At 44.4% G+C, this 249,466-nt stretch overlaps 1 protein-coding gene and 2 long non-coding RNA genes across 14 annotated transcripts; 2 read left to right on the forward strand and 1 right to left on the reverse strand.

Moving 5' to 3' along the window:
• Window positions 1–62,284: 62,284 nt before the first annotated feature.
• Window positions 62,285–63,364, reverse strand: LOC121825143 (uncharacterized). The gene is made up of 2 exons (XR_013047230.1): window positions 63,135–63,364; window positions 62,285–63,031 (listed from the first exon to the last, which is right to left on the reverse strand). It is a non-coding gene; the product is annotated as an uncharacterized LOC121825143 (long non-coding RNA).
• Window positions 62,456–63,633, forward strand: LOC121825142 (uncharacterized). Its single transcript, XR_006067267.2, has 2 exons — window positions 62,456–62,780; window positions 63,360–63,633. It is a non-coding gene; the product is annotated as an uncharacterized LOC121825142 (long non-coding RNA).
• A 45,929-nt stretch (window positions 63,634–109,562) lies between these two features.
• Window positions 109,563–241,771, forward strand: Eml4 (EMAP like 4). 12 transcript variants are annotated; one of them, XR_013046958.1, is made up of 25 exons: window positions 109,563–109,962; window positions 177,059–177,241; window positions 184,591–184,720; window positions 188,433–188,606; window positions 190,557–190,685; window positions 191,132–191,157; window positions 191,349–191,381; window positions 203,207–203,330; window positions 204,648–204,797; window positions 208,270–208,339; window positions 209,609–209,719; window positions 212,076–212,171; window positions 214,079–214,213; window positions 214,413–214,548; window positions 217,663–217,814; window positions 219,016–219,141; window positions 219,224–219,355; window positions 220,217–220,284; window positions 225,747–225,835; window positions 227,869–227,966; window positions 235,598–235,685; window positions 236,180–236,278; window positions 238,722–238,852; window positions 239,262–239,895; window positions 241,658–241,771. XR_013046958.1 is itself a non-coding variant. In XM_006990509.4 (24 exons), the coding sequence occupies exons 1-24, from the start codon at window positions 109,938–109,940 to the stop codon at window positions 239,715–239,717; spliced, it is 2,961 nt and encodes a 986-aa protein (XP_006990571.1). In that variant the 5' UTR covers window positions 109,603–109,937; the 3' UTR covers window positions 239,718–241,771. The 12 variants fall into 12 exon arrangements, 8 of the variants coding, with proteins under 8 accessions (XP_015864305.1, XP_006990571.1, XP_015864302.1 ...); XM_006990509.4 differs by having other exon boundaries at window positions 109,603–109,962; window positions 239,262–241,771; XR_013046960.1 differs by lacking the exon at window positions 188,433–188,606 and having other exon boundaries at window positions 109,619–109,962.
• Window positions 241,772–249,466: the final 7,695 nt, after the last annotated feature.

The raw sequence follows: 249,466 nt of genomic DNA on the forward strand, positions 1-249,466 counted from the left end.
AGGAAGGAAGGAAGGAGGGAGGGAGGGAGGGAGGGAGGGAGGAAGGAAGGAAGGAAGGAACTAGTGAGATGGCTCAATGGTTAAGAGTCCTTTTTGAACAACCATGAGGACTAGAATTTGGATCTAAGCACCTATACAACAAGCTGAGCAGGCCTCACATGGCTGAAACTCCAGGTCCAAGAGGGCCAGAGAGTAAGGATCACTGGGGCTTGTTAGCTTTCAGCTTAGACGAGAAAACATGAGTCTTCAGTCTTAGGGAGAGACCTTGCCTCAAAGGAATAAACAGAGGAGACAGAGGAAGATACCCAACAGCCTCTGAAAGCATGCTCAGGCACATGGGCATTTACATACACAACACATTCACATGCTAGATAATAAATAATTAGATAGATAGATAATAAATAATTAGATAGATAGATAGATAGATAGATAGATAGATAGATAGATAGATAGATAGATAGATAGATAGCTGAAGGATAGATCCTTCCCAAGATGCTACTGACTTGGTCCCATCCAGAAAATGCACCCCCCCACACACACAAACCCCAATTTACGTCTCACTGGCCAAACAGTGGCCAGAGACAGAGTCCACTAGGCAGTTCCTAAGCTGCATGTCCCACCAACTGTGTGCTGTATTCCTTGAGAAAGCAAGGGGATCCAAGGGACCTGTGCCATGATTAGTCTGCACAGGCTGGCTCTTACGTTCATCTCTTTGAACACGCATGCTGTTTCCAAGATCCTGGTTGTTAGAAAGATCCCCAAGCCGTTCTCATTTGGCACGTTATTTGTAAGTTGCATGCCTAGCTACCGGCGGACAGTGGTCTCATGGCCCACAATAGAAAGGGGGGTGTTTGTTTGTTTGTTTGTTGTTTGTTTTGTTTTGTTTTTGATATCCGGACTGAACTTTTTCCTCCCAGGGGTTCCCATCTGCCTTCCCAGTCCCCACCCCTCCCCCAATTCCTATTCAGGCAGCCAGAATCTTTTGGATGCTCTCTGCCTCAAGGGAGAGATGTGATGGGAAGAAAGAGAAGACAGACTTTGATGTCTGGACAGGATGAAACTATTTCCGAAAAACGTTTTGAGGAGGAGTAGGGCTTCTCTCCACTCATCCTCTCTACCCCTAAAAATAAACAATGAAGAATCCCCAGAGATGGCACTGGGAAGAAAGAGAAGAGAACATGGGAACAGAGAGGCGGGTGGGTCCAGGCACAGTCCTGGATGTGAGGGGCTCACACAGAGGGTGTGGAGAGCATGCTGACCAGGGGCCTCTGTGAAGGCCATACCTGGCACCTAGAACCCTGGGCTCCATTTGTCCACCCCACCCCCACACCCCACCCACTGTCTTCCTTGTTGTTCATCAGAACCTCCTTCTTTCACAAAAGCATCTTGAGCCAAATTGTCCTCTCCTCATCCACGTTAACCCCACCCCACCCCATAGTGCCTCAAGATACCTAAGACCTCATTAAAAGGAAGTTAGACTCTCAACCCCACAGCACCATCACCAACTCCCATGCACCCCCTGAGAAAGTAGATCCAAGCCCCACAAAGACCACCAGCTGAGCAAGGGGTGGGCTTCTCTCAGTTACAACACAGACCTAGCTCTAGTTGGAAGGCAAGCATCTACTTAGGGTTTCCCTGTTCTGTTAGCTTACTGTTCACATTCCTCCTGATCACCCTTAAAACCTAGCCTTGGAGCCGGGCGGTGGTGGCACACACCTTTAATCCCAGCACTCAGGAGGCAGAGGCAGGCGGATCTCTGTGAGTTCGAGGCCAGCCTGGTCTACAGAGCAAGATCCAGGACAGCCAGGGCTGTTACACAGAGAAACCCTGTTAAAAAAAAAAAAAAAAAAAAAAAAACTAGCCTTGGACTTGGCCTCTTTACCAATCTTCTCCTTGGTTAGAGTGGCAGGTCCATCCTCTCTCCTTGGTGCACATCTGAAGCCTTTTCTTCTACTGGTCCGCATCATTGTACTGATGAGTCTGTATCTGTGACTGGACTGGAGCACCTTGGGAGCACCCATCCCATTTTCACGTGCCTCACCACAAGCGTAACAAGCCCTAAACTAGAGCTGGTGTTGCTAAATTCAGTGGTGCATCCTCTTTCTCAACTAAAACTAGAATTCCTCACCTAACCCTGTTGCAGGGCCAGGGGCACGGCCATAAAGAGTGAAGTGCCAGAGGGGGCCGGTTTGGTAAATCACCGTCAGTTCCCACCTGCTCCTGACCTTGACTTCATTTCCCCTGAGCCATGACTCTGACCCCTGTCACCTCGGCCTTCTCATTCCCACCACCCCCTCCCCCTCCCCCTCCCCCACCCCCAGCCCTGCTCAGCTGGAGTTCCCCCACCAGGAGCCCCTCTTTGTCATTTTTAAGAAGACTTTAAGAGATCTCATCCAAACTCCCTCAAATTCCCATTGTTCTGCCTTAAAATCTTTCTGAAATGGCTGGGTGAAGGTGGAAACGGGGAACTTTTCACACTTCCTGTGTCGGGTCAATAAAATCTTAATAGTCAGGCTGGTGACAAGGTCCGGCAGTTAAAAAGCACTTGCCCCCCAGCCTGATGACCTGAGTTCAGTTCCTGGAATTCGAATGGTAGAGGGAGAGAACAGACTCCCATGAGTTGTATGTAGTCTGACCTCCATATGTGCACTGTGACAGGCACACACACACACACACACACACACACGCACGCACGCACGCACGCACGCACGCGCACTCACACAAATGCAAAAGATAAAATTTTAATAAAGTACAATCTGGAAATGGCACCAAATTTTTAAGTATGTCTAACTTCTGACCTGGTCACTCGACTTCTAAAGGTCCATTCTGAACAAAAAGGTAAGTGTACCAAGAGGTGTGTACACTACAAAGATGTCCTCTGTAGTGTTTATGAGCTACAGCCTTCCAGTCTGGACTTTGGACCATTTTTGCTTTCTGGACATCAGCCATCTTTCAGTTTCTCTCTCTTCTCTTTGATGTTCTGAAAGTCCCCAAATCCTCATCCTGAAGTCCCCTTCCCAGGGTCTCATGCCCCTTCTCATTTTCCCACCTCATTTAGACCTTCCACAAGTCACCTGGAGACTCTCGGGAGACGCTTGCCGAGAGAACACGCTTTGAAGAGCGTAGGAAGCAGGACTTGAGGAGGAAGGAGCAGCGCCCCGAGATGGCTTCCCGCCCTCCAGCTCAGCTCAGCTGCAGGGAACTATAGATTGATCTCTCTCTCTCTCTCTCTCTCTCTCTCTCTCTCTCTCTCTCTCTCTCTCTCTGTGTGTGTGTGTGTGTGTGTGTGTGTGTGTGTGAGAGAGAGAGAGAGAGAGAGAGAGAGAGAGAGAGAGAGAGAGAGAGAGAATGGGAAGATAATTTTAAATGCATAAAAAAAAAAAAAAACAGAAACAGAGCTAGGGAGATAAAATGTTTGTTGGACAAATTCAAGGGCCAGAGTTTGGATTCCCAAAACCCACGTCAAATACCGGGTGCGCATGATGGTCTGCCAGGAATTCTAGCACTCAGAAGGCGGAGACATGGGATTCCCTGAACACCCCGGCTAACCTGACTAGTCCTTATGGATACACTCTGGAGTTGGCTGCAACTCTGACGCGAGGAACCCGGTGGAGAGTGACTGAGGAAGTCTCTCAGGGTTAGCCTCGGGCCTCCATAGGTGCATGCACACATATGACCTGCACATACATGTGTGCCTGCATATGTGCAAACATGCATGTACACATCACACGTGAAAGAAAGGAAGGTAATCAATTGAGGAAGACATCTAATACCAACCTCTGGATTCCAAGCCCATGTGCATACCCATGTGAACTATTAACTACTAATGTGCAGTATGTGTTTGGTATGAACTATTAACATATGAACTATTAACTACTACTATGCAGTATGTGTGCAGTATGAACTATTAACCATATGAACTATTAACATATTAACATATTAACTACTAGTATGTGTGTGGTCTGAAATATTAACCATATGATCTATTCACTATACCATGTATGTTCAGGTACACAAGTACACATAGACATGCTTATCAAATAAAAATCTATTTTAAAGTGTAAAATAGAAACAAATAAGATTGTGTGTTACTGGAGGGCTTCTCTCAAGGTTCCACCAAGCCCCGCAGTCCCACAATCCACGTATAAAATAATCACTCAGACGCTTATATTACTTATAAACTGTATGGCCATGGCAGGCTTCTTGCTAACTGTTCTTATATCTTAAATTAACTCATTTCTATAAATCTATACCTTGCCACGTGGCTGGTGGCTTACCGGCGTCTTTACATGCTGCTTATCCTGGCGGTGGCTGGCAGTGTCTCTGCCTCAGTCTTCCACTTCCCAGAATTCTCCTCTCTCCTTGTCCCACCTTCTTCCTGCCTGGCCACTGGCCAATCAGTGTTTTATTTATTGACCAATCAGAGCAATTTGTCATACAGATCATCCCACAGCATTGTGTGTTTCTACCTGAAAGTAACAATCATGTGGTAAGATACCCCTTCCCTTATAACACCTGTGGAACCCCCAGGCTTTAATTTCCTACCCTTCAGTTTCAGTTCCATCAGCAACCCCACCAGAGAGCTTTCTCTCTCTGCACATTTTTATTTTTTACAAGTTGCTCTTTACACATGTTTAAATGTGTTTTTCTACAATACCAAACCATAGAAATTTTTTTAAAAAGCTACTCTCTCTCTCTCTCTCTCTCTCTCTCTCTCTCTCTCTCTCTCTCTCTCTCTCTCTCTCTCTCTCTCCTTCACCCAAGCATCAATCCTTCTTCCTAGAGTTGGAGACTGTCTGTGTGCCAGCGTGTAGGACTGAGCATGTGTGAGTCATCCTCTGCCCTGGCCATCTTCCTGGCCACTTTACCAGAGCATCTTAGAGAGTGTTCCATACACTCATCTCGGCCTTGATGCTCCATATCTGTACACAAGGCCCTGTTGGGAGATGCGTAGCTTCTTCCTAGACATTTGTCATCCAAACATACTATAATAAATGTCCACATTTTCCATCACCTGAGTGTTAGAAAAATGCCCGAAATGGAGTTTCTATGTCAAAGCAAACGTGTGTTTAAAATGTTGGTAGGTACTGACAGATTGCCCTCCAAAATAGTCTAATTAACGTTTCCACCAATGAAATGTGAGTGTGGTTTTACCTGAGCAAAAACATCATCCGCCAAGTGTTATATAAAGTATGATGTTTTACTACAATTTTAATTTGGATTTCTTTTAGAATACGTGAAGCTGAGCAAGCTGTGCTTGAAAGGACAAATTGGTCCCCAAATGCCTGACTCCAAATCCCAGCCCAGCTGCTCGTTAGCTGTGCTGACTAGTCTCACGTCAACTGTACACAAGCTTGAGTCACTGGGGAGAGGAAACCTCAACTGAGAAAACGTCTCCATTCCATTTGCCTGTGAGCATGCCTGTGGTGCATTTTCTTGGTTGATGAGCGATGTGGGGTGATGCCACCCCTGGGCTGGTGGTCCTGGGTTATATAAGAAACCAGGCTGAGCCAGCCACAAGGGGAAAGACAGAAAGTAGTGTTCCTCTGTGGCCTCTTCTTCAGCAACTGCCTCCAGGTTCCTGTCCTGCTGGAGTTCCTGCCCTACCTTCTCTCAGTGATGGACTGTGGTGTGGAACTGTAAACTAAAATAAACCCTTTACCTGTAGACCAGGCTGGCCTCAAACTCACAGAGATCCGCCTGGCTCTGCCTCCTGAGTGCTGGGATTAAACGCGTGCTCCACTACTCCCAGCCCTAGCCAGCTTTTCTAACTTAAACTAGCCCATCTATCTTTTGCCTCTGGGCTTTTACCTTTCTCTGTTCTCTATACCTTTCTTTCCTTCTTACTCCGTGGCTGGCTGGCTGGCTGGCTGGGTGACTGGGTGGCTGGCTGGCTGGCTGGGTGGCTGGGTGGCTGGGTGGCTGGGTGGCTGGGTGGCTGGGTGGCTGGGTGGCTGGGTGGCTGGGTGGCTGACCCCTGCCGTCCTCCTCTCCTTTTCCTCTTCTCCCTCCTCTCCCTCTTCTCTCTTCTATATATTCTCTCTGCCTGCCAGCCCTGCCTGTCCTTTTTCCCCCTGCTTCACCATTGACCGTTCAGCTCTTTATTAGACCGTCAGGTGTTTTAGGCAGGCACAGTAACACAGCTTCACAGAGTTAAACAAATGCAACATAAAAAAAACGCAACACATCTTTGCATCATTAAACAAATATTCCACAGTATAAATGAATGTAACACATCTTCAACTAATATTCCATAGCAAGCAGCTCCTATAAAGATCCTTCCCTGCTCAAGAGGGCTCAATAGCTCCCCATTGCCCACCGAACTAAGTGCACGTTTTACAATACAGGCATCTGACGATGACACCACCTTACCTTGTCAGCGGCTGGATCTCTTCACATCCTCTAACCTCTAGTCTGATTCAGCTCCTCAACATTCCCTGAATAGCCCCTTCTCCCTCCCCATTTCATCCTCTGGTCAAACCTTCTGCCCATCTCTACCTATCAGAACCTCCTCACTTTTCAAGATTCACCCCCAGACTCCCTTTCCTGTGATGTCTCCACCCAATCATGGCGATCTCCAAAGCATTTTGATTTTTCTTCTCTTGGGACGTACGTCTGAATCTCCTGAAATAACTGTCCCCTGGTGTGTGGCCCTCAGCTTCACCAAGAACTCATTGGGGACGTGACTGTGAGGTGCGTTCTCTCTGCTTTGCATCTGCCTCAACTCCACACCCTTCCGCTGAGGTAAACCCCACACGCAAGTAGTCAGACCAGGGAGCCGCTGTCCATTTGGTGAACCATACAAGCCAGACCCTGGGCTGGGACTATCTATCCTAGCTGGTCTCATGCTGTGCCTAATGGTAAATATGGGTTCCTGTTGTATAGATACCAGTCAAAGCCTACCTCACTCAAAAGAGGACTTGGGTAAATGCTCTCCGGCCCTCAGCTCCCACATCCTCAGTATTCGATCTGTTGTCATACCATCTAACTCCCTTGGATATTAAAAGTCAGCAGCAGCTCTTGTGGTCAGTCACAATCCCATATCATCCCACTTCAAGTCTAGGAGGGGGAAAAAAACACCCGTTTTGGCCTGGCGGTGGTGGCACACGCCTTTAATCCCAGCACTCAGGAGGCAGAGGCAGGCGGATCTCTGTGAGTTCGAGGCCAGCCTGGGCTACAGAATGAGTTCCAGGAAAGTTGCCAAAGCTACACTGAGAAACCTTGTCTCAAAAAATCCAAAAAAAAAAAAAACTGAAACCATTTCTTGACCAGCAACCCCATCTACCTCTTTCTGTTCTTCATAAGATGAGATGTCCCTCTACTCCCTTGGTCAACAACTATGACCACAAGAATGTATTACTCTGATTGGTCAGGACCAAGCTCAGAGGCCAGAGCTGAAGATTAGACAAACACACAGTGTACAGCCTGGCATAATTCCACAGGAGGAGACCCACGTGCCATTACCAATATAAGCCAGACCAGAAACTCGGGGTCAGCGAGATGGCTCGGCAGGGAAGGCATTGGCTGCCAAGACTAATGGTTCTAGGTTTGATCCCCAGGACCCACGTGGTGGAAGCAAAGAGCCAACTCCCACAAGTTATCCTCTGGCTTACACACCTACACACACACAACATAAATAAATAATAACACCAACAATAATAACAGAAGCCGTTGTACTGGAATACCACGTATCTACTTCGCAGGACACACAGAACATTACTGCTCGCGCCTGGAAGAGAGGGGTGGGTCGGAAGCCCCCACCCCTGAACTGTCTCTCTCCTTTCTGCCATTCTTCCCTGCCCTAGAGGTAGTTCCAGCTTCCAAGCACAACATGGTCCCCCAAGGTTTGTGGCTCAGCCGCAGGACCAGTGTGAACAGATCTTAACCAAACCCCAGACCAGGCAATGGCTGGCGTGGTCCAGCCAGCTCCAAGTTATTAGAACCAGGAGTCCTGGTCCCAAGAGTTGCAGGATTGTTTATCTTTGTTGGGGAAAAACTGTAGCCAGAGCCATAAATCACTGCCCAGCTGGATGGCTTCATTGAAATGTTTGTTTAAACAATGAAATCTCCTGACAGACTGAAAATATAGAATGGATCACCCTGTCCCTTTTAGGCCCAGTCTTACAGGCTAGAGCTAAGGACTTCGGAGAGGGACTCAAAATTGGTTCCCACCCCCAATATCAACCCCAAAGAATGAAGCCACAGCAGAGCTAATCTGAAACAGCAGATAAAATGCAAAAGCCATGTCTATCAATCTTTGAAATACAATCTCCGGAGTGGTTCGCATTGGACGTGCCTTCTGAACGCAAGTAGCGTTTCTTGAACAAGGAGGCACACCCGAGGGGCAGCTGCCGGAGGAACCCTCCGCGAGGCCCGTCAGGAAGGCCGGCTCTGCCCTGACCAACGACAGAGTGCGGGCAGAGAGTTCTCGGTCTCTGAGCCTCAGTCTCCTCTCGCGTGTGGTGTGTGAGGGAGTTAGACCGGGTTGCCCTGTTTCTTCCCAGCGCCTGCCTGCTGTGGAAGCTCGCTGCGCGGCTGCACTCACAGAAGAAAAGCTAGATCGACGGGAGGGGCTGGGGGAAGGAGCGGGAGGGAGGGAATCGCGGGATGTGGAACTAGACGGTTCCTTCGGGTCTGTTTCTTCCAGCCTTAGACGTTCTCCCCCAAGAACCTTGCCCCTGCAGAGAGTAAGGGGGGCGGGGAGCAAGGAAGCCGGCTAAATGATCAGTTGGCAAAACTGTAACGCGGACCTGGTGCCTCCTCCTCCTCTGGGGGGGAGGGGGAGGAGGAGACAATGAGTGGGCACCCAGAGCCCAAGTCAGACTTCAGACCTGGAGCCTGTGCTTATAAGTGTTACCTACTGTCCTGGGAGCTGTTAGGACTGGTGAGGCTGGAGGCAGGCGGATCTCTGTGAGTTCAGGGCCAGCCTGGGCTACCAAGTGAGTTCCAGGAAAGGCGCAAAGCTACACAAGAGAAACCCTGTCTCGAAAAACCAGAAAAAAAAAAAAACTGGTGAGGCTGGATGCAAGCAGAAGAGCACCTAGAGGCAAGCTTCCTCCCCCTCCTCCCCCTCCTCCTCCCCCTCATCCCTTCTCCTCCCCTCCTCCCCTTCTCCTCCCCCTCCTCCTTCCCCTCCTCTCCCTCCTCCTCCCCTTCCTCTCCCTCCTCCTCCTCTTCCTCTTCCTCCTCCCCCTCCTCCTCCTCTTCCTCCCCCTCCCCTTCCTCCTCTCCCTCCTCTTCCTCCTCACCTCCTTCCTAAAGCAAAGAAGACAACAGAGGTCTGTGCATTTCTAGACGGAAGCTGTGACCCTCGCCCTGCGAGAGCAACCATGGCATGCCTGTGATAGGACGTGTGGTGTGGGACATTGGGTTTGCCACAGATGTGATACCTGTCAGGTCCAGCGGAGTGGCGTTAGGAAGACAGCTGGGTGAGATCAGGACTCGCGGTTTGATGAGATTTCTCCTAATAGATGTGGCAGTAGATTCACGGGACTGTGGAGAACGTGGGACAGGGAGCAAAGTCTCTAAGAAAGATTTGCTCGTGGTTACAGAAGGAAGGGACACTTAGTGGAATAGCATCCGTAATTAAGGTCTACAGGGGAAGTCTAGGATGGGAATTTATGTGGGGGTAAAGTGGAATGTTGGGGGGCTCACTGGATATAAGGTGGGATTATAATTAGGCGTGGTTTGGGTAGGTGTAACGGTGTATATGAAGCAGAGGAGTTGTCAGGATATGTATGGTTTGGTATGAAAGAGCAGTCTTCCCCGAAAGCTCAGGCAAGCCATGTTCTTCCAGTGAATATGGTCTCACAGCACCCAGTCATCTGGAACACCTCGGATGATAGGAGTCCGTTGTTTCGTGGCCATTTACACTGTATCTGGCTCCCTTTCGAGGCTGCAGGAGCTGTGGAGACCCTGGATGCTTTCTGGCGGCTGCCTCCGTCCCTCCCAGCTCCCTGCCCCAGCTCACAGCCCAGGGCTGGCACACAGTAAGCTCTCCCTAACTGCTCATTGAACCCACTGGGCTCAGTCTGGTAAAACGTAAAAATGCCCCACTCCAAATCCCCAAATGAGGACCCAGAAACTTCAGGGATCCATCTCTGTGACCTCAAGGGTGCTTTGGTAGCCTAGCTGGCAACTTTGTCTGAAGGGAGGTGTCGCCATCTAGTGCCCAAAATGAAAAAATAACCTCTCCATTGTCGCCTTAACTGCCTAAGGGGCCGGCAATGGACAGCCATCCTTAGCACACAACCCAAATCTCGGGCATGAAGGGATGGACCCCAGCTTTCTGCACTGCCTCTGGAATGAAGCAAATAGGAGCTGGAAGACAGAGATCGCAAAGCCCGGTGCTGGGCCGCCCCGCCCCTTTGCCCCTGCATGGCTCTCTCCATCCAATCCTCAGGTCCCCGGAAATCATGACCACACTCCAGGACAGACTTGGTTTCAACTCCTCTTGAACTCAACCCTTCCTGCTTAGCAGCCTCCACTCAGGTAAAGCTGGATCCTTGGCTGTACCTCAGTAAAGAGTATTAAAGCCAGCCAGCGTGAAGCAGGGTTCATGAGTTTATTACAGGAAGGAATTGTGCACATTTTCGGTTGGTTTTAGAGAGGAGGGCCCTAAGGGGAAGGAAATCACACAGCCCAGGACACAGGTGAGGGCCTTGCAAGAGGGAGGTGACAGTTAGGTGTCTTTGCAGTGGATACATGCCATGCTGTGGCCTGCTAAGTGCCCCTAATCAGAAGATGTAATTTACAATGAAGTTCAAAAATTAAGCAAGGTTTAAAATGTAAGTAATGTAGTAAAAGGAAGTAAAAATATGTGACCGTCTTTACTTCTTTCTCTTAAAGAATTTTCTTTTGTAAATCAAACGGCAGAGTGGCTTTCTGAGGTGAACTGTTTGGGTTTAAAGATCAGAAATGAGTGTCAGTACAATAAAACTCAAAGCTGCAGACACTCCAGCCCTAAGTGAGCACAAGTAGTTATTTGAAACATCCTTGCTTGAGATGTCTTTAGGGAAACGCACGTGTTATCTCTGTAGGCAATTTTAGCGTTGTCAGTTGTATTGAGGTTTCTTGATCCATCATCAAAAAAGGCAAAGTACATCCTAGGGTAAGGGGACCTCTTTCCCTTCTCATGTCCCCTTAATTTCCCCTGTCCTTCTTGCCTCCTGCCCAGGAGGGAGTCTGGATCCTACATCATGAGAAGTGAGGGGCTGACAGCCTCCGCTGACGTGTGAACAGGAAGGTTATCTGCAGAACCTGGCTTGATGGAAAGAGGTTATTGAAACATTGTTCCGGCCGCAGCTAGCTGGAGTTCCAGAGCAAGGGTCACCTCCTGTGTCCTCCCAGCCACGGCACAGCAGACCCTGAAGTTGGGTCTTCCTTCTTCCGCCATTCCTGAGCCCCAGGAGAGACTGGAGGAGAGGCAGGAGGTGGCAGGGCTGTGAAGGAAAGGTGTGCATCCTGAGAGCAAGGAGAAAGTTAAAAGAGGTTTATTTCAGGGTAACTTACAACCAATAAAGGGGTCAGTTACTGCATCCGGGAGAGCTGGGGTGCAGTCTGGCGTGATTCTCTGGAGAACTCTGATTTGGCCTGCAGTCCAGGATCCAGGATCACAAGGAGCCAAGAGAGCCGGCACGTAGGTCTCTCGGGTCTTAAGGGGTCCCTTCTCGGCCACACCCCGGGGGCAGGTCATAGACAGGTGTGACAGTTACCTGCTGCCTCACTAGGGGCAGTGCTTCAAGGTCAAAGCTGGAGCAGCTACCCACTACAGATCTGTTGCTGTATATCCCAGTGCCTGCTGTTTGGAGAATGTGCTAGACCAGGCATAAGAGATGGATAGAGATGGTAAATGAAGGATGAGAAATCAAGGCGGTTGAATCATATTTAAAAGAGTATGTTGAGGCATACCCAATGGTGAGTGGAGGAAGGAATGGGGTTGAGGAAACAGCAAGGTGGACTGACCTGTGTAACTGGATAGATGTTGGCGGCTTCTCCTGTGTGTGCAGCCCTGCCCCTGGTGCAGATTTAGGGAAGTGATTTGGGTCTCACTATAGGCTATGCTGAGCTGAGACACCTTGAGGGACTCAGGGAGAGGTGTCAGGGCCACAGAGACAGACCTGCAGTCACAGGAGACCTTGGGTGAGGGCATACCTTCAGGAGTCATCCTGGGTGACAAGGCATATGGGCGATGAGCATGGATGGGCAGTGAGCATGGATGGGCAGTGAGCATGGATGGGCAGTGAGCATGGATGGGCAATGAGCACGGTCACCAAGGAAGAATGGCAAGAGGAGGGTTGAGGTAGACCTGTGAGAAAGTACATCTAGTCATCAGATGAAGCTATTCTGGATCCTTCCCTCTTTGTTGGGAAGGCTGAAGTCAATAGTCAACAATCAGTTGTGTAGCTTGATCTGCTTAAGGGGCCTCCAGGCAGTAGGATCAGGATCCATCCCTGGTGCATGAGCTGTCTGTTTGGAGCCCACTACCTATGGGCTCCACCTCACACAGCCTTGAGGCAAGGGGAGGGGCTTGGACCTGCCGCTACTGAATGTACCAGGCTCTGCTGACTCCCCATGGGAGGCCTTACCTTCTTGTAGGAGGGAATGAGGGGTGGGTTGGGGAAGGGGGTGCAGAAGGCTGGAGGGGTGTGAGGAGGGAAGAGGGGGATCTGTGATTGGTACGTAAAATGAATTTTAAAAAAGTCTTAATTAAAAAAAAACAAGCCTGTGTGTCACAGCCACCGTGGGGGGGGGCGCGGGGGGGGGGGGGGGGTTACCTGAAGGATACAGGACTCTATAAGATACAATAAGAAAGATGGACATTTGGAAAGGTTACATCTTAGGTCAGACCTGAAGGAGGAAAATGAAGGAGAGTGAGACCCAGACAAAGGTCCCACCATTATGACTGGGTCAGGAGTGGGACATATAAATAATATAAACAAACGAATGAATGAATGAATAATAAATGAATGAATGAATGAATGAATGAGGGAAGGAGGGAGGGAGGGAGGGAAGGAGGGAGGGAGGGAGGGAGAGAGGAAGGAGGGAAGGGAGGAAGGAAGGAAGGTTGGTTTGGCAGATTTCATCAAAGAAGACCTGGATTTTCTTTGTGGGGAAGTTTTAAATTATAAGTACAGTTTCTTTTTTTTTATTGGCATATATTTCTTACACTCAGTAATGGGTCTTATTAAAACATTTTCAGAGGGTATGGCTAAGTGGTAGGGCATGTGTGTGGTAGCATGCACAAGGTACTGGGTTCAATCCCCTGAGCCAAGAAAAGAAAGACATTGTCTTACACTGTGACCATTGACCCTGGTCCCCCCACAACCCTCCCCTTTCTCACTGTCCCTCCCATTACCCCCTTCTTCCTCAGACATTTTCACTTCTATTTTCATGACGTGATACAAAAATTATAAAATGATTTTTAGCCGGGCAGTGGTGGCATGCGCTTGTAATCCCAGCTCTCAGGAGACAGAGGCAGGCGGGTCTCCATGAGTTCAAGGACGGCTTGGTCTACAGAGCGAGTTCCAGGATGGCCACGGCAGGTACATAGAGAAACCCTGTCTCGAGAAACTAAAAAAAAAAAAAAAAAAAAAAAAAAAAAAAAAAGATTTTTATATATTTATATAAAATCTAGGATCTACAAGTGAAAGAAAATGTATTTGCCTTTGTGAGTTTTTCTGATTTCGCTTCACACAGCGATCTCCTACTGCATCCGTCTTCCTGCAAATGGCATAGTTTCACTCTTGTTCATGGCAATGAAACTCTGCTGTGGAAAACTAGAAACTCCACGGTGTGTGTGCATTCTGCACGTCCTTTGTCCGTTCATCTGTTGACAGGCACCTTTGCTGGTTCTGCGTTTGGCTATTGTGATGAGCGCTGTAAGAAACAGTGGGTGTGGTGGTTTGGATGAGAACGGCCCCCTGAAGCTCATATATCTGCATGCTCAATCCCCAGTTAGTGAACTGTTTGAGAAGGATTAGGAGGATTGGGGGGTGTGGCCTTGTGGAGGAAGTGTGTAACTGGGGATGGGCCATGCCAGGCCCAGTGTCTCTCTCTCCCCTCCTCTCTCTGCCTGTGGATCAGGATGTAAACTCTCACCTCCATGCCTGCCTGCCACCATGCTTTCTGCCATGATGGCAATGAACTAACCCTCTGACGCTGTAAGTGAGTCCCCAGTTACATGCTTTCTGTTATAAGTTGCCTGGGCCATGGTGTTTCTTCATGGCAACAGAACAGTAACTAAATAAGACACACTGTGATGCTTTTACTTGGAGTCCTTTGGGTGAGTATCTAGGAGCAGTAGAGCTGGGCTATGTGATAAATCTACTTTTAGTGTCCTGAGAGACCTCTAAAGATGATCTCCATGGTGACTGGACTAATTCACATTCTCACCAGCCATATAAGTACCGTCCCCCATCACACTCCACCACTGCATCCTCATTATTGCACCCTCACCCCCGCATCATCACCACTGCACCATCACCACTGCATCCTCATCACTGCATCCCCACCACTGCATCCTCACCGCTGCATCCTCACCACTGCATCCTCACCACTTCATCCTCACCACTGCATCCTCACCATTGCATCCTCACACTGCATCCCCACCACTGCATCCTCACCACTGCATCCTCACCATTGCATCCTCACACTGCATCCCCACCACTGCATCCTCACCACTGTATCATTACTACATCCTCATCACCACTGCATCCTTACCACTGCATACTATCACAGCATCCTCACCACTGCATTCTATCACTGCATCCTCACCACCACTGCATCCTCATCACTGCATCCTCACCACTGCATCCTCACCAACATTTGTTGTTTGTTCTCTTAGTGACAGCCATCCTGACTGGGGTAAGGTGCAACCTCAGCATAATTTTAACTTGCTTTTTTCTGATGGCTAAGGATGCCAAACATTTTCCATATATCTATTAGTTAGTTGTGCCTCACCTTGTAAGATTTATTAGCCCACTTATTGATCGGGTTGCTTAGGGGTGTTGTATTTACTGCACTGAGTTCTTTATATATTCTAGTTATTCTGTCTGATGTGCAGCTAGCAAAGATTCTCTCCCACTCTGGGGGCTCTCCCTTGACTCTTACTATAGCCCTTGCTGTGAGGAAGCTTTTAGCTTCAGACTATTCAATTTGTCTGCCTGGGTTTTCTCTTCTTGGGTCCCTGGAGTTTTTTCAGGAAGTCCTTGCCAATATCCGTTTTCCTCTACCCATTTAGAGTTTCCAGCCTAACATGAATTAGCCTTTGATCTATGTGTAATTAATTTCTATAAAGGATGAGAGGGGGAGATGGAGCTTCATTCTTCATGTGAATGTCCAGGCTATCTTTTTGCTAATGGATGCTTTGGCAACTTTGTCAAAAAGCAAGGCAGAAAGATAAATCAGATCATCAAGCTCCATAGTCAAACCAACAAAAAGAAAAGAAAGAACTCAAGTTGATAAAACTAGAGACAGGGCTGAAGAGATGGCTCTTACCTTGGGTAAGAGCACTTGTTCTTGCAGAGGACCCAGGTTCAATTCCCAACATGCATAAGATGGCTCACTCAAGTCCCAGGGATAAGATGCCTGACCTCCTTGGGCACCAGGCAGGCATGTGGTGCACACACAGATGATACACGTGAGAAAAAAAAAATCATAACACAAAATAAGCAAATCTAACAAGATTTTAGCACATAAACAAAATTAGAGATAGAAAGGAAGACATTGCAACAGATACCAGTAAAATTCAGAGGATTGTCAGCAAACACTTTGAAAACCCATATTCCAATAAATCGGAAACATTTAAAAGAAATGGGTGGCCAGGCAGGGTGATGCACGCTTTTAATCTCAAAACCTGGGAGGTGGAGGCAGGTGGATTTCTGTGGGTTTAAAGCCGCAGCTGGGTTACATTGAGAGACCCTGTTTCAAAAAAACTAATAATAATAATAATAATAATAATAATAATAATAATAATAATAATAAATTTAGAATAATAATAGAAATAGATATATTTCTAGACACATATGTCCAACTGGCAAATTAAACCTAAAGGATATAAACAACCTAAGGTGGTTTGACTGTGTGGCTTTGCTTCTGGGCCTTCTAGTCTCTTCCACTGGGCTACGTTCTGTGCTCATGACAGTACTGTGCTTGCTTTGTTACTATGACTCTGTAGTGTCCCTTGATGTTGGGTATGGCGACACCTCCAGCATTGGTCTCTCTGCTCAGGATTGCTCTGACTGTTCTGCGTCTGTTATTCTAATGGGTTTGCTTCATTTTATTTTACATGGATGTACATGTACATGTACATGTACATATTTATATGCAGGCAGGTACATGTTTATGTGCCCCCACCCTTTTCTGTGTGTGTGTGTCTGTATCTGTGTCTGTGTCTGTCTGTCTGTCTGTCTTGTGTTCTGCATTTGGACTTGAGCAGTTGTGATTAAGGTATTGGTGAGATCTTTTTTTAAGCACCCATATTCTTTCTGTTAAAGCGTTTGCAATGTTTGGGTAGGACTATGTCATAGTAGGGTTGAGGCGTCATTCCCTTCTCCGAGACTGAAGTATGGCTTCGTAGCTAAACTCACAGCCCACAAGCTCAGGGCACCAGACAGAAAGAATGCTTGAGCCCACCACAAGCTCAAGGCCAGCGTGGGCAACACAGTGAAATTCCTGCATCCGGAAGAGCAGTTCTTGGGTGAGTGGGATGGGTCAGTAGGTAAAGGTGCTTGCCACTAAATCTCACAACCTGAGTTCAATCCCTCGGACCCACATAGTAAAAGGAAAGAACCGGCTCCGGTAAATTGTCATCACACACACACACACACACACACACACACACACACACACACACACATACATATACACACACACACATACACACACAAACACATATACTCACACATACATACACACACATACACACACATACACACACATACATACATACACTGCACACATGCACATGAATACACACACATACATACACATGCATGCACACAAATACACACAAATACAAACAAACAAATAAGTAGACCTTTGAACCCTGGGTGATACCTGTTTATGTTTTACTTAGTAATTGTAAGAATAATATTTAATGAATACAATACAATATAGAAAGAGGATTTTTTTTTTTTAAGACAGGGTTTCTCTGTGAAACAGTCCTGGAACTCATTCTGTAAACCAGGCTTGTAGTGGGTAGCCATTCCAGCTTGGATCTGGAAGTTCCAACCCCCATTGAGACTCTGGCAACTGTCACGCCTACGAGGCGGGGCGAGGGGAGGTGCTGGAAACCCAAGAGCTGGATGGGCGAGCGCTCGCTCTGGGCGCGCTCTCTGTGCCTGGACCCTGGACAGTGGAGATTGACTGTGCAGAGCTCCAGAGAACACCGCTGGATTGCTAAACGCCTTCCCCAGACCCCCGCGACCTATCCATTCCTTCATTTGTAAGTCATCCACTAAATAAATCTTCCTTTTAACTACGTGGAGTGGCCTTTATAATTTTCCCCAATACAGGCTGGCCTCGAAATCACAGAGATCCACCTGTCTCTGCCTCCAAGTGCTGGGATTAAAGGTGTGAAACACCACCAACCGCCCAACTAGGAACCAGCTTTTAGAAATCACAACAGTCACACTTCACTGACTGGTCCTCCTCTTCCTCCTGCTACACTTCACTCGTCACAAATACCCAGGGGAAACTGTTGCTGCCATGTCTGGTTCCTCCACATCTTCCTCACCCCGTTGGAGGTTCATTTCCCCCAGACCCACAAACACAAACAGCGCATATCTTTCCCATCCACCAACTCCTTCTCTCTCAAGTCCAGGCTCCTCCTGGGATGAAATGAATGAAGAACTGTGACTGTCACGTCACCTTGTCTCTGATGTTGACCTTCTTGTTTCTCAGGCATCTGTACCTGAAAGTGCATGTACTCTGTCACAGCATTGTTCTTTTTTCTTAAGCCAGGCTTCTGTGGGCCTGTATAGAAGGCCGGCTTTTTTCCTCCCAGGACATCAAAATAGACTGCCTCTACAAACGTTACTGAAAACATACACACTGGACTCAGCGGTGGACTCCCTGGTGGGAGTGGGGGCTGTCATGCTGTTGTTTGTTCACTTTTGGTAGTTTTTGGTTTTTGTTTTCATGGCTGCTGCTGTTGTTGTTATTACTGTCATTTGAGACAAGGTTCCAAGTAGCCCAGGCTAGCCTAGAACACACACATCTGTAGCCCAAGATGTCTCTGAGGGCCTTTTCTTCCATTTCCCAAGTGCTGGGATTGCAGGCATGCATTACCCAATTCCACTCTCACTTTCTACCGGGCCCTTCTAAGCATTTGTGCGTGCGTGCGTGAGTGCGTGCGTGCGTGCGTGCGTGCGTGCGTGCGTGCGTGCGTGCGTACATCTTAGTCTATGAGGGCCTCACTCAGGGTGCCAACGGTGGTGTTACACATCTAATAACTGAAACAATGGAAATGCATTCCTGTTATACGACGACAGTTGCATGACGACATGGGTTAACCGCATCTCATTTCACGAGGTGCAACTGTTTTGAGATTTAAGCTAGCCTGAACTCGTTAGGAACCGTAGTTCTGCCTTGACTTTCTCCCACATCTGTCTATGTAGAGAGGAACAAGGCTGCTGTGAAAACACTTCTAGACACTTTTCACCGAGATGAGGTAGAAAGTCACATGGACGTGCAATGAAATTTCCACCATGAAGCATTAACAAAAACTTAACGGATATGATAGTCTTTCCTTATTAAGAAACAGACCAGAGAGGTTTGCCTACCCAAGCGTTCCTGGCAGGAAAACAAACCACCATCAGATAATATTCTTATGTGAAAGATAGTTTTTCCAGGCCCTTCCCAACTCAATAATTCACCTTTTACAGCAAATGTCTCAAGCATTGTCAGGTAAGTTTGGGACATTCAGCTTTGGACAACGTCCTGCTCAGTGTTTTCTTTGGGGAGACCCACCTCTGCTGACATCTACATTTCCCCGCTCTTCCACGGCCTTGCAGTGACCCTCCCCATGGCCTCTGTGCACTTGCAGACAATTGCTTCTGTAGATGGGGGGAGAGCAGTCAATCCCGTAACCTTCCGGGTTTTTGTGTGAAGGCTTCCTGCCCCGGTCCTTGGCTCCTGTAGCTTGACATTCCGAAGAGTTAGCATCATTTCTTGCTTGGTCTGTAATGTCAGGGGATGCACACAGGTCAATACTGAAGTGATGTATCTCCAGGGTAGCAGACCATGTGTGAGTTATATGTGTGAATAAAAGGTGGGTGGTGACGGCATTTGTGACAGCATACTCAAGACCCGCCCACGTTCAAGCCATACTTGATCCCAGCATGGAGAGGGAAAGTTGACACAAAATCACATCCCTAGCTGAGGAGCTGTAGGAGGCTGGCTCCCCCTTTTTCCCAGGATATTCTTGAGGAGAGGGGGATAAGAAATATTTAGATAGAAAGACAGTGTGCAGAAGACAGAGAGAAACACAGGACAGTTTCAGGAGGACCTGGATCATATCCACTGGCCCCTTCTGTCTCTTCAAAGGGGCTTTTTATAATGCCAAGGGGCGGGGTAAAAGACCTCCCCCAGCACAGCCAAGTGCAGACCCTTCCAAACACCTGGTAACCACGCACATGGTCAATCCATCCCCTAATGCAGCCCTGCAAGGTAAAGCAAGCTCAGATCTCCATTAGGAAATCTCTGTGGGCCCCCACAAGGAGCTATTGGCAACTGATAGCTTCTGGAAGGGGGAGAGTCAGTTTTCTTTAAGGGTATGATCCATGGGAGGTTGATCCCCCATCCAGTGGATGGCCACACATCCAGAGTATGGGAAGCACACACTGGGCTTGATGGGTTTTTTAAAAAGATGATACAAAGTTGGGTGGGTTGGAAAGAGGAATTTGGTGAAGGAATGAATATGATCAAAAAACACGGTACAAAATCGTCAACTAATAGAACTGTTTTTATTGGTGTCGTGAGTCCAGTAGGGGAGTAAGTGTTGGGGTAGAAATGTGGCTGAGGGGTAGCTTGAGGGACGACACGTGGGAGACCGGAGTGTGCCCACTGCCCAGTGGATGCTACCATTTTCACTCCCTGTAAGCGATAACAAGGAGGCACAGGCGTGGGAGGAATGGATCCATGGTGTGACATCATGGGACCTCCTCCGTGTCTTTCAACACACTCAAGCGTTCCATCCCTGCTATAAAACTGTAAAAGCCTTACCTGGATTAATTCAAACAGGAATAACCTGTTGGGTTGCTTCCCCCCACCCCACCCCACCCTGTTCACCAAGGGAGGCATCTTGGCTACTCCATTAGGTACTGCATCAGGTAGGAGGATCTGGTCGGTCATCTTCACTGAGACATGTGCATGCGTCGAGGCTCGCCCACAGCTGGGCTTCCCAAGGTTTGATTTCTTCCTCTGCATTTGGACATAGAAAGAAAGACAGCCTGATTTTTGTTTTGTTTTGTTTTGTTGTTTGTTTTGGTTTTGGTTTTTCGAGACAGGGTTTCTCTGGAATTTGCCCTAAAGACCAGGCTGGCCTCGAATTCACAGAGATAGGCCTGCCTCTGCCTCCCAAGTGCCGGGATTAAAGGCATGAGCCACTGCCTGGCTCACAACCGGATTCTTTGGGAAATCTGTTGGTTCATTTCCTGATAACGCATTTTCTCCGTGGTTTCAGAGGTTTTAGGCCGTGGCTGGCTGGCTGCATTGCTGTGTGCCTGAGGTAAGACTGAGCGTCATGGAGGGGACCCTGGCGTAACAAAGCTGCTCACCTCTCAGGGGCAGTGAGTAGAAAGGGCCTCCTGCATTCCTAATGGGGAGGTAAGTATTCATTCCTTCATTCCTTCTTCATTTTCTGTAAGCAATGTGGGTTTTCCCTCCAGTCTGCCCGATTCTACTGTTTTTCCTTCCATCGTTAGGTTGCAGGAACATTATATAATGTGTGGTTTTCTTTGTGTTTATACAACTTCAATTTTTTTTATAATTGAGTTTATGACTTCCATAATATTTGAATAGTTTTCAGACGTTATTTTTTTTTCCAATGCAGTTTCCCCCCCCACCCCCCACCCTCACTCTTGGTTTTCCATCTGGAACTCTTAACTACATATTCATTAAATTGCTGAAATTACCCAATAGGTCACTGTGTCGGGGGCTTTGGTCTGAATAGATTTAGGGGAGTTTGGGGGGTTGGGGGGTTGGGGGTTTGGGATGTTGTTGTGTGCACATGTTCACAGACATTTTCTTCTGCAATATCTAGTCGATGTGCTGGAAGCTCATTCGGCAACTATTTTACTTTACATGGTATATTCCTGAGTTAGTCCTAGAAAAAAAAATGTTGTACCTTGAGCCAGTAATAAGAGACTATCTCAGGGAGAGAGAGAGAGAGAGAGAGAGAGAGAGAGAGAGAGAGAGAGAAAGAGAGAGACAACAGAGAGATTTTAATAATATTTCTTATCTCATTGTGTACCTGTTTTTCCTGAAATCTTTCAACACCACTGTAATAGACCCTTTCGGATGCTTTCATGGGACTGGAGAGACGGCCCAGTGGTTAGAGCACCTGCTTCTCTTCCAAGAGGGTCAGAAGTCTGTCCCCAGCGAAGTCCGTCCCCAGCACTCACATCAGACAGCTCACAATCACTGGTAACTCCAGCTCCAAGGAATCTGACGCCATTTTCTGGCCTCTGCAGAATCTAACACTCATGCACGTGTGTACACGTGCACACACACATGTAAAGCAAAATACTTATTTTAATTTTTATGTGTATGAGTGTTTTGCCTGCACGTATGTGAGTGCGCCACATGCATGCACTTCTGGTGGACAGACGAGGGCGTCTAGAGTCCTATGCCGTCGTCAGCCACCATATAGGTGCTGGGGACCAAACCCAGGTCTTCTACAGGAGTGGCAAGTGTTTCTAACCACTGAGCCATCTCTCCAGCCATGAAGTAAGAGCTTCATTTTTAAAGAGTCTTGCATGCCTGTTCTGGATCTACGTAAGTCTGTCTCTCGTCGCTGACAGCCGCCTGGTGCGGGTTTTCATCTAATACTTCATAGCACGCTTAGCAGTTTTTGATTGGACACAGCTGGGCATTGTGAATGTCGTTGGCACTGTCGAGTATCCGAATCACATTGTCCTTTTGTTGTTGTGGCTGTTGTTTGAAGAGAGGAGTCAGATGATTGAGTTCTTTATAGAGAAGTTAAACGCCTCCAAGCCTTGTTTTCCGGCATTATTAAGACAGGTCCAGAACGCGGGTTCTGAATCAGGGGCAATAACGCGTCCACCTCCACGGTAGGAATACCGGCAATGTCTGCAGATATTTTGGGTTGTCACAACTAGGAGTTTAGATTATGTGTGCAAAAAAAAAAGAAAGAAGAGCAACACAGAGACCTATGGGCTGGCTCACAGCCTGTCTTACACAAGACCCCGCGTTAATCCCCGGCACTGAAAAAACATCACACGTGGGAATTCTAACCCCAGATATGTAGTGCTGTCAGGGAACAGGGCGTTTAAAAGGTTAGTAGGTCATGAGGCTAGAGCCCTCATGAATGACGTTCATGTTGTCTAGGGAGCTCCTCGATCTCTTCTATCAGGTGGAAATACAAGAAGGCAGCATGCAACCTAGGAGAGGGCTCTCACCAGGACCCACTCATGCTGGTACCTGGCTTATATGTGCAGCCTCTACAATGCATTGCCATCGCTCATAAGCCACCAGGCCTGTGATACTTGAGGCTAGCATCCCAGACCAAGACATCTTAGGACAAAGACTCACTGAACCACAGAGCCCATGTGCCTCTCCCTGGCCACTCCTGCCAGTCAGAACTGGGACATCTCCCACATCCCTGTGAGCTCGGGAAATTTCTTGGCCTCCAGCCTCCCGGATGCTGTTTTCCAATAGTCAGCCTTTGCCTGTGTGCATAAGTATCAAGGAAACCCGGTGTACACTGCAGTTGGGCCCACACAGCCCCCTCCCCTCCAGCACTGTGTCCACAAATTCCAGCTGCCCCCCAGCTCTCAATGAGGACCCAGGTCTCTCAGGGTCCTGTGTCTGTTCTGCAGATCAACACATGTAAACAAGGAGTTCCTGAAGTCTTGTCCCATTTCTACAAGTCCTGTGAGCAAATGTACTGCCTGCCTTGGTTCTTGACTTTCAAAAGATGCTTTCGTAGTACAAAGCCTTGAAAGGCCAAGATTGCATCTCCCTGTGGAGCAAAAGGGAAGCTTTGCCTCTTGCCCAGCATTATAAAGAATTATAAATTAGCCTTCCAGAATAAAGGCCACATGAATGAACCTTCACATGCACACTGGCACGCACTAAAAATTGAGAAGGAATGATAAAGTACAGCATGGGATTACCAGGACAAATAAAAAGGGAAAAATTAGACAAAAGGGTTGGTTTAGGACAGCATTCTCAACCTGTGGGTTGTGACCCCTTTGGGGGTTGAGTGACGCTTTCACAGGGGTCACCTAAGACCATCAGAAAACACAGGTGTTTACATTAAGATTCATAACAGTAGCAAAATCAGTTATGAGGTAGCAACAAAATGATTTTATGGTTGGTGGGGGGGTCACCACAACCTGAGGAACTGTATTAAGGGTGGCAGCGTTAGAAAGGCTGAGAACCATTGGTTTAGGAGGAATATCTACACAGAGCTGTGGGGCAGAGATGTGTCCCAGTGTTTTTATATAAACCGTGTGTCCGTTTGCCAGGCGAGAGGTGTCGTGTGAGGAGATGTGGGCTCCCGTGTGCTGTCTTCACGCTCTGCCGTGCCCACGACCGTCCTGAATCAGCCAGCACGGGCTGAGCCCCTGCTTCTCGTACACGATGGAGTGACGGCACTACCAGACTGCACAAGCAGGAATCGAGCACAAGGCCAACCCTCGGGAAACTTCTGGACTGGAAAAGAAGACAACATGTGTTCTCAAACAGCGGAGATCCAAGTCAATAAAATGCCATAAAGGGATCAAGTTCAGAAGTAGAAGAGACGCAGAATGGCTCCCCCAAGATGGTGGTACTGCACTTGAGGTTATTTTTAATTTTGGTTGTGTGTGTGTGTGTGTGTGTGTGTGTGAAAGAGAGAGAGAGAGAGAGTTGCACATGTATGTATAGGTGGAGGGGGCGTGTCACATTTTACATGTAGAGGTCAGAGACAGTTAAGTCTCTCCCTCCACCGTCTGGGTTCAGGTTGTCAGGTACCTTCATCCACTGAGTCATCTCACTGGTCCAGTTTTGAACTTGGGATCCTTCTCTACTTTTTGAATACTGGGATTACAGGCGCATGCCACTACCCCTCCCCTTTTGTGTGATTCCAGGATCAAACTCAGGAGTTTGTGCACACTCTCCCAACTGAGCTACAACCCCAGCCTGCTGTGAATGTAGTCTTAAAGAATCAACAGGTGTGCCTGGCAGTGGTGGCATAGGCCTTTAATCCCAGCACTCGAGAGGCGGAGGCAGGTGGATCTCTGTGAGTTCGAGGCCAGCCTGAGCTACAGAGTGAGTTCTAGGATGGCCAGCACTACACAGAGAAATCCTGGAGAGAGAGAGAGAGAGAGAGAGAGAGAGAGAGAGAGAGAGAGAGAGAGAGAGAGAGAGAGAGAGAGAGAGAGAGAGAGAGAACCAACTGGTGTGTCCTTAGGCTAGAAAGAAGGTGCAAAATAATCCTGGGACAGAAAGAAGTTGTTATAAAGAAGTGGGTTTTATTGTGTTAGACTACAGGAATTTATTTAGATGTTAAATTTCTACATGGAATTGTGCGTCTGTTGATGAGCACATATGTGTTTCATTCTGTCACAGTCTTTGCTTTATTATTTGCTTGCTTCTTTGGTGGCGTTGACGGTTGAACTCAAGGCCTCAGGCATGCCAGGCAAGCACTCTGTCACGGTGGCACTTCCAAGCCCTTTATGCTTTAGTAATTGGTTTCTTTTCTAAGATTCATTTGTTGTGGCCAGGTAGTGGTGGTGCACACCTTTAATCCCAGCACTCAGGGATTGACTGAGTTTGAGGCCAGCCTGGTCTACAGAGTGAGTTTTAGGGCAGCCAGAGTTAGACAGAGAAATTCTGTCTCAAAAGAACCAAAGAAAAAATGTATTTGTTTTTATGTTATGTGTATGTATGTTGTACATATGCTCAAATGCGGTTCTGGTGCCCATGGAGTTAAAGAGAGTCTTGGATCCCTCCTGGAACTGAAATTACAGGCATCTATGAGCTACCACGTGGGTGCTGGGAACCAAACCCAGGTCCTTTACAAGAGTAGCCTGTGGTCTTAACCACCGAAACATCATTCCATCCCCAATACTTGGTTTCTTTCTTTCTTTCTTTCTTTCTTTCTTTCTTTCTTTCTTTCTTTCTTTCTTTCTTTCTTTCCTTCCTTCCTTCCTTCCTTCTTTCTTTCTTTCTTTCTTTCTTTCTTTTTTTTTTTGTTTTTTGAGACAAGGTTTCTCTGTGTAGCTTTGTATCGTTCCTGGAACTCACTATGTAGTCCAGGCTGGCCTTGAACTTTATAGGTACAGTCATGCAAAACTCGGGATGACTATATCTGTCTATTGCCAGCAGGTGGCGCCACAAAATCACACCTAGCGAGGAAAATGCTACTCTCTTCCTACAAAGCTGCGCCTCTGACCCTACTAGGCTTTAGAAAGATCTCCAGACTTAACAGGGAGAAGGGTGTTCATCTAGCTCAGGCAGAAGCATTACTTACCACTGAATCATCCTGCCCAGCATAATCTCTAACAAATTAAAGACAGAAGATACGTAGTGACTGGGGTGATGTCTTAAATCAGGGAAGTGTCTGCCCTGTAAGCACAAGAGCCCGTTTGGATACCGAGCACCCATGTAAAAGACTAGGAACAGAGCACACTGGTAATTCAGTGCTGAGATGAGCAGATCCCCCAGGTGCTCTCTAGGTAGCCAGTGTAGCCAAACTGGTGAGCTCTGGCTTCAGTGAGACCCTGACTCGGAAACTAAGGTGGAGGGGCTGAATCCATGGCTCAGTGGTTAAAAGCAATTGCTGCTCCTTATTTATTTGTTTGTTTATTTTCCTATTTATTTATTTTCCGAGGTAGGGTTTCTCTGTGTAGTCCTGGCTGTCCTGGAACTCACTCGGTAGACCAGGCTGAACTCCAACTCACAGATCCGACTGCCTCTGCCTCCCCAGTGCTGGGATTAAAAGTGTGCACCACCACCGCCCAGCTGCAATTACTGCTCTTAGAGAGAACCCAAATTTGATTTTTTGGCTCACAATAGTTTATAACCCCAGTTTCAAGGGTTCCAGTGCTCTTCGGAGACCTCTGAGGACACCAGGCATGCCCATCATGCACATACGCAGGCAAAACAATCATACACATAAACTAAAAATAACTAAATTTAAAAAAAAATAATAAAGTGGGAAGTGATAGATGATGTCAGCCTCTGGCCTCCACATACAAACACATCCATGTACAGCGCACACACTCGTACAGCGCACACACTCGTACAGTGCACGCACACACAGAGAGATACACAAACAGGTACAGCACAGCAACCACACACGTATTCACATACACCATATAGCAAATTGTTGAAGTGTTTACTCTATGGGAGACACAGGGAGCCAGAAAAAAAATGAGAAGTAGAGAGGCTGGCAGACCAGCAAAGACCTCCCAGGAAGTGGATTTCACAGTCACACCGAGAGAAGTCTTGAAGTCACCGAGCGGTCAACAAGGCGAGATGATAAAACAATAGACTCTGTCCCTGTTCCTTCCTCATGGGAGACCTTAATTTGGGGGAATGTAGGGATGCGGGGTGGCTTGGGAAAGAGGGCTGGGGGAGGGGAGGAGGGGGGATCTGTGAATGGTATATGGAGTGAGTAGAAAATTTCTTAATAAAGAAAAATGAAAATAAATAAATAAATGAACGTGGCCTTTGCTGGCACCCAGAAGGCCCTGCCTGCTCACAATGGGCCGCTGACACTGACCTTCTGAATGACTTTGATACCTGTGTATGTGGGACCTGGGGGAAATGCCATCTCTGGATTCTTAGAGCCTGGGAAGAGAAATAAAGCTCACTGAACATTGACGGCCAGCACAACCTCCTCTGTCCTTTGCTGAGAGACAAAAGTCTTCTGTGGCATCTCAGACTCCGCCAGGCTAAAGAGCTCCCCAGATCTTTCCTTTTCCTGCTACCCCCTTCTCCCCACCAGTGTGAGGGGTGTGAGCTTACGCAAGGTACCCCAGAACGGGAGTTGCTGAGGAACACCCTACTGACCCACAGAATCTCAGACTCCTGGTGTCTCCCCAACCCATCATGCACATACGCAGGCAAAAACGATCATACACATAAAATAAAAAATAACTAAATTTAAAAAAATAATAATGATGATGATGATAATAATAATAATAATAAAGTGGAAAGTGGAAAGTGATAGATGATGTCAGCCTCTGGCCTCCACATACAAACACACGTCTGCCTCCATCTATAGCCCACCTCCTCTCACCTGTCTCAGAGGTGACCTGCGACCTCCGCTCACCCTGTCCACCACCACAGGCGCCCTTCACTAGCCAGTCCAGAACGGAGGAAGCCTCTCCTTGCCCACGGACAATCATTCACTCCATCTGGTAACATGGATGTCCTCACTTGACTGTAAACCCGTGGTACTTTTAGCTCCCATGGGTGCACAAAAACTCAGCCTCACAGCAAGAACTTGGGCCAACAGAGACCTGCTCACAGTGACCAGTCCCTCCAGCTGCCCACCCTGAGGAGCCAGGAATGTGAAACACGTTCATGGTCTGGGTGAGTCGCCATCACATGGCTGCAGACTGCATGCCCCCCCTCCCCCCCCCCTCCCCCACCAGGTCCCCCCAGCCTTCCCCATGGCCTCATGCCTTCCTCTGAACTGGTTTTGTCATAGGAGCCCTGGTCAAGAGTCAAGGCCTCCTAGGACCCTCTGGGGAATTCCTCGCAGCTCAGAGGCCCCCCTCTGATGTTGCCTGCTCCTCCTCTCAGGCCTTGGTCCCCACTGCCACCCACCCTCTCAGCACCCTAAGTGGGCTCGCTTTGCTCTCCTGCTCTAGCCCAAAGGCCGCTCCTTTCCTCTCTCCTACCCCAGAATCCACACCCGGCCCAGGTCCAAGAAACCGTGACCCCCGTAAGAGGTCACAGTGGTTATGCTCTTTCCATGACAAGATAAAAATAACAACTCCATGCCCGGTACCCCCTAGCCCTAACTCTGCCCCATCAGGCTTCTGGAGTCCTCAGTCCTCAGAAACCTCTCTCCTCCCACCCCCCACCACCACCCCTACATTCTTTCGGCATCCATTCCCTGCTCTCCCCTGTTGGGGCTCCTATGCCCACCGATCCCTGGAGGAAAACAGAGGGCTGAGGAAGCCTACCTCCCTGGTGAACCCTGGATGAGGAAGTGACTACCAGAGGTCACTGTCTTGGTCAGTTCCTGTTTGGAGAGTAAAGATGCCAAAATCTGTTCCTCTTTCTTATGAAAAATGTAGGGGTTTTGAGAGCCCAAATTCCCAGAACCATTGTTGATGCTGTGAGCTGGCCACGTCTGAAGGATCGATCTGCCAAGGCTGCCTGGGCCTGCTCCTCACCGCTGAGTGTCTGGGGCAGTTCTGGAAATGATGTCTTGTACCCAGGACAGGGGCAGATGCGTTAGGATGGGGCCTGGCTTCAGCCTCCTGTTTTCTCCCAGGGCCCCAGTGGGGGAACTTACTCAGAGGAGAGTCCCTCTCCTGCCCTTTGTCTGGCTTCTTGGAAGGCTTGGGGGGTGGGGTGGGGTGGAGTTGCTCACTGGGACTCAGGCAATGTGGGTCAGTCTGGGGAAACTCCAGGTCCACCCTGCTTTGAAGTTGAAGCCACCCTGCCCTACGTACGGGTAGACAGTTCGGCAAAAAGCCATCTGTGTCCCTAGTCTTGGACTAGATCACTTTTATAAAACCCAGCAGCACCAATTTGTGTGAAATCAGAACCTTCGAGGCAGTCCAGGAGTATTGAGAATGTGGAGGTGAAGGGGATGAGAAAATCAGGTTATTGTCCATAAGCTGAAATCAGAACCAAGAGCTAGGGCGGGAATGTATGTAAATCAGGGTGACATTGAGGTTAGAATCCTGGCCTTCTTGGGAGTGACAGTGACTAGCACTCAGGACCCCACCTTCCTGTCCTGGATCTGGGTAGCAGGTACCCTGTGTATGCTGGCTCAGTGTTGGCCAGACTTGCCTCTGGCCTATGTTGTTGTTTGTATTGGGCCAGCCCAATTTCCTCCTGGTCCTTCTCAATCGCTCAACAAGCATTTAAGCGGTCTTTGCCGTAAGGTTAACGCTCTACAGGATGGTAGGTCCCCGAAGGCATATGAGATTCAGAGGGTCCCTGCCTTTGTAAAGCTATTATCTAATCAGGAAGATAAACTTCAAAGCACCTGTTCACAATCCAGCGTGGAAGGAACGATCATATAAGCCATGGAAACTGACAGAGTAAAAGATGAATTCTGGTGGTCGGGGAAGAATTCATAGACCATAGAAGACGTGAGCGCTCCATGAGCATTTTGTGTGTATGAGTGGTCTCTGCTTCCACAACGTGGGGTCCTGAGATTTGAACTCAGATCATCAGGCCTGGTTTCAAGCACCTGTACCTGCTGAACCATCTCACCAGCTCAGATGCTATTATCAGTTGAACCAATCATCCCAAGGGAAAGTAGAGAGGGCCCAGATCAGTCGGCCCCTGTTCCAAGCAACCCGGGCCCAGCTCCTAGGAAAAGTTAGGTGGGCCCCATAGGGTCCTCCATCCACCATCCCACCTCTTAATCCCCAACCTGGTCAACTTTGGTTCAGTTCAGAAGAGGGGAGCTTTCTCAGCTGCCTCTTCAAAAAGTTTCCATCCCCTTCTCTACAGCGCTGTGCAGAGAGGGTTCCAGGTTCGGTACTCACTTCAATCCCTCATTGCCCTCCCTTTGTCTCCACCTGAGGGTCTAGCCTCATCCCTTCCACCCCAAAGCAGGAACTCCCTACCTCAAGGACTTCGAAGCCCAGAGGGAAAGGACCTACAACATTTGGTGACATCACTGGCCACAGCTTTCCAAAGGCCTAGGCTGGCACCTGTGGGAGCCCACACCCTGGTGCTGGTCCAGACCTTCAAGCCATCTCCTTTGCTGGAGGGCAGAGGGCAGCATCTGGAGGGGCCGTAGGGGATGCGGGGGAAGATGGACCACTGCGCAACGGGCCTTCGTGGACACCCTGTCACCTCACAGGCCTGAGCCAGAGACCAACAGGCAGGAGGCCTGGCTGGCCCCAGGGAGTCTGCCCCTTCGTGCGCGGTGCCTCTCTCCAATTGTCGTCCCCTCCACCCATCCCCATCCATCCCCATCCCATTCCCTTCCCTCCTCTCCCTCTCCCCGTCCCGGCACAGAGGACCAAGATGCTGGCAGGGAGTGTGGCTGGAGCGCTCGCTGGGGATGGGATGGGAAAGCAGTTCCCGAGCCAGGGCCGGGGACGAGCACGCGGACCTCGGGCGCGCGCCCCGGGGCCCTCCCCGCAGGCTGCGCGTGCCCGGGCTGCCCGAGCGAGCGCGGCGCCGCGGCGGGAGGAATTCCAGCTATTTCCTCTGCGCCGCGCGGTATGTGGCCTGCTCGCCTTCCCGCCGCTTCCCGCGAGGGGCCCCCCGGTCACCAGCTGACTGCCAGCTGCCCCCCAGCCTCGCCGTGCTGCCCCCCGATCCCGGCCAAGCCGCCCCCACGTCCCGGGGCCACTAAAGTGGCTGGAATTCCAGCCGCAGCCTTGAGACCTGTGCCACTGCGGTGCCAGAACCTGTCCCCAGCCCTCCTGGAAAAGCCGGGGTGGCCACAGCGCCCACGCGAGGGCCGTGCCTCTGGGTCTGGAGCTCCGAGCTCCTTAACCTAGTTCCCAAACCTCAGTTTCCCCGCCGCGTTGTGCAGTGGTGACCCTGACCCTGGCCTATGTCATCTGGGTTGGGACAAGGTTAAGTGGGAAAAAGAAAGGCGGGGACAAGTGTCAGCTGTATTTTCGTCCTCTAGGTCATCGCTACTGTTCTTTATGTTACTTCCCTCACACGAGCTTGTGCTGGCTTCTTTCCAGCCTGGCTTGTCCGTGGGACAGTCGAGGCAGGCTTTACACTCACAGACCTGTGTAGGTGGCTGACTCCTGCTGGGCCTGCTCTCTCGACTGGGTTCTCACTTTTGCGCCCTTTTCTCTCTCTGTCTCTCTTTCTCTCTGTCTCCCCCCCCCCTTTCCTTCCTTCCTCATTTATTTATTTGCATTTGTCAAAGTTTCCCAGGCTGGCCTCGAACACGTGAGCAGTCCTGCCTCAGTTCCCCTAGTACTGGAATGACACACGGTGAGCTACAATGCCCAGCCTGTGCCCTCGGTTTTTGGTTACTTGGTTTTGTTTTGCTTTGTGTGTTTGTTTGTGTAGCTTTAAAGTTCCCGAAAGTCGAGTCCCCATTGCTTTTAAGCATTACCCTCTGAGCTGCAATCACTGTCTGGAAGGCAGAGAGGTCAGTTACTTCTATATTTTTAAATGATGTCATTGCCGTCTGCCAGCAGCCAGACAGGTGGTGACGGTTAGGGAAAATTGAAGGTGCCGATGGCGATAACCGGTCTGCAAACGTGGAGTCGGTAGTTTTGTGTCTGAAAAGATGATTGCCGCACGACCTTCCTGGGACCCTCTCTTCCTGCTACAAAGAAAAGTCCTTGTGGTCTGTTTGGTCTTTAACCCTTCCGAATTGCTGCAGAGACGACCGACCGTGACTGCCAGGGCGGGGAGGAAACCGAGACAGGTCCCTGGCCACCCACACCTACCTCACCCCGCCCACAGCCGCTGCAGCTTGGGACACCAGGAGTTCGTTGGAAAGCCCCGGGTTTCACCAGGCCTAACCACTGAGCTCAAGGCCAAGCAGCAGCCCCTTACATCGATGTGTGCCCTCCACAGTCCCCACACACGCGGCAGCCTCAGGCCGCCTATATCCAGGTGGAAACAGAATCAGAGAGGCAAATGCTATAAATATCCGCGCCCAGCAGCATGCGGCCTGAGCTCCGGGGCAGCAGCTCCCCACCCGTGGGCTACTGGGCCAGGCACTTCCGGCCATCGGAGTGCGGCAAACCAGTCTCTCTGCAGTGAGGGGCTGAGAACTTCATCCGTATCAGAGGCCTGGGTTTCCTCTCTTTCCCCAAGAGAGGTTTTCCTCTCAGGGGCCCACCTGAGCCTTTGTCCTCTGCCCTGGGCCTGCCTCCCTAACTCACAAGTGCCTTTCCTTCCTCTCTCAATCTGTTCAGACCTCCAGGGTGTGCTGGAGGTGGCAGGGTCTCTAAGAAATGGAGGGTGCTCTTTGAATGGGTGAGAAGGGCGGCGGTGGCGCACGCCTTTAATCCCAGCACTCGGGAAACAGAGGCAGGCAGATCTCCGTGAGTTCGAGGCCAGCCTGGGCTACAGAGCGAGATCCAGGATAGGCACCGAAACTACACAGAGAAACCCTGTCTCGAAAACAAAACAAAACAAAACAGCATGAATGGGTGAGAAATGCCTTTAGTTTAAAAGGGGAGAGGAGGACAGGGATGTAACTCAATTGGTAGAGTGCTTTCCTAGCCAGCCTAAGCCCTAGCTAGGTTCAAGCTCCAGTGCCCCATAAACCAGATGTGGGGGTCTTCATCTATAATCAGAAGGTAGGAGCAGGAGGGTTCAGATGTTCAAGACCATCCTCTGCTACACAGCCAGGTCAAGGCCAGCCCGGGGTACATGAGCCTCTATGTCGAAAAGATAAAATACGACACTAAATTTCTGATCGGAGGTAGCAGACCTACTAGGGCCAAAGCTTTGCAAAGTATATTTAAAGGAGGGAGGTAACTCCACCAGATAATGAGGGCTGCTTGCCCCAGCAAGCTGGTGGCAGTGTAGTGGGACTTTCTGAACTGGCTCTGCTAGGTCTGGAGTTGGGTGAGATACAGTCCATGCCATTCAAGAGGGTCCCGTTTCCTCTCAGCTCCGGCAGAGGGGAAACGGGAGTTAGGAAGGGCCCACCACGGAGGCTGGGGGACCCAGACACCGGTTTCCCGTAGGGTGCTCAGCAGCCTGCCGGCTTGGAGGAAGGCCCGAGGGAGCTGGGCAGCTCGGAGATAAATAGAATGGCTCCACAGCACCGGTCTTCAAATGGGGCTGCAAAAATAAACTTTAACTAGATAAGTAAATCCCTATTTAAAGGAGAGTGGGTAAGTCTTCTAAAAATACAGTCCCATCTCTCCTCCGCTGTGAGAGCTGGCTCTAGACACGGCTGGGGGGGGGGGGACCACTGCGAGCATTGAATCCTCCCTAGAAGGTACTGTTAACTCCCCATGTTACGGAGGTAAAAATGGAAGATGAGATTCTAGCCCTTGGGAGGCTGAGAGAAGAGAGTGGTGATGAGTTCAAGGCCACCCTAGGAAACAGACTTTGAATTAGGGAAATGAGAGAGAGACAGACAGACAGAGACAGAGACAGAGACAGAGAAACTTGAGGGGATTGCTACTGGGGGACATACAGGCTAAGTAACTTCTGATGGACACTCAGCTAGCAAGGAGACCTGAACCCCAGCATCTTGTTCCAGGGCCATGTGCTGAGGGATAGTAGCCCCGACCGTTTCTCTAAACTGGAAATGACTCCCTGAAGTCTTGGGCTGTCTTTCACGAGGATGACCTTCCTATGGCAAGCAGCTGCCTCTAGCGGACCCAACTGTAAGGGGATCCCTCCCTGCAGGTATCATACAAGGAAGTGAACCAGAGATAAGAATGAAAACCCAGTACAGACTGACTTCACCTGGATTAGACTTCGGGGCGTCTAATAACAGGTGGTTTATTCCCAGGGTATTTAAGCCCAGCACAATTTGAAAAGAAGTTTCCTGGTGTGATACAATGCCCGGTTCACAAGGAAATGTGTAATTACATTGAAACTCAGCTCAGGGTACATGCCATTTCCTCCAAAAAGATGGGTTCTAGAGATACACTGCATGTGCTAGCTAAAGGGCCTAAGGGTCTGGCCTGGTCTCAGCTATACAGATAATGTAGAACTCATTTGGACCGTTAGCCACCTCTGGTCCTGGATGCCGGGAGCTCGGGGGAGCCTCTGGCTATAAGGGTCATTTATATTACTAGCCACCACCTCCCGTCTTGGTTGTAAGAGCTTGATATGGCCTGGCCCAACAACAGATAACACAGATCACCAGACTGTTAATCACTTCCAATTCTCGGCTTTCTGGATGGAAGAACCGCTTTTTCATCTTTCCCGCTGGAAAGACAGTCCTATGTGCTGAACATTCCTGGTTTCTCTGGAGTTCTGTGGGTTCAAAGACCTTCACACTATGCTCCCAGTCTACCTGGACCATAGTCACTGAACCTGATGGCTTTCCGGGAGAACCCAGAAAACCTGCTCTGTAGCCACAGCATGTGAAATGAAGTGTCTCTAGTAGCAGAATTCCACATGGACTCAGACCTTGGTGAATATCGAGGTCAGAATCAGAAGCAGGACAGCCCTTCCTGTGAGCACAGGGCAGACCAAGGGTATTTTTGCTAAGATGGACAATAGTAAGGCCAGGAAACTAAGAAAGGACCAGTGAAACTGGTGGGGGGGGGAAGGTCCTCAGACGAGGGGGAGGGAGAAGACAAGAGAGGAAAGTGGAAGGGGATCCTGGCAGTGGGTGAAGTGGGAACAGGGAGACCGAGAAGGAGAAAGCATTAGGGATAGAGCAACAAAAAAATAAATATGCACGAAACCCCCACATGGAAACCCATTATTTTCTAAGGCAATTTTAAAATTGTTTTTAAATGCTGGGTATGGAGGCACATATCTCTAATCCCAGCACTCAAGAGGCCGAGGCAGGTGGATCTCTGTAATCTTGAGGCCAGCCTGGTCTACCTAACAAGTTCTAGAGCACCAGGGCAAGACAGTGATCCTCTCTGCCTCCAAGAAAAACAAACAACAACAGCAACAAAATACCCTTTTCTGGTTGGTGAGTCCCGATTGCTGAAGACACCATATACTTCAGAAAGAGGGCCCAGGACCCCTGAGCTGGAACTGAACTGAATACCCCCTCCCTGATTCTAGCTTCCATGGTACCAGAAGGTGCTGGCAAGCTTCCAGAGGAGGGAGACGGTACCCCCCAGCTACGATGCCTACGAATCACATCTGCAAACCATCATGGCACAATGATACCCACAGATGCAGTAGTGGTACATACCTTGGTGGTAACCAACGGCTCTCTAGTTGGACTTAAGACCTGATCAAGAAGAGAGATACTATGCCTGGTACTGGAAACCCAGCTAGCCTAATGAGTGCTGGGGAAGTCATGGTTATTGGAGGGGAATCTACGACCACTAACTTACTAAACCAGCAGAATCCCTAACAATAACCTGTAAACGTTGGTTCTTATATCTATAGATAAGTGTAGTCTTCACCCTCATCAAGGAAACTTCTCTCTCTCTCTCTCTCTCTCTCTCTCTCTCTCTCTCTCTCTCTTTTGAGCTGAGGATCGAACCCAGGGCCTTGCACTTGCTAGGCAAGCGCTCTACCACTGAGCTAAATCCCCAATCTGGGAAACTTCTCTTTACAACAGACAGAGCCCACGGTAGAAAAACTACAACCCATCAACACGCAGACTTATGGAGGAGCCCAGTCCCAGTGGATACATCTACAAAGGCTCAGGAAACCAGAAGAGGGGATGGAAAGATGGGTAAGAGCCAGAGGATCAAGGAGTTTGTGTTGGTTTTAAAAATAATAAGAGGTGCTGGTTTCCGTGTGAGAGAGGGCACGAGGCACGAGACACAACAAAACCCAGTGTCAGAGCTTTATTAGGAGGAAGAGGGGACACAGAAGAGAGCAGGGCCAGGCCTGGGGCAGAGCCGTGTGTGGATTAAGTGTGGAGTCTGTGACCGGCTTTTTAAGGATTTCCCTGCACACACCCAGGTGGGCTCATGGAGCTATGCCACGCATGCGCTGGTTGCGTGACCACACCACACGCATTACGTAATCACTCAGTGCACAGATGACGTAAGACCCCTGGCTTAGCTACTGAACTGCGCATGTGCGGTCATACGGCTGACGTGGCAGAATCCTAACAGCTCGTTCTGAGATTGTGCCTCCTAGGAACATCAGCAGCTACGCCCTATCACGTCTCACCAACATGACTGCCCCACGGTGAGCTGACCAGGGAGGACACCAAGAAGATGCCAACCTGTACATACAGGAAAAGGCCCATGCAAGAGGGCCTTAACCCCACACAAAGAGCTACAGGCAACTGGGTAAAGCTGGGTTTGGGAGAGGTGGCCCAGGTGTGCTGACTAGTTGGTGCCAGGATAGTGGGGTATTGATGTGATAGACGTGACCATGTTGTTTTGGGGAGGACTGTGGAAGACCGTTGGACTAGAAAAGCCATTGAGGGTTGAAATCTCTGTGAACTATATTCCACAGGAGCTTGGAAAATGCTGAGAGCAGTGCAGAGCATGGAGCCCTGGCCTGTGAAGTTTCAGAGGGAAGCAGAGACCCTACCGGGCCTTATATGTGAAGAATCCGTGGTGTCTGGTCAGCTGGGCCTGAAGAATCGGCTGTGATTAACAAGAGACCAGAACCAATAAAGAAAAACCTTGCTTTGCTGGGGTAATGCATGCTGGTCAGCTGGAGCTGAAGAATCAGCTACGATTAAGAAGAGACCAGCATCACTGAGGTGAAGTCTTCTGGCGAGTGTTTCCTCCCCAGATGCTATGGTCCTGCTGGCAGCTGAACTTGGTTGGTAGTATAAGAGTCACCCAAGTGCTGGGCGGTGGTGGCGCACGCCTTTAATCCCAGCTCTTAAGAGGCAGAGGCAGGCAGATCTCTGTGAGTTCGAGGCCAGCCTGGTCTGTAGATCGAGTTCCAGGACAGCCAAAGCTACACAGAGAAACTCTGTTGGGAGCTGGGGGAGCCACCCAGTGGTACTGGTTTTGAAGGCATGAAAAGGGTCATGAAGAGCAGCTAAGTCTTGACACTGTGTGGCTGGGCCTGAGTCCCTGAAGAGAGCCCAGGAGAGGCTATTGGTGAAGCTGCATCCCAGTTGCAGCAAGATACTCCAGCATTTTTGGAGATGCCAGTACCGTGGATGACCACCAAGAACAGCAGCAGCCGTGGAGTGGAGCCAGCTGGAGCCTAGAAGACAAGCTGTGTGTGCTGCAGAGGGCAGAGCCGGAGAAGTGACCTAAGTCCCTTGGAGGAGCCCAGAAGATGGTGAGTGAATCCCAGACATTGAACACTGAGCTATTTATACTGTTGGGGTTTGGTTTCCGCTTTGTTCAGATTGTGACTGTGCCCTGGTTCTTCCCTTCTTGGAGTAAGAAAATACTTTATTTTTTATTTTACAGGATCCCACAGTTGAAAGGACTTTGAATTTTAAAATACTTTGGATTTTTAAGAAAGACTGGTTATTTTAAAAAGGCTGAATTTTTAAAGACTATGAAATTTTTAAAATTTGGAATATTTAGGCCAGGCAGTGGTGGCGAACACTTTTTTTTTTTTTTGGTTTTTCGAGACAGCGTTTCTCCGTGTAGCTTTGCGCCTTTCCTGGATCTCACTCTGTAGACCAGGCTGGCCTCAAACTCACAAAGATCCACCTGCCTCTGCCTCCTGAGTGCTGGGATTAAAGGCATGCGCCACCACCGCCCGGCCAGTGGCGCACACCTTTAATCCAGAAGAGGGATTAAATCCCAGAGAAACTTTGTCTCAACAATCCACCCCCTTGAAAAGTAGAATGTTTATATTGTAATGTTGATAATAATGTGTGACCTTGGGGGAAGAACAGGAAAGGAAGGGCTATGGCTTCACAGTGATGTGTTTGTGTATCAAGTTTACAAGGGGTTAATTGTGCTGACTGGTTTTATGTCAACTTGACACAAGCTAGAGTGTTCTGAAAGGAGGGAACCTCAGTTGAGAAAAAAAACATCTCCATAAGACCCAGCTGTAGGATATTTCTTAAAATTAGTGACTGACGGGAAAGGGCCCTGCCCATTGTGGGTGGGGACATCCCTGGGCTGGTGGTCCTGGGTTCTATAAGAACACAAGCTGAGAGCCTGGCGGTGGTGGCACATACCTTTAATCCCAGCACTCAGGAGGCAGAGACAGGCGGATCTCTGTGAGTTCGAGGCTAGCCTGGGCTGCAGAATGAGTGCCAGGAAAGGTGCAAAGCGGCACAGAGAAACCCTGTCTCAAAAAACAAAAACAAAAACAAAAAAAAACCCAAGCCAGTAAGCAGCACCCCTCCATGGCCTCTACATCAGCTCCTGCCTGCAGGTTCCTGCCCCGTTTGAGTTCCTGCCCTGACTGCTTTTGATGATGAACTGGTCTATGGAACTGGGGGGGAAATAAACCCTTGCCTCCCTAAGTTGTTTAGCTGCTTCCCCCAAATCTGTAGATCTGGCCACAGTGCCGTGCCCTCTACACGTTACTTAGATTTGCTCTCCCATCCTGTCTCTTTCGGCCGCTCTGCTGAAACGTCACACAGAAATGGAAAGATCACTCACAAGTCCCCCTCTGTCTACGCGCTTCATCCTGGTGTGAAGGGCTTTTCCTGAGGGCCGATTAAAGACAACGAGATGTGTTAAGGAGAGAAAACATGACTCTTGAAAACAAGGTGTCGGGTGATGCCAGAGCACAGCGGAAGGTTCTGGGCTTCTAGAAAACCACCAGATGAGAAATCATTGCTCAGGGGGCTGCCCTGACGCTGGAGCCAGCACCAGAAACATCCCCTCCCTCCTAAGACCTTGTGTTCTCCCTCATGCAAGTCAGTGCAAGCAGAAAGCTCTGCTTACTTACTTACTGACCCCAGGTCCTTCCCCTGTCCCGGAAGTGCCCCGGGTAATGGACGAGGGAATGCCTGGAGGTGAAGCACACACTCTCATTTACCAAGATGGTGAGTAGCTGAGCTCTCTGAAACATCGATCAAAAAAAAAAAAAAAAAAAAACACCTCTTCCCTTAAGTCAAAGGTTTTTCCTGCCAAAGCAGTTTATTGTGCATGCAGAAAGGAGCAGAGTGAGGAAAGATCTTTGCTTTTAAGAATTCACTAAGCCCCAATTTGAGCTGCCCATGAGGGTGGGGCCATCCACTAGAGCGTGGTTGACCTACAAGGGGTCATTTCCGTAAAGAAAACTGACTCTCCAGTCCCAGGAGCCGTCAGCTGTCCATAACTCCTCAGGATGGGGGCTGGTGAGTCCCCTGTGAGTCAAGGTTTTGCATGGAGGTGTGGGAGGTAAGCTCTCAGCCAGACTGGGGCTTCCGGCGGCCTTGGTCTGCCCTAATATCGGGGAGGATTTCAGCTCTGGTTATTTGAATGCAATAGACCGTTTTTTTAGCAACGGCCCATGTGTGTCCACAGAGCCCCGGATGTGCACAGTGAAGTGGGGGGAGGGGCAGATGTGGTGATTCTAGAACAGGAAACTCATTAGTCAGGAAGAAAAACATACCTGTCCGACCTTCTTTAAAGCCAGTGGTTAATGTGTCAGAGTCAGAAGCGTCCCAACTGTTGAGACCATGAAAAGGAGAGTAGACAGACAAGAAGCTTCGAGACCCCTGCGGAGAGTTTCCATGGTGGGCTTTTCCTCACATTCCCCCAATTAACAAATGGAGAAGAGCTCCTGAACCCCAACGCTCAGACTCACCACCACCATCTGCCTTGTCCAGCTCGTGGGTCCTAAGATCACCCTGGCTCCCAGCTTGCTAACATCCCACTCTTGAGTAGCTCTCCCCCACCCTGTCCCACTCCATGCCCAATCCTGAACCCCTTCCTCTTTGCCCTTTTGGAGTTCCTAATCCAAGGTGGGCTGATGTGAGAAGTCGGCGGAGTCCCCTTAAAGGCAAAGGAATTTATTAGCGGAGACAATAGGAGACAATCTCACTGTACAGAACACAATTGTTGAAGGTTCTGGAACGCTGGAGTACAGTCTCTCCGGCCGTCTCAGTCAGTCCCGCATCCAAACCCACTAGGGAGAAAAGAGAACTGTGCATCTCAGGTCTTAAGGGTAGCCAAGAGGCCACACGCCAGGGGCAGGTACTTCAAGGCCATAGGCAGGTAGAGCAGTTACCTGCTGGCCTCTAGGGCTGCGCTTCAGGGTCATAGAACAGATATCCACTACAGTGGGCTAATGTCCTTGACCCTCAGTCTAGTCTCTAAGCCTACCACCTATTTCTCACAATACCCCTCCTGGCCTCTCTCACCCTCTTCTCAGACAGGAAGAGGGTGTTTTTCTCTCATAACCCACCGCTGGACCTGGACATGGATGAGTCAGGTGACCTTACTCCTCATTGTCGCCTGCTACGTTTCTCTTTACTCCTCCGTCACCCTTACACGCTACGTTGAATTTATGTCGTCGGGTTATATAAACCACTACTGCCTTCTCCTGGTCCCCCAGAGATCATTTTTCTAGTCTATTAGATCCTAGTTTTCCTCTACTCTTGGCCTTTTCACACCATTTTACTTTAGTGGTGACTTCAATACATACATATAAATGACCCTGCCCGCGTCCAACCTCCAAGTCCATTGAACTCCTCTCCGCCTGTCCATTGAACTCAACCCATGCCTGTGACTGCCGACAATGGCACCTCGTTCATGATCCCAATTCTCTGTACCCATTCTTACAGCAGCCTATCTTTCATCTCCTCACTGCACCCCTCCTCTGACCCCCTCAGCCCGCCTCACCTCCTAGTCCCTCCACCCTTAACTGTGCCCTCCCCTTCTGTTGTTTCCGCTCCCTTCCCGACCCGGAATCAGTTCCATGGTCGGCCATGACACCCGCGTGGCCCCACGGCATGCCCTCAACCGTTTGCGCTTCCCTTTGTCATATCCAGCTGTCGTGAAAGCAGACTTGGTCGTTGTCTGTCTCTGCCTGTGACGGTTGAATACAGCTAGAGGAACACACAGGCCTACTTCAGGAGCTATGAGGGATGATGAGCTGGGTGGCCTGGTTGGTTTTATGTCAATGTGACGCAAGCTAAAGTCATCCGAGAGGAGAGGAAACTCAATTAAGAAAATGCCTCCATCAGATCTGGCCGTACACAAGCCTGCAGGGCATTTTCTTAATTAGTGATTGATGGGGGAGGTCCCAGCACATTGTGAGTAGGGCTACCCCCTGGGCTCTATAAGGAAACAGGGTCCTGGGTTCTATAAGGAAACAGGCTGAGCAAGCCATAGTGAGCAAGTCAGTAAGCAGCACTCCTCCGTGGCCTCTGCATCCGCTCCTGCCTCCAGGTTCCTGCCCTGTTTGAGTTCCTGCCCCGACTGCTTTTAATGGTGAACTGTGATATGAAACCGAGGGAAGGCAACCCTTTGCTCCCCAAGTTGCTTTTGGTTACGGTGTTCTATCACAGCAACAGTGACCCTAACTAAGACACTGGGGGTGCAGTTCAGTTAACAGAGCGTGTGCACAAAGCTCTGGCCTCAATCCTCCGAACTGCCAAAACCTAGCATGGTAGAGCATGTCTATAATCTCAGGACTCTGGAGGTGGAGGCAGGAGGATCAAAAAATCAGTTTGGCTACACCGGAAGTTTAAAGTCACCCTGGGATACAGGAGACCCTGTCTGAAAAATAAATGAGTCAATAAATTTTTGAGGATGAAACCCAAGCAACCCCCTCAACATTATTCAATAGTCCTTTGGAAAAAACCTTTTATTATTTTATGGGTATGAATAATTGCCTGCATTTATATCTGTACCACGTACATGCCTGTTGCCCAGAAAGGCCAGAAGCCCATCAGAAACTAGAGTTACAGGTGGTTATGGGCCATCATATAGGTGCTGGGAAATGAATGTGGGACCTCTGGAAGAGCAGCCAGTGCTCTTAACCACTGAGCAATCTTTCCCATGCCGTGAGTTAGATCTTTGAAAAAGAAACCCTTCTGCCATTTCCCTCTGTGACTACTCTGAGCACATCTGGGCAGACCCGGGTCATCAGAGTCCCAGGACCATTCGGGTGAAGACAAGTTAACGGTTCTGCTTGCCTGGCCCCACCACTGACACTCTAACAGAGGTCTTCTGGAGGCCATGTCTCCCTTTTCCCACAAGAATTCCAGCCTCAAGGCTGGCTGCCAACATAGACTTTCTCTAAGACGCCACTGTTACGTAAGCAGCCTCTCTGCAGTCAGCATAAATCAAGTTAAACCATGAATGGGGAGGGCAGTCCTGTGCTACAGAGCTATGTCGGACCCTGGGCCCACAGCACAGGGGGAAGCTAAGGACCATATTGTTAGGGACTCCTACAGAAGAGGTGGGTTCATCACCTGGGACTGTGGCAACCAGCCAAAGCTAGTCTGGTTTTGTTTTTTTGTTTTTCGAGACAGGGTTTCTCTGTGTAGCTTTACGCCTTTCCTGGAACTCACTCTGTAGCCCAGGCTGGCCTCGAACTCACAGAGATCCACCTGTCTCTGCCTCCCGAGTGCTGGGATTAAAAGCGTGCGCCACCACCGCCCGGCTGCTAGTCTGACTACAATCTAAGTCCCATAGACCAGGAAGCGCCCATGTCTCCACTGGGCACCAAGGGTGTTCCAGAAGTTCCACTTGTGGATTCTAGCTACAAACCTGGATTGATGCCCCACACTTCCCCTCCAAACACAACACACAAACACAATATATATTTTTTTAAGGGTCTTGTTACTTTGTCCTGGAACTCGTTATATATACATCAGATTAGCTTCAGACTTGTGACAATCCTCTCGCCTCTGGTTCTGGAATGCTGAGGTTATAAGCATGCACCACCTTGCCTCCTATAATGTTTTGTTTTTTTTTTAAGCCCTTTCTGTGGTGGTATTGTGTTCCCCAAAATATTGTGTACCTTAATAAATTTATCTGGGGTCAGAGAACAGACAGCCACTAGATACAAAGGCTAGAAAATGGTGGCACTCACACCTTTAATCCTAGCATTCCAGAGATAGAAATCCCTCTGGATCTCTGTGAGTTCAAGGCCACATTGGAAATAGCCAAGCATGGTGACACGCCTTCAATCCCAGAAAGCCAGCCTTTAATCCCAGGGAGTGGTGGTAGAAAGCAGAAAGATATATAAGGCGTGAGGACCAGAAACTAGAGGCTTTTGGCTGGTTAGGCATTTGGCTGGTTAAGCTTTCAGGCTATGGAGCAACACAGTTCAGCTGAGATACATTCTGGATGAGGACTCAGAGGCTTCCAGTCTGGGGAAACAGGACCAGCTGAGGAAATGGCAAGGTGAGATAGCTGTGGCTCATTCTGTCTCTCTGATCTACCAGCATGGACCCCAATAACTTGCCTCGGGTTTGATTTTATTAATAAGAACTTTTAAGATTCCTGCTACACCTTTCCCTCTATTTATGCTCCCAACATGAGGATTCCTGCTATGTTTCTGGCTGCTTTCAAGTCTCCTTTCTTCCTCTTTGCTGGTCGGTAGCAGGGCAGCTGGCCTGGACCGCTTCTTCTGCAGCCGGGAAAGCTGTACGTAACCCCTGCGCAGCTGCTTTTTGATCCTCTGCCTTCTCCTCCTGCTCCATTTGAGCCTCCTGAAGGAGGTTCTGATATCAAAGTCCATCAGCACTTTCTCCCTGAGGGAGAAGAAGGGAGTGATGTGGAGCCCAGGGCGGGAGAGGAAATCAGAGAGTCTGGGAAGAGGAGGAGGCAGAGGCTATTTTGATCCCATCACAGATGTCTGCACAGGACAGTGCCTCCATTATCAGTGAATTCCGAGGACATTCTCAGGTCAGGGCAACGCCTGGTCAAAAAAGAAAGCTGAGCACAGCCCACAAGAAGGTCATGCACAAAGTCAGAAGGCAAGGGAATTCTCCGGGCCTCTGCCTCGGAATTGAAACATTTTAGTGTGAAGGCAGGAGCTAGGTAAAGACAGAAACACGGGATGATATTTGGGAGGTAATAAGGACAAAGGGGGAAATCAAATCAGCTAACCCACACACCATGCATGTTGAGTAAAGCCCCCCCCCCCAAGACATTTTTCCCTGTGCTGTAGGTGTTACACCAGGAAAGAAAACAAATTCAAGCTGGGTTTGGCTTTTGGGGACAGGGAGTAAGATTTGTAACTTCAGCCTTCAATATATTTGTAAACACAGCAATGTTGAAAGGGAAAATTGGCCAAGTGGTGGCGCATGCTTTTAATCCCAGCACTCAGGAGACAGAGGCAGGTGGATCTCAGTTGGAGGCCAGCCTGGGCTACAGAGTGAGTTCCAGGATGGCAGGCCAGGGCTCTTACACAGAGAAAAAAAGAAAGGAGAAAATTGGATTTCCCTAGCATCTTTGACCACAGCAATTTTTTTTTTTTTTTTTAAATCATGAAACGTTTCCTCTAGTGATCCATGAAACACAAGCGCTAGTGAGCCGTGAATGTTTTTTGAGTTGAAAAGACTGGCCTCATGGTAGAATGCAAAGTGAAGAGCAGAGAAAATGGCCTGGCTTTAGAAAATGCAGTTAGAAGTTCAAACAGGGCTTGGGGTGTGGACTGTACCCGTAGAGCGGAGGTTGTCAGTACGGGCTGAATGTAGGGTCTTAGGTTCCTTTTGTTTTGTCTTGGAGGCAGGGTCTCCTGCAGTCCAGGCTAGCCTCTAAGCCTATGTAATTGATGACTTTGAACTCCAGGTCCTCCTGCTCCCTCTTCTCAGGTGCTGGGACTACAGGTACAGAACCCTGTGCCTGGCTTAGGAGAAGGCATTTAAGGAAACAAAGTTGCTTCACCAAGGCCCGAGTGATGGGGAAACCTGACTATCTCGGCATCTACTTCACGTTCATCTTTCTCCTTCCCATCCCCCACTCTCCCCCTTTGCCCGTCTGCCTCCCTCTCTCCAGCCCCCACCCTCGGCTTCCACATCACACAGAATGTACACGCTACGGGTCTAGCCCCATCAGAAACTCTGCCGCTCCTTCAAGTCAGATTTCAGAATCTTGCTGAGGAGCATGGGACCCACCTAGTAACAACCAGGAAGATAGTTTTAAAATACAAACATGACTACAGGAGACTTGGGCCCCAGGAACTTTGGGGTCGGGGGAGGTGGGAGTAGATCACCAGGAAATGCTATCTGCTTTGAAGTTTGATACTTTGACTTTATTTTTTTAACTTTTTAATTGAGAGAAATCATATATTTTGGTAATATTTTTTCCTCTGTCCCACTCCTCCCAATCTTCCCCCACTCACTTCATGTTCTATGTCTCAGGAAAAAAAGGTCAGTGATGGTGCACGCCTTTAATTCCAGCACTCGGGAGGCAGAGGCAGGTGGATCTCTGTGAGTTGGAGGCCAGTCTGGGCTACAGAGTGAGCTCCAGGACAGCCAAAACCTACACAGAGAAACCCTGTCTTTAAAATAACAACAACAACAACTATTATTATTATTATTCAAAAAAAAAGCACACCAGAAAACATGAGTCTGTTTTGTGTTGGCCAACTGCTCCCTAAACACAAGGCCGGCCCCAGAGCAAGTGCCTGCTATACCCAATGTCACCCCATTGAAGAAAACTGACTTTTCCCCTCTCCCTACAGTTATTCTTGCGAACAGCTTCTTGGTTAGGGATGGGACTTTGTGGTACTTTGATTAAATTGAAATTATACTCCGGAAGAATTGAGTGGGAGCAGATAACTGGCAAATAAATGGGTATCTGGGAAGATTCGAAACAGCTTTACTAGTTGTGTGTATCTTTATCCCTTTCCCAAACACTGGTAGTTCCCAAATCCTGAAAGAATCCATGGCAAAGGGAAGCAGAATCCCAGAGTGGTTGGGAGCCGAGCCCTGGGATTCAGATGCCTGGACAGTATACTCATGTGTCCCGTAATGACGGAAAGCTTTCTGAGGAGTGCATGGTTAGTCAGTCTCACCACCGCGTGAGACTCATAAGTTGGACTAGATGGCCAGTCACCACATCTGGTCTCATAATTGAACAACAGACACAGAAAACATCACATGGATGAGCCTGCTGTGAAAAAGACCCGTCCATCATGCATTCTTGGAAGTCAGAGCACTCTCTCGAGTTATTACAACACCAGGAATATAGTTGTGTCTCCTTATAAACTTTATGTAGAGCACACAATGACATGTGGTGTGCTAACACACACCTGGCAAGGTCTGCCTACACCAGCATGACCAAGACTAGGACATCAGGAAGTGATGGAAATTCCTCAGCTCCTGAGTACGGCCTGTGTAGTGTAGCTCAGTGGTAGAGTCCTTGACTAGTCTATGCAAGGCTGCGTTCATTTCCTATTCCTAAGGGAGAAGAGGAAGGACTAATGGGGGATGAGAGAAGGAGAGATGTTTCAGCTTCGTTGTACTCTTTTGTTTTGTTTTGTTTTGTTTTTCGAGACAGGGTTTCTCTGTGTAGCTTTGGAGCCTGTCCTGGAACTCATTCTGTAGCCCAGGCTGTCCTCTGGAACTCACAGAGATCTGCCTACCTCTGCCTCCAGAGTGCTGGAATTAAAGGCGTGTGCCACCACCTCCCGGCTTCATTGTACTCTTATGAGACCGCCGTTATATTTGCCCAAAATGTGTTATACATGAATGTATTTAGGATCTTAACCTTGAGAATCTGGATATATTGTATAACCTTCCTGTCCCTCTGTTTCCCATCTGTATTATGTGTATCACAAAGATTGAATAAGAGAACATATGTAAAATGCTTATATAATGCAACATACTTTTGTTATTTTGTTTTGTGGTTGTTTTGTTTGTTTTTGTTTTTTCAAGACAAGAATTTCTTTGTGTATCCTTGCCTGTCCTGGAACTAGCTTTGTAAACCAGCCTGGCCCTGAGCTCATAGAAATCTGCCTGCCTTTACCACCTAAGTGCTGGGATTAAAGGTGTCTACCACCACTGCCGGACCTGTTTTGTTTGTTTGTTTGTTTGTTTGTTTCTTAAATTTATTTATTTTTTATTTCATGTGCATTGGTGTTCTGCCTGCATGTATGTCTGTGTGAGGGTGTCAGATCTTGTAGTTACAAACGGTTGTTAGTTGCCATGTGGGTGCTGGGAATTGAACTCAGGACCTCTGGAAGAGCAGTCAGTGCTCTTAACCACTGAGCTATCTCTCCAGTCCCTGTTTGTTTGTTTGTTTGTTTGTTTGTTTTTTAAGGTGAGATCTCACTATGCAGCACTGGCTGGCCTGAAACTTGCTATATAGACCAGGCTGGCTTGGAACATACAAAAATCTGCATCCTGGGTGCTGGAATTAAAGGCATATGCCACCACACCCTACATATCAGCATAATTCTTAATGACAATTAAATAATGGGGAGAAATTTCTATCAGCAGAGCTGAATGTACTTGATAAACTTACCAGAAGATAGATAGGCCCAAGGGCCAGTGGTCAGCTTAGCTCACCAGCTCTCCCTTGCGAATGCGTCAATTGGAGCAGGGGGCTTGGGGAGAAACAAAACCCAGAAAGGTCCACAGGTGCCAATGGGACTTTAGAGATCAGGGGTCACATGGGCCCTAACTAGTAAATGGCTATGATTTGAAAACAAGACAAGAAAAAGAAGGGCTTGCAGCTGGCCCTCGGCCTTAGATAACCAGGGCTACAATGCTTTTTCGGCCCAAAGAGACCATGTGTAAAACATTAGCTAAACGCAGATATAAGTCTAGCATTTGACCAGTCCAGACCTAATCGATATGCTTTTCCACACCTTTTGAACTTTAAATTTTCTGGCAAGAAACAACAACAACAAATCCCAAACCCCATCCAAAGCCATCGTCCAGACATCCCAGCTTCAGCTCTCCTTCCTGTCCCACACTGTTGACAGAACCGCTCTTATTACTGTATTCATTCCAGCGATGATTCACATTCTTCTGGAAGGAAAAAAAAATAGATGCTTGAAAGACAGAAAATTGCTCTTGTAGTCGCTTAATAAGGATTCTTGGACCGGAATACAGAGCTACGAACATGGATTTATGCTTAACCATCACGAGTTCCTTCTCCTCTGTTATTTTCATTGAAAACTGTGGTATGCTCATTTAATTAGCAAGGCAACAGGAGACGAGAAATCACTCACAGTAAGATTTTTTCTTTTTTTTTTTTTTTTTACAAAAACAGAGGGAGCTCTTTTTATTTTATGTATGTGGATATTTTTGCCTGCATGTATGTCTGTGCACCACACACAAATTTGTATGTACATCCTAATAAAAATTGTGTGTGTGTGTGTGTGTGTGTGTGTGTGTGTGTGTGTGTTTGCTTAGTTTCATCAGTTTTAGGTTGAACTAAGTTACTTTATTTCCTTCCCCAAAATCAAGTGTTTGATTTGGAAAAAAAAAAAAAATCCATGCAATTTGACTCACGAAATAGAAGGGGAAGTAAGTAGTGAGTGAGAAAAACCTACAGCCAGCTTCCTGGGAAGATTCATGACCACGTCTCGATACCGTCCTGCAACTCATTCCAACAGATTTCACTGCGACTCTAAATCATCGCAAGCAAGTGCCGCTGTTTCCAGGCCTATCTTTGCCTCAAAAAGAAGAAGATTCAAGACATGCAACCTCATCCTCCCACTATCTGGGAAAGAGATCAACCCCTTTGTCACCGGAACTGAAAACAACAGCTAGGTGATATGCTTAGCATAAGCGTCTCCACCCTCAATAACACATACCTTTTGAAACCCACACGAGAAGTGGTTGAATGTGACAATCATAAGGTGGCTTGGGTTGGGCTAACTAAATATAACCCAAAAAAAAAAAAAAAAAAAAAAAAAAAGGCTGTTATGAACTCTTTCCAGAAAAGGGTAAGACGAATCTAGCCACCAATATTTCTCCATAGCCAGGCGTTGGTGGCGGCGGCGATTGCCTTTAATCCCAGCACTCAGGAGGCAGAGGGAGGTGGATCTCTGTGAGTTCCAGGCCAGCCTGGGCTACAGAGCGAGATCCAGGATAGCTAGGACAGTTTCACAGAGAAATCCTGTCTCGACAAACCAATATTTCTCTCTCTTCTCTCTCTCTCTCTCTCTCTCTCTCTCTCTCTCTCTCTCTCTCTCTCTCTCTCTCTGTGTGTGTGTGTGTGTGTGTGTGTGTGTGTGTGTGTGTGTGTGTACTTGCCTGTGCATGTGAAAAACAGAGGTCAACGTTAGGTGTCTTTTCTATCACTTAGCACCTAAGTTTGAGACAGGTTCTGGAGCTGGGGCCGTCTCAGTCAGACTGCACGGTCAGTGAGCTCCCGGGATCCACCTGTCTCCATCCCCACCAGCTGCAGATGTCCATGTCCTTCCTGGGCTCTTATGTGGGTCCTGGGGATCTGAACTCGGGTCCCCATGCTTGTGTGGCATGCCTTTTACCCGCTGAGCTATGTACTTTGTAATGCCAGGCAGTGCCCAGCAAGTGGGTTCTTCTCCTTCCCAGATGCAGAAGCATTTACATGAGGAAGAGTATTCATGACTGTGGGATGGACAGTGCTGAGGAGTTTCCCCATTTTGATTTGAGTGACCGCCATTATGAAAATGGGGGTCATAATGTTGCTTCACAGTGTCCCAAGACTCAGCTGGCAGCATCAGTCCCTGGGAGAAAGCCGCTCAGATGGAAGTCTTGGGTCCACCTCCCTCCTTGCCTCCCAGTCACATCCTAACAGGATCCCCACATGATTCATACGCACTAACAGAGGAGGGTTAAAGTAAGCCACTCTAAGTCATTCCCCTGCCTCTGAGCAAAACTGGACACCCAGATAGACCAGCCTCCGTCATCCAATGTCAAGCCTTCTGTGGAGTGTCCCGTTTGAGTCCTTGAGAAGAAAGAGGAGATGCGCTTATTTAAGGAAGTCTCTCTTAGCTCACAGAGTCAACAGCCTCATCAAGACAGTCAAGTATCTATTCTGGGAGCCGCTGAAGACGGGGTCAGGGAAAGGAAGCGGACAGTGGGCCCCAGTGACAGCCTCACACAAAGAAAGAGCAGTTCAGAAGCTCACTCAGCCCGTGAAAAAAAGGGAGGAGGAGTTTCACCCAATTATCAGATCCAAAATTGTCTCCGCACCGTGGATGATTTATTACTCTAGAAGCTTAAAGGCTTGGAGCGCCGGCTATATTTCATGTCAGAGCAGTAGCTTTTATCTGGTGCTTCCCCGTGGCCTAAAGCGAATGCCTTGGAATTACCACAGTGAAACGGGCAGGCGATTTGTACACTGGTTCTGCAGCCATCCTGTGCGTTTCCTGTTCGCAGCAGGACTAGACTCTGGGGCTTAATGGCAGCTCAGTTTGCCAGCCGAAGCTGAAGGACTTTGGAGAGTGATGTGTGCCTGTTTCAGTGGGGAGGGAGTCCTCCAGTTTGGCTGCACCATGGAATCACCTAGATCGTGTGTGTGTGTGTGTGTGTGTGTGTGTGTGTGTGTGTGTGTGTGTGGTTAGGCTGCTGACTGGCCGCCAAGCCTCAGAGATGCGCCCATTCCTACATCCGCAGGATCAGGATTGTGAGCGCCTGCTCCCACACGTAGCTTTTTAAAAATGGATTCTGTGGGCACGGCAGTCCATGCCTTTAATCTCAGCAGTTAAAAAGCAGTCCTCTGTGAGTTCAAGGCTAGCCTAGTTTATGTAAAAATGGGTTCTGAGTTTTGCACTCAGGACCTGAGTATTGAGCTCATTAGACAAGCACTTTATTCACTGAGCTCTAGGCTCAGATGAGATGTTTTTTCAAAATGGCTTTCATGTGCTGCAGTTGACTTACAATAAGCCACAGATATTTAAGCAGACAATTGACTGAGTTTTGACATATACTTAAGAAATTACCACAATCAAGCAAACCACACTCCAGATATTCTCATACTTCTTTGGAATTCCTCCCCACCCCATCCACAACCACTGATCGGTTTCACTTCCCTATAGATTCATTTCATTTTCTAGGATTCTATATAAATGGAACCATGTGCTATGTACATTTGGGGGAGGTAAGGGGTACCTTACTAACTTCTTTTAATCTATATAATTTTTCTGAGCTTCACCCATGTTGCAGGTATTAACTGTATGTCTTTTTTGTTGCTAAGTAATATTCCATTGTACAAATGAACTACAGTTAGTGTGAACATTCGCTGTTGATAGACATTTAGAATGTTTCTTATTTGGGTCAGTAATGAATGATGCATTAGAAACCTTCATGTATAGATAAAGATGTGAAAATATTTTCAAATGTTTGTTTATTTATTTATTTATTTATTTATTTATTTATTTATTTATTTATTTATTTATTTATTTTTCCAGAGCTGAAGACCGAACCCAGGGCCTTGCGCTTGCTAGGCAAGCGCTCTACCACTGAGCTAAATCCCCAACCCCAAATGTTTATTTTTATAAATATGTAGATGTGGGGAATAAGGTTTTTGGTTTTTTTTTGGTTTTTTTTTTTTTTTTTTTTTTTTTTTTTAGGAAACTGCCAAACTGTTTCTCAAAGTGGTTGTACCATTTCACTTGCCCACCAAATGTGTATGAGTTCCAGTCCCTCTACGCACCCTCTGGAAGCTGGGTATTTCCGTATTTCTATTAGCCATTGTCTTAGAGCTTCTATTGCTGCGATGAAACACCAGGACCAAAAAAACAAGCTGGGTAGGAAAGGGTTTATTTGGCTTACATTTCCACCTCACTGTTTATCATCAAAGGAAGTCAGGACAGGAACGCAAACAGGACAGGAACCTGGAGGCAGGTGCTGATGCAGAGACCATGGAGGGGGGCTGCTGACTGGCTTGCTCCACATGGCTTGCTCAGCCTGCTTTCTTATAGAACCCAGGACCAGGGATGATACCACCAATAGCCTGGGTCCTCCCCCACCAATCACTAATTAAGAAAATGCCATACAGCTGGATTTTCTGGAGGCCTTGTCTCAACTAATGTTCTCTCCTTTCAGGTGACGTAAGTCTAATGATATGTAATAGTACCCCCTTGGTGGTCATGATTTAAATTTCCCTAGTGGCCACTATCTTCTAGGGTTCCATTGGATCTATACATATAGTAGAGTGAACGGATAACAATACTGAGTCATTCAATCCATGATGCCCAGCTGCATCTACAAGGTTCAGGTTCAGTGAGAGAGCTTGTCTTAAAAAAAAAAAAAAAATAGCCAGGTGGCGGTGGCATATGCCTTTAATCCCAGGACTCGGGAGGCAGAGCCAGGTGGGTCTACAGAGCAAGATCCAGGACAGGCACCAAAACTACACAGAGAAACTCTGACTTGAAAAGAACAATAAATAAATAGATAAATAAATAATAAATAAATAAATAAATAAATAAATAAATAAATAAATAAATAAATAAATAAATACAATTTTTATTTTTAAATAAAGGAAAGACACCCGGTGTCAACCTCTGTCCCCTCTGCATGTGTGCACAGGTGCACATGTTCACACTAACAAGTACTTACACCAAACACACACACACACACAACAGTGAGAGCGGTCCGCCTAGCTTTGTGACGACAGAAGGAAAGCATACTGCCTCTTCCACTGAGTATGGTGATCATGTTAGCCTTGTCATAGATATCCCCAAACTGAAGACGTGCCCCATTTTGCCGACAGTCATTTTATTTAAAAATAAATTAATTAATTAACTAAAGTGAGAAATGGAAATGGGAGGGAGGGGATAGAGAGATGGTTTGATTCCCAACTCACATGGTGGTTCACAATCCAAGCCCAGGAGATCCAGCACCCTCTTTTGGCTTCCACAGGCACCAGGTGCACAGAGGGTGAACAGACATACATATAAGCAAAATATCCAATATACATAAAATAAAAAATGGCAAATAAATAATTTTTTTATTTGTTTTTCAAGACAGGAGTTCTCTGTGTAGTCCTGGCTGTCCTGTAACTTGCTCTGTAGACCAGGCTAGCCTCAAACTCAGAGATATGCCTGCCTCTGCCTCCTGAGTGCTAGGATTAAATATGCATATCACCACTGCCTGGCTTACAAATAAATAAATTTTAAAAAAGAAGTGGATCTAGGTTTTTGTCATCATAGGGAATTTCTTTTTATTCTTTTTTTTTTTTTTTTTTTCCGAGACAGGGTTTCTTTGTGTAGCTTTGCGCCTTTCCTGGAACTCACTTGGTAGCCCAGGCTGGCCTCGAACTCACTTTTTATTCTTTTAATGTAGTGAATTATGGTGATTGATTTCAAGTATCACGCTAACTTGCATCCCTGGTTTAAGGCTATGATGTATTATCCTTCTTACATATTACTGGGTTCTGTTTACCGAGCTGGGGGTGTAGCTCAGTTGACAGAGTGCTTGTCTTGCATTCACGAAGCCCTGCATTCTATCCCTAGCATCGCATAAACTATGTATGGTGCCACATGCCGGCCACCTCAGCACTCTGGAGGTGGAGGCCAGAGGAGCAGAGATTCCAGGTGAGCTGGAGGGTAGTCTGGAATACATGATACCCTGCCTCACAAAGGGAGGTGGGGTTCAGCGATCTAGAGGACTGGTGGCTCCTACAGAGGACACAGGTTCAGTTCCCAGAACCCAGGTGGCAGTTTACAACTATTTATCACTCCAGAGTCCAGGAAATTCAGCCCCCTTTCCTACCTCTGAGGACACCAGCCTCATACGTGGTACATAGACATGCATGCAAGTAAACATGCAGACACATGAAATAAAAAGAATAAAGAGATATTTTAAGCAAGTGCTCTATTTACTAAACTTTACTAGCCTTTGCATTTATACTTATGAGAGAGATTGACCTGTGGTCTTCTTATTAATATTTTAGCTGCGTTTGGAATCAGACTAATGCTGATCTCCTAGAATGAGGTAGGACATAGTTCCTCTTCACTTCAATTTACTTGAGACTCTTATGTGCAGAGACAGTATTGCTCATTCTTTCAATATTTTATAGAGCTCATACACAGGATTGAAAGGTTTTTTTTTTTTAATGCCAAATACCTTTTATTAAAGGAGGGAGGAGGTCTTAAATACAGGCTTACAGCACAATGGGAGAACCCTGGAGGGCAGAAGTTCACCACTGATGTTTTGCAATCTTGCATCTAAGCTGTTAACGCCCAATATGCAGGATACACAGACAAGGAACTTCCTTTAAGCATTCAGGAGGGTGGAACCCGGCAGGGAATTAGCATAGGGAGGATATCAAGGTCAAGGTCAGCAAGCAAGGCAACAGTTACCCAAAATGGGATCCAGGGCCCTACAGGTCCCCCCTTTTACTAAAAAATGAGCTTCTGACTTAGGTTGCTTGGGACGTCAGCAGTTCACTTTACCCGTCATGGAGACACCTGCCCAGGCGCTTTGTTTTAGGTTAGTGAGCGCCCCCCAGATATTACCTGTCTCTGAATAGGAGTGACATTTTTATGCAGGTTTTAACCATTAACTTATTTAATCAATACAGTAATATTAAGTTTATCCAGTTCAAGGTGGGAGGGTTCAAGGAAGACATCTACCCTCAACCTATAGCCTCTCCATACACAAGCACACACACATGCACACATAAGAAAAGTTTGTCTATATCTTATTTAATAAGCTTTGATAATTCAAATATGTGAAGGAATTTTGTCTAGATTACTAAAAAATATTGGCATATAGTTAGCTGTTCATAATATGCCATGATACTTTTTTTTTTTGAGACAGGGTTTCTCTGTCTAGCCCTGGCTGTCCTGGAACTCTCTTTGTAGACCAGGCTGGTCTCGAGCTCACAAAAATCTGCCTGTCTCTGCCTCCAGAGTGCTAGGATAAAAGGCATGTATGCCACCACCGCCCAGTGATATGTTATGATACTTTTGATATCCATAGAACTCATAATGTTCCTCTCACCCCGCTGAGAACTGGGATTGCAGATGTCAGCTACCATACTTAAACTGGCTGCTTTTGTGTGTCAACTTGACATAAGCTAGAGTCATCAAAGGAAGGAGCCTCAGCTGAGGAAATGCCTCCTTGAGATCCACCTGTAAGGCATTTTCTCAATTAGTAATCAATGGGGGAGGGCCAAACCCATGATGAGTGCTGCCATCCCTGGGCTGGTGGTCCTGGGTTCTATTAGAAGGTGGTCGCCAGGCAGTGGTGGCACATGCCTTTAATCCCAGCACTCGGGAGGCAGAGCCAGGTGAATCTCTGTGAGTTCGAGGCCAGCCTGGGCTACCAAGTGAGTTCCAGGAAAGGTGCAAAGCTACACAGAGAAACCCTGTCTTAAAAAAACAAAAAAAGAAAAAAAAAAAAAAAAAAAAAAGAAGAAGGTGGTCTGAGCAAGCCATGGGAAGCAAGTCAGTAAGCAGCATCCCTCCATGGCCTCTGCATCAGCTCCTGCCTCCAGGATCCTGCCCCGTGTGAGTTCCTGTCCTGACTTCCTTCAGTGATGAACAGCAATGCAGAAGTGTAAGCCGAACAAACCCTTTCCTCCCCAACTTGCTTTTTGGCCATGGTATTTCATCACAGCAATAGAAACCCAAACTGAGATAATACTCATCTGTCGTTCATTTCGTTTGTTTTGTTTTATTAACAAATGGTTTCATGTAGTCCAGACTGGTGTCAAACTCTCTATGGAGCTGAAGTTGGCCTTAAACTTCTGACCCTCCTGTACTTACCTCCCAAATGCTGTGTGATTACAGGTATGAGCTACCAAGCCTGGTTCTTAACTTTTTAATTATTTCTATTATTATATTTTTTGTCCTAACTGGAGTTCCCCACCTCCTTCCAGTGCCCCCACCCGTACCTTCCCTCTGCCCCCCAACCCTTTATCCAATCCTTCTATGCTTTGTTTTATTAGTATGAGTACTCTGGCTGCATGTATCCCTGCAGGCCAGAAGAGGGCACCAGATCTCATTGTAGATGGTTGTGAACCACCATGTGGTTGCTGGGAATTGAACTCAGGACCTCTGGAAGAACAGCCAGTGCTCTTAACCTCTGAGCCATCTCTCCAGCCTCCCCTCCTCTGTTTCTATTCAGATAAGGGCAGACCTCCCATGGATGTCAACCAAATACAGCATATCAAGTTGCAGTAAGACTACACTCCTTCCCTCTTATTAAGGCTGGACAAGGCAACCCAGTATGAGGAATGGGGTCCTAAAAGTCAGCAAGAGTCCATGGGGATTTCTTATTATTAACTCACCTAACTCACCTAACTCACAGCCAGGCTTGTGAACCATGTTCTTACATAGGCCCTATTGTAGGTTTAAGAGATTGGGGAAGTGAATAGTGAAATCTACTAGAAGCTGGGAACTAAGCTGGACTGTTCTAACACACAGTCTTATCTAATCTGTGTGTCTGCCTTTGGGGTAGGCACTATTGACTCTCACTTTACAGAAAATGAATGAGAGCTGTCCAAGACACAAGTGAATGGAATCTAGCTGGGCTGGAAGTCTGTTTCCTAACTCAGAGCCTATCTACCACATTTGTTCCCCCCCCCCCCCATGGGGTGTGTTGATTGATTCAAAAGTCTATTTACATTTTCTTGGTGGGAGTGGTCCCCTCCCCCCTCCCCCCCTGCCCCCAAGAGACAGGGTTTCTCTGTGTAACAGTTCTGGCTATCCTGGCATTCAATTTGTAGCCCAGGCTGGCCACAAACTCACAGAGATCCAACTGCCTCTGTCTCCCAAGCGCTGGGATTAAAGGCATGTGCCAGCAGTGCCCCCACCCCCTTTACGTTTCTATCCTGATCTGCTAATACATAATTTGGGGTTGTGGGCAAGAGCCATGTCTAACCCAAACACTATAATTTTCACTGGACCTACCACAGATTCTGCACCCTGGAGAGGAATCCAGTTTTTCATTTTTCTCTTCAAAGATCTAAGTGTCTTGGTTCAGCTGACCACACGGTAATCATTGATCTGCTCTTTTCATGTTCCATCTATAATCTAAGGTTTAAGTCAGATTGTGATTAACCCTGGCACATGGGCTCTTCTCCAGAAAACCCTTCCAGGCTATAGACTACAAGGCTGTCTCACTCGATTAAAGACTGACTGGCTACCAGGATCTGGATTTGGTCCTGAGCTACCCTACAAGACAAGATGATGAGAGAGAATTACCTTAGGGGAAGGTAAATGTACCTCCTGTATGTAAAAGCTGTTTTGTGTTACATTGTTTTCCGTTTTGTTTTGTTTTGTTTTGTTTGAAGACAGGGTTTCTCTGTGTAGCTCTGGCTGTCCTGGAATTCACTCCGGCTTCGAACTCACAGAGATCTGCCTGCCTCTGCTTTCCCAGTGCTGGGATTAAAGGTGTGCACCACCACTACAACCACCACCACCACCACCACCACCACCACCACCACCACCACCACCACCACCACTGCCTGGTGTTATATTGTTTTCCTGTGCCTGTATTATATATGTATGTGTACATGTTTGTAGATGTGTGTGCGTTAGGGAATGTATATGTGTGTGCACGCATGCAGAGGACAGAAGCTGATATTGGGTGTCTTCCCCTATAACTCTCCACTTTATCTTCTGAGGCAAGGTCTCTCACTGAACCTGGTACTCATCGGTTTGGCTAGGCTAGCTGACCAGCAAGCCCTGGGGATCCTCCTGCGTCTGCCTCCCAAGATCTAGGATTGCAGATGCTCTGGCTGTTTACGTGGTTGCTAGGGGTCTGAGATCAGGTCCTCATCGTGGATGCTGGGGGTCTGAGATCAGGTCCTCCTGCTTGTGCTTTCTCCCTGAACCTTCTCTCCAGCCTGCTTTGTTTCTTGGTTTTCTTTTCTTTCTTCCTTCTTTTTTAGGTGTGTGTGTGTGTCTGTGTGTGTGTGTGTGTGTGTTTCCAAGCGCTAGCATACAGTGATCAATTATTGTCACCAAGGATTAATTTTTAAAAATCAGGAATGCCCATGCCTGAGAGGAGAAGGAAGAAGGATTACGAGTTTGCGTCCAATTTGAACTATAGCCAGACCCTGTCTCAATCAATCAATTCATCACTAAATATGTAATAATTTGAATCATTCCACTAGATAAATTTGTTCAGCTACCTCCAGGGAGAGGGTAGGCTATAAATAAAGAGTAACTTTAAAGACTGTGTTCATGTGACGAAGTACAGGAAATGTAGTCAGAGTTTTCTGTCCCACTGGCCACTTCCCAAATAACCACACAGAGACTTATTAATCATAAATGCTTGGCTGATAGCTTAGACTTGTTTTTAGCCAGCTCTTACAACTTAAATTAACCCATTTCTATTCATCAATGTGCTGCCCCCAAGGTTCCTTTACCTCATTATGGACTTCCCATGTTGCTTCTTCCGCATCTGGCTCCCAACTCTCCTGACTCCCCGACTCCGCCCTTTCTTCTTCCCAGCATCCGCTCTGTCCCAAAAATCCTGCCTAGCTGTCAGCCAACCATCTTTTTATTCACAATGAGAGCAACTCATCTTCACAGTGTGCACAAGGATTATTCCACAGCGAGGGAAAGATGTTTGAGGATTTTCTGTTCTTTCTCTCTCGCTCTCCCCTGCCCTTTCCATCCACCTCTCCCCTGTAGTGGGTAGCTGTTCCATTTTAACTACGTGGAGTTGCCTTAATACTACAACCAATACTCCCCTGCCCCCTCCATCCACCTGAACTAGACTAATGGACCTATGGGTTTTTGCTCCTCTTCTGTCACCTGAGCCCCTCCCCCCCAACACATACAACACTGGGTTTGTAGGCACATGTATGACCACATTCAGATTTTTAAAGGGGTGCTGGGGTCTTCAGACTCAGGTCCTCAGACGTGCTCAGCAAGCACTCTTACACACTGAACAATCTCTCCAGTCCCCTATGCCATATCTTGATTGACAAAATTAATTATGATGCAAAACATGTTTCAGCCGACCATGGAAGTACACACCTATAATCCCAGTATTCAGAAGGCAGAGGCGAGAATACAGGGAGTTTGAGGCCAGCCTAGGCTACAGGACCCTGTCTCAAAAACACAGGGCCCAGGGAAAGATAGTTCCTGAACCATCACTCACTCTCTGTTCTCATAACCTGGAATGGTCCAAACTGTGTAAGATCATCCTATTCTTCATTCCACTGAAACCCACCAAAAATTTAAAAAAAAAAATCCTCCCTCATCTTATATAAGGAGGCTGTGAAGAAGTCTTCAGAAACTCTCGGTCCCACCTAGTCCCAGAGTCCAAACAAATCTCTCCCACCCAAGCTCTCGAAGCCCTCAGCCGCTTATAAAATAATCACTCAGAGGCTTAATATTAATTACAAACTGTGTGGCCTATGGCTCAGGTTTCTTGCTAGCTAGCTTGTATAACTTAATTCAGCTCATTACTGTTAATCTATGTATCGCCACGTGTTCCATGGATTTAGCTGTGTCCCGTTACAGGTTGCTCCTTAGAGGATGGGTTGGCGTCTCCCCTGACTCTCCTTTCTTCTCTCACTAGCTCTCTTGGATTTTCCTGCCTGGCTCCATCCTGCCCTGCCCTAGGCCAAGGCAGTTGTATTTATCAGCCAATGGGAGCAACACATATTCACAGCATGCAGAAAGACATCCCACAGCACTTGTGGGAACTAAAAACCTACCTCCTGAGCCTAAGATGTCTTAGAAGCCGACAGAAAGATACAGCTGTTGGGAATCTCTGCTCTGATCTCATGCCTCCCATTCCAGACTCCACCTCTCAGAAAGCCCACCAAGGGTCAGCTCCTCCCCAGGGCCTGCCCAAGACCACTCCTACAGTGTATTTAAGACCTGGTCACCAGACCTGCCATGTGTTTTTCTCTCCCTCCTTTCCCAGAGTCACCTGGGAATTGCTTTGCTCTGTTTATTAACTCTGGTCATTTTAAATTCGGTTTCATTTGGCTTATTGTGTCTGTGGAGGATACCCAGTAACCAGGATCCAATACTTATCAATAATGTATGCAGCAGCAGGGATGTGGGGAGGGGGTCCAAGCAAGATAAGATAGAAACATCACTGTCACAGTTGTCCTCTGTAAATGGTTTCTGCAAGCCAGGTTATGCGAGCCAAGTGGAAAGCCAAACACAGGCAACAGCTGTGAGGATGTCTCTGTAGACAGGGAGCTGGGTGTGGTCACCCCCGAAGCCGACTTCCACCCCACCCTATGAGCCAGTGACCGGGCTGAGAAGAAAACTTCCCATATTGCATTCCAACCCTCCCTCCTGGGCTTTGTGACCCTGTTAGAGACTGGTTGTAAGCTACACGATAGTACTGCACAGTCCTCTTTCAACAGTGTTTCCCTGGAGACGCTAAGCTTCTGAGAATGCCACGTCCAGACAGCCAAGATGCAGGAAAGACTTTCAATGGCCACTCAGTCCTGACCATAGCCAAAGATTATGAGGCATGAGTCAATGTTACTATCAGCACTGAAGGGCTGAATGGAAGCAAATGGCTTATATGGGTCTTTCCTACATTGCATAAGTCTGGAGCCATCCCTTTTCCCCTCCACAACTTCCTAGGAGCCCCGAGGACTGCACCATGGAGCAGAGGACCTCTGTCACTCAGTTCCCCATCCTTTTCTTGGAAACTCTGGTGGCTCCGTCCTCCAGAAAGAATCCATCAAGTTCTTCTTTGTTGAAATCATCCTGCAAAAGCTCCCATTCTCAAATTCCCCACGTTAGGACCTCTGCTTCTCCACGTAACTGATTCAAGAACGGATCAGATACCGACTTTTGTTTTCCTTTCTCTCTTAGCTTTTTAAATCATGAAAAAATTTCAGACCCACCCAATGAGAGAGAAATATACACACATGAGTCAGTTCTCTTCTTCGACTCTGTGGGTACCAGGGATCAAACTCAGGTCATCAAGGATGTTGGCAATTACCTTGACCCACTGAACCATCTCTCCATCGCTTAACTGAACTTTCTTTCTTTCTTTTTCTTTTTTTTTTTTTTTTTTTTTTTTTTGGTTTCTCAAGAGAGGGTTTTGTGTGTGTGTGTGTGTGTGTGTGTGTGTGTGTGTGTGTGTGTGTGTGTGTGTGTTTAGCCCTGGCTGTCCTGGAACTCACTTGGTAGATCAGACTGTCCTTGAACTCATAGAGATCCACCTGCCTCTGCCTCTCAAGTGCTGGAATTAAAGGCGTGTGCCGCCACTGCCCAGTCCTTAACTGAACTTTTAAGAAGCATACCACGCAGGGCGGTGGTGGCGCACGCCTTTAATCCCAGCACTCGGGAGGCAGAGGCAGGCGGATCTCTGTGAGTTCGAGGCCAGCCTGGGCTACCAAGTGAGTCCCAGGAAAGGCGCAAAGCTGCACAGAGAAATCCTGTCTCAAAAAACCAAAAAAAAAAAAAAAAGCATACCACAAATACAGCATCATTTCATTCACAAGCACTTCACATCTCCAATTAATAAGGACTTTTTTTTTTTTTTTTGGCTCTAACAATCTCAGCAGGAACTATTTACTTAGTAGCAACTGGTTATCTATATATTAATTCAATGAACCATGGAAACGCTTTATACTTTTTATTTCATGAAATTTCAGTCAACAGAGCAACACTTGGGCTCATAAACTCCCCTAGGAAAAAGTCAGAAATGTCCTGGCCTTAAGAATATTTCCATTTGCATTTTCCTAATGAAGAGGAGCTTGGGCAACCCAGAGTAAGCGGTGGATGGGAAGGAAGCTGGCAGAGCTTGGAGGGAGAGGTGAAGGACAGGCATGGGAGAGGCTGGTTTTGCTTCACTCTCCTTGGGATCCTCAGGATACTTAAAAAGGGGATTGCCTGCCAGGCGGTGGTGGCACACGCCTTTGATCCCAGCACTCGGGAGGCAGAGGCAAGCAGATCTCCGTGAGTTCGAGGCCAGCCTGGGCTACAAAGCAAGTTCCAAGACAGGCTCCAAAGCTACACAGAGAAACCCTGTCTCGAAAAACAAACAAAAAAGGGCATTGCCATCACTTGCCCATCTACTTTTCTTAACTACTTTATCAGTTAAAGGACTATTGTCAAGCTCCAGGTAAAGGTTGTGCCTTAAAGATAGAACCTGTTCTTCAGAGCATTTTGGAAAATCCAGTGTCTGTGTCCATGCATTGAACCGACAGGAACTGACCTTCACACACAGTAATCACGGTGAAGGGCTTTTATTTTTTATTTTATTTTTTTCTGGATACTCTTCTTTTGCAGTTTCACACTTAATCTGCACACCCAGGCTCAGGGGAACTCAGAGCAGGGCAGATTTACCTCAGTAAAAGTGGGGCTTCAAGGGCTGAAGAGATGACTTAGGGGGTAAAGGTGCCTGGCCACACAAGCCTTGGGACCTGAGTTCAAACCCTGGAACCTGGCACTGTAGGAGGTGATGGCTGACTCCACGTGGCTCCACAGAGTGGTCCTCTGATCTCCACCACACTTGCACAGTGGCACTCACACACACACATGCGCACTCACACACGCTCAAAAATGATAATACAGTTGTTGGTTTTTTTTGTTTTTTTTTTTTTTTTGTGTGTGTGTGTGTGTGTGTGTGTGTGTGTGTGTGTGTGTGTGTGTGTGTTTTAAGTGAGAGGTTATGCGCACAGCCTGCAGAAGGCCTTTCCCTCAAGGACCCGGCTAATAACCCAACCCGAGTCACCAAAATCTTACATAGACTTCAGGCCACCACCTGTGGCCAGGTCTGCTGACCCAGATCCTCCACCACTTGACGGCCACAAGGTAGGGTGGACTTGCCCTTCGCTGACTCCTGTTCTTTCTTGCTATCGCCTTCTTCTTCCGGGTTCTCTTCCCTTTATGCAAAAGTGTGCCCGGGGTTAGGCCACTCATACAAAGGAGCCGCCAGGAGCTGTAGTTGTGGGGGAGGGCTATGCATAACAAGATCGACACAGGCTGATAAGCCGGCCAGCACGACACCGACACCCAGCCCTTGCTAAGACAAGCTCAGGTCCTTCTGCTTTGCCTCCTCCACTGGAAACATGCTTGGGGTGTCTTCATGGTTTATTCCTCTGCCCACTCGGCTCTTCTCGGGGCTCTTCAAGGCACTCGGTTACGAGGTAGGGCTTCCCTGACTATCTGGCATCAGCCAACAGTCCATTGCCCCTGCCCAGCCCCTTATTCTGCCCGGTCTGTCTCTATACCTCTTATCACACATTTGTTATCGGTCGCCACGCCGTACCCCACCCACCCAACACACACCCAGAGTGGGATGTACACACCAAGCATTCTTGGGCAACGTGGAAGGTCTCCTGCAGAATGAAGCCTTCCTTTTCTTCTGCCAGACAAGGTCACCAATCACAGAACACTCCTTTGAGGGAGAAGGGGGCACGTTAGTGAATTCACGGGGAGAAGCAGATCAACCTTCCAGAGCCAGTGTTTGCCTCCCAGCCCAGCTGTTCTAATAGCAATACCTCTTTTTCGAAACCTCTGTCCCCTAAGAAGGCAGCGGAACGTGTGTCATTTGTCTCTGAACTTTGTCCCAACCCTGCAGGGATCTATGTGACTCTTTCCAACCCCTTTGGCGTTGACGGACGTTCAGGCACGTAGGCTTTCAGAGGAACCCATCCCTCTGGAGCCGCACCACAGAAAGGTGTTCCTTCAACAACACAAAGATTTATTACTTTCTTCCCCCACAGAAAAACCACAGGAATATTTCCTTCTTGACTGCAGCAGCGAGGTCCAAGTTTCATTAAAGAACCGGCCAGATACTTCCTCCTCAGTGCCGTGGGAAGACTTCACAACAGAGAGTGTTTGAAACTTTACCTCTGCACACCTGCCTCATAACCTTACTCTCTTCCAGCGGGTCTTCTTCTGTTTCCCCAGGGTCAGGGCTTTGTGGCTGCCGACCCAGGCAGCTGGGGCTCTGGGTCCCCCTCTCCATTAATAAATGATGATTTTAATTCAATTGCACACCTGCCAGAAAGCAGGCCTGGCGATTCACAAATTGGCTGGAGTTTTTTGTGGTTGTGGTGGTGGTGTTTTGGGTTTTTTTTGTTTTTAATTTTTACGTGTTGTGGCAGGCGGTGGCTAACGCCTTTAATCTCAGCACCCGGAAGGCAGAGACAGGCAGATCTCTATGAGTTCCAGGACAGCTGGGGGCTGCTACGTAAAGAAACCCTGTCTCGAAAAACCAACCAACCAACCGACAAAACAAAACAAAAAACATATTGCATGCATACGGAAGTCAGAGGACAACTTTGTGGAATTGGTTCTCTCCTACTCCCCTCCCCCCCCAACCCCCCCCCCCCCCCCCGGCCCCTGGGCATTGTACTCAGGTCATCCGGTGTGTGTGGCAAGCCACAGAACCAAATGGCTGGCGCTTAGCTCAAGTATTACACCAATGTGTCTGCTGCCTGGACGGACAGCGGGGTCTGCCTTTCCGCGTCTGCAGCCTCACGTCTCCTTCTTCCAGTGTATTTGCAGAAGGGGAGTTGGTTTTCCATTTGCCGAGCCAGTCCCCACTAGCCTGTTTCTCTGCTTCTTCCACCTGCTCCTAATCGGCACAGCTAGGTACTGTGGACTCTGGCCTATGACTCAGTCCTGCCACCCTCCCTAGAGGTGACACTGATGGTGGCCTCAGGGCTGTAGTAGACAGAATAATGATCCCCAAGAAAGCCTACATCCTGGAACCTGTGAGTCTGTTTCCTTAAATGGACAGATACAATTGAGTTAAGGTCCTGGAGATGGAGAGATTACCCTGGATTAGCCCAGGATGGAATGGAAGGTCCTCATATGGGAAGGAGAGCAGGAAAGTCAGAATGGGAGGAAGGATGGCAGTGAAATTGGAGGGGCCGAGGAATGCAGACAGTCTTTGCAGTCTGAAAAAGATCAAGAGACTATTTGCCCCTGGGTTGGAACCTCCCAAAGAATTCTGCCCCTACTGGTGCCTCCATTTCAGGTTTTAAGACTCCTAGATAAGGAAACTATTTACAAATGTGGTGTTTTCGGTCACCAACAAGAGTGTGTTAGGTCCCCTGGCACTGGTGTTACAGGTAGTTGTGAGCCTCCATGTGAGTGCTGGGAACCAAACTCTGGTCCTCTGTAAGAGCAGCAAGTGCTCGTAACCACTTAAGCCAGCCCTGTTTGTTTGTTTGTTTGTTTGTTTGAGACAAGGTTTTCCGCAGGCCAGATTAACTTTGAACTCAGATATGTACCTGAGGATGACCTTGAACTATTGATCCTCCTACCTCTGAATGCTAGTATTACAGACATGCCCTAGCCTGCCTGGCTTTATTAGGTGCTGGGAATTGACCTCCAGAGAGTTGTGCAAGGGAGAGAAGCACTCTTCCAACTGAACTGCATCCTTAGTCCCTTGTTAATTCTGTTTGTTTGTGGGGGTTTGCTTTGCTTTGTTTTTTGTTTTGTTTTGCGTTTGTTTTTGTTTGTTTTGTTTTCAGACTGGCTATGTGGATCTTCCTGGCCTAGAATTCACTACGTAGAGAGGCTGTCCTTGAACTTAAGTCTCCTGAGTTCCGGGATCATAGGCATATACTATCCAAGTCAGGTAGTACCTTTTTAAAACAAAACAAACAACACCACTATTTATTTACTTGCCAGGAAGTAGCACACTCTGGCCACGGCAAGAATGTGGAGGTCATAGGTCAAGGAGTCAGGTCTCTCCTCCCAGGTGGGTCCCAGGGATAGAACTCAGACAAGTCAAGCTTGGAGGCAAACACCTTTATCCGATGGGCCAACGAGATGGCCTAAGAACCTCTTCGTTATCGCTTACAAATGATCCTTTCCTCCTCATCATGGTTTTTTCCCTAACCACGAGCAAGGGTAATCCTGGTCCAGCACAGGCACCTGGAGCTAATTACTTCAACTAAAACAACCTCCTCCAACTCTGGGCATTGAGGAATTTCACAAGGAAGAATTGTTGGCTGCAGAGTCCAATTAAGCTCACCGCCATTCACTACACAATGCTGGCTGCAGAGTAATTATTGTAATATAAATAATGATACTTTTTGTATGTGTTTGCTGGGTGCCAGGAACTTCACTAAATGTGTTACCTTAGTTCATTGAAGCTTTACCCATGAGGTTGGGACTGTTATTATCCACATTTTACAGATGAAGAGATTGAGGTAATGGGGGATTAAGGAAACTATTTGAAGATCATACTGTTCATAAGTGGTGAAGTCAGGGCTGTCAAGGGTTGTCTGACAGACAGCCACGCCCTCGCCTCCACTGCTGGCCTGCTCCCAGTGTTTGAATGATAAAAGGCTTTCAAGTGTAATATGTTGGGTTTCCGTTCCCATTTTAAAGGCTCATGACCAATTTGACAACTGTGGGAATTACAGATACCTCCCACACCCCCCACTCCCTCCTGAGACAGAGTTGCCCTATGTAGCCCTGGTTGTCCTGAAACTCACTCTGTAGACCAGGATGGCCTCGATCTCACAGAGATCTGCCTGCCTCTGCTCCCGAGTGCTAGGATCAAAAGTGTGTGCCACCACCACCCAGCTAACAGATTGATTAAAAAAAAAAAAAAAAAGCTAAAAAGCTGGGAAGCAGTGTGTGTGTGTGTGTGTGTGTGTGTGTGTGTGTGTGTGTGTGTGTGTTACTTGCATCTAATTGATTGAGATGATAAATTTGGAGATTTGTGGTTTGTAGAGACCAGTGGCAACATTTATTCTGAAAGTGTCAAGGACTGCCACCTCCATTTATAAGTCTTTAATAAATGAGAGTCTAAAATACTCTAACTAGAATCCCAGGAGAGACTACAAGCCAAGAATTCCTGGCTTACAAAATAATGGGGGCCGATTCTTCCCAAGTTACCACGCACAGAAGCAACACTTGGCAGAATCTGAAACAAAGGATTTTGATCCTGTTCCTACCAGTGCTTCCAGAGAAGGAAGCAAAACAAAAACTAAACAAAACTGGTAGCTGTATCTATACCGAGCACCTGGGCCCCAGTGGGAGAGAATCCCACCCAGCTCTCTGCCCAGGAAACTCAGCCCCAAATACCCACGTGCAGGGTAGGATATTTCTACCCTTACTTATTTTCTTTTCTGCAGTTCTATTTCTGGGGGGGAGAATTTCCACATATAACTCAGCTGCTGCCCTGACACCATCTTCATTGAGTAATTCATGGTGATGTCAGACCAGCCAGGCGCTAAGGGAAGCCCTGCTTTTATGGGTTGGCTCTTAATTTAGGAATTTTTATTTTTTGACTCTTCCCTCCTCCCTTTTTTTTTTTCCCTGCTGGACGGCACTGCTTTTGAGGCAAGATGCCTGAGTGGTGAAGTGTTGCTTGCTTTTGAGAAAAGGAATTCCTGCTGGTTGAGAGGCAAATGGTTGAGTGAAGGCAAAATGTGGGCCTTTAATAGAACATCTTAATTGGAGAGCTGGCTCAGGAGGAAGGATGTGTGGGCCCGCTGTGGGCTCAGTGGCTCCTGGTACAGGCCGGGGCTGTGATGACAAGATGGGCTGGGGACACTGGGTGTCACAGCCACTCCCCGGAGCCTGCAGAGCCACCCGCCTCCTCCCTGGCACCTGAGGAGCTGCATCTAACCCACGCGGCCACCTTTCTCCCTTACTCCTCAGCTGCGAGAGACAGCGAAGGCGAGTTTGGCAAAATTCCCCCGTAAAAGTCTAATCCAAACATCATGTCCGCTGAGCTCAGCGGGGTGACTCATGCGCAGTGATGTGTGAGGCCAGCAAGCAGAGATTAGGATCTGGCCCGGCCCGCCAGCCTGCCCTGCACTTCCTTTGATCAGCTCTGATGGGTTTTAATTCTGCAGAAGTAACTTCCTGCCAGAGGCAAACAGCTTTCGGTGGAGGCCGGAGCCGCGTCTACACTGACCTACTTGTCAGAGGCCAAGCAGGCGTGTGCTGATGGCAGAGGGATGACATCCTGGCTCCCATCCCGCCCAGAGCTGAGAGGAGAGCCTCTCTCTCGCTGAGGTGCCCATGGTGACATCAGAAGCTTGTCCCTTGGCCAACACTAGCAAAGCCTTGGGTTTCGGCAGCCTGGGCTTGGAACCTGCTGCTGGCATTGGTTAAAATCACTAGGTAATAAAGAAAACGCCACTCTCTAGGAGGTTTTTAGTTTTTTTTTTTTTAAGCTGGGACATCTCCAGTGTCTGGCACAAAATGAAGCTCTCTCTGGGTTCTTCAGAAATACCATTTCACATCTGTTTTGCTCAACACATTCGGAGTATATTACTTTCTGGAATCATGCTCTCTCCCTGCTTGGTCGGAATGTGCTTGCCTCTCCATTCTTCCAAATCCCCTCAATCAACGCTGCCAAGCAGAGCACCTGACATCGGGGCGTGGGCTCCCCCCCCCAATCCCTTCCCTCCCAACTCCTCCCACCCCCCAAACTCTGCCTTCACTGGCTCATTCTCTCCTGCCTCTCTCCTCTCAGCCAGCACAGCAGTGAATCTCTAACTCAGGCGGGCGGTGTGCGCGAGAACCTCCCTGGGAAGGGGCGTGGCTTAAAAAAATCCCCATGCTCACACTCCACCCCAGAAGAATCTGGCGTCCATATTGTCTCAAGCTCGCATTGTGCAGTCAGAGAGGTAGGAATCGTGGCGATCTAAGGGCACGTGGTATCAGCCATCTGCCTGAAGAATGGTCCTTTCATATCTCCTGCCCAACCTCTCAGCTCCATTCTGTGTTTGGGGCTTCGGGGTAAATACTTTAGCTAAGTTAAGGTAAAATAGTGTCTGGATAGAATAGCTTATATATTGGAAATTCGTTCATCTAAAGGTAAAATAGTGTCTGGATAGAATAGCTTATATATTGGAAATTCGTTCATCTAGAGTTTGAATATGAAATGCGCCCCACCCGCTGGTCTCTATGTTTGAACATTTGGTCCCCCGCTGATGGCACTGTTCTGGGAATTTGTAGAACCTTTGTGATATAGGGCTTTCCTGGTGGATTTAGGCGACCAGGGACAGGGCTTGAAGGCTGTACTCCAGTCCTGCTTGTGGCCCTCCTCCCTACTTCCCGATCAGCCACAGTGTGAACAAGAGCCTGCTGCAAGCTCTCATCAACCTGGATTGGCTATACCTTCCACACTGGGAAAGACTGATATCCCCGAAAGCCTGAGCTCAGGTCAGTCCCTTCCGTCCGTGTTTCTGTCAAGTATTGTCACCACAATGAGGATACCTGGAATGCACAAGGCTCTGGGTTTGATTGTCTATTAACCTCCACCACCACCACCACCCCAGAAAAAGAATACTCAGAGAATGAAGAAGATAGCATGCATCAGCCCGGCATGGTGGTGCATGCTGGCAATCCAAGCACTTGGAAGGGATAGGCGGGGGATCAAGAGTCCAATGTCATCCTCGGCTACATTGAATTTTAGACCAGCCTACGCTATCCGAAGCCCTGTCTCCAAATAAAAGTTCATTTGTTTCAGGGTTATGGATGCTGGGTAGTCCCAGATGAAGGATCTGCATCTGATCAGGCTTCCCTACCCTGTAATGGCAGGGCAGAAGGTACCACATAGAGGAAGGGAGGGAGACTGAGAACTCTTTTGGCTTTCTGAGACAGGGTTTCTCTGTGTCGCCCTGGCTGCTGTCCCGGAACTCTCTGTAGCCCAGGCTGACCTCGAATTCAGAGATCCTCCTGCCTCTGTCTCCCAAGTCATGGAATTAAAGGCATGCACCACCACTGCCCGGGAACTCATTCCTTTTTCAGTAAAATACTCTCAAGAAATGAAGCCATGACCATGCTGACATCATTCACATAAACTCACATTTCTTAAAGGTCCACTTCTCAACATTGCCGCAACAGGGATTAAACTTTCCACACATTAACTCTGAGAGGACACATTAAAACCAGAGTAATCTGAAAGTTCCAGTTGTAGACAGATGGGGGGGGGGGAAGCTAGAGAGGAGACTCTCTGATAGCTCATGGAATGGCAAGTGTTGTGTGATATTTTATTTGTGTTCTGACATATAAAGCTTGCCTAGAGATCAGAGGGTGGAGCTAGTCACTAGTTAACCATAGAGGCCAAGTGGTGGTGGTGGTGGTGGTGGTGGTGGTGGTGGCGGCGGCGGCGGCGGCGGCACACACCTTTAATCCCAGCACTCGGGAGGTGGAGAAATGAAGTGATAAGGCACGACAGAGACAGGATCTCAGCCTTTTGGTTGGAGGATCCGGAGAGGTAAGAAGTCACTGGTGGCTGCTCCTCTGATTCTCTGGTCTTTCAGGTTATTACCCTGATATTTGACTCCTGGTTTTTATTGATAAGACTAATTAGGATCACACTTCAACAGAGGTCACCTCTGTGGACATGCAGCCACCCACACTCCTTAGGGCCATAGGAGAAAAACATGTAGTCATTTGAGATTGTCCAGTTTCAATGAAGAACTGTCCCATCTGAAATGCCTGCATCAGTCCTACCCATGAGTCACCACCTGATGATGAAGGAGCATCCTCACACAGGCAATAGCTACACAAAGGAGCCCAGAAATTGCCCCCAGTAATAGATCCAACCAGATAAAGTTTTTGTCTTTCTATGGTCCAAATCAAACTGCATAGCAAGTCCATCGAAATTAACCCCTGAAGTTAAGCAAGGCTTCAAGTCTTCTCTAAGCACCACCATCTCCTTCTAGAAGCCTTCTTTGACTGTCCACTCTTCATGGACCTATCATCCCAATCCTTAAAATCCCATTGCTTCTCTTTTAATACTTGCATACAGTCTGCTAATAATTCTGTGTATGCTGGTCTGTGAGTTCAGCTCTCCAACTAGTCTGGGTACGTAAGTAGAGTGCATTCAAGTTCCAGGTGATCTTGGTCAAGTTCCAGATTTGTTGGTTATTTTGGTGACTATCATACTGCTTGTTTCCTTGCTTTTTTTTTTTTTTGTTTTTATTATTATTATTAGCTTATGTGTGCATGTGTGTCTTTGTGGCACATGCCACAGGCTATGTGTGGTCAGAGAACAACTTCATACAGTCAATTTTTCCCTTCCACCTTTGAGCATGTTCTGGGGACAGAACTCGGGTCCTCAGGCTTTCAAAGCAAGCCCTCTCTCCCATCATCTCCATCATGGCCCACTGCTTGTTTCTTTTAAAAAAAAAAATATATATATATATATATATATATATATATATATATATGGTGTGGATCAAATGAAATATGCAACTGGTTAAGACAGTTAAAGATAAAAACTAAGGGAGGTAGTGGCAGGCAGATCTCTGTGAGTTCGAGGCCAGCCTGGTCTACAGAGTGAGTTCCAGGAAAGGCGCAAAGCTACACAGAGAAACCCTGTCTCGAAAAACCAAAAAAAAAAAAAAAAGATAAAAGGCAAGATGAGGAACCATATAAAGGAAGGCAAAGAGACTGAGAGTCCAGATAAATTTATGAATGGATTCTAACTTGAAGTCTGGGCAACTTGACAGTTAAATAAAAACCGGAAACACCCGTGGTTATGTCATTCTTGCTGTCTGAAGAGAGGAAGCAAGATCAGCTCCTGAGGAAATGTAATCTTTTCCCTCCTGTTAAAACTCTGAATGAAATGTATCAAACCCTAAAAGTCAAGACTGAGCAAAAGCAGACCATGTCTTCAGGTGAGTTTTCAGAAACACTGAAAAGTGGATCTGGGGCCGGCAAGATGGACTGGCAGGTTTGGTCCTTTGCCATCAAGCCTGGCTATTTTGAGTTCAATTCCTCAGCACCCACATGGTGGAAAAACCAATACAGGCTGTGGTACTTGTGTGCATACACACACTATAATAAATAAAAATGCAAAAAAAAAAAAAAAAGTGGGATTTGTTTTTCTCTTGATTTTTTTGGGGTCGGGGGTCGGGTGGGGCAACCTGGTTTCTCTGTGCAACTGTCCTAACTGTCCTAGAAATTGCTCTGTAGACCAGGCTGGCCTTGAATCCACAGAGATCCACCTGCCTCTGAGTGCTGGGATCAAAGGCGTGCACCACCACCACAACTAGCTCCTGATTCTTTCTTTCTTTCTTTCTTTCTTTCTTTCTTTCTTTCTTTCTTTCTTTCTTTCTTTCTTTCTTTCTTTCTTTCTTTCTTTCTTTCTTTCTTTCTCTCTCTCTCTCTCTCTCTCTCTTTCTTTCTTTCTTTCTTTCTTTCTTTTTAAATACTTATTTATTCTTATTTTATGTATATTGATATTTTGCCTGTGTGAGGGTGTCAGGTCTTGGAGTTACAGACAGATGTGAGCTGCCATGTGGGTGCTGGGGATTGAACCTGGGTCCTCTGGAAGAGCAGTCAGTGCTCTTAACCACTGAGTCATCTCTCCAGCCCCCTTCTGATTATTTCTTATGTCTACCTTCTAAGAGATTCAGACCGACAACCTTGAACTTTGGCTCACTGAAGGCATTTTTATTTGTTGTAACTTATATCTAAAGGTGACCTCCAACTTACCGTGTAGCCAAGGCAGACCTTGAACTCCAGATCTTCCCACCTCTACTTAATTACATGCCTATTTTTTATTTATTTATTTATTTATTTATTTATTTTAAATTCGGAGCTGAGAACTGAACCCAGGGCCTTGTGCTTGCACTCTACTACTGAGCTAAATCCCCAACACCCCCCCACCCCACCCCCACCCCCCGATTACAGGCCTATTGAACTAGGCTAAAATATTATGAACGTATCAACTTCTTTTCTTTTTTTCTGGTTTTTCAAAACAAGTTTCTCTGTGTAGCCCTGCCTGTCCTGGAACTCACTCTGTAGACCAGGTTGGCCTCGACCTCAGAGATCCACCTGCCTCTGCTTCCGGTTTGCTAGAATTAAAGGCACGAGCCACCACAGCCCCACTGCCCAGCTAATTGTATCAGTTTCTAAGGACATTGTTTTTAAAAGGTTTGCTCAAATTTTAATCATCCAGAGCTTTTTTTTTTAAATTGCATTTTTTCTTTATTGACTTTCTATCCCTGTGTGCACGTGTATGCCGCAGCACTTGGGTGGAGGTCAGAGGACAAGCTGTGGGAGTCTGTTCTCTCCTACAGTGAGGGTTGCTGAGATGGGTCTCAGCTTAGGTGACTTTCCCTGAGCCATCACGCCAGCCTGTCAACTGCCCAGAGTGTAAGGAAAGCTTGGGTATGTGCCTCTTGGGATGAGGAAAAGGTGGGCTATGGGGGGGGGGGTCTGTTTACGCTGAAGGGAAAGGGGAAAAATGGGAATGGGCCATCCCACTTGCCATCCTGTTCTTCTTCCTAAGAACCAGACAGAATTATCCACTCACCTCAGAGGCCGCTTCCCCAGGAAAGACATAAAGGGAAACAGTGTGTCACCAAGGACCCACCCCAGGGTAGCATCCTGAGAATGACTGGAGGCTGACTGCCTGTGGATCATCCTTTAATGAGTACTACACTTCTGCTTAGTTGGTCTCGCTCCCAAAAGCCAAGTAACAAATAATTAGATGACTCAAAAAAAGACTTTCCATTTTTGGTTTTATTTGGGGCCTTTAAAACAAAAGAATGAAAAGAAAATCGCATGGATAGGAGATTGGGGAAAAAAAGTTACAGATTATTGTTTTTTAATCCCTTCTAGACAATATCATTGAGGAAATTGGCTCAGCCAGGGGCTCTGAGGCCCAGGAGCAATGAATGACTTAAGTCCATCCATCCCCATCTCAGTCACCAGTGTGGAGTGGCCAAGAGCGGTAAGCTCCACTAACCACCAAAGATCCCGGTCCGTAGATTATCAACGGTCTAAGCTGCGGGCCTGAGATGAGAGGTCAAGGCCAAAGGAACAAGGCCAGACACAGGCTTTGGCTTTTTTGGTATTTGGATGGCAGCAGTTTCCATGTGCTTCCTGCTGGGGTGGGAAGGATAGAGCAAGCAGGGCCGGTTCCTGTTCGGGTCAGGAGCATCTGAGCCTCCCTGTCCTTGCTTCTCTGGGGCTGGGAGAGGGTTCTTGCAGGAGAAAGGAGCAAAGCGGGGTTTCATCTCCCCTCTTCTAGGAAGACAGCCTTCCCTTGATGCCTAGTGAGGTTACACCTGGGTCAACAGGAACTTGGTTTAGTGCTAGAATATGTGCACTGGACTCATTTCCAGTTCTCTAGCAAGCCAGCACCAGGGACCCAGGCCCCCTGCATTCCTGGAATTAGGGGAAGGGGATTTAACAGGCCTGTGCTGGCTTCTCTGCTCTGAACTCCCTCCAAGCCCTGATTAGAACATTTGCCAGTTTATGACTCTTAATAATCTAAGAAAGAATCCCAGCCAAGATACAGAATTGGACTAGATGTCTGCCAACAGAATAGATGAAGAAAATGTGGACAGGGCAGGTGAGATAGCTCAGCACTCCTGCCAAGCCTGATGACCTGTGTTCTGGCTCCAGGATCCACACAGTGAGAGGAGAGAACTGGCTCCCACAAATTGTCCTCTGGCTCCCACACAGGTACCATAGGGCATGTGGTACCCCATTGCTGTGCGATATTCTGTATGCTGTGAATGTGTGTTGCTCTGATTGGTTGATAAATAAAATGCTGATTGACCAGTAGCCAGGCAGGAAGTATAGGCGGGCAAGCAGATGAGAAGAATTGTGGGAAGAGGAAGGCTGAGTCAGGAGACACCAGCCTGCTGTCCAGGGAGCAGCATGCAATGGCACACAGGTAAAGCCACAGAACATGTGCCAACATATAGATTAACAGAAATGGGCTGAGTTTAAGTGTAAGAGCTAGTCAGTAGTTAGCCTGAGCTAATGGCTGAGCAGTTTTAATTAATATAAACCTCTGTGTGTTTACTTGGGTCTGAACAGCTTTGGACCAGGCAGGACACAGGAAAACTTCAGCTACACTCCACCCCCACACCTCTCCTCTTGTAGAGGACGTCAGTTTGGTGATTAGCACCCACACTGGGCAGTTTACAACCACCTGTGAGTCCAGCTCCAGGGCCTCCAACATCCTCTTCTGGTCTCAGGCACACACACACACACACACACACACACACACACACACACACACACGCCCATGCACACACAAGGATGAGCACACCAAATATAAACAATAAAAATATACCTTTTTAAACCCCCCAATAAATAAATTAATCAATGTAGAGGGGGACAACTATTTGAGGGAAGGATGTGATGTGGGGGGAAAGATAAGACAATGGAAGGGTGATCATGTGCAATGGAAAAGTACAACAAAAAGTCGCAATGAAACCCATATTATACCTGCAAATAATAAAATAATAAATGCAAAGAGCCTCAAGGCCGGGAGTGTCCTTCAGTAGGAATGCTTCGTCATAGTGTGCACAAAGCACTGGATTCTATCCTCAGCATCAGGATGAAGCCCCCACATGTTGGATGTGCTTTCTCTGGTTTCCTTTACCAAAAGGATCCGGGTGGATAGGCAAGACTTGGTCAAACTGGTATACCTGCTGCCGGTACAGTTGGAGATGATCAGCACCATCAAATAGAAAACATGGAGACTCTTTAAGGGCAGCGGTGTTCGTGGTGACATCCACCGAATCTGGGAGCAGAGCACCGTACCAGCCAACACCAGTCACTGTGGAATGTGATGTCTCTTGTCCTCTCTCTTCTGTAACCATATCTAGTGGCCTTGGCTGTGATCCAGGACAGCTAAAGCTACACAGAGAAACTCTGTCTCAAAAAAAAGAAAGAAAAAACAAACCCAAACACACACACACACACACACACACACACACACACACACACACACACACACACACATAACATTGAGGCAGATGGATCTCTGAGTTTGAGGCTATCCTGGGCTACAAAGTGAGTTCCAGGACAGCCAAGCTACACAGAGAAACCCTGTCTGAAAAATAACAACAACAACAATAATAATAATGGTAATACTATCTCTAACATGGTTATAACATGATCATGATTGTTCATGGTGTTTAAAGATCATGAAAGCCTGGAGCAAGTTTCCCTTGTCTTCCTGAGCGCCTAGGTCATTTGAGAGATGTAGTAAAGAAGGCAGAAGGGCGGTGATTCAGGGAGGAGAAACTTAATATAGCCTCAACGTCTCTTTATAAAAAGAATTGTCTCGGCTACGTGAGAGCTAAAGCTTAAGGCCTGTGCACAGAGCCAGCGCCTCAGATTTGCAGGTGCTGATTGAGGAGCCGGAGCCTGAAGCTTTAGCCATCAGACAGTCAACAGGAGAGAGGCTGCACTCCCAAGTCGGCAGGGCTGACTTGGGTCCAGCCCAGACAGCTTGCCAGTCCATTTCTTCTTGGAAGGGGGACCCAAGAATGCCTGCAAGCTGAATCGAGATGCTCTCCAAAAAGCATTTGAATCCGTTTCAAAGGTGTTGGCAGACTGCGAAGAGGCCGTCTGCGTCTAGAAAGCCAAGCACACAGTTCCAGCTACCTTGACCATCGGAGTATCAGCGCACCACTGTAGTAAGCCTGCTTTAAAGGAACACCCTTGGGGGTTGGGGATTTAGCTCAGTGGTAGAGCCCTTGCCTAGCAAGGGCAAGGCCCTGGGTTCGGTCCTCAGCTCTAGGAGAAAAAAAGAAAAAAAAGGAACACCCTTGGAATTTGCTTTATTTTTCAGGGGGAGGACAGTATCTTGCTCTATCTATAGCTCCAAATGGACCAAACTCCTGATCCTGCCTCCACCTCCTGGATGCTAGGATAACAGTGGTGTGCTTATTAGGATCTGGGTTCTCAAGCATGCCTTTGTTATAAACTGAGACAGATGTTAATCTCTCTCTCTCTCTCTCTCTCTCTCTCTCTCTCTCTCTCTCTCTCTTTCAAAACGGGATTTCTCTGTGTAGCCCTGGCTGTCCTGAAACTCGGTTTATAGACCAGGCTGGCTTTGAATTCAGAGATCTATCTGCCTCTGTCTCCTGAGTATTAAAGAAGTTTACACCATCACACCTGGTTTGGGCACTAATTCTTGTTTAAAAGATTAGGTCGTGAAAATCTAAATTTTTTATTTGTATGTGTGCATATGTGAAAGTCTACTGTGTGGGCTCTGGGAGTTGAACTCAGGTCCCCAGTCTTGGTTGCAAAGGCCTCTTTTATCCATCCAGCCACCTCACCAGCCTGCAACTAGCTTTTGTAAGTTCTTCTTTTCTGGTTTTAACACCCCTGCTGTTGCAGATAGAGTTTACAGCACCCCCTGCACCGATTTCTTGTCTGCATGTGACCTTTCTAGTATCATGCTGTCCTTCAGTTTGTATTTGCCACAGGAGATACAAACAGCCCTCAGTGTGGCCATGTTCTAGAAGAGCCCAGCCTCTATTCTCCTGGGAACTCCCTCAAGGTCAGCTGGAGAGCTCACAGTGATCAAGCCAGAAGGCAGAAAACATTAGCATCCTTTAAGTGGTAACCCGATAGCCCATTATAGAACTTTTTCCCCCCTGTGTCCTTTTCAATCGGTGGCAGAGCTCTGGTGAACTAAGCAAACCATCTTTCTCCCTCTGAGCTACACCCCCAGCTCAAGTTAGAGACACTTCCAACTGCTTTCCAAGGAAACAACACCCATCCTGGGTTTATTTTCAGATTCACACTGACCAGCAGGAGATGGTTAATGTGATCTTTCCCACACTGCCTGAGGAAGTATCTCACACCTTTCAAACCGGTCATAGTTGGTTTTAACATGTGGACCCAGTGACAACCGGGATGCTGTGACTCCTTTTGTCCCGGGTTTCCAGCTGCAAACAGATGTGTGTGTGTGGGGGGGGGGCAAAGGAAGAGTAGGCAAGGATGGTCCACTTATTTCCTCTGCTTCTTCCCTGGGGAGAGGCCAGCCATTTCCAGAGTGGAGGCAAAATAGAGAAGGGAATGAAAACATGTCGATCCCAGCAGGGGGAGCAGAGAGAGGAGACGGAATGGCAGCGGGGCTCAGCTGCCAGCAACAATCCGATGCCCTGCATCGCTGTGGGGAGAGGAGCCAAGATTTCCCGAATCCAGGCGCCCCAACAGGATTGCAAAAGACACACCCATCGGCCCACAGACAGACAGCGCTGCCCAGAACCCGTGAGACACCTTGGGAAGCTGCCCACGTTCCTGGAGACCTCCCTGTAAAAGCTGTCTTTGTCCAAGGCGGACGGTTGTACCCCCCCCCCCACACCCCACACCCCCCCGGCCTGGGGGATGCAGAGCTGGAAGGGGGCGGGTGTTTTTTGATGAAAGATTCCTTGCAGGAATTTTGTCCTCCGCTTTGGTGCAGGGCTAGCCGCCAGTTCTTGCCCGGGTGGCAGCAGGCAGGGCCGACCGAGCAGGCACGCAAAGGCGCTGGGAGAGCTTTGATGTCAACAGAGGTAGGCAGGGCAGGCCCCGGTGGAAAACTGTGAAGTCAGCAGAGTTATCTCTGGTACTCCTCCCTTCCCTAACTTCCCATTTCTCCACCCATTTCCCCCGTCTCTGCTTCCAGCTTCTCATTTCCCAGGGGGACCCTGGAATATATGAAAACCCGCTGTCACCAGATAGGAGCGTCCCCCTCCTACCCCCCCCCTCCCCACTCTTCCAGGCTCCAACTCTCGCAGTCGGCTCCCTCCCCAAGTCTAAAACAAACAAAGGCGCGCGCTCCAGGTTCCATACATTTCCTAAGAAAGCCAGTGCAGAAAAGAAACCCTGCCCTTTGTGCGCCCACAGTTAAACCCAGAGAGGAGTTGGGGGCCTCAAGTTTGAAGTGGTCTTTCTGTCTCCTGGGGCTGGAGAAGGACTCCAAAGTGCCTCAGACCCATACAGCTGCTTTGGCGGATGGCTCAGATTTAAACCACAAATTATAAAATGATAAATTCGCTGCTCAAGTCTCTTCCAGGAAAGACCATGTTGTCAAGATAAAGTTACAACCTCATGGACGTCGGAGCGTCTAGCTGCTGACTAATTCTCACACCCAGTCAACTGCCTGAGAGGGTTGTTTTTTTTCCCCTCTGCCGACTTTCTCTGTTTTGCCCGAGTAACCTCGGGCAGGGAGATCTTGGGGTCTGCTCAGCCCTGGAGGTCCGAGCTTTATTATATAATGGCTGCTTTCGTTTCCGTGAGTAGGGACGTTTAAGAAACATCTTTGTTCTTGGGCACTTAACCGCGGGGAAACAGTGAGAAAGGGCCTCACGTGGGCAGCTGCGAGCACTTCAAACACGGGCTGGAATGTTTGTAGTAAAACAGAGCTGCTTAAGGAATTTGGGCCCTAAAGTATCTGTCCTGTGATCTGTGCAAGATTGCAACATGAGTTCACTGTACTTTGGAATTCTCTTCACAGGGTCTGTTCTGGCGACAGAGCGGGACAAGCAATTAGGCCACATGCATGCCTTGTAATGAGTTCCCGGCCAGAGTTTTGGCAAAGACAAGGTCAGACAAGATGGAATGGTTGTCCAAGGCAGCGACCTGACCTCCTTGGCAGGCTCAGTCACACTGACCTCCTTTGGATCACCTGGGGCTACGGGAAGCTGCTCCATCACGCTTCCGGCTTCTGCGAACACCATGCCTCAGTTACACAACCGTAACCGTGTTCCTCCAAGGCCACTCCAGCGGAGAGGACCGGCGGGTCATGAGTCATAATCACTTCAGCATTTTTCTCCTCGATTCGCGTCCTGTTGGTTTTATACTTTAGGTCTCCCAGCCTCCTCGCCCTGGCGTCCTTGGGTCCTGGGTGGCAGTTAGTGCTCTCCAGTGTCACTTCGCGTTATCGTCCACCCCACCCACGCCAGGCGCCACCACAGCACCACAGCGCTGCTCCTGTTTCTGCTTTTCCTGAAGTCAGCCCGGCTGTCATTACTGCTGCTTTTTCTGGGATCCTTCAAGTTGTGGAGAGAGTTCTTTTCCTGTGATTATAGCTTTTTCTTCCAATTTTGACTAGTCTGGCGTCTCTGTGATTATAGTTCATTAGGACTCCCCAGGCTAGAGAAAGAACGTTTTTTAACGCTATCTTGTTTGTCTTTTTAAAGTAACATTTATTATACCTTATTATTATTTTTTTTGCAGTAAGCTATTAAAAAAAAACTCTCAGCAGTGGTTCTCAAGTCTCTCAGTCTCAATAACCCTTAGCAGTATTTTTAGAAATAAAAGTAATACATTGACCAAAGACTAAAGCAGTAAAGAAAATGGGGGTAGGTAAAGGAAAAATAAAAGCTCCCTTACCTGTCGATGGTGGCTCATGCTTTAATCCCAGCACTCAGGAAGCAGAAGCAGGCTGATCTCTGTGAGTTCGAGGCCAGCCTGATCTACAGACCAAGTTCTTTTTTTTTTTTTTTTTTTTTGGTTTTTCAAGACAGGGTTTCTCCGTGTAGCTTTGCGCCTTTCCTGGAGCTCACTTGTTAGCCCAGGCTGGCCTCGAACTCACAGAGATCCGCCTGGCTCTGCCTCCCGAGTGCTGGGATTAAAGGCGTGAGCCACCACCGCCCCGGCCAGACCAAGTTTTAGGACAGCCAAGGCTACACCAAGAAAACCTGTCTCAACAAACCAAAAAATAAATAGATAATAAAGTTCCCTCTTCTTCGATCTCTTCCAAAAGCATAGCCACAGTGCTATTATTTTATATTATTAATAAAGATATATTAATAATATATCTTTATAAATATAGTTTAGGTATGTCCTCTCAAAACTTTACATGAGATCCTGCTATGTTCATTATTCTGCATCTCACTTTTCCACCCAAAATGCCACCTCACAGGCATCCAAGATCTACTCCCTACTCCTGTCTTTCTTAGAAGAGAATGTACCTTCCAGGTGAAAGGCAATCAATGTCACTCCTGGGCCCTGTCTGCCCCCTTGCTTCCCTGCTTTCAGCATCATCTCTCTGATTATCAAGTTTCATAGGACAGACTATGTGCTTAGGACCAACTCTGCTCTTAAGACTGAGTCACCTATGGGGGGGGGGGGGCTGGCCAAACCCACGCACCTCTGGGTTTCAGCAAGAGGAAGCCTATTTCTCCCCTGCTTACTATGAAATAGCACACAGTGCATCATCTAGCCTAAGCCGTTGTTGGGGACACGGGGCCTCATCGGCTTTTGTTTTACTCTGTTCAGAATCCCAGCAGGGCAGAAGGCTGCTGTTGGGCACCTCAGGGTCCCCGCCAACGTTATCACATGGATGTATCAAACTTCAGTTTGCTAATATGATGGATATTCATTGTTCAGTCAACAACATTCCAGTAATCATTTTAGGCAACTATCTTGGTACATTTAAAAAAAAAAAAAAAAAAAGACAGACAAATTATTTACAGTAGAATTACTCAACCAAAGACATTTGCTTTTATGTCTAAATCGAGATGAGAGGAAAAAAAAAGAAATCAAGCCCCAACATTGATAGAAATTGGGAAGGGACCTGGGGAGATGGCTCAGTCAGCACAAAGTGCTTGCCTTGCTCGGCAAGCATGAGAGCCCGGGTTTAATCCCCCAGAACTCAAAACAGCTGTAACCACAGCTCTGGGGAGGAAGAGGGCAGGAGAATCCTCCGGGCTTGCAAGTCGAGCCAAATTCAGGTTTAGCAAGAGGCATGTCTCAAAAACTAAGGTTGGGGACCGAACTGTTGCTCAGTAGCAGAGCGCTTGCCCAGCATGTGTGAGGCCCTCCGTTCGATCCCCAGTACTGGTAGAAAAAAACAATTAAGAATAAGGTATACGGCAAATGAGGAAGACACCTGATTGTAGCGGGTAGCCATTCCAGCTTTGACCTGGAAGTTCTAACCCCCATTGAGTCTTCCGTAATGGTCACGCCTATAAGGCGGGGCTGAGAGAGGACCCTGAAGACCCGAGATCCGGATGCGCCTGCTCTCTTGGTTCCTGGACCCTGGACGCTGGAGGTAGACCAGAGATCACCGCCGGACTGCGCTACACCTTTCCCAGACCTTGTTACCTATCCCTTCACTTGTAAGTTACCCCACAACATAAACCTCCCTTTTAACTACGTGGAGTGGCCTTAATAATTTCACCAATACCTGACAACTGCTTCCAGCCTATGAACACACACACACACACACACACACACACACACACACACGTTGGGAAGGGGGCACCTCTATAATAAAGGGATCTACTTTTCCTTTCAGCACTAGTATCAAGTCCAGGGCCTTGCATATACCGAGCAAGTGCTCTACCACTGAGGTACAACCACAGCCCACACAAAACTCAAAAATTGATTTACTTCTCTCTGTAAAATGGGTTCTGGCCAGGTGTAGTGGCACACACCTTTAATCCCAGCACTCGGGATTAAAGATCTCTGTTTGAGTTTGAGGCCAGCCTGGTCTACATAGCAAGTTCCAGGATAGCTAGAGCTACATAATATAGAGATGCTGTCTCAAAATACAAAGATGGATTCTGTGTTAAGCATGTTATTCGTACTGATGTTTTTCATCTTCATTACACTCTTGTGAGATGGAGATCAGTATTACCTCCAATTTTTACATTGAGGGTTCTCAAATGAAAAGTGTTTATGAATTAACCCCAGACCACTAGTAACTAGTAGAGACTGAAGACATGTGTATGTCTGTGTGATTCCAAAGGTTGTTTTAACCACAGACTACAGGGTTAAAATATTATGGCCTTTGAAAATGTGTGGAAGCCGGGCGGTGGTGGCGCACGCCTTTAATCCCAGCACTCGGGAGGCAGAGCCAGGCAGATCTCTGTGAGTTCGAGGCCAGCCTGGGGCTACCAAGTGAGTTCCAGGAAAGGCGCAAAGCTACACAGAGAAACCTTGTCTCGAAAAACCAAAAAAAAAAAAAGGAAATGTGTGGCAACTTTTGGGGGCTGAACACAAACACGTGTACATGTATAATACATGCTACATGCATAGCACATACAGAGTATCTGCAACCACACTCAGCCCAAAACTTAGCTATGCGTCTTACCAACCAGGCGATGAGTAACTCAGTCTTCTCATCAGCAAAACAGAGATGTTCATGGTCCGATTAATTTTGTAAAGCATTAAATGATACTACCTGGCATCAAGTAAGCCCGCACTGAGTCAAATGAGTTTATTTACTTTACAATTACTTTTCGTCCCAAAAGCAGTTGTGTGAATTCCTGATAGTGTTGTCATAAAACAGCGGCACACAAGCATATGTCACAAAAAGTGAAAGGTGTAGGCTGGAGAGATGGTTCAGCAGTTTAAGGCCGAGGCTCAATACCAAAAGGACAAAAAAATGAAAGTCTCCCTTTCATTTCCAGATGTTTTCAGGCCCTTTTTTTGGTGGTGGGGGGGCATTGTTTTTCTGTATACATATACCATTGGGTTGTTTGGTGTTTTTTTTTTTTTTTTTTTTTTTTTTTGATTGGGCGGCAGGGCTTCTGAGATGGGTGTCTCATGTATCCCAGACTAATCTTGAACTTGATACATAGCAACAGTACTTCTGAGCCTCCTGCTTCCAGTTCCCAGTGCTGGGATTCCAGATGTGCGCCATGATTCTTGATTTACAAAATGCTGAGGTTTGAACTCAGGGCTTGGTGCACAGGAGGGTGAGTTCTCTGCTAACTGAACTACAATGCCAGTCCATGTACACAGCTTTATTTGTACATGACTTAAGTACCCCACTAGGAGACTAGCTTAACTTAGTGATTAATAAATGGACCCTGGAACAAGACTGATCCAGTACAGGTTCCAGCTCATCTGTCCACTGGTTGTGTGACTTCAGACAAGTGAACTAAGTTCCCTGAGACTCAGTTTTCTCAGTATCTATAATGAGAAACAAAGACCTCACTCTATAGACCAGGCTGGCCTGGAACTCACAGAGATCCGCTTTCCTCTGCCTCCCGGGGGAGTGCTGGGGTTAAAGGCGTGCGCCACCACCCGGCTGAAGTCTTTCCTAACAGTAGGTGTTATGCATGTAAAGCTCTTAAAATGTTGCCTGACGCACAGAAAACGGTGAGTAGATTTTAGTTCTCACAACAGTCCACACACACACACACACACACACACACACACACACACACACACACACACATGCTGTAGTGGTTTGCATGAGAATGGCCCCTGTGGGCTCGTGTATTCGCATTTAGTCCCCAGTGGGTGAACTGTTTGAAAGCATTGGAAGGATTAGGGTTGTGGTCTTGTTGGAGGAAGTGTGTCACTCAGGGTGGGGTTCGGGGTTTCAAAAGCCCATGCTAGGTCCAGTGGCTCTCTGCCTGCTGCCTGTGGATCCGGATGTAAAGCTCTCAGCTACTGCCCAGCGCCATGTCTGCCTGCACGCTGCCATATTCCCCACCATGACTGATGATCGACTAAGCCTCCAAAACTGTAAGAAAGCTCCCAGTTAAATTCTGTCCTTTATAAGAGTTGCCTTGGTCATGGTGTCTCTTCATAGCAATAGAAACTCTAAGACATGTGCTATATTGGGATTTACTTTCACTTAATATATTATAGGGATATATAATTTTGTTTTATTTCTTAAAGCCTTTAAATATTTTCTTATTTAATTGTGTGTATGTGGGCTTGCTTGCACATATGTATGTATTTGCCCTGCATACACACCTGGTGATGTCGCCGGAATAGAGCATCAGATGCCTCAGTACTGAAGTTACAGATGTTTGTGAACTTCAATGTGGGTGCCGGGAATTGAACCTGGGTCCTCTAGAAGAGCAGTCAGTGCTCTTATTAACCACTAAGTCATCTCTCCAGCCCAGGTGTCTCATTTTAAAAGTGGTGATAGCATTTCATACCACAACCACTCTGCTTTGTTTAAAATATGTCCCAATTTGGGGCTGTTTCTAGCATTCAGAACCTTTCTTATCTGAGGATGATATAGAATCCTAGGACTGATCACCAGCGATAGCAATTTTCTACTTTACTTATTTAACAAATACATACATCATTACCTACATATCTAATCCTTTACCATGGCTGCAACATAGGCACATGACCAGCAGGGTAAAACAAGCCTGTTTCATGGAAGTCGAATCCCAGCTCATAGTCCCCATGACTAGGTGAGCGAATGTAACTCATATAATAACACTATTAAAATAAAGATTATTTAATCATTGTCATTACAGAAAGGGAAACTGAGGCATACAACAGTTGACTGACTTGTCAAAACTGCATGGTTAGAAGGAGGAGGGCTGAGACTCCAACCCCAGCAGTCTGCTCCCTGAGTCCACACACTTCTTGTTCTTGGTTTGGTTTGGTTGGTTTGTTTGTTTGGGGGTTGTTTGTTTGTTTATTTTGAGACAGGGTTTCTCTGGGTAGCTTTGCACCTTTCCTGGAACTCTCTCTGTAGACCAGGCTGGCCTCGGATTCACGGAGATCCACCTGCCTCTGCCTCCCGAGCACTGGGATTAAAGGCATGCGCCAATGCTGCCGGGCTTGTTCGTTGTTTTTTGAGAATGGGTCTCACGATGTAGCCCCAGATGATCTTGGATGTACCAACCTTCAGTTTCCCAACTGTCAACGACCACACTCAGCTGAGTCCATACCGCACCCCACCCTCCTTTTTCTAGACAGGGTCTCACTATGTAGTTCTGACTTGTCTAGAACTTGCAATGAAGACCAGGCTCGCCTAAAATTCACAGAGGCCTGCCTGCCCCCGTTTCTAGTGCTGATATTGAAGGTGTGTGGCACCAACTCAGCACTCTGTACTTCTCCAAAATCTGTGGCTTTTCACTTCACTGAAACCCCAAAACTTCACCTGTCGCATCTTATATCCATCTTATGGATAAGAACTCAGCTTCTTTGAAATAGATTTACGAATCTAAGTAGTAAGGAATCCCAAAGGCACCATGACTGCTAAATCAACAGGACCTCAAATGACCAAGATCCAGCCTGACTAAGGACTGTCACTAAGGATAGCCAGCCACATTGAGAAAACCCCTCCTGTGGTCCTTCCAGGAGCTTGCCTTTAGAACGCTCGATGAGTCTAGACTCTCGGTTCTCTGTCTTTGTGCTACGCTGGGCTGCTGCTGAGCAAATTCACAGTACAGGGCAGCAGGCAGCCATAAAGTCAGCAAATGGTGGTGTTGCAGCTGGTTTGGGAACGATGCATTTCTAATTAGGTAGTTCAAAACTCACAAAAATAACCTGACTTCTGACTATCCTGAGTCTTTCACAACTAACTGACTTGTCCGACTCATAGTCCTAGAATGCTAAGGCTCAGGAGTCTGCTCAAGAATTTGCTAGTCAAATATGAAACTTGTCTCTGTTCTCTATCAGGGTTCCCATCCCCACCCTCTAGCTACGTTAGCTTTTAGACATATGCGCTAAACGCCTTCTTCTTTAAAGATATGACTGAGATATTTCTTTTGGAGTGTGTCCCAACAATCTGGGAAATGCACACTTGACACTAGTCACAGGGAAGCATTTAAAAAAAAAAAAAACTCAAAGGAACAAAAGAAAGAAAAAAGTAAGGAAAACTATGAACTTATGATCTTTAGAAATCAGGACAGCTCTCTACATGGAAGACTTTCACAAAGCTCAATGGGTTAATTTTTTATAATGGAAAAATATAAACATATATTCATAATATGGTGTTCTGGAAGAAATGATAAGAGTGTGTACTTTTATTTCAAAAGCCACTCCTCATCCTAACATCCTAAAGCCTGCAATTCCCCCCTAAAAATAGCTATCTCTGGATTATGTTCTTAGAGAACGACAGCGCGGCAGGCCAGTCTTCCACCCATCCTGAAGCTTGACTTTTGGCTCGTGGAACTTCCTGTCCTATTCCAGCTGTGACCTGTTGAAAGGGGACTTGAAAATTGTCTACTTCACTGTACTCTGTGAGTCTTTGCCATGACTCTGGCCCTTTGGCTTTTAGAGAATAGGGTGGGAGTGGAGAGGGAACGGGAGAGCCTCGATTTCACAGAGAAGGGGCTTCTAAGGGACGAAGGGGCCAGTTTCTATCTCTAGCCTTTGCTGTTGACAATTGTCAAATGGGCAGCTTGCCTTCACTCTGGGTGTTTAATCCAACCTTGATCACAGGGAGGTAGTTGAGCAACGGGTGGACGGGGCCGGGACAAAGGGCTTGACTTACCCTTGATCACAGTGCATCAAGCTGAAGACTGAGTACAAGGAGCTCTGTCCTAACAGAATGGCTAGGCCCAAAGTCAGAAGTTGCAAAAGCAGTGATTCATTGTCACTTAAATATCAATTAAACCCAGCAGAGCGATACATGCCTGTAATCCCAGCACTTGGAAAGCAGAAGTGAGAGAGAAAATAAAAAGAGTTCAGTGTCATCTCCAGCTACACAGTGAGTTTGAGGCCAGCCTGGGCTACATGAGTCTATCAAAGCAACAAAATCAATCAGCCACCATAGCCTCCTGTCCCAATCTCTTCCGGGAATGTCATCTCGTGGACACTGCGATAACCTCTGTCTCCTGCTGAAGGAGTAGAGCCAGCAGCCATGTTTTATATCATGTGGTCCCAGTCTGAGTTCATGGCTAACTGGACCTGACTCTAGGGCAGCCGGTCCATAGACCGCATGAGTTTTTATGGTCCGTGGCTGGGTCTAAAAGCACACTGGGCCTGGTGGTCGTTCTGTTATTATCATGCCTGCTGGGCTCTTTACACACCTACTTAGTACACATGGCACAAAGTGAACTTGTTTTTACTTTTATTGTGTATTGTGTGTAGGAGGGTGGGTGTGTATGGGTGGGTGTGCATGGGTGCTGAACCATAGCATGCATGGTGGTCTCAGGAGTCTGTTCTCTTCTTCCATGTTATTTCCACAGATCAAACTCAGGTTGGCAAGCCTGGCAGCAAGAACCATTAATGGCTGAACCAACCATCTTGTTGGCTCATAAACTTGTTTTTTGTGCCCCCCCCCATTTTTGATGTTTTATTAAGATAGTTAAAAACGTGTAACATATCCAAAGGCAGAAGCCCTTCCATGATATGCAAAGAAGAATAGGGCATATAGGTAAGGCATCTGTCCCCAAAGGGCCACCCGATGGAGCACCTAGGTTGAAGAGATCTGGATGCTGGTCACCAAAGGATGTGGAGGAGGAAGCTGGAGATCCCTGCTGCTAGGAATGGGGTTGGCCATCAGCAAGACTCGCTGTGCCAGGCGCTGGCTGACCTGGAGCAGGCAAAGGGCATCGCTCTCAATCACCAGCCTCGGGGGTTCTCAGGCTCCAGCGATCTTTATCTAGAGCATGGAGATCCGAGAGAGCAAAGCTTCGAGGATTGCCTCTGGGTAGGCTCTCTGGAGGGGTTCAGCTTTCCTGGAGATTCCTGTGGCTCCTTCGGTGTCCCGGGTGTGGAAGCCGGGTCAGTGTGTTCTCCCTCCCACTTCAGTGTGCTCTGCTCTCTGGGTTTGTGTCTCGGACGGGACCAACTTAGGAGACCACAGGGCTCAGCAGGCAGCTCGGTGAAGTTCCCATGATTCTTGAAGGGGTGTCCCAGCTTTGGATACAAAGGGAGCAGCCAGGCACCGGTACGCCCCAGATGCAGATCTCTCAGGATTCTGGGCTCTGGTGTCTGGTCTGCAGAATCCCAGGCCTCCTTTACAGAGTTGGCCATGCTGCTCCATGTTGTCCCTCTCACCACAGGCAACAGTGGGAATGTGATGTTTCATAAACTCGTTTTTAAGGTTTGTTGTAGATGTAACCAACCGTCTTATTAAATAAGAAACACAGAACCAATGCAAAGAAGAAAGCCAAGAGGTCAGAGCTAAGAGCTAAAACCTTACCCTTCCTCCTGCAGTGGTCCTGCCTCTCCGAAAGAGAGCTACTTCCTGTGTTAAAGTCTTTATATAGACTTTCTGTTCTGCCTTCTCATTGATTGTAAACCCAACCACATGACCGCCTCGTTCACTGCCTGTCTGTATAGACCTCTAGGTCTTCTATGGTTGGTATTGAGATTAAAGGCGTGTGTATCCAATGCTCGCTGTATCCCTGAACACACAGAGACTTACCTAGCTCTGCCTACCAAGTGCTGGGATTACCAACGTATGCCACTACCGCCTGGCTTTCCTATGGCTTGCTAATAGCTCTGACCCCTGGGCAACTTTATTTATTAACATACAAATAACATTTTAATACAAATAAAATATCACCATAGTTTGTTTTGTTTTGTATTTTAGCATCCCCCTCCCCTTTTTTTTTTTCCTAAAAAGAGGAAGAAGGACCCGGAAGATGCGGTAAGGATGAAGGGGCGACTGCACTGGAACCATCAGTCATTCTCTAGGTTGCAGAGGCCCCAGAAAAACAAAGAGGAATGTCACCAGCTGGTAGCAAAGCAGGAAGGGGTGTGGCCTACTTTGTTTTCATGTTGAAATGGGGGGGGGGAGCTCCATGCATCTGAATCGTTACGTTCTGTAGAACCACCTCCCAGTGGCCCTCGCCTAACTGAGAATTAGCTTTCGATACCAAGTCTTCCGCAGCTGCTAGCCCTTTGTGGTTTCTGTTGATGGATTTCTGAAAGATGCTGGCAGAAATCGCCTTCTCTGTTTGCAGCGCTGGGGACTAGATCCGGAACGTTCTAGACAAGCCTTTTTGCCGTTGAGCTATGACCTGTGCTCTCTAAAAGCTCCCATTATCTTATCGTGTATTTTTCTTAATATTCTTATGCTTGAGGTAACTGGAATGAGCAATGGATACTCGCAGCCAAAATGAAGTCAAGCTAAGCACTGTCTCAGAGGCTAGAAAATGGAGTCAAAAGAAAGGGGACCAGGGGTTGGGGACTTAGCTCAGTGGTAGAGTGCTTGCCTAGCAAGCACAAGGCCCTGGGTTCCATCCTCAGCTCTGGAAAAAAAAAAAAAGAAAAAGAAAGGGGACCAGGGTTTGAGGAGCCAGAGACACCTGAAGTGGAAGTAACAAAGCAGGTGAAGAGTCAAACGCTGGGGTGCACACCTGTGCTGCAGGACTCAGGAGGTGGACGAGGGAGATAAGGGATTCAAAGTCATCTTCTCTGCGTGACAAGTTCAAGGTCAGCCTGGGTTCTGAAGGAAATGACGACAACCACAAAAAGGAGTTGATTTTTTGTCAAGGCTCATGAAGTTACAAATAATGTTACTGAACCCAGCTTAGGTTGTTTAAGAAAGAAAAAGGCAGACGTCCAGGCATGGGTGGTTCACACCTTTAATCCTAGCACTGGGAAGGCAGAGGCCGGAGCATTTCTATGAGTTCAGGGCCTGATCTACATAGCAAGTTCCAGGATAGCCAAGGGCTGCATAGAGAGATCTTGTATCAAAAAAAGAAAAAGGAAGAAAGAAAGAAAGAAAGAAAGAAAGAAAGAAAGAAAGAAAGAAAGAAAGAAAGAAAGAAAGAAAGAAAGAAAAATGGATGAAGGAAGAAAAGAAAGGAGGGAGGGGGAGGGAGGGAGGAAGGAAGAAAGAAAGGGGGTTGGGGACTTAGCTCAGTGGTAGAGCATTTGCCTAGGAAGCACAAGACCCTGGGTTTGATCCTCAGCTCCGGTGGGGGGAGGGGAGAGAGGCAGAGAAGGGGAGAAAGAAAGGAGAAATTTGTGTGTTCATATAAAAGATACGGGACGAGCGGTGGTGGCGCCCTCCTTTAATCCCAGCACTCAAGAGGCAGAGGCAGGTGGATCTCTGTGAGTTTGAGGCCAGCCTGGGCTACAGAATGAGACGCAAAGCTACACAGAGAAACCCTGTCTTGGAAAAAAAAAAAAAAAAGAATGGAGCAATGATGATTAAGGATATTATTATAAAAGATACGGAGCCGGGCGTTGGTGGCGCACGCCTTTAATCCCAGCACTCGGGAGGCAGAGCCAGGCGGATCTCTGTGAGTTCGAGGCCAGCCTGGGCTACCAAGTGAGCTCCAGGAAAGGCGCAAAGCTACACGGAGAAACCCTGTCTCGAAAAACAAAAAAAAAAAAAAATAAAAGATACGGAATTAACAACCGGGACCCTTAAAAGCTAATGCCAGAGCGTTCCTCAAACTGTTAATCATAGGATTGTTACCAGATGACCCAGCAGCTCCACCACTAGAGAGACATGTACGTGCAAGAACCAGGTTTCACTGCAGCATTATTCATGATGGGCAGAAACTGGAAATAACTCAAACGCACTGCTGCGGCCGCTGTTGAGTGAGCATCTGTGCAGTGGTGTGTAGCATTGACTCCATTTGTATGACATGTCCAGAGAAAGCAATACACAGACAGGGAGGTAGTAGTGGCTGCCTCTGGGCAGACGAGGTAAGGAGGAGGGACTGCCCACAGGCCCCTAGTTTCTTTGGGAGGTGAGTGGTGAGATGAAAACATTTTGGCAGTTAGTGGTGATGTACGATTCTGAATGTATCTAAAAGCCATTAGGTTGTATACTTTCCAAGGCTCCACCTGGAATTATACTGGACACATGTTCCCATCTCCTCCTGGGGTTTCCTGTTCATTTGGGGGGTGAGCTGTGCTCCTTTTCAGAGGTGGAACATGATAGACACAGGAAGGCATTGCTCAGTAACGGAGACATGTCACCCAAAAACGTCTCAATTTCTTTGTGAAAAAGAACTGCTTTTACTTATTTGCCCGGCAGCCTCTATGCATGCAGAATGATACAATATTGTCTTCAGGGGGAGTTTGTGCATGTGTGATCCTTATTCTTAACTTTCCCCTTTCTACTTAGTGAGGAGAGGAAAGAACCCGTCCTTTGGAAGCACAGAAATCTATCCAATTCTTTCTGCCCTAGGGGCTGGGGATTTAGCTCAGTTGGTAGAATGCCCTTGACACCAACCAGCACCCCAGATCAAAACTACACAGAGGAACCCTGTCTCAAAAGACAAAAAACAAACAAAAAAAACCCCCAAAATTGTATTGCTACTTCATAATTGTAATTTTGTTACTCTTATGAACCATAATGCATATATCTGATATTTCAGATATGTCATACGGAACCCCTGCAAAAGGGTCGTTAACTTGGTTCCCAGCACCCACATCAGATGGCTCACAATCACCTATAACTATATCCAAGAGAGCTAACCCTTGCCTCTGGACTCGACAGGCAACTACATTCATATGCACATACTGAACACACACATGTAATTTTAAAATGATATGAAGACAAAGCTTTTAAAGAACATAGTTTCAAGAAAGAATAAATAAATAAATGAGTGAATGCATGAATAGATAGATAGATAGATAGATAGATAGATAGATAGATAGATAGATAGATAGATAGATAGACAGATAGACAGACAGATAGATAAATGGGGAAAATGTGACAGGAAAGGCAGACAGTGTCTAGGATCAGTCTTGTGGAACTGTGTCCACACTCATTCCTGCCGTCCTCACTCTCCCTCAAGTGTGTCCTTTAATGCAAAGACAACAGTAAGTAGCTCAGGTCCCAAAAGCCCCAGGTAAACAGAACTGTATCCTTAACACATAACAATTACCCTGTTGCCAGCCCTGACCCCAAATGGGGGACGGGTTCATCAAAGGTCCATGCAATCTGTTTAATTACGGTATTTGAGAGAAAGCAACTTTTTTCTGATTGCATTGATTCAGCAGAAATAGCCCCCGAGAAGTACATCAGAGCTGTGTTTGGCAATGCAGGCCCTCTGTATCAATCCCCCCAACCCCACCCTCCCACCCCCCCACCCACGCACCAACAAGAAATCTGGACCAAGACTTACTTCTGTTAACATATTCTGGGTCATAATTTTTGTTGTTGTTTTGAGATGGGGTCTTAACTACGACCAGGCTAAACTTAAACCCACTACATAGCAGAGGATGACCTTGAATTCCTGATCCTCCTGTCTCTACTTCCCAAAGCTGGGATGGCAGGCATGTGCTATCATGCCTTGATGCCTGGTTCATAATTAAGACAGAACACAAACTAGCACTGGGTACTTCCTTTGCTTGTTTTGTTTTGTTTAAACACAGATCCAAAGTCAAGCATATACCTTATCAAAATAAGAAACAGTGTAAGAATAAAATGCCATCTATAACCCCAGAACCCAGAAACAACCATTATAAACACATTGGCAGATTATATGCACAAATTACCATTTCTGTGAAATCTCAAGATTATGCAACAATACTTTTGTTTTTGTTTTTGTTTTTGTTTTTTTGAGATAGGGTTTCTCTGTGTAGCTTTGTGCCTTTCCTGGAACTCACTCTGTAGACCAGGCTGGCCTCGAACTCACAGAGATCCATCCGCCTGGCTCTGCCTCCCAAGTGCTGGGATTAAAGGCATGCACCCCCCACCACCACCACCCCAGCCTTTTTTTTTTTTTCTGGTTATTTCCACTAATCATATTGTTGTTGTTTTGAGACAGGGTATCTATACATACTTCAGACTGGCCTCGGTCATATTCTCATGCCTCAGCCTCCTGAGTAATTGAATTATTAAGCATTATCTCATTTAAAAATTTGTATCTGTTTGGGTGCTTTGCTGACACTCATGCAGTACCCACAGAGACCAGGAGAGGGCGTTAGAGCCCCTGGAGCTGGAGTTAGAGACAGTTGTGAGCCACCATGCGGGTGCTTGGTCCTCTGGAAGAGCAGCCAATGCTCTTAACCACTGAGCTCCCTCTCCAGCTCACTAGCTCCTTGTTTTAATTTTTCCCCTTTATCTTCTCTTCGTTTTTTTGTTTGTTTTGTTTTGTTGTTTTTCGAGACAGGGTTTCTTTGTGTAGCTTTGGTGCCTGTCCTGGAACTCACTCCGTAGACCAGGCTGGACTCGAACTCACAGAGATCCACCTGCCTCTGCCTCCTGAGTGCTGGGATTAAAGGTGAGCGCCACCACTGCCCGGCTTTATCTTCTCTTTAGTAATTTTTGCCAGTTGATGTTTTGATATTTCCTTTGGCCTCGGCTGTCTGGTGCATACCTTGCCCTGTTACCAGCTTTCCTCCCTAGAGTGGTACACTCATTACAGTTCACTTGTTAACATCACCCACAAAATCCAGAGTGACTTAGGGTTCATTCTTGCTGTTTACATTCTGTATATGAGTTTGAGCAATGCATGATGACATGTCCCCACCTTCATATTGTGACCTAGAGGATTTGTCACTCTACATACATACATACATACATAAATAAATAAATAAATAAATAAATAAATAAATAAAGCTTCCATGTCCTGCGCCTTCATCTTTCACCCCCAGGAACTTCTGGCATGGTCTTTTTACTGTCTTGGTAGCTCTGCCTTTCACCAGATACAGTGTTATATAATTAGAATTATATGATATATAATACAGTAGCATTTTTCAGTATTAATACGCATTTAAGTTTCCTCCATATATTTTCACTTACTTACATAATATATATACACACACACACACACACACACACACACACACACACACACACACATACATACACACATATATATTTTCCCTCCTTCACGAAACAAAGCTTTATTCATACCCAGCGACTAGAGAGGGGCAAGCTCACTGGCACCTCACTTGAATACACAGAGCGCGTCGGTCAGTTCTCTCCCAATCCACTTCAGCCCATCCAGTCTCTTCTTTCCCTCCGCTGCTACCCTCATCTCCTGCTCTGTCCTGGGTTTCAGGCAGCTGTAGGGTTTGGCACTGTAGGCCAGTCGTACTGAGGACCAGGGCAGACATCTGCCGAGCTTGATGAGTGGAGACACCAGAGCTGGGGCACCATCTCGTCTGTGCCCTTCTCATCCTTGATGTTTTTAGCAAAAGTCCCAAGTAGCCCAGGCTGGCCTCCACTTTACCGTGTAGCCGAGGTTGACCCTGAACTTCTGCTCCTTCTGCCTCTCTAATGTTGGGATTACAGGTGTACAGTACCACACCCAGTTTTGTAGTGCTCGGGATTGAGCCTAGGACTCTAGACAGGCTGGGCAAACTCCTAAATGGGTCACACCCTCCGTCCCCCATGCCTGCCAGCGCCATGTCTTCTCGTGGTGGACAGCTCACTTCTTGGTTAGCAATGAATATTCCATTTGTCCATTCATCAAAGAAGGAAACCTACGATGTTGCTAAGATCGGGGCAATTAGAAACAAAGCTGCAGAAACCTTCTGTGCAGAGATTTTTGTGGTCTTATATACAGTTATTTGTATATGATTTGTATTTCTGCCTTTATCTTTTGAGACGGGGTCTCTCTGTGTAATCCTAGTTGCCCTGGAACTCACCCTGTAGACCAGGCTGGCCTCAAACTCAAGAGATCCACCTTCCCCTGCCTCCTGAATGTTGGGATTGAAGGCGTATGCCGCCGCCACCACCACCAGGCTTTGCCATGTCTTTTTTATGCCAACATTTCTTAGCCTGTAGTGTGGCCACTACCAAGGCCCTGGTTTTGTACAGCAGTCTGGGTAGATGAGATCAGCAACCCCTTTGTACTGACAGGAAGGTGTGATCTCTACAACTTTGACCCTGAGGGACCTTGGCAAGGCTCTTCTGTAGGAATGGCTTCTCACGCTTGATTGGGGAAAGCTCCTCTTCCCTATGAACTGTGTGTATATGGGTCGTACCATACACTTCATAGGCTGGTTCAAAAATGCTGCCACTGTGGAATGAAGCTTTGAGTCCTAAAATAATCTATATACCCTGTGTATAGAATAACACTCAATTCACGGATCCTTCAACACCTCAAGTACTGCAGTTGAGATTATAAAAACGCCTCATTTGAAATGATCCTTTGCTTAGATGCAAGCAAGTATTCTGGGGACTTAGGAATGGATTTGTTGGCACTGAAGAGATGACTCAGCTGATAAAGAGTTCTTCCAAAGGACCCGAGCCTGATTCCTAGCATCCACATTGGGAGCTTACAACCACCTGTAACTCCAGCTCCAGGGAGATCTGTGGGCATGTGTGGGGGATTTAAAATAATAAAAACAAAATTTTTTTTTTTTGATTTTCGAGACAGGGTTTCTCTGCGTAGCTTTGCGCCTTTCCTGGAGCTCACTTGGTAGCCCAGGCTGGCCTCGAACTCACAGAGATCCGCCTGGCTCTGCCTCCCGAGTGCTGGGATTAAAGGCGTGCGCCACCAACGCCCGGCAATAAAAACAAAATTTAAAAAAAAAATGGAGCTAAAAAGTCTCCTTCTAACTGAGAGGACTTCAGTAGTGCTCATCATCGGCTGTTACAGACTATTCATAGCTTCATCAATACACTAAATGGGGCCAGCCAAGCTCTGGGGAGAGAGAGGGAAGTATGAAAAGCTTTGGGACTGTGCACCTAGTGACATGATACATGTGCATTATGTTTGCATGCTCACACAACATAATATCCTTAAAGGGGATGATCTGCTCCAGATCAAATTATTAAGCTTTCTTTATTATTAAGATCTGTTTGTTGTTGTTGGTTGTTTGTTTTTTTCAAGACAGGGTTTCTCTGTGTAGTTTTGGTGTCTGTCCTGGATCTCACTCTATAGACCAGGCTGGCCTCGAACTCACAGAGATCCTCCTGGCTCTGCCTCCCAAGTGCTGGGATAAAAGGCATGTGCCACTGCCGCCCTACAAGAAATTTTTTTATTCATTTTACATATCAATCACAGATCCTCCCCCCCCCCCCCCCGCAACACACCCCTCCATTCCCTCCCTACAAGAAGGTAAGCAAATTATTAATTTTATAACTTGGTTTTTCAAAATAAAATTAATTCCAGGCTGCTTAGTGGCAAAACGTATTGCTCGATTATACCCGTACAAATCCTGAAGTTACAGCTGACCCCTCTAATGAAACTATGGTGGGCGCTAGGAGATCGCCTCTCCAGTCTACAAGCAAAGGGAAAGGCATCTGAGACCCAGTAAGAAAGCTTTAGGAGCTTGAATTACATCCGAAAGAGACCATAAGTGAGGCTGGGAACCCCTTTAATCTTATTAGCTCAGGCCAAGTATTTTATGCTGGGGAAACCGGTCACTCCTTCTTGCATTTCAATGGCAAGTTGTTTTATATCATCCTGAGTGAGGTAACCCAAACCCAGAAAGACAGTTATGGTATGTACTCACTCATTGGTGGATTCTAGATATAAAATGAACAATCAGACCACAACCCATAGAACCATAGAGGCTATATATATATAGCATGGAGGTCCGTAGGACGACTGTGGCATATAATAAATTTCAGTTTTACTCAATTATTGAAAAAAAAATAGCCAAATGAATGGAAACACATGAACTATGAACCAAAGACTGAGGGGCTCCCAGCTGGATCAGGCCCTCTGAATAGGTGAGACAGTTGATTGGCTTGATCAGTTTGGGAGGCATCTAGGCAGTGGGACCAAGTCCTGTGCTCATTCCATGAGTTGGCTGTTTGAAACCAGGAACTTATGCAGGGACACTTGGCTCAGTCTGGGAGGAAGGGACTGGACCTCCCTGGACTGAGTCTACCAAGTCGATCACAGTCCTCGGGGGAGGACTTGTCCTGGAGGAGATGGGAATGGAGGGTGGGCTGGGGGTAAGGGGAGGGCGTGGGAGGGGGGAGAATAGGGGAACCCATGGCTGATATGTAGAACTGAATGGTATTGTAAAATAAAAAATATATATCACAAAAAAAAAAAAAAAAGAGACCATAAGTGAGGCTGGGAACCCCTTTAATCTTATTAGCTCAGGCCAAGTATTTTATGCTGGGGAAACCGGTCACTCCTTCTTGCATTTCAATGGCAAGTTGTTTTCAAAGGCAAGAGCTTTATGCACAGGATTCTGATACTTGCAGAAAGACGTAAAGGAATATAAAACAAGTTACGGTTGTTATTATTTATGACATAGGCAATTTCTAACTTTTTTTTAAAGTAAGAATTCACTATAGTAGTTTGATACTATATTTGATTGTCTGGTTCTCAAATTTAAAATTTGGTGTTGCGGGCTGAGGAGATACCTCAGAGAGGAAAGTGCTTACTCCACATGCAGGAGGACCCCAGAGTCCCAGGGGGAAAAGCCAGGCACCCCAGTTTGACCTCTGACCTCTACACCCATGTGTAGGTTTAACCCATGAACATGCAGATACATATACACACACATACATATACATAAGAAAGAGAGAGAGAGAGAGAAGAAAAGAGGAAGGGAGGGAGAGAGGGAGGGAGGGAGAGAGAGAGGGAGGGAGGGAGGGAGGGAGGGAGGAAGGAAGGAAGGAAGGAAGGAAGGAAGGAAGGAAGGAAGGAAGGAAGGAAGGGAAAAACAATTTGGTGTTATGAAAACCATAGACTAGAGGATATTCCAAAGATTCTCAATTGAGATGCCTAACAAGGGGCTGGAGAGATGGCTCATCAGTTAAAAGCACTAGCTGCTCTTCCAGAGGTCCTGAGTTCAATTCCCAGCCCCCACACGGCAGCCCACACCTAACTCCAGTTCCACGGGACTTGACACCCTCATATAGACACACATGCAGGCAAAACACCACCAATGTACATGAAAACAAGTCATTTTAAAGAATATAAGAGATGCCTAACAGTAAACCTGAAGCGGGGGTGGCAGGCTCCCACCACACCCGCTTGCCTCTGTCCCTGCGCTTGCCTCCTCTTCCTGCGTCTTTCCTCACGCCTGCTCTTGCATGCCTCATGTTGGCGGTCCTCCAGCTTCTGCGTGCAGCCTGTTTCCAGGTTCTCATGAAGTTTTTCTCATAATGATTTCTTATGACTTGGACCCAACCCCCAGCCTGAATTTGAATCCCACATTTCAAGCCGGGCACTTGGGGAGACTTCCATTTGGGTATCTGGTGACGAACCGAACGCAGCCTGTTTAAAACCAAAGACGGGCGTTTGTACCTCCCAGGGTTCTCCATGAGGAACAGCAGAAACCCACTCCGGCTAACCCAAGCAGAGAATACGTTCACTGAGAGGGTATCAAGTAGCCTGCTCGCTGGCAGGAAAGTAAGAAGAACAGCCACAGGGAACTGGCCAAAAAAACAAAACCAACCCAACAGGAAGTCAGAGAGAGCACAGAGAGCAAGGTCAACTTTACATACAGACAGAAATGGGGGAGGACACTGTCCTGGTATTGACTGTCGTCCCCGCCCAACATTATCACTGAGACTCCTCAGTTTCTCAGCCCCCCCCCCCCCACCACCACCTTTTTGGGCTTCTCTGTGTAGTTTTGGAGCTGTCCTGCATCTGGCTGGCCTCGAACTCACAGAGATCCTCCTGGCTCTGCCTCCCTAGTGCTGGGTAAAGGCGTGGGCTTCTCAGTCCCTTTTAAGCATGGTGTCTGATGATCGTTTTTGTATCATTCTCTCCAGGTTAAAAGACCTAGCTCACACTATCCAAATGGCTTAGGTCATGTGCCTGCGCCCCAGCTGCCAAAGATAACTTCTGACTCCCTTCGGCTTCACACAAAAGGAAATTAATCACTCTATATTTTTGTCTTCGTTTATCTCCTGTCTCTAACTTCCCATTTGCACTCAATGCTGCCGACCTTCTCTCTGTGACCAGGAACCTGGGGACCCCATTTGACTCTTTCTTCTTCCTCCGTTTCAGAGGCAATCAGTCACTCGGGTCAGCAAGGGTTTCGTGTATCCTCTTCCTTCACACCATCTTCTTCTGGATATTCCTGCAATTGCTGTCCCACTATGACCTCTCTTCTCTGCCATCCCTACTGCAATCCTAATTGGATTCCACACTTCCACTCCCTCCTCCCGTTTATCCACCCACAGGTTAATTGCCACAAAGTTGCTGATGGGTGCCTCACCCGGGGCCTTCTCACAGATTCCCACAAGACCCCAGAGAGACTAAAAGGCAAACTGGTGCCTTGAAAAGAACTTGGCCTTAGGATTCAAACCCATGTGTGTGTGTGTGGGGGGTGTCAAACCTTGATTCCCCCCCCCCCCCCTTTCTTGTTCATATTCTTTAGCTTTCTTTTCTGGATCTGAAGAGCCAGGATAATAAGATCCATCTCACAGGGCATCTGTAAGTCATCACTTTGAAAGTTTAAGTGGCATTACATGTTGTATTTAGGTTGCAACATCATCCCACAGATGCTTACAATGGGCAATATTCAACTTCAGACCTGTCTGGTCCAAGACGTTAAGTAAGGCTGTCATCACTGTGGTTTTAGCACAGGCAGGTTAGGATCGGCATGCTACATGTTTTGGGGGGCAGAGGAGCAATCTCACCATCATTTACAGCATTGTTCCTAATTTCAAACAACTGACTTACAAATGACCTTTCTGAAGAGTATTTTATTTGCAAGTAGAGCACTTCCTGTGTTATTAACTTCGAGAATTAAATCCCCCTTCTTGGCTGCTTTCCATTCTAACGTCGCCATTTGAAAGTATTTCCCTGTAGAATTTTAACTTTGTAAAAAGCTGCTGTGAATTCCCCAGGGGCAGGGGGGAGTCGCCGTGTACGATGGACACCTGAAAATTATTAGCTATTATCTCTCAGGCTTGCCCAACATCTATTACAGGCAGAGAAGCTCAAGAACATGAAAAGAAACTTTAAAGTTGGTTCTCTAACCGGCAGGTTTGGTTATTGGCTCTACAAGTTTAGACCCCACTCTATGGCATCACTTGTAAGTCGGAGAAGGTTCCATAGCCTCAGGTGGCTTGCGTCTCTGAGCTAGTCAGAGATCGGAACTGCCAAAATGAGGCTCAGTTGGTGTCCATTCATTCACTCATGGATCCCCGAAACAAATCCCCATGCGTTACGCAGGGCTGGTGAGCCACAGGATTGATCTCAGCTCTAGACAAGACCTTACAACACTGCTGATCTCTTCACTTGGATGGCCAGTTAGACTGTGAAGTCCTACATGAAAGACAACCCTCAGGTCAACACTGGTACACTAGTCATTGAGTAAATCATTGAGTACACTAATCATCGGTTCAAACCAATCTCTATTGAGAGTTTGTATGCAGTCGAGTGTATGAATTCTTAGGCTGACGTGAGAATCTAATTAATCTTACCAGTAAAAACCAGGAGTCAGATATGGGGTAAAAATCTGAAAGATCAAACAAGGAGCATCTGCCAGTAGCTTCCTACCTCTTCCGTTCCTCTGACCAAAAGGGCCAAGATTCTGTTTCAGCCCTACCTTACCACTTCCTGTCTCCTCTCTCTACAGTCCTCCAAACCTCTATGGTTAACTAGCAGCTAGCCTCGTCCTCTATCTCCAAGCAAGCTTTATTTGTAAGAACACGAACAAAATATCACACGACATTGGGCATTGTTGCTTACTTTCTGTTCTTGCAGTTTTAGTGGGTTATAGGGTAACACACATTTATTTCATTATATGATTAAAACAATACAAAAGTGACCATCTACTGCCTTCCCCAGCTTGATATCATTTCCAAGAGTCAGCTGCCTTGTAACCCTGTAGAATAAATCTACGTCTACCCTTTTGTCCCCCCTTTCTTCTGACAGCTTTGAGTTATGCCTATGGCTTGCTTGCTTGCCAGTGTCTCCTGTAGTCAGGTGTAATTCAGGTTGGCCTTGAACTCCTGATTCTTCTGCCTCCATCTTCCAAGTGTACACATGGCTTACAGTCATGCACCACCAAGCCCAGCAATCCCTGGGCATTCTTGAGGGTTAGAACCTAAATATATATATATATATAGCCATTTAGTCTCTTCTAGACCATATCCTGCTTTTGTTAAGTATATTATTTATGCGTGTCGGATCCCCTGAAACTGGAGTCTCCGACGGTTGTGAGCTGCCATGTGGGTGCTGGGACTTGAACCCTGGTCCTCTGGAAGAGCAGTCAATGCTCTTAACCCCCGCCCCAAGCCATCTCTCTAGTCCCTTGTTAAATATATCATAAAAACAGAAAATAAGGGTTGGAGAAATGGTTCAGCAGTTAAGAACAGGTACTGTTCTTCTAGAGGACCCATGTTCAGTTCCCAGCACCCATACCAGGCAAACTCATAATCACCTGTAATTCCAGTTCTAGGGGATCTGACACCCTCTTCTGGCCTTCACATGTGCACAGACCTACACATAGACACACATATAACTAAAAAAAAAAAATTCAAAAATCTTTCTTCCATACTCTAGATATTATTAATTCTGATTTTGATGGACAAAAGAAGTTACAGTTTTTCTCTATCATTTTTATGCTCATGTGTGTGCACTATAGGCTTATGAGATCTACATAATTATGTGGCTATAGAGTTTCATTTTCTTTTCTTTTATATTTTCAGGTTTTTGAAATAGGGTTTCTCTGTGTAGCCCTGGCTGTCCTGAAACTAACTGTGTAAACCAGGCTGGCCTCGAACTCACAGAGTTCTGCCTGTCTCTGCCTCCCAAGTGCTGGGATTAAAGGTGTGAGCCGCCGCCGCCGCCGCCGCCGCCGCCGCCGCCGCCGCCGCCGCCGGGCTAGGGTTTCATTTTAAAACAACATTCAAACAATAAAATTCAAGGGGCTGAAAACACAACACAACCTTCTTTTACAAAACTTAATTTCTCTTGACACTTCAAAGGATATTTGCAAGAAAAGGCAAGCAGACGAAATTTTTGGAGTTCCTTCTGAAGATTGTCTAACCAGAGGGAGTGAATGGAGATCAGTAAAGGAGACTTTGGTTTTATTTCCAACTGCCGGGTCAAGGCTTTGACAATAGGTCTCATGTGTCTCCCCAAGTATTCGGAAGCCCTTCCCACAGTGTTCTCTCACTTTGAAGGTAACCAGGCATAGAGACAAGCTTCTGAATTTCAGCAAGGCATGCTTGTTTGTGATCCCCATATTTGGGAGGTGTAAGCAAAGGGATGAGAAGTTCAGTGCCATCGTCAGCTACACAGAGGGTTTGAGGCCAGCCTGTATTACCCCTGACCCTGTCTAAAAAAAGAAAAGGAACAAATGATACATTTTTGTATTTGTTATAGCTACACATAAAATGTGTGTGTGTGTTAGTCAGAGCTTCTATTGCTATGAAAAGACACCATGATCGTGGCAACTCTTATAAAGGAAAACATTTAATTGGGGCCGCCCCACAGTTTCGGAGGTTCAGTCCATGATCATCATGACCGGGAGCATGATGGCGTGCAGGCAGATGTGGTGCTGGTGACGTAGCTGAGAGCTCTACATTTTGCAGGCAACAGGAAGTCGACTGTAACACTGAGAGTAGCTTAAAGCAAAAGACCTCAAGCCCGCCCCGCCCCCCATCCGCAGTGACACACTTCCTCCAACAAAGCCACACCCACTTCAATGAAGCCGCACCTCCCAATAGTGCCACTCCCTTTGGGGGCCATTTTCTCTCAAACTGCCACAATATGTAATACTTGAGCTCATGAAAAAAAAAAGGTACATATTAGATTTGGCTGAATTAAATTGTATGGGGTTTAGCAAGATACTTCAGCTGGTAAAGGCACTTGCTGCCAAACCCAGTGACCTGAGAAAATCCCCAGGACCCACCCGGTGGAAGGGAAGAACCAACCCTTGCAACTTGTCCTGTGACCTCCAAACGCATATCCAAGCATGCATGCAAGCACATACACACAGACACAGACACAGACACACACAGACACACACAGACACACACACACACACACCTGCACTCTAAATACAGTGTGATAAATTTTTGAATTATACTTAAGGGTCTCTAAGTGAAAATAATCTAACCATAAGTTCCCTTTCAAGGTGAATAACCTAGGTGGTTTTCTCTAGAAGTATGTCCTGACCTTTTCCTCAGCTTCTCATTTGCTCTTGGTGTGGGTGCTTAAAGTTGTATTAAAACTCTTCTTGATAAACTCACTTTGTTTAAAAAAAAAAAAAAAAAGGAGGGGGTGGTTGGAGAGATGGCTCAGTAGTTAAAGAATGCTGACTGCTCTTCCAGAGGACCTGGGTTCAAATCCCAGCACCCACATGGCTGCTCACAACTGTCTGTAACTCTAAGATCTGACATCCTCACACAGACATACATGCAGGCAAACCACAAATGCACATAAAATAATAAAAAAATAAATTAAAAAAAAGAAAGAAACTTCATTTAAAAAAAAAAAAGATGAAGTATCCAAATAAGCATTCAGTAATCAGTAACGGTCGCATGCGTTTGGTGTTCTATGTGTGTTCCATGTTTAATGGTAATACCTTGCTGCATGCTCATTTTGAAAGACTCCTATTCAATGTTTTTACTTCGTTGTCGTAATTAGTTTGCAACATCTTGTTGGAGAAATGGAAAACAGACAGATTGATACCGGTTGCCTTAAAGTAGCTGGGCATTAGGTGTTAAAATAATGAGCTCAGATTGATTAGTTCCACATTTATTCATTACTTAGTAAATATTTGCTGCCCAGCTACTGAATCGACTGGAGCATGGACTGGTGGGCAAAACAGAAGAGTGACCGCTTATGTAATTACAGCAGCCAATGGTGTTTCCAGCACTCTGCACCCTGTTCTGGGAGATATTCTATCTTCTCTGCAGCTCTAGGCCACAGAAATGTGGCTATCACAGGCTACATGGGAAATCCTGAGGTACAGGGATTAATTAGATAATTTGTCTAATGTTACTTAGCTTGGAAGTGATGGAGCTGGGATTAGAATCTGGACAGTATAATACTGTGATTCTGGAGTTTATACACATTTGTTGCTGTTGTTTGTTTGGTTTTTAAGACAGTAGATCACATAGCTCAGTATGGCCTCAGTTTACTATAGAGCCATTGGTGACATTGAATGCTTGATATTTCTGCCTCTACCTACCAATTATAGTCCTGTATCCCCACGCTTTGTTTATGTGGTTCTGGGGATGGACTCCAGGGCTTTGTGCATGCACTGTAACTGAGCAACATTCCCAGCCCAAATCTGCTTGTTTACCTGTCTATCTTTTGTTGTTGTTGTTTTGTTTTTCAAGACAGGGTTTTGTAGCTAGAGTTTTCCTGCCTTGCCCACAGTCAGGACAAATCTTTGTCACCCGCCAGTCCCACAGCCACTCAGACCCAACCAAGTAAACACAGAGACTTATATTGCTTACAAACTGTATGGCCGTGGCAGGCTTCTTGCTAACTGTTCTTATAGCTTAAATTAATCCATTTCCATACATCTATACCTTGCCACGTGGCTCATGGCTTACCGGCATCTTCACATTCTGCTTGTCATGGCGGTGGCTGGCAGTGACTCCTTCTGCCTTCCTGTTCTTTCTTTTCTCCTCTTTGTTAGTCCCGCCTATACTTCCTGCCTAGCCACTGGCCAATCAGTGTTTTATTTATTGACCAATCAGAGTAATTTGACATACAGACCATCCCACAGCAGGGTTTCTCTGTGTAGCCCTGGCCTTGAACTCACAGAGATCCACCTGCCTCTGCCTCTGGAGTGCTGTGCTGGGATTAAAGGTGCACATCACCACCACCCATCTCTTTCTTTCTAGAGCTTTGTCTGCCTCTGCCTCCCAGGTGCTGGGTCAAAGGTATGCTTCACCGGGCCTGGCACAGTCTGCTTTCTCAAGCACTTCTTACGTGTTCTTACGTGTCTTTGCAGTATCTAGCCCAGTGACTGAAACACGGGCTAAGTAATCATTCAAGTAAAACGAACTAAATGAAGAATTGGAGAAAAACTTAACTCTACTGAATGTCATGAATGAGAAGTCTGGCTGTAATTCCTTCTGAATACATAGTAAGGTGTTTCCCACTGTATGGCCATAGGACTAAGTCCTAGAGACTGGACTAGGGACAAAAATGTGGTAAAAGATAAGAAAGAACCTTGTGGGACAATGAGGGACCATGGAGTTCACTGGACAAAGGGATTTCTTGAAAAAAAAAAAAAGAGTAATATTCAAAGAAAAGACTCTTCCTCCTCTTCACGTCACTGTTGAGAATTCTGGTAAATTCAATTTTACATGATTCTTATTAAGTAGGAAATAAAACATATCCATCCCAGAAAGATTCCAGAATGACTGTGGCAAGGTGATTGTACCTAAGTTATTGTCTATCTGTAGTGTGTGTGTGTGTGTGTGTGTGTGTGTGTGTGTGTGTCTACTCACATATCTATGGTGTATGCACATAGCTAAGCCTACATGTAGTGGGTAGCTGTTCCAGCTTTGACCTTGAAATACTGCCCCTAGAGTGACAGCAGGTAACTGCCACACCTGCCTATGACCTGCCCTTGGGGCGTGGCTGAGAGGGAGCCCCTTAAGACTCAGGTGCGTACATATTTGGCCCTTCTGGATACCTCATGGTCTTGGAAACTGGGTGGGACACCAAGCCAGAATTCTCTGCTGGATGGAACCCCATCTGTCTCAGATCCTGTAACCACCCCCTGCTGGCTGTAAGTTATCCCAGAAATAAACCTCTCTTGATTACCAGATAAATTACGTGGAATTGCCTTGTTAATTACAGTAATTCCTATGTAGTCCTGAGATCCATACTGAATGTCTTCTATCTCTTTGCATCTTGAGACAGGGTCCGCCCGCCCCCCTCCCTGCCCGAAAGGATTTCTCTGTGTTGTTTTGGTGCCTGTCCTGGAACTCGCTCTATAGACCAGGCTGGCCTTAAACTCACAGAGATCCGCCTGGTTCTGCCTCCCGAGTGCTGGGATTAAAGGGGTGTGCCACCACCATCTGGCAAGACAGTCTCTTACTGAACCTAGAAAGTTTACTAGTTTGGCTACCCTGACTAACTGGCCCAGTGAAACACCTGGGGTTTGCCTGTCCCTGCCACCCTCCTGGCTATAGACTCATATTGAAGTGCTAGGTGTTTTTCTTTTTTCCAGACAGGGTCTCTCTGTGTTGCCCCAGCTGCTCTGGAATTCACTCCGTAGACCAGGCTGGCCTCGAACTCAGAGATCTGCCTGTCTCTGTCTCCTAAGAGCTGGGACTAGAGATGAGTGACACTACCACCTGGCTGAAGTGCTAGTTTTTTATTTGGGTTCTGGGGACTTGAACTCAAGTCTTCAGGCTGACACATCGAACATTTTACCCTACCCAACTGAGCCATCATTATTGTCCTCATTCTGAATTTTTATTTCATTTTTCCTGTCTCAGTCTTAAAACAACAACAACAACAACAACAACAACAACAGCAGCAAAACAAAACAAAACAAAACAAAACCACCTTTCATTGGTCTCACTAGTTAGAATAAATCTGGATTGCTTTGGTAAGAAAAACCAACACAGGGAGATTTATCATGAAATTAACAATGCTTGCGCTTCAGATTTCTTTACCGCCTGTCCCCAGCTTTCCTGTTTGTTTGCTTTGTCTTTGGAGACAAAGTTACAGGGTGTATTTAGCTCAGGTTGGCTTCAAACTTGCTAGGTATCTGAAGATGACCTTGAACTTGCGATTTTCCTGGACTCAGCCTCCCAGTGGAGGTGGCAGAGGATGCACCATGCCCTGCAGCGTGAGTGTGTTCTAAGTCTGTCAGAAGGTGTACTTTTCCATTAAAGTCTTCCCTCTGTTTCGTGTTCCACTCCAGCAAGCTGTATCGGAATAAGCGGATATTTGGGGCATCTGGCTTTGGAAAGTTGAGTCGGGGATACATTTCATGTTAAGCTTAGTGATATATTCCACACAGACCCTAGTCATTTGCACTGAATCATTGCTGGCGACTTCTGTTTAGCAACAGATTCTGGGAGTGCTCCCGTGGCCCACTGCCCTGACTCACCTGGCTGGCATCCTGTCATGGCGTTTCAGGGCTAGAGGTTATAACATGATATGGACATATGGCTGGCACTGGCAGGATGTGAGGAGTGTGGGAGAAGCACGAGTTGCGACACACAGAACCAGAAGCTGATTGAGGGGGAAGATCCTTGCAGTCATTAGCCAAGTACATTGTCAGTGGAGAATTTGGTTTTCATTGATGTCAAGCCAAGACAGACATTGTCTCCTGTGAGGAACATACTCAGTTTTGCAGCACTGTAGACTATTTTTTAGGGTTTTTTTTTTTTTTTTTTTTTTTTTTTGAGACAGTGTTCTCTGTGTAGCTTTGGAGCCTGTCCTGGAACTTGCTCTATAGACCAGGCTGGACTCAAACTTACAGAGATCTGCTTGCTTCTGCCTCCCGAGTGCTGGGATCAAAGGCCAGCACCACCCGGCAGAAACTGTAGACTTTTAAATGCACGGTACTTTGCACATTTTCCTTTTTAAAATCAACTTAATCAGAATACCTGTAGCAACGCTATATATAGCCTTACTCTAAGTGTGAAATCATGTTTTACTTCAACTATCAAAAACTAAAAATTTGGTCTACCATGCAAGAAGAAACCTGAATTACCTTCCTCCTTTTAAATTAAGATTTGCTTTTAGCCAAGTGGTGGCTGCGCACGCCTTTAATCCCAGCACTCGGGAGGCAGAGGCAGGTGGATCTCTGAATCTGAGGCCAGCCTGTTTTGTGAAGTGAGTTCCAGGACAGCCAAGGCTATTGCACAAAGAAACCCTGTCTTGAAAAATAAAAATCAATAAAAAAATATTTTTAAGGCCAAGGTCACATTTCCTTTTATTTGTGTGTGCTTGTGCATGTGTGTGCGCCAGAGGTCAACCTCAGGTGTAACTCCTCACCTGCTTTGTGTTGTCGGCCTGGCTGGAGCTCTCTTTGTAGGCTGGCTGGCCAGCAAGCCCCAGGGCTCCGGGCGTCTCTGGATTCCCTGCACTGGGATTGCAAGTGTATGTACTCCATCACAGCTTTTTGAAAAGCGTAGGTGCTGGTGTGAACCCAGGTTCTCATCCACACACAGAAAGCACTCTACAGACGGTGCCAGCTCTCAGCCTTGCGGGGTCCCAATTACAATACCGACCTCCTAGTTTTGCTGTGACGTTTGCTTAGATTTTTTAATGGAAGGTTTTTCTTTTTTTTCTTTTTTTCTTTTTTTTTTTTTTCCAGAGCTGGGAGCAAACCCTGTGCCTCAGATACTGCAATCTGTCTGTGGGTTCCGCCTGCAGGCCCTTAGGGATAAAGAGGCTTCAAAGGGGAGAAGTAGACTTCAAGGATGTTTAACAGTCTTTTCAACCATTTCATTTTCTCTCTTTCTCTTTTTTTTCCCCCAGAGCTGAGGACCGAACCCAGGGCCTTGCGCTTGCTAGGCAAGTGCTCTACCACTGAGCTAAATCCCCAACCCCAACCATTTCATCATGACATCATGACAGTTGCTGCCTCCAGTTTCTTCCATTCTTCCTCCGTTTGTCCTTTGTAACCTACAATTCTTACGTTTTCCTAAACCGGCTATTTCAAAAGGCACATCCAACTTAGTCTCCAACACCTTCCAGTTCTTTGTTACTCTAATCTGCACATCCTTCAACCTAGAGGGGACCTAAACTATTCCGATGTCTTTGTAAGGAGGAAGGGATAGACCCGGAGGACTGAAGAGGACAGAACATGCGTTGGCTACAAGTCTAGCCCTTGAATTTGCGAGTGATAAAGCGAGGCCTATATAAGTTAGGTGACTTCATCGATGTGGGCCTAGAGCTCAGGCTTACTTTAAAAAAAAAATCTGTGCTATAGTTTCCTGACAGGCTATCCTGTGGCTTTGCTATACAACGGTGGCCTTGCATCCTGATGGAAAAAACAAAAGGAGAGGAAGGAAGCCGGCCTTTAGGTGCACTTCCACCAGGCTCCATGACCTCGGGCAGGCTATGTCCTCATCCTCAAGATCCAGTCTCCTTCCTCATTAGAGTGGCCCTCAACCTGTGGTTGGTGACCCTTTTGTGTGGGACAGCCTGCATATCAGATATTCACACGACGATTCGTAACAGTAGCAAAATGACAGTTATGAAGTAGCAATGGAAATAATGTTATGGTTGGGGGTAGGGGGGTCACTACAACATTAAAGGGTCGCCGCGGTAGGAAGGTTGAGAACCACTGGGTGAAGATGAGCGCTTCCTCCAGCACTAACATCGCTTGCTTGTGCTCTGTTCTGGAAACCTGAGGTTGTGGTAGTGTTGGCCCCAAGCTGGTCAAGAAGTCTGGCCCCTATTTATTATTCCTCACCTGGTTAGAGGAGAGGGGAACCTCCGGAAGGGGGAATCCCTTCTCTTGACTTGTTTGCCTCTATTAGCGTCCATGTGGGGTTATCGCCCTTCAAGAGAACTCCAGACCTGGACTAGACGGGAGAGAGTCCCACCATGGACTTGAGTTTCCCAAGCCGCAGAATGCCCATGACTCCCACCCACTCAGACCCAGCTTCCCGTTGGGGGGTGGGGGGGACACTGGCCGCGAACCCGGGCCAGGACGCGAGCACAGCCACCAACCAGCCTCTCGGCTCCGGGAACCTCGGCGGCGGCAGCAGAGGCCCCGGCACAGGGAGGGGCGTGTCGCGAGAAGCCCCGCCCCGCCCCGTCACGTGGGAGGGTGGGGGCGGGGTCGGAAGCGTGACGGCGTGCGCGGAGGCGGGGCCGTGGCTGCGCGCGGGCGCGGGGGCGGGGCGCGGCGCGGCGCTCACTGCTGCGGCTTGGGAGAGAGAGAGGAGAGAGGAGAGAGAGAGAGGCCGGGCAGGCGGCTCTCAACCTGGTTGACTGACCGACCGACCGGCCGACCGACCCACCCACCTACCCACCCCGGGGCTGACGGGCGGACGACGGACGGGCGGACGGCGGCGTCGGGAGTCGGCGGCGTCGGGAGCCGCGTCGGGCGACGCCGAGAACGAGCGCGTCAAGGCTCCGCGGCCGCCACTCGGTCGGTGCGCTGAATGAAGCGCCCGCCCCGCTGAGCCCCGAGCCCGGCGCGTTCCCCCCCGCAAGATGGACGGTTTCGCCGGCAGCCTCGGTGAGTCCGGCAGCGGGCTCGCACTTCCCCTCCCCCCCGGGTCCCCCCCACTCCCCGTGCGCAACCCGGGACCCCCCGGCTTCCCGCGCGCGCGTGCGCGCGTCCCGCGGGGCCCTGCTCCCCGGCTGCCCCTCGGGGTGGCCGCCGATTCCCGCACATGGTTCCCCCCCCCCCCCTCCCCAGCGAGGCTGTGCAGCCCCGCCGCCGCCGCCTCCCGGACGGGCGGCCCCTCCCCCATGCAGCCCTCGCCTCCAGACCCTCCTTTCTTCCCAGAGCCCCCCTTCAGTGCGGGGGCTCCTCCTTCCCCTCGGCGACCCCCCCCCCCTCCACCCCGCCCGCCAGCAACTGCTGCGTCCCTCCCGGTCTTCTTAACACCGTCCTCCGACCCCCGATTAAAGTCGGAGCACCCCTTCAATCAAATACAGACTCCCCTTCAGGGCACATCTTTGCACTTAAGGGAGTTCCAGGCGGGACTGTGCGGGGTGGGGGTGGGGGTGCAGCCTTTCCGCAGAGAGTAGGAACCCCCCCCCCCCAGTCCCACTTCTGAATTGGAGGCACCCCTCGTCAGCCTTTATATTTGGAGGTTTATTTAGGAGCCCTCACTCAGTAACTGACAACTTCCCTCCACTTCTCTGAACATTTTGCAGTGGTGGAGAGCATTTACTCAATACAGGAAAGGAAGAGGTGCATCTGTGTTGGGGTACCCTCTTTTAAGAGTGAAAGCAGAAGCGTGTGCTCTCTCTCCATGCATGCTGGAGAGAAGTAATCCTGCCCAGTGAATCCATAAGAAAGGGGGCCTCGATCGGGAAAGAAAGGATTCTCCATTTTTGGAATATGCTGTCTTTGTGGAATGGAGAGAAAGAGAATAGATTGTTCGGTAGGCTGAAGTGCCTTGTTACGGTTCCCTTCGACCAGAATACAGGTGGTAAATTTTCTGACTGGTCTGAGGAACAGACGATCTCCAGGGTAGCCAGTACCTGTGTCTGGAATTACGATTCTTTGAGGCCCCTGGAATCTAGTTACTATAAAGACTGAGCTTTAAGTGTTACGGTGAGAGAAACGATTCTGCTTTGGCTGATTCTGCAGTTACGTGATACCCGCTGCTGGATTTGATTTGTACTTTGAATATTTTGCGTGGTGGTAGCCTGTATTCAGATGCTTTTCTTTTCCACTTCTTGATAATAAATCTCCAGTTAGTTAGTGTTCATGGATCAGTAAACCATCTGGCCCCAAGCCATATTTTAATCTGCCCACACAAGGTTGGGATTAGTGGATTAAAAAAAGTAAAATAAAAAGCAAAGTACAAGAGCATCAGGTTCTCGCAGTTGTTAAATAGTAGATCCACAGTTTTCGTCTTGACTTTCTTGAGAAGGAAAAAAATCATTGTTATTATACAGCTTTGAGACTGGAAATCCCAAAATAGGAGTAACTCATTGTGACTCGTTTCTCTCCAAAGACACCTGTTGTCCATTATCTAACCTTTGATGTCTTATAATTCCTTACATAGTGAAGTTATTTCATTCTTGGGCTCCTTTTAGAGAGGCATTAGCTTTTCATTGGTTCTTTTTTAGCTTGATGCCTGGGTTCATTCCCCAGTCCATATTGGCTGGAAGACTGGCTGGCCTTGGTGTCCACTAACGTGCAGATTGTACACTTGGCAAAAACTAATTGAGTTTTTGAGTACCTTGGGGTGGGGGGAGCTGTGATAATCTCTGTGTAATGGAATCTTCTCTCATTTGTGCTCTTCTTGTTGGTTCTGAGGAACCCTGGGTGGCTTGCAGAAGCCTCTGTGGTTTTTGAAAGTGTCTTTTCACCAATTGGAGCACTTGAGTTAGTTTTGAAAGGGTGTATGCCTTGTTAAACTTAACCTCATCCCTTAACTAATCCAGGAGAGAGAGCGGGAAGGAGAGTCGCAGTTGGGAAAACAAATCTTGTTTTTATGGCATATTAAAGATGCGCAGTGTTGGACTTTAGAAAAGATTTATTTCACGCCATCTTTTGTGATCCCATCGTTGGATTTTAAAAAAAATAATACTCTGATTGATTTGATGCCAACTTTTGCATGGTATGTGATGAGACTTTCCTTATCTTTAGATTTGGTGTTGACCAGGCCAGGGGAGACATACCTCTGTCAGCTGAAGGAAGGAAATAGTTCTTGTCTGTATTCTAGAGTTGCCCCCGCTGAAGAGACTTGCTAGCAAGAGCCCAGCTTTCTCTTTCTGTCCCCTTTGAAGAGTAAAACTAGGCCCCATCTTAATTAAAACCTTAAAGGGTTGGGCGTGGGGGAGGGGAGCTGGTCTATTTTACTAGTAGCCTTGAAGCAGAGCTCTGCTCAGCTCTTGCCAGATTTCTTGTTTCTGTTCCCTGCAGTTCATTAGCCTGGAGCTTAGAGTTACATTGATCTTTATTTTATCATCAAGAGAGCCATTAATATAAAAGAAAGCACTTATGTTTAAAAACTTCTCTTTCAACTGAAGAATTCAAAACATGTGAAATTCTTCTGGGGGTAACAGATATTGAAAGCAGTCCCGTCCCCCCCAACCCCCCCAAGGAAGTGAATGCCTGGATCTGCTTTCACATACTAGATGGGTTCTTGGAAAATTGTGAGAAGACTATATTTTTATAAGCAAAAAAAAAATTCAGTGTTTTATCAGCAGAATGATTCTTTAAAAGCTGATTATTGAAGGGAATCTGGCAGTGAGTCATCTTGTAAATCGGAAAGACTCCAGACCCAAGCTATGCAGTCCGTGCATTTTGTAAGACATCTGTGTGGTAGCTTTGGGAACCGGAGGATGGAATGGTAGATGATTGGCCATTTCGATGTCACGTCAAAGTTAGTAGTTTTCTTGTATTACCCTCGTTTTAGGTAAAAGCAGCTGAGGACCCATTTACTCTGCAGCTGATGAATTTCAGGTAGTTTGGTTGGCAGGTGCTTGGAATTTCTCCTGGGTACAGTAACTTTCAGTACATACATTAGGGTCATTTGAAAAGGTAGCACTTGGGAAACCGTGTTTTTAATGTTACCCCACATTATTTTGGTGTGTTGCCTCCACATCTTAATGTGGGTATGCACACAACATCTCATAGTATGTATCTTAAACTTCAGGTGTGTTTGCAAAAGTAGGAAACCGCCAATAAATACTACTTTTCTTTCTGATCTTAGTGACTTTCATAAGGTTGGGGTTGGATACATTTTATGCTTAGCCTTCTTTTAGCATGTTTTTCTTTCTTTTTCTTATTTTTTAGATTTATTTATTTATTATGTATACAGTGTTCTGTTTGCATGTATCCCTGCAGGTCAGAAGAGGGCGCCAGATCTCACTACAGATGGTTGTGAGCCAACATATGAGTGCTGGGAATTGAACTCAGGACCTCTGGAAGAGCAGCCAGTGTTCTTAACCTCTGAGCCATCTCTCCAGCCTCATGTTTTTCTTATTTAAGTTTTTAAGTCAGTTTTGTTTTGTTCTTTCAGTGGTGGTGGAGGAGGTTGGGTTTTAACCCCATGCTTGAGGCAAGGTCTTAACTACATAGCCCAGGCTGGCTTGAACTGATGGCTGTTCTGCTGTCAGCCTCCCAAGTGCAAGATTACGCACGCTGGGATATTATTTTTTCATAATAAAAGCTTTAATTTAATTTTAATACATTTATCTTGGGATTAGCCTAAGGGTGAATGTTTGCATTTTAAAGAAAGTATAAACTTAGCCATGCCAGTTTACAATATACAATTCAAATTGTAATACAAGAAGGTTATCATGTGTGAGAAATAACATTTTCTCATGTGTCCCAGGCTGGCGGCAAAGTCGCTGTGGCCTTGATCCTTCTGTGTCTGCCTACTGAGCGTGTGTCGCTGCATTCAGTTCAGGTGGTTCATGGAGTAATGAGGGTGCCATGGCTTTATAAACGGTAGGCGAGCACTCTACCAACTGAACGACATCCTCAGCTCAGATCTTGGTTTCTTAACGGAACAATGTAGGAGTTCTTTTTTTTTTTTTTTCTTTTTAATTTCTGAGCAGGTTCTTACATGGCCCTGAGTGGGCTTGAACTCGATTCATAGCTGAGGCTGGCCTTGAACGGTTGATCTCCTGTCTTTACCTTCAGAGTTTAGGGATTCTGAGAGTGCCCCAACACACCAAACCCTTTGTTAATTTTTTAATTTATTTGTAAGACAAAGGCATGCTATGTTATCTTGGCTAGCCTTGAACTCTTGGCCTCACGCCACTCTTCTGCCCAAATTTCTCCAGTAGCTGGGATTACTGGCACATGCCACAATGCCTGGCTGATTTTCAAATATTAATCTAGCTTTAAACATCCTTTTAATATTCAGAAAGCCATTTTTTTCATGTAATCATTTGAAATTTTTTTCCCTTGAGTAACTTTTAATTTCTTATTGGTTGTCTTGAAGAGCAAAGATAGCCCTAAGTGGTGACTGGGGAGACGGTTCAGTAGATAAAGTGTTTGCTGAACAGGAGTTCCAGATCCCCAGTACCCATCTAAATGCTGGGTAGGCATGGCAGTGAACTTGTAGTTCCACCATCCATGTCATTGAGTTCTGGTTTTGGTGGAGAGACCCATGAGTAAGGTGGCAAGTGACTGAGGAAGATACTCGATGCCACTGGGCTCTGTGGCGCACACCTTTAATCTCAGCACCCAGAAGCAGAGGCAGGTGGATCTCGGTGAGTTCGAAGCCAGCCTGGTCTACAGAGTGAGTTCCAGGACAGCCAGAGCTACACAGAGAAACCCTGTCTTAGAAAAACAAAAACAAAAACAAAACAAACAAACAACAACAACAAAAAGATTCCTGATGCCAGACAGCATCAGGCCTCCATATGCATGCACACACACGTGTACCTATGTGTACTTGAACATGCATACACCACACACACTAACACACAAAAAGATGATTATGTGTAACATGATGTGAGTAATAGCTCTTAAATGTAGGTACAACATCTACAGCATGAGTTAGCTAGAATATTGCTAAATATGTGTGGATTAATGCCATAGCTGAAACAGCTCTATACTTGTTATCCTTAAAGAAAGGACACAAAAAGACATGCTTTTGTCCTTGAGGAGCTTACTGCCGGTTTAAAATAGGCATCTAGAGATGTTCATTACTTAGCAAAAGTAAAATACCAGAAATGGAGGAGGGAAGCACCATTTAAAATGCTGTGCTGTATATCAAAGCAAGTGATTTCTGAGAGCGAACATATGGAGATTGCTAGATATCTATAAAGCCTTTAAAAAAATTTATAATGTTAAAATTATCAAAGAATGCATTTGGCAGTCCAAATTCCAGGGATTGTATGACTAGGTCTATCTGTCTTATGTTTAAGTCTGAAGTAGCTATAGAAAAACTGTTTTGTATATGAGAACTCATTTCTATATTATGTAAAACTTCACTATTTGTTCATAGGAATTTGAAAACATTTTGATATTTAAATAGATGGATCAAACCTTTTAAAAGTTCAAGGAAATAGCCCAGCAGCAATTGTCTCAGTGTGGGAGATTGCATGTCTGTTGTGGATTTCTGTGTCTGTATGTTACCTCTCAAAAGTTCTGTACTTCTGGGTGCCTTAGAGTAGCATTAACACCTTAAATTTGCATAGTGCTTTGTAGTTTACAAAGAACCTTTATCTCTTAAATCTATATGTGATCTTAAGAATAAATTGTTACCCTTTTAAAGATGAAACTGAGGTTCAGAGAGTATGAAGTGTCTTTTCTAAAACTATGAATGCAGGCTCTTTTTTCCTTTCTTTTGAGAAAGGATTAACTTGAAGAATTTATGTCCATGTTAAACAGTTAAACAGTGACAGAAATAGAAAGATAGATTGTATTTCATATATTCTATCTGTGTGTGTGTGTGCAACTGATGTTAACAGGCTGATGTATGCATAAGTCTTCTCCTATGCCCAGAATTTTAATACTGAAAATCAGACAGTGTTTCATTCTCAGTTTATCATGTTGGCACATTTCTTTTTAAAAAACAAAAACAAAACAACAACACCAACAAACCAACCCAGCCAGCCAACCAACCCACCAACCAACCAAATGAAAAACCCCTGAACTCACTGTATGTGACAGAGTCCAGCGTTCTTTCCCTGTTCTGGTGGTGACTGCTTTCTGAGACAGGGTCTTGCTGCATAGCTTAAAACTGGAGGTCCCTGAATTGGAGGTTCTTGCCTCAGCCTTCCTGGTGCGGGCATTTTGGGCATGTGTTGCTATTCCTGCCCTGTTAGTGGCTCCTCAAATCTCACAGATATATCAAATCTGGAATCTTTCTTTTGTAAATCAGCTTTTCCTTTCAAAATGATTGACTGTTGAAAACTTAATTGGTTTTTGTAGAATCATTCTGTTAAATCACTCTAATTTACTTCTTATAAAATGGCAGTGCCACACACCTTTAATCCCAGCACTTGGGAGACAGAGGCAAGTGAAGTAGATCTCTGAGTTCGAGGCCAGCCTGGTTTGTAGAGTGAGTTCCAGGACAGCCAGGGCTATACAGAAACCCTGTCTTGAAAAACCAAATGAAATAAAATGGCAGTTTTATTGACTTAAACACTTGAAATTCAAACTTTACCTTTGGTTGGTGAGTGTTCAGATAAGGAAAACACTGTATTTGCATTTTACATAGAATAGCAATTAAGGCTCTATAGTGGTTTTTGAAATCATAGACAAGGATGCTAAGTCATGGCCATTTTATAAATGCTACATTGAGTTATATAAATGTGTGTGTATTTTTACATGAAATACTTTATCACCCAGTCTTGAAATCACAGGATAATGTTTGATTCCTTGTCATTTTTCCCCCTGCCATATTAAAAATGTCTTCTTTTGAACCTTCTTATCTCTTGTTATCTTTTTCCTTTCCCTTTCTTTCTCTCTCTCTCTCCTTTGAGACAGGGTCTCATGTAGCCCAGGCTAGCCTCAACTCAAACTTCTTGTTAACCAACCTCCCTCCCTCCCTCCCTCTCTCCCTCTCTCTCCTCTCTCTCTCCTCTTCCTCTTTTTTTTTTCTTTTAAGACAGAATTTCCCTGTGCATCCCTGGCTGTTCACGCAGCTCACTTTGTAGACCAGGCTGGTCTTGAACTCAGATTGGCCTGCCTCTGCCTCCTGGGTGCTCGGATGAAAGGCGTGTGCTCAGTGCCTGGTACTTGTTACCTTTTCTTATTTTTAGTTTCCTTTTTCTTTTTCTTTTCTTTTTTTTTTTTTTTTTTTGGTTTTGTGAGACAAGGTTTCTCTGTAGTTTTGGTGCCTGTCCTGGAACTCACTCTGTAGACCAGGCTGGCCTTGAACTCACAGAGATCCGCCTGGCTCTGCCTCCCGAGTGCTGGGACAAAAGGTGTGTGCCACCACAGCCTGGCTAGTTTCCTTTTCTACCACCATAATTCATACACTTCTTGGATTCATGCCATACTTGGATTATATTAAATTTGATTAAGTCTGATAAAGAATTATGGTCCAGGTTCTGGGGTAATGCTTTGAATTGCAAGTCATGTGTATGACCTATTAATTGATTCTGAAGTCAGCTTATTAATGGTCAAGACCAACATTTAAAAAGACTAAGTAAGGCAGGAGGAACGATTATAAAATGCCAGTGCTCCACATGATAATGGCTAGTTCAGTGGTGTGTGTTTGGTTTAGACTGCAGTGTAAACTTCCTGTGGGCCATGCTTTGAAGAGGTAGACATTTTTGTGGCTAAGCTCTATCTGAGAGAGGAGCTAGGAATGCTGATGTGTGAAAGTGGGGGAGCAATTAAAAGTTACAGGGAATAGTGTGCTATCTCTTGGAAAACTTAAGGACCTGAATGTAGAGAAGGAAGACAAACTTTGACCTTACAATATAGCTTTATAAAATTTTAATAGATAGGTTATTTACTTTGTCAAGTGATTCTTTGACTTATAAGAAGATTTAGATTTACCATCTATTATTCTAGCTTTTTAAAAATGTATTTTAATTTTTCAGTTCTGTTGTATGTGTATGTGAGTTCAGGGGCTCCGAGAGGCCAGACGACACCGTCAGATCTCCTGGAGCTGGAGATACAGGCACTGGTGAGCCTCCTTATGTGGATGCTGAGAACAAACTAGGGTCTTCTGCAAGAGTAGCAACGTTCTCAACCTTTGAGCCTTTTTTTCAGCTCCTAGTTTAGCTTTTCAAATGGAGTTGTCTGTCTTGACTCACTAACTAAATGATTCTGAATAGACTCTCTCCACTCTTCGATGTCCATCTCAGGTTGATTGTCTTTATCCTGGAGTCTGTTCCTGGTTGCTCCAGTCTTGCTTGTTCAAACCATTGCAGTGCAGTAGTCCTAAAGTGGTGAGTTTGCACTCAGCACTCCAAGCGTATGGGGCTATACTCGAAGGTTGAAGCCTGTTCAGTTTAAAAATTTATGTTTATTCCTATGAATAATTCATATTGAGACTATAACAAGAATTGGTTCAGACAAGAATTAATAACTGACAAACCTAGAAGGGGATTTGATGAAAAGCAGGATGTCTGCATGGCTCTAAATTTCTCCCTATTGTGTGCTTATTAGTTGCAGGGGGAAAATAGTAACTGTACACTAACAAAGCCAGACTCACCGTGAATGCAGAATCAGAACAAATACTGCTGGTGGACATTGTGTGCCGTATTTTTTTTTTTTTACCTCCACTATGAATAGTCTGAATCTAATCAGAAGAAACTTAAAGTACACACACACATACACACACACACACACACACACACACACATACACACACACTTTATAGAGTCTTTTGAAGTGGTCCAGATTAAAGGAGACCAAAGAAACATTGGACTATGTTTTAGAGAGAAAAATACAACAAAGGATATTATTGATTGACTTGACAAACATTAGAGTTTATGTGGTAGAAGAGATAAAGTATTATATCAGTATTTAACTTACTAACATTGATAAATATACTAAAATTATGCATGGAGATGTTTTTATTTTTAGGAAATATGAACTGTAGTTGATAGGGAGAAAGGACCATGGTGTCTGTTAACTTACTATTGCTTGTGGCAGGGTCTCACTCTGTATCTCAGGCTGAACTGGAACTCACTGTACCACCCGCATGCCACAGTCCTGTTTCAGCCTCCAAGTGCTGGGAACAGGTATGCACTACCACACTTACTGTGTATATCTTTTAAATGGTTCATTAAAAATGGGTATGTTTTATAGGTAAATATGTACACATAGGTAATCGACAAATGTATTCAGATAAACAGACAATGTTAGCAGCAAGTGAATTTGGTAATAGCCGTATGGGTGTGTGTTTGTTTTTCATTACTTCTATTCTGGTAGCTTTTCTGTAACCTTGGCATTTTTTAATTCAGAATTTTTAAAAACTGAACTTTGCACTATATTCTACAACATATAGCATTTAAAAAATACGGAACTAGCTGTCTCTCAGAAAATTCCAGGGCAGACTCTTGAGAAAAAACTGTGGCAGTGAGAATGCTGCATGTGTTGTATCATGTGGCTTCTCTGTATCCCGAGGCCTTACTCTGAGAAATGTGCCTTCGGGCCAGAGGCTGCTGTGGTTCAGACTTAGCAGACAAACGGTTTATGTTTTGTTCAGCCCTTTAGGTATTTCAGAAATTGAGAAATTGGGACTGGAGAGACTGCTCAGCCGTTAAGAGCACCCACAGTAGTCGATAACTCCAGTTCCAGGGGCCCTGACCACTGTAGGCACCAGGCATGCATGTGATATACAGACATACATGCAGACAAAATACCCATAAACATAAAATAAAAATATACAATTTAAAAAAAAAACAGGACATTTCATGTAACAGTCTTGGTCTTTTTTGCTTGTTTTAGCTGAAAAATGGATTGTTTGACCACTTTGAGTATGTATTTCAGATAGTGTACATGTTCAATAAGTGATCTATCAGGCTAAGTGCTCTTGGTACTCCCTTCCTCCCAGCTTATTTTGTCTTTTTTCTTGCCTGTCCTGGGCTCTGTAGACAGTTGTGTGGCAGCAGATGGTGAGGGGCATGCCATCTTCTTTGCACTTTGGGCAGTTTGAGAGCCAAGTTTCTGAGCTGATGCCCGCTGCCCTCCTAGCATGTTGTGTTTTTTTTCCTATAAGCAAGGCATTAACTAGTTGGTTTAGCCATAGTACAACCATCAGTATTGGAGCATCAGTCTTAGTGCGTCATAGCTGTCCAGTTCTCTAGTTCACATTGTCTAATGTAACCTCTTTTTTAGCAAAATGATCCAGGTTGGAACTGTAGCTGCAGCAGCTCTTTAGGCTTTTCATGGTGTTTCATAAGCTTCAGACCTCAGAGTGTTGTAGAGTAACCTTGATACCCCTCTCCCCTTAGATTCAAGTTACATACTTTGGGAAGAAATGCCACTAAATGAAACTGTGTTTATGTCCTTGCTTCTTAACAGGTGGCACCTCCTATTATTGGTTATTTAAGGTCTTTCACTATAACATTAATTTTCTCTTTGGTTTGTAGGAAGTAAATATTTTGAAGGTATAAAAGTTCTGCTTCTCAGCCCTTCACCGTAATCGTTTGTTTCTATTTGTATGGCCTAGAATGTCCTATTTTTTTATTCAGTGGGTAATAACCCATTGCTATTCATTTTGAGGTTCACACTGGCCACAGTTTAGCCAGTGGGTATTCATGCAAGCTGGATTCTGTTTTCTCTGAGGTTTTCTTGCTTTCTTACAACAAGATGATCCAGGCTCACCTTGTGTTCTTCCTCCTTCAGCCCTAGAATTGGCCATCTTTTCAAGGAGACTTCGTTCTGTTTGGTGGAGGATGGTATTTAGAAGCCAGCTCTATATAGCTGTACACATGGCTATCATTCTCAAAGAGCAGTCAAAGCTGGAGTGTGTATGTGGAGCTACAGATGAATTTATATCTGTGTTTGGTTTTTATAACTGCATAGGGCTCATTTTAGTTTTCTCTACATATTTGTAGCTAATTTTCCAAATTGTGAGGAGTCTGGTCTTCAGTTTGCTTAAGCCATCTCCTGTCTGTCTTCACCAGTGCATGGTTGAACTCCTTTGTATAGACCGACATCTTCATCTCCTTTGGGTTCTAGCATGAGAGGGCAGGCGCCTCTTTAAAAGTCACCTGGATGTTGACACATGCACAGGGCTTTGATAATACCCTCTGCTGGGTTGCTCTTTCGCTTGTCTCTCTTCTTTCCTCCTCCCTCCTTTACTCTTCCTCAGGGCTTTAGGACTGACAGTTTGTTTTGAGACAGGGACTCAGACTCAGGCTGGTCTTGAATTCATATTCCTCCTAAGTACGAGGGTTACAGGCATGCATCACCACTCCTGGGGGGTTTTAATTTTTTTTTTTACAGCCTATGTTGATGACACATAAAAATGGGTTTCATTATGACATTTACACATATGTACTTAATATATTTTGATTACATTCATGGACCTCCTCTACTCATTCTACTTCCTCTTTCTGAGTAGTAGTCTCCTTTCTGTTTTCCTGTCTTTTTTATTCCCCCTGTGGGAGAGGAATACCTAGTGAATCTCATTAGCATTTACAGGAGCATGGATGTCTTACCAGTGGCTACCCCACTGGAGAAAGTGTCTCTTCCCCATCAACCGTGAACTGCATATGAGTCCTCAGGGAAGGATGGAGCCTCCTGTGCTTCCTCTGGGAGGGTGCCGCTGCTCTGAGTTCAAGAGCGAAACAGCCACGGCGGGCGTGCGGAGGAGTCCGCACCCCTCCCTCCTCCCTTTTCCTTGTTCTGCGGTGTTCCTCATGCCGTGGAGAGAGGTGGTCATATAATGTCTCAGTCATGGCTGGGTATCCAGCAGTCGTCGTCGTTCGCAGTGTGCTGACCACTACAGTAGGAGTTCTGACCAGAGGGGACTGGCCAGAGGGAACAGCGGCACTGATCTGTGGGCATACTAGTTACTCTGATGGGCACGTCATGGTGCTTTGGGGAAACAGTAACAGTAGCTTCTCCTAGGGCCTGTGACCTTCCCAGCCCTGAGACCAAATATACATAAATTCCCTTCTGTGGGGCAGTGTCAAATCCAGTAAAATAGCAGCTAGTTACCCCCATAAGAGACTTGACACGTGTACCAGTGGGCTCACCTTGCCTGGCCAGGGGTACTAAGGCACACAAGGTCCACAGATAAGTGACGATTTTCCTCCAGTAGCTTTCATCACACTTTTAGCACTGTGAAGCTAGCCAGTGTCGAGGGAGCTTCCAGCCCAGTCCACTTATTCTCTTTATATCCTGCAGCTAACGTGTGTGGTGTCATCAGGCATAGGGCTTTGCCATCTAGTTCTAGGGAGAAACCAGCAGAAGTTACAGAATATTATTTTGGGGGACCTCCCTGATCAACAACGTATGTACATACGTACGTGTGTGTGTGTGTGTGTGTGTGTGTGTGTGTGTGTGTGTGTGTGTGTGTTTGTATTTGTGTTAGTCACTTACATGCACATGGCAGCTAGACGCCAACATTAGATGTCTTCCTCTGTTGTTCTTCACCTTACTTTGATCTTTTCACATTTGTCATGCCATGTGGAGGTCAGAGGACTTAGAGCTGTTATTCTCTCCTTTCACTGTGTGGGTTTCAAGAATCGAACTCAGGTTTTCAGGCTTGGTGGCAAGCATCTTTATTCATCTAGCCATCTCCGTTGCCTTATTCTTGGTCTCTCACTGAACCTGGGGCTCTTTGATTTGTAGCTCATTGATTCAGCTAGGCTGGCCAGCGAGCCCCAGGGATCTTTCTGTAGTATTTTCCCCAGCTGTGACCAGCGTTGGTTTTGCAGGTGTGTGCCATCATGTCTAACTCTTACACAAGTACTGGGGATCTGAACCCAGACCCTCATATGTGTGTGGCAGGCACTTTACTGACTAGACCATCTCCCCTAGCTGGTGACTATATTTTCTTTTTAAATTAAATTAAGTCAATTAAAAAAATTGATAAACCAACTTTACTGAACACTATCCTTCTTACCAAAAACCACCACTTCATTTTCTGTTATTCCAGTTCTGCTTGCATGCACTTTACTCTGCTAGAGCTGCCATAATGAGCTTTGCACATGGGGTGGCTTAACAGAAACTGATTTTCAGTATTCTGGAAGTTAGATGTTCACACAAGATCAAGGCATTGGTAGGTTTGCTTCTGTTTGCAGCCCCTCTCTGATGTCAGCCAGCTAGTGCATTTGGTCTTTTCACGTGCACGCTTATCCCTGGTAGCTCTACATGTGCCTATAAATTAATTACTGTTTCTTGTAAGGACACTCAGTGTGTTGGATAAGGACCCATCTTTATAGACTTAACAAGTTATAGCTCTAAGGATCTTCGCTCCAGATACAGTCACACGTTGAGGTTCTGTGGAGTAGGTAGGACTTCAGCGTAGCATTTGGGAGGACGACATTCAGTCCACAACAGCATGCCTATGTGTGTATATAATGTAAATAAGATTTAGATGGAAGTTTGAATCCATACCATTTTGAGTAGTCAGTTTTGATGCGTATTTTAATAACTGCACGATACTTTAGATCATGAATATAAATTAGTTTGAAAGTATTTACTGTCAGTGGGAAGGCATTCCGGATGTCTAGTTCTTACTATCTCATTTCTATATTTAAACAGTGAACACTTACTATTGAGCTAGCTGTGGTTAGCTAGTATGTGAGAGAGATTGGGTAAAGAAAATACATGTAAGCAGAAGAATCAGCCTTTTCCCCCCATTAAAATATTGTGACCATCTTCCCTTAGCAGGTATAACTAGAAAGTTCAGTATACTGTATTCCATTGTTTGGACATTTTGTCACCTTAAGTTGTATATATCAAACGTGATTCAACTTACTCTTGATGACCAAGGTGGCTGTTATGAGTGTCATGTATGATTGTTGTGGTAGGTAATACAATGGTTCCTTCAGGAGCTGTTGGTGGGGTCTGTGTGTGCTGTACAATAAATGTACTAAGATGATTAAATTATTACTCAGGTCTTGCTGCTTGTCACTTAATGCCAGTGTTTTGCTCTGCTCTTTTTATTTGAGTGTATGTGTCTTAAAAAAATACCGTTGTCAGACCTAACATTGAATGGAACTTCTCGATAGTAGATCTATAAGGAAGATCTCTGTGATTGCCTGTCAGTTTGTATTTTAGGTTTGTTTTGTACAAGTTTTTGAGACAGGTTCCTTTTCTGGCTGGTCTGGTACAAGCTATGTAGTCCAGGCTAGACTCAAATTCAAGGACCTCCTTTTCAGCATGCCAGATGCTTAGATTACAGGCCTGCACGACCACTTCTGGCTGTGATTCTCGAATACCATTTTACAGTGGTTTATATTTAAGATCCATACATTACATTTCATTTCTAGGTATCTTTATTGGATTTAGTTGGTTACAGAAACTGTCTTTTACAGAGTTTAACAAAGGTATGGATGATTTATCTTTTGGTGCTATGCAACATGTTTCTTTGTTTTCTGTATATCCTTTAAAATGAAACTCATGGATTTTTATGTATTTGCTGTATTTTAATCTACCACATTTATCCCCCCGCCTTTTAAACCTAATTTGGCCTTGTGGGTACATCCTCAAACTGCCTTCTGAATTCTGACTATAGTGGTCTCCCTTGCCTTCAGATGTGACAGTATGTTCCTGTAGTGGTTTCAGTGTCAATGTCCCTGAGAGGGTCAAATATCTGAGCATTTGGTCCCCAGTTGGTAGCACTCTTTGGGCAGATTTAGGAGGAGGAAGTATGTATGACACTGGAGTTGGGCTCTGAGAGTTAAAAGCCTCATGAAACTACCTGCTCTCTTCTTGTGTCTGCATTTGATGATGTGAGTGAGCTCTCAGCTTCCTGCTTCTGCTGCTGTTCACCCCACCCTGCCACACACCTCCTACTCCCTCTGGAACTGGATTCTTTTCTATAAGGTGCTTTGGTCATGGTGTTTTTATCATAGTAACAGAAAAGTACCTAATGCAGTTTCCAGTGTATCTTATATGCATCCTGTTCTACTCATGAAATCAGCCGTTTCTCCAATCAGTTGTGTTCTTTTTTAAATATAGACATGGTATCCTTGACTCTACAGGTGTGTGTTGCTATTGGATCAGTGTTTCTGATTAGTTTTTTTTCTGTTTTATTTAGAATTAAAATTTTTAAAAATGCATGCAAGTATTATTTGTTGTGTGTGTGTACACATTTGTGTGTGCGTACAACTTGCAGGAATCTGCTCTCTTTCATCGTGTGAATACCTGCAATTGAACTCAGGTGGTCAAATTTACCTAGTGAACCATGTCACCAGCCCCACCTTTTTTAAATTTCCAATTTTAAATCTGTTGTAAGCTGGGAAACAGGTAGCAAAGCCTGTTTGATGTATCTAAGGATTGTTTTGAACCTCAAAAAAAGGAGGCCCCAAAATTAATGGTTATGACTTTAAATTGTAGGTCTAACAAAATAAACACCACTTATATTTGTAATAATATCAGTAACAATATAAGATGTTGTTTTAAATAGTTTTGAGCTGGGTGTACTGACCCACAGCATTTGGGAGGCAGAGGCAGGTGGATCTCTGTGGATTTGAGGCCAGTCTGGTCTACAAAGTGAGTTCCAGGACAGGCTCCAAAGCTGTACAGAGAAACCCTGTCTCAAAACAAAACAAAAAAAGAATAGGTGTTTTTTTTGTTTGCCCCCCCCCCCCCCCAGCTGAGGACTGAACCCAAGGCCTTGCGCTTGCTAGCAAGCGCTCTACCACTGAGCAAAATCCCCAAACCCAAAAGAATAGTTTTAAGGTCCTTAGAATGCACAAGCTTTTAGGTTGATATGCTTGACTTGTTATTGATAAGCGTATTTATATGTACACAGTAGAAATTTACAGACCATTTATATTGTAGTCTTTTTCTTTCTTTAAGTTTATTATTGTGTGTGTTAGGATTTGTGTGTATAGGAGAGTGTGAATACACACATGCCATGCTCCATTCTGTGGAGATCAGGTTGGAGGTTAGAAGGCAACTTCAGAAGTTGGTTCTCTGGTTTCACTTTGGGTTCCAGGGATTGAACTCGGTTATCAGGCTTGCAAGGCAAGCATTTTTACCTGCTGAGCTGTCACACTGGCTCGGGATTGTCTTTGAAGATTATCAGTTGAATCTTTATGAGTGAACTGTTGGTATACCAACGGTCATATTCTCTGTGTGATATACTCTCTAAGAAGACATTTCTTTTCTCTAGAGCGGTGGTTCTCAACATGTGGGTCACGACCCCTGGGGGGGTCAGATGGCTCTTTCACTGGGGTCGCCTATCAGATATCCTAAGTAATCAGGTTCAGATACAGCTGTGAAGTAGCAACGAAATAGTCTTATGGTTGGGAGTCACTACAACTTGAGGAACTGTATTAAAAGGTCACAGCATTTGGAAGTTTCATTGTGATTTCATAACTGCAATTTTGCTACTGTTATGAATCGTGATATAAATATCTGCTATGCAGGATATCTGATAGGCGACCCCTTGAAGGAGTCACGACCCACAGGTTAAGAACTGCTAGGAGAGGGTGCTTTTTCTAACTTCCTAAGTTAAGGTGACTTCCTGTTTTAAAAGAGAACTATTAAGTATTACTTTCAAGTATTTTTTTCTCTAATATATATTTTTGCATGCTGATTTTGAAGTGCCTATACTGTACTCCTTTTCTAAGTGATACTTGAGAATAAATGGCAGAATTTGTCTGTATTTTTCATTGAGTCATTTGTTCCAGAAAAGTATCGTAACTGGCTTTTATTGATGAGTGAGTGGGAGGTTTGGTTTAAAAGAAGAATCACTTTGTTGAAGGATATCCTGTTTTCGGTTTAGTTGGGGCATAACTATTGACTGCTGTTCATACTTCTTGGCATTCATCTTACTTTTTCAGTCTTCAGTTAATTATTGATAAGATGTGTTTGCGTGTAGACAATGAATGACTTCCCACTTCAGAATGTAATAATGTGGACTGAGATCAGATACTGGGGAACAAAGTTTAGAATAGATTATTAGAAAGGCAGTATTTAAAATATTAATCATGACTGTGAATGGGATTTAATGATTATACTGAAACTTGGTTTCTTTGAAACTGCTTTCCTTGGTTCATTAATGCAGTAGGGGTAAGGTTGGGGAGTTTCCCAATCCTACATGTGCGCTGTAGTAAGTAGGTTTTCACATCCTCACTGAGTGTAGTAGGAATCGGTGAGTGAGACACTTGAAAATCCCTGCTCCCATAAGGCTTATGATTCTGTGGAGGATTCAGGCAATATTTAGTCAGGAAATATTTATTGAATGCTTGGTATGTGCTCAGCACTCTCCCAGCTACCAGCTATAAACAAAGCCCTTATGGGTTTATAATGGAGGCTTTAAAACAGAATGGTAGGAATCATTTTGGGGAAGTATAGAGAGCTTTGAGAACCTGAAGGTTTACCTGAGGCCTCTGTCTTCAGACATTTCCCTCAAATTCAGACCTTTGTTTTAGCAGGGAAGCAGAGATCAGGACACAGTGCGCAGATGAGTGTTTACTTCTCATGTCTGCTCCCACTCTGAAACAAACACCCGAGAAGAGGGCAGCAGCTTGCGTTTAGTTGCAGTTCTCGTCTCTGGTGGGACTGTTATCAGCTGCGCACAGCTGCCGGGATTCCAAGTTGTTACTGAGGTCCGTGGCTTCCGTTCTCTCCGTGGTACCTGTACCAGTGATAAGTTTCTGTGATGCTTGCTCCCCCCTCCTTTGTCTTTGATTTTGAGTCTTGTGATAGGTGTGGTGTGTTTGCTTGCTTTAAGTAATTATCATTGCTAGATGTGGTGTTTGAATGCCTTCATCCCAGCACTGTGGAGGGTAAGGCAGGAGGCCAGCCTAGGGGCCCATGGGGAGTCCAGGGAGACATTGGAGTTCAGGAACTTTATTGATACTGTAATAACTTGCTAACACCTTAATTTCAGCCTAAAACATGCATTCAAGCTTAGAACCTTAGCTTTTTTCTTAGTTTTTATGGAACTGAAACTACATGGCTGCCTTCATTTGTGCATGATGGTTATTGTCAAAATGAAGTGTCTACAATCCAGAGATCTTAAATGTTCCAAAACCTCAACTTTGAACAATGCACAAACTTTGCAGATAGAGGAACATTTTGGAATTTTAGATTATGGATGCTCAGTCCATTCTATGAAATACTCCAAAATCTGCAAAACAAAACAAAACAAAACCCCAAAACTACCAAATCAGAAACCCTTCTGGTACCAAGCATTTTGGGTAAGGAATGCTCAACTTGTAATATCTGTTGATAGCTTTTTGATAATTAATATTAACTAATAACCCTGGAGTGAAAATCTAATAATTCAACAATTACCCAATTATCTAATAATTTAATAAGTATTAAGCAGATGCTTCATTTCAGGCATTATTTTTGTACTGGGTTATATCAGTGAACAAAACAGATCCTTGTTCTCACGAAGCTTATAACAAAGGGAATTAGATAACAAACCGTTTCATTAAAGTCACTGCTAGGAGGAGAGTGACATATATATGCCGATGTGTGCATTATTAGTTATACTGCAACTAGAAATGGTTTCTTCTTAGAGTGGCTGTGAGAATCTGGTGTGGCAGATGAACTTACAGCAAAGTCACCTGGGAAGCGCAGAGCAGCTAGGTAAGGTGCAACAGTTGTTGGGCTCAGCGACATCTCTGTAGTTCCAGCTGATGGGGCCACCGGAGCACAGGCTCTCAAGGCCAGCTCTGGGGAGGTGGGTGACGGCGCACAGAGCCATGGAGCGCTTAGCTGTCATGTGTCTTCGCAGCCGATGTTATCAAAGGTTTTTGTGCTTTGAGCATTACTGTCTGAACCCTTGTTTGCTAAACTTTGTGTGTTTAACATGTATGTGTTGAACATGTATTTCCCTTTGGTTTTGATAATGAATTCTTGTTTTCCAGTTAATTACTGTAGATTGTTGATCAATCTGGATTAGGACCCCTATCCAATTACTAAGAATTCCTGTTATGCTACTGACATCTTGAAACAGCTGTTTGTGGGTGGTGGTGATGATAGAGGCAAACAGTGGGTTGTGTGACCAGGGTGAGGTCACCTTTTCCACCTTCTGGCTCTCTTCCTTTCCGGATTTCAACACCTACTTTGGTACTTAAGCAGTTTGGGCTGTAACTGTGCTGAGAAGAGTCGTTCAATAGTGGGATCTGTAGAGTGATGTTAGGGTTGGCTTTGGTTTGGGGTGAGATTTCAGGGGTATGATTATGCTTTGGCCATGAAAGGAGTTGGTTCAATAAGCTGAAACCATTGATACAGCTTTCAGGTTCTGGCCCACCCCAGGCTGGTAATACCTGTGCTCTGAACGTGACCCCATTCTCTTTTCCGCTAAACCCACACTGGGCCGCTTTTTTTCTCACCTACCGTGTCATGATTACTGTCACTCCCCGCTTTAAGGGCTTGTCCTCAATGTGGTTAGGACACGAACTCTCAGCTTGCTCTCCAGATTGCCCTGAGCTCTGGCTGGGCTTGCCAGCCACCCTCACTCCTGGCCGCAGCTGCTTTCTTTCTTTCTCTTGCCACCTTGTTCTTCTTACTCCTGTGCTCACAGAAGGACTCCTGTTTCCTTCCTTTGCAGTGGCCGCTCTACACTTCTCTCTACCCTCCTCCTTTTCCTCCTCTTGCCGTCTTGATTCTTACCCATTAGTCATTAATAGCTGTCATTTCTCTTGCTATCCCCTGTTTATCAAGAACTGGTGTCGGTACCACCTTCTTTCACTGCTTCAAACCTTAGGGGATTTGCACCCTTTCCTGGATGTATGTGAGTACGTTGCTCTTACAGAAATCAGTATGTACCTTACATTGTTCAGTATGTGGCATCTTACTGTTAGTTAGCTGTGTTCACATAGCTTGATCTTTGTTAGGCAGTGTGCTTCGTAAGGACGGGAATATAATGTTTGGTAGGATTGTCTTTATTTTAATTCATTTATTTATTCATTGAAGACTTATTTGTTTTTAATTGTTTGTATGTGTATGTGTCTGTGTGGGAGTATGTGCAAGTACATTCAGGTGCCTGAGGAGGCCAGGAGGAGGGAAACAGATCTGCTTAATGTGGGTACTAGAAAAGGAATTCCAGTCCTCTGCAAGAACAGAAAACACCCTTAATCCCTGAGCCATCTCTTCAGCCCCCTTTATGTTTTCATTACCTTTACTTTAGTTGTGCATGTGTGTCTGTGTCTGTGACCGTGCAAGTGCCATGGCGGCCAAGCAAGTGCCATGGCACATACGTGGAAGTCTGAGGACAACTTGTCGGGTGGGTTCTCTTTCCATCTTGTTGGGTGTGGGATTGAACTCAGGTCATCAGTCTTGGCAGCAGCCACCTTTACTCAGCAAGCCATCTCATCATATGTAGCCTAAACTGGCCTCCTGGTGACTCGTCTTGCCTTATCCTGCAAGTGCTGGGGTCGGAGGCATGTGCATAGCACTATGCCCTGCGTGGTTGAGTTTTTATTGCATCCAGTTATTGCACCTTGAATACTAACTGCTCATAGTTAGTGCTTATTTCAACCAATGTGGAGTGGAAAACTGCAGAATCAGTGAATCGATAGAATTGTCTTAAACTTTTCTTTCCTTTTTTTTTTTTTTTTTTGTTTTTTTTTTTTTGAGACAGGGTTTCTCTATGTAGCTTTGGTGGCTGTCCTGGATCTCACTCTGTAGATCAGGTTGGCCTTGAACTCACAGATCTGCCTGCCTCTGCCTCCCAAGTGCTGGGATTAAAGGCGTGCACCACCACCGCCCAGCAAATTGTCATTTTTTAATGAACTCTTATTTTCTTCGCTGTGTGAAATGATAAACCTGTGATGTAGTGGGAAAACAACTGGTGTCTGAGTAGATACTAACACTCCACTAAGTTGTAAAGAGGGAAAAATAAGTATGATTAGGAGTCAGTAAATTGCTACTTGGCACAGGCCATACCGTGTGTGTGTGTGTGTGTGTGTGTGTGTGTGTGTGTGTGTGTGTGTGTGTGTATTGTGGTACTGGATGGAACCCAAGACTTAGTATATGGTAGACAAGCACCCTACCAGTAAATTACATCCCCAGCCCTTTTGTTCTGTGCTCAAGAATGATTTCTACATTTTTAAGTGGCTGAAAGTAGAAATCAAAAGAGTAATACTTTGTGAACTTCAGATTTAACACAGATAGGTCTCATCTTACTGTTGGAACACAGGCATACTTCTCTATTTGGGGACTGTCTATAGTTGCTTTCATGTGACATGGGCAGAGTGAAAGAGCTGGGGCAGAAACGGAATGGCCTGACGTCTTTATTCTTCATAGATTCATAGACGTTTTCTAACCCACCTCTTTAAGTGTATGAGCTGGGCGTGATGGCGCACACCTTTAATCCCAGCCCTCGGGAGGCCAAGTCAGGTGGATCTCTGTGAGTTCAAGGCTAACCTGGTCTACATGGTGAGTTTAAGGCCAGCCAGGGCTATGTAGAAAGTTGATGTCTCACATAATTTAAAAAAAAAATTGATAAAGGGGATGCTGATTCTTGTAGTGAACTAGCATAGGATCTTTGGAACTGCAAAGGAAATTCTAATAACTTGGTATTTTAATTAAAAAAGCTGCCGGGCGGTGGTGGCGCACACCTTTAATCCTAGCACTCGGGAGGCAGAGCCAGGTGGATCATTGTGAGTTCGAGGCCAGCCTGGACTGCCGAGTGAGTTCCAGGAAAGGCGCAAAGCTACACAGAGAAACCCTGTCTCGAAAAAAACAAAAAGAAAAAAGAAAAAAAAATTAAAAAAGCTAGTGAGATATTAGCAAGGGCCACATTTACTGAGGGTTTGTTTTTATTTGGGGTAATTATTTATTAACTCATTAGCTTTACAGAATAAAGGTTTTTTCCCTGTGTTGTTTCCGTATGTACATATATTATGTTTATTCAAATCGACTTTCCCTCATGTGTTCTCTGGCTTCCCCTTTCCTTTCCTGTTAGTTCCTTTTCTCCTGTCAGTGGTGTTTTGTTTGGATTGAGGTTGCCACATATGAGAGAAGACTTGCAGTACTTTACATGCCGAGTACTGTGCTCTGGCTATCCAGGTCTTTCATATTTTAAATAAAATTGTCCTGCCTACTCTGTGAAGAACGCCACTGATGTGTTGATGGTATTGCATCGACTCCATGTCAGTGTTGGTAATTTAACATTTTCAGTGTTACCATGGGATGTCGTTCCATCTTCTAGTGTTCCCTTCACTTTCTTTCCTCAGTGCTTCCGAGTTTTCATTTTAGTCTTTCACCGTGGCTGGGTCTATTGCTAGAATGAATACATATATTTTGTTACTGTGAGTGGAATTTCCCCGTTTTCTTCTTCCATGATGAACTCCTGGTTAGCACATAGACAAATGACTCGGTTTTGTATGTTGTGTTCTGCTCTGCTCCATTGCTGAATTTGTTTCAGTTCTAAGGACCTGAAGAACTTTTGTTGGAGCCTTTAGTTTTATTTTAAGTGTATCGTGTGCCATCCTTCCTCTTTGTATCCCTGTAGCCCTTTCTCTTGCCTTTAACAGTCCAGTAGAATTCAGCAGTGAACGTCTCAAGCCTGAGCTTTTCTTTGTTGATGAGCTTTTTATCACTGCTTCAGTCTTGTTGGCTGCTATAGGTCTGTTTTGTATTTGCTTTTTTTTTTTTTTTTTTTTTTTGGGTTTTTCGAGACAGGGTTTCTCTGTGTAGCTTTGCGCCTTTCCTGGAGCTCACTTGGTAGCCCAGGCTGGCCTCGAACTCACAGAGATCCGCCTGGCTCTGCCTCCCAAGTGCTGGGATTAAAGGCGTGCGCCACCAACGCCCGGCTGTATTTGCTTTTTAATATATACCCTTAGTTACATTTTGGTAGGTCATATGTGTCTGGAAATTTCCCCGTTTCTTTCAATATTTCTGTTGAGTGGAATGTAATTTTTAAAAGTATTCCAGTGATGTGCTGGATTGTAGTTACCTCTGTTGTCATGACCACATTCTCTCCAATCTTACTTGGGTCTTCCCTCCGCTTGGTTACTGTGGCTCAGGGTTTGCGGCTTGTTTACTCCTCAAAGACTAGGCGCTCTCCTTGACTCTTGGTGTTATTTTTTGGTCTCTGACTCATTTCGACTTTGATCTTTATTTTCTTCTGCTGATTTTGGGTTTAGTTTGTTCTTGCTGTTTACGACCTTGAGATGCATTGTTAGATACCTCCCTCACCCTCTTGGACACTCACAGCTACGGACTTCCATTTCAGATTGCTTTTGTGGTATCCCGCAGATTCATTTGAATTGATTCTATGTATTTGAATCCATGATTTAAAAGATTTCCCCATTTTTCTTCAGTGACCCACTGCTCATTTAAAAGTGTGTTGTTCTATCTCCCATTTTCATGGTTGCTTTTGCTGTTGACTTCCAGTTTCATTCTATTAGGATGTGGTAAGATGGAACAGGTTTACCCCCACCCCACCTCCTCCTTGGACTTGTTTAGACTTGTGTCATGCCCTACTTTGGGTAAAGCTCTGTGACTTGTGTATTAGTTTCTTTTCTGTTGCTGTTATAAAACACCATGTCCAAGGCCACTTGAAAAAGGGAGGGTTTCCTTGGGCTCATGGTTCTGCAGCAATGAGGAGTCACCTGTATCGCATCAGGGCAGTATGGCAACAGGCCGGCAGGGTGGCTGGCCCAGTTGAGAGTCCCACATCCTCAAACTCAAGCAGAGAGAGAGAGAGCACTGGGAATGGAGTGTGGCCTTTAAACTCAGAGCCTGCCTCCAGTAACACACTTGTGAAGCAAGGCCACACTTCTAAACCTACACAGTGTTAACCAGCTGTGCCAGGGTCAAGGGTTGAAACATTCGAGCCTAAGGGGGGCATTCTCATTCATATCACCACAGCTTGATAAAGAGACTCTATATTCTGCTCTATAGATGCCTATTAAATTCATGTGACCTTTACAGGTATAGCTTAATGCTTCTTGATTGATTTCCTCCCCCAACAACATCTGTTGATAAAAGAATGAGTTGTTAAAAATCACTGTCAATGTATTATACTTTATGTTCAGTAGTGTTTGAGTTATAAAATTGAGTATTTCAATACATGTGCACACAAGTACACACACTCCACACCTGCAGTTGCTACATCTTACCCTCCAGTACTGGGTAAGTATGCTGTTTAAGCACTACTGAGCTGTATCCTCAGTCTTTTAAAAAACTTCATTTTTCTTTGGAGCAATGACTTGTCGGTAAGAGCACTGGCTCAGAGGGCCCAGGTTAGACGCCCAATACCCAGAGCACATCACCTGTAACTCTAGTTCCAGGGAATCCAACACCCCTTCTGTCTAGTGCTTTCTCACTAAGCCATAGCCCCACCCCCTTTATTTCTTTTTCTTTCTTACTGAGTGAACGTGCTGATTGGTCACCATTACCATCACGCTTGGCGTCTCTACCGTTTGTGAGTATGTGGCTGGTCTTTCCTGCTTTGAGATGGGTCTCCCTGTGTAACCCAGGTTGAGTGGGCTCTTCAGCCTGCCCTGTCATGCTCAGCTCCACTGAGGTGGTTTTTCTCTGGAGAATTTATTTATGCTATAGTGATCCCAGGAGGCTGGCATTTTTACCTACTTTTAAGGGAAATCACATGACTTGCACCAACACACAGGGCTATTAATAGTAAGGTGCAGTTTGTAGGTTTGAGCTCCTCTTCAGAGCTCCAGCACCTGCACTGTCTGTTTGAGAGCCTTCTCTAGCCTCAGCCGTCATACCCCATGTGACCTATCTTGTGACCACCGGTGGGTCTGGGGGTCAGATGAAGGCAGAAAGGAAGAGAATGAGAAGGAAAGTCTTCTTGGGGAGGGGGGCTGGGGAGACTGTAGGCACTTGTATTGCTTCCGGTGGTCTGACCACGTCCTGGAAACCTTGTAGGAAGAAGCAGGAGGTGTTCATGTGCTCACTGCTCTGTTGGCATCTTGGGGTTGCAAGGCTGGGAGGTTGGGCATTCTGGTCCCCAGAGTGGGCGAGTGATGCCTGTGATGTGACAGACCATGGTCTCATTGTCTCCGCCCACCCGCCTGCAGTTAGTGTTTTCCGATTATGTGCTTACTGAGCTTTTTTGTTGAAGTTCCCATTGGTAGCCTTCACTCTTCTGCAGTTCCCTCAGTTTATGTATGTCCTCTTTTCATTCATTGGTCGTTCTCTTGAATTGTTTATCAAGAAGTCCATACACTTTGATAGCTTTCAAGTCACTTTCCAGAGTTACTAACTTTTGGTGGAATCATGTTGCTGTGTTTTTTCTTGTGTGTGTGTGTGTGTGTGTGTTTCTGTTTTTTAAATAGTTTGTCACCAAAGTAATGCTAAGGATATGTTGGTATATGTTGTACTTTTTCTCCTGTAGGAAACGTTTATAATGTCTTAAGTCTATACAAATTTGAAAAATACCAGAGAAGAGAAACAGTCTTAAAAATTTTGAGACTTCTTTTTAGCCCAGGTTGTCCTTGAACCTACGACCCTCCTGTTCTCCGCTTGCTTAAGGCTTGGAGAACACCATCAGGCCTGGTGCTTGTCAACATACTTTTAAAGGAAGGCATTTTTCTTTCCTTGTATTTAAGCTTTTCTTCCCTCTCGTTATAACATTTTGTGTAACCCTGAAGGCAATCCTGTATTTCTGTCAGATTTTATTTGATTTATTTAAAATTGAATATATTCTGCTCCTCTGGGAATTTGTTCTTTTTGTTTTCCAATAAGGTGCTTTCTTAAGAGTGAATTCTTATATCTTAGAGTCTTTTGCTTCAGAACACCCTTGAGCAGCTCATGCTCATACTTGGTTTTCGTGCAAAAGAGTAGCACTGCAGAGTACCCTGACTTTCAAAAATGTGAAGTCAGGCCCGGCAGGATGGCCTAGCAGGAAAAGCGCACAAGCCCGGTGACCCGAGTTCAACCCCTGGATCTGTGTAAAGGAGAGATGATTCTTGAAAGTTGTCATCTGCCCTCCATGTGTGATGTGAGTACAGACACAACAATAAAGTTATTTTCCTGTTTATTCATTTATTTTGTGTATGCGGGCACACATGCTCTTATCATGTGGATTTTACTACTAGGTCCTATTTATCTATCTTTAGTTATGTGTATGTGTATTGTGTCTGTATGTGGGCATGTACTCTTGAGTGCAGTTGCCCTAGGAGGCCAGAAGCATTTGATTCCCTCTATAGGCAATTGGGAGCCACCTGTAGGTGCTGGGAATTGAACTCAGGTCTTGTGCAACAACAGTACACACCCTTACTGGCCACCTATTCAGCCACTGGTTCTCGTTTTGTGTGTGTGTGTGTGTGTGTGTGTGTGTGTGTGTGTGTGTGTGTGTGTGTGCGCGCGCACACATGTGTGGGAGGGGTGCCCCTCTGGAGACCAGGTTATGTCTCCTACTGCTCACTCTACCTTCCTTTTGGAGACAGGGTCTGTCACCGAGCTGGAGCCCCCCTGTAGGCAGGTGGCTGGCCAGTGAGCCCCCTAGGATCCTCCTGTCTTCACCTCGCTTTGGGATGCCAGGATACCACCCTCCTGGCTTTATGTGGCCATGGGTCCCTACACTCGGGCCCTCATGCTTTCACAGCAATGATGGCACCCACCCAGTTACCTCCCAGCCCTTACATTCATTGTTTCCTTTCACATGTAGTTGAGCTTACCTCACAATTAGGGGACTTTTGCCTAGCCCAAGGTCACAGACCCCCCCCCCTTTTTAAGAGAAGAGATATAGTTACAGACCCCCCCCCCCTTTTTTAAGAGAAGAGATATAGTTGTAGCTCTTATTTTGAAGGCTGCAATCCCTTTGTAGTAAATTTTTGTACATAATGTGAAGGGTCAAGGTTCATTTATTTGCCAACAGATACACCTTTGATCCAGCACCATTTGTTGAAAAGATTAGTGTTGGCTTTTTTTTTTTTTTTTCTTGTTTTGTTTTGTTTTGTTTAAATACATTGAGGTAGCCTGGTACTTTTGTTTTGCCAATAGGCCACATATATGTGCATGTAGTTTTGGGCTCTATATTCTATTCCGTTGACCTCTATGTGTTTATTTTTAAGCAAATGCCATATCATCTTATTAGAACTGTATTATAAAGTTTCAGTTATGTGGGTTGTTTTTTGTTTTTTCTGAGACAAGGTTGCTCTGTGTAGCCCTTGCTGTTCTGGAACTTGCTCTGTAGACCAAGTTGGCCTTGAACTCACAGAGATCCACCTGCTTCTTGCCTCCCAAGTCCTGGGATTAAAGGCATGTGCCACCACCACCCTACTCAGTTATGTTTTTGAAATCTTAAAAATTTGAAAAAAATAATTTACAGAAAAATGTAAATTTTAGACCAAGAGAAAATGTCACATTTTAATGATTTTTATTCATTTTTATATTAACTAATATTCTATGTTTCAACTTTAAAATTACTTTCACTAACATTTTAGTATTTATAACAGGCATGATTAATATCTATGTCCTATAGATAAGACATCTTACAAGATTAGGCTTAAGATGCTGGTTTGAGATCATACAGTCAGTGTGATAAAGCCTATAAAACCTAGTGGTTTCTATTATGCCTCATTTACTTACTGCTTTTAAAATGCTGAATATTGGAGAATGAGTGAGTGTTTTATTGATAATTTAGTCACTAAATTTTATACAGTTGAAATATAGGTGGTCTGGGAGTGTAGTTCAGTGGTAGTTTTAGCCTAGCATGAATGAGCCCTGGACTTTATTCCTAGCACCAGAAAACAATTCAGAGCTTCAGGAGAAGTAGTTAATTTTTCTTGATTACAAACATACATGATACATTAAGATTGATTAAAATTAAGCTAGTTTTGGGGGTATTTGTGTTTACACCCATTTACTAGTTAGCCTAAATACTTGACAGAAAGAAGCAGCCTAAAGAAGGGTAGATTTATTCTGGCTTGTGGTTGTAGAGTTAAGCCCGTGGTCACAGGGCCCTGTGTGCTTGGGCAGACCATCCTGGAAGTGGGTGTGTGGTGGGATTGTTCACTTGATGGTGAGGCAGGAGAAGTTGATGGTGCACCTCCAGGGCCCTCCACTCTCTCATTGACTTCTTCCTGCCAGGTCCTGCCTCTGAAGCTCTTCATAACCTCCCCAGGTAGCTCAGACCAGCCGTTAAAATATACGAACCTGTGGGGAAACATTTCAGAGTCAAACTATAACAATCCAAAATAAGTGCTTGTAGTTTCATTTTATATTTAGGAATTCAGGAAAGAGAAAGCAAAATCAAACCAACAACAACAACAAAAAAAAAACAACCCAAAACCTTAAACTATTTTAAGAATTGAAGACAGAGGTGGGGCTGGGGTTAGTGGATAAAGTCAGTCTCTCTCTCTCTCTCTCTCTCTCTCTCTCTCTCTCTCTCTCTCTCTCTCTCACACACACACACACACACACACACACACACACACACACACACACACGTCTGGGGGGAATTTAGCTCAGTTGGTAGACTGCTTGCCTAGCTTACAACAAAACCTTGGATTTGATCCCTGGTACTGCATGGACCTGTTAGGGATTGCATGCCTGTGATCCTAGCATAGTGAGTTCAAGGCTAGCCTGGGCTTCATGGTGCTTGCCTGAAACAAAAAAGATGAGAGAAAAGAACTGATCATGAGTAACTTGTGTCTTTTAGCCTCATCAACTTGATGATGCTGTTTATTAATTTGAGGAAGACTTGAAGTAGCTGCACAGCTAGCATGTCTCATACGTTGAAAAGACACAAGATCGGATTACTCAGGGTCTTCCCTTGTAAACTTGTGTGTCGAGATTGCCAAACTTTATGTAAAGGCAGATTCTCCACTCTATTTATTATGAAAGTAATCCTGGAAAATATATAAATGATGGTGCTTGATTTCCAATAAAACGTTATAAACGTTGAAACTTGAAATTTATAAAAATTTTCCCATGTTACGTAATACTCATTTTTCCCTATTGTAAGCTCAGAAACTGTACACAAATGGTTAGATTTGGCTGTCCAGCAACAATTTGCTGACCTCTGATTTTGTGCATTTGTTTAGTAGTTGTAGTCATGTCTTAAATTGAATTTTACTACCCACCTTCTTTATATATATGAATGTGTATTGTTTTTAGCTGAAGAATAAGATGGATAAACTTGCATTTACAAAGTCTATGTTCTTTATTTCTTTTCAGTTTGTGCAGTGTACCAGCATGAGGGAGTGGGTCATTTCTCAACTGGAGGGAACGGATAATGTGGGCAGGACAACCTGAGGGGATTATAAATTGTCCAGGTTTTCCTGGGTTGTGTCTTTTGGCAGTCATTGGTTATGAATTTCATTTTGCATTCTTTTCATTTATCTGTAGCTAGAGTTTTCCTGCCTTGCCCACAGTCAGGACAAATCTTTGTCACCCGCCAGTCCCACAGCCGCTCAGACCCAACCAAGTAAACACAGAGACTTATATTGCTTACAAACTGTATGGCCGTGGCAGGCTTCTTGTTATCTAGTTCTTACAGCTTAAATTAATCCGTTTCCATAAATCTATACCTTGCCACGTGGCTGGTGGCTTACCGGGGTCTTCACATGCTGCTGATCATAGCAGTGGCTGGCAGTGTCTCTCTGCCTCAGCCTTCCGCTTCCCAGAATTCTCCTCTCCTTGTCCCACCTACTTCCTGCCTGGCCACTGGCCAATCAGTGTTTTTTTTATTGACCAATCATAGCAATTTGACATACAGACCATCCCACAGTATTTATCTACTTGTAATGTTGGTGAAAGTGACTCTTCTTGTCCAGTCTTTATGCTAAAATACTAGTGTCCTTATGTCACAGGTTTTCTATTGTCATGTCTACAGCAACAGTAAGGTTGATGAAAAGCAGATTGAGGATCATTTAAAAACAAACATTCAAATATGAACATATTTTTCTAGAATAATTGGCTTCTACTGGAACCAAGAAGCTCAGACAGGCTTCTAGAAATGAAAATAATTGATTCTACTGTCGTCATTTTCAGTGTTTTTTTCTAGCCCATATCTAGAAACCATGAGATTATTGGTACATCATGGTTTTGCTAAAACTAGGAGTGACAGCTGATCTAAGTGGCTGTAGTACGGCCTCGTAGGCCCTGAGGTGGTCTGGGCTGCTTAGGTGCAGGCTGTGGGGTAGCCGTGTCCGGCTGGTTGACTGTGTTGAGTCAGACAGTTAGTTGTCTCTAATAGACATTACACGCACAGTTATCCTCCTGAAACAGAAGGTGGGGACTATTGGCCATGCCAGGAAGGCATGGGAGAGGCCGGGGAGGGCATTTTGGGAAGGAGATGAATCAGAAACAAAATACATTTGACATATGTATAAAATGTCATAATGAAACAAACCTATTACCTTGTTTCTTAACTTAGAAATTATATAAAATAAATGTATTCTGCTGAAGGAAACTTAGTAATAGGTTTTGGAGAAGAATAAAAAGAGGAAGCATAATTATATCTACTGTGTAATTGTTTAGACTGACTGGAAAATTTCTTAATGTTGTCATTTTATTTCTTAGTGTCTATGTAAAATTATAATTATAACTAAAATGACTTAAATTACTGTAAATTGTGGCATTTTTCTAGTTCTTAAAGAAACTGCATGCATATATATATATGTTTTCTGACACAGGGTTTCTCTGTGTAGCCCTGGCTGTCCTTGAACTCACAGATCTGCCTGCCTCTACCTCCCAAGTGCTGGGATTAAAGGCATGCGGCACCACCACCCAGTGCATATATTGTTTTAAATAATGTTTTTACTTTGGTTATTTGTTGAATCATTATATGCTTTCTCATTAATTATATTGGTATTTATCATAAGATATAGTTTTTTCTTTAAATATTTTAAATGTTTGTGTTTTGCTTATTGCAAATTATAATTTATTATTTTTACACACATGAATATACACAAAAATGACCATTATTAAACTTCTCATTTCTGATGTTACTTATTTGCTTTAAACTGGAATTTATGTTGTAATATTTGGTAAAATAAATCAAGTCCTTTGAAATTAGGCCAGTGCAATTTGTGGCTTTAGAAATTGCTCTTTTGGGCTAGTAAGATGGCCCAGTAGGTAAAGAAAGGCACCTGTTGCCAAGCCTGCGCGACCTGAGTTTGACCCTAAGATACCACATGTGGGAAGGAGAGAACCTCCCTCCCTGCCAGGTGTACTCTGACCCCGCTCTAATCCTTGTGTGTGTGTTGTGTGTGTGAGGGGGACACATTGAGTCACACAAACCAAATAACTAAATAATAAAAATAAGAAAGTACTCTCCTTCTGTTCGGCTTTACATGTCTTTCCACTGGCTGTTATTATCATTGACTTACTGAATGTGAGTGATGAGGGTTCATACAAACCCTCTGGTGTGCGCTAAAGACTTTGTTTTATTTCCTATTAAAATTTGAATATTATGATAAAATTTCCCTCCTTCCCCCAAACTTGGACTGCTAGACAAGCACTCTACTTCTGAGCTAAATCTTCCACCCTAGTTCTACCCGGGTAGTTACATGATTAGCTAGCTCATTGGTTATAGTAACTATTCCTTTGTTGACAGATTTATAGGCCTGGTTTTGTGGCCATGGAATGTATTTCTTTCTGCTCTGGAGAGGGTTTATGATCACTCTGCCATGATATTAGACAAGACATTCGCACTTATGCCCTGCATAGTAATCACTGATAAATTTTTGTGTAAAAGATGGCTCATTATATTTTTAATGATATAATGCTCATAGAACTATGGTGTCTAAGGTAGAGTGCTCAGTTATTACACTATGCTAAAATTATATAAATGCATTAATTTTATTAAACTTTAAAGATTTATTTTATGTATATGAGTGTTGTGTAAGCATGTATATAAGTGTACTATGTGCTTGCCTGGTGCCTGAGGAGACCAGATGAGGGTACCATATAGATGCCCTGGGACTGGAATTATGGATGGTTGGACACTACCATGTGGGTGCTGGAACTGAACCTAGGTCCTCAGCAAGAGCACTAAATGCTCTTAAACTCTGAGCCATCTCTCTAACCTCTCTATTGACTTTAGAAAATAATGTTACATCGTTTTGTATAGAATCTGAACTTACAGAGCTGAAACTAAAAAAAATCCTTTCATTCTTAGGTTTTGAGGGGATATGATTAAGTGCAAAATTTAAGACATGAAGATTCTCAAACATAGCTCTGCCTATACTTATGCCAGGGACATTATATAAATATGTAAACATGTTACATAAACCCAGTTGTCTTGTATTTTTAAGATAGCAGCATTTAAACATGAGTGATCTCTCAAAGGGCTGAATCTTAATCTTATTACTCTCTTAGGATTTGTGCCAGTTTTTGGTTAATCATTATCTTGTTGATTATGTTTGGTTCCAGATGACTCATTTTTCAAGGAGCTTTATTGCAACATAACATATTTACTACAGGAAGCCTGGACGGAAATGGAGCATCAGGTTGTTGGAGATTGTTTTTCTCCAGTCGTTATTGTACCAGGTGTCATCAAAGTTAATCATTTTTCAATAACCGTTTTCTCTGTAAAACTCAGTACTTCATTAACCATCATTTATTTCTTGGCAAACAAAATGTGTTTGATAACTGTTTAAGTTTGCTTATACTACCATACCTTGCTTTAACTAAGCTTAATATACTTTGTTTTCTTTGAGTTGAAATGAATATTACAGTTGGCTAACAATTTTGGCATCATAGAGATCTGAGGGTAGCTTTGGAAGCTTGGACAAATATGTCTCTGAGCCTTACTGTTTGTTTAAGTGACTGTCTGGATTCTAATGGATCTAGATAAAAATGTTTCTCTTGGGTCTGGGGATACAGCTTAGTTGATGGTGTGTTTGCCTGCCCAGCATCATGAAGCCCTGTGCTAGATCCCCCAGCACCACATTTACTGGACAGGGTGGCACACATCTGTAAGGAGGTGGAGGCAGGAAGACCAGCCATTTCAAGGTCATTTCTACTGCAAAGCAAGTTCAAGACCCAGCCTGGGACTATGTGAGAACCAGTTACTGAAGGACATAAAAAATGTCTTAACTCTTAATGTACACTCAGTTCGTTGTAGTTTTGTATTGATGGTCATTACCTGCTGACATTCTTAGTAAGTATTTAAAGTTAGTGTCAGCCATTGTAGCCTTCTCTCACTAGGCTCTAACAAGTGATGGACATGGCAGTTTTCTTTCCGAAGTTCAAACTTGGATAATAGAATTGGAGAATTGGGAGGAAATCTAAAGGACAAGCTGAGCGTCTCCTGAAGTCACCAACAAGTCTAGACCGTGAGACTTTTCTGTGGGGAAGTATAATTAGCCACACCCACTCTCAACACATTCCACTTAGTCTGGCAGGCAGTGGAAAGAGAATGTAGACCTGCCTGGTCTACAGAGAGAGTTTCAGGACAGCCAGGGCTACACAGAGAAACCCTGTGTCCAAAAAAAAAAAAAAAAAAAAAAAGACCTACTTTGTGCAGTATAACAGAGACCCTGGGCCAAAACTAGAGCTTGAAAGGGAAAGAAGGGTGTGGGTGGGATGAAGGGTTCTGAGTGCAAACAGAAAAAGCTAAAAAGTAAAACGTGACGAGGGTGCAGGGAGTTAAAACCATGAAAGAAACTTGTTTTCCAAGATCATAAAGTAAAAACTTAGGATGAGAAACTGTTGTGGGTGGTAAGGTGAGTGGTCACAGGGGTGAATTGTCCAGGAGGGTAGTAAACGAAAAATCCAATTGTAACCAGGTGTCTGTCTGGGGACCTCTAAGTTCTCAGGCTGATGGTGCTAGGGAAGCTGGTAGGTGGTCAGTCTAGCATTAAATCTTGTCTGCAATTTGGACAGTGGGAAATTGGTTCGTGGATAATGATGAATGATCAAGTCAGTTAGGATCTAATTACAAGGAGAAAAGATGTAACAGGACTCTCCTGGAGCAGTCGTGTGTGCCATAATAAGCAGATAGGAAGTGTGAAAGGTAGACGCTGACCAGCTGCCACTTTTTTTTTTTTTTTTTTTTTTTTTTTGTTTTTCGAGACAGGGTTTCTCTGTGTAGCTTTGCGCCTTTCCTGGAACTCACTTGGTAGCCCAGGCTGGCCTCGAACTCACAGAGATCCACCTGGCTCTGCCTCCCGAGTGCTGGGATTAAAGGCGTGAGCCACCACCGCCCGGCAACTTTTACTCAGCAGGAGTGGAGAGGATGTCTCTTAGAACACTGTCTCTTTGCTCTAGGATGTGGTTCTGTCAAGAAGTTTATTTGTAAAAGAACATTGCCAAAGACATCCTTTAGTGAAAGTTTGAAAGTGGGCTTCCTATTGGGAGGGAGGAGAAGTAGGGAAGATTAGGAATCTGCTTTATAGACATCCCTGTTATGTTATTTACCAGGTAGACGGTGGATATGTGACGGGGAGCATTAAAAGGATACAGTTTGTTTTCGGGTGGTAAGTGTTACATGAATTACCATTTGTGCAAGTTTCAAAAGATGCTTTGAAACAGGGTATTGGTCTTTAACAGGATGAACAAGGTCTAAACAAATCAGGTTGCTGAAATTTAGAGTCGAGTTATTACTAGTGTGTAGATGTGGGAATTATCATTTCTGATCTTTGCACTACATGTAACTGATAAGCACTGATAAGCTATAGACAGTACATTCCTGAATTCAGTTTGAGTGCTTGTATAGATAAATGCTGCTTTGTTGGTTATTATGATCAAAAGTAATCGCCCCCACTCTCAATCCCCACCTGCTGTAGTTGAAAAGAAAGTTTCAGAAATCTTGGTACTATTTCAGACTCATAAACTTTCTTTGCAGAGAACAGTAATCCTCAAGTTTAGCAGTTTGGCTCTAAACCTCATAACAATTCTAAATTCATTTCTGAAGGAATGTTTTAAATCTCTCTCTTTTTTTTTTTTTGGCTTGTTTTATAGACACTCATATGATAGCATTGGCATGCCTTTCATTTAATCTTCGGTGGGGAGAAAAAAAAGTACATAGAGTAAAGGACTAGAATTTCCAAGAGAGAGGAAGGAAACGGCAAGCATCATCTGTGCAGGGTTTTTGCTATGGCCTCTAAGCACCGTGGATTGCCTGCTCTGTTCCCCAAAGGATGATCTTGGTAACTGAAACAAGTCACAGCCTCTGACTGTTGCATAGAGCACCAGCATGGCGATGGAATAAGTTTTTATAGTAATTAATTGTGTGCGTGCATGCGTGCATGTGCATGCATGTGCTGAGGCACATGTGTGGAGGTCAGAGGACAAGTTTCAGGAGTAGTTCCCCTTCTACCTCTGGGCTCTGGGGATTGAACTCAGGTTATCAGGCTTGGTGGTGGGCACCTTTACCCACTGCCATCTCACCAGCTCATAATTATAATCATTTGGTCTAGGAAGTTGAACTTAAGGCTGAAACCTTTTTTTTTTTTTTTAATTGAGATACAAGTTATATGTATGATGTCACATTTCTATGATATATATTCAAAGGAATTGAAATAGCTGAAACATGCACAATAGTAGAAGCATAGAAATAAGTAAGGTGCCTATTAATGGGTGGGGTTTTAAAATGTGGCATATATAAAATAAAGTACCACTTGAGGAGGGGATTCCATAATTTGGGGCATTAGACTGAGTGGACTAAATGAAGCCCAGAGACAAGAACTGCGTGACCTGTGTGGAATCTGAGAGAGTCTGAGTCACAGAAGTAGAGAGAGTGGTGATGTCCAGACTGTTGGAGGTGTGAGTGGGTGTGTGTGTGGGGGGAAGAGGGCAGATGCTGGAAGGTTGCGGGCCTTGTCAGGAGGGAAGCTAGGAGTGGGCTGGGGTGACTAGCACACAGCAGGGTGACTCCTGCACAGAGCCCAGTGTGTGTTCCAAAGCATCAAAAGAAAAGCTCTTCAATGTTAGTTAGCACAAACAAATGATGGTTATATAAGGTGACAGATGTGTTAGCTGGTCTGGTTTGATTAGTGCTTGTAATAAGGAAAGTGTAAAACCACTTAACAGTAGAGCTACTTAGCCCTGTATACAGATACAGTGCTCAGCACTCTGTGTATGTTTATCTCTTTATAAACAGATACTAGGAATTATTTTTATAGCTACTTGATGACTGTAGAGTAGCTGATGAACCAGATGAGTGTCACAGACAGTTTTGAACCCGAGTTGTTTGGATCTTCCTGTCTGCCATTGCATCCATCTCGTCTGTACAGCAGGGCTTGCCTTGGTCACCTTCTTCAGTAAGGACCAGCGGGAGCATGTAGGCTACTTTTGTAAAACAGCTATAGAAAATATCTAAAATAGGGTCTGGAGAGATGGCTTAGTGGTCCAGAGCACTATCTGCTCTTCCAGAGGACCTGGGTTCAATTCCCAGCACCCACATTGTGACTCAAAACCACCTGTAACTCCAGTTCCTGGATCCAGTGCTACCTTCTGGTCTCTGTAGGCACATTATATACAGACGTACATTCAGTGAAAACAGCCACACCTAAAATAAGTAAAAATATGTAAAAGAAAATATTAAAAACAATGGATATGAGTCCTTACAAAACAATTTTATATAATTTTCATGGGTCACAGAAAACTTCTTTGAATATTTTTTATCTACTTAAAATTTAAAAAAATTCTTAATTTTAACTCATAAACAAGTGATGTGCTTAGAGTTGTCTTGTGGGCAGTAATTTACAGATGAAATGCTGGCTGTAATTATTCTCTTCTAGGGTAATAAACATGGAGAACTCTTGTAATAGTTTTTAAGACTAAACTAGTTTTATTCGGTGTAGTTACAAATTAGAAACTAATGTAGGTAAATGTTATTTTCACCAGAAATCTATTAAATTCTAAGATTCTAGGGTTTTAATTTTAACCTCTTGTTATAATCTCATGTTTTAGTGTTTGTGTATGTATATGCGTTCATGTATGCTCATACACACGCAGATTAAGAGAGATCTCACTGTGCAGCTCAGGCTGGCATTTAACTCAAATCTTCCTGCCCTAGTCTCGAGTGCTGGGTGGGATTACAAGTATGTACCACCAAATCCAGACCATATTTTTTTTTTAGCAGTCATAAATATTCATCTCATTTGTAAGAAGTTGTCAGTTTGTTCTATATTTTATTTTTTGATTATGTGTCTGTTCTGGGTTCCCATGGAGACCAGAAGAACATCAGATCCCCTGGAGCTGGAGTTGTAGGTGGTTATGAGCTGCTATAAGTGGGTGTTAGAACTGAACTGTGGTTCTCTAGAAGAGCATTACCTGCTCCTAACTGTGAAGACATTTCTGCAGCCCTTTACTTCAATATATTTGAGACGGGGTCTCACTATGTGGCCCCTGTTGGCCTCAAATTTGTGATGCTCTTGTTTTAGCCTCCAGTTACTGTAGGATTACAGGTCTGTACTACCATACCTGATTGTCAAAAGAATGTTGAAGGTCAACTTTCTTTTTGTTTATGAGGTGCTGAGGTAATTTGATTCTTGAGCTCAGTGAAAGGGGCAATGAAAATTAAATGAAGAGCTCTCACAAGTGATTCATCCTAAATTGACAAAATTGGCTTCTTAGACTACATTTTGACATTCATAAATTTGACCTTGTAGAATGCATTTAGTATAAGTTTGGCTTATGAGCAAGGAGAAACCACTTCCAGATGTGGTCACTGATACATGATTCTGAATTAAAACGTTTAATGAAAACTTTAGTGTTGACAAATCAACACTAATAAAATAAGTCTGTCCTTATACAATTGGAAGTTTATCAGTAAAAGTTTACATTTTGGTTTTTGGTATGTAAAAGATATAACTAAAAGTAAACCAGTTTCAGTTTGGCTATTAATAATTCTAGGTATTATAGGCTGATCCTTTGTAGAGACTGTGTACACAGTTGGTGCTGAGTCAGTTTCCTGGCTGGCCTGACCTAGCATCGATTTTCAGTGATACACAGGGTGGGCTGAATCACAGAGGCGCTCTAATGGAGAAATCAATAGATCTGTTAGTATGGTAGGAAGGGTTTCTAAGGAATTGTCAGGAGGAGGGGACTGGTCAGATCTAGACAGAGATAGGGAGCTGATTTGTAATACTCTTTGAGAATCATTTATTAGTTGGGTAAAGACACTAGTATGAAATCCAGGTTGGGGCCATTAGTATTCAGTCAGAGTGCTCTGTAATTTAGCCCCAACTCTCTTTGCCAGCCACATGTTTCATTATCCCGTGTTAGCAGATTGTGTATGTAGTCTTTATTATTCGTGATTGATTCAGTTATTCTACCACTCCGGGATTTCCTTATCCTTTTCGACTAGCCAGTTTCTCCTTAGGCTTTAAGGAGACCGATTCTTTTGTACATGACCTTTACCCCTTCAACTTCCTCGCTCCTGCCGGCTCTCTCTGGCTCGTCTGTGGTTAATACACTGCTTCAGTGCACACCGTAGGAGAACACACTCCAGCTAGATTGGAGACTCTGGACGTAGTCGCCACATCTTACACTGGTTTTATGTCACACCTAGTGTTGGTTTCCTTAGATATCTGGTGAGCATTTGACTTGTCCTAGAACTTGAGTGGAAATCTTAAACTTCATGAATTCTGTATTTTTGTGTGTGGAAAATTTTCTAGAAAAGGTTATTACTCCTGTTCTAACTTCACTCACTCACTCATTTTTTTTATTTTTATTTATTTTTTTTTGGGGGGGGAGGTTCGAGACAGGGTTTCTCCGTGTAGTTTTGGTGCCCATCTCTGGAACTCACTCTGTAGACCAAGCTGGCCTTGAACTCACAGAGATCCACCTGGCTCTGCCTCCTGAGTGCTGTGATTAAAGGCATGTGCCACAACTCCTGGCACCTCTTTTTATTTTTAAGTAATTTAGTATATAGAAAAGTTAAAATGGTAAAAATAATTTCTGAATATCCGTAGCCCAGATTCACATTTCATAATATTTTGCTGTTTGTTATATCATTGTGTCTCTGTAACATTTTTCTCTGCCGCAGGTATAGTCAACTAAGTAAAATGCTGACTGGTCAACAGACAGTTACTCAGAATAAACACACTGAGTTATACAACCGTCATATCCTGACCACAGCCAGAAAATGAAATTATGCACAATTACTTCCTCGTGATAGAGTAATTTTATTTTTTTAATACATTAAAGATTTTTTGGTTGTTGATTTTTATTTTATGTGTATGGGCATTTTGCTTCATATATGTCTGTGTACCACACACATTCCCAGTGCCCACGGAAGCCAGAAGAGGATGTCAGATCCCCTTCAATTACAGGTGATTGTGAGCCTCTCTGTACATGCTAAGAATTGAACATGGGTCTTCTGGAAGAGCAGACAGTGCTCTTAACAGCTGAGCCATCTTTCTAGCCCCTTTAATATATTTTTAATTAAAATTACCTCACTTTCCTCCCTCCATCCCTTCAAAGGTAGTCCTTTTCCAACTCCTTCCTCCCTTCCTCCTTTCCTCCCTTCCTCCCTCCCTCCCTTCCTCCCTCCCTCCCTCCCTCCCTATGGGTGTTTGTCTGCACAACATTCATCTAGTGCCTCGGAGGCCAGAAGAGTTTGTCAAATCCCCTGGAATGAGTTACAGACAGTTGTGAGCCACCATATGGATGCTAGGCATCGAATCTAGGTCTCCAGGAAGAGCAGCCAGTGTTCTTGACCACTGAGCCATCTCTCCAGCCCCAGCTGAATTGCCATTTCAAAGAGAGAAGAGGAAATACATTAAAAACAGATTCCACAGTACATTTTTTTTGTACGTATAACATGTTTTAACACAAGATATTAAGAATATTAATGTTAATTTTTAGATTATTTTGGGGTGTAGTTTTGAAACCTCTGCTTCAAGTATTCACTGAAAGAAATCTGTCTTCATTTCTTATTAGAACTCTTTTCTATCTAATCACCAGGTGTGTTGACAAGACAGGTATTGTTACTGTAGGTAAACATTGTCCTGTGCCCCAGTCAGGCATGTTATTATTTTGTGTATTTCTGCATCTTACTAACATTTTTCAGTATTTGTCTCAGGACAGCTGTACTGTTCCAGGAGTATCAAACTGTATCTGGGGGACAGGGTTCATTTGGTGATTTTCAGGCAAGGTGCATGTGAGTTTGTCCTCAGGACCCAGGAGCCAGTAGTCCCAGTGCTGACAGGGTGGAGACAGGACAAGCCCCGGGGTTGGTCAGAATTGCTGAGTTAGTGTAATACAGGCTCAGTGGGAGATCCTGTCTCAGAAAATAAGGTGGAAAGCTATTGAGCAAGACACCTAACATCAACTCCCGACTTCCAGGTGCACATGCACACACATGGTTGCATATCACAGACATGTGCTCACACACAAACATGTAACATACACAGAAATGAACCGTCTATCTGGATATTTTTAAAGCAGCTACTTGTGACTACCACTGTACAAAAGTGGAAGTTAAGGCCTAATACTTACTATGTAATTTGACACTTAAAACTCAAGGATATAAAACAATCATGTTGTTAAACCTCATAACAGTAGTAGGGCAGGAGTTTGGGCAGGGCCTAGGCTCACTGGCTGATATCCACCTAGAGAGTCCTGGTGTTTCCTTTATCATCTGATGCATGGACCAGAATGTCTGGCAGTCTGTAGGCTGTTGGAACTGTCCAACCAAGCACATACACATACATGTCCTCTACTGCGTTGTGGGTCAAGTAGTTGGGCTTTTTCAGTGGAAATTTACTACTCCTGGAGAAAGTATTCCAGGAAAACAGAGTTGAAATTTGTGAAAACAAGCCTGTATGTTCATAAGATGTTCTGGTTGGGCCATGGTGGTGCATGCCTTTAATCCCAGCACTCGGGAGGCAGAGGCAGGTGGATCTCTGTGAGCTTGAGGCCAGCCTGGTCTACAGAGTAAGATCCAGGACAGCTAGGACTGTTGCACAGAGAAACCCTGTCTTAAAAAACCAGAGAGGGAGAGGAGGGAGAGGGAGAGACAGAGAGAATAAGATGTTCTGGATACTACCGTGTAGTTGGTTCCCAAAGATGCCCCTCAACAGACCAACATTAATTGTATGGCCTCCAGGACTGTGACTGAGTCTTACAGATTTGAAGACTGTAGAAGTGACAGAGAAACAAAGGAAGGGGAAGAAATCAGACAAACTTTGTTCCTCACTGAATCTGAAACTGTGTTATAGCAAATAAGAGATTAGAAAAGGGTTCTTTTCCACTGATAAAGGCTGTTAACGTTTCCATTTGATGGGTACTGTGGCAGTTGAGATGCACCACAGAGGACTGGGAAAGGGCCAGCGTTTAACCAAGAGACTTCTCAGTGAGTCGGCCAGAAAGGTGTCGGGAAGGGCACTCATTTGGAAAGTGGGACTTTAACCTGAATTCTGCTCTTTTTCCTTTCAAGGAGGAGGAAGTAAGGACACAGGATTCTGAGGTGAAGGTAGTGGAGTTAGAGTGTTGTACAGATTGGAGGCTGGGTGTAGAGACCACACCCGTAACCCCAGCATTTGGGGTGCTAAGGTGGGAAGGTCATCATGAGGTCAAGTTTACTTGCAAGTTTCAGCGTAGTAGAGCCCCTGCTGTCTCTAGAAGTGCTCTCTGGGTGTGCTCCAGTCCCGTGTCCTCCTCACCTCCTGCTGTGTGCACACGCTCTGCTGTGCTGCACAGTTGGCTTGTCAGCTTGACGTAAGCTAAAGTCATCTTGGAAGAAGGAACCTCAGATTAGGAATTGCCTTCATCAGATTGGCCTGTTGGCAGGTCTGCAGGGGAAATTTTCTTAATTAGCGATGGATGTGAGGAGGCCCAGCCCACTGAGCAGTGCCATTCCAGGCAGGTATCCTCCTGGGTAGTGCAGAAAGGTAGCTGAGCATGCGCTGAAACTCAAGCCAGTAGGCAGGGCTCCTCCATGCCCCTGTGTCCAGATCCCTGCTCTGCCTTCCCTTCATCAGGGGCTGTAAGATGGAGTAAACCCTTTCTCCCCATGTTGATTGGGTTGTGATGTTTATCATGGCAGTAGAGAGCACACTAGGATACTTGCATATGTGGTAGTTTCAGATTCTCCCCCTGGTCCCAACATGGTAGGTATCTCATTAGTGAGGGTTGGTCAGGGATGGCTCAGTAAGTAAGGCGCTTGCTGCCAAGCCTGATGACTGAGGTTGACTCTGGAATCCCCTTGGTGAAAGGAGAGAATTGACTCCTTCAAGTTGTTCTCTGACCTCTGCCCTTTGTCTTCCACATATGTGCTGTGGTGCAAATGTGTGCATGTACACATACAAAACACACACTAAGTAAATATAAAAAATCAATAGCGTTACTCACACATTGAATTTAATAATCTTAGGAATAGAGTTATATGGAAGATGATTTAGTTGCATCTTTTCCTAATTTATGACAGGATTATGTTAGACCTGTTAGGGGTGTGTGTGTGTGTGTGTCTGTGTGTGTGTGTCTGTGTGTGTGTGTCTGTGTCTTTGTGGGTATATGTACAGGTGCTAGGGGAAGCCAGAAATTTTGTGATTCCTTGAGCTAGAGTTACAGGTGTTCTCAAGCATCCTGGGATTTGAACTCTGGTCCTCATAATAGTTAAGCAAGCACTCAGCCTTTGGGCCATCTTTTCAGCCCTTTTTTAAAAGATTTATTTAATATGTATACAATGTTCTGTCTGCGTGTATGCCTGCAGGCCAGAAGAGGGCACCAGATCTCATTACTGATGGTTGTGAGCCACCATGTGGGTGCTGGGAATTGAACTCAGGACCTCTGGAAGAGCAGCCAGTGTTCTTAACCTCTGAGCCATCTCTCCAGCCCCATATTTTGTTTTATTAAAAGATCTTTTTCAGAGAAAGCAGTTCTCACTTAACAAGGTTCATGTTTCTCCAGTTACCCTTTACTTTAACCTCTGTTCACATTACAAACAACAGGTTTCTTCCTGCCTGACCCTGGTAGAAACAGATGGTTACTGTGTTTCATTTAGTAACCAGTCTTGAACCCATCAGCATTTGTCTCTAGACTTTGCTGTGCTTGAATTAAGTTATTGATATAATATATACCTAAACCTACCCATAAGAAAAATGTTCTCTGGGAATTGTTAATAAAATATGCTTTGGATTATGCTTGGTCATGTTTGTGTATGCATATTTTGAATTTTCTTAATGAAGAGTTATATTTATTTACCTATTAATTTCTTTATTTAGTTTTTTTTTTTTTTTTTTGAGACAGAGATTCTCTGTGTAGCCTTGGCTGTCTTGGAACTCTCTGTAGACCAGGCTAGTCTTAAACTCAGAGGTCTACCTACCTCTGTCTCCTGAGTGCTGAGATTAAAGGTGTGTGCCACCACTGCTCAGCTAGTTGAAAATTTTAAAAATTATAGTGTGTGAGTTCATGTGTCATGCATACATGCCTGCATCGGCTTATGGGGGCCAGAAGAGGGCATTGGATCCCTTGGAACTGGAGTTTGCAGTTGGGTGTGCTCCATCTTGTGGGTGCTGGGAATTGAAACTGGGTCCTATGCAAAAGCAGCATGTACTCTTAACTGCTGAGCTCTCTCTCCAGCCTGAATGAGCAGTTAATTTGAACCATGTTGCTTTGTTGCTGGGAATGTATTTAGAATGTATAAGATCTGTCATCAACATCATAGCCAACCTTCTCATTAGAGAAAATGGTCTGGATTTAATAGGACTTTTAAAGGTGTTAATTATTGGGTAACTGCCCGAATTTTTCAGTTATTATATAACAGGTCTGAAAGGGTTACATAGCTCTTGTGTTTGTTATCTGATTTAGAGTATTCATGTTAAAAAATCCTTTGTCCATTTCTGTGAATACGATTGCTGGATTATAGGAAAAAAATGTAACTTGAAATTTAGTAAGTCTTGCTGGATCCTCCTCTGCAGTGGTTTATAACATGCGCTTCCCCTCAGAAGATAGAGACGTGCAGGTACTGTGAATCTGAGCATTTTGGGTGTTGCTAGGCCTCTTATGTTTGTTTCCTTATAATCTTGTTTTAATTTTATGTGCCTAGTTAACAGGAGGCTGACCCATGTTCACTTCCTACAAACAGAATTGGCCTCTTTATGGCTTTTCCTTGTTTCTTTTGGGCTGAGGCCTTTTTGTTGGTTTATAGACTATATTTACGTATTTCTTGTATGTGTTATACCTTGTAGCCTGAGATTTAAGTTTAACATGACAGTAGGCAAATTAGTCACTGAATATAGGATGTATAAATAGTATGCAAAAGTCTAAAATTTTATTTTGTTTTAAAAGAATAATGCTACCTTAGCAAAGGAACTATAATTGTATAATTATGTATTAATTATGTATTCATGGTGCAGCAATATATTACATCTCCTGTGACTGCAGTGCAGTTTTGAGACATCTGTGGGTGGACTGGAAACAGCTTGCCAATTCTGGTTCTTTTGTCTGATGGTCATACCAAAATTAAAGTAAAATTCATCTACTGAATCTTCTGTATACTCCTAAGTTCTGCATCTTTTTTTACCTGTGTGTATAATAGTATGTATATGTGTATGTTTTTATATAATTCTTGGCCTGTGATGGGTGACCATTGTATATTTTAAAACAAAAAGTGAAAACCTTAACAAGCTTTTAAAGCCATTATGGACAAAAGTATGGAAGTTCTCTAAAATTTTTGAAATTGTATTACCATGTAGTCTAACAGTCCTCCTAGGTACATACTCAAAAGATAGGAGATTCAGTTTATTGAAGATCACTACACTTGCCTGTTTGTTTTATCATCACTCACAGTAGACAAGGTACAGCATCGATTTAAGTGTCTACCAACAGATGGCAGGATAAAAAGACAACTAAAACTTGATTCATTTTTAGAATAGAAAGCATTGCCATCTTCAGGAACACAGAGGAGCCTGCAGGGCATCGTGTTAAGTGAAAGAAGCCAGACACATAAAGGCAGCTTTATAATCTCACTTCATACGGAACCTAAAAAGCACTGAACTTGTACAAGAGTAATAGTGTTTACCCAGGGCTTGGAGGTAGGGCCTGGTGGTAGAGACAGGGACCACGTAGGTTAAAGGGCACAATTTCATTAAAAAAGGAATAATTCCGAGGAAGACTGCTTGTACTTCATTTCCATCATGGTTTGCACAGTTAGTAACAATGTACTGTGTATTTGGAAAAATTGCTGAGGACAGAATTTTAAAGTGTGTGTGTGTGTGTGTGTGTGTGTGTGTGTGTGTGTAAGTGCACAGGGTCAGAAGACGATTTCATGAAGTTTATATTTTCTTCCACTTTTATGTGGGTTCCGGGAATTGAACTCAAGTTGCCTGGTTTTTGTGGCAAGCACCTGTATCTGCTGAGCCATCTTGGCAGTCCTGAGAATAGATTGTGTCTTTATGTGAAGTGATACACGTACCTGGATTTACCATTTTGTAATGTGTTTATATGTATATAAATGTGTAATATATAGTGTGTGTGATATATGTATATATATATATCAAAATGTTATACTATTCACCAAATATACAAACTTGTCAATAAATTTAAAATAATGTTAAATGAAAGGATGAAGAAGTATGTAACTATTAATATTTAGTTCCTTAAAAAATAAAAATTTTAATTCTTTTAGCAGATTGCCAAAAATTTTCCATGAAATTCAAGAAAAGGAATCTATTTAAAAAGAAAGCAGGGTTGCAGGGTTTTCTTGAGCCTTTTGCTAAAGTGATTAAACAGTCTAGTCTTTTTCTGTCAGTTTGATGTTCATGTAAGTATACAGCACACACATGGTGTATGTGTACATGATCTCGTGTGTGTGTGTGTGTGTGTGTGTGTGTGTGAGAGAGAGAGAGAGAGAGAGAGAGAGTGTGTGTGTGTGTGTGTGAGAGAGAGAGAGAGAGAGGAGAGAGAGAGAGAGAGAGAGAGAGAGAGAGAGAGAGAGAGAGAGAGAGAGAGAGAGATTGATTTTAGAGGACGTCTATCATTTCCACCACCTTCTTAGAAATTTTTATTGTGTCTCTGTGCTGATGCTCCTAAAACTAGGTTTTAATAAATCTAACTATAGGACTTACATATCTTTATGGCAGTCCAGATATGGTCTCTACAGGCATTTATTTTGCAATAGTGAATATTTATGTACTTTAGTACTTATTGTTCTTTTTTTTTTTTGGTTTTCAAGACAGGGTTTCTCTGCGTAGTTTTGCGCCTTTCCTGGATCTCACTCTGTAGCCCAGGCTGGCCTGGAACTCACAGCGATCCTCCTGGCTCTGCCTCCCAAGTGCTGGGATAAAAGGCGTGCGCCACCACCGCCCGGTACTTTATTGTTCTTTTTACATGCTTGTTTTGTCTGATTTGCTTTTTGTGAAACAGCTCAGACTGGTCTTAACCTTAATTCTCCTGCCTGTCGATGGAATGCTGGGATTATAGGCATGCTTTACATGCTTGTCAATGACTTATCTCATTTGATTTTCTATAATTTTATGTGTTAGATGTTTTTAACCTCATTTTAAAGATGGACAGTCCAGGACTGGGGAATAGGTTCAGCAATTAAATATGCTGGTTGCTCTTCTAGAGGACCCAGGTTCAATTCCCATGCTCATGATACATAGACATAGATGCAGGCAAAACACACCCATACCCATGAAATAAAAACAAATCCTTTGAAAATTACAAAGATGGACAGCCTAGGCATAGATATGTTAAGAAATTCACCCATGATTGTGTAGAAAATAATAGTAGTAGATTGACCCTGAAGCCGGTGGGCTCCTCAACCATAGGTTCTCGACTAGATTCACAGTACTCCTATGGAGCTGGCCTTACATCCAATCAGAAAATGGTTGATTACCCCCCCACACACACACCACCACTGTAACCTCTTTACCACCATTGTACACAGTTGTATGTTCCGCTCTGGTCTTGACTGTCGTTCACAGCATTCACAGTTAGGTATGATTCTGGATGACCTTTTTCAAGAGCGGCCTGCATCGTACTGTACTGTACAAGTCTGTTCAGTAGAGCAGCGTCCTTGTCAGTGTCAGCTTGATTTCTCTGTCCTGTGACCAAGTATGTGGTGTTCTCAGCAGTAAGTTCTTACATCGAGAGCAGTGACAATAGCCTGTTGTATTTTGAGGGTCTCCAGGATACCCTTTACCAACAACTCGAAGGGAAGTGTCTCACACCTGTGCTAGAAATTCATTTGACAATTTGTAGCTTCTGAGGGGAGCATTGTATCACCTATGTAGAGTAACTCCAATTAAGTAAGCAAGTACGTGCGTGTACACACACACACACACACACACGCACGCACGCACGCACGCACGCACGCACGCACGCACGCACGCACGCAAGCACTGTTTATGAATAGTAGTTTCCATATGGCCTTTTCAACTTTCTTTAAGTGCTGATTATTCTTGCTCCTACCTCCTCCTTGGCCCTCCTCTCTCACTTCTTCCCACTTGAGTCCCTTTCCCCTTCATACCACTTACAATCTTTTTAAAGCTGAGAAATAAAGCACTTCAATTTTCATATAACATATATAAAAATAAGCTAAACATCTGGGTGTAGTGGTGTGCACCTTTAATCCCAGCATTCAGGAGGCAGAGGCAGATGGATCTCTGAGTTCAAAGGCAGCCTGGTCTACAGAGTGAGTTCCAGGATAGCCAGGGCTACACAGTGAGATCCCTCCCCCCTTTTTTTAGGAGAAAGAAAGGGGGTGAGTGAAAAGTTGAGAGTTCTGTGTTGAATACTAGTTGTGTTTTTGTTCTCTCTGTCTTTCTCTCTGTGTGTGTGTGTGTGTGTGTGTGTGTGTGTGTGTGTGTGTGTGTGTGTGTGTGTGTATTTAATCTAGCCTCTTGACTAATACTAACAGCCATGAACATTCTTTTTTTTTTTTTATAATCATTTTTATGATTAGGGCAGGCTGGGAGAAGGACTGCTTGTCTTGAAAAGCACTCAGAAACAAGGAGAGAGGTGCTGCCTTGAGGGACTGAGGGCATGGCTTAAGTCCCCTGTTTTGTTGACTGTTTGTCATACTGCTTCCAGAACCGGTCCAGCATCGTGAAATCTCATGCAGGCTTGTGTGGGCCGTTCTCTCCTCCACTTAGATGTGAGCAGAAGGATGGAACCCGCCTTGCTCTGCTGTCAGGCAGGCCTTCTGTTTTTAAAAGTAACCCTCACCTCTTGCATGTCACCAAGGTAACCCCCACCCCTCGCTTCGTTTTGTCTTTGCTGCTGATACTGAAATGTACAAATTAATCATGCACAGGGACTGCCTTGTGATATTTTTTCAGGTATGTATGAAAGTTAGAAAATAAAGTTCTCTAGGACTTTATGATCTAGCAAGAAATTTGAAACGTAACTTGATTAAAAGCTAACCAACTGCATCTCATAGTAGTATGGATTAGATGGAATAGCCAGTTCCAGCCTTAACCCTTAGCTGAAGCTCCTGAAATGGTGCTGCTCAGCAGATGGGCTTCCCAGGGGCGGTACAGGCACAGAGACAGATGTGGGCTTCTCTCCGAGACAAACCCATCAGTTCCTGTATAAGATGGTGTTTGAATCTCTGGTTTACTTATGTCACTTAATACAATGTAAGTGATGCACAGAGAGGAATTCTATTTTATCGTTTAGGGAATAACAGCTGAAGAAGTATATTTGTGTATGTATGTATACATGTGTACATGTGAATGTCATCACTGGATAGATTCAAGAATAAGCGGTAGAAGAGACCTTCTGTGTTTCTGCTGGTTGGTTGAGTAAATGACTAGGTTATGTGCACCAGATTAGGGAAGAAAGGGAAAGAAACAGGAGAGAGACAAGAATGATGGGCTGCCTTGGGCCTGAGGAGACTGAGGTCACTGCAACAGAGGAGGTCTTAGGCTTAAGGTAGACACCTGAAGAAGTGTCTTTGGGAACTTACCTTTGGGAACAGTATTGGCATCTAGCTGATAACCAGAGTCATGAGAATTGATGGCTTTCAGTGAGAATAGAACAGAGCCAATCTTACACCATAGAGAAGATAGGAAAATTAGCAGGTAATGTAGATACAGTACAGAAGAAACTACGCCACGGATTATAAAGACAGCAAAAGACAGGCTCTGTTTGTTTGGCTGTTAGAGGACCTTTACCGCAGATGTTTCAGTGGGGTGATCAAAAACAAAAACCACAACTGCAAAACAGCGAAGGAGGAACAGGAGACAAAGGCAGAGTTAACGAGTAGTCTGTGTGCCGATGGAAAGGAGTACGGAGTGGCTAAGGGTGAGGAGGGTGCTAAGCAAGGCCAGTGAGAGGGTGTTGAGATGGAGGCTGGTATATCTGCAGGGTCAGAGAAGGAAGAGTGATTTGTGCCGACAGGAAAGGGCTTGCAGGCCCCCCACCCCCAGAGACTTTTATCTGAGAATGAAGGAAAGATAAGAAAAGCGCAGATAAAGTTGGTGGGTGGGTTCCATATCTGTAGATTGAAACAGCTGCAAACTGGGTAGGGCATGGTGGCGCACGCCTTTAATCCACGCCTTTAATCCCAGCACTTGGGAGGCAGAGGCAAGAGGATCTCTGTGAGGTCGAGGCCAGCCTGGTCCACAGAGTGAGCTCCAGGACATCTGAGAACACTACCTTACAGGATATTAGAGAGACCTCACAACCAGCATCTCTAACCTTCTCCTTCATCCTTTCTTGCCCCTCACAGAAGAATATGAACTTGAGAGGTAAGAATTTCTCTTCCTCAAGGAGGGTCATGGAAATTGAACTGTTGTCAATTTCACAGACCTCGGCTGAGGAATTGCCCTATCAGATTGGCTTGGGCATGGGCACTTTCTTAATTGCTAAGAGATAAAGGAGGGTCCAGCTCCTTGGACAGATGGGCGCATGCTGTCTAGGGAAATTAGCTGAGCAAGCCACGGGAAGCCAGCTAGTAAACAGGGTTCTTCCATGGTCTCTGCTTGAGTGCCTGCCTTGGTTGCCCTCCATGATGAACTGTAACTTACTTGTGAGCTTAAAAAAAAGAAGAAAGAAATCTTTCCTCACAGTGACAAAAAGTGAATTAGGACATTCCCCCCTTCCTCCAGAGCAGGCTGTAATGCTTATACTTACCTCTGATTTCTCCCTCCTCCCGAGCAGGCCACAATGCTTATACTTACGTCTGATTTCCTCCCCAACCTGTCCTGTTAGAGCTGGCCATTAAGAAATTTCTGACCAATCTTGCTTCATGGTAGATAGTAAGATTTTCATTCCAGAAGGGATCTTGTGTACCTGGGAGGAAGGGATGCCATAGAAGCCAAGAAGAGCCTGAATTCTTTGCTGCATTTAGCTCATACCCTTTTTGTGAAACTGCATAGCAGCAAAATGTATTCTTCATTAAAAAATAATTTTCCTTGGGCCTTTGGTTCTTTGACTAAGTAAATGTTAGTCTTTAATTTTGCTGACCTTTCATTAGCTGACACCAGTGTCAGCCATGGCTGTTACGATAGGGAAAAAGACCACACCTTTTACCTCTTCACTGTAGTATTTTAGCTCCACCCTTTCATTTCTAACTTCTAGTGAGTAAATTTCTGGGGGTTAAGATGTTTTCGGTGTTTGTTTTAGTTACATTTCTCACTGCTGTGGTTTAGGAAGCAGCTTAGGAAAATAGGACTTTGTTTGGGTTACTGGTAGAAGTTGTGGTTCACCATGATGGGAAAGGCATGATGACAGTGTCTTGAAGTAACTGGTCACATTGCATCTACACTCAGGGAGCAGAGAGAGAAATGTTGATACGCAAGTCCACTCCCTCCACTTTATGTAGTCCTGAACCCCAGCTCGAGAATGTAGCACCCCCACATTCAGGGAGGAGATCTATGTCAACCCAATTTCACTCCTCACAGATACCCTGGGACTTCTGTCTCCTAGGTAATTCTAAATCAAGTGTCATTGACAAGGAAAATGAACCATTACAGTTCTCCTTTCCTCTCCTCCTGCTTCTGTCCTTCCTCTCTCCTTTCCTCTCCTCCTGCTTCTGTCCTTCCTCTCTCCTCTTCCTCTTTCTGTCCTTCCCCTCTCCTTTCCTCTTCCTCTTCCTTCCCCTCTCCTTTTCTCTTCCTCTTCCTGTCCTTCGTCTCTCCTTTCCTCTCCTCCTCTCTGTCCTTCCTCTCTCTTTTCCTCTCCTGCTTCTGTCCTTCCTCTTCCTGTCCTTCCCCTCTCCTTTCCTCTTCCTCTTCCTGTCCTTCCTCCTTTCCTCTTCCTCTTCCTGTCCTTCCTCTCTCCTTTCTCTTCCTCCTCCTGCTTCTGTCCTTCCTCCCTCCTTTCCTCTCCTCCTGCTTCTGTCCTTCCTCTGTCCTTTCCTCCTCCTCCTGTCCTTCCTCTCTCCTTTCCTCTCCTCCTCCTTCTGTCCTTCCCCTCTCCTTTCCTCTTTCTCCTTCTGTCCTTGCTCTCTCCTTTCTCTTCCTCCTCCTCTCTGTCCTTCCTCTCTCCTTTCCTCTTCCTCCCTCCTTTCCTCTTCCTTCTTCTGTCCTTCCCCTCTCCTTTCCTCTTCCTCCTTCTGTTCTTCCTCTCTCCTTTCTCTTCCTCCTCCTCTCTGTCCTTCCTCTCTCCTTTCCTCTTCCTCTCTCTGTCCTTCCTCTCTCCTTTCCTCTCCCTCCTTCTGTCCTTCCTCTCTCCTTCCCACCTCTCCCCTCCTCTTGTTGTCCCCCCCTCTTGACCCCCGCCTCCCCCGTCTTACCTTGCTGATCTGGAAATCAGTCTAAGGCCACATGTGTGCTAGGCAAGTGCTCTACCACTGAACCACATCTCCAGTCCCTTTCTTTGGCATCTTGGACAATTTTTAGATATAGTATTCAAATACTTGAAAGAGTTTGAATACATCTTTTAGGAGAGTAGATGGTTCTTGGACATAGAAACTAAGCTAAGAGTAGGTACCACAGCTTTCTGGCCTGAAGTCAGATTCATTTGAGAAAAAAGAATTACCTAAATTATATAATCTGAATAAATTATTAGTACTCTTATGTACTCAAATGTGATGCAGAAAAAGAGTTGGTTGTGCCATAATGCAAGGAAAGATCTTTCATTAGGTCCTAGGTAGAAAGCACCTTCTTACAAAACTTCACAGCCCTAACCTCATGAGACTGTAATCATTTAGTATAAAGGATTATAAAAGTAGGCTGAAATTTGGAGATCGGAGTATAACAACATACTTCCCAGCTCCTCGTGAATTATTATCAAGAATCTGAAGGCTTCCTAGCCTGTGGTGTTTCAAGCAGATTACATACTCCACAAATCACTTAAGTTCTGTTAATCTTTCAGTAACCCTGTTCTTTGATGAACTGGTAGCAGTTGTTAATCAAAACAGAATTGCTTTCTCAATCTTCTTGTAGAGCACTCTTGTGCTACTTCCCCATAAAGGTTGTTGGCCATATTGATGTGGATTCTTCTCCCCATTCCTCTTCTATCAGCTTACCAATTTGTTTGCCCTCATGTTTATATCGCTTCATGTCAGTTTGGTTTAGTTTCATCTATGAAAGGATATTTTCTTGGTGTGTGAATGTGTTTATAGCAGTCATATTGCTTGTGTTTACTTTGGATTAGTTTAGATTTACTTTTCTTAAATATAAAGTTTTAAAGTAAAAACTGAAGAAACTTCTCTGAAATCTTTGACACTTTTTATGAATTGTTCTTTCGTTGACTTTAGAAGGGCTCACACAAAAAAATACATCATGTTCATTGTCACCTGGCTTTATATGGTATTGTAAGACAGACTGAAAGTATTTATGATTTGACTCATTACACATTGACATGACTTGTAAGCATCGATGGTTTAGAGCTAGAGTATGTAATCAGTTGTGAATTGTTTCATCTTACAGATTGATTGATACTCCTAGAGTTTTAACATTTTTAGATAATTCTGAAAATGACTTTTTGTTAACTATATTTATTAGTGAAATTCTTATAATTCATCAGCCATGGTCTAAATATTTAGGTTTTAAAGTTAATGAAAAATGATCGTTCTTTATACTTCAAGTGGGTTTCATTTTAAACAAAAGCAAAAGGAAAAAGGAAGTATGATTTGCCACTTTGCACGCACATTGTTTATTTTTATTTCCTACAAGAAAAAAAATGCTCACTTTGGCGCTTCTAAACTTATTTATAGAAACTGTATTGTGTTGCAGTTTCAGAAGGAGAAGTCTAGGGTTTGGGTTTGAAGGAGCAGTTGCAGATCATAAAAGTAATGCCTCAGGACAGCCACATCACTGTGGTGAAGGTCGGAGATGTGCACTAACCCGTTTGCTGCCGGGGGCAGCCCAAGGCTTTGTCTCTTCCTGTTTGTTCTCCTTCAGCCTGTCCCTTTATAAACAAGCAAAGGGACAGGAGAGGAGCTGTCTCAAGCAGGTTTATCTGTGCTAATATAGAAGTGCTTTGTGATAGGCCATCTGGACTGGGGGGATTTCCTCAGAATGTCAAATATGTTGTGAGATTCGGGAGTGTCTGGGACGGCGGCAGGAAACAGGCAGGAGTGCTAAGAGCGGAAGACAGCTTGCCTGGGCTGCTGCAGTGTGCAGTTCCTGTCCACAGCTGAGACCTGTCCTTCAGGCGGAAGAGGCTGGAGATGGGAGCAAATCACGATCCCCATCTCCTCCTCACTCTTAAGTACACCACGGGACGGTAGTGTCATAAATATTTGCCTGAGTACTTAAAACTGTACTTACTTTGTAACAGATGAGTGGAGACAGCAGAGTGCGTTTACACTACATGATTTTCTCCTATGAAACATGCATGTTAGGTATGGAATATATATTCCTCTTGAGGAGAAAAGTTGAAAGCAAAGCTTTTAATGGACACTGATTTAATAGTGCCTCCTAAATAATCAGATTGTATACTTACTTTATCCTTCAGTGAAGTCCCACCAAAAAAACCATCATCAGAAACAGACTTATCTGTACATGTTTTAAATTTTATATTGATTTAATGATAGAAGAATACACAGTTCTTTTTTGAACTAGGCAGCATCCTTAGATTATAGTAGTAAAATGATTTTTTTTCATTTTCTTGAAAACAATTTCTTGTGTTATATTCTAGATAACTTTTTAGCTTACAAGGAAAAAAGTTTTAATTTTTTAAAAAGTAGAGAACAAATGTATCTTAGTTGGTGATCTATTGCTGTGAAGACCGTGACCAAGGCAACTTTAATGAAAGAAAGCATTTAATTAGGGGCTTGTTCACAGTTGAAGAGACTCAGTCCATTTTGGTCATGGTGGGAGCATGGTGGTAGGCAGGCAGGTGCTGGACAAGTAGCTGAGAGTTACATCCTGATCTGTAGGTGGAGGAAGTGGGAGGTGGGGTGGGGGAGACCTGGTGTGGGCTTTTGAAACCTCAAAGCCCACCCCCAGTGATACACTTTCTCCAGCAAGGCACACCTCCTGATGCTTTCAGAAATTTCACTCCTGGTGACTAAACATTCAGTGTATGAGCCTTCCAGGGCCATCCTTATTCAAACCATCACAAAGAATTTCTGTCGTTATTTCACTTCCTAAGTCAGACAGGAATCTTGCTTTCATATCCTTGTTTTGCTGAACAGAGATAACATTACTGTGTACTACAAATTTAAAGTACCCGAGTTTTTAAAAATTAAATATATTATTTAGTTAAAACTCTTGAGAGAAGAGTTTTACTTTGGAAGTAGGATATTACAATAAGTAGGAAACATTAATTCCTGAATGAATATTTCTCCACATGTGCATTTGTGGCTTGGTGCATACATTTTCTTACAGTCATTTCCTAGAATTAATGGTAACTATTTCGGAATACATAGTGGCATCGACTTCTTGATATGGACTTATATCGTTCCGACTTTATGCAGCAGTATTTAAGGACAACTGATTCTAATTAGTAGTCAAACAATAAAGGTAGGTTGGTAAGGGCTGGCAAGGTGGCTCAGCAGGTAGAAAAAAACCAATTTGCTGAATATCTTTTTTCTGTGATTCACTAATGTCACATATCAGTTGTAGATTTTGTTGTGTCTATAAGAGGTAGTATTTGAAGGCCTTTGAGTACTTTGTAATGATTCCATGCCTTTCATTACTGATAATACGCTTTTGAATATCATATTTACACTTTTACAGAAGGATTTTCACTCACTAAATAAAACATCTTAAGTTAACTGAACTTGACCTAAAAATTTAGGTATGCTATTAAATAGGCTTGCATTACAGCATAATTTTACTTCGCTTCCCCCCCCCTCCCTTTTTTTGTTTTGTTTTGTTTTGTTTTTGAGACAGAGTTTCTCTGTCCTGGCTGTCCTGGAACTCACTCTGTAGACCAGACTGGACTCCAACTCATAGAGATCCACCTGCCTCTGCCTCCTGAGTGCTAGGATTAAAAGCGTGCACCACCACTTCGGGCTTTTTATTTAAAAATTTGTGGGGGTCTCTGTGAGCATCACTGCCAGCGAGGCAGGAAGGAAATCTTGTTCAGCGTGACTTAGTCAGTGCTGGTTCAAACTTCTAGAGTCTTGACACCAGGCAGTTTATTTTGACATACTTAAGTGCAGTACAGCATTGGGGAAAAGTTTCCTGGTAGCACTTATCTCAATCCCATGTGCACAATAAAGCTTAAGGCTTGACTACTTGGAGCTCTTTTGCAAAGTACATGTGCTTATGAAGATGAGTTCTGTAGCTTAAGGACCTAGGATCTGATGTGGTCTCTGACCAAGATAGCATAGAGGTCACCAGGCTATAAAGTACATGTGACATCTCCCCTAAGGATGAGTTCTACTGACTGAGAAACAATGCTTAAGACAAAAAGGGAGGGAGAGTCTGGGGGAAACATAATAATCGGGGGTTCAGGTGAGGCCTGGCCCTACTGATGCCACAGCTCACCAGGCTATTAACGACATCCACTATTTCCCAGAGACTCGCTTCAGTATTTCTATGTGTGTTTAACAACTGAAACAGTTCTGCACAGGAACAACAGCACCGAAACTGCCCTGCAGTTTTCATAGTATGTTCCTTCCTATTAAACTTGTGTTTGTGTTTATAAAGGTGTGCTGTCCTTCTTAAGATCTCTGTGACATGCCAGAATACAGTGACTTACTTGATGAGCTCCTAGTGGCTGTCATTTGGGCTAGTGCAGTTGTTTAATTACACGATATGTGCTGTCGTTAATGTTTCTCACTCTGCACATCTCGAGTGTTCCTGTGTAACCTGTCCTTGCTATTCTGATAAGAACTGGAACTGCCTGGCGTTTTAGCCAGGAGTAGTGACGTACGACTTTAATCCCAGCTCTAAGGAGGCAGAGGCAGGCAGGTCTCTTGAGTTTGAGGCCAGCCTGGCGTTTTATTTTGTGTGCCTTTTAGAGATAGGCTTTAAAAAAATAGATTGATATGTATAGATTTTAGGATTATATTATTAGAAACTATGATAAGAAAAACCTTCTACTTTTCTAGTTTCCATGCTGTATAACCTCAAGGCTCTTTGGGAATGGACAGCTTCCGTTTATCTGTTTGGAATTTAATTTGCAAAAATAATTCCATTGTTTCCTACAAAAAAAGTGAGTAAATGGGCATGGTTTATTCATCTCGACCTATCTTCCATAAAGGAGAAAAACCACTTCATTTCGCCCACCCTGTGCCTACTGCATGAAATAGTATTTTGTATGGTTGCATATGCTGTGCTCAAACCTCATCCCATTTTTTTTCATGGTCATTTTCTGTGAGATGTTCAGGCTTTGGTCAGTTTTTCAAAAGGATTTGTAGGAATTGTTTGTCTGGGATACTGATGCTTTAGTAGTATTGTGTGCTCCGCCTGTCTGCTTCCTGTTTGTAGACCGCCCTGTCTATTGAGTGTGTGCGTTCTGAATTCTAGTGTAGTTAAGGGCCAGTTTGTACTGGTGGGAGTAGTTGTTCTCTTCTGGGTCTTGTTTATGAACTTCTTCCTACTTTGGGTATATGAACATCTTTTATGATATAACAGTTTATAATTTTGCCTTTGTATTTTAACCTGTTTTACTTATATTTGTGCATATGATTGCAAAATTACAGTGTACCAAATTTAAATGAATTTATAAATTTTAACTGAACAGTTTGGGAAGTCTAACCACTGTTCAAGACCCCCACCCCAGCCCCAGACTGTTTTTGTTTTTATCACCTTAGACACCAAGGACCCAAATATTAGCCCTGGGGCTATGTTTACTTTTTCCCTGTGTTGAGATTAAGTAGTGTCTATTGCTCTGAGTTCACTGTCTTTTCTTCTTAGTTGTCATTCTTTTTAAACTCCTATGATACTAAAAAAAATGTTTTCATTTTTAAAATTTCCACTTAAAATTTTCTGGTTCTTTTGCTGAGACTTCCATTGTTCCATTTATTTCAAGAATTTTTTTTTTTTCCACTTTGTGGAGCATAGCAATTTCCCAATCTCTGCTCTAGAGAAACTCACACATACCCAAAAAGATGATTTCAAGAATGTTCAGAGCAAGAAAAGAGTGGGGAAAAAAGATTATTTCAACAGCCTAGTTTGTTAATCTGCTCACTTATACATGCACACACTCATGGACCAACATGGGCACTGGGCATTGATTGATCTGTCTCCATTCACTTTGGAAAGCCTTTGCCGTGTTGATTCCTGTTGTTTTCACATGTGTGCAGCTTGGAGGACTTCAGGTACAGTGTCACAAGTGTCCTCTCTGTTATGGTGGACTTCAGGTACAGTGTCACAAGTGTTCTCTCTGTTATGGAGGACTTCAGGTACAGTGTCACAAGTGTCCTCTCTGTTATGGAGGACTTCAGGTACAGTGTCACAAGTGTCCTCTCTGTTATGGTGGACTTCAGTACAGTGTCACAAGTGTCCTCTCTGTTATAGTGGACTTCAGGTACAGTGTCACAAGTGTCCTCTCTGTTATGGAGGACTTCAGGTACAGTGTCACAAGTGTCCTCTCTGTTATGGTGGACTTCAGGTACAGTGTCACAAGTGTCCTCTCTGTTATGGAGGACTTCAGGTACAGTGTCACAAGTGTCCTCTCTGTTATGGTGGTACTCTTGGGCTCTGAAGACCCCTTTTCTCTGCTTTCTTCCTAGGAAGCTAAGTCCTTTCCTCTTGTTGCTCCCCACGTCTAGGTGGAGCAGTAGGTGGAAGGTAGAGGCCAGCCCTTCCTGCTCCCAGCAATGCTGGCTGCTGCCATGTGGTAGAGCTCCAGAACTGCCTGCCTGCAGTGAACTAGAGAGCCCTTCCTGCAGCACCCCATCCCTCCTAGGCTTTGGCCAGAGAGAAAGGGTTTTGTTTGGAGAGTCTTGTTTTCAGTGCAGTTCTGGGTTTAGGTTGCCCTGCAGTAAAAGGTGTGCAATAGAGTTGCCTTATGGGTAATTCTCCAGAGTTTGATTTCCCTTTTCAGTTCGCCTACTATTATTACTCTTCAGAGATCTCAAGTAATTGTTTTGTCATTAAGAATAAAGTTACAGCAGGGAGCTGGAGAGATGACTCAGTGGTTAAGAGCAGTGGTTGTTTTTACTGAGGGCCTGGGTTCAATTCTCAGCACCCACAAGGTGGCTCACAACATCTGTAACTTCTGTTCCAGATGCCCTCCTGTGGCCTCCAAGAGCACAAGGCACACATGTGGTTGGGACACAAACAGAAATGCAGACAAAACACCTGCACATGTAAAACAGAATTTTAAGAAATGGAAAACGGGATGAGGCAGCTCTCCTTGGTCAGGACCTCTGATTCTCATGTTGGTACACAGGGGCAGAATGCGTGCCACCCCAGTTCTGTGGTCCCGGTAGAATGCACTCTGCCACGCCCTCCTCCAGGGCTGCAGTTTAGGTCCACAGTCATAGGGATCGTACGCCAGCTCTGCATCTTACTAGATGCACACTGTCTGCACAGGCAGCTGCTTCTCACAGCTTCAGTGTACTTAGTGTAAGTAGGGATGCCGCAGCCGCAGCCGCAGCCTGTTTCATTGGGTCATTGGTCGACTTAAATAAGATTACATGTTGCCTGATAGTGCCTAGCACCGAGTAGACACCAGCAAATGCTTCCTTCTTCCTCCTTTATCCTTTTCTAGTTTTTAAAGTTAGGTCCTTCTTCGTGTGTGTGTGTGTGTGTGTGTGTGTGTGTGTGTGTGTGTGTACACACCCATGTACATATATACAGTTAGGCATATACACATCAGTGAATCTGTAAGCATGTGCACACAGAATTCCTGACAAACAATACAAGGGCTTGTTTATCCAGTATCCCGTAATGGAGGATATTAAATCAGAAGCAGGTATTAGGTACAGGTAGGCATAGTTATACCCAGCACCCAGCTGCAAAATGATACACCAGAAAAACTAAAAAGAAAGATTATTCCCCCCCCCCCCTCTCTCTCTCTCTCTCTCTCTCTCTCTCTCTCTCTCTCTCTCTGTGTGTGTGTGTGGTTTTGGTGGTGGGGTTAGTCATATTGTTTTGCAGTTTGCTTATTTCACTTACATTGTCTTGCAGATCTTCCAGTCTTTTTAACCTATATTTCCTTATTAGTGGTTGTATGGGTGCTCATAAATTTTAGGTCGTTTCCAGTTTCTTTCATGTTGTTATTAAGCAAGGCAGTAAAGAACATTACTTAACAAATTCGTCTTATGTGACAGTGCTCATTATTCATTAATCTTCCCAAGTCTTATGATATTACTAATTAGCATGATGAAATTACTTGTGAGGAAACCACTTACAGAGCTGATAAGTAAACATATTTACCCAGTTTAACACCAGATTTCATTCACTGCTCTCTCATGTCTTTTATTGGATCCTGCACCTGAAAGTGTGAGATCTCATTCATTCATTCATTCATTCATTCATTCATTCATTCATTCATTCAGTGTGTGTGTGTGTGTGTGTATGTGTGTGTGTGTGTACACATGTGTGAAGGGGTCTGTCCTTGTCTTCCACTTGATTTGAAACAAGGTCTCTTGTTTGCCACTGTGTGAGCAGGCTGTCTTGCCCTCACAAGCTTTTGAGGATTCTCTTGTATTGCATCTCCCTGTAGGAGTGTTGGGTCACGTCTCTGTGTCGCTGTATTTGGTGTTTAATTTGGTTCTGAAGGTCCAAAGTCAGGTCTCCAGGCTTGTACTCAGGTGCTGTATCCACCAGGTCATCTCCCCAGCCCAAAGGGTTGGGATTTCAGACAGGAAGAAATCGTATAGAGCTGAAAACAGTCGTGCAGGTTCATTTCAGTCCTCCCTTGTGTCTGCCTTAGCTCGGGTGGCCCTGTAATTGTCATCCAGACTGCGGGACTGGAGGGAAAGAGGGCTCATTAATAACTGGACAGATGAAGATCGACAGTTTGTGTCAGACAAACCCTGCTAGCTTTGTGAAAGGATCTGTTTATTTGGTCTTCGTGTGATTATTATTAGAATGGAGTGTGAAATGAGATAAAGGGCATTTAATTTGGGAGTTGGGCTTATTTTTGTTTGTTTGTGGTTTTTTTTTTGTTTTTTGTTTTTTGAGACAAGGTTTCTCTGTGTTGTCCTGGATCTCGCTCTGTAGACCAGGCTGGCCTCGAACTCACAGAGATTCGCCTGGCTCTGCCTCCCGAGTGCTGGGATTAAAGGCGTGCGTCACCACCGCCCAGCTCCAGGTTTATGTTTTAAGACTCAGATATTAAGAGTAGATTAGTATCCTTAGGCAAGTTATTTAGTATCTTCAGTTTTTTTCCTTCAATATAAAATATAGACAGCACAAGGAAAGGAATGAAAAGTACAGTACAAAAATAAGATTGTTAACTTAGTGCTTATTATACCTTTGAAAAATTGTCATTGTGTCTGCCATAAGACCTATCAGGTTTGGTAAGATCTTGACAGGTGGAAGTATATTTCATGTGATTATCCAACATTCACAACATAAAAACCTTAGCTATTAAAAAAAAATGGATGGATGAAAGGCAAGTAACTTCCCACATAAAGTACCAACGTGGTATGAAACCCCAGATGGGTTATTACATTGCTGTGACGTTTGGTAAAGCTCACGAGGCTCTGCTGGCTTCCAAAGGCCCCAGACAGATTGTGTTTATGACTTAAGCTTGCTGCTTAACCTTCATAATTTGAGAACAGTTTAGAAGGTAATAGCTGTCTAGTTTACTGACTTTATTAGCTTGCAAACACTAGATTTATTAGGCCACACAATTAACCGGCAGAAATGTAAGACTAGCTCCTAGAATTGGTTGTCCACACCTTAGGAATTCAGAACTGGAACTGGAGTAGTCAGGAGCTGCTTTATGACTGACAGTCTTAAGAAAATCTTTGGAGTGTTGATGAATCCAGAGAGAAAACATGCTGTATACCGCTGTCTCTGGAAAATCTGGAAGCTCCCTCTCTGGCCTGGTTTCTGTAGTGTTGTGTGTAAATTGAACTGTATGGAATCGCTAGTAGCCAGTTGTTTTTACACCGACTTAAAAAGCCATTTCATACAGTTCAACCTACTACAGTAGAAGAGTGAGGCCCCAGAACTAAGAAGACCTGAAAAAGTCAGAGTTTGCAAGAGAGAAGAGCTGCTGCTGTTTGCTTGCCCGTAAGGAGGAAACAGGCACTCAGGCAGGAGAATTATATAGTGACTGAACTTAGACAATGGCCAGCCAGGTGACAAAGGAAAGGGCGGCCGGCATACAGGTGCTTGGAGCCAGGAGGCTCTGTAGACAAGGATGAGGACCTGAGGTTGGACCCCAAGAATCTGCATGAAAGCTGGGCATGGGGGTGCGCACGTGCAAGCTCCGTGCCGGAGGCAGGGGCTTAGGGGTGCCAAGTCAGTTGGCGAGGTCAGGGCTCAGTTGAGAGACAGAAATCAAGGTGCAAAGTGGTAGAGGAAGATACTTGATGTGAACCTCTGGCCTATACATATGCAGGGCCGTGGAGGAGCATCCCTGCACCCACACACACTGTGCACACCACATGTACAGGACAATGCGTGCGTGCGTGCGTTAGACATATATAAATAAAATTTTATGGTGCCCGTGGTCCTGTAAGTACTTCTGTAGCTAACCCTAACGAAACTCACTTGTCTGCACATACACTGAAAGCTGAAAGAAGGGCATCAGCAGGGGCTGGAGTGGGTAAGAGGGTAATGGGGTACAAATGTGATCAAGATGTCATCATGAAACCCATGATTGTGCATGACTAATATGCTAATAAAAACTTAAAATACACCCAAGTTCTAAGATGAGAGAACCAGCCATTTGCTAAACCACCTCAGATTCTGACATTCCTGCTTTCATGTAACAGAGGTGCCAAGGCTCTCAGGTCTTCCCCTTTGTACTTGGTGTGCCTTGTACTTTGCTCCTTTAAAGATACGTAATTAAGGTTCAAAGAGCTGCACTCACCTGTCTCAGATAGTGTAATTGGTATAGAACCAGAACTTGAAGTCCAAGTTAAAGACAAGCCCAGCTTTCCTTTCCACACCATTACATCTCTGATTGTCAGTGCAATCCCACTAAAGAAGAAGGGGCCTCTGCCCCTGGGAGGTCGGTTGGCACGTGCCGTCTCAGTGTGGACGTTGTCTGCTACATAGGCTTGCTTTGTATTCATTAGTGTGTTAACTCAGATCTGGAATTAGCTGTGTGAGGAAATCCATGCATATTGTTTCAGCTTGAGGAAAGTGGCACATTCTGCCCTAGTGTCTTTATGACTGACCTGGTTTAAATTGTGCTCTGATGTAAGAAGTAGGCCAAGGGTGTCTATTAAGTCAGTATTTCTCTCCAGCACTTTTCTGCTCATGGAGAATTAACCAATAGCATTTGATCTTTCTGTACAGCTGAACATTTTGTTCAATTAATTAATTAAATTATTTTATATCCTGGCCACAGTTTTCCTTCCCTCATCTCCTCCCAGTTTCTCCCCCACTTCTGTTCCCACCCCCTAATCCACTCCTCCTCTGTTTCTGTTCAGGAAAGAGCAAGTCCCATGCACATCAACAAACATGGCATATCAAGTTGCAATAAGACTAAGCTCCTCCCCATGGCTGGACGAGGTGACCCAGTATGAGGAATAGGGTCCCAAAAGCAAGCAAAAGAGTCAGAGACAGCCCCTGCTCCCACTGTTAGGAGTCCCACAAGAGGTCCAAGCTACACATCTGTAACATTATGTGCAGAGGGCTTAGGTCAGTCCCATGCAGGCTCCCTGGTTGTCTGTTCCATCTCAGTGAGCCCCTATGAGCCCAGGTTAGTTGGTTCTGTGGGCTTTGTTGTGGTGTCGACCCCTCTGGCTCCTGCAATCCTTTCTCCCCCTCTTCTGCAGGATTCCCTGAGCTCCCACTAATGCTTGGCTGTGGGTCTGCATCTGTTTCCATCAGTGGCTGGATGAAGCCTCTCTGATGACAGTTGGGCTGGACACCAATCTATGAGTACAGCAGAATATTGTTAGGCATTATTACACTGACATTTCCCCCTCCAGTCATGTTTAGCTCTATGCTAGGTCTCTGGGTCATCCAGCCTGTGGGTCCTGGTCAGTGTCAGGGGAGGGCGTACTCTTCCTGGAATGGTTTAGGTTAGACCAGTCTTGGTGGGCCACTCCTTCAATCTCTAGGCCACCCTTACACATCCCATAGGCCCAACAGCCCACTCCCTGCCCTTGAAGTCTGACTTGATTACAGGAGATGGCCGGTTCAGGCTATGTATCCCCCACTGCTAGGAGTTTGCTGGGGTCATCCTGGTAGATCATTCCGGGGAGATTCCCTTGCACCGGGTTTTTACCTGACCTCGAAGTGCCCCCTCCCCACTGCGCTTGCAGTAGTCTCTTTCAGTACTCTCCCTCTACCCCCCCCCCCAACCTGATCTCTCGTGTTCCCACCCCCATCCGTCCACATTTTTATTCTAATTGACCCAGCAAATAGTGGACTCTAAAGTTTAGTAGCTTAGGAAGCATTTAATAATGTTGTTATAGTTCAAACTTTGTTAAAATAGTCTTTGTTGTTACATACCTAACATGTTAGGTAGGAGCTTTATCGAAACCTCATCTTTTATTTTTATTGGTTTTGATTTATTTTTATTACTGTTGTTGCTACTGCTTTATTTTTATTTTTACATTTATTGGTGGCATAAGTGTGCATGTGCCACAGTGTATGTGTGGAGGTCAGAGGAAATTGGTGGAAGTTGGTTCTTCCCTTCTATGTGGGTCCCAGTGATCTCTACCTGCTGCGCCATCCTGCTGGCCCACTGCTGGTTTTGATAGTCTTACAGTACAGCCCAGGCTTGCTTGGGACTTGAGCCAGTCCTGGTGCCTCTAGAGTGGGGAGATGGCTCCTCTCTTAGAAAGACGCTGGACTGTTGGAAGAGAGAAGGACAGCACAAAGGCTTTAGTTAAGCCATGACAGGGTTACCTTTTATTGGTGTTGGGAGAATGTGATAGTAAAGACAAGGGGAGAGGGCTCTCGGGTCACTGGTGGAACATGCGTCCTCTGGTTTGCCCTCTGTTTTCCTAAAGAAGTAGGAGCCGTGATGTCATTAAAAGGGAGAGTTAGGTAGTTTGCTCTCCTGAAAACTATTCTTATGTAACAAGGACTATTGGGGTCCAGCCCCTCTATAGTCGTCTCTCAGAGTTCCAGAAGAGACTCTACCAGCAGCAGATTAATCTGAGGGATACTCATGTATAAGTACACTGAGCTCTTTAGTCCATTTTATTCTAAGTCAAAATCTTTTCCCCCTTTTTATCCAACACAGGGTTGCTTTGTGAGTTTTGGTACCTGTCCTGTGTGAAGCGTTTACCCACCACCCCCACAGTTCCCCAGAGTTTTCTTGAGTGTGAGCAGCAGGAAATATTAGATAGAAGGATTTATTGCGGAGATAAACAGATAGAAAATAAAGGATAGCCTTGAGAGGGCCTGGAACATTTTCCAACGGGCCTGACTGTCTCTGCCCCAGGGTTTTTATGGAGATGCCAAGGGGTGGAGCAAAAGACCTCCTCCCCCAGCACAGCCAAGTGCAGACCGTCTCAGACACCTGCACTCAGGCCCGTGGTCCTGATCATCCTCTATGCGGACCTGCTGGGTAAAGCCACGAGGAACCCCAGAACGGACTCCCACAGTCCTGGATCTCGCTCTATAGAACAGGCTGGCCTCGAACTCACAGAGATCCGCCTGCCTCTGCCTCCCAAGTGCTGGGATTAAAGGAGTGCGCCACCACACCTCCCGGCATGTCAAAATCTCTCCACAGCTTCAGTTCTGTTCTCATCTTTAGCTCCTCTCTGTCCCGTCCTCTCATTGTTCTATCTAAGTTCCTTCCATCTTCATTTTTCTTCCTCTCTTCTCAGTCCAGTTTAAATTTATTTTCTGGTCAGGTGGGGCAAGTCTGCTCAGGTCTTGTATAATATTAGAGGGACCAGCCTTAATATTATACATCCCAGGGGCTCAGGAGAGAGAACTACAAACAGTGAGGACTATTTTCAGGAAATAGAATCTCAGCACACCGAGCTTTTAGTTCAGTCATTTATTCTTCCAAATCATCTTCGTTGTCCTCCCGTGCCCTGGGAGTCCCGATATATATATACACTTACAATCAGTAATCCCTTGGCAGTGCAAAGCCAGGCTTCCAGGGTCAAATGGAGGGGTGATAAGAATCACATGGAGGGGCAGTAATTGTTAATTATCATTTGCAACCCCAAAGGGAAGTGACCAATGGGGAAATGAATTAACTAAAGGCTAAATTCGGGTAATATCTAAGAAGAGGGATCTTATGAAGAGGGATCTTATGTGCTCAACTATAGTCTTAAATGTGATTGGTAGAAAATGTTAAGAATCTGTAAATTGCTAGGTCAATGGGAGAAAATAAAAGTGCCACCTTTTTTCCTGTGGCTCATTTTTCTGCAGGGTGGGGGAAAGTGTGCTTGGTTGCTAAGCAACTTGTGTACAGCTAGATGCCTCTGTGATGGTTAAAGGGAGATCTGGAACTAGAGGTAAGATTTGGGAAAGGAGGAAGTTAAGCTCAGTTGGCACATCTGCCAGGCCTTCTCAAACAGGTAGTCTGGACACTTAAGTCTGTTCTTAGAGAGTACAAAGGTATCTCTGATAAAATACTTTCCTCCATCTGGGGATGGACCTGGCCGGATGCTGCCAAAGACGATAATTACAGGGAGGCTTGAACTGAGGTTCTGGCTGTGCATAGCTGTCAGCACAGGTTATCTAAATATTCCTTTAGTAGAGGGGAAATGGTGCACAAAAAATGATGGTAAAGCTACAATAGCACACAAGAAACTCATAGCAGAAAACGACTGATAATCAAAAGCCAAATATCACCAAGACTCCTTGAGCCTCAGCTTGACCTCTGGAAGGCCCTTGGCTTCTTCCAGGTATTAGCTTTGTCATAATTAGCTGAAATCCTACTTTGTATATTTTTGTGGCTTGCAGCATCAGTAGCTAGGAAGCCTGCATCATAGTTTGATGTACTTGGTATGTGAAAGCCCTTTTGTTCTGAGTTAATTGTTAAAGGGGAAGTCTAGAGATACCACTAAGGCTATGGAAGAAGGGAGGGATAAAGCTTAATTTGCAAAAGAAACAAAACCTTGTACCTAACATCCGCCTGACCTTGGCAGTTGTCTCTGTATGAATATTTACCTTATTTCAGGAAGACTGAAATGTTTATCTGTCTGCAGTCTGTCCTTGGAATTGAGAAATATCTCAGATAAAATGCTTTTGTCCAGAGATGGCCCTAGCTGGGTGTTGCTAATGACGATAATTACAGAAAGGCCTGGAATTAGGGGTCTGGCTTTGTGACTGCTTTTAGCACAGTTGGGAGATATATATCCAAATACTTCAATTGTATAGAAAAAATTGTACCCAATGAATAATCAAACACACTGTTCTAGGAATGGAAAAGCTACACGAGAAATTCATAGCAGGAAATGGCTAATATTCAAAAGTCGATATCACCAAAACTCCTTAAGACTCGGCTTTATCCTCTGGAAAGACCCTTGGTTACTTCCAGGTATTAGCTTTTGCTATAGTCAGCTGAATTCCTACGCTATATTTCTGTGGCCTGTAGCACTTATGTCTCCAAAGTGATGTATGTAGGAACATTTAATAAGAAAACTAAGGTGGTATCACCATGGTGTGTGTGGGTGGGGGAATCAACCATGGGAAAATTTTATCATTTTAATAACTTGAAAAATACCTTTACAGAAGTTGCTCTTGTAATCATGGCAAAATTACTGTTTTTTTTTTGTTTGTTTGTTTTGTTTTTAACCTTAAAAACAAAACAAAACAAAAAAAAACTGATTTGGTAGTTTTCTCACCAGAAGGAAGTTCTTTCTCAAGCAGTCAGATTTTAAAATGGTTAATATTTTCTGTTTTAGATGATAGCATTTCTGCTGCAAGTACTTCTGATGTTCAGGATCGTCTCTCAGCTCTTGAGTCACGAGTTCAACAACAGGAAGATGAAATCACTGTGCTAAAGGCAGCTTTGGCTGATGTTTTGAGGCGTCTTGCAATCTCTGAAGATCATGTAGCCTCAGTGAAGAAGTCTGTGCCAAATAAAGGTAATTAAGTGCATTGTAAATAGAAGTCTTGTGTTTTCTGCCCTTTTCTTTTGAAATTTGAAACTGAAATATAAAATGTTTGCTTGTGAATTACTTATGGTTATAGTAGGTTTCTCTGTTCCCCCAAATTCCGGAAGTTTACTATTTTAATTAGGAACCCCGTGTAATACTTCACTTATAGGCTTTTTCCATCATAATATTTCTAACTATATAATAAATTTGCTGAGGTCAAGGAGCGAATCTTTTTGAGCCTCCTGTCCTAAATTTAGCTAGGCATTCAGTCTACCTATTACATAAACATGATTAAATAGTTGTAAATTATCTAACTAGCTTCATCCTAAGCCTTCTGTGGTTAGTAGTTAAATTATTGCCAACCTTAGTACAGTGGGAATTTCAACATCCAAATATTGAGGAAACAGTCCTTAAGACCTTGTTGCTCTCATTTAAATCAGATGTAGCCTTTTTGTTCCTAAACCTCCAAGAATTTTTAATTCTTTCAAATTAATCAAGCACTTGAACTTAACATTTCTTGGTGTAGTGACCAGCATGGTCACCATCCTCAGCAGTGTTTGGAAAAGGGAGGTTTGTACTGCTCTACCCAGACTGCAGTAAGTCAGGACTAGAAGACTGTAACATGAATTGCTAAACTGTATTATTATTATTATTATTATTATTATTATTATTATTATTATTATTATTATTATTATTATATAAAACCTGGAGCCAGATACTGGGGTGAAAGCTGAAAGATAGAGGGATAGAGCAAGCCAGCCACAAGTCCTTACTGCTAGGAAATCCTCAGCCCAAGAGAGCTGCTTCCTGCATACTCACGCCTTATGTACCTTTCTGTGCCCTGCCGTCTCACTTCCTCCCCCTGCCCAGCTACATCGCTTCCTCTTTCCGCCTAGCTCTATCACTTCCTGCCTGACTGTACAGACCTCCAGACCTCAATGGTTAACTAGTGCTGGGATTAAAGGCATGCCTGGCTCTGTTCCCAGTGTGCCTTTGGACTTACAGAGATTCAGATGAATCTCTGCCTCCCGAATGCTAGGATTAAAGGCGTGTGCTACTACTACCTGACGTCTATGTTTAATATAGGGGCTGGCTTGTCCTCTGGTCCCCCAGCAAGCTTTTTTTTTGTGAGAGCACAAATAAAATATCAGCACAGAAGAAAACACTACGTAATCCTAGATGCTCACCAGACAGACACTCACAACACAGTTAACCTGGATTCCAAGAAAGACTGTGAGTCCAGTGTTCGAATACTGAATCTGAGGTGTATGTGGTGGTGTATGAGTGGGCATATGTAGATCGCTGAAGTTCAGGTGAGGTGTTCTTGCTGCCGTTAGCCATCAGGGTTTGGGGACTCATAGATAGAAAGGACTCTAAAACAAGAAAGCCCAGCTCAGCAACAGTGATGCAAGCTGTCAGCTGCCGCAGAGAGGGTGATTAACTTAGATTCAGGGTTTGATGTGTGCGCATATTAGAAAACCCTGCAAAAGCAATTTTAGTGTGATAGCAGTATTGAAAATCTAGTATTTTGAGAAATGTAATTGGAATTCTCTGGTTGAGGAAAATTGTGGAGTTAGATCAGTGACTTAAATTGCCTGAAGGGAAAGATGATGGAAACTACAAAAGGATGCTTGATTGAAGGCAATTTTAATATTACCCATTGACTTATGGTGCTGAGGATGTGACTGAGGACCCCCACGGTGCATCCTAGGGAGCACTGTACCACTGAGCTGTAGATACACTCAGCCCCATTGTGTACTTTTGAAGATGTTGTACAGATATGCTGAGAACAGAGCGATAGCAAAGAGGAGGATGGTATCGGTGCTGGTAATAAGAACTGGTAAAGCAAGGCTTCTGTGGATTTGCCAAGGGTGATCTTAGGGCAGGGAAGAAACTAGTAAGTCTTAAATAGAAAAATGTCCGCTACTTCCAGGGGTGGAGAGAGATGCAGATCCGTGAAGAGTGCTTGCCTGTCTGCACAAAGTCCTAGGTTCAGTCCCAGTACCGCTCAAAAACTAGAACAAAACCCGTAGTCTGAGATATACTAGAAAGAGATAAAACCCAGCACAGGTTTTATCGCTTATCGCTTGCACGCACAAATGCACACACGAGTTGTCAGAGCTGTGTTGTTTGTTTATTCTGTGTGTCAGAGGTCAGTTTGGCAGAAATCGGTTTCCTCCTTCCACCCTGTGGATTTACGGTGTCAAACTTGGGTCATCAGGATGGCAGCAAGCCCTTTTGATCACTCACCGTCGGTCTTGCCTGCATTCTCTCTGACACAGTAAAGCAGTCGTGTTTCTGTTTCTTGCTCACTTTGTTTTGAGAGTGGCTCTCCCTGTGGAGCAGGTATGGCCGCAAACTCAAGGTGCCCCTTGGTTCCCTGCCATGTGCTGGGATCGTGGGCACACGCCACTGTGTCTTGTAAGATAGGTTTCAGATGGTAGATGAAAGGGAAAAAACTGTGCCAGCTAGTTAGAATGGTGAGTGGAAGAGCATGGACGTGAAAGAAATGGTGAGTGACCTGGGGAGATGTAAACTGGACAGTTTTGGAGAGAGTCAAGGGGTTAGAATAACAACACTGTCTGTTTTTGTGATTCGGCATTTTGGACCTAAATGTAGATAGTGGAGATTTAGAAAAGGAGGAAGAATTGTTCTTTATTATTAGTGGTAGTTGGGCATATGTCAGTGACAAGAGATAAGGAACTTTAAAGTTTGGCTTTTGCCTTGGTTTTGCCTAAGTTTTGGCTTGGTAGGAACCACTTTGGATTATGGTTTTTTGTTTTGTTTTGTTTTGTTTTTTTTTTGTGTGTGTGTGTGTGTGTGTGTTTTAATTAATCTTTCATTTTATATCTTTTTGAGAATCAACTGTGGAAGACTGCCACAGTCAAGACTATAACTGATTTGCTTAAGAATTGATTTTTATAAGAGAATTTTGAAGTTGCTAGTGTAGAATGGGGAAATGGATCAGTTATCACATACAGGCTTGATAAAGTGGGTGCACCTTTAGAGCAAGCTTCCTGCCTAATTGGCATTTCTACCCTCAGCCAGAATAAGAATGTTTCCTTGTTGTCTGCAGTACTTTATAGATCTTCATTTTAACTCTCATGTAATAATTGGGCTATTTCTGGGGTACATTGTAGCATTTCATGCATGTATGTACTGTGGAATGATCAGGTAAAGGTAATCAGCCTGTCACCTCAGACATTTGTTATTTCTTGTGTTAGAAACATTCAGAATTCTCTCTAGTAACTTTTTTGAAATATTCAAACAATTTTTGTCAACCATAGTTATCTTTCTGTACTGTGTAGACTGTTGCAAGTCAGTTTTTCCTGTTCAGCCTCACCCCTGTACCCATTAACCATCTTTTTTCTCTCACACACTTCTCACTCTTCCAGGCACTTTTCTCTACTCCTTTGAAATCAGCTTCTAGCTTCCACATACACATGAGAACACGTGCTGTTTTCTTTCTCTGTCTGGCTTATCTCAGTTAACACACTGTCCTCCCCAGGTTCTGTGCATGCTGTTGTAAATGAAAAGAGGACTTTTTAAATGGGGGATAATATTCAGTTCTGTGGATGTTTATGTTTGTGTGGATGTATAGATACACACATACACAAGTTATTCTTCTTTTTATTGCTCTAACAAAATTACCAAGAATTCAATTTAAAAGAAGAATTAAAAAGGAATGAAGTTAGGAGTTACGGAGATGGCTCAACATTTAAGAGCACTGGCTACTACCCAGGTTAGATTGCCAGTACCCTCAAGGCAGTTCATCTGTAACTCCAATCCCAGAGGATCCAATTGCCCTCTTCCGGCCTCCACGGATACTGCATGCAAGTTGATGCACAAACCAGCACACAGGCAAAACACTCATACATACTCATACGTAAAATAAAAGTAAAGGAAAGACATTTTTAAAATAAATCTCAGTTTTTTTACTTTGCTGATAGTGTAGTTACATTTTGAGATGAGAACCATTTCATTGATTATTCTTTGAGTTACTTGATTGAAAAAACTTTTATAGATGAACACAGTTCATTAAGACTAATCACTTATTTCTTGTTAGTGGAGATTTTTGTCTAATTACATTTTCTAACACTGATAATAAGACATGAAGAGATGTAAAATTTCATAAGTTTTATTATTGAAAACTCTAAGCAGGTGTATATTTCTCTTGGGATTTGTATATAGTATGCTATCAAATCATCTAAAATCAGATCATCAGTTTTTAATTACTAGAATTAATATATATTAATGGTATGAAAATATGAATATTTAAGCAAAATGTTTTCAAATTAAAATTTTTCATAAAACTTAAAATACAATTAAACTTTAATTAAAATGGAATTATTTATTGTACTGTTGAAAACTCTACTATGTTAGGTTCTTAGTTTCCTTTGAAATAGAATTTAGTACAGTCAGTACTGTATCTGTAGATTTTATATCTGTAGCTTCAGCCAGCATCATTCAGAAACGTTCAGGGAGAAAAAACCTGCAGGCATCTTTAAACATCTGTAGTTTTTATGTCCATTCCCTTGAACAATAGAATATAATCTGTACTTATAGAGCATCTGCACCATGTTGAGTGTTTAAAGTAATGTAGGAATGATTTTAAATATACAAAAGGATGTACATAGATGATCATGCAGCTAGTGTTAGGAGACTTGAACACGGTTTCAGATTTTAGTAGAAATGCCCCCAGATACTGAGTGTCTCTGTAGTCACTCTCCATAAGTTATTGATAGGATAGTGCTCATCATCGTCCGCGCTATTTCCTTAGAGATGAGATTAAACCTCGGATCAACAGGGTAAGAACTCTTTATGACACCGTGGTTAAGAGGAGTCAGCGTAACTGCTGCTGAGGACGACTGACACTTGGTGTGGCTAGATGGTAGTACTGTGGCGAACAGAACTTGGCCTCAGGTGTGGCTGACAGTAAATGTTAATGATGCGTGTATGTCTAAATGGCTTGATGAAATTCTGCTGTCACTTAATGCCAAAATCAGCAGCACACCTAACTAGTCACTGCAGTATATTTAGTTCTTTTCTTTTAGTTTGTCTTATTCCATGAACTTAAAAACTTAGCCCACATTTTTCTTCTTTATTTTATGCCAGACATTTAACCAAGGTAGGAAGTTTTTTCTCCAGTTTTTTTAAGGTGGCCAGTCATTTAAGTTTCTGGTATACCTTCTCTATCAGAGAATTCTTTCCTTTTGACGACATATGTTCATAACTTAAGCACCAGTTACAACTGAGTCCTCGCCAAAAGAAAATTACCTGAACTTTGGAGCATAAAGAAAAGTCCAGAGAACACTTGGGCAATTTTAACTGCCAGGAAGACAAATTATGCCACAGCTGGTACCTGGGAAACCCATTAGGACCTCTTGGGGAGGAGGTGACCAAGTGAATATAATTTGAGAGTACAGCCCAGAGACATTATACAAAGATGAACTATTAGTACAGAATGCTTTAGAAGTAAAAGCCAAGTTTATCTAAAGGTAGCAGTTTTTCAAACCAAGGAAACTTGATAAACCAAAGATAAAAAGCATTGTATAGTCACCGCTTGAGAAATAAAAGAACCCAGAGAAAATATTGAAATATAACAGAAAGTCAGTCCTTGTTATGTAGATTTGGGATATTATAAAGGCCTAGGCATTGTCATTTAGTTCTTATCCCGAATAACATGGGAGAATGCAAAGCTTGTCATAGGTTGTTAGTAGGAAAATTACATTAGTCAGGTTGGGAAGGAAGGTGTGAATCTCTTTAATGAAAGCATTAAACTAAAATCAGTGACAATTGTGTCAGAGGATGAGGATAATTCCTCCTTATCTAGACAACTCTTCTGAGACTTTTGTGTCTAGAAGTATGTTGGTGGCTATTGTCTCAGGCCAAGCAACAGGGGCTGTTCCTATACAAGAGTCTAATGCCTCCTTTGTCATTTCTACTTTTGAAAATAGTGGGCTAGAAGTTAAAGGGTATCTTTCTTTGAGACAAGGGGAAAGGGGAAATATTCCACAATAATTGGAAATAGAGAAGACAGAATTTAATGAGGGTATATTGCTGTCCTCTTAAGGAATAAAGTCATTAGACTAAGGAAAGGTGTTGGGAGGCAGACAATGAAGAGAACAAGAAAGTGGAAGAGGTATTTGGAGTACCTGAGCACCTGACAGTGACCCTCAGATACTGAGGTTGGAGCAGCCGAGGTCTTCCTCCTGGTACCTCCCCCTTCCCTTGGTCACAGCATTGCAGACATGGTAAATGCAACTGACTTGAACATTTTTAAGTATTTTGTCACGATAATCTCAAAAATCATCAATGTGAGAAGTCACCTGTGTGGCATATTAGTGCTAGATTTTATAGCAAAAAATTGTCATTTGAGGGGCATTTCTCTTCTTGTATGTAAGTGCCTTCCCAAGAAGTTTTAAAAAGGAAATGCAGCTGCTCTCCGCCTTTTCCTCTCTTTTGGCTCATCCATCTGTGGTAGGAGTTGGGACACTGTATTAAGGATGCCCCTTAGGTAGTTACAGTACGAGTGAGTACCAGGACCTGTCAAAAATGCAGTTAAACATCAAGTTGGAAACACTCTGGAATGCCAGATACTTTAGGTCCTACATGTACAACTTGTAATTTTATGTTTTGGAAAGAAAAACCAGCATGAGATTGTCTTAGTTGAACAGTTCAATTTTGCTTGAGTCCATAACTATACTCTACTTCCAACCTTGAAATAAACTTGACTCTTAGTAGACAGGCCTGTTTAATCTGAGGCTTTGACCCTTGCTGACCACAGCTGCCTACCCACCAGACATTTATTCCATTCCTTTTACTGTAAAAGGTGTTTTACATAGTTAAACTTTATTTATATAGAATAGCACTCTAAAATTTGCTGTGTATAATATTAGAAATTTAAAGCATATGGTTGGGTCATGAGCTTCAGAGCTGCCATGTAACAGCCACCATTTAGCTGAGCAGGTGATCTAGCACCCAGCAGCTCAGTGTAGCTTTCTATTGGTCTGTGTTGATGGTATTAAATCTCAGGACAGTGGTGCCACTTGCTGAATGCTGCAGGTGGGGCCATCTGCTCACTGTTCTTAAACACTACTAGACTTAATTTTTAAAATGCTGCTCTTTAAGAAATATCTTGAGGCCGGGCGGTGGTGGCGCACGCCTTTAATCCCAGCACTCAGGAGGCAGAGCCAGGCGGATCTCTGTGAGTTCAAGGCCAGCCTGGGCTACCAAGTGAGTTCCAGGAAAGGCGCAAAGCTACACAGAGAAACCCTGTCTCGAAAAACAAAAAAAACAAACAAAAAAAATAATAATTTTTTTTTCTAACTACCTAGGTCAACCAAGCCTTCGAGAAGCTATTTCCATGTCCTGTATAACCAATGGAAGTGGTATAAACAGAAAACAGAATCACACCAGCTCTGTATCAATAGCAAGAAAAGAAACTCTTTCATCTGCTGCTAAAAGGTACCTGATTCGCATGGGGTTGGGGAACTGACAGTGCACCAGTATGCATGATAAATTAGGCTGTTCATGAGCAGAATCACAGATAGAGCCGTATGTATGGTAGTCAGGTGCGCATATCTTGAGTTCTTTAACTGTGGGTGAGACACTTGGCCCGAGTCCATCGTGCTTCCAGTATCACTGCTGGGTTTATTCAGAAAGCTTTTGGTGCTTACTCAAGGGAAAGAGTCTTTTCGTGCCTTAGAACCTTGTTGTTATTGTTGGTTTTGTTTTTGAGCAAGACTTTATTGATACATTTAATGAAATTCTACAAGTCCATTGTCCTTAGCAAGTGACATATTTCATACATTTTAAAGGCAAACTAGATTCTTTAATATATCTCTACTTCATTAGGGAGGAGGGGTTAAAGACTATTATAACTTCTTCTTTAGCAAAAATCGGAAAACTGAGGTTCACCTCAAAGTATTCTAGTATGTTCAGGGCTAGTAGAGGCAGGAGGATGCTGCAGTTCCTGCACTCTAAACGTTCTAGTGTATTACAGACTAGATTACCATGTGCTCGTGCATATCTGTTAACCCAGTATTAATTCACTGTTCCAGTGATACTGCTTAAAGGGCATTTTCCCACCTTCTCTTTACTTTTGTTTTGGGGGGGGTGGTTTCTAGACAGCATTTCTCTGTGTACTTTTGGTGCCTGTCCTGGATCTCGCTCTGTAGCCCAGGCTGGCCTTGAACTCACAGAGATCCTCCTGGCTCTGCCTCCCAAGTGTGGGGACTAAAGGCGTGTGCCACCACTGCCCGGCTCCACCTTTCTTTTCACTGCTGCACATAGAGTTTGGAAAGGTCACAGGAAATCAGCTGCCCTGAACAGGTTGTGTTGTTTATAACGCCCAAGGAGAAAACGGTTTAAAAAGTAGAATGATGTATGCTGACTCAGTGAACTAGTGTCAGTGGCCAAAAGGTTACAGTGTGGAGTTACAGGTTCTCAACCAAACAGGTGGTCACAAGAATGGCGACAAAATAACCTTCTGTTCTTTAAACATTCCTTCCAGAACCTAATGTCGCTACAGAATCCAGATTTTGTTTTCCCCTTTTAAAGAGTGCTAAAATTATCTCTGCTTCATTTTCAGGAGAAAACATTGTAATAAACGTTCATAGTGGACATTTATAGTATTATTTTTCAAAATGGTTTCGTTTTTATTTCCTTGGCATGTTTTGCCGTCTGGTGAACGCACCATGCAGCACCCACCAGAAGAGGATTCTGGATCCCCTGTAACTGGAGTGGCTGGTGTTGTGAGCTGCAGTGTAGGTGCTGGGAAGAGCAGCAGGGCTCCTAACTGCCGAGCCACCTCCCCAGCCTTACTGTGTCATTTTCAGTGAGATCCCTTTGTATTCGGTGACAGTTCAGTTGTGGCTGGTTTTCCTAGCTGGCTGCTGTGCTGTTACAGTCTAGTGATCCGCACACTAGGGAAGGGGGGTCTAGGACCCCAACGGGAAATCTCTTTTAAGCGTAAACAATAGTTTGAAGACCATTACAAAAGAGGTGACATCTAATTCAGACCATCTGTCCCTCCCTCCCTCCCTCCCTCCCTCTCTGTGTGGTATGTGAATGTGTGTGCACACACACATATCTGTGGAGACCACAGGTTGATCTTGGATGGTCATCATTCCTTACCTTAGTTTTTGAGACTGGGCCTCTCACTGAACCTGTAGTTTACAATTTTGCCTAGATCGGATGGCTCCCAAGCCCCTGGGATCCACGTGTGTCCCTCCCCCACTCCCCTCTACTGCTGGAGTTCCGGGTGAATACTGCCATGCTTGGCTTCTACATGGGAGCTGGAGATCCAAACTCAGATCCTCACACTTAACACAGGGAGCCCATTACCTGCTGACCATCTCCAGGCCCAGTTTTCTAATTTTAAGGTTTAGTCAATTTGCTGGTAAGAATTTGTTCTTAGCACACACTTTTTAAAAAATTGAACACAGAGTCAGTAATCAGTGGCTGGTGCAAAGGTATCAGAACTGAATTGGATTCAGAATGTCAAAGTCAGGATTATGTTATTACATTCCTAACTGTTACAATGTGATAGTGGAGTTGTATAGGCTATATACACGTGTACACATGTTTATTTATATATATTTATTAATATATTATATATATGTATATTTTGACAGATATTCTTGGAGCATACCTTCTTATAAAATTTAAATGTCCTTTGCTTTAGAACTAGAGCGCTCATAGTTAGTTCTACCCTTTCAATATTGGAACGCAAGTCTTGAGTCCGTCCTTTGCGGTACTGCTCATGGGTGCAGCTGAGACTTAGACAGTGTTTTATCAGTTAAGGGTCCAAGTGAAGAGTCATACAGACTATACACAAGTATGTTCAGTTTTTTAACTTAAAATATATCAATAGTTAGTCATCTGTCAGGACAGTCTTCTTCCTCCTTTTCAAAGGATGTATCTTTGATCACATTTGTTGACTGTCTTACATAAAATACACCTATAAGTAACTTTGTAATTGTTTAAAGGCAGAATAAGAAATGTAAAACTCTGGCAAAACAATGTATTTGGTTTTCTTCTTTTTCTGTGACTTTAAAAATTACTTCACCTTCATTTAATATCATTTTTTTAAATTTACTTTTAAAATTTTTTAGTTTTATTTTTGCTGTTTTTTTGTTTTTTTGCTTGTTTGTTTTATTTTGTTTTGTTTTTTATCAAGACAGGGTTTCTCTGTGTAGTCCTGGCTGTCCTGTAGACCAGGCTAGCCTCGAACTCACAGAGATCCTCCTGCCTCTGCCTCCTGAGTGCTGGGATTAAAGGTGTGCGCTAACCATGCCAGGCCTCTTTATGTATATACATATATTTTTTTTTTAAATTATGAGTACATTTGTGTTCAGGTTCACTGAATCCCCCTGGAGCTGGAGTGGTGGTTTAAGCCACCTGATGTGGATGCTGAGCCCTGAACTCAGGTCTTCTGAAAGAGCAACCAGCACTCTTAACTGCTGGGCCCTCTCTCCAGCCCTCCAGTCTTTCTGCAGCGTAAAACTTGGTTTTCACAGAACTACAGTTTTCTTTTCATGTATAGTTTATATTTTTATACTTACCTTTTATAATTAAAGTAACAACTTAGCATTAACAGGTTTGAAATAAACAATACATTTTAGGAAGTTTAAAACTCTTGTTGGAGACTCTGGGTATACCTCATCAGGAGAGTTCTTAGCTAGCATATGTGAGTCCCTGAATTGATGCTCAGTACCACAGCCCACCTTCTCCTCATCACAGAGAGAAGCCTCAGTTGACAGAGGCAGAGGAACCCAGGACTAGGCTGGGTTAAATGTGAGCACTTAGTGTGTCGCCAGTCAGTTTCTTTGTACAGGGAAAGCAAAGACCCTCCAGTGCTCTGATGTGGATAAGTTGGAATTAGTTAAAGAGCTTCTCCAGCCCCACTGAAATCTACCAAAATGACAAAAATCCATTAGAGGTCACTTCTAAAGGGCAATCTTCATAGGATGGATTTTTTTTTTCATAGAATGGATTATTATCTTAGGTTTTAGAAAATTAATTCTTTATTAAAAATTACTTTTCCTTATTGAATAAAAATAATATAAATTGTATTAATTATATGATTTAGGGTCTTGAATTTTAATCACTTTATTATTTTGATTTTAAAGTTTGTTTAAATATGTGTTGTTCCATGTTATACTTTATTTTACAGTGGTACAGAAAAAAAGAAAGAAAAGCCACAAGGACAGAGAGAAAAAAGAGAGGAGTCTCATTCTAATGATCAGAGCCCACAAATGCGAGCATCACCTTCTCCCCAGCCCTCTTCACAGCCTCTCCAAATAAACAGACAAACTCCAGAGAGCAAGAGCTCCGCTCCCACCAAAAGGTTTTAACTATCCCAAGTACAGAGCTAGGGAACGGTTGTAAAGATACCTAAATTCTGTGATTTGGGAAAAGTTGGCTATCCATGGAGTCCAAGAGAAAACTTCTTCATTGCTTGGAATCTGTATTTTAGAACACCGGGAAATAAAGATTTAGAACCATAATTTTTCAGTTGTAACTGGCAAAGAAACTAAGTTACAAACAATTTGGTGAAAGGAAAGAGGTATAAACAGCCCAAACAATATTTTTATAATAAAATTACAGAATATTTAAAAAATTTTAGGTAGTTATGCTTAAATTTATAACCATGGATAGAAATTGCCATGTTAATTATCCTCACTACATTTTGGCATCATTACAACCTCAACTTGTAAGGCCCCTTTAAACAAATGGTTCTTGTGGCTGTATCCCAATTTCAGCTTTGGGTCTTGGGAGGATAATTTCTTGCTTGAGTATGGAAATGAATTCATTTCACCTCATCTTTTCTATGCTAAAGGCTTGTTTGAGAGCTTTTCTCTGTTCCATAATAATTAATGTTTTAAAGTGATGAGAGAAAGGAAAAACATTCTAACAAATGTGTGTGAGCCTAAATTAGGGGTATAGACGTGCACGCCAGGGCTCACCGACGCAGCTAGCTACCTTGTAACAAATATTGATACCAGTTTTAATTAATTTGGCCCATTTATTTGGGTGGTGGTGGCACACACCTTTAATCCTAGTATTTGGGAGGAAGAGGTAGGCAGATTTCTGAGTTCAAGGCCAGCCTGATCTACAAAGCCAGTTTGAGGACAGCCAGGACTGTTTCACAGAGAAACCCTATCTCAAAGAAGGGGCGGAGCAGGGTGGGCACTATTTAGAAACATGGACTCAAGTTTTAGCATTCCTTAGATACTTTATTATCATGGTACTGCAGAGGAATTTGAGGAAACTATTAATGCATCCCCAGCACTGGGTAGAACTTCAGTAAAGTAAATGACAATCACTCTAAAAGATTTGCAGTATATTTCTCAATAGCTACTTTAATGTTTGCTTCAAGTCTATAATGGAAATTTAAAAAACCAAAATATTCTTCACTTGATTAATGCATGTTTACCATTTACAGAATGCTTTGTCTCTGTGCCTGATGCAGATTCTTGTGCTGTCTAAGGGTCTGTGGTCCTTCTGCCTGGGCTCCTGTGGAGTTATTAATGTTATGCAACTTCTTACCGTGTGCAGGCGAGGCTCGTGATCTCTCAGGTTCTGACTAACTTGGTGTCTCTTTGTCCCAGAGTCTCCTTTTCAGCTTAGCGTCTCCTGGAAATGTGCTTGCCCTTCTAAGTTGCTCTTTGGATGCACTGTTGCAGAAGTATTGAAGACTGGATGAGTTTCGGGGTAGTTAGCAATGCAGCCAGAAAGTCATTTATAAACCATAAAATTTCAGTTACAAATGCAGGATATCCTCACTGATAATGCCAATAGCTTTTTATTGTATCACATAGTGTGTATTTCTGATCCTGGATGAAAATCTCTAAAACTGTAAACAAAAGCTTCCATTTTAGCATCACAGCTTACTTAGAAATTTGTGTCATGTATAAATTAACTACATGAACATAATTACATACAGAATGAAAGGTACAGTCTCATTTCAGGCTTATAATTCGTATTTTTATAGCTACAGATTATGAGAAGGAGTCTATAGCCATCTAAGCATTTTCCTGTATTAACAGCAGATTGTGGAGATGTCTTTTTCTGGATGGTGTTTGTTTTAGTGGCTCTTTTGAATGACATGTAACACAGACTTCTAATTGCCTTGTTTAACTCCTCCACTCATCCAGCCACAGCCTTCCAACTAATCCTCCTCACCCCTGGACTCCTTAAGGGCAGTAATCTCTCCTTTCATTCTCTATTGAAACTGTCAGTTACATGTCATTGCTACTCAAAACGTTCATCTAAGAAATTAATGTGTTTTTTCTAGCATAAAACGTCCACCAACAGCTGAAAAGTCACATAACTCATGGGAAAATTCAGATGATAGTCGTAATAAATTATTGAAAACCGTTTCAACATCAAAACTAATATCAAAGGTTATAAAAAGTGCAGACAAGTAAGTTAAGTCATATTTGTCATATGTGAAAATTAATAATTGTGTCTCTGTACTGTTGTGTGTGACGACATGCCTATTGAACCTTTTAATCTGTTTCAGTTGATTGATTGTTTCTAGTCAGTGTATTTTGTTAAGTCTTCATAGAAAAGCTTTGTCTTCCTATTAATTTTTCTCCAATATTTCAATCTTGAAAGATTTTAGTATTATACTCTTTTTTTTGTGTACTTTCACTGTTTTGATCATTATGTGTGATATTTGTTGTTTTATAAAATAGTATATATATTAGTAGTTGAAACCACTGAGAAACTGAAAAAAATACTACTCCTGAATTTTACTTGTAGCAATTTATCTAGGATATGGGCTAGGCATCAAAATTTTTAATTCTTTCAGGTGATTCTAGTGCTGAGCCATATAAAATAAATGTGTTCTTTGCATTCTTTTTTTAGACATAAAGATGTCATCATCAATCAAGGTAAATTAAAAATTCTTTTTAAAAATACTTGCCTTTTTAGCATCATTTTAACTATTGTTGATTCATAAGAATATGACAATTTCATTCAGTATAATTTATTAGTTCATAGTAACCAAAAAGACATATTTCTGTAGTCATTTAAGAAAATGCTCAGTTTTTATTGTAAGATATGTCATTTTTGTCTCAACCAGCAAAAATGTCAACCCGTGAAAAAAACAGCCAAGGTAAGGATACGTTCTGCAGCGGGCGCCTCCCGAGTCGGCCTCTTCTGGATCTCTTATTTGGCTTTTCATCATTACTGCTTTCTGGCTTTCCTCTTAACAAAGGAAATACCATGGTAATTTGACTAGGAAGTACAACTGCTTTTTTAAAAAGAAAAAAAGAAAAACAAACAAATAAACAACTGTCTTCTGTGAGATCTGAAGAATTAAGGTGAACAGTAAAAATAAATATATCAACATAAAGAAATCAAAAAATATGTTTCCTCTAAAAATTATACTTAGAAAAGCCATTTAAAAGATTGATAAATTTTAACTCTCCTGTCTTGCCAACTTGGTTGCAAATAATCACTTGTTTCTTGCTGCTAAGACTCATAATGAGTCTAGCAAAGCATTTCCTCTTCAATTTTCCCCCTTTATTAATTGTTATTTCTGGCTACTTGCTATTGGCTCGTTCTGACTGAAACAGGATAACTCTGTATATGAATATTTAATAGCAAAGTGGGTAAGTTTTATGTATCACTTTTACACTCTCCTCAAATTGCTTGCAAATGTAATTGAAGCATGCTGTTTTAGATGAAACCATGCCTTTTCTGTGCATGCTTTTTGCACCTCATTTCTGGTGTCACAGCTATCTTTGTTTTCTGGACTATTAATTGGCTAAAATGTGCTTAAATTTTCTGTTAGCAATTTAACTTAATTCCTGTGAATTTTTATTTTCTTCTAGAAAGAAATATATATATATTGGTTATATTCTTTAGATCGTAAGTTTTTTACACAGAAATTATAAACAAGGTTGAAATGTGATATTCTTCAGGTAGATCTGAATTTTTTGCATTATAAGAATATAGATTACATAATGTTTGACATACCCAAAGAAAATACTGAATCTACTTAAAACACAGTTTTGATTCTAGCCAAACTTTGTTAAATAGAGGCCCTTATATGCAGAAAGAGCAGTGAATGTGGACAGCCATGGGTCCCAGTTCTTCTGTTTGGTGGGCCTCATGGCCTAGGCCAAATGGCAGTATCCTTGAACAGTGTTCTGACCTGAGAATAATAACCACAGCAAAGCTCACTTCACATGGCGGAATAGTACGTACAGACATACTTGAAAACTAGGAAACACTGTATCCAAAGATGGTGGCTGTACTAAATCTTCTAGAGACACGCTCCAATCACACTCCAGTCTGACAGAATCCTCATACAGGAATTGAGAAAGGGCTGTCTTTCTTCAGTATGTTTGGAAGGGAAAGGGGAACCTAACATCAATTTGTGAGAGTGCTCTGTATTGGCACAATCTTCAAAATCATTCAGGTGAACAGGTAAAATAATGTCATTTCTTGGGTGGTAGTGTGCAGAGGAGCAGAATGGAAGGAGGGGGCCAGTGCTTGGGAGAAGGCGGAGAGGAAAAAAGGAAGTTGAATTTTGTTACAAGAATTTTACCTTCAAAACAGTTTCCCAGGGATGGGAATGGATGATATCACATATTGATCACACTAGCATTAGTTATACAGTTTGAGTACATCTCTTTACTCTTTAATTAGTTTATTCTTTCTGGAGAGTAATCACTAGAGTGGACCTGTCAAGACTCTTGTGTAGTCAGTTACATAGTTAGTTTCTGTCCTGACTAATAGATTCTAAATTGTTGACCAGGTGGAGAGTGTGGGAGGTAGGAAATGGGGGCATTGTGGAGACTAGCTTGAAAGAACTAGATAAGTGACCCTACTGAAAGACCAAACACTGGAGAAGTGGGCAAAAGAGGTAGAATTTAGTTTGAGCAATTATACTGGAATTTTCTCCTACGCACCCCCGAGACAGGGTTCCTCTGTATAACCACTGGCTGTCCTGGAACTCACTCTATAGATCAGACTGACCTCGAACTGGCAGAAATCCACCTGTCTCTGCTTGTAATTGTTGTTATTGGCACACAAAAAAAGGCTAAGAAGTAAATAAATTACAATTTTAAAAGAATGTCCAAAAATGATTTTAGCATCAATAGTTAAAATATAAAAATGTTGTAATATGCCATGCAAATGAATATCAAACTTGACAACTTACAGCAAATAAAGACTGCCTTTCCATTTTTTTATACATTTGAGTGCAAGGCTTTTACACACACACACACACACACACACACACACAGAGAAAGAGAGAGAGAGAGAGAGAGAGAGAGAGAGAGAGAGAGAGAGAGAGAGAGAGAGAGAGAGAGAGAGAGAAAGCGAAAGCAGGAGCCCTGGTTGGAAGCAGTTGGCAGTGGGAAAGGATGTACATGGGCAAGCTTTCAGGAAAGGCTTACGTCTTCACTAGATACCTAAGCCTTTTGTACTTGCTCTCTTTGGGTTTTGTTATATTTACGGCAGGGGTAAAAGTGCTGCTAGCAGTTAGAACTTGGTAACGTTTCCTCTAGCGCTGTTTGTTACTAGATGTGGCAGTTGGGACAGCACTGTTCTGTTTGTAACTTACCCACTAAGAACCGGTTGTAGTTTGGGTTTCTTTTTATGCAATGCTTGCTAGGGATCAAACCTAAGACCTCTCATGCTAGGCAAGCACTGCACATTCTCTAGATGTAGACCACAGCTTCGCATGCGCTCAGCTACATTTCCAGCCCTGAAGAACATTTTTTGAGCTCACTGAAGATTGTGTTCGGACCTAAACTCCAATGCCCCAGACTCCAAAAGGCAGTCCAGTGAGTTCAGCCTGGACTATGGGAGGATTTCTGGAGGTCAGAGGAAAACCAGCATTCCTCAGGAACTTAGAACACTAGTTGCCATCTACCAACAGGAGTAGTTTCCCTTCCTCCAGCAGAGAGACACACGGCTACCTGTGGCACCTGTCAGCGTATCAAAGCGCAGACTGGTAATACAAGCACCTGTTACATATTTCAGAGTCCATGCTAGCATCCTAGCTCTTCTCTCCTCCTCTCTCCCTCCTTCCTTTCTCTCCCCACAGCTACTCATCTTCCTTAGAACCCTATATTCTTGCTCTGTTTGTTCTCTCTGCTCCTGCTTCAGCCCTCAAGTAAACTTTGAATAGCCAATAGAAACGTGTACTGAACAGGGGAAAGAAAAGTAAGCCCTAAATAATCTTGCGATTCTGACAGCTCTTACAGATCTGACATGCTTCTGAATTGTTCCTTTATCAGATAACCATTTTATATATTTAGTTGTTTGTTTAACAAAAATTTGAGTATTTACTTTGTCAGGCCCTATACTAAGAACTCAGGATTACAACAGTTACTATGTCTGAACCACATGGAATTTATGAGGCAAACAGTTGAAACATACAAGATGTAGATAGGGGTTGGGGATTCAGCTCAGTGGTAGAGCGCTTGCCTAGCAAGCACAAGGCCCTGGGTTTGATCCTCAGCTCCGAGAAAAAAAGTGAAGACAGAGTATAACAAATTCTTAATGTTATGAGATGTCACATATTTGGAAAGAATAAGAGTTTACTCGCCGGGCAGTGGTGGCGCACGCCTTGAATCCCAGCACTCAGGAGGCAGAGCCAGGCGGATCGCTGTGAGTTCGAGGCCAGCCTGGGCTACCAAGTGAGCTCCAGGAAAGGCGCAAAACTACACAGAGAAACCCTGTCTCAAAAAACAAAAACAAAAAAACCAAAAAAAAAAGAGTAGAATGGTTGGCATTTCTGATCCGGTGACATTTAAACTGTCCTATGAAAATGAGTGAAATATGTGAATATCTAGAGAAAGAGTTTTGTAAGTGGAGGGATCTGAAGTACATAAGCCCCGAGGCAGGTTTTTTGTTTTTTTAATACTGTGATAAGGTATAGCAGGTAGATCACTGTTCACAGGATGCGTGCAGTGTTGGATTTGCTAGCCATTATATTTCTAAAAAGTTTATTCTTCACAATAGAAACTTCACCAGACACCTTACTCATGCAAGAGGCATAATGGCTGTAACGTAAGTGAGATGAACATGAGATATAGGAGCAAAATGACGTGTATCACAGAAGATCTTAGAAATTACAGTTCTGAGCCGGGCGGTGGTGGCGGCTCACGCCTTTAATCCCAGCACTCGGGAGGCAGAGCCAGGCGGATCTCTGTGAGTTCGAGGCCAGCCTGGGCTACCAAGTGAGTCCCAGGAAAGGCGCAAAGCTACGCAATACGCAGAGAAACCCTGTCTTGAAAAACCAAAAAAAAAAAAAAAAAAAAGAAATAGGTTGAGAGCAGTTCAGTGTCTGTTGGTTGGAGGGAAACTGTTGATTTGGTGAAACGTCCCTCACTGAGAGTTTTGACTTGAGTGTCCTCATGTTCAGTGAGATCCTGTGGACACTGTCCATCAGTGGCATGTACACCAAGATTACAGGAAGACGGTAACTTCCTCTTTGCACCCCGAGGCTGCTCGCCCATTGCTTCTCCAGGGAACAGCTCCACCAAAAATGCTCTGGGTTTTCCCCCTTTAGTAACATTTTTTAAATAAAGATTGTGAAATATTTTTCTATCTAAAATTATATTTAAATACTGTTGGAAGCACCTATAATTTGACCCAAATTCATCATATCTTTGCATTTTGTTTTATCTGAATGTTTTAAAAAGACATAAGACACATAGGTGTGGGGACTTACGCCTGTGATCCCAGCGTTTGGGAGGCTGGGGCAGGAATATGACAGGAGTTCCAGGACAGACTTGGTTAAGAATGAAACCCAACCTCAGAAAACTCAAGGCAAAAAAATCCAAAAAATAAAAGTTAAAGTCTGTTCATGAATCCTGCTTCATTAGCATTTCATTTGTAGATTCTTATACCCCTGAAACCTTGTATTTCTTTTCCTGCCGTAGTTAATTGGAAAAGCGGAGCTAGAGAGAGACCTGAACTCCCCTTCCCCTCTTTGTGTGCGGCAGTCTCACTGTGCAGCTGTTACTCCCGGCACCAGTCCCTAGCTTTTCAAAAAGAAAGCCTTTCTGGGGGAAGAGAAATCCCAAATATGTAAGCAAACTCTTGTATATGATGTTTTCAAGTCCTTTTTTTTTTTTTTTTTTTTCCTGGTTTTTTTTCAAGACAGGGTTTCTCTGTGTAGTTTTGGTGCCTTTCCTGGATCTCATTCTGTAGACCAGGCTGGCCTCGAACTCACAGAGATCCACCTGGCTCTGCCTCCCGAAAGTACTTTTATGATAGAGTTGTAACCAAAACAGATGGAGGTAAGAGGTGGCTTGAAGTTAAAAGAGATCATTAAATTGGTTTATTGTTTTAATTAACATTGAGTTTCTTAGGTACACAGACGTCATTATCTGTTTCCCAGGTTAGCTTAGTCTAAACCTAAGTTGTTAGTGTCATGTCTTTTGTGTTATCATGTATGCATGCTCCTGCCTCTAGGAATTGAGGAAATTTTGCTAACTTACAGAACAAAGAAGGTGATGAAAATAGCACTTTAATACTAGTCAAATTTTCAAACCTGGGTTGTATCCTAATTAGTAAAACTAATTACATACTAGTAAAATTACCTAATTAGTATAACTAATACATATCGTATTTGGTGGGCACTATCACTAGGGTCTTTTTGTTACCTGTGGATTTAGATTTAGCAGCTTAGATTAGACTAGACTACCGCAATTCACTACTCATGGCCTATGCACGTAAATTTTTTAAAAATTCTTTACACATGACGTTTTGTTGAACTTTTTTTCCCTTTCTTTTTTTTTTCTTTTTAAAAGACAGGCTCTAAACTGGCTAGCCTGGAATTCTCTGTAGACGAGGCTGCCTCTGCTTCTTGAGTATGGAGATGAAAGGTTTATGCCAATACACCCAGCCTGGTTTGTTGAATTTTAATTTTTTTTTTTTTTTTTTGAGACAGGGTTTCTCTGTGTAGCTTTGGAGCCTATCCTGGAACTCGCTCTGTAGCCCAGGCTGGCCTTAAACTCACCTGCCTCTGCCTCCTGAGAGCTGGAATTAAAGGCGTGCACCACCACTGCCCGGATTTTAAATTTTTATTACAATGAAGCAACCTGGTCCGAGTTGAGGATGGCTCAGTGGTTAAGAGCACTTGTTGCTCTTGCAGAGGGCCAGGTTTGATTCCTGTCACCTACATGGCAAGTTATAACCACCCAGTATTCCAGTTCCAGGGGACCCGGTGCCCTCTCCTGATCCCTGCGGCTTCTGGACACGCATGGTGCACAGGTAGATGCTTGGGTCATTAGCTGGGACTTGAAATCATCTTGGAAGCCTTCCAAAAATGGTCTCTGTCAATTTCTACTATGAAACCAGAGTTTCTTGATCCAGCGTCTTGTTTATCTTCCTGGTTTCTCGCTGCATGGTTTCGGGCAGAACTGCTAGTAGAGAAACAGCCAGAATCAAGTCAAAATTTCCTAGTTCTGTTCTGGCAATTTGGTATCATGCTTTTCTGTGTTTTGCTTATGTTTGAGACTCAAATTCTTTTTTCAAAGGAGCTACTAGTTCCACGAATTGCATAATAGAAACGGATTTTTTTTTTTTTTTGAGGTAGCATCTCGTAAAGCCCCCGCTGGTGTCAAGTGGTGTGCGACAGAAGGGCCGTGCACTCCTGCTCTGTCTCAGCCTCCCGGAAGTGGGATGCAGACACCCAGCTCCATGGCCAGGGTTCGCAAAGCAGAACCCGGGAGGGGTGGGTGAATTGAGAAGTCTTTGAGCAGTAGTACCCATGACACAAGTGACTGTACTCCAGGCAGGTCACCGGACGAGTGTCCGCTCACTCGAGTGCCCTGCTCTCTAGTGGAAAGGTGTCACACAGCGTGTATGTGACCTAAACTTCCTATGACAAATGACAGCGCGACACTTGGTAATAAACCTACTACAGATAGCCAGGATAGTACCTTTTTGATACGGGATTATTAGTGAAATTATTAATGAACTTTCAGTTTTTTCCATACAAAGTCTTCAAAATCTGCTGTATATTTTATACTTGCAATGTATCTCACTCATGCTAGGCACATCCCAGCCATTCATGGGTCAGTGACTGATGTTGGAAAGTGCAGATCTAGAACCTACATTTCCTGGGGTTGGTTTGTCTTGAAGACACGGTCTCACTATGCAGCTCTGGAACTCGCTGTGTAGACCATGCTGTCCTTTAACTCATTTAGAGACCCAGCTGCCTCTGCCTCCTGAATACTGGGATTAAAAGTGTGCTCCACCACACCTGTCTTAGAACCTAGTTAATACAGTAGAAATGTGTCTAAAGTTCTGAATAACAGAATCTTGGAATACAGACTAAGAACTTATTGCAATTGGTTAAGCCATGCTTTCCCTTTTTGAAAAGTGGGGATTGGACTAGGGGAACTCATAAGATTGTTTTTTTTTCAGTTCCCATGCTGGGCAAGGGCCTCTTAAAAGATGAATAGCCTTCATCAGTATCTCACAGAATTGCCTTTATAGTCAGTGACTTTGTCACTGATGAGATTCAGTTACCAATACATAATGTTTTAGCCTGAGCATTCGGGAGAACCAAAGCCGAGGTCTGTGTCACAGTTTACGTTCCGTCCACACACTGAGCCCAGAACTGTTGGGTGTGCCAGTGCAATGGTCAGCCATTGCACTCAGAGAGCAGCTTCCCTGCTGAGGATTGATCACCTGCTCTGTCTGCTAGCACTAGGAGAAGTAGTTTAATAAACCTGTTTTCCGCACCACCAGACTCTGGGTCTTGTTGTCACCGATCTTAAACCTTACTCTGATAAGTTCCTGACTCCACACCTTTCAGTTTGTCTTCCTCTTTGTTCACAGTGAGGACAGCAGAAAGTACTGCTGGGTAAAACAAACAGCAATACAAGTATTTGACTGTAAAGTAAGATGCCTTAGAGAGAACTGGGCATGGTGGCACATGCCTTTAATCCCAGCACTGGGACAGTACAGGCAGGGGGATCTCTGAGTTCAAGGTCAGCCTGGTCAACATAGTAAGTTCTAGGCCAGATAGAGCTATACAGTGAGACCTTGTTTTTGAAAGAAAAAGAAAGAAAGAAAAGAAAGGAAACTTAAAAGTCTGAAGAAAACATTTGCAGCAAGAAAAGAGTGCTACCCTCATATTGTACTTAATTCCCAAGGAAAGGGCTGTTTGCTTAAAAAAAAAAAGGGGGGGGGGTTGCAAACCCATGGCTTGTATGTTATATGCTGGCCAGGCTGGTGTCTGCCTGACTGCCTCCACCCCATATCTATCTATCTATCTATCTATCTCTCTCTCTCTCTCTCTCTCTCTCTCTCTCTCTCTCTCTCTCTCTCTCTCTCTCTCTCTCGCACACACTTCCAAAGATGTAAACATTTTACCATTGAAAGGTTTCACAGTAGATTATAGATTTGCTATTTCTCTTGAGAAGTGAACAGTTAGAATAGTACTGCCCCTGAACTGGTACGTGAGTATACCTGTGCATCATTCCCAGTCAGCCTGTCGTTTCCCACATCTCTCATTTTCGGATACTTGAATTCATGGCCCTTGATTTTAAAGTGGTACATGGTAGAATCATCAGAAGTTTGGTGTATTCGCCTATACTTGTTATCGTGTGGATAGCTACTTTAAAATTTATGCAGAGATTTTATGGAATATTATATAAGCAAATTGCCAAACAGTGTTTAGATGGTCACAGCTTGTCCCGCATGGTGACACATACCTGTACACCCAGCACTCGAGTGTGACACCGTCCTGGGCTACATAGCTAGGCGCTGTATCAGAACAGTAGAATAAAAGTTCCTTCTCAAAGGAGGAAGGACAAATATTTTCAAGGACCTCAAATTATGTTTCACAGTGTGTTAACTTATTTAGTAATAATTCTAAGTAATAGTGTTACCATTTTCAACGCTAGGGTAGTGAAACTGGATCTCACAGCTAATAGAGAGTACGCTGGGATTTAGATCCCAGCAATCTTTCCTTCATCGTAATTGATTGCTTTCTTCTCAGTGCCAGAAAGTGTTTCAAGTTCCTGCTTCATATGCATGGTCTCTAGTGTGAATGGTACCAGTTCAGCTGGCAAGGCATTTCACACCCTGCCATTTTAACTTCATATTAGAAAAACGAGTGAGCACCAATAGCTCCTTTGTTTTCTGATCTAATTGATCTTGCTACTCAACAGTGGATAGAAGAATGATATTCTGAGCTCCTTCAGTTGTTTAGCCTTTTTCTATAATGGGCTGTTGCTAGCCCTTCCCCTTTGCTAGCCATACTCCCTCTAAAGAACAATGGAACTACCTGTAAATCTGTTACTTTTATTCAGAACACATTTATCATGTACGCCTTTGATCGGATGAGAGATTCTAGGAGAAATTTAAAAGGGGATTCAACAATTTTATGTTCCTTAAAAATAATCAAAAAAGAAAGTTGTATCCCAGATGAATACCTGTAAGAGTAGATTTACCACCGCCTCCAGGAGACGAGTATATGGGTAAAGATGATTCTGGAAGGGAGATGTTTACAGCTGGTAATTATTTAGTTACTGTCAAAGTTCAGCTATGCTAAAAATCATCAGGAAGCAAGGCCCACTCTTAGATTCAGAAGTAATAATGACATGCATCATGTGGTGTTAAAGCATAGTGTGGGAGGTCTTACCCTGTTAGATCAAACCCTGCAGCTGAGCACTGTGAGTAAGAATAATAAAAATAACTTGAACTTTTCACCCATAATAACCACAGCTTCTTAATCTGAAGTGATGGTTGCAGGCAGACACTTGACAGGTAATCTGTCTTCCTCTTCATGTTATATAAACTACTGAATCTTGAATACTGGATTATGCACTGCTTTTGTTAGGAAACTTGGGTCCTTGGTAGAGATTTTAAGATCACATCAGCCTCTGGTTGGGGATGATCACACTTATTTTGTGCCAGACAACGTAGTGAGCACTGGACAGCCCTGTGCTGTTTTTCCAGCCTCTGTCCTTCCCTTGAGCTTCAGCAGCCCTCTCATAGTGGTGACTTACCTGTAGGGGTCATCAGGATACTAGGGGCTGAGGGTTGTGTTGTTTTCTAGTTTTTTGGAGAAACAAACAGTCACATCTGTTTGGGGGGGGGGTGCGGTTTCTGCTGTTTCTGTTTTGTTTTTTTGAGAGGTTTCAGTATGCAATCCTAGCTGGCCTAGAACTCAGTTTTGTACACCAAGTTGCCCTTATATTTGTGGACGATCCTTCCGCCTCTGCTTCCTGATAGCTAGGATTGAAGGTATGAGCCACCATGCCCAGCTTCCAGCTGTTCCAGAAAGCATTCTTTCCCCTGGTTAGAAATGTATAATCAATACTGATTTGATTCTGACTTGTCTTTTAAAAATATTCTAGTTTTTGACTGTTGAAGATCTTGTAAACACCTGTTGATCTGTATAAACAAAAGCTGTTTCGGGACCTATGGTGCTAATAAGAAAAGAAAAACTGTTTCTTACTGTCTTGAAAATATTTGTGTTACGATTGAATTTGATTGTTGATACGAGGCTAACTGAAGGCCCAGTGGTGAAGTGAGAAGCGGCCTGCTCACTGCAGCAAAGCTTAGCTCTTGCTTCCTCTCATCTAAACTTGAAAAGATGTTTGAGTCCTTTCCCTAGGATCTGTTCCGAGATCGTGGTTTTGGTTGACTGTGGTAAGAACAGCGGACATGAGCTCTGCTGTCTTGAGTCATGTAATTCAGTTAATGCTGTCCAGTGCAGTGTTGTGCAGTAGATTGGAGCTCGCTCTCTTCTTGCTTGGCTGAACTGTCACTTGATCCTCATTTCCCCTTTCCTGTAACCCTAGCTAACCCTCACACCCCATTCATGAGTTTGACTATTTTAAATATGTCCTAGGAACCAAGTAGTAGCTGTCTTTCTGTGACAGGCTTACTTTCATGCATATACCACGTATGTATCTGGAAGTGGCCGTTTAGGTTGTTTGTAGATCTTGGCTGTTAGGAATAGTGCTGCCGTGAACATGAAAGTTAGTGTTGATATCTGATCAAGCTCTTGATTTACATTATTTTGGAAATATCTAGTAGTAGAATCGCCAGATGATGTAGTGATTCTGTTTGAATTGTCTCTGCAGAGCCTCCGCCCTGCTTTTCCATAGTGGCGGCAGCATCCACAGTGATGCTGCTTTTCCATATCCTTGTCTGCACTTTGTTTGTTTGGTTTGCTAATCATTCTGACAGGTCTGAAATGACGTACGGTGTGGTTTTCATTCACATTTCCCTGAGGTGTTACTAGTAGGGTTGCATGTTTTCTCAAATTGCCCGTTGGCCCTCCCTCCCTCCCTCCCTCCCTTCTTTTCTTCCATTCTTTCTTTGAAATGTTTTCTAAGTACTTAATCCGTTTTTAATGCATTTTAAGGGGGGTGCCTTGGTTTGTCTCTTGCTGTTGAGCTGGCATCCATTATATGTCTAGAGATGAACCACCATATCACCTACATGGTCTGCAGACAGTTCTACTCCATGGTTTCCTGTTTGCTCCTTGTCAGTTGTTTCCTTGGGGTGCAGGGACTCTAATCTGCAAGGCCTTGACTTTTAGGTTGATTAGTGTGATAGATAAGTAATTTCTCTCTTCTTTGCAAGTTAAGAGACCTCGGTCACGAAGGTTTGCTTTTTTTTTTTTTTACTCGAACTTTTCAGGATTCTTGTAGCAATACGTCAGTTTAAACAGTTAAATTATATTCAGATGAAAACAGTTATTCTCAACTAAACAAATGGCCACAGATTTGTTGTTTGTTTTGATTTTTTACTTTCGCTGTTTTGGACTAGGTATTTATAGTATCCCTTTGTTTTCTACATAAGCTCTATAATATGTTAAAAAAAAACATACAATGGAAAACTTCAAGAGCTACTCTTGTCATGTTTTCATTGTATCAATAATCTCCTTTCCTACAGTCATATGGGAAATACATGTGATTTAATTTTTGTCTTATGTTTCAACAGAAGGAGAATATATTAAAATGTTCATGCGAGGTCGGCCGATTACCATGTTCATTCCTTCGGATGTTGACAACTATGACGACATCAGAACAGAACTGCCTCCTGAGAAGCTCAAACTGGAGTGGGCGTATCCTTCTCAAGCCGCAGAGCAAATCTGCTTGCTTTGTCCTAGTTTAATAAAAGCTTGCTTAGCTAATTCATCCAATTGTCCTTAAACCAGGAATAAAACATAATGCACTAAAGAGACACATGAGAAATTAAAAAGGAGACAGTATCTCTCAAACATGTCAGCTCTGTTTTGCTAATAGTGATTTAAATCCCCGGCATTTAATGGAGACAGGACGTCAGCGTTCCCTCCTGTCCAGAGAGTTCTGCAGTAGCAAGTAGTGGGGATGCAGAGGAAGGTTCCTGCCTGGGGTTGGAAGGGCAGTGTCTGTGTGCTGGCTCTGCACTTGCCCCTTTGGACCTTCCTGTTCTTAGATACAGCAGAGGTAACCTGCCTCCCAGGGCTGCCGGGGAATTTTCAACACTGAGTTGGCATTTTGTAACCCGGGAAATGATGTGTCGTATGGTACATGATGAGACCTTTTGTTTGTTTATTTGTTTGTTTGTTTGTTTTGAGTCATGGGGTCTTGCTATGTCTCCCTACCCAACCTTGTACTCACTGTGTAGCCTGGGGTGGCTTTAATGTCACAAGAGTCTTCCTGACTCAACTTCCCAAGTGCTGGGATTACAAACATGTACCACTGCATGACTATTTGAATTATTGTAAGAACTCAGATTAGCAAGGGTGATTGTAACTCTGCAATTGACTGCTTCTCTGCCAGGCTTACACACACACAATAGTTGAATACTGACGTTTCCTGATTCTGCCTGGAAAGTCTCATTTACAGCCTCTAAGAAACTCAGTGAAACAGAAGGAGACTTGTTGTGTAAACTCTGTTCTCTCTGTTCTTCTATGCTCCCCTCCCCACACTCCAGATTCCTTACATTGGGCAAAGTTAAATTAGCCTGGAGAAGCTCACCAGCATTTGGCACAGGTTTTGATTGCCATTCTGTGTAGCAAATATTTGACTAGCCTTATTCATCCTGTTAGGCCCAGCATACACGTTCCCGTCTGGGTAAGCCTTAGGTCTCGGTCTCGGTCTCTGTCTCTCTCCCCCCCCCCCTCTTAAGTAGGGTCTCCATGTGTGTTTCCTCCTAGCATACCGTCACACAGGCCCACATCTGATCTGTTCAGAGCTGTATGTTTAGCACTGTGCGTGGTGCCTAGTAGGAACTCAGAGTGTATCTGTCTATAGACACATGCAGTAAAAGACTTAGGGTTGGGCAGCAAAGGGCACGTGAGTATCGTGGCTCTGATCCAGTTATCTCTTCATTGTGCATCCGTGGCTCCCTAAACACCCTTGAGTATTTGCTTTAAAGCCTTGACCTTTTGTTTAAGATACGGTTATCGAGGAAAGGACTGTCGAGCAAATGTGTACCTGCTTCCTACGGGGGAGATAGTTTATTTCATTGCATCAGTAGTGGTACTGTTTAATTACGAGGAAAGGACTCAGCGACACTACCTGGGTCATACAGACTGTGTGAAATGGTTGGTATCAGTTCCCATTTGCCAATTTTGTTTGCCTGCTTTCATCATAATCGTTGTTGTTATTGTTGTTATTATAATTATTATTTGAATTGTACTGAACGTTTACCATCAGAAAGCTTAGGATATAAGTAAAGATGTTATTTAGTCTATGGAATATATTTTTTAAAATAAAAAGATCACATTTTTCAAAGTACTGAATGGAATCAGTAGCGATAAATACACTGCTCTAAATCTCCTTCTGCTGCCTCAGTCTGTGCCTTTCTATCTGGCCTGTCGTGAAATCCATGTAGAAAGACTGGGCTTCATGAATTTCTGGAAGTAGTTTCTCATTCATTACTTAGTATTTATTGAGGGTTTTTCTGCATGATAAATTTTGGACCTCACGTTTTCCTTTCAGAGGGAGAGAAGCCATAAGCTGAATTGGATCCTAAGTATCCTGTGTGGTGTCAAACTATAACAGCAGAACTCTTGAAATGCTTAGGCTTGGATTTACTCAATGAATGTTGCTATTCTTTAGTTAAATTCCATCATTTGTTACTAGAATCCATTGTTTTGTCACATTAAAAAGCTTAGCTTATACTGTCCTGACAAGTAGATAAAATTTTCTCTTGTGTGAATGCTAGGATAGTACATAGATGATATTCAGCCTTTAGAAAAGATAAAAACACTTTATACTTGCAAGATTAAATGTGCACCGAATTTGTGCAGTGTTACACGTGTAAGCGTTAGAAGCTGCTCTCCTCTCCCGGCTGGGTACTAGTTACCGTGTTTATGGAGGTCAGAGCATGGTAGTTAATGCAGCAGTGAGACCCTATCTTGTCAACAGCAGAAACTGGAAAGGAGAACCACTGTTAAAAAGCAGGCAAGTGTGTGTTTTCTCACTCGTGTGGGGGAAAAGGTGGTGCAACATACTATTTTGGCTTCTGCATATGTAAAGTATTTCCTGCAGTTCCAAATTAAAAGAAGCTGTCGAGGTTACCCTGAAGCTTTGTCAGAGGCTGGGGAAAGGAAAGGTAGAGACCAGCTTAACAATTGGCGCAGGGAGGAAAAAGACTTTTTCAGTACTTTTTAAATATCTTAATACCAGAGCCATGCAAATTTATTATTACCTAGTGCAGAAATTATAACTTAAATTTTTTGTTTGAAAAGAAAGAGCAGTGTTAAATACAGCAAAATGTTAATGTAATAGAGTTTTATTGTTTAATGACTTATATTTATTTTTATTTTATGTGCATTGGTGTTTTGCCTGCATGTATGTCTGTATGAATGTGTTGGATCCTCTGGAGCTGGAGTTACAGACAATTGTGAGCTGCCATGTAGGTGTTGGGAATTGAATCCAGGTCCTCTGGAAGAGCAGCCAGTGCTCTTAACCCTGAGCCATTTCCAGCCCTTAGAGTTTTAGTTTTAATGACTAGATGCAGGATATAAACTGTTTAAGAAGAAAAGAAATTAGAGAAGTATTGTTAAAATCTAGCCTCCTTAGAAATGAAAACCTGATACCATTTATGCCAAGTTATTGAAACATTTCAAAAGATATAATTCTTAATATGGAAAAGTTATAGAACTTTAGAACATTTTTAATCTCATGTATGTGACAAATTAATAAAATTCTTCTGGAAAATAATTAGCAATATATAGCAGGAAACACAAATTCTTTCCAGTTGAGGTGACTCCTTGATTATAAGATGGCCTAGCAAGTGAACCAGATGACAAGCTGAGCTCCACCCCAGAACCCGTATGGTAGAGAACAGTAACAGCTACAGTCTGCCTCTGACCTCTCATGCCCTCGCCCCATACACAAACATAATTCATGTCGATGGAATATGCAATAGTATGGATATACCATGTATCTCCTTCTGGAGAGGTACGGGGACAGTGATTTTTGTAAACAAGGACTAGAGAAATGGTTCAGTGGTTACAGTTTGCTATGCAAACATGGGCCCTGAGTTATAATCCCTTGCACTGTCTGTGACTCCAGTGCTGTAGGATGGAGACAGACAGATCTCAGACTGGCTATCCAGCCAGTCCAGCCAAAACACCAAGCTCCAGGTTCAGTGACAGACTCCACCCTGTCTTGAAAAATAAGGTGGGGTAGGCAGTGAGTTAGTTCAGTGAGTAATGGCGAATGTGACACACATACACACTGACACACACACACACACACACACACACACACACACACCATCCCACATATAAATAAATATATATATATATATTTTTTAATTGAATATTGGTGCTGTGGGATGTTCTGTATTCTGTGAATGTGTTGTTCTGATTGGTTGATAAAGAAAAAGCTGATTGGCCAGTAAGCAGACAGGAAGTATAGGTGAGATAAACAGACAAGAAAAATTCTGGGAAGGCTGAAAGGCTGAGTCAGGCAATGCCAGCCCACCATCCATGGAACAACATGTAATAGCACACAAGTAAAGCCACGGAACACATGGCGACATACAGATAAACAAAAATGGGCTGAGTTTAAGTGTAAGAGCTAGTCAGTAGTTAGCCTGTGCTAATGGCCTAGCAGTTTTAATTAACATAAGCCTCTGTGTACTTGGGTCTGAGCGGCTGTGGACCAGGTGGGACACAGAAAAACTTTCAGCTATGATTGGGCTATTGAGATAGCTCAACAAAGGCACTTGCCACGGAACCGGACAATGTGATCCACGTGGTTGGAGAAGAAAACTGACTCCCACAAGTTGTTCTCTGATCTCCACAGCATTTGTGTGCTTACATACACACACATGCACAGACTTATGCACACAATAAAACAAAATAAAAATTTAAATTGCAAATATTGAATGAGGTTGAGAGTGATAGAGGAAGACACCCAACATGGTCCTCTGGCCTCCACAGGAAGGCTTGCACACCTACACAGCCGTATGCACACACAGATTTTGTGGTTAATCTTGTGTGTACCGTGATCTGTTGGAATACAATTGCTACAGTATTTTCCATTTTCGTATATCACTCATTGCCCTGGGTTAGATTTATAAAAGCTTAACATTAAGAACTAGCTATAGGTCGGTAGAATTATATTAGAAGATATTTAATACTACTTTTTGTTTGTTGCTATAATACTAAAGAGTTACTGTTAGATAGTGTGTAAGGATTATGTAAAGATGAAGCTATGCTTACATTTTAGTAGATGAAAATTACCCTGGGCCATACTTCACTTCATCAAACCATGTAAACATGACTGTAAGTAGAGCAACTAAAAAGGAATTTGAACAGGTGAAAATGATTACCATTTTTACTAGACCAAATTATGAATAAATATTTTCTATGAGTTGAGTGTTCATTTACAAGATTAATAAAGAAAAATAGAAATTTGCTTAATTTACTAATAAAAATAAATAGGTCAGGTGTGTTTTTAAGACTGAAAACTGTTTGCTTGAAAAGATACTGATACAAAGGTACATCTATGCTGTTTCCTGTTTCTGTATTTAAAATTATTGTTGCTACTGCTTTTTAGCCTGGCTGTACATCCTGACAAGATTAGGATCGCGACTGGACAGATAGCTGGAGTGGACAAGGATGGCAGGGTAAGCAGCCAGTTTCATGTGTCTCCTGCTGCTGCCATTAGATGACGGACTCAGCCACTGCTCCTTGTCCTACTCACTGAACTGTATGAAAGAATCTTTAGTATTGGGGGAAACGATAGACTGCAAGGAGGTCTTAAAATGCAGGATTCAAACTACGGTTTCCTTCTGAATAATAAGTATTCTCTCTAGGAAACTGTCTACACATGCAGATGGAAGGGCTCTTGCTTGTCAGAGGTTAACTTGGTAAACCGAGTTCCTCCTAGTTGTTGGCCCTTTGGTTTTCTGTTAGGAGGACAGCTGGTATCTTTCAGTTTTCAGTTTCAGTTACTCTGATTTCACTGGATTGTTTTATAAACATCTCTTACTTGTGAGATAGTGAATTGATGATGACTAGCATATGTCCGTGATGTTCTCTGGGTTCAGTTTCTATAAAGTGGGAGGGTTGTATCGGATGGTGCTGAAGAGCCCTCCAGGTCTGTATTCTTTAAGGATTCTTTCCATAGAGCTTAGTAGACAGTTCACTTTTGTTGTTGTTGTTGTTTTGTTTTAAGGTACCTTACATCAAGAATAAAGGTAATACTAAAAGCGAAGTATCAGGGATGATGGTCACTCACACCTGTAGTACCTCTTTCTTGGTGGTCTCAAGCAAGAGGACTGCTTGAGTTTAAGAGGTTGAGATCAGCCTGGATAAAATTGTAAGATCCTGTCTCAAAAAAAGCAAAGTACCCAGAGCATATTGGAATCAGAGTCTAGCTCCACCTTTTAGGAGCTGTAAAAGAGAGTTACAATCTCTGTGTCTGTCTCCTTATCTCCAGAGTGAGAGTTGCAGATTATGGTATTGTGTGACACTAAATATACAAATATTTGCTGCTATGATCACTCTTGTTTCCATAGTATTAGGGGGGAAAGTTCCTAATCAAGATTGTTTGGAGGCATGTCTAAATTTTGTAGTTTTTGTCTTACTAAGGTGGCAAATTGGGCTAGGTGTGGTGCCGCACACCTTTAATCCCAGTACTTAGGAGCAAAGTCAGGTAGATCTCTTGAGTTCGAGACCAGCCTGGTCTGCATAGTGAGTTCCAGGGCAGCCAGGGCTACAGAGAGAAACCCTGTATCAAAGCACATATCTACTCTTGGTAGTAGTGCACATGTCTACTGTGTGCAGTAGTGCACACGTCTATGCTGTGTGCAGTGGTGCACATGTCTATGCTGTGGAGTGGTGCACATGTCTGCACCCACCTAAGTATGCTAGGTCTATCTTGTGTTTTGCAGCCTCTGCAACCCCATGTCAGGGTGTGGGATTCAGTAAGCCTTTCCACACTGCATGTCATTGGACTTGGAACTTTTGAGCGTGGAGTAGGATGCCTGGATTTTTCAAAAGCAGTAAGTCACAGTTATATTTTAAAGTAAGCAAGCTCAGCCTGTTTGTTTTGTGTATAATCTTGTATCCATCTAAAAATGAGATGCTAGCTATTATTAAGTAGTATTGTAATTTAAGTACTAAATTTGATTTAGGTAGGATCCTGGCTGGAGAGATGGCTGCTCCTCCAGAGGACCCAGGTTCAATTCCCAGCATCCACATGGCAGCTCACAACTGTCTGTAACTCCAGTTCCAGGGGGTCTGACACCGTCACACAGATGCACATAAAATTAAATAAATTGATTTAGGTAGGATCATGATACTACATTTATTTATATTTAATTTGTCTTAGTCATTGTTCTGCTGTGAAGACATACCATGACCACAACAACTTTTATTTTAAAAAAAAAAAATGTTTAATTGGGGCTTGCTTACAGTTTCAGAGGTTTAGTCCATTCTGCATGGCAGAAAGTGTGGAGGCACACAGGCAGACATGGTAGCCAAGAGTTCTGCAGGCAGGAGAAAGAAAGAGACTCTGGTCTTGGCCTGGGCTTCTGAAACCTCAGAGCTCACCCCCAGTAACACACTTCCTTCAAGAAGGCCACACCTCCTAATCCTTCCAAATAGTGCCACTCCCTGGTGACTTAAGCATTCAAACCTGTGTGCCTGTGGGAGTCAGTCTCATTTAAACATTCCTTTGTCCTGAGATAGGATACCAGCGTAGTGGTGGAAAATGGGTAGAGGAATAAAGACATAGTGTGGTACAGTTTGAAATAAGCAATAAGATGCATTTTAATTTCAATTTGAATAATAGGAGACATCCATCTTATTAGGAAATTTAGAGGACACTTCATTTCTATAAAATATTTTTCTCTTGGTGTCACATGAGAGCAAGGAAACGGTCAGACCTTTGTATTCTCTAAATTCACGAATTTTCTGAGTGCTGAATTGATGCTAGTATTAGTTTAATTTTACGTGTAGTGAGCTGGAGAGTGGTTTGGCGGTTGAGAGTACTTGCTGCTCTTGCAGAGGACCTGAGTTCAGTCCCCAGGACCCACGTGGTGGCTCACAGCCATCTGTTAAAACTTTTATTTTGATTGTGTGTAGCAATGTCATGTAAGCTTTGAGGGTTTCTTATGAGAGGAAAGTAAGGTGTTCTTCATCTGAACATTTTACTTTTCCTTGAATTAGTGGTTACATTTATAAAGTTTGTAAAAAAAAAAAAAAAAAAAAAACCTCCTATATTTTCACAGTCATATTTTAGGTTTTCAAGTACACCCCTCTAGATTTTGCTGGGCTTCATTTATACTTCAGAATGTGTTTAGCTATTCATATTATCTCTTCCGTTCTTACCTGTCAGCCACTGTATTCTGACTTACAGGGAGTTTTTCGGTCATGAGAAAGGAGACATTTTTAAAGCAGAAGACTGAGTTGGATTCCCAGCTTTGCTTGTTTGAAGGCAGTGAATGGCAAGACTGACAGGCCAGGAAGGGAATCTACCAGAATAAAACAGGGAGCAGGAGTGAGTGAATAGCTCTCCTTAAGGCACCCAGTCAACTCAATAGAGAGAGAAGGAAGAGAACAGGGGCAGCTGCTGCTTCCCATCTTCACTTTCTTTGTTCCGGAGACATTGGGAGGCACAGCCACAGCTGCTACTAGAAGTAAATTGTTTGACACCGTCCACAATTCCCTCTCTTAAATGTATATATCTGTGTGAACAAAGGTGTTTCAGAAAAGTGAGATAGAAAAATACTTATTTTCATTTATCTCATTTATTCATGTTACTGTAAACCAAATATGCCACAAAACGGAAACCAGCGAACTTTAAAACAGCATTTAATTTTAGTATATTCCATCAAACTGTCAAAAGTTCAGCCGGGCAGTGGTGGCCAGCACTTGGGAGGCAGAGGCAGGCGGACCTCTGTGAGTTCAAGGCTAGCCTGGTCTACAGAGCGAGATCCAGGAGAGGCACCAAAATTACACAGAGAAACCCTGTCTCAAAAAACAAACAAACAAACAAAAAACTATCAAAAATTCACCAGTTGAAAGTGCATGGAATTACTTCTATTTCTTCTGCATGGAGAATATGTGTTTTCTAACAGCAAGAAGTAAGCCTAAGACAGTGTGGAGGACTAGGAGAGCCTCAGAGTCAGTGGCTGTGGCCTGATGGTGGCCAGGGTCCAACTGGCAAGTGGATATCGGCTCCGGAGCAAAACCAGATAGAAGAAAAAAGTCAAGGAATGTCTGTATTTATAAAACAGCATGGTTTTTGTAACTAGTACATTCAGTTGTGTCTCAGAGGAGTTTAAAATTTTTCATTATTTCACTAGTAGTAGTTTTAATAATGACCTTTTTCCCTTCAAATTTACTTTTATTTAGGATTCAGGTGCTCATTTATGTGTTATTGATGACTCCAATGAACATATGCTTACTGTGTGGGACTGGCAGAAAAAATCAAAAGTAGCAGAGATAAAGGTAAATCAAAATAAGTTTTGGATATTGTCTTTTAGAGTCCATTATTTGACAGACATTTGGATTTATAGTATATGCGTATCCAGATTATAAGAATAAACTCACAGTTCTTATTCATCAGTTTTTCCAATTTATTAGGAATCTGTGATATTGTGATATTTTATCTAACACTATAGTTAGATAAAATAGTCGACTTGGAGCAGTTTCATATTTCAGAAAACACCATGCTACTGAAATATTTATAGTAGATGGACTGAGCACTCTGCCTGGCTACTACCTATTAGTGAACTTGACATTTCAATCAGCCTCTAAGGTTTTAGCAGTCTAGAGGAAAGTTTTACTTAAGAACATTCTTTTATATATGACTGAAGGTCATATATAAAAACACAGGGTTTTATATAATGACTATAGGAAGTGCTGTAGCATTTAGAGGGATTGTAGAATTTCTAAGTGCTAGAGGATAGTGCAATCCCTGAAACATGTAGATCTTCCTCTTTTGTAGTAAGGTCTACCAGGTGAGGGCTGGGTCACCCTTCCAGGATTTGTTGCTAGTACAGAGCTCTATTGCAGAGTCTGACTGTGTACCTTCATCCCAGTCTTCCCAGACATCGTCTATGAATCCAATATTGCCTCCCAATGTGGACGCCGTATTCATCTGAGACACCGGGGTTTCATACTTGTCTCTTCCATTTCTTTCTCATACAGATTCCCCAAATTCTCCTAAATGTCCATTTCCAGAATAGCTAATTGTAAAGTAAGTAAAGCTTAACTTCAGGGTATTTATTCCTATTTAGAGCAGAAAGGAAAGCCTTTGTAGAAAAGAACAGAGGCATTTTGCCAGGAATGACTTGGTTCTAGGACTAGATCCCTGGCCTTCTCTCCACCATTTTTCTCCCTGTGTATTGACCTTATGGCATTCTAACAGGGGGCTCTCTCTGCTTAAGTCATAAAGACCTGAGTGTCTGATAATAACTATACTTGGTGTAAGTTTAAAGTTCAGTGTGGAGCTGCTGCTGCGTGGGTGACTTGGTATAGCCATTTTGGAGAACTGTTTGGCATTGCCTCTTAGGGCTGAACATAGACCTGCTTGCTGACCAAGCCTGGTTTTCTCCAGAGTATAAACCCAACGTAAATAGACTGATACACTCACTAGAGTGCGGATTACAGTGCTGTTTACAGTAACTGTTAAAAAAAAAAAAAGGAACTACCCTAGTCCCAGCTGCAGGAGAAGTCATCCTTTATCCCCCTTTTCCAAGGACTATTTTATAGCATTTAGTACTGACCATGAATGGATCTCACAATACAATATTGAAAAATACTGTAAACAAGGAAAGAGAACACCACTTGCCACTCCACTGAAGTGGAACAGCTCCTGTGCTTTGATGTCCTCCTTGCAGGCAGAAGTGAGGTAACTAGAAAGGGGCCTGGTCTGTTTCTGGCTCTGCTGGTATGCGCTTTAAGACAATAGACATTGCCCTTGCATCGTACAGTTGGAGTGTGCTTTCCCGAATAGGTTAGAAGTGTGCTGGAATTCTTACAGACTTCTTAAAAATAAACAGCATAAGAATTGATAGAATGGTATAAGGACATCAAACTTAAGTCTTGATTCTAAAAGTCTGTTCTTAAAAAAATTTTTTTAGGAAGCCAGGTAGTGGTGGCACATGCCTTTAATCCTAGTGCTCATGAGGCAGAGGCTTGAGTTCGAGGCCAGCATGGTCTACAGAGTGAGTTCCAGGACAGCTAGGGCTACATAGAGAAACCCTGTCTTGGGGGATGGGGAATTTAGGAAAATAAATCTTAGAAGAAAAAGCATTTCCTAAAATATTTTCCCTGTCTTTGTAAGGAACTATAATTGAATTTTGATAGCAGAAAGAATATATATTTCTCTAAAAGTGTCATTTTTTTCACAGACAACAAATGAAGTTGTTTTGGCTGTGGAATTCCACCCAACAGATGCAAATACTATAATAACCTGTGGTAAATCTCATATTTTTTTCTGGACCTGGAGTGGCAATTCACTAACAAGAAAACAGGGAATTTTTGGGGTAAGGATCAGAATGTTGTAACATCATTGGATGTGTGTGTGTGTGTGTGTGTGTGTGTGTGTGTGTGTGTGTGTGTGTGTGTGTGTGTATGAATGAATGAATGAATGAATGAATGAATGATGCTAATCTTTTCTTGTTGTTAGATAAGCATAAAATCACCAGGCCAAAGAGAAAACTGAAAATTCTCATTTTATTGTAGAAATATGAAAAACCAAAATTCGTTCAGTGTTTAGCATTCTTGGGGAATGGAGATGTCCTCACGGGAGACTCAGGTGGAATCCTGCTTATCTGGAGCAAAACTACCGTAGAGCCCCCACCTGGGAAAGGACCTAAAGGTATATTATTCCTGTGTTAATTGCGCTGCATAATTCTCACCCTTACCTGACCAGGAGAGAAAGTCCACACTAGAGTAATGTGAGCATTACCAGCATACCTGTTCATGAGATCCTTTCTAATGAAACTGTGTGTTAGGCATATATAATCTGCATATGATAGAGAACTTTTCCCTCCAGAAGTGTAATATGAGAGAGAGTGAGCACTCACAAGCACACATGGTACCTACTGATCTAAAATACAAAGGTTTGCTCTCCCCTGGGCCAGTACTCGGCTATCTGAGCAGAACACCTGGTCACACTTTCAGGTAGGACACAGGGAAAGGGGGAAATGAACGAATAACCCAGCGTTTTGTTCCCTTCTCTGTTCCTAACTGTAGCCCTCTTCCCAGCCCTGCTAGGAGCAGCCCTACCGTTCTTTCCACACATGTGAGCTTGCGTGGACACACACGGGGACACACACACACACAGAGAAGAAAAGGCTTTAAAATGTGCGTCCCTCTGTCGTCTGTCCGGCTCCTGAGAAGTGGGAAGACCCTCTAGGCGTCTTCGTTGTCAGGGAGGGGAACTGCTCTCCTAGAGATGAACTAAATGGAAGGGCCTGCTCGGGAGCTTGGGTCGAGTGGCTGGAGAATTAGACCTAGACGGGAAGTTTTTAAACTCAAAGAGCAATTTTTCTCAGCAAATATTTTAAATATTTGATCTAAACTAGACCATCAAAAATGCAGGTCCATAAGAGAGAGATTGTGAAGTGTAGTGTCTTGTTTATAAAAGAAACTTAGAGTTTGCTTGAATTTGAAACACTGAAAAATTTTAACGTAGTTATTATTTGGGCTTTGTGACAACAACATTCTCAGCATGAAAGGAAGTGAGTCAGTGGTCACAGTGTGAAGGTTTTTGTCTCTTGAAGCAGCTGTTCTGCTTTCTGTCTTCTAATGTCCATCCTTTTGAGAGGATCATACATGTTTGGGGAGGCCTTTTGATGTGTTTAGAAATAGGGAGGCTGAATTAATAACAGAAAACCTTGATTTTTACTTTCCTGCATTCTTCATGGGAAACCATGAAACTCTACACCTACTTTTTATGGTTTGTTGTTGTTGTTACACAGGGTCTCACATGGGGATCCATGGCCTCTACCTTCCAAATGCAGGGAGTGAAAGTATGCATTATCATGCCCAGCTATTTTTGTAATCAATCAGTCTCTCTTCCTCCCCCTCTCCTTTTCTGTTTCTCTCTCTCTCTGTGTATGTTTCAAGACAGGGTTTCTCAGTGTAGCCCTGGCTGTCCTGGAACTCATTCTGTAGACCAGGCTGGCCTTGAACTCGAGATCCTCCTGCCTCTGCCTCCCTGGTGCTGGGACTAAAGGCGTGTGCAGCCATCGTGTCTGGCTATTTTTGTAATTTCTTATGTGGTGCTTTCAGACTGCACATACAAGGAAGGAGACCTAAGATGTGTGGCTGCTCACAGCATTCACTCTCTCTGTTGCTGACCTAAAGGAGTCAGCAGTGCTCAGAAAATTCACATTTTTCAGGTGCGCTGTCTCTCTGGGTACCTAGATGCAATTAGAGCAAAGATAGATAAATTGTGAGGACAGACATCCACTGAACATATTGTGAAGTACTTTTAGGTAGAGGCAATTGATCCAAGTAGACAGTCCTTGTTTTTCTCTGGGCATGCCATCCACTTACATATTTGTATCACTAATACACTGAGAACAGTTTTCAGAATCAGCTCTGGCTAAACATTTTTTAAGAATGCCAAAGCCTTGTTCATTTTATCAAATTTTACAAACTTATTGACAGGTCCAGCAGAAAAATGAGTTAACAAACAGCTGAGTAAGAGCCTTGTTGACGCATAGTTCTCATGGCGTACAGTGTGCTCCTTTAATGAGTATACTCAGGAACGTTGACTAGATCCAGAGTTGGGCACCTGTGGTCATCTCCCAAAAAGGAGCCCTGCACCAGTCAGTGGCCACTCTTGTCTCTCTGGGTATCTCTAGTCTGGGGAGTTTATTGGAATAGAGTGAAATATGTGACTTTGTAGAGCTAGTCAGTCTCTTTTTTTGTTTTTTGTTTTTTGTTTTTAAACACACTTCACTATGTAGCCCAGACTGGTCCAGAATGCACTGTGTAGCCCAGGCTGACCTCAAACTCAGCAGCTCTGTCCTGGGATGATAGATGTACACTTCCATGCCTGTCTATAACTGGCTTCTTTTATTTTACTTAACATGTTTTCCAGGTTCATTGTGTTAAGGCATGCTTTATTACCTCCTTTTTTGACATAATATTCAGTTATATAGGCATACCCATGTTTTGCTTATCCATTCATCAGTTGCTATTTAATTTTAGAAAATGAATGGTTTTTAAAACTTTTATTCTCCGTTTTCCCACAAGATCTAAGGCTATTTGTTGACTATAGTCATTTTTAAACAGGGCCCTGGCTTCCATTGTGAACGTGGTAACTAATTCTTGAAGGCATTGTCTTCCAAAAGCTGCTCTCTTACTTCACTGGTCTCACTTGGTGCTAGAGACCTCTGAATCAGCATTATGGGCATTATCTGGATGAGGTTTGGGTGGTATAATTTCATTCTAGCCCCTGTTTCTCAACAGATTAAAAGGAGTAACTCAGTGTTTATTAGTGATTGTTACGTACTGAGCTAACAAAGGCTTTTTTTTTTTTTTTTTTTTTTTTTTTTTTTGCAAAGCTCCAGGGACATTGAGGTGGGAGCCATGGGTCCTGGTCACAGCTTCATTCTTAGATTGCTGGTGCTTGTGCCCTTGCTGAGTCAGAAGAGTGGCACACCCTCACAGTGCACAGACCTCTCACTTGATGCCCTTTGTCCGCACAGTCATCACTATTTTAGCAGCTTACTTTTCTGTAAGAAAGTAATATTAGAGCACATAAACATCGATGTAAATGGGAAGGACTCTTTTCAGTCTTAAGCTTCTCCACATGCCATGTTTTAATAACTTGCTGAGGATTGGCTTTTGATTATGAAGCTGTGGACGCCTGAGTATTCATTCACCCTGTGGCTCTGCTGAAGCTTTTTTCCAGAAAGACAAAGTCTTAATACATCATGTTATAACTAGTATTTTTATTTTCCCATTACCGTATCAGGTGTCTATCAGATCAGCAGACAAATCAAAGCTCACGATGGCAGTGTGTTTACACTTTGTCAGATGCGAAACGGGATGCTATTAACTGGAGGAGGGAAAGACAGAAAAATAATTCTGTGGGATCATGATCTGAACCCTGAGAGAGAAATCGAGGTAAGGCTGACAAACGCTAACAATCTTAAAGTAGTAGACCCTCTGCTCGTGCCCTCTGTCCCATTTTGAGATAGCTTTTCTGGGAAACTGATCCATGTTCTTACCATTCCTTCCCTTTCCCCAGAGCAGAGAGTTTGTTACAGCACAGAGTAGTCTCTTTTAAACAAAGCCATTTGGAGTTTGGGGGCTTTATTGTTCATTTTGCCGTGCAAGCCACTGAACTCAGGGCCTGACATAGGCTAGGCAGACACTGTGAGCAGAGGCATCTTGGAGCCCTTCATGATATGCACATATCAGAGTCATTCTGCAGTCAGTGGTGTAAAGGTCACTGAGATGATACCACATAGTGCATAAGTGAAACAGATCTCAGAGAGAAGTCTATGAGTGGCCTTTCAAATACTTGACAATGCAGTCATCCTCTCATATGTATAAGGGAGTAGTTTCTGATCTCCTGTGGATTCTAGAAAGCTGTGGGTGCTCGAGTCCCTTACATAATGCAGTCCAATATTTCTGTGTACACTTTAATCATCTATATATTGCTTACTGTGTCTGATGCAGTGTGAATGTTATCAAAATGTTTTACTGGGTTGTTGAGGAGCTAATGAGGGGTGTGGTGCATATTCAGTACAGACAGGTTTTTTTCACTCCAGTATTTCCTACCCATAGTTGATTTAGTCCTTGCTTGCAGGGTCTACAGATAAAAAGGCCAGCTGTGTTTTTTGATTTACTGAGATATTTCTGTTTTAGTCCTTGTGACAACCAAGAATGACTACCCAGAAGAACATAAAACAAAACCCAAGCCATATACTTCATGAGCTCCAATAGAACTTACTCCTCTTCCCCCATACTTGTAACCCTTAACTCTTGGAATCATACAGAATATAAATCTAAATTTTACTGAAGTGGGCTAGAAATGAGATCACTGTGAGAAGCTTGTGTAGTATGTGGGAGACCCTGTACTGCAAAGATAATTACTATAAATGAGGCAAAGAATGTTGATAATAATACATTATAACTCCTATGTAATAAGATGTAATTGAACATTAAATTACAATATGATGAGACTAGCGCACTGTTTCAGATTTAGAGTCTTGTCTTTATTACCCGGTAACTGCATACAGCTGTGAGCACAGCACTATTCAGGTGGTAATTATTGAATGTTACTCTGTTTATGGTAACTTTGCACATTCATTTGTTCCAGGTTCCTGATCAGTACGGCACAATTAGGGCTGTTGCTGAAGGAAAGGCAGAACAATTTTTAGTAGGTACATCACGAAACTTCATTTTACGGGGCACATTTAACGATGGCTTCCAAATAGAAGTGCAGGTAAGCTATGTGAGGCCAGCAGTTTCTGCGGTAATTTTTGGTGACACCTTTTGGTTCTTATGTCAAAGTTTTTCATTTTCAGGGTCATACAGATGAACTCTGGGGCCTCGCAACACATCCCTTCAAAGACTTGCTCTTGACATGTGCTCAGGACAGGCAGGTGTGCATGTGGAACTCCGTGGAGCACAGGCTGGAATGGACCAGGCTTGTGGATGTGAGTGGGTCATTCCCCGTGCAGACTCCTCCCACTGGCAGTTGAAAGCAGCAAAGGAAACAGGATTCCGCATTGATTGAAATTTGTGTTTATGGTTTGGTGAAGGGCTGAGAGTAGGAGGGAAATGTTTGGTCTCGAGTTATAATGTGAATCTATGTTGAAGAAGCAAGATAGCCAGGTACACTCCCAGTTTTTCTCTGCCTCTGCCTTTCCAGTCCTGGGATTAAAATCATGTACCGTCACCACCCAGCGTGTATTTCTTAACGGATTTGGTTTTACCCATATGGTTCCACTGGCCACAAGCCAATTATCTTTTCCCTTTGCCTGTCAGTCCCAAAGTTCCTTTTCTAGTTGTATCTACATAGTATTTCTCATTGGCTTACAGTGAAGCCGACCAGAATTTCATGTTTATAGGAAACAAGTTATTTAGAAAGATGTTTTTTCACAGTTCCCTTAGATATAGGAAGTCTTTCTCCTGTACCCTCTGTCTTAGTGCTCTATTGCTATGAATAGACACCATGACCATGGCAACTCTTAGAAAGAATAACATTTAATTGGGACTGGCTTACAGTTTCAGAGGTTTAGTCCATTATCAGCATGGTGGGACATGGCGCTGGAGAAAGAGCTGAGAGTTCTATATCTTGATCCACAGGCAATAGAAAGTGAACTATGTTCCACACTGGGTGTAGCTTGAGCATATGAGACCACAAAACCCACCCCCATAGTAATGTACTTCCTCCAACAAGGCCACACCTCCTAATAGTGCCACTCCCTATTGGCCAAGCACTCAAACACATGAGTCTGTGGGGCCATACCTATTCAAACCACCAAACCCTCAATGGCTGTCCTTTTCTCCTCTAGGAACCAGGACACTGTGCAGATTTTCATCCAAGCGGTACAGTGGTGGCCATCGGAACACACTCAGGCAGGTAAGGTCTTTAAGTGAGCTGAGTGATCTGAAGTTGTGGGATGTTTGAATTATTCTTGAGTGTTTTCGCTCTCATCTGGGAAATTTATCTCATATATAACACACTTAATACCCTTGTGTGTACTCAGTCACTCTTTACTGAGCACTGAATGAAGTGTAAGGCTAGATGGGTTTGAAAATCACAAGTACACAGTTTGAATGAAAGGATATGTGGGTGTCAAATATATCCTCACACACAACCCTAGTTTTTAAATGTTTCTGATTGACAGCTAGGTAATCAGGTAATGACTCAGCAGGTAAGGTGCTTGCCACCAACCCTGATGGCACGTGTTCAGTCCCTGGAATCAAAAGAACCAACTCCTGAAAGTTGTCCTCTGACATCCACGTGCATGCCATGGCACGTGCACTCCCCCCTAATCGCCCCCCCACACACACAGATGTTTAAAAAAAGTGATCTGGTTGAAACCCACTGAAATTACTTTCTAATATTTACGAAGCCGTGAAATCACTGTCTTGGTGACTTACACTAAAGTTAAGGTGATTATTACTTCTTGGAGTTGTGAGTAGAAAGCACTTGAATGAGAGGGCTGTAATAAATAACTGCAGATGTAGTATTGGTAGTTAGTCCGTTCCGTCTGCTGTGGAGTTGTTGACTGCTTAGAATCTAGGGCAGGTGCAGTTTGCCTTGCTTGTTGTAGATAGAACTCTGTCGGGTTTCACGCCTGTTTGTGTGCTTTTGATTCATGGGCCTTCCATTTGTTTTGATTCTTTCTTTTGCTCCTTGTGAGCACATAACTCTGATGTCTAAAACTGTGTTTTAGCCATTCAGAGCACAATCACTTACTTCTCTTTTAACCTGGGGGGAAAGTCACATTCAGGGCTAAGAACTGGTTTATTGTAAAACATGCCCAAATTGTGCATGAGCCAGAAAAATGACTGGTGAAATGTTTAAAGATGTGTCTGTGTCCGTTAGTAGATTTCTGCATCATGTCACCAAGTAATAAGTGCATTAGTGACTCAGTCACCAATATGCATTAGTGTTGCATTAAGAAATGAAATCAAAGCATTTCTCTTGGAGTAATTAAACCAGGAGCAAGCCTGAGTCCGAGTCCTCCATTTCTCTCCCTATGTCTTCCTTCTCTCTCTAGCTGATGGGTTCTGGCCAGCTGTAAACAGTCTGTTGTATGTGTCTGAATCTGTGTCCCTGTGCCTGCCTGATGTCTGTTTTATCTGTCCCTATGTCCATCCCTAACAAAGGGCTTTTGCTCTGTATGTATTTTATAGCACAGAAGGAAAGCATTACCCAAGAAGGAATGAAACATTAATGCATAAGTCTACTTGCATCCTGTTTGCTGTTCTCAGCAAAGGATTATCCTAACACACATACAGACACGTGTATTGTTCTGGGCTAGAGCATGACAAAGATTAAAGCTGTGCATTAGCTTCAGTTGATCACATGAGAGATCCAAGGCAAGTTACACTGTTCTTTTCAAGGCAGATTAAACGGGCTGAACATCCAGTGTGACAGCAGTATTAAGTCATAAGTAACTTTGAGGTATATTAGTAACTCAGCTGTGAGGTCAAGCTATTCTAGTAAGATATTTTCAGAATACTGTATCTCCACACATAAGCACAAGAGCAAATAAATTATCAGTTATAGGAGTGTCATTTTAGAAGAGTGTATGGTGTGTGTGGTGCCTGGGGTTGAACCCAGACAGAGCCTTGTGTGCTAGACAAGGCTCTACAACTGCCCCAAACCTGTATTGTACCACTTTTAAGGGGCAAGATGAGTGCACAGCAGTAAGGGCATAATTACCACTGCGTAGCTTTATTGAGATATAAACTACCATAAAATTCACCTAAGTATGTTAGCTAATGTTTCAGTACATCTATAGAGCTCTGTAATATAATATTGGACTGTTTTCGTTAGCCTAGAAAGAAATTCTTTACCCATTAACAGCAGTTCTTCTATACTCACCTACTGCCCTGTTCACCTATGGGCAGCTGATCAATCTTTTCCTATAGGTTTGCCAGTTCCAGACATTTCATATAAATGGGATCACACAGGCATGCCTTGGAGACTGGCCTCTTTCACCTGAAGTGATAAGCCTTGCAAGAATTACGTCATGTATAATACTTCATTCCTTTTTGTGGCCAGATAGTATTTCATTGTGTGGGTATACTCACATCAGAAAACCAACGGCCATTTGCTTTTCCACTTTTGACACTAGAGTAATCCTGCTACAAACATTCGTGTACAAGGTTTAGTGTAGGGTATGCTTTCAGTTGTCTTGGACATCAGTAGACTGGCCAGGTCACACAGTTCTGTCTAATGTTTTGACCAACTTTTGTAACCATTTGCAATCCTACCAGTTTCTCAGCATCTTTACAGCATCTCCTTCCCTGAGTTTGGTCCCCCAGGTGGGTGTGAAGTAGCTGATCAGCATGGCTTATGTTTGCATCAGCCACTTGTTTCTCATTCTGAGCAAACTGTATATTCACATCCTCTTTCCACTCTGAATTACTGCGTTGTAAAGTATCAGATAAAGGATCGGTTGAATTGGGCTTTTCTTCTCTTTTTGGCTTTACTCTTTTTTTTTTTTTTTTGAGACAGGGTTTTTCTGTGTAGCCTTGGCTGGTCTCAGACTCAGGGATCTGCCTGCCACTGCCTCTCAGGTGCTGGGATTAAAGGCGTGTACCACTACCTGGCTTTTTTTTTTTTTTTTTTTCTTTACATTTTTCTAATTACAAAAGTAACATTCCTTTTAATTTTTTTTTTTTTTGTGTGTGTGTGTGTGTGTGTGTGTGTGTGTGTGTGTGTGTGTGTGTTAGTGTCTGTGTCTGTATTCCGTGTGTGTGGTGATCCCTGGAGGCTAGAAGAGGGTGTCAGGTCCCCTTTACCTGTGTAACAGGTGATTGTGAGCTACCCAGCATGGAACTTGAGTCTTCTGGACAAGTAGCAAATAACCTTCACCTTTCAACTATCTCTAGCCCCAACGTTCCTCTTTTTATAGTTAGAGGATCATTTGGGGGAAAAAAAAAACAAAAACAAAAACAAAAAAAAACAAGGCCCATAGGACACACTGTCAAAGACACACTATCCAAAACATACTATCATGGATGCATATTTTTCTAAAGGGAAAGAGATACATTTATTTAAGGACATCAAGGTAGTTCCAGCTCTAAATTGTCTGTGTATAAGTCATATATCCAAGCATGGTGGCACATGGTTGTGATCCCAGCAGTTGTGGGGAGGTAGGAGGATCAGGAGTTCAAGGTCAGGCTTAGCTATAGAATGAGTTCACATCCATCCTGGGCTACATGAGACTCAACCCCCACCCCAAAAAGTCAACGTGATAAACGGTGGTGCTGCCTTTTAGTATTTGGTTCGCATGTCAACTTAATCTATGACAGATGATTTACCATCCCTAATGGCCATTACATTGAGAAAAGCGAGCCTCATAGCGATGGCACATTACTCCCAAATAGAAGCTTTGTCCTGGTATATCCACCCTATAAGAAGAAGTGATTAGGGTTGGGGATTTAGCTCAGTGGTAGAGCGCTTGCCTAGCAAACACAAGGCCCTGGGTTTGGTCCTCAGCCTCCCCCCCCCCCCCAAAAAAAAAGAAGTGATTAAATGCAACGTGAAAACTCAAATTTTGTTTGTAGAAAATTTTCTTTGCTAGGACTTTCATTAAGAACAGAGATCCTGGCCATGGCAGCATTTTCTGAATGTAGAATACAGTCCACACAGTGAAAAGGGTGAGAGCATCCCAGTATCACTGCACATCTGTAGAGCAATTCTATACTTTTAACAAGTCATTCATTGACTTACTATTAAAGAGGATTTGCCAGGCTGGGGAGAGGACTCAATGGGTAATGCTTTTGATGTGCAGTGTAATGGCTGGAGTGTGGGTCCCCAGAATCCACATAAAGTTAAGCAGGCATGGCATCCATCCTCTAATCCCAGCACTCGAGATGTGGAGACAGAAGCTGGGCAGCTAGAACGGCCCAGTCTTCAAGTTCCTGCGTACAGTGAGAGACCCTTCTCATTGGAGAGTCAGTTCAGGACTTCCACACACAGGAACAATTAAAATGCAAAATAAAGTTCCATTCCAAAAACAGAAGAATCAGTCTGCTATGTATTTAAAGAAATAGAAAAAATACACAAGAGTGTGTCTTCTGTTTTTCAGTAGCTGCTGTGTGCAGCAGTGCAGGTTTCTCTACATGGAATGTGATCTGGGCTTTGTTGCTGCTAAGGTTGCTTCCAAACAGAACAATTGTGTGTCATTTTCCTAGAAGAATTAAAGTGACTTGGAAACAGTCTAGGGGTTTGCGAACTTTAAAATTAACAATTTTAAATGTATAAGAATATAATAAAGTTTTGATAATAGTGTTAAAACTTGAAGCCTGGTGATCACAGTAACTCTGTATCTCAAGATCCAGTTAGTCTTAGTTGTGATGTCATCTTATTCTCTTTTTGAAAAGGCGGTTCTCAGTGCTTACAGTGGTAGCCTGAAGATTGATGAATAACAGTTCAAAACACACCTACAGTCTGTGGGCGCTGTCAGCTGCACCAACGGATGTTCAGTAAACATGGACCATATGGCTTCAGTGTGCCAGCTTCCTCCTGATTGGCCTTTAAACTCATGTGTGTAGAGGCTATTAAATGACAGAGTTTATGAGTTAAATTAGCTACCTAGAAGTTTCAGTCCCTGCCTCACAGAGTTACTACAGTTCATTCACGAATGTGTCCGCGTTCCTGCCTGCCTCCCTAGCTCCGCTGCTGCTCTTCCTCCTCACCTCCCTCAGTGTTCACTTCACCCTGCACCCCCTTGACTGGCTCTTCTATGCCTGCTCTCATTCACTTCCTCCTGGGAGTTCTGTGGTGTTTGCCGAGCGTCCTGGGGTAACCTGGGGTTACCGTTGAATCATTTCTCTTTGCCCATTGCCCTATCTGCTGTTCCTCAGCTCTAGTGTAATCTTGGAAAACCTCGACCCTGTCACTTTATTTTTCTGTCTAAACAGTGCCTAACAGAGGTACCTGAGTAGAAATGAAACACAACTAGACCCATGTCTATCTAGCAGCGCTTTTTAAAATACAACCTTAATTAGAACATAGAAGCACAGTCATAATTAAAAGATTAATACTGAAGTTTTTTAAATTAAAATGTAGAAAAAGGGTGCTGGAGAGATGGCTCAGTGATTAAGAGCACTGGCTGCTCTTCCAGAGGACCGGGGTTCAATTCCCAGCACCCATAGGGCAGCTCACAGCTGTCTGTAACTCCAGTTCCGGGGATCCAACACCCTCACACAGACACACATGCAGGCCAAACACCAGTGCACATAAAACAAAAATAAATAAAATCTGAAAAAAAATGTAGAAAAAGTCAGCTACTTTTTCCTGTAAATGTTAATATCTGAAGGTAGTTTTTATTTTTTCCTTCTTTCCTTCCTAAACAGGTGGTTTGTTCTGGATGCAGAAACAAGAGATCTCGTGTCCATCCACACTGATGGGAATGAGCAGCTCTCCGTGATGCGCTACTCAGTAGGTGGGCAGCCCTCCCCCCCTTGATATGCACTCACTGAAATCACGTTTACTTGTTCATGAGGCTCACTCCTCTCTGTGTTCAAGAGTTGTAACGTGTCCCCTGAACATCAGGCTAAATTCCACTACTGGAAACTAAGAAACCTGAGAAATGAAACAGCATAGTAACCATCAAGCAAGCATGCATTTAGAATGAACCATTACAGCTGCAGTAGGAGTTATAAACAGCACAACCAAAGCATACCATTACACTAGGATCTTTATATATTAAGATGAATGTAATAGTACTTTCTCGCTGGGACCGCCAGCCCTCAGATAATGACACTGAGACTTACTGATTATGAAAGCTTGGCCTTTAGCTTAGGCTTGTTCCCAACTAGCTCTTATAACTTAAATTAGCCTGTTTCTAGTAATCTACATTCTGCCACATGGCTTTTTCCCTTCCTTCTATTCTGTATGTCTAACTCCCTCCGTGTCTGGCTGGCATCTATCTCGTGCCTCGATTCATCTCCAGTTCCTCCCTCTCCCTGGAAGTCCCACCTATTCTCTTCTGTCTAGCTATTGGCTATTCAACTTTCTATTAAACCAATCACAGCAATACATCTTCACACAGTATACAAATATCCTCAATAGCTGAATGTTACATCTAATTAGCAATCTTTGTATATAAAAGGATATAAGCAGTGGAGAATGGAGCTAAGGGCTCAGTCCTTGGAGTTGCCAAAAAATTGTAGAAGAAATAGCCAGAATACACACTAATATCCAAATACTCTAGTTAGTAATGTTCTGAGTTACATTGGTTGTTGCTAGATAAAATACTTAGTAATTCATTAATTTTATATAACTCATTCAGCTTTGAATAATTCTTTGTACTTTATTCAAAATGGTTTCCCAATATTCTACTTACTTTTGTTGTTATTTATATGGTTTGATTCATATTATTCTCTTCTAGAGTTAGTCTAACTTTTTTGGGGGCATAGTCTTTCCCAAGCTGGCCTGAAACTCAAAATTCCCCTTCCTCTTGAAAGAACTGGGATTGTAGATAAGCATACATGGGATTTCTTATATTTGAATATTGAGGGTTGGCTGGTTTTGTCTTTGTAGTGCTAGGGTTAAAACCAGGCCTCCATGCATGGATAGGCAAACACTTCATCAAGGAGCTATATCCTTGGCCCAGAAAGTCTATTCTCATAGCTGTTGAACTGATAGTAAAGAAAAAAGACGTTTGATTGCTTCTTCATTGTTTCAAAGGAAGCATAGACTCTGGAGAAAAATGTATGTACAGCAAGATGCGAAAACCCAGAAAGAATCAGTGTGATTTCTGTTGTTTTAGGTGTTTGGGTTTTTTTTACATGTGTCTATGTGCACACGTGTGAGGACAACTTTTGTAAGGTGGGTCTATCCTTCACCACATGGTTCTTAGGATGGAACGCAGGTCATCAAGCATAACAGTGTATACTTTTCCCTTCTGACCCATCTTGACTTCCCCAGAAGAGTCATTTTGAAACAGCAGAGTTTCCTGTTTTATTTTTATTAGTTTTTAATGCCATAATAACAAGCTCTACAAAATGTAGCATTTAACATCAAAAGATCAGTAGAGTTTGACTAGTTGTTATTTGCGTAGCATAGTGGTAGGTACAACCAAAGATAACACAGAACTAGAGAATGCAGCATATTCCTTCCTAAACAACCCACCCTGTAATTTGTGAGGTCAGATGTGCTTACCCAACACTGCAGCTGTACATGCTCAGCGTGCTGCATTAACACTGTGCTTCCACCAGTAAATGCAGGGACATTGCTCTGAACCCAGCCTTTCACTGACTACAAGGACCAGACCAGAGAGTATCTCCAAGGAAGGGATTCTATGTTGGATTAGATTACCATTTGATTTTAGGGGATGCTAAGTGATTGGATTTGTTAATAAAATGCCAAATAACATTTAAATTGATGAGATTTAACTTTTTTTTAATAGAACCAATAAAATAGCGATACATAAAGACATTTTTGCAGTCAGCACTTTTTCATTTTTAATTCTAGATGGTACTCTTCTGGCTGTAGGATCTCATGACAACTTTATTTACCTCTACACAGTCTCAGAAAATGCAAGAAAATACAGCAGATACGGAAAATGCACTGTAAGTAGCAAAATAGAATAACCTAAGTTACAAAGTAATTGAGAATTGTATTCTGTTAAAAGGAGAATTAAATGTTCACATTGATGGAGCTGTTGTGTTCTCCTTTTAACTGCTTTAAACTCTCATCTATTTCTGTGAAAACTGAGGTCACCTGTACCAGAATGCAGGGTCCCTTACCTCAATCCCCAGTACCTCATAAACTAGCTATGGCGGCATACTCTTGGCACATGGAGGCAGGAGGATCAGTATTCAGGGTCATCCCCAGCTACATAGTAAGTTTGACACCACCCTAGGGTACATGAGACCCTAACTCACAAAAGAGGAGGGGGAGACCTGGCGAGTGGCTCAGTGGGAAGGAGTACTGCTCTACAGAGGACCGGAGTTTGGTTGCCAGCACCCACATTGAGCTGCCGGCAACCACCTGTAACTCCAGCTCCAGGGGACCCAGTGTTTGTGACCTCTATGGGGCAGTGCGCATACACATAATTCAATAGGTTTCTTAAAAAGAAAATTGTAATTACCTAACTGTAGAACACAGCTGTATGTTCTGGAAAGGTATCTATCCCCTTACATTTGAGCTCAGTATTTATCTTTAATTAGTATTAAGGCAGTTTGTTCAAGCTATTTCTGTGGGAAACTGTTTGTTTGATTAAAAAAAAAGATCTTTCTGCATAGCCCTGGCTATCCTTGAACTTACTACGTAGACCAGGTTCTCCTCGAACTCACAAGAGATGTGCCCTGCCTCTGTGTCCAGAGTGCTGGGATTAAAGGTATGTGTCACCACACCTAGAGCTGTGGGAAACTTTTTATTTCAGTGTCCCATGTTTCTGCCCATCCCCAATACCCTACAATGTCCTGTGTCACCTGTCTGCCACTAAAATGGAATAACTTTAGAGATGTCTGCATTTAAGGAAGTTAGCAGAACATGTTTCCTGATATTTGTTTACCCATTTCTGAAGGTAATAGGTTATCTTTACAGTATAAAAATTAAATTCTGTAAATAGCTACATACTTACTGTTTGCTAGGACCTCACCTCAAAATTGAGAAATGGCCTAGGCACCAAGACTATCTAGAAAATGTGTCCCTTTGTCCTCAAGAAGTACAGTTGCCAGGCATGGTAGCACATGTCTGTGATCCCAGTCCCAGCACTCAAGAGACAGAGGTGCAAGAATCATTGCAAGTTACAGGCCAGCCAGGGCACTCAGACAACAAGAACCAAAGGAAAAAGAAGGACAGGTAGAGCTGAAGGAGGGCTGTTGTCAGTGGTAGATAGAGCACTCGGTGGCACATCTGAGGCCTTAGGTTCAGTCCCACAAAGGAGAAGGACATGTAGGTAGTGTAGCTTGGTGATTCCTGACAAACTGGATCAAACTTCCGGCCGGAACTTTATGCACTGCTTACACACTAATATGACCTTGAGCAGGTTGCTCTAACCTCTGCCTCAGTTTCCTCACCTGTAAAGGATGGGTAATAGTAGTTTCTACTTAACAGGATTAAAGGAAGCTAATGCAGGGCTGAGGATGTGGCTCAGTGAGTGTTTACCATGCAAGCATGAAGACTGACTGAATTACCTGCACCCACGTGAGAGCTGGGCATGGACGTGCCTGCCTGTAACCCAGTGCTGGGGGCTTCACTGGCTGCCAGCCTGTTTCCAGCTTACACGAGAGATCCCCTGTCTCAAGGGACAAGGCAGACACTTCATGTGCCCCTGTGGCTTCACATGTATACATACACCACACATGAAAGAAAAGAGGTGAATGCACATAAAGACCCGAGGCTGGTGCCAGGCATAGAAATACTCAATAAATGTGCATATGATTTTCATACAAACTTAGGCAACTTAATATGTATATTAGAAATTATTCAGAATTAGCAAATGACGTGATGAGTTGGTATGGTGGCACAAATCCTTTCATAGTCTTGATGAAACAGTTTACTTGGGTGGCATAATAAAAGAGGTCTTATAAACACACATGGTACGAGGCTGATATTTATTGTGCTTATGATATGCAGATTGAATATCCTTTATTCAAAATGCTTGGGACCAGAAGTGTTTCAGATGTCAGCTTTCTGACTTTGGGAATAAGAGATCTTGGGGCCAAGATTGAAGTAAAAACCCTAAGCTCATTTGTTTCTTATACATATATAGCCCGGTGGGTAATTTTACAGGATGTTTATTACACTTGTGTTTTGACCCACCTGTCCTATGAGATAATAAAGTCTTAGATTTTGAAGCACTTTCAAAATTCACATTAAGAGTTTTCAGTTTGGCCAAGCTTGGTGGCCATAGACCTGTAATCTTAGCACTCTGGAGGCAGAGGCAAGAGCATTGGTCACAAGTTCGAGACGAGCCAGGTCTACATAATGAGACTCTCAGAAAAGAAAACAGGAATGTTGAATTTATATGAGCAAAAACAATGTTTGAGAAGAGAGATTTGTTTGTTGCTGCTCTGTGTGATTTTTTTTTTTCCATACACTAAAACCACTACACACATGCACAAAGAAAGAAGAAAGTACTTCACCATAAGAATTTTTTTAGATTACTGAAGTTTACCCTAGTGGGCCTCAAATTATTTTATTTATTATTATGCACAGGACTTGCGTGTGTGAGTGCATGTGCTGTAGTGTACATGTGGAGGGAAGAGGGCAGCTTTGCATGGATCCAGTGCAGGAACACAGGTTGTCTGGCTTGCAGGGCAAGCTCCTACATATCCACCGGGCCATCTCCCTGGCCCAACTCTAAATTCTCTTGAAAAAGATATTTTATTTGACTTTATTTTATGTTCATTGATGTGAAGGTGTCAGATCCCCTGGAACTCGAGGGGTTTGTTGGTTTGTTTTGAGACAGGGTTTCTCTGTGTAGCTTTGCACCTTTCCTGGAACTCACTCTGTAGCCCTGGTGGGCCTTGAACTCACAGAGATCCGCCTGCCTCTGCCTCCCAAGTGCTGGGATTAAAGGTGTGCTCCACCGCTGCCCGGCAGCTTTTCTCTTTAATGAGTTCTTAGAAGTATAATGGAGAGCTGCTCGTGAACTAATTGCGGCTGTGACAAAAGGCCTGTCTGCTTGGCTCAGTTGTCTTCTGTCCTTGTGCTGGGCTTGTTGCTATCACTTCTCTTAGAGTCTCTGTTGCTTGTGGGGAACCTGCTCCCACCTTTTAAAGGGTCCCTATGAGGAGGAGGGAGGAATAAGAAACTTGGAGATAGAGTGATAAGTCTAGCCAATGAGAAGAAAGACAGAAACACAGGATCGCTTCGGGAGGACCTGGGTCAATACCCAACGGCCCAGAACTTGATTCAAAAGGGCCTTTTATAACAATGCCAAGGGGCGAGGCAAAAGACCTCCCCCTTGGTAGATACACCCAAGTGTATCCCCTTCCAAACACCTGGTACCCAGACCAGGTCCAGTCATCCCCTTATGCAGCCCTGCTGGTAAAGCAAGCTCAGATCTCACTAGGAAACCTCTGTGGGCTCCCACAGTTGCTTTTATCTGTTGTCTGCTTTTAGAGAGGACAAACTGGGCATTGCTGACTCTACCACCTACTAATTTGTGACTTTAGGCAAGTTAATTAACTTTTCTGAATCTTACATTCATAAAATTGGAGATTTTAGAAGTTCATCTTTCGTAGAACTGTGGTCTCTATTAAAATGGACAACCAAATTCAAATGCAATTGCTGCTCCATACTTGCAGTCATTTGCCTGATCTTATGCAAAGGAGTGTGGGGAAGAAACCCCTGAAATGGCTGGTCCATAGTATGGTCAAGGGAAGAGTTTGAATTGTGCTTTAGAGAGCGCGAGCAGACTGGCTGTGGCAGAACTAGGGAAAGCAAGAAAGGCAGCAGAACGGGAGAATGGTGGAGATACCGAGAGGGGAGAGGGAGAGAATGACCAGTGGGTATAGAGAGCGGGGATCTGAGGGAAGGAGGGCCAGGTGCTCGCTCGCTCGCCTGTGTGACAGGTGCTTGGGAGTAGGGACTGAGGGAGCCTGGGGCCAGGCGTGGGCTTTGATAGATAAGGGAAATGACTCCTTTTGGCAGGATGAATGCTGGCGTTTTATCTGTCTGCCAGAAATCCTTCTGTAGTCCATCTTGAGCTCATTTCTGGGAATATGGACTGCTTGTTGGACTGCCTGAGACCTAGCATATTGGTCAACATTAAGTGACTAGTGTAGCTGGAGAAAGAGACTGAGGCTAGAGCTTTAGGAAGCGCCCTTGTAGTAGATTATAACCAGTTCTGAGTAGTTGCAATCTGCTCCTCCTTGTGGTGTCTATGTATGAACATGTTATTTCAGAAGGTGGGGCTACATGAGAATGCAAAGCAGGGCTCCCTAATAGAAGGCAGCAGGCTGGTTCAAGGGACTCCAATGATGGATCCATTTTCAGACGTGCACTGAAATCACCCACATTCTTCCAAAGCTGGTCCATCAAATGCTAGTTTACCACAGGCATGGTAACTCTGAGGACACTGATGGGCAGCCACTGTGGCCCTCCCTTCTCTGCCACTTCCTGTTGGTAGTGACTTCAGCCTTGAGCTTTAATTCCCAGGCTCCTCCGTGACCTTCAGTCATTGAAACTCTTTGCTTTCTAGTGTGGGTGGGAGACAAGCTCTTGCCCCAAAGCCCAGCCTGTCTGAACTGTCCCACCTGGCTTGATTTAATTGATCCCAAATGTCGCTCATACTCTTCCTGAAGTACTCCTTATCTGCTTAACGTCTTGTTCCAATATTTCTCCATGAATTCTCAACTCTGATACTGGTTAGTCCCTCTTCTAAGTGCTTGTTGAGATGTTAAGTCTGGTCTCAGAAGGACTGGAGGACTGGCCTCTAAACTGGAGGATTCTGGCATATAAGAGGATTGCAGATGGCCCAGCTGTGCAGCTCCATGTCATCTGTCTTCACAGAGTGAGAAACTGCAGCAGTAACTCATTTATCACAGTCCCTGTTCCGACCACCCTAACCTTCACACACCCCACCCCGAAGTGCTTGAGTGAGCTAGTCTCCCTGTGAGAAGAACTGGGGTCCCAGGTGTCAGGTCAGACCTTAAAAGCTGGGCTACAACAGTTCAGTCTCTGGTTTCCTCTTCTCTCACATTCTTAACCCTGACCACACAATGCTTGTCATCCCATAAACAAAATATGAGTGGTTCTTACACTGGAAGCCATTCAACAGAATACCTTTTCTCTTTCAAAAGACAATTTTTTTAAGTGTTATTTAATCCTTTATATTGTGAACCATTGAATGTTTTCCTTGGTTTTGTGTCCCGATTGGTCGAAACTTCCTAGAAATCTCAAATAAACCATAAAACTAACTCAGTTTTCAATAGAATGATATGCTTTGATATTTCTATATCAGGTTATATATAGTACTCTGCTAGCTTTAAAAATTAGTGGTATTGCCGGGCAGTAGTGGCTCATGACTTTAATCCCAGCCCTTGGAAGGCAGAGGCAGGCAGATCTCTGAGTTTGAGACCAGCCTGGTCTGCAGAGTGAGTTCCAGGACAGCCAAGACTATTACACAGAGAAACCCTATCTGCGGTAGAGAGGGGAGAACCTAGGTTTTGGAATGTTTTTGTTTTGTTCCCATGTAATTTTAAATCAGTTGCCAATCACTGATACACAGGCAGCGTTCCGTACAGTGCCCTACCTGGAGGGTCATGGTTTTTCTCAGGGTGGTCTTCATCATCTTCCCTTGTGATTAGCATTGTGGTTGTAGCTTTCGGTTATCAAGCGACAGTGATGGAGGTGCTGGCCTGGAATTCTGTTTTAGAATTTCTTCTCCGGGTAATAAAACAATCCTGTACCGTTATGCTTGTCCCTTGAGGTGAAGCCTGACATTATTCCCCACTCTGTGTGCACAGGTTGAATATCTTACATGAGGTACGTGGGCTCAGAAGGGTTTTGGATTTGAGGATGTCTGCATAGATATCACCCACATGAGCATCGAATCTAAAATGCTCCAAAATCCAAGGCCTTTGGAATCTCATCAGCACTCGGGTTTCAGGCTTTCAGAGCAGGGGCGTTCAGCCTGTCCTGTCCCCGAGTCTGTAACTTGGGAGGGGAAGGACACTATCGTAGCTTCTGGGTGGGTATGACCTCACAGACCCTCCTATCCCAACCATTGCATTTCATCTCTGTGCTCATCTTGTTGACATTGGTATCGGGGAAATAGTCATTCTGTTTTCCAGCATGAGTCAAAAACTACCCCCCCCCCCATAGGTTTTTCAGAACAGTTGCATTGACTGGCCTTCTGAACACATTCTGTGTCCACTGTTGTGTGAGTTAAGGCTTACATAGACATAATAATGCTTTTCATGCTCTTCTGAGAGATTCGGGTAATATGCAGAGAACATCAGTGTTAGAATAAACACTTAGAGGAGTGTGCATTGCCATGATTACTTTGCGTAACCTCTGGACAGCCGAGCCAGACATGAGACTCATCTGTCAACGTGTTGGCATACCCTCATGCACACTCAGAAGTACCTAGTGACCCTGCATGCCTTTCTGGCTTGAAACATTGTTCTCTTGTTGCTAATGTTCTCAACCACAGGTGATTCCCGACCTGTTTTCCAACATACCCAGTCTCTAGTATTCAGAAAACTTCTTAATTCCCAAACCCCACAGTTCAGTTCACTTAAACATATAATAAACATATATGGACCTTCAGTGCTATGAGGAAGGTTGTGGGTCCAGAAAGAGTTAGGGACACATTTAATTGGGCTTCAGGAGACTGGAATAATCAAGAAGCTTGTGAGTCATTAGAAACTGTAGCTGAGACACATTGAGTTTATTAACTTCAAACAGTGTAAGCAGGAGGCTTTTAATTCCAAAAGTACAAAATTAGGCTATATGAAACAAGTGAGTGTGTGTCTGTCAGCTTTGAAAAACCTAAGGTCCGCAGGACATACCTGAAGTGGTTTATTGGGAATCATCAAATGCTTACATGTCAAACTAACAGTTAAGCATTTGGTAGTTTTGTTGTTTTAATTTCCAGTGTTAATAAAAGCTAAGCAAAAGATCATTTTTCCTATTTAAGGAAAGTTTTGAAGAATCGGATGATTAACTTGGGTCCAGCTGTTCTGCAGGAATGCAATGTTGGATCACTTTCCCCTACCCAGAACATTCTTTGAAGATAGGAATTTGCCTAGGAGAGTTCCATTCTGACTATTTATAGGGACCATACACAGCCCAGGAAAACTTTAATGTGCATAATCTGTAACAGAAACTTCCTTCTCAAAACTGGTGTCACTCCAATAGGGCCATGTGGTGAGTGGGTTAGAGGCAGGCCGGAGAGTGCGTGGTGTTCTCTGAGATGGAATTCTCTAGAGAGGTGTACCTACTTGTTCTGGTGTGTAGATAGAGCCAGCAGGTGTCACCCAGGTTCAGAGCACTTTATAGTGTTCTGTTGTGTACAGCCCCGAGAATGCCACCGCCCTGCCCAAACTGTGTCACTGGTCTCTTCACACACCAGTGTCTGCCTGCATACTCGCCTGCTACCAGGACAGGGTAAAAGAACTGAAGAACCTTTGGTTCCATAGGCTCTGATGCTGCCCCATCTCTGAGGAGTCCTGGTACACGGGCGCTAAGAAAGCACTGTCATTCAAAACTCTAAATGCTTTCTTTATTGATCTTTCCTTAGGGACATTCTAGCTACATCACACACCTTGACTGGTCCCCAGACAATAAGCATATAATGTCTAACTCGGGCGACTACGAGATACTGTACTGTAAGTATGAGCATCATCTGTGGGCTCAGACACGTTTGTCAGGCAGTGCTGCTGCAAAGGCGGACGGTGAAGAGCGTGTGCTGCCTCTAACTTAACAGCGTCCAAAGTCGTGGGGCTTGGTGCAGCTCCGTTCTCCAAGAAAGCAATGCATTCATTTCATGGTGCAGAACTGATGGTAGATGTTGCTATCAGAGATTTTTCTGTGAAACTGATGCAGCTCTGAATGGTTTCATTTAACATCTTTTCCTGGAGGCAAGGAGAGTGTTAGGGTGAGCCTTTATGCTTCCAGAGAGAAGAGTAAAGCATCCATGGGAAACACTTTGTAATTCTGTAAGGTTCTGTTACACACTTTCTTTTCTTTTTCGAATGTTTTTTTAGTATATGGATTATAAATACAAGTAAATGACTAGTTTGAATCAAGATGCACTTTGAAATACATTTGTACACATGTACACAGCACTATGATTACACTCCCTGTTTCTAAATTTCTAAAGGGGACATTGAGAATGGCTGCAAACTGATCAGGAACCGGTCAGATTGTAAGGACATCGACTGGACAACGTACACCTGTGTGCTTGGCTTCCAAGTCTTTGGTAAGAACATCACAGTTAATGTGGAAAGTGTGCGTGTGAGCTTTTTATACACCGTGTTTACCAGGTAAATCGATAAATGGAAAATGTTAGCCAGGCATGGTGGCACACACCTTTAACCCTTAGCATTTGGAAGGTAGAAAGGTGGGTGTACCTCTTAGAGTTCGAGGCCTGCCAAGACTATGTAGTAAGACCCTTAGTTTCAGATTCAGAAAAGTTAAATGCACTGATTGAATCAATATGAGATTTTTCTGCAGAACCCCACAGCTTTGGTCTCAAAAAAAAGGAATTGACACAGGGTAAATTTCCTTTTGGTGTTTCCTAAGTGGATTTGAAGCTTTCATATTACTAAAGACATTTTTTAAAAAACTTTATTGAGATCTCATTTACATATTTTACAGTTTACCTAAAGTGTACAAATCAGTGGTCTTCCTATACCCACAATCATAAAGTTTATCATGCTCTGATCTTGCAACATTTTCCTCACCCCCAAAGACACTCTTTACCATTAGTCACTACCCATCTCTACCGCTATCCTAGTAGATCGAAGGACCCTTTCACAGGGTCACATACCAGAGATTTACATTACAAAACAGTAGCAGAATTAGTTATGAAGTAGCAATGGTTCGGGGTCAGCACGACATGAGCGACTGTATTAAAGGGTCACAGCCACAGCAGCAGCAACACTGCATCCTCTGCTTTCTGTTGGGGTCCTGTCCTGGAGAGTTCATGTAAGCGGACACACAACTGCCCAGTGACAGTGGCTTTTCTCACTGGGCACAGTAGGAAGAGTCGGGTCCCAGTCCTTCCTACAGCTCTGATCCCCTTTGTATGAACGGCATAGACTGCATTCTGTTCATCTGCTCTTCGGCTAGTAGTTCATTTCTCGTGGTGCACTCTCCAGAGTGGCATGGCTGGGTCTGTGGGTTTTGAGGAACTCCTGCTGTGTGAATGTGCCCTGTAATTCTGCTGGTAGTGTGTGTGAGAATTAGTGTCTTAGTGTCCTTGCCAACGCTCCCCCCACCCCACCCCGTTTTCCTGGTACCATCTGTTAAAATAGTAAGGTGTTTTAAAGATAGAATTTGGGGGTTCTAGGGCTGAGGAGATGGCTTCTTTGGCAAAGTGCTTACAAGGCAGACATGAGTTTGCCAAGTTGCAGCCACCATGAACCTGTAGTCCCATCACTGGAGAGGCAGAACAGCTGGGTCCCTGAAGGTCATTGGCGGCCAGCCTGCCTGAATCTGAGCTCGGGGTTAGTAAGAGACCTGTCTCAAATCATATAGATGGAGCTGAGGAGGCAGGTCCGGGGGTGCAGGCATGAAGACCTGAGTTTGAATCTTCAGCACCCACCTGAAAACCTGGCTGTGGATAAACATGCCTGTAACCCCAACTTTGTGGGGCCAGCACAGGCAGATCCTGGGAGCTTGCTGGCAAGCTGTTCTAGCCAAAACAATGAGTTTTCAGTTCCATGAAAGACTCTTTTTGTAAAGATTTATTTTATGTATAAAGAGTGTTTTGCTTGCGTGTGTGTTAAGTGTGCCACGTGCTTGCTGTTGGGGCCAGACGCCATTGATTGAATCTGGTTGAATGGAGGGAAGGATGGTTGTGAGCCGCTGTGCCCCACCATGCGGGAATAGGGCCCGAACTTGGCTCTTCTGCAAAGGCAGCAAGCGCTTAACAGCTGCGCCATCCCCCAACCCAAGACTGGCCCTGGAGGCAGAGAGCAATCAAGTAAGACTCCCAGCATTCTCCTCTGGCTTCGCGTGTCCCGGCACACCCACATGGATGTGACACACAATATTTTTAACAAACCTACCCTCTCCCCCAAAGTGTATTTGTCCTCAGGTGGATCAGGTTGATTCCCAAGCACCCCCGTGGCTCACAATGGTAGTCCTGTTTCAGGGGATCAGGTGCCCGCTTCTGACTTCTGTGGTCACTAGGCACACATGTGGTGTGCACATACATGTGCAAGCAAACACTCCTACACATTAAGAAAGAAGTCCTCCGGTGTAGGATTCAGCCATGGGAGGTCAACACTTCAACCTCCATGTTCCACATTCAGTCTGGTCTAACAGGAGTTTGTCTAATTACTTTGACCATGATCACCGTGCCGCAGAATAACCTGCTAAGCACATTTGACATATCTTCTTTTTGAAAACAGGAAAATTCTGTGGGATACACACTAGCCCGATGTGTGACCTGGCACTTCATAAGCACATTGTTTTTAAGGCCTCTCCCTGAGGGAGCACACAGTCCCTCTGCTGACGGTGACTCTGCTCTTCTCTACAAGGAACAGCTAAGGTTTCCTCACCGAAACTTTAAAAGGCAGGGCTAGTTTCTTAGCACCACCCGTTGCTTCCTGGCCTGAGGTCTTGGGTGGATGTTATTTATTTTTGGGGTCAGTTATTTAACATCAGGCTAATTTCCCACACCTCTTTCTCTCCAGGTGTCTGGCCAGAAGGATCCGATGGGACAGACATCAACGCACTGGTGCGGTCCCACAATCGAAGGGTGATAGCTGTGGCCGATGATTTCTGTAAAGTTCATCTGTTTCAGTATCCCTGCTCCAAGGCAAAGGTTAGCTCAGCTCAACAGAAACCTGGCTGCCCTACTTGTGCGCAGAGCGAACTGTTGGGTTAGCAGCTGTCTTGGTGGTGTGCTGCACTGCCCTGCTCACACTCGGGGGTGGACAGTTGATGGTGCCCTGTCCTGTGTTCTTTCTGAGCCAGGGTCTGTTGGCCTTTGACTCCCAGGTACTGCCATTACAGGAGTGTGCTGCCATCCCAGGCTCTCGTTCCCCCTTTATATAAAGAAACGGGAAAAGAAAACCTGCTGGTTTTATTCCGTAGGTCTGAGGGCTTGTGACTTTGATGTCAATTAAATTAACCTGTTTTCATTAAATTCACTTGTCTCCCTAGTCCTCTCCATTGCTCTAAGCAGGCATGTAAAGAATGGATTTCATTTTCCTGTCTGATTTATTTTATAGGCTCCCAGTCACAAGTACAGTGCGCACAGCAGCCACGTGACCAACGTCAGTTTTACTCATAATGACAGTCACCTAATTTCAACTGGGGGAAAAGATATGAGCATCATTCAGTGGAAGCTTGTGGAAAAGTTACCTTTACCTCAGAACGAGGTCATCCCAGACGGCAGTCTCACCAAAGCCCCTGCCTCCTGCACGGACAGTGCCAGGCCGTGTCTCCTTCCTTCCCAGCCGCTGACTGAGACAGCCGAGGAAGAAAGCAGGATCAGCAGCTCGCCCACGCTCCTGGAGAACAGCCTGGAGCAGACTGTGGAGCCCGGCGGTGGCGAGGAGCAGAGTGAGGGGGCCAGCGAAGACCTCGGGGCCGTGATTGATGAGGAGCCTGTCAGTGAGTTAGGCGAGAAGCAGGGAGCGGCCGACCTACCTGAGGACCAGCAAGGCACACCACCCCTATGCTAAGACCCCGGCTCCTGTCCTCCTTCAGCTGCCTGTGGGCGATGGAGTCAGGCGACAGCCAGCAGTGATGGGGACTCACTGTGGATGGAGGTTTGTGTGCCATGTGACCCAGTGTTCTTCAGTAGTCTGAACTGCCATCTGGGAGACACAGCAAACTCAACTACCGGGGGGAAGTCAACAGGTGAGTGTGTCTAGGAGCTCACCGTGTGTGGAGTGAATACTGGACACAGAACCGAGTTACACCATGGAAATAAACCCCTTCTCTGAAGGCGATCTCCTCAGCACAGACAGAGGCATTGCAAACACCACTGCATGGCCACCGGCTCAAACTGCCCTTTTTTCTTGATGCAGAAAAATGAAGCAGAAAAGTGGTCTTCTTGTGATACTGTCCCACTCCAGTGTCTAACAGGACTTTTTAGTTCAGGAAAGCCTGAGTATTGCCAAGTGTGGTGGTGTTGCCTTTATCACGTCATACTGCATTCTCTTACACTACCAGTCCATGTCCGGATGTGCTCCTGAGGCTGCTCTAGGTGATGCCTTCTCCACGTTATCACGAGGGGCAGCCCTCAGTTTCTGTGGACAGGTACTTTATCCTAGGAGCAAGCATTGCTTTGGTGAAGAGCTTTTCATGTATAGTAACCATGATTCTGAGAGGTGGTGGGTTCTCCGAGGAATCCTTACTGGTCTAAACATTCTCTCACGTTTGGCATTCGAGGGAACGGGAAAGAAACCACATGCCTTTAAAAGATGAACTGTAATGACCTGCTAACCTTCGCTAGCCTTCGGCACTCTGTTCCCTCGGTAGAAGTATCAACACAGTAGTCTAAACGGTTGAATTGGTGCTTGAAATTCAGTTGTCATTTTTATTCAGACTTACCACACCGAGGGATGTCTTTTTTACGGAAGGGTGACAGTCACAGTACTGCTTCACAGGGGCCCCTCTGCAGATGTGCCATCTGTGGGCATGTCCTCCTCCTGTGAGCCTTGCAGCCCTCGGTGGTGGCTTTGGTCTGGGCAGTGCACGTGTTGGTAGGCGTGGGGGAGGGGCTTTTTTCAAGTTTTGTCAGATAACTATTTTTCTTAAGTATGTTTCCTACTCAATGACAAGTGTGCATTTCCTATGTTTGTTTATACTTCGATTACAAAAAACTGTTTATTTTTTTTACCTTGCTACATTGTTTCCATACTTTTTGTTGGATTGTGTTTAGAGAAGTCTTAAGTTTGCAGGCCTTTCCGTGATTGTGCCATTCCAAAGTGCATCGGAACTGTCATTCCCTTCTGTCTTCTCAGGAGTAACACATATCAGGTAGCCATCGTTCGGAAATAGGAGCGCTCCAGGGAACTCCAAGGACACTAGGACACTCAGATTCCCACGCTGTATGGAAGGGTGTGTGGGGACAAGTGGAGACCTGTGTATCTCTAGATACGGTGCACGCATCAAATGTTCACAGTGGAAGTCTGTCTAGGTGTATGTCCGTGTGCTCTCTCTCCTTTGTTTACAACAGTTTTTTAATTAAGGGAAAAAAACACCTCAAAGTAGCTCTCTTCCAAAGAAGAGGGTCTAAGCCACCTGACTTTCAGTTCGGTCTGTACCCAGTTCTGAGGGAGCACAGCTTCAGGCATCTCTGTCCACCAGTCAGCAGTGGCGATGAAATCAGGTCCTTGCAAAAAGGACACAAGGAAAGTACATTTCTTTCAGTGCCTGGAGGATGCGGCTCTCCACAAACAGGGACTTTGTTTGGGGACATCTGTCACCTTTGGGGTTGCCATGTACAATGAGATTTATAATCATGATACTCTTGGGTGGTAGTTTCCAAAGACACTACTCATGCGCAGAAAAGCGTGCCAGCCCCTCGTGCTGGCGACTACTGTTTCATGTCAGATCTGTGATAGTGGCTGGCAGGATGTGGGATTATGAAATTGTAATGTTGTTTTGTTTTTAGAAAAACTTGTGAATGAAAATGAACCCAAGTGTTTCATGTGAAGATGAGCCATTTCTATCATGCATTCCGGTGTCATGGCAGAAAATTTAAGATTAAAAACGAAGATAACCAAAACGTTTCCCTTGCCTTCTTTGGTTGGTGGTCGTCAGAGACAGTCTTGCTGGCCTTGAACTTGTGGGAATCCTCCTGCCTCAGCCTTCACAGTTATTATAGGCAGGCTCTACCACCTCAGTTGTGTTTTGTCTTTTTTCTGTGTTCGTTATGTGGTTTACCCTGGCACTCTCTGTGATGGTCCAGATTTTAGGAGGTAGAACAGTGCTGTTGTGGATACACTCCGGTAGCAGGAAGCCTCCTGCCGGTAGAGGACGTTGTTCTGATGGATACCCCAGTAACAGGAAACAGTGCAGCTTCCGGTGGTTTCCCAGCTGTGAAGTTGGCTCCAGTGTCTGACACTGCCTGGGCTGGCGGTCCTGTTACCCTCCTGGCCCGGCCGCCTCCTGGTGGTGGACTTTTGAAGGGCTGTACTCAACCAGCTGGCATCCCCCGCTTTTCCCTGTGCCTCAGCCACACACATCCTCCACACCCCGCCGTAACTGACGACCACAGGCGTTTATAATCATGGGAACTCACTCAGCCATTCACACAGACGCAGCCAGGACAGGATTCCTAGGTGCTCAGAGGCAGCCCCAGTCGGTCCTTTGGAGGTCAAAGCCAGCCAGGGCTAGTTAGTGAGATCCTGTCTCAGAAAAGGACAAAAAAGCCGGGCGTTGGTGGCGCACGCCTTTAATCCCAGCACTCGGGAGGCAGAGGCAGGAGGATCTCAGTGAGTTCGAGGCCAGCCTGGGCTACCAAGTGAGCTCCAGGAAAGGCGCAAAGCTACACAGAGAAACCCTGTCTCGAAAAGAAAAAAAAAAAAAAGAAAAGGACAAAAAAAAAAAAAAAAAAAAAAAGAATCCATCTCACCTGAAGCTGGACAGAATGCCTGAAGCATCAAAATGGGTGAAATGAAATGATTATTTTTAAAAAAACGGATCTAGGAAAGAACTATAGGGGAAAATAACTTGGATTTTAGGGACATTGAGGTTGTTAAGGCAAGCTAACTTGCAGGAGCTGGCCCCTGCTTAAGCAACAGTTAAGGGGAGTAAGTAAGAAACGTGTGGGGATTTTATGGGGAGGGGGTAGCTTCGGATTTTGTGTATGTATGTCTTGTTTCTTCAGCATCTGAACAGTCTCACAAGGCCCAGTCTGGCCTTGACATTATGGTCTGTCTCAATCTCCTGGTTGCTAGGGTTTATTAAATGCATGTATCACCATAGCTACCTCCAAGACAGACCAAAGAAAGTCTGAGGACAAATGTGGGGTGTAAGCCACTGCTCCTGGAGACACCCCCACCTCGGCCATCGTCCCTGTGGAGCCTTAGCTGAGGAGTCCAGGCAGGAAGTCCCCATAGCCAGCCCAGACTCGCTTAGCAAGGGTCACGCCAGGAGAGGTTCTAACAAGGGGGGGACTCTGATTTGACAGAAGAAAGAAACCAAGCAGAGAGCCACTGACAGTCTCCTTGCCCAAGAGTCCGGTCCATTGCCCACACACATGTGTGATTGTCACTACCACTAGATCCTGCTGGAGAAGTCCGTGCCCAGGATTGCCCCAAACTCACACCCGAGAAACATGGGATCCAGGTGTTCTCCAAAAACAAAACGGCTGCAGCCTTTCCTGCAGGGGCAGCAGCACCTCCCTCCCTACGTAAACTGCCGGGTTCACCTTCTGCCAGGGGCCCCGAGCTCAGGCTCTGCTCTAGTCTCACCACTCCGTCTAACAACCTTCCCAGCCAGAGGAGCCTAGAGAGGAGCCAGAAATCCCAAGTCCACAGACCCCAGCGTCTTCACTTACCGCTTTGTGAGCCACAGCTTCAGACTGGCGTACTGAACTTTGGTCCGAACACTCTTCCAGTCCAAAAGACAAGCAGAAAGACTCGGTTCTCCCTCCCCACCCCTGAAATACTGAAAAGCATGAAGCAATGGCCTGGAGCAGGCTCCAGAGTTGACTGCCTCATGGGAGAGCCACAGGAGCTGCCGTGTCTCGATGGCCAACAGCAAACGAGCGTCAGGAATTCTTCATCAGCCCTAAGTTCCATTGCCACAGTTCGATAGACGAGGGACAGAGGAGCCCGGTAACTTAAACAGATGGCCAGTGGCCAGCCCCGATGCTCCCACCTCCAGACCAGACTGAGATGATGGGTCATTGCTCCCAGGAAGAGACGCTGGGATGTGTTAGCTAGCTGCAGAAGGCTTCCGACTCAAGTGTCAAAAACTGAAGGCCCTGTAAGAGACCTGACAGACTAGTGATGGCCAAGGATAATGAAGGAGGGCGGAAACTACAAAGGGTGGGACCAGGGTGTCCCCTTTGTGTTTGGTTTTTTTTTTGGGGGGGGGGTGTTTTGTTTTTTGGTTTTTCCAGACAGGGTTTCTCTGTGTAGCTTTGCGCCTTTCCTGGATCTCACTCTGTAGACCAGGCTGGCCTCGAACTCACAGAGATTCGCCTGCCTCTGCCTCCCGAGTGCTGGGATTAAAGGTGTGCGCCACCACCGCCCGGCTGTTATTTTTTTTTTTTCTTCTTCTTTAAAGACTGTATTTTGAGAGGAGGTGATTGCTTGAACATGTATGTGAATTACCTGGCATCAAAGCCCAGAACTGCTAAATAAACAAATAAGCTGGGTAACATCTGTGGATTATTTAACTATCCATTTCCTGGTAATACACAGTTATATAAAGTTCCACCACTGGTGGAAAATGAGGAAGGGGTCACAGGACTTCCGAGGTTTAAGCTTCATGTGACTCCATCATTTCTAAATGAACTTAAAACATAGTAAGTGGAACAGAAAATACACGGGAAATGCCCCCTTTTGCATTTTTGAAGAGAACATGCAGCATTTGGGAGGCTGTTTTACAACAGGACCTTGGAGACAGTGTCTTAGGTAGACCAGGGTGACCTCAAGTTTGCTATACAGTTCCAAGATCCTCCTGTCTCTACCTACTAAGTGCTGAGCTCATAGCCATGCACCGACCACCTACTAAGTGCTGGGCTCACAGACCTGTGCCACCATGCCTGTTTTATACAGTGTTGGGAGTGGAACTGAGGGCTGTGTGTGTGTGTGTGTGTGTGTGTGTGTGTGTACACTATAATATATATATATATATATTAGGCAAGCATTCTACCAACTAACAGCTACACTCCCAGCAAAGCCCTACCATGCCATTTCTGACCTTGTGCACCTACATGCTCTGCCCCAAGTGTCAGAGTGAATTTCTTGCTGTGTTGTGATCACAAAGGGACCTGGGGGTAAACTTCTGATGTTTGGCAACCCAAGCATTCTGACCTCAGCTGGTCCATTCCAATGCCAGCAGTTGGTATAAGTTAGTTTGCATGGGGTCAGAAGTACTTCAAAGTTCAGGCCCTCTTGGATTTTTTGATTGTTTACATATACATGAGATATCGATGGATGGGACTCAAGTCTAAACATAAAGTCCATGTGTCTGTTTCAGATACACATGTACACAGCTGAAAGGTAATTTACACATTAAATGCCTCCTCATCCTGAGTATCGCCTGTCACAGGCGATAGGCATGGAGTCTTCCACTGGTGGCCATCATGGTACTCAAAAGGTTTCAAGTTTTGGAACATTTCAGATTTAGACTTTTCAAGTTAGGGATATTTGCCTGATCTGTAGCATTTCCCACTTCGTGCAGCAGATGGGGGACATGGCCTTTGCTGTGCCCCATTGCCGAGACGGGACATTTCTTCCCCACACCTGGTTTTTGCTCCAAGAGGCACTGTCCATTCTTGTTCTTGGAACTCTCCTCTCCTAAAGCTACCCAGCCCCACTTTCCTGGGTGCCTGTGCTGAGCTGTCTTCCTTTGCTCAGAATTCATCAAATGAAGGGGAACTTGGGAACTCCTGAGGCTGTGCAGGGCTGAGAGGGACCATCGGCTTTCTCTCGAGTGATCCTTTGCAGGCAGAATCCATTTCCATGTGGCCGACTGTTTGCTGCCCCTGCGTATCTCATCATCAGAATCATTAGCAAAAACGTTTGCTGGGTCTTGACATTTCCATTTAGAAGATGAATTAAATTCTGAACAGAGCCTAGAGTCCCCTTGGCAGGATTCACACAATCCCAGAGCCCTCCACCCCCACCTAGTAGACCAGCCTTCTGCTGGGGACAGATGGAGACTAACAAAAACCTAACTACAGTCCCACCATACCCCCATCCCATAATGTCATCTTGCCTAGTGATGTTGCTGTCTGTAGAGATCACTACGGTGTTCACATCCGGAAGAAATCACCTAGATCTCCATTAAGTGATGCACGAGCCCCTGGCCATAGTGGAAAAGACCAGTTTTAAGTGGAGGGGAAGTGCTTCCTACCTGCCTGAGCTGCCCACAAGGAAGGAGAGATGGAGAGATTTGGGGCTCTGCCCCCATCTGCTCAGGAAAGGCCAGGCCTCTGTGGGCATGAATGGATGTCATTCGCTATCTTGATACAGGGAAGCCTGGCCCCTTCAGAGCACATCTGTCTGTCCCGGAAGGTCACATTGTTAGGAACTCCATAATGAAGCTGCCACTCAGTCAACAAAACTGAAGTCGTTTCCACGGGAAACGTTAAGAGAGGGGTGTCGCTTTTATTAAATCATAGCAGTCGGTTGCATTTTTCATTAAACATTAACAAATTTAAACACAAGGATTTCTCTAAGAGGCCACTTGGAAGCCAGACACAAAACACACGAGACTTCATGGATGCGCCCTCGCCCTGAGGATCTTAGCAACCGCTCTTCGCTCTCAGTCACTGTGACACAATCACTGTGTCACTGACTCTCATACCCAAGGGGACACATAGCTAGTAGACACATGGGATGACAGGCAGGCAGGGAGCCTCCAGTGCCCTAGTCGTCTCCAGGCCTCCCCTCAGCACCAGCCACCTGATGCCTGTTTCCTCTCCAGCCCACCTTGTACCCCCGGCACCAAGGGCTCGGCACCGGAATTGGTGACTGTGCCCAACCCATCTGCTGCCTGCCAGCCAGAGTTTGAGCTGTCCTTCCCAGGCCACAGAAGTTTCCAGAACAGACCTGAGCCTGACTCCCACTGTCTGATGCAGATCTTTTCTCCCCCCCACCCCACCCCCCACCCCACCCCACCCCACCCCCGCACTGCTTGCCCAAAATGTAGATGCTCCTCTTGGTCAACACACACTTGCCTGAGGCTGTGGAAAATGGAAACCTTCTTGCACAGCCCTTCCTCTGGAGAGCTAGGGCTCACCGGGCTAAGCTTATCACCCCATGAGTTCTGGAGGCAGAGGAAGGGTCCCCATTCTGCCTCCAGCACCCCACAGCAGCATCAGTGACAGCGGCATGATGTGTGCTTTGGCTGCGGAGATAACACGAGTCCCGCATCAGGGAGGGAGTTGGGGTGCCTATCTCGAGGTAACCCGAGATTTTTTCCATGGAAGACCTTCAAAAAAGGACAGATGGGGGGGGGGGGTCTCGTGAAGAAGCACGTAAAACTTGTGAATAAAAGACATCCCAGGGAGCTAAGAGTCAAGGAGAGTCCCGCAAGGCTTCATGCCCCAGGATCTGGGTCAGCTGGCAGCACTATTGAACCCAGGCCTGAGCTACTGAGCATGAGTTTAGAGCCAGGACTGAACTCTCCAATGGAGTCCGGCTGCCTGATCTGGTCACCAGCTACGCCTCCAGACCACACTGAGGTTCCTCGGGGCCTGAAACACCACAAAGACCAGAAAAATAATAAAACAAGCAGCAAGATAGCTCAGCCAGTGAAAAAGTGTCTGCCCCCAGGCCTGATGACCCGACTCCATTCATTCCCAAGGTCATATGGTAGAAGTCACAGACTCCTGCAAGTTGTTCCCCACCCCGTGTGCCACACACACACCACACAATTCAGACACACAGGTAACAGGGCTGTTGTAACTCCCAGGGGTGGTGGTGGTGGGGATGTTGCTGCAGATGAGTTCTGGGGACCTGGAAGCTCCCCAGGCTGCGTTGGCATAATCATGCTACTTGTGATACCTCATCCTATCTATAATCAACTGAGAAAAGACAGAAATAAAATACGCTCAGGAACAGGGAGTCCTGCGGCAGGTACACAGGGCTTGGCCCGTGTCCTGCTCCGGCCACCAGGCAGGAGACTGACTCCACCACTCCTAGCCCACACCCCAAGCAAGGTCACCAACACTCTGACATCTGTGGCCTCAAAAGCACAGCGCGCTCCCCATCTGACCCACAAGGCTCCCAAGAAGACCACTAAGCTTGCCTAGGCCACCTCCGCCTTCCCGGCCACAGCCGTGGCCTCTGGCTGAGGTCTAGTTCTCCAGGAGGGAAGGGAGCTGCAGGCACCTGAGCATGGATCAGGTTAAAAACCCATCGCCCAAGGACCGCTTCAAGGAGAGATGGCCCAGCCACCAAGGAGAAACAAAGGCTCCTCTGTATGATGCTGCCTTAATGAGAATGACAACTCATTCCAGGCAATTTAATATTGGTGCACGAAAGGTTAATGAGATTTATGTTTTGGAAGTGTCGAATACAACACGGACTTAACCAGAAGCACAAATCTAACCTTTATTCTCTTTAATTATTCGGTCAGAATAATTTCCTTGGAGCAGGCTTAGTCTCAAGATGGTTCTAATTAAACACCAGTGAACTTTGAAATCAACATCAACTCCTTCAGCTGCGACTCAATTTTCAAATTAATCTGCTGTGTGCCGGGGGGGGTGGGGGGGGGGTGGTGGTGTTTGCGGCCTGGGTGGGGAGGGGAGGCGGACGCGCTCAGGCCCACTCAGGAATGGCTGGCTGGCTTCGGCCGCCAATGGCAAGGTCATTCCACAACCCGCACTTGCGCCGTCCCAAAGAGGGGCTGGCGCTGAGCTGTACCCTCGAGCTGCTCCTGCCTGGCATAGCCAGAGGCCTGGAGTGGCCCCCCAATCTGCAGCCCCTCATCCCCCTTCACCCAACAACTATCAACTGCTCCCCACACCCAACTCCCACACAGTCCCGTCATACCCTTCCTCTCCCCGCTTCCCTCTCCATCACCTCTGCCTCCTCTCCTCTATCGGGGACTATGGGGGCTCCAGGCATCGGGGACTATGGGGGTCCAGCCCCTCGATAGTCGATAGCCCCCTCCCAGGGTCTGGGAAGAATCTACAACCAGCTGATAATTAATCTTTGATGAAAAGAAATCAATCTATGTACACGAAACTCTTTAGTTCATACACTTTATTATTATTCTGTGATAGTTCTCTCTCTACACAGCTTCTATTCTGTTCTCATGTCTAGCTCCTTTCTTGCCTGATTTCTCTATATTTATCTACTGTCCCCTCTAGGATCTATCTTAATTCCTTCATCTAGTTCTGTCCCTTCTAGGTTCTCATCTGTCTAGTTCTTTCCCCTAGCCGCTCCTCTCCCGTCTCCTTCTCTCTCATCTCGCTCTTTCTCATCTTCCATCTTGTTCCTCTTGTCCTCTCTTCTAGCCCTTCAATCTAGTTCTTATCCATCTAGTTCTTCCATTCTCTTTTTTCTCTGTCCTCTTGTGCCCTGGGAGTCCTGGTATATATTCACTTACAAGCAGTATTCCCTTAGCAGTGCAAAGCCAGGCTTCCAGGGTCAAACAGAGGGGTGATAAGAATCACAAAAGGAGGCAATAACCGTTAATTATCACTTGCAACCCCAAAGGGAAGTGACCAATGGGGAAATGAATTAACTAAAGGCTAAATTCAGGTAATGTCTAAGGAGAGGGATCTTATGTG

This window comes from Peromyscus maniculatus, chromosome 22 (genome assembly GCF_049852395.1).
Source record: "Peromyscus maniculatus bairdii isolate BWxNUB_F1_BW_parent chromosome 22, HU_Pman_BW_mat_3.1, whole genome shotgun sequence".
NCBI lineage: Eukaryota > Metazoa > Chordata > Mammalia > Rodentia > Cricetidae > Peromyscus > Peromyscus maniculatus.

Coding starts and splice junctions, on each gene's coding strand:
- Eml4 (XM_006990509.4), top strand. CDS start 109,938: ATGGACGGTTTCGCCGGCAGCCTCG. Junction 214,214..214,412: donor GAAAACAGGGAATTTTTGGG/GTAAGGATCAGA, acceptor ATTTTATTGTAG/AAATATGAAAAACCAAAATT. Junction 219,356..220,216: donor AATGGACCAGGCTTGTGGAT/GTGAGTGGGTCA, acceptor TTTCTCCTCTAG/GAACCAGGACACTGTGCAGA.